The 288,358-nt window shown below is 40.5% G+C and overlaps 1 protein-coding gene across 1 annotated transcript; it reads right to left on the bottom strand.

Annotated features, from left to right (window-relative positions):
• Positions 1 to 91,779: 91,779 nt before the first annotated feature.
• On the bottom strand, positions 91,780 to 222,459 carry ATP8A2 (ATPase phospholipid transporting 8A2; the record flags this gene model as incomplete). The annotated part of the gene is made up of 25 exons (XM_080613560.1): positions 91,780 to 91,788; positions 92,705 to 92,815; positions 97,005 to 97,188; positions 147,387 to 147,559; positions 175,157 to 175,221; positions 180,986 to 181,124; positions 184,342 to 184,481; positions 185,749 to 185,833; positions 187,539 to 187,608; positions 188,599 to 188,648; positions 190,295 to 190,377; positions 191,738 to 191,843; positions 199,482 to 199,557; positions 200,872 to 200,916; positions 201,661 to 201,749; positions 203,184 to 203,261; positions 204,235 to 204,362; positions 206,668 to 206,833; positions 207,538 to 207,649; positions 208,690 to 208,817; positions 210,199 to 210,268; positions 212,155 to 212,228; positions 218,971 to 219,069; positions 219,619 to 219,718; positions 222,440 to 222,459. 25 exons carry the CDS (start codon positions 222,457 to 222,459, stop codon positions 91,780 to 91,782), a joined length of 2,400 nt encoding a protein of 799 aa, XP_080469686.1.
• Between the last annotated feature and the right edge of the window lie 65,899 nt (positions 222,460 to 288,358).

Below are 288,358 nucleotides of genomic sequence, written 5' to 3'. Positions count from 1 at the left end.
TTTGCAGCCTTTGAATTAACTCTTCTTTCATGAGACTACCCAGAATCACAAGCAGTATTATAAATCACACAAGTTGATACTTTCTTCTGGAAAAGAAGAGTGTATCGGGGGAATTAGGACTGGGTTAAGATCTCACAAGGAAAGAGTAAAGAGGAAATGGTTAGGGGCTCAGTACACACCAACCTGGCAGACTGGCAGAAAATCAAGACCTTCCTCTCTGTGGATGCAATGCAGACACAGCCACTAGCTGCACTCTTAGCTTAACTGAGAGACAAAACCTCTGACTCCAGCAAAAGGTGTGAAATAAAAGGCAGTATGAAAATCCAGCCCACTCAGCTGCATAAGTGTACTGAGTAGAGCCCTTTCAGCTACTAATTGGAATGTTCTTGATTGACTACAACAAGGTGGATGTTTGATGCAGCCCAGGATACGGTTGGCTTTCTGGGCTGTGAGTGCACACTGCTGGCTCAAGCGCACTGCATCAACTCAGTGATGACTTCCTACGACTACACAGTTGCTTTCACAGGAGCGCAGCATTAGGAAAATATCTGATGTATTTTTAGCTTTCTTTTATTATAGCATAGCAGCTGGATTCAAAGAGAGCCAACACTGTGTTGAACAACAAGGTGGTTGGTGACAGCCAGCATGGCTTCACTAAGGGGAAATCCTGCCTGACTAATTTGGTGGCCTTCTATGATGGGGCTACGAAACTGATGGACAGGGACAGAGCAGTTGACGTCATCTACCTGGACTTGTGCAAAGCCTTTGACACTGTCCCACACGACATCCTTGTCTCTAAATTGGAGAGACATCAGTTTGATGGGTGGACCACTCGGTGGATAAAGAACTGGCTGGATGGCCGCACACAAAGAGTTGTGGTCAATGGCTCGATGTCCGGCTGGACACCGGTAACGAGTGGTGTCCCTCAGGGATCGGTGTTGGGACCGGTCTTGTTCAACATCTTTGTCGGTGACATGGACAGTGGGATTGAGTGCGCCCTCAGCAAGTTTGCCGATGACACCAAGCTGTGTGGTTCAGTTGATACGCCGGAGGAGCAGCCCTGCAGAGAAGGACTTGGGGGTGTTGGTCGATGAGAAAGTGAACATGATCCGGCTTCAGTGTGCACTCGCAGCCCAGAAAGCCAACTGTATCCTGGGCTGCATCAAGAGGAGCATGACCAGCAGGTCGAAGGAGGTGATCCTGCCCCTCTACTCTGCTCTCCTGAGACCTCGCTTGGAGTATTGTGTGCAGTTCTGGTGTCCTCAACATAAAAAGGACATGGAACTGTTGGAACAAGTCCAGAGGAGGGCCACGAGGATGATCAGGGGACTGGAGCACCTCCCGTATGGAGACAGGCTGAGAAAGTTGGGGCTGTTCAGCCTGGAGAAGAGAAGGCTGCGTGGAGACCTCCTAGCAGCCTTCCAGTATCGGAAGGGGGCCTCCAAGGATGCTGAGGATGGACTATTCATCAGGGACTGTAGTGACAGGACAAGGGGTAATGGGTTCAAACTTCAACAGGGGAAGTTTAGATTGGATATAAGGAAGAAATTCTTTACTGTGAGGGTGGTGAGGCACTGGAATGGTTTGCCCAGGGAGGTTGCGAATGCTCCATCCTTGGCGGTGTTCAAGGCCAGGTTGGATGAGGCCTTGGGTGGCATGGTTTAGTGTGGGGTGTCCCTGCCCATGGCAGGGCAGTTGGAACTAGATGATCTTGAGGTCCTTTCCAACCCTAACTATTCTATGATTCTGATTCTATGACTAAAATCCTGGAACCCTCTATCTTGACAGCCATATAGCTGTCAACTCTATCACAAAATAAATGGAGATGAGGCTCAAATAATGGACCTGGATGTGAATTCGTCATCATGAAAGGGTCTGAGAGTACAAGCAGGATATCTGTATTTTGCAAATACTTCTAGGGTGTCTGAAACCAGAACAAGCTCTTCACCAGCCAGCAAGATCACCAGCCTGCCTTATGTTTCCCCATCACTAATCACCCTTGGCAGGAAGGAAGAAAGGACAAGGGCATATTCCAAGTCAAGGAGGGAGCAGATGTAAGAGTGGAAATCCTTGCTGCAGAGCCTGAAGAATGCAATGCAACAAGATCTCTCTGAAGCCAACAACCTACTGAACCATGGAAGAACTCTCCTCCCCCCACTGACTTTTCTGGTATGAGACTGTGCAGCAAGAGTGAACCCTCATATTTCCTACTGGAATGCACTGTGTAATCAGAGGGACTGCTTAAAGGGGGCAGCTCCTCCCATTTGCAACTCAGTGATGACTTCCTACGACTACTCAGTTGCTTTCACAGGAGCGTAGCATTAGGAAAATATTTGATGTATTTTTAGCTTTCTTTTATTATAGCGTAGCAGCTGGATTCAAAGAGAGCCAACACTGTGTGATCAAGCTGACCTGTGTATGGATCAGTAACATATGCTCTACCAACCAGTCATGAGCCCTCCAAGACATGACAAAAAGGACCAAGTCAGGGATTACAGTTTTTAGCGTATAAATCCTCATGGATCAGGGCATTAAGGTGCTCCCCATTGCCATCCAGATTACTATGGTTAATCAGCAGCTTTTCATGTTTCAGTCAATCCTTGATGGTCCAATTCCCATTTTTTGAAAAATGCTACTACTATGCGTAACCTGAGAGAAGACAGAGGACTAACTGGATTTGTGACCTGATACAGCAACAATTTATATGGCTTGGCTTACCATAAATCCTGTTTAAACACTATCCTCTTGCTTAAAGCTGGACAGTCAGTGACCCTCAGCCCGCCTGGCCTGTTATGGAAGTGACCAGAGCAAACCACTTCTGAGTAAACCAAATCCCTGCCTGCTGAAGAGACCTGCCTTCACTCGGCAAGGTTGAGAAGAGAGGTGAAGAACATCGCTGTGATTTAGGTGGAAATTTAATCTGTGCTGGGGATATTACCAACTGTGGAAACATTTGACTTAAAGAGTTACGCGTTTCCATATATTAACATACTTCTCACACTTGCTTACATCTGCCCAAATAAGCTATGAAATAAATACTTTCCACACTGTAAATATAGCACATATTTCTAATGCTCAGTGATACATCACTTAATCCAGAAGCCAGCTTTTGCAACTAAACCTTTCATGGTCCAGCTCAGCAGGCAAGTAAAGAAGTTAAAAACATTTTGCAGTTTACTTACCTTTCAGTTTGCACTTCTCTTGTACACAGAACTTGCTCCATTAAAAAAACATAACTAGTATCAACAGCTTCAACTAACAAGCAGTGCACTCCCCTTCTAAAGGAGTACCTGTGACAAAAGCAGCAACTTCATCTGCTTTCCCAGTATCAGCTGAACATCTGATGCACAGAATTAGTGAGACAGAATATTAGTACAAAAGGTGGCTTGCAAAACAGTTGGCCTCTTCATTTCATTCTGTATATTATTATTCATTATGTTTTATTAAAGATCTTGATTTATCTCATTAAACAATGCCTCTCTGTCATCCTGGGTACCCAATTATTGCTATGTGCAGCCTCCTCTACTTTTGATAAATGACTATCTCAGAGATATTTTTAGTGAGTTTTTAACAAAGAGATCCTTTCTCTAAAGTGTTCAGTTAAATTTTAATCAAATCCATCAATTTGTGGGTTTCCTTTTTGAATTTTATTGGGTTTTTAACCTGAGAAATATTAGGTGTTGCCCTAGTTCTAGAAATTAATTGGCTATCTCCAAAACATTAAAGATTCAGTTAGGCAATATAATAAAATTGGTGCTAATATATGATGATTAAAAAATTAGAATGAGTATGAGTAAAAAAACCCTATCCATTCCTACTTTCACAGCTCTCCTGTATTGTCAAGAGTCCGCAAGCCAACATGCCTACCAAGGTAGACAAGTAATGAAATTATCATTTAAACAAAGAAAAACCCCACCAACCAAACTGAAGCAACAGCTCCCACACTTTGCAAAGTTGTGATTTAACAAGAACTACTTACCCTGGGTTTAAAAAATTTCTAATCACACTTTTCTGATGACAGCTACCACAAAAATTGATGAAATCTGAAGTCCGTTCAGGATATCGTCTAAAACAATTACTAGAGAAGCTATGGCTGCTCCATCCTTGGAAGTGTTCAAGGCCAGATTGGACAAGGCTGTGAGCAACCTGGTCTAGGGGAGGGTGTCCCTGCCCACGGCAGTGTGGTTGGAACTAGATGATCTTTAAGGTCCCTTCCAACACAAACCAGTCTATGATTCTATTTGTACAACTTGTATGGAAGGAGAAGGAAAGACTGAGGTAACTGCTGTCTGGAAACTGGTCAATGACTGAAAGGACTGATGGCTCAAGAATTCCTCTGCTTGCTTAGGCTAGTGTGATTGAAGGCCAGCAGTAGTCCTGGATTTCTGTAAACTTGAACACAGTATGTGTTACCATAATTGCTGTAGCATAGTTAGCTTAGTTAGCTTTGCTTACAAAGGAAGCCACAAGGAGAACTGTAAGATCCTTTGCGAAATTATTAAATACATTCATAAAAACCTTTTTTTCCTTTTTACAGACAAATACTAATCCTTGCAAGAATTTACAGACTGCCCATGCTTTCTCAGCCAGGGTTAATAAATATGCCATTTGACCGAGTTAATACCAATTCACTAGATTTTTCATTGCACTAGGAGTAAGTTCTAATGAACCAAAAAAACCCCTCAAAAATAATGTTTCCCCAGCAGCTAAGTGGGGACAACTGCAGAGCTATGGCCAAGCATCCATGCTGATTAGAAATCTAAAAAGCAGCAAGAACTGTGTTCACAGAATCCTAATAGTGTTCAACTAGTATTGGTTTTAACATTTGATGGAGCAATGCTACACTGGAGTCACCCATCCCAGATGATTCTCAGAGATGGGCAGCATTAGGCCTTGCTGTGGCAGAAATCCAGTAACCCAGACACAGTGAAGCGGCCATTGGCACTGTACAATTACAAGAGGAAAGACACTGATAATTCTTGTAGAAGTCTGAAGGGAACTGAAATGTTACTCTCAGGCATGAACTACATGTATTTTCAGTTTACATTGCAGTACTGCTTACATGCTCTGTATTGAAGACTGGTGTATTTTATTTATAACACCTCTCAGTGCAGCACGTGATTTGAGGTAATTTCATCACTCCACAGGAAAAGGATCTTTTGCTAGCATTTTAATCTCACCAAATACCCCCACATTTTTGCAGGGTAAAATAGGCAAAAAAATGGTGAGTCTGCCTCACTTTACACTATGTGCGGTACTTACTTGCCAAATACTCTCAAAAGCTTTCTTCTAGGTCAAAATCGCTTCAATCCTCTGAGCAATTTCTGGTTATTTTATGCTTCAATACTCAAGATAAATCTACCTGCTGCTTCTCACCACACATCTGCTCCTGAGCAGCCCTTGACAAATTGCTGCTCACTCTTCTCTCCCGTTCCTCAGTTTTTCTATCACAGAAACTCATAAGGTCTGTGAAATATTCCTGTCCCCTGACATACAAGTCAAATCCTTACTAATTTCTTCTGCCTCTGCATCAGTCTCAAGGACAAATGATTTTTATTCTAGCATCTCCTTCATTAGCCGCCTCACAGAATAAACTTGACAGAAGCTTCCTCCTTTCCTTTTCCACATTCTCCATCATCTTTGCCTCAAAGCTCCACTATGTTTAGGTCACTTCACTGACCTTGTCTCAATCCTGCTTCCTATGCACACACCTGCCTGAGCAGTTTTTAATCCACACTAGCGCTTTGCCCTGGATTACATGGCTATCTATTTTCCTCAATAGAATCCTAGGAGGGGCATTTTGGAAAGCTTTTAGGAAATCCAAGTAATTTGTCTTATCCAGGTTACCTTTATCTTCCACCAACTTCTTCAATAATGCTGATAATTTAAAGAATTTCCTCAGCAAAGCCATGTCATTTTGACTAAAGTTACATTAACCTAATTTTCCCCTTATGCTCTTCACTTATGAAATCTCTGTGGACTGAACTCCACATTCACTTACATAAAACCGTATCAGGAAAAATGTAAAAGATAATTGATGGAGTTATCCACGGCTATTGCTGTACTAATAGGAAAATTCATTCCTCAATTTAATTTTCGAGAGCTGAAGTAAAATTAAGTTCTATTTAATTCTTAGGCTCTCCCCTGAAGACAGACTTCATTTGCATACCTTTAAGGTTTTCAGGAGCTCTTGTTAAAAAAGAACAGGAAGGGATTTTGAAAGGGCTTGCTATGTTCCATTCATGCAATACCTGTTCTATCAAGCAATTCATGGGGTACAGATTTATTGTTCTATCTTGTCATTATCTCCACTATAGTATTTGAGTGAGTTACTGCACTTTAATTTTCTATAGATCTCCTAACTTTCTCCTAAAACATTAAGATTTGCTAAGGTCACACAACGACTTCCATAAAAAATGCCCTTGGAATAATAATTTCCTCTTCATCTTCTACATTGAAAATAGATGTAAAATAATTCATAACTGCCCTGCCACCTCATCATCTACTTTCGTTATCACTTAAGTTTTGGTGCTTTAGAGTGACTAGCCCTACAGTCACAGATAAAAGGAGGACAATGATCAGCTGATATTTCTGCCTACAGGGCACATAGGAAGATACAGCTTTATAATAATGATCTATTTAACTCATCATGAGTGCCACCTCATTCAAACATCAGTGGGCACATCCCAGTCTCTCATTGCTTCAAGCCACACTGAAAGGGAAAGAAATTAAAAAAGAAGGAGCTTGCAAGAGACACAGAGAGGAAACAAATCAAAGCAGCAAAGAAACCATGGTAGAAAAGGGTGAAAATTAAGACTTAACTTCAAAGATTTCCATGATATCTGAAGCTGTTGCTCATCACAGACTTGCTACTTTCAGGCAAGCATCCTCAGTTTCTTTGAAGCTGCTCCTTGGAAAGAGCTATCAAAGCTACTTCACTCTCCTTTCACGACTCCCCTTTCCTGCCAGATCTGTGTACTCACTTCAGTAATGCACAGATGACCATCATGCTGTGCAGTATTGCATGCTCTCTTTGATTCTCCCCTTTCTCTGGTGCTGAATATACAGAGAGAGACTTTTCCTAACAAGCCTAACAGCAAGACCATGAAGGCTCTCAGGAATTTCAGCAGTATGAGTAAGTGCATAATTCAAAGAGAAAAAGAAAGGGTGAAAGCGACAGGATGTTCTCAAGATTTCTCAGGTGCGCTTTATCAAACACTATGTGCACACATACTCTTATAAGAAAATGCAGTCTCAGTAGGAGTTCAATACGTCCTAAATGTACAGCTTAAATTCGCCTCATAGTTCAAACAATATTTGTAACTGGTGATTATATGATGAAGTACAACCAGCTCCCAGTACCACTACCGCTGCTGTGCTGTTATCCCACCCTGATCCAAATGCCTCTTCAGAGGAGGCTGAGCTCTCTGGAAGCATACAGTTGGATTTACCAGACAAAACTTATCCTCGAACCTGCTACTCTCTTCCGCTCCGGCAATCTGAAAATGCTGAGTCTGAGTGACATGTAAGGACAGATTAGAAAGAAAGAGCGAAGAGCACATTTAAATGTAAAGAGCTTAATATGACTTATGTGTAATTAATCTACAACACTCATTTTCCATTCATACTCAGCTTATCAGCCTTTGACTAAAATATTTCCTCTGTTATGCTAAACCTCACTGGACATCCATGCTTTTAGCTAAGGAGCATGCAAAGCAAGAAGTCTACTTAAAGGAGCATCACACTGGAAACAGCTTTGAACTAGAATACGTTTGTTTCACAATACTGATGTACCGTACATCACAAAAACTATACCCAAAGGACAACACAGTGGACAAACTGAAATTAAGTTCAGCACAAGGAGGCAATTCCATCACATATTTCTGGTGACCTTATAAACACAACAGAAAGTGCTATTCATACATCACCCAGCCAAGTCAATATTTACTTTCTTGTTTTATGCATGCTTTGCAGGAGTGATCTTAATCATAAAAGCAAGGCACTAAAAAGCACGGTTTGGTCCAAAACTTGTTTTGGCAGACAGTTTGCAGGTTTCCCCCAAGTAGTTCTGCCAACATGTTTCAAGCCAAACTAGCAACAGTCTGACCTAAAAGGACAAGGGCACCGTCATAAATGAGACTACAAACATTTCCCCTAGGACCATGCTGTGTGCACAGCCTCTTTCCATGTTTGCAAGGGGGATGGGAAGGGATTTTCCGTGTCTGTATGTGTTTTCCATATATATTTGCCAACAGTTGCTAGATTATCCCCAGAGCCTACTCTGAACACCAGGATAACTGCCCTACTGTAGACTGTATTTTCTTTGTGAACATGGAGACTTCAGAATCGAAGGCCAGATCTCAATTTCTGAGTTATTCTGGGCACACCAACGAAATAAATGAACCCTGGTTTCACTTCAGTGGCATTGATGACAGGTCTAACCCCTTCAGTCAGCAGCATCTCCTAGGATTTAGGAGTTGAAAGGGAAGGCAAGTATAAGAACAGGAGAGCAGGCAAAACCACATCGGATTTGTTTCTTCATATAAAACCACATTAGATATCTTACATGTATCAATTGCTTGTCTCTAACAATGTCATGTTATTCTGGTGCAAGTACGGTGAACATATGCAGTGCTGAGACAGAGACATAAATTAGGATAAAACGGTAAACCCCACTCTCTCATTATCCCCCTGTATCTCTGATGAAAATATGCTCTTGAAAACCCCATAGACTAGAGGTAGCTGCACAACACTTGACTGTCTGCCTCATCAGTGAGAGATTCCCTCCATGTAAGCTGCCAAACTACCAACCCAATCCTTTTTATTTCTTCCTTTGTCATCATAAGGATAAGTCTAAAAGCTTTCAGTGCATTTCCTCTCAGTTAAACTCAAATTAGTTCCCTCTGCTGGACTCCTACTGGGATGCCTTGGTCTATCCCAGAGCCCTTGCTGAGAAAAGCTCTTTTCAGTCCAGCAAATCACCTCGGTACCTGCTACTCTGACAAGGCTGACGCCATTATTTATTACATAATAAGCTCTCCCTGTTGAGGGTCAATTATTCCATTGACTGGGCATTACAATAATTCTTGGTAATTAAAAGAGGTACTTATGTGGATCTGGATGCATACTGAAAGAAACATTAGTCCTTTTGTTATCTTGGCAAGCCCTTGTTCCTAGCCCAGCCCAAGCAATTAGCATCTTTTGGCAATCTCTGTCAGCTGGGGTTTGGAAAGCTTGAAAACAGGGTCACTCAGATGCTAATTTAGATACAATTGTGACAGCAGAGTTTAGAAGGAGCTGCTCCAAAGGCACCATCAGGGTTTAATAAAGCAAACAGCTTGGGTCCCAGTGACCCTGCAGGGGTAATTAAAAAGACTGCTCTGTGTTGCTGTGCCAAATGGGAGAGTGGCATCATGAAGCCTGTCCACAAAAAACATTTTTAAAAGATGTATAATCACCCATTTAATCTGCTCATTAAACAAGTCGCTCATGCGGACTTAACAAGAATTAGCACTTTCTAAAAGGCAAAAATTGACAGAAAGCAGACGGTTCAAATGATTCTAAAGGTCGTGATTCCTAAAGGTTTTCCCATTGTTATTATAAGCTCATTTAATGCTAATGTATAATATTTGGGGATATCAGTGTTTAAGACTACCCTCTTAATGTTGCTTTTACATGAGAAGTACGAATATCCACTTCTCAAAGGTAACACGGTACTGACATCAGCTTTAACAACAGTAGGAACCCCAGTCCTACAAACGTTGTGTAAATAACCCCCACCCAATCCACACCAAATTCCGCAGGAGTACCGCTGCTGGCACTTTATTTCCCAAAATGCTTCCCAGGAAGAGAGCTCTTGCACAAAACTGCAGGCTCAACCTCTGACACACAAGTAACATTATATACCTTATTATATTCACCTCTTGTGTTCCTCAAGGCTGTTAAAGAGTTAAAACCATCACTATTGTCAGAGAAGCAAATCACCTCCAACTGCTTCAGAGCAAAAAAAAAAAAAGAATAAAATGGAAAGTTCTCTTTCAGTCTGGAAACCAAAACTAAAGCTACAGAGGTCATAGGGCACAAGGTGAAGAGTAAGGAAAACATATACTTTGGCTCCACAATGACCTGATGTGTGTCACCGGCAAGCTATTCACCTCCATGCAGAATGTAAGATTTTTATTCTTGGAAAACTACCCTGCTTTGGGTTTGGGTAACCTCACAACAGCAAAGGAGGAGGAAAACAAAAGGGGAGAAGATGCAGGGTAATGTGAGCTCATTGTTTGGTCAGTTTAAATTCAGGATTGAAAAAACTGATCTCTGTACAAGGTCTGGGAGAGGATACAGCAAGTCATCGCAGAGGTTAAGCAATTATATTGTTCCTTGGATATTTCACATTTCACTACACTGCATTCAAATATAGCCTCCCCAAAACCAGTCCTCTTCAACATCCTACTAATGAGAGAATAAGACATCAGGCAGGCCAACTTAGCCCCAGAAAAACAAACAAGCAAAAAATCATCGTTAGGCATTGCAGCATACTCAGCCCAGCTAGTAAACTATTTTTCAAACTAATGAACCTCAATACTAGAACTGAACTCACCATTGACAAACTGATATTCTACTGAAAGCTATTAATTAAAGACTTTAGAGATGGTGCTAGCATCCCTTGTGCCTCTAGATGCAACTGATGCACACCTATCTTTCACAATGCAGAGTGCTGAGCTGGAATGACAATCTCAGTTCCACGCAAACTGAAAAAGGTAGTATCTACTTGGAACATCCACCTTATTTGTAAATGAAAGGCCAAAGTCACTTTGAAGCCCTACATGCAGGTCATTTGTTAGATTGGTGTTTCTCATTTTGTGCTCTGTGGACTGGGGAACCATGAGACAAGTGTATAATGGAGAGAGTCCAGCGCAGGGCAACTAAGATGATTAAGGGAGTGGAGCATCTCCCTTATGAGGAAAGGCTGAGGGAGCTGGGTCTCTATAGTTTGGAGAAGAGGAGACTGAGGGGTGACCTTATTAGTGTATATAAATATATAAAGGGGGAGTGTCATGAGGATGGAGCCAGGCTCTTCTCAGTGGCAAACAATGATAGGACAAGGGGTAATGCACACAAACTGGAACACAAGAGGTTCCACTTAAATTTGAGAAGAAACTTCTTCTCAGTGAGGGTGACAGAACACTGGAACAGGCTGCCCAGGGGGGTTGTGGAGTCTCCTTCTCTGGAGACATTCAAAAGCCGCCTGGACACATTCCTGTGTAACCTCATCTAGGTGTTCCTGCTCTGGCAGGGGGATTGGACTAGATGATCTTTTGAGGTCCCTTCCAATCTCTGGCATACTGTGATACTGTGATAATTCCTTTTACCTCTTGCTTAGCACACCATAAACAAGATGCTTGGTGCAGAGACGGACTCTAACTTATGACTTCCTTACAGTGACTACAGAACAGAGACTGACAAACAAGGCAAGGACTCAGCTACCACTGTTCATTCTCAGAGAGATGACTCAGCTGAACTGAACAATTGCAGACATTAATTGCTCCCAGCTGTGAAGATCACCAACATGCTGCAGTCACATGCCTGGCAACTCTTACTGACCTGACAACATCCAAGTGCGCTATCCCTTTCCTTCTTGATTCCTCAGCCCTAAAACATTACAAAGCAGAAAAAACCCCAAACATACAGAAATATCCTTTTCAGCACCATTAAATGTGAGAGAATCCCAATATCACAGAACAACAGAACTACGACCCAAGATCTTTCTTAGCTCTGCCTAAGGTAGATGACAGGGGAAGCAACATCCTCCCTTGGGAACCTGACATCTCTGTACAGAAATGCTAATGCCACAAAGGCATGTACTGTCCTCCCTCCAAGAGGGAGTATAAAACAGGACATTAGAATTTCTGAAAAACAGACCAGCCACTATCTACAGTTTGCAGGACTTGCTGCAGTACAATGAGAAAGATCGTAACTTTGGAAAGAAGAACTCCAGTATCGTATTTGAGTAACTGCACAAGTCCACCACCTCCCAGGGAATCACCTAAGGAAAAATCTATTCTATATAGGAATATGCTTGAGTTAATTAGATCAAGAAACAATAATGACATAGGTGATGATTTTTATGCACATTCCATCTAGATTCTATTTATATCTGTTTATCAGAGCATGCTACTTACTTGCCATAAGTTATTCCTAAAACAAACTACCCATGCCTGGAACAAAGCTCTTGAAAGTGAAAGGAACTTCAGCACCATAAAAATAAAGCTTAAACAGGTAGGGGCAGAAACACAGTCCCACCATGAAACAAAAGCTGAAATGTGTATGGGATGGAGTGCTTTGAAATAAATCAGGAACTACTGATTTCAGAACAACATGAACATTACTTCTGACTCAAGTTCTTCTTTCTTAACTCAATGTGGGCAAAAACGGGCTAAGGAAGATGAGGATGATGTGAGGATGAGAGAACATAAGGAACAGCAGGAGAAGAAAGATGGAGAAGGAAATAAATCATCAAAAAATTTATAACCCTACACTGCCTCAACAGGGGAGCAGAGGAAAAAAATTAGACTGTCTACAGCATGTTTGCTTATTATCTCTTGGGAGACCTTCAGATATAATAGTTGACACCATTATATGTATGCACAGTTAACCTCAATGTATGCTATTTCTTTGTACCTTTGCAGTTTTATGCATACACAAAAGTATCTTCTTGTGCTGCTAAAAAATGTCCAGTTTCCCTTAGTACTGTATAGAGAATAATTCTGATATAAAAATTATGACACCTCTTTGCTTTAAAGTACAGCTTGGTGCTGACATTTGGAAATAGCCCTGTGTAGCTCCAACATTTATACTCTCCCTCTGCATTCCCTACCATCAAGTATATTTTCTAACACACTTGAGAAAGTAATTCAATAGCCAGGCTAACTGCAACTACACTTTCAGCTCTATTTAAAACTGCAAAAACAATGTGCTCTTTCTCTTGGGAAAGCTACACTACCATTTGGTCAGACAGCAACACATTTTGGACTCACTTCTAAAGTAGCTGCATGCATCATGAAGATTTATGGTTGGAGAGGAATTGGGACAGGGGTGCAATTCCCTAGAAAACACTGAAATCCATCCATAAGTGAACCATCAGGGACAAAGTCACAGATGCAGATTTCTGACTGGTTCTGCTGTGCAATGAGATGGGGAAATTCATCCAACTACTGCATTTCTTTCTTAAAATTGATCTTCATGTCACAAGTGAACATGTTGCTTTGCTGCAGTACACAATACCACTGGAAGTATTTACCTCTGCTTCACTACCAGCATGTGTAACAGCCATTCCAGACATTCCTTATGCATCTTTTTGTTTTCTTGGGGAACAATTAGAAGGCTTTTGTGCCAGTCATTAAAAAAAAATAATTTAAAAAAATCCTTTTTTAAAAAGCCCCCACAACTGTGAAGGAATCATCTACACAACTGTTTCTGAAAGAATAAATACAGCTGCTTAACAGAGTAAGAAGTCACAGGAAAAAGCACTAGTAGGTGCCAGTTTCATTTTCCAATAAGTCTTCAGACTTTGTCCTTGGATTTTCTTTTATCTGAACTGTATAGTGGGTTTCTTTTTTTTTTTTTTTCCTCCAAAAACCTTATTTTAAATAGTGATGAAAAGCTAATATTCCACTAGCTGTAGTAGTAATTTTGTAGTAATAAACATATAAACTACTAATATGAGCAAAAGCTGACTTATTAAACACATACTTCAGAAAAGCAGCATTAGTTATGCTTAGAGCTCTCAAATTGAATTGAGAGATTGAAGACAATTTAGGAAGAAAAGCATACAGGTCAATTTATCCTCCACAATGAATATTCATTTATTTCTGGTCACTGGGTAAAGCTGCTTTTCTAATTCCTTTCTTTAACTGTCGGGGGTGATAAAGATATTAAACCAAGATCTTCATGTTGTTAGGCACACAGTTAAAACATAAACCAAATGCAACAGGGATATGACTAGTTTAAAAACCCACACTCTCTGTTTATTCCTCTCTGGTAAAACAACAGTGTCAACTGGAATTTGAAATGTTTTCTTTATTTAAATCTTGCAGGCTGAACAATAAGTCCTGACAGCTCCGTCTCAGCCCTCTCGAGGCCTGTACCAAATGAAGCCTAAACTCACCATTCAGCAACTGCACTGTCCATGGGATGTCTGGAATTTGTTGTGTGCACTCATCCTTAAAATGGAACAGCTGCTGTGAAAAGCTGTTACAAGACACCTAGAGGGGCAAAAGGGTCCAGTGACACCCTTATCTACAACCTGATATGAACAGCTTTTGCTGCTACCCTGCTTCCATCTCTAGGTGTAAAGTTACACAATACAAGGGTCCAGAATACTCCACTCAGTAAAGCACAAATATGTTAGGCTTCTGTTCTTTTTTCATGCCATTAATTGTGCACAGGGTTAAATTACTTAGAAAATGAACTTAGTGTAACACATATGTATGTTTATTTTAAAAACATGCAGTTTACAAATCTGCATTTCCACACACCCGGCTCCCCACATGCTTTAGTAAAAGCAATGAGACAGTTTTGGGGCCATGCTGTGCTTCCCTTGCTCTCTGATTGAATATATAGCCTATAAGCCTGTAGTCTAGTTTCATGAGGGGCTCAACCAGGATTCAGCTGTTAGGGATCAGAAAGCAATAGCAATACAGCAAAAATAGCTCTCAGGGGAACTATATCTTATTACTGCCAGAAAGAATATTTTTCTAAGAGAAGCATTTGTGTAATTCTTATTAGCTAAATAAAAGAGTGGAAATAACCAGAAGCATAAAGACCCAAGAGCCTGAGCTCCCATCAGAGTCACTGGTAGATTTCCCACTGGTTTCACTGCATACTCAATCCAGACCAAACATGGAATACAAAGAGGAAACAATCAGAGGAAAGACTCTTATTCACAAATGCATTCGGTACCTACAAAGTTTGTACCTGTGACTGAACTGTGTCCATAAATCAGATTAGTGTCTACCCACCATACAACTGTGATGAGTTCCAGTTCTGATCAGAAAGGATCATAAGAACTACTTCTATTTAAAAGAAAAAAAAAAAAAAAAGGCAAAACGACAGCTTCATTTTCACAAATGGACAGCACTGGTCAAAGCCCAGTGTCACCAGAAGCTGCACTTTTCCATGGACACCCCCCTCTCCCAGCCTCTGCTCTCTCCTGTGCGCACTCAGGTGACCTAAAGACCTGGCAGGCTCTGAAACCAACCTCTTCCACCAAAGGCAGGTACTGTATCTTGACAGAGTTTCTTTGACACATCAAAACCTTTCTCTAAACTCTATATTGCAGAGATTAAAGAAGCCTGTAGCCAGACAGGAAATGCCTCTAAACACTTTTATGCCTACATGAACACTGTTATAATTGCAACAGATCATCAGCCTCACTTCAGCCAAAGCTCAGTATTGACTTGTTGATGCTTATTTTAACTAAACCACAACTTGTTATTTGGCTGTGTGGATGAAATCCCATTCCCTACCCTCTCACAGCTACCTTCAGGATGTTGGTTGGTGAAATTTTCTTTCACTGCTCTTTCTATGAGCTATAATTCTCAGCATCATACAATCCCACCCTCTACTGATGCTCCAGCCTGGGGTTTGTATTCTGAGATACGCTCTCTAGTGGGACACTGTGGGTTAGCAGCCCTACTCTCCTAAGATCATGAACAACCTATGCTTTTAGATAGAGTAAGAAACTGGAGCCCCAGAACAACATCCAAGGGAGTGAAGAAGAAAGAAGCATCAAAGGAAGATGAGACTAATGGACTAACACAGAGTAAAACACAGCCAGACACAACAGTAGTATTTGCTACAAGGTTGAGGCTAAAGGACAAGGTGATCCTAACTTGCATCAAGACACAAACAGCTGCAAGCCACAGACAATAAGGAGTTCTGCTCCAGAGCTTGGTTTTGCTTTCCACCTCAAGATGATTTACCTGTAACAAAAGAGATACTCCCAACACAAAAATCCCTTTCCCTCTTGGAGAGTCCTTTCAGGAACTATTATGCTTACCTCTGTTCTGAGGCAGGTAGGTCATCTCAGAGTGAAGGGGGCATGAATCAAACTTTTTTCATCAACTGGAGTACATATTGGTCATCTACCATCCAGATACTGCCTGCTTTAGCACATCTGGAAACAGATGGCTCTGTTTCTAAGATGGCTGAGCAAACTGTGCCTTCCTTCTCTATCACAGACCACTGAAGTAGTATTAATAAACATATTTTAGATGCCAAACCCACAGTCTTCCATCTTAGGTTCATCATATTAAAACTATCTTAGATTAGGTTCCTTCCTATGGATCTATCCAATTGTGTATTTGCTTCACACTTTCAGCACTTACTCCTTGATGCTTCTGATGCTATCTGAACTCCCAACTCTTTCGGACGAAGTGTTGCAGTTGGAAATCATGCTAAAAATGCTAACAGTGAAGAGCAGCTCTTTGAACCTTCTGCACTTGAGTTTGGATCACTTCTTTTAGTCCCTACTGTTGAGCTTTCTGCTGCTATCATTGCTGTTCTAAGCATTCTTACAGACTCACTGTATTTCAGTCACCCTATCACCTTGAGGAAACATCCATTGGTATTGAAGACATTTCAGTCTCTCATTTTTAGAGGTTTCCTGGAGCTACCTTCATGGTTCAGCATTACTAAGCCAAAGGTTCAAAACTGGGAACCCACACCATGCACACTCCCCAAACCCAACTGCCTAGAGCTTCTATGCCCTCCAAAAATGGATGACTTTGCCTCCAGCTGTTCCTTCAGCTCTACCACACCAAAATCCCTACTGAAAAGCACCTTGGAGACAAATCCTGTGACTTCACTACTATGTAAGTAGAGTATTTTTTCATTCCTTGGTGTTATCTGACTGAAATCTGCCCCCTGGAGAGCTAGTCTCACCCATTTCTGTGATCCAGCAACACCTTGTACAATCACATTACTCCTCTTTGGATTTGTGCTGCATTTCCCCCTTTCTCTAATTCTTAATATTAATCCCCCCTCCTATTTTCTCCTGCACAGCTATACTGGTCTTATATTTCCAGCTACATCGTATAGTAAACCTCAATTTCATGTCTAGTCAGTGAACTTCGTGAGTGTTCTGTTTAATACATACTCCGTTTTGTGCGGTTGCCACTAGACTCATTGTTTTACATCTGTTTGCATTAAAGTGCATTTTCCACTGAATGACTCAGACGCTTAAAAGATCCCAAATCCCTCTGAATAGGGTTGCATAAATTCTGAAGTGTTTGCTATTCCCTTCCTCTAACTTCGGTATCATCACCTAACATTTACTATGATCTTACATCTGATATTCTCATTCAAATTATTTATGTATGTATTATTAAAAAGATCAGTCCCCTGGAGTATGCCTCTAGTAGCCTATTTCCAGCTAGAGAAATTATCAGTTGCAGACACTGTATGTAACCTATTTTCAGACATTTTTCAAGCCAACAGGCTATTTTTTTCTCCTCAGACCATGATTCTGTGGTTTAACCAGTAAGCTCTTTTATGAAACCTTACCATTTGTTAAAGTGTCATTAATTCACAGTTCAAATTTTCACAGTATTATTTTCTTCATAACATGGAAAACCAGAATCTTAGAATGTGGAAAGCCAGGATTCAGAGCACAGAATGTGCTTATTTTTCAAGATCCCTAATTTTCTGTTTACATTTTTTCCCCTGATAAACAATAGCAAAAATAAAATAAGGCATTTAAAGGAATTTCAAACATTACAATGTTAAATTTAGTTCTCCATCCCATTTTGCTCCATCTGTCCTGAGATAGGGTCTTACTTATTTTTCCTTTAAAATCATCAGAATTTCTGTATCTGACAGTTGGCAAGTAGGAAGGGAAATGGTTTTAAAGATCAAATTAAACAAACATGACTGAATAATTCAGATTTGCCATGGGACTTTTCTATTAGAAACCCTTATTTTTCATAGGAATAAGAAGTTATTTTCTTTGGCATCCAAATAATTTTTTCTTTCACTTCTGGAAATGTTGAAGTACTTGTTTCCTGAGGTTTTACCTGTTAACTCTTTCCTATTTTTCCTGAGGTTTTACCTGTTAAGTCTAGCCAGAAACAATGACAGACGCTCCAAGAACAAGTATACAGTAAAACAGGTAAGAAATTTTCCTCTATGCTATGAAAAGCATGACATAAATAGATTTGTAAGTTAAACGCACTATAGTATTTAAATAAACCTGTCAAAAATTGGATGGGTTCTCTGACAACAGAGGTATTTCCCCCCCCTTAGTGTTCAGTGCATGTACAGATACAACTAGCCCTGCTGCAGAATGCCTACACAACTGTACACAACATCAATGTGTCAACTAGTTCAATGCCACCGCTATCGCCAAGTGTTTCTGGAGCACAGGATCAATTAACAGTGACAATGTCAATGAGCTGAGGTTAGGCAGCATTACACCTAATGCCACAAAACCCGAGCCACAGTAGCACAAAACCACTCACAGGCTATGGGTGCACTCATCCACCACTGCACCACTGAAAGAACTGTTCAGCCCTGCACAAAGGGCTGAAATTCATCCATCCTAGGGAGGCTGCAGCATCAAGTCAATCAGGCAGTAGCCTTTTTTAGCTGTGACTCTAAATACAGTAGCCCATGAAACAGAAAAGCTATGCAGTCCACCATCCAGGGCCTTATACTGATGGGGGACATGCAATTAGACTATCAATTGAAGTGCTTTGTGAATAACTGAAGGCTTGTTTAGAGCTACAATCAACACTGTACAATACACAAACTATTTGGAAGGGGATTACCTGTATCAAAGTTCACCATAAAACAACTGTATGAGACTCAAAAGTTAATTTCCCCAAGAAAAAAAAAAAAACAAAACAAAAACAACAAGAAAACCAAACCAACCAACCCTCCAAACCACCCTCCTTTTATTTAAAGGCGCCCCTCAGGAAGGGTTCAGGAAACTTTCTGTGCAGAAGTCTGCTTGTGATGGCAGAGACATTTGGCTATTGCCTGCTCTCCTCATCCCACCTGTGATCTTGGTCTACTCCCCTCCTCTTCCAGGGCAAGATGTCAGCTAGGTGATATGGAATCTTGAGGAAGTTACCTAAACCTTAAAGTACAAAGCTGAAAGGGTTACCAACTTGGCACTCAATAGGTCTGTGCCTTTTCACGATAAGCCAGTTAAACCCTTTCATTCTCAGTTCTCATTTATACAGAGGATTCTTTTTTTTTCATCAAGAATCTTTAGATGACTTGAATGACATCATGCCTGCAGAAGCATTAGGCAGAAATGAGGCCCTGAGTGTTTTAATTTTTGAAGCAGAAACGTTACCACTTTCTAAGCACATCTGAAAGTATTCCCATGCATAGGGATAGTATGATAAAACTAAGCATAAGATGCTTTTCCCCCCCCCAAAAAAAAAAATCTCAAAATTAACATAGACTTATGGTTAAATATAGCTTATAAGACAGCTGCAGCTAGAGCAAAGCCTCTCAAAGAAACAGTGCCATTAAATTACTGCACCTAACAACTGCCAATGAAAACCTCACATGAAAAAATCAAATGCCAGGATAGGGCTCAAGATTAGGATAAATACCAGTCATTAACAAAAAGACATATAACCCTGTAGACAGTGGTGCAGAAGCAAATTGATCCTGGAGTAAGATCCTTACTGTGGTTGCAGAAGCACTCCAGGGATCTGGCTGCAAGTATCATACGCTCCTCTTAGCACTGTACTGCTGTTACAAGTGTTCAGAAATAAGTGCTTTCCCAACTTTGGGCACTGTTAACAGATTCAGTAATTAAATTGTACTACACCACTCTTAGTCTACAATACGGAGAACTGAACATCTCTACTTAAGGAGCAACTAAACTAAGCGAAATATATAGAAAGGAACAGGTAGAATTACTCTGCCAAACTGAAAATACAGTATCAATCTTAAGGACAGCCTGTGACCTTCAAGACAGCCTCCTATCTAGAAGTAACATCTGTGTCTAGGCTGTACAGGAAGAACAGGCTCAGCAATTCCTGTAGGTTTGTTAAATCTGATGACCTGCTTGCTTTTCTTCTGCACCCACAGGCTACTGTTTTAAGCTGTCTTTAAGGTTCTCCTCTGGATCATGCTGGAACTCAGAGCTTCCATACACTCCCCAGGAGTCTGGGCTGCAATACATTCAGTCTGATCCAGAGTCTAGGTAACAGCGTGAGCTCATGCTCAGATAGCGACTGTCCCTCTACAGAGCTGTTAGCTTGGTCGAACTTCTTGCCAACATATCTGTAAACAATATGAAGATTGGCAGAAGAACCAGAACACGAGAGGCCAAGAACCCCTCAAGGCACATATAATTCTGTGCAACTGTGCTTCTGAACCCATCGAAAGTATCAGTAAAAGGCTCTGGGATGCGCAAAAATCAGGTATTTATCTTCTTTGCAAACCGTAGTCTAAAAACACGATGAAAACAGTAACAACAAGGCATGCTGAGGTCAGCAGCATATCCTAGCAGGACATGAAAGATAATTCATTTTCAGCGACACAGCTCTGTTCTCATAGCAGACTCCTCACCATACATCATACTGTCCTGGTATAACAAAGTGACTCAAACTACTCGATCATAATAGCTCCAAATCCTGACCGCAGAATTTCATGCTAAGCAAGTAATGAAAGTGTCTTTTTAGCTTTTGTGTTAAGAATAATGATCAGGTTATCATGCCTTGTTCCATCTGACTCTTTCTAAACTTTGGAATATACTGGCTAAATTCAAAGAAGTTTGGCTGAAGATCCCATCTCACTAGTACTTTACGTTCACTCAAATTTCACCAAACTAAGAATGTGGCTAGCAAAAGGATGTTCCAAGGCACCCCTGAAGAGCCCTGAGAAAGGAAAAGCTGCAGGGTACATTCATATGTTGGACAAATAACCCACAGAAGAGTGATACGGCTACAAAGCAGGGGTTTGACCACAGCGCAGTAATAGTTCCTTTATATGAAAACACCCTACTGCCCTTCTGCCTTTGGCAAGCAGCTGGCCTGGGCGTTCTCTCTTAGTGTTGTGATTCAGTCCCTTTACAAAACCAGTGCTGCTGGGAGCTGTTGGTGTCTCCAAAATGACGATTTGGGCTTAGGAAAAGGCTTCTTGCATTCTCTCAGCTCCATTATCTGATCACTCAAGATGAAGTATGATGTTCTTCTCCATGGTAAATTCAAGAAAAATATTTAAAAATCTCACTTAGAAACCAAGAAGAGGAATCCCATTCCATAAACAAATTGCTTCAGGACATGCCTATTTCAAAACACCTGATATATATTGTGCGCTATAGCATAAACCTTGGCTACCAGAGTTTTCTCTCAATCCCAAAATACCCCTTTGAAAATACAATCTTTGTAGTGCAGATTATCTGTCTTAAAAATACTTAAGAATTGGCAACATGGTGAGAACATGCATTAGCCTTTTCTTCCTTCAAACAAAATGTCAGATCTCACCTTGGTTTGACTTCACAGGAGCTGACTCCTGATTATTGATACTCAAAGATATTTCTTTCTGAATTAAAATTGTTCCTGATTCAACATCATTTCAGTTACTGCCAGACTTTCAACTGCCTTGTGTAAACTTACACTGGGTATCTCATAGGGAAAAAAGAGCAAACAAAAAACCTAACCAGTCAGAAGAGATCAAAGACTGAAGAACATGCAATATTATTTGGGGTTAACACAGAAATATGACTAAGCAAAATTGGAGCTTACCTGATGCCTGCATACACTGATATTGCAACACACTTTAGGAGCATAGCCAAAAGTAGAAATGCACATTCATGCCTTTATTTTATTAAAATGTGTTTCAATTGGAAAGTTGGAAACATCTAGGGTGATATTAAAGAAAGAAATCAGCATAATTAGACATCTGTGGACTTTTCACAAAGTCTCGCTGTCCCTGAACACAGCAAATGGAGCATCACAAGTCTGCTTTGATGCTTCTCTTCCCAACACATTTTTAGTGCAGCATTTGGCAAAGGCAAGTTTCCTTAGAACAACACAGGAAGTCATCTTACATAGATGGGCACACACAACCATCACAGTTTCTGCTGCCAGGCTGGGGCCACCAAATGTTCAACTGTTTATTACAACCATCTTGAAAGAAATGACTGGTAGACTCTATGACATACACCCCATACAGTAAGTTTTTTTCTTTCTTATTAAAAATATTCTTAACACAAAATGAAGCCCCAGAAAGGACAGGGACGACTAGGATGGACTGACTAGTCAGCTTCACAAGCTATAAAAGAAAACACAAAATACTTATGACCTTGGTGGTAAGCAGCAAGAAATAAAAGGTTAGCAATACTGAAAGATCAGTTATAAAATCATGAGTGAGTTCAAAGACAAATAAAATCTGCGTTCTCATTTTAGACACTCTCCTGGAGAACCACAAACAACAAAGACAAAATTAATGACATAGCGTGACATACTGTGCCCTGCTGCAGAACTGCTTAGGAGAAGACCTAGCCAGAGCCAGGACTCCTAAGTGCCTGGAGGTTAACACCAAACATCCTATGCTTTGAAGAACTGTCAGCCTTCTGTAACACAAAAGGAAGCTTATGAAAAAGAAACTGGAAATCTAGCATGCTAATAGGCCTGCCATAGAAGGCAGGAGCAGATGAGAAAGTTTCATCTAAGTTGCTAAATGTAGATGTCAGTAAGCTTGAAGTATCTTCCTCCACGATTTCAGCTGCTTGGAATCACATCTAAGGTATACTGGCACCAACCACCACTGGGTACACCAGCAGGGCATTCTGTACTAACATTACTAGAGAGTTGGATATTAGGGAGGTGATGTGAGCTTCTATACCAGCACTGCAACACTAGCACTGACTTTAAACCATGTTATGTGCTGTGAGATTGCAAAGCATTACGATATCAGTGTGGGTTAACTAAGCCTAAAGGCTGTTTCTTCATTAAGCAGTATGGCAAAGAACATCTTTTCTCTATGTCTATTCAAACAAGTTTTATTCATAGCATGGCTTGAAACCACCCTTAAAAGCTTGTCTTATGTATTAAATGGGTTACCAGCCCATAGTAACACCAAATAATAGAAAAGGTTGAAAGGAGTATGTATACTCAATGTCCATCACTAACAACTGTGAAGATATAGGATCCTTGCCTGTTGAACAGAGCCATTTCCTTCATGCTACAGTACATCAGGTGGAAATATACTCGATTTCCAAAGCATATAAAAACAAAAGGGGTATTCTGCAAGTTTTCTCTTCTTCCTATGGCCACCTGAGCAAAGGCCAGGCTCATGTTGCTTGTAATAAGTTGGCAAGAGTTGGCAACACTAGAAACAGTGCATGAGGAGCTTGAGGAGGAATTTGAAATGATGCAGGGTCTGATTAATGGGCTAGAAAGAAAATTCTAGCTGCTGAAGCCCGGAAAGATTGAAAGTATGATTTGGGAATTAGGCACATCAAAACAGAGAAGTTTGGAGTAATCAAGGAAGGAGATAATTAGCACAGAAAGAGCACAGTTTTTAGCAACAGACACAAGGGCATACAAAAATGCTTGTTAACTCTAAGATGCATTTGCAAGTCTGAGTTAAAACCATGGTTTCCTCAGGGAATAATGCCCTGAATCCCTGTTTAAAATTAACCCCTTCCATTCTACTCTTTAAAAAAGAATAAGTATAGGAAGTTGCTTGGAGTGGATAGGGCAGCTGTGTGCTAGACTGTGTCCCTACTCTTGACTCACTGCAAGTCTGGATGAGAGATGCTTCCAGAGTTCAGCCCACACATGCAGAGACCCAGGATGGCTCCAGTCAGATCAGCAAGTTGCTTGTACTTATACTGGAAAGGGAAGTGGGCTCTTTGTCAGGGCAAGAAACACCTCAGGAGGACACTGACACCTCAGATGGAAGCATGGACTATAGCTTTACAGAAGAGGAGGATGATGTGAACAGGAATCTGGCACTCGCAGCTCTGTTGAAGGTCCCTCAACTTCCTAGCAGTTCATGACATAAACCCTTAGTGCCACGCTGGAATTAAAGGATTCAGCATCAAGAAAACAATCTGTTACTGACTCGGAAAAGTGATTCTGATCTAGTCAGTGTTACAGTCAGATCTATAATGTAAACTGGGGCAGTTTCAGTAAAAGTATCAGGGCATGCTTAAAAGTGCAAACTTGCTCTTAAACTCTTCAGTCTGCACTAGTGCTTCCCACATTACACTTTACTGCACTAGGAAGTGGGCCATGATCCCCATGGAAGTTCAAGTGGGGCCTGATCTCTGTCTCATACTACTTACACCAACTATTGTAATTTAAGTGTGATGGGAAATAGCAGCCTATTTCCTGATCCGTTCTGAATGCCACTGCCTATCCCATGGTCACTGGGATAGACAGAGGGAAGGATGATGGTTGGAAAAGGACCAATTCAAATGGGGGAGAAGTAATTTTCAAAAAGAACGTGTAAACCCTTCAGATGTTCACTCTACCAACATCACTCAGCCCAGTATTACTGGGAGAAGGCCAACAGCTATTGGAACATTGTATTCTGCATCTACCGCTATAGTGCAGAGTCTGCACACTGTCTGTAAGAGATGTAAGTCCAGATGTCTGCTTGGTACAAGCCATGCAAAAAGAGGTCCAGTGACACTGTATTTAGAAGAGATTAGCTTCCAAAAAGAGAAAGCAAAGTGCTTAGTCACAGCATAAGTCTCTCCTTCAAAGTTACTGTCTTCTGCACTGAAAGCTTATTCATTATGAACTCCAGCACTCCCCTCCCTCCCTATCCTTTCCCTACTTTTGCTCATCCTGTGGTTTTTAACAGTTTGGAAAACTTTAGGGGCATTCCTAAGTGGTTACAGATGTGTAAAGGATGCACACTACAGGCCACTTCATCAAGAGGATGACATAACCCTGCATGCCAGCTTCAAAAGTAGCTCATTTAATACTGAACTCGGAGACACAATTGTCCCAGACTCGCTGTGTGCCTGTTGAGAGTGATGGGATTATAACAGCAGCTGGCAGTGCTCTGTTCCAAGAAAGCTCACAGCATTATTCAGTCTTGAATTCCCTCTTCCTCCGTGGAGCCATTTGATCCTTAATCTCTTCTATGGATTCTTAACCCTTTTGATGTACTCCCCCCTTGACAAAGTTTTACACACACGTCGTTATACTAAAATATGGGTAAAGACTATTAGTGAGATGTCACAGTTGCACATCTATTTTGAACACTACTTGTAAGTACTTGTGAACCATGCATTTGCATGAAGAACTGCCTAGTTATCTTTTTTTAAATAAAATTAAATACAGAGAAATAATATTTTAAAATCCATTTCAGTGCTTTTCTGGAAAGTGTTAGCCCAATGCTGCACGGTACCCGTCCCCATGGACTACCAATACAAATAGTTCCCTGTATCACAGTAGTATCTGCCATGTGCTTTCCATGCAGGACAAATACCACCACCGCTTAAAAAGACTCAAAAGCTGTTAGACTTCTGCTCTTTCCATTGTTCTGCCCCTATTCTGCTGGGACACTCTTGTGAGGACAAACTTTGCTTTCTTTCAGCAGTGTCTTGTATAATTAAAAGATAACTACAACTTGCTGGATACGATCAGGCTATTTCCCCATAGGAACTGAGATGGCAAGATGCTAACATCTTGGGACAAGAGTGGCTTCTACAAAGATGACATTGGCATTGTAAGAAAACAGACAAAAAATAAAAGCCAGTGGCTTGAGAATTGGTCAAGAAAGTGCCAATCTGTGAAAAGGAGACAGAGGTGGACTGAAAAGAGTCCTGGTTGAAGAGAAATGGAAACTGCACAAAGGGATACCAACATTACAGTAACTAAGGAAACAAGAGGAAAAAAGCACGTATTTTTTGAGGCAGGTAGGAAAATCAGTGTGATTTCTAGATGTCAGAGGAAACCAACAGCTACTGAATAAAAGAAGATGAATGGATGCAAAACAATTTGAGATGCAGCAAATGACATCTTTGAGGGGTAGAGGGAGAAGCAGAAAAGTAGCAGAAAAGAACAATGCTGCTGATGGCAAAAAAAGAAGATAAAGAGATTAGATTAGATACATTAGATCTCGATTTCTCCTTCCATTAAAGATCTTGCATAATGTGGAAGGGAATACATGGAAATTAACACTGACAAATGAGTAGACAACAGATGGATGGAAAGATATCCAGGAATTGAAGCAATAGTTCAAGGCTGGGAAATGGCCTAGCCAGGGAAAAAAAACCTGACCTTGAACTAGCACTGCTGAAGTTCCTCTACAGGAACAGGACTATACAGTTGAATTACAGTATTTCAATACTGTCATTAAAATATTTCATATGTATCTCTTAAATGGAAATGTTATTCATCACAAAGGTTTCTTTTTAAACACCTGATATTGGTATATAGCCCCTTGTAATTCCTCCCCTTTCTCTACCTTGTCTATTTACTTAGCTCACACTATCAGAAAATCCAATAAGTCTTTATTGAGTTAGACTTACATATCAACATATCTCTTCTCCAAGGAACACATTTTAATAATTTAGAGGGCAGCTCTGTACTGCATCATTTCTTTGACTTCAGGGGATGATGCAGTGGGCTAGAAAGCTAATTTAGATGGGCTTGAAACTACCACATTTCCACGATTATCCCATGTTCTAGAGTTCAGTTTGGCATATTTGTTATGTATGAATAGTTACTGTATTTTTTCCCCCCATAAGAGGTTTCAAGGAATGTATCATCTTGCACTCAGCACAGTAAGGAGCACTATCAAACATGATACATGGACCCAAGTCATGAAAGAAATTGCACAGCACTGCAAGCTGTTGTTTGAAGGCAAATATGCAATTATAGTCACAGTCATATTGTAAAGCACACAGGCGGTGGCAGAATTAAAGTCACATTAAAACCCACCCAAGCCTTACAGGGACACTGCTCAAGCCCGCAGCAAGATTCTGTGGGAAAGCTGACAGCCATTTGGGATCTTTTCACCATACGAATTCAACAATAGGAGATTTAGATTACTGCAGAGGAGGAAATCCCCAGCTTTCTGGTGAGAGGCAGAGAAAGGTCACAACCTATTAGTCTGTAAAATCACAGCAATAATTACTTTAACATACTAACATTCCCATCCTCTCAGCCTTCCAGCCTCAGGCTCCAACAACAAAAGCATCCACGTTCCCTGGTAGACATGAGAACTATTCTTTGTGGAATTAATTTGATTAAAAACATCCCTATCAAGCATTTTAAGCAGCATATTTGATAACACTGCGCAATAGAAAGCATATATTGGCCCATGTGTAAAATAATCTGTCAATCTTTTCCTTCTTCATTGCAATAAAATCCAGCTTCTTGCTTTATGACCTTAAGATGGATTTCAAACCCATCACTGGCTCAAGGATAAAAAAAATCACTTAATTTGAAACACTGGCCAGTATAGATTGGAAGGAGGATGTTCCACATTTTGGGAAAATAAAAATTGCACAGAGAAACCTCTTTGAATGTCTGATTTAATAATAAAAATCCCCCAAACAGGAAGGCCATAGGAGGCTGATGGGGCTTTGGAATGCTAAATCCTACCTGCAGAGTGCAGGTGTGGCAAAAAAGGGCTCTGCAAATCACTGAGATGACCACAGCACAGCAATGCAGCCACATTTTAGACCATTAAATTGATTTTTCAGCTTAAGATGGCACTAGCTGCTTTTTATGCTTCATAGCTGAGTTCTGGCACAAATGTTTAAAACTTTCCAAACTGTTTAACAGATTACACAAACGGCCAGCAGTAGCTAAGCAGGGAGAAAGGGCTCTAAACTCAGTAACGTATTCTACTATGATAAATTCCCTTTCAGTGAGGCTGTGACTCCTTTGCTAGAGTTCAGTCCCTATGGAAGGAATCAAATATAAAGCAAAGAACTCACTGAAATGACTCCTCAGGGCCTTCCCCTGCAGCATTACCACTCAAAGCTGTACCTGGGCACCTCAAGTCCTCAAGTCTTTAGCCACAGCAACACTAATTAATTGGAGGCACTTTGGAAAATGCCCTTCAATCCCCTGCTGTGACTGCTCACAGAATTTCTCCCTCAGGTCCTTCCTGCTCTTTTGAAGCCCTACTGGGATACACACTGCACTATCTGTGTGAGGGAGCAGCTTTCATTGATGGGACCTTCCTTGAGCTGGTTAATTGAGCAGGCGCAGGGACCTGGGAGCAGCACTATGGCTACCAGGGGCCCTGCAAGGAGCCAGGTGAAGAGAAAAGGAGTCAAACTTGAAGCTGCAAGAGCTGCTCCTCACCTGTCTCTGTGCAGCCAGAGAGGAAATAAGGTAAAGCCAAGACATATTAGAAATAAATAGAAAAGTCTTATCTATAAAATATGAGATACATGAGTAGAAATTAGGTTTTGAAGTACTGTATCCCTCCAAGTGTACACAGAAAGCCTGTGGTGCAGGCAGCAGTCATTGAGAAGCAGAATGAATGTGGCTGCACCCAGGCACACCTATGCAAGGGTGCTGGCTGTACCTGCCTGGGCAGCAGTGGGTAAAGAAGCTGGAGAAAAGTACTCACATCAGTGAGGGTGTGCTGTGATCAGGCTTCAAACACTGGATGCCTCTCTATGTGTCAACAAGGAAGCCCACAAGAGGCAGAATACAAATCATGGCTGATTTATTCCAGCCAAAGGTAGCAGCAAGCAGAGATTTCCAGAGGATTCGCACATGTGTTCAGACTCATTGTACTGAGACTGAGGAAGGAGAGTTCCTTATGCTGCTCCTGACAGGAGCAAATGATTAAAATTCAAGTTTCTCAAGAATGGCAAAGCCAGCCAGAGGCTACTGACCCAGAGGCAGCTATTGAAAGATAGCAGGTGTGAGCAGATCTTGCTGCTCTTCTGTTGCCAAATCTCACATTAGACAATGTTTGAAGCTCGTCATGTCGAGAGTTAGCTGGGCTGAAGAGGGAAAAATAACACTGGATATAAACAATAGCTTAAAAAAAAGGGGAACATAGCATACTAGAATCTCAGCAGTTTGCCCTGAGTTTTGACCACCACTGCTCAGGCAGACACTTTCCATACTAAAAGAAACAGATTTATGACCACCTTGTAATTAAATGGCCTGAAGGACCAGTAAACTTCTGCATGCTGTTGTTTTTATGCCACTTTCAACAAAATTAATGCCAGCGTTATATGCGTGACTGGGCCTACCCTTGCTTCACTGCTGGGCTGCCTTGTCCCAGTTCCCTGTCTTTATGACCTACATTTCCAATGTCCTCCAAATTCAACAGCAGAAAAATCTCTGGTCTGTTCGTGGATTCTCTTGCAAAGCAGTAAGAAAAATGACAGCCAGCATGGCTTCACTAAGGGGAAATCCTGCCTGACCAATTTGGTGGCATTCTATGATGGGGCTACGAAACTGATGGACAGGGACAGAGCAGTTGATGTCATCTACCTGGACTTGTGCAAAGTGTTCGACACTGTCCCACATGACATCCTTGTCTCTAAATTGGGGAGACATCAATTTGATGGGTGGACCACTCGGTGGATAAAGAACTGGCTGGATGGCCGCACACAAAGAGTTGTGGTCAATGGCTCGATGTCCGGCTGGACACCGGTAACGAGTGGTGTCCCTCAGGGATCAGTGTTGGGACCGGTCTTGTTCAACATCTTTGTCGGTGACATGGACAGTGGGATTGAGTGCGCCCTCAGCAAGTTTGTTGATGACACCAAGCTGTGTGGTTCGGTTGATACGCCGGAGGGAAGGGATGCCATGCAGAGGGACCTCGACACCCTTGTGAGGTGGGCTGATGCCAACCTGATGAAGTTTAACCATGCCAACTGCAAGGTCCTACACCTGGGTCGGAGCAATCCCAGGCACAGCTACAGGTTGGGCAGAGAAGAGATTCAGAGCAGCCCTGCAGAGAAGGACTTGGCGGTGTTGGTCAATGAGAAAATGAACATGAGCCGGCTTCAGTGTGCACTCGCAGCCCAGAAAGCCAACTGTATCCTGGGCTGCATCAAGAGGAGTGTGACCAGCAGGTCAAAGGAGGTGATCCTGCCCCTCTACTCTGCTCTCGTGAGACCTCACTTGGAGTATTGTGTGCAGTTCTGGTGTCCTCAACATAAAAAGGACATGGAACTGTTGGAACAAGTCCAGAGGAGGGCCACGAGGATGATCAGGGGACTGGAGCACCTCCCGTATGAAGACAGGCTGAGAAAGTTGGGGCTGTTCAGCCTGGAGAAGAGAAGGCTGCGTGGAGACCTCCTAGCAGCCTTCCAGTATCTGAAGGGGACCTATGAGGATGCTGGGGAGGGACTATTCATCAGGGACTGTAGTGACAGGACAAGGGGTAATGGGTTCAAACTTAAACAGGGGACGTTTAGATTGGATATAAGGAAGAAATTCTTTACTGTGAGGGTGGTGAGGCACTGGAATGGGTTGCCCAGGGAGGTTGTGAATGCTCCATCCCTGGGGGTGTTCAAGGCCAGGATGAACAGAGCCTTGGGTGACATGGTTTAGTGTGGGGTGTCCCTGCCCATGGCAGGGGGGTTGGAACTGGATGATCTTAAGGTCCTTTCCAATCCTAACTATTCTATGATTCTACGATTTAATGTAGCACAGCTACTGAAGAGAATAGCAACCAGATCAGAATTTGAGCAATAAAACTGCTCATTTGTGAAACCCCAGGTGGTTTCTGGTTTATTATCAGATATGCACGGGTGTCTGTACTATATCTAACAGAAAAAGGTAGTGGTAAAGTCCAAGTACATACATATTTCAAAGTGCTGTTTAGGAAACCTACTTTGAAACTTGGAAGTGCTATTGACAACATTTAGAAAGTTACAATACACATGGACCTTTGGATGCACTAATTTATCTCATGTGCAAAGCAAAGAAGTTACTCCAAAATCCAACAAACATCCAAATACTAAGCATTATTATTACTGCTAAGGCAAAATTCTTCCATTTGAAGCTTTTGCTCTATGGTTTTGATCTTACCAGACTTAGCTTTCACACAGGCTCCCATGCCAGCACACTTGTAAGAAATTTTTCAGATATGCAAATACTTGAAGACAATGAAATTGAGATAAAACCAAGACCTATGCCCAAGCTGGTTTTCATTTGAGGGGAAAACCCCCACAAACTTTACTTTTTCCTATATCAGTAAAGTAACTACCAGATTTCAAGTGTTTGGTAAAATATAATCGATTGATAGTTACCTCAAATACTGTTCTTAAAATGTTCATTTAGCTGCCTCGAAAATCCAAACTGTTTTAGATCTAGGTGACATTGTTTAAATTTCTAGATTGAAGCCAACAAAACCAAAGATCTTTCTTTGATCAGGGAATTTTCATTTTGTTTTCCTTTTTTTTTTATATATATATATCATTGATATATAAAGCGCAAATCAGTTTCGGACAAACAGCAACTGCTGCTACTGAAGAAATACAGCTGAAAAATCCACTGATCTGAGAACCCATCCATCCCTTTATACATGTTTCAGAACTGCCCCTTTCCCATCCTCAGCTCTGCAGTACCCATTGAGGTATCATGTCCTCTGAATATTTGAGAAGGCGGGGGGTTGGTGGTGGTGGTGCAAATTCTAGGGCCATGTGAACTGATGGGAATGCTCTTACAGGCACTTGTAGGGATCCAGTATCGGAAGAGGACCAAAGACTAAACTCCTCGGGACACAAGCCAGTTTACTTCATGTAGCCAGTATGTCTGACTTCCTGTACATAGCACAAACAGCTATACTATGTATAGACAATTGCTTGTGAAAACACACTCAGGTTACTCTGAAGACACTGAACGGTACAGCTACAAGTCTCAGACTCTATTTTGAGTCTGAACATTTGGAACACGAATAATGCCATTAACCCAGGAGAATTAGGTAAGCCCCATGTTTTTTCAATGACTTAGTCTTTGTCTGCACTAATTTTGCCTCCAAATCTGCATGTCAAACTCCACACTCTTCAAGTCTGCTTAAAGTGATTACGTCTTTTCAGTAAACCTTGGATTGTTCTTTCTCCCGGCTGCAGAGCTGTCGGCCTGCAATTTCTCAAAAGAGCACCAAGATTTCATGTCCATTGGCCCTTGCATTCCTGCCAAAGCCCTGCAGAAATGAGAGCTGCTGCAGCTGCCAGGGTTTATTTACACAAATTCCTGCCTCAAATTGAATTAATGAGCATAATGTAACTCAGGCAATGTCCTCCACAGCTCTTGTTTCTCTTTGCCCCTCTTGACATTTCTTTCTCTCACACAACCCCTCTTGTAGTCTGTCTTAAAGCAATATCTGAAGTGATTCTGGTGTAAAAAGTAACTGCAGATGCATTTGAGCTGAGCAACTTGTACATATCTGCTTACAGTCTATTTTATGGAAAGCCCAGGATCCCCTCAATGAGTATCCAGAAAGTTAATTTGAACTTATTTGTTCTGTTCAATACAAGTTTGTCAGTTTGACAACAAGCTTCCACAGTTTAGTCACTTAGAAAAGACCCAACCTTGGAAAGAGCCCTGATGCAACAGATAAGAGCAGCTGATGCTACAACATACCTACAGTTGTTAACGTTCACGTACTATATTTAGTAAATATTTTCTACATAGAGTTCCAGCCCACTTCTGCACTCAGAAATCTGAATTTCTGCACCCACAGCATAAGGGGTCCCCCATTAACAAGCGCTGTGGGTGCTGTACAGACACATCACATACAGGAAACTCCTGTTATGCCACCAATCAGACCAATGCAGCATTCTCCATGTGTTATACCAGAGACAGAGCACAAAAATATTTATCTAAATACTCACACCCATGTGATTAATAAAGTCCATTCTCTCCTCTATTATCACCCTGTACAGTGTGTATCTCTCACACATGGTGCATAGTACATAAAGGCTTAGAACAAGAGCTGTATAATTCCACCAGAAGAGTGTGGGAGAAAAGGAGCTAAAGCCTTTAATGATAAATACATTTGCTACATCAACACTCCACAAGCATCTTGGACAAGAACATTGCTGACAACAGATGGGTTACACCTGTCTCAAAGCAGGAAAAGGATCTTTGCACAAGAGTTATAAGGGCTCATTGAAAGAGCTCTAAACTAGATTTGAAGGGGGAAGCAATAAAACCAGTCTCACTAGAGAGAAGCCTGGAGGCAGCATACCAGTGTTTGAGGAGCAGTGTGCTAGTGAGGGCCTTCAGTCTGCTGTCTCAGTGGAAGTAGTGGATGGAGACCCATGCAGCAGAAAAGATGCATTGCTGGAAACCACTGCTGGAAACCATGGAAGCGCTTGAGAATGATCAAGTAGCAAAAGAGGGCTTCTCCTTCCGTAATGGTGGTGGGATCAATAGCTCCACTGAGGTGCACCTACACCACTACATGCAGCATGGTCAACAAACAAGAGCTGGAAGCCATTGTTTAGCAGGAAAATTATGACACAGTTACCATAATGAAAACATGGTCAGATGACACACACAACTGGAGTGCTGCAAGGGATGGCTATAAACTGTTCAAAAGGGATAGGCAAGGAAGGAGAGGCAGTGGGGTAGCTCTGAGTGTTCTGATTGTCTAGAGCTTTATGATGGTGATGGCAGGGATGACTGTCTATGGGTAAGAATCGGGAGGGTCAACAAGGCAGATATCATGATGGGAGTCTGTTGCAGACCACCCAACCAGGATGAAGAGGCAGCCAAAATATTCTATAAGCAGCTGAGAGAAGTCTCACAGTCACTAGCCCTTGTTCTTATGGGGGACCCCAACTTACCAGACATCTGCTAGAAATACAATACAGCAGAGAGAAAATAGTCTAGGAGGTTCATACAATGTGTGGAAGATTACTTCCTGACATAGCTGGTGAGTGAGCCAGCTAGGGGAGGCATCCCACTGGACCTGTTGTGCACAAACAGAGGAGGACTTTGTTGGTGATGAGATGGTTGGAGACCATCTTGGGCATAGCAATCAAGAAATTATAGAGTATTTTGATTCTTGGAGAAGGAGAGAGGATCAGCAGAATTGCCACCTTGGATTCAGGAGGGCAGACTTCGGCGTTTTTGGGGGCCTGGTTGACAGAGTCCCTTGGGAGGCAGTCCTGAAGGGCAAAATGTCCAGGAAGGCTGGACATTCTTTAAGAAGGAAATCTTCAAGGCACAAGAGCAAGCTGTCCCCATATGCCAAAAGATGAGCCAGCAGGGAAGATGACCAGCCTGGCTGAACAAAGAGCTTTGGCTGGAACTCAGGGAAAAAAACGAGAGTTTATGATTAAGGTGGGTGTCAATCTCTTCTCCCAAGTAATAAGCAATAGGACACGATGAAACCATCTCAAGTTGCGCCAGGTGAGGTTTATATCAGATGTTAGGAAAAATTTGTTCACTGAAGGGGTTGTTAAGCACTGGAAAAGGCTGCCCAGGGTCTGGTTGAATCACCATCCCTAGAGGTATTCAAAAGACATGTAGATATAGCACTTACAGACATGGTTTAGTGGTGGACTTGGCAGTGCTGGGTTAATGGCTGGACTCAATGAACTTTTCCAACCTAAATGATTCTATGGTTTCAGCCTCACTTTTAAACCCCTAGATCCACAGGAAAATAACAGATAGCTTGGCACGTGGCAATTTGACTTTCTGGGCAGAGTATTCTCTTGTCAAGTTCCCACAACACTGTACCTATTTAGTTAGGCTAATTCAGGGAGAGGATTTTCCTTCCCCTAAACAAGACTAACAAGATCCTTAAGAATATTTCAACACCAAACCAACATATTCCAGGACTTGTGATTGAGACCACAACAAATGCTATGGACCTGAGCTTGCAACCAGGGCAAATAGAAACTATTCAAGTAGTTCCAGTAAAATCAGTAGGACTGACAGTGAGACACAGTTACTCACCATGATCACAGAGCAGGGGAGCACTCTGGGATGGAAGAGTTCAATGGATCATCCCAGAATGAGCCTCTCCTGAAAAACTTACTCCTGCTGGAGAATGTAAGACTGATCGATGCACTTGCCAATCCTCTTCTGTATACACATCAGAAGCCAATACAAGCAAAACTGTTTGACAGTCTATTGCAGAAAGTAGCTTAAAGCATGGAGGCAGCAAAGAAGTGGGGGAAGGTATGTATGTGGCTTTGAACATAAAAAATTGAAATTGTGAACTCTCAAGCGAAGCTGCTGTAGCTGCAACTAGTAAAACCTGGTTGTAAATTTCAGTAACATTTGGACTAATAGAAGCAGCATGTCCTGAATCCCGTGATGAATAAAGAGATAGGAAACATTACCTTGGATTTTGTGGCTGCTTTACTTAGATCTTTTGGTCTGTATGAAGATGCCAGTGATTCTGGAGTTCAGCTGCTTTTCATATCTATTCTGAATGAACAGTAATTGTGAGACCCATCAACTCTGAGATATTGCCTAATGCAAACGACAACAGCACTTTTAATAAGCACCTATGGAAAACTGTTTGACAGAGCCTTATTTTTTGTTGTTCTGCTCCCCGCCATACCCATCTTGTAACTCCATATGCTCACTTCTCCCTCCTCCATTTTTTAAAATATATTTTTATATTGGCATCCAATTTTATAACAGCACAATGAAAGTCAAGTGTCAAAGAAAGTCAAAGACATTCTCACTGTCCAGCCTTTCTTTGCACTGGCTTGTTGATTCTACAATAAGCATCGAATTGCCTTCAGTCATATCCTGGAAAAGGGAGACGTGTTCAGAGCTGCAAGACAGTGCCCTACAAGACGCTTGACAAAAGACTGCAGCTCCTAGTGATGGAAGAAAGTTGATTCCCAAGATCTGGCTACTGAGAGGTGCTGTTGTTGAGTTTTATGCTACAGAGACCCATGGTGGTACAAGTGTCTCCTTCACTTTTGGCATTGTATTATAGACAACACTGTGTTCTCTGTCCTTCCCCCCAATCGACCCTACTGAATCACATACCCTGCTGAAGACAATACAGCTTTCTCAAAGTCTAAGTGTGTATCTGCTCACCATCGCTGTTATAACACGCTACTCTTTTTCTACAGTCTCCTTCCTATGCCATCTGACAAGGTCACTGGTATAAAAATACCAGCTCTAGTGATACCCAGACCCAAACGAGAAATTACACTCTACAAGCCAAATAGGTGCAGTTTGATCTCCTTGCACAGACGCCTGAAGGTACTCCCAAAACTTACAGCATTCACATTATAAACGCTTCTTGTCAGCCACATCCACCAGTAGAGAAGCAGCACAAGATACTATTGTGGCCACCAGCTGCCAAGTTAACTGGAAAGCCATAGGGAACAGACTGCACCACCTGACCCACAGCAGTGGGCAGGGTACTTGGGAGAGCTGCATTTCTTCTAGCCCCACTATTCCTAAAGCCTGTGCACTCACGTTTGCCTTAGAACAATATAAGAGAGATCATTTCCACTCCTGAGGGCTTTTTGGATCAAGTTTTGACATAATACAATTGGGGAAAAATGATCTCATGAAATGTATACCATAAGAAGGAAAGGGAATAAAGGTATGTTTCAAATTGATCTGGAAATATTTTCCCATATGAAATAGTTATGGTTGTCTCCAATTGCAAAAAATACAATCCAACCTGCACAGGAAAGAAACAGTGTCATGGAAAACAAATTCAGTCAAACAAACAAAAAAGTGCCTCACAAACAAACCCCTTTCATAATACCTACATTTAAATAAAAACATAATATGACCCTCCTGTCCCCAAGGAATGAAGGGAAAAACAACATCCCAACCAAACCCCAAATATCTGCTATCTGGGCTTTCCTATACCCATCAGAAAACAAAGTGACTTAAGTGTGACCAAACCAAGCTATAAAACCACTAATTCCAACTCACAGTAACCTCCTGCCCTCGGAATAGATCCCATCTGCTGCTCCTCTCATTTTCTAAAGGAGCCACAGCTTCATTGCTATGAGCTTAAATGCTCTTTAAAAAAACATCTTACATAGACAATTACCCTACCACCTTCATTCCTTTGTGTCATAGAGATTATAGGAACAACTGCATATTGATCTCTCTACTTTCATGTCCTCTCTCTCCTGCTCCTCTCTTCATCCTCATCATGCCAAACCAATTAGGCAATAAACTCCACAAAGAAAGAGGATATCGCTCAATGCCTTCACACGCTGCCTGGAAATGTGGCTGGCTCCCATGTATGACAACCACAGACAGAAGTGCCAAACAGTGAACACCTGCAGAGGCAAACCAAGATCTTTTGGCTACGAAGCCCCTCAAATTGCCCTCCAGCTCGCTATATCCACCCACCATGCAGCACACTGCTACCCTACAAAGCTGATCTGCAGAAGATGCTGCAGAGGCTGAGCACTTTGCAAGAGGCATAAAAACTGTCCGGCTACTCTCCACTCACTCTACCCAATAAAAGTGTTTTTTTCCTTTACCGAGATGCACACCAACCCTTGTCATACCTGACAAACCCACACACAAAACTCTTGAGTTTTCCTCCTCAAGTTTCTAATACCGAACGCAGCCTAAAACAGAAATGCTCTGATCCAGTATGGCAAGTCATAAGTTCTTAGTTTGTCCCTGCTCATCAGCGGGGCTCAAAACACAGCCTCTTTTGTAGACATGAGTATTAGTACACATTGCCTCTGGTACAATACAGTAGCTGCTTTTCTATACTTAAAAGCCAGATGTTTCTAATTAAGCAAATACTGAATAGGATATTTTCCAAACATCTTTCCACAAGCATGCAAGGAGGCTTTGCTACTCTTCAATATATGAAAAAGTGTTTTGGGGAAATTCTGAAGGACACTGAGCAACTCTGGGCTCCAAATTGAAAAAACATGACATTTTTGAAGCTGTCCATTACCATGTAATGATAATTCTATCCCGAGTGAAGGAGCTTGTTCCTGGACACTGCTATAACCCCCTCCAAAAGCAATAAATCTGGATAATCCACCAATTACACAGAAGTGTAAATGTTCCCTATGAGCGCTCTATTTCGATTTAAGCTACTGAGCAGCATTTAAACTTATTAAGGCTACTTGACCTCCAAACAGACATTGGCCAGACAGCATGGCTAGCATCCAGGTTACACAGCCACACCGAAGGAAAACCAGCTGACACTTTATGTACCAGCTGTACAACCTGCAGGTAACCATTTATCTCCACTCACTTTCCTATTGCTCTCCCATCTAATACATTAGCCTGCTAGCATCAGTTGAGGGCCAGCTGACTGCCTTACTCTCCGCTGCCAGTTCTCAAACCAGAATGAGTTTTTATACTTATGGCTTTGCCCTATTTTCACATGACTCTATATAGGAAATGCCAGCACAGTGTTGGGCACACCTGCATATACACTCCTGCTTTAAAGCCTTCATGAAATATTTCCAAAGGAGAAATCAGTCTGGGACATCTTTTAGAAATATTTAGAATAGGTTTGCTGCAGAGTTGCCAAATAGGTAACATGGCATGGTCTAGGGGTTAGGCTCCAGAAAACAGGTATGTTTCATCTATTAGTTTCACATCCAGGAGTTGTTAAAATATTTTTTTCTCCATTTTTTAGTCTTTCTGGTGTGTGACACAGAACACCACAATGCTAGGGATCTACAAATGAGAGATTCATTTCTGAGAGCTACATGTGGCTTATAAAACCAACAAATCCACTCCTTCAACAGTTACTTAAAAATATATGCATGCTTCGTTAGCCTTATTTGTCTGCTTAGAGCCTAGTCCAAAACTGCAGGAAAAGTTCCAAAACCATGTCAAGTGCCATGGAGACCGCTGTGCATAATAATAAAAACAAACACCATCAGCGGGCATTAAGGACCTCAATCTGCAGGCAAGGTCTGATTTCTGCCTAACAGCTGGATGAAGCATTTCCACCAATCAAAACAGTGACACCACAATGTAATGTGCAACCGACTGCAGAGAAACAAACCACAATCAGAACGGCCAATTTTCTAACTAGCACCAAATTGCGGAAATATGAGAAGCCAGAAAGAACAACAACTGAGACCTCTGGAAAAAAAGATTCAAATGTAGAGAGAATGGCAGAAGTATTCTGGAAAACACGAACGTGTACATTAAGCTGTCAGTTTTTCAGTGTGGATTTGAAAGAGCAGTAATGTGAACGCTGTTTATTGTGTTGTAATAATGATTATTATCTTACCTCCAGGAATTTTTGGTCTTGTTTTGTGTTGTTTCCAAGTCATCTAAACCATGAGGTTCCCGCATGCTTTGGCAGGAACTGAATCAGCAAGATCAGAAAGATCTTCAGACCAAAGGCCAGCTACAAAACTGGCCATGCTACCAGAGCCCATCAGACCCTACAGACCACCTCCCACCCTCAGAAGCCAACAATATAGTGCAATAGCTAAAGTGAACTTGTCCTGCTAATGGCATAGAGAAGAATGGGAAACTGCTAAAAGAGGGGCAAAGTTTTTCTTGACAAACCATTGTCACGGTTTAAACCCAGGCCATAAGTTAGAACCATGCAGTCTACTTCCCCCCGCTCCTGGAGGGACAGAGAGGAGAATCGAAAGAATGCAACTCTCACAGGTTGAGATAAGAGCAGTCCTATATATAATATATATACATATATATATATACTAAGGTATAACACAAATCACGACTGCTACCACCAACAATAATAATGATAAAGGAAATCACAAGGGAAGAGAATACAACACCTCACCGACCGATATCTCGCCCCCACCCCAGCAGTGCTCCAGCCCTTCCGGGAACTCTCAGTTCTACATCCTGGGCATGACGTGCTGTGGTATGGAATACCTCTTTGGCTAGTTTGGGTCAGGTGTCCTGTCCCTGCTTCCTCCCGGCTTCCCCTCCTCCCTGGCAGAGCATGAGACTCACAAAGTCCTTGGTCAGAGTAAACATTTGAGCAATAACTAAAAACATCGATTTTATCAGTATTATCCCCAGGCCGAAAGTCAAAACCACAGCACTGCACCAGCTACTAAGAAGGAGAAAAACTGACTGCTGCTGCTGAACCCAGGACAACCATTTATATAAATCCTGCTACTGCCATGCTCCATGGGATCAACCGGACATCTTGATTACTGGGATCTTTTAAAAAGATTTTACTCCCCTCTCTTCCAGGCTGAATGCGACTGGTACTAATCTTCCTGAAGACATTACATCAGTAACAACAACTGATGAGGCAGAGACAAAACACACCACTTAGATAAAGGGAAATAGATTAAAAAATAAAGTCATAGCTCAGTATTCATCCTTTCTTCACCCACAACCAATAACAGATGCTTCAGAGAGGTGATGGGAACACCTTTCCCTGCCACTCCCCTCTGTCTCAAAACACTAAAAATACAGTATTTTAGTTAGGGGTGAGATCTATTGTTTTTCATTTTAGATAATTTCTGGATCAAGACTCAAAGCATGGTAACTTTCATACACATCTCTAACATCCTCTTGCATACATACACTTCCTTTCAGGTATAGGTGTCTATTTATGCGCATGGGTGGGAATACCTGTGCTAAGACTTTGATCCCAAACAGTATATGTAATATTATTCCAATAAACCTAAAGTATGCTACAATTCCTATGAAGAAATCCATACAAGAAAAGAAAATGAGCAGCATTTCGCTCACACCACCCATATTAAATATGCAAGAAACGAGCACAAGTGTTATTGCTCATTGTTCCCTTTGGGGCACCAAATCCCCACCCCCAGGCAAACAGAATCTCAAAACTGCATGAGGCACGACTACTGCAAGTGTGCTGGTCAGCAAAATACTACAGGGTTATGAGCCATGAGCCCCAAAAGTTCAGGAAAGGATAATTGAAAAAGCAATTACATGCTTAGATCAGCACATTTCTGTATCACCTCTGAATTAATGAGCATCAAAGCAGCCAGCACTTTCAAAAAATAGGCATCTACTTGTTTCCAACAATCTGTGGTGGTAAGTCTTAACTACTGAAAGGTGGGAAAGGAATTACATACTGTACAAAGTACTGTCATCCGGAAATGCTAGTTCAAAACCAGTCAGCTCCAACTCAATTATCCTAGCACCAAAGGCAAGACATGAAAACAGGCACTGACTTTTCTCAGTGCCACTGTTCTCTTCAAATACAAAAATGACCTCTTTAAAAAAATGCAAATATCCAGGAAAGCCAAGAAAGTTACCAGAGGGCTTCTTTGGTCTTACATTATTGCTTTTGATACTGTTAAAGGAAAGTATTATTTGCGTGTCTGAAAAAGTTCCTGCAAAAGAGCCAAAAAGTTTACTTTCAAACTACCAGATGTCATACAATTGGAAAACTTCTATTAAGGACTACTGAGATTTTTATCACAGCTTTGTCTTACTATGTTATATGTATTCTAGTATAAACACATATAGTGGAAAAGGAAGAAGTATGTTGACTCTTTAACAGCAGAGAATAACTAAGTTACTTCCCTTTGCCCTTAAGGAGGAAAAACTAGTATTATTTTCCCTGTGAGAATGACCAAGGTACAATGGGCAAGAGAAAGAAATATTTAGTGAAAATGGTTTAATAGATCCCAGTAGAAACAAATCATCTTTTCACATACTTAAAAGTCTGCAAGGCTCCATGCTGACATTTGATGAATGGACAGAATAAAATGTTTTGCACCTCATATGCCTTCACTGATGGCACATAGCTCTGGCTGGCAGAGATGCTAGATGAATATTACAGTTAAAACCAGCTCCCCCTCAAGTGCTATTGGATTTACATAGTATGAGAATCTAAAATATTTTGGAGTTCAGTTTATTTGAAGACAAATACACTATCAAGATTTAAAACTCAAAGCAAACTTTTAAGATACCTTGATTGTACAGAAAAGATGGTAGCATGACTAAAGGAACAGCTTAAGCCTAGGAAGCAGCAAGGCAATTCATTTTACTCACTAAAGCCTAGCACAATCCCAGCTCATTTCACCATGAGCTGCTTTTATGACAGCAACTGATTACTCAGGAGATTTTGTGTAAGTTAATGCAAGTGGTAAGCAAGTTCCCTTTACCTTGGGAGCTTTCCTTGATTTTACAGAAAGATAAAAGAGACAAAAAATCCACTCTTCCACTGCTGTTCCTTCTCTTGGAAAATACAAGAAAACTGATAGAATGGTATTGATCTTTCCTCTCCCCACACACACTGAAAGCCACACAATAGATTGTTTCTGACTGCTTGTATTCAAAAAGTGTATTTCTAGAATAACGAACAATCCCTCATGTCTTTGTTGATTACTGACCCAGGGACACAGCTCCACAACTGGACTAGACACACTATCAGTCAAAGTAAATGCATTCTCCATTAAGAAAAAGTACATTAGATCATTTTAGTCTTAACAATATATTAGTACCACTTCTCAAGTCATAATGTCAGAAAAACAGAGCATAAAACCAAAGTTTAAATAGAAACACTTCATAAAGACATGTTTAAACAAAACCTTATTAACGTGAAGCTTTTGTTGAGACTTGTGGTTTATGTTGGAACAAACACTGATGACCAACACAATATGAATTTTGTTGCAGTTGCATTAAAATAGTGGAAAAAAAAAACCAAACCAACCAACACCAAGCTAAAGCTGATAGTCTGACCCTTCCTGTATGAAGAAACAGCTAACCTTACTGTGTTTGTGTTTTAGAAAGCTGCAGTGCAAGATAAGTAGTTCACAGCTCTGCATGCTGTTCAAATCAAATTTCTGCTTGATATATGAAAATGTAAATTAGAGCTACTGATGCTGTATGTGCTGTGAAACAAAGATCCCCATGAAATACTATCAAAGGACTGAGGCTTTGTCTGTCAGTCACTTACTTGCTGATCCCAGCCTGTCAGCTGTCACTCTGCTGTAAAAAGCTGTCCATGAAAATCTACCCCAGCCTCCATGACCCCCAGTGCTTTAGCACGAGATAATAAAATATGTATTAGGCAAGAACAGCAACAAAATCATGCCTGACTGCTCTTGTTGAGTACAAACATGATAGTAACCTAAACTGGCTTGCCAATACTTCTGTTTTATTCTTACTTTTAGTACACTAGGGTGGTATGAGTTAAATACACTTAGATTCTTTGCTAAAATTATTAGCTTGCTTTTCTTCTTTCTCTATCATAATGAGCATTTTTGCAGTAAAGATAACTCTTCTTAGAAAATGCCCTTTCTGGTCATCTGACAGCAGTTCTACTTCTACAGAAAATAAATGCATGGTAAGGAGTTAAAGTCATTCATTGTTCATGGTAAACCCCTATTTTAAATATGCACAAGGTTCTTGAGTGATTCTGACAGGCTCATGACTCAATCTTCTCAGCATGGCTTGAAATAATGACACCGAAGGGAAAATTTCACCACCTGGAACTCAGCTGACACCAAAGGAATAAATCCAAAATTCCTCTGGTATTATAAAAGCAACACATCAGCTTGCCTTCTGACCATCTCGTCCTACTCTCAAGTAAACTCTGGTTTATTTTAAATGAATGCAAAATATGAAAGCAAAATATATAAAAGAGAAAGAAGCCATAATAAAAAGAAAACCAAAACAACCCAAACCAAACACTAAAACCCTCAAAGAAATAAATTAAATTTCTACCTGGCATTTTGTCAAACACACTAAGTCTTGCTAGGAAAGCACTAATGAAAGAGCCAGTCTCACCGCTATCCAAGTGAACTGAGAATTGCCATATAGTATCCACAGTACATATAATGATGTATGATGTCACTTTTGGGGAGAAAAAGAGCTCTTCTAATGGGAAAATTAAGCAAAATTAATGCAAGGATTAGAAAAAGGTTATAATGAAGTACAAACACTCTTACTAGAGCACAATTCCTTCCCAAGCATTGTGTGAGTGTTCAGGAAGCAGCAAGCAGCAGGGCTGGTGACAGTAGGGCACTGTATAGAGCAGTTTACCATGCAGCCAAGCGTTCACACTGACCTGCCCCATCATGTCTGGCGCGATGGGAATCGTGGGCCAGATGACAGAGTAGACACCAAAGAATACCAGCCAGAGCAGCATGCTTCCCCAGACGGCCAGATGACTGAACTGTGAAGGAACAGGGAAAGGAAAGTCAACACAGGGCACCTTCCTTCATCCACCTAACCTATAGATATTGCTCTGTTCAGGTCTCTGTTGGTCTCACTCAGGCCTATCTGAAGCATTTGGTTTCAGGCCAGCAGCACAGGTTGTTTAAACCGCATAAACCAATTCTCTTTAATCTGTGCTTCACAACAGGGCAGACACTTCTTCTCAGCTAATCTGTCTTACTTGGAGCTCCAAAAACTCATCAGATTTTCCTTGGAACTCTCTCATCTAGTTCCTGCTTCCTGTCATGCACATGTGCCAGGTTCAACACATACATCAAGGCAGAAATTTTCCAAGGTTCAGGTTAAAGTTCACATGGACAAATCCATTATGGCAGTGTCTGCATACAAGCCATGTCCACCAGTGACATACCTTTCACAGAGGAAGATTCAGTGCTGTGTAACACACTACCACAATCAACATCTACTGATCAGCTTTGCTTTTTTTTGTTTTAAAGGTGTCCTAAGTGATTTACACATATGCAACACAGTTTAAATCTTTACTGGTTCTTTAGTCTGTAGACTCACTACAAGTAAATAAAAGTAGCATTAAAGTGAACATGTCCACCACAGACTTTATTTAAGCTGCATTAAAGAAAGTAATTTTTCCTACACACCCAAACTGTTTTGCTATTCAGGATGATTTAAGCTGTTTTACTTTTACACTGCAGTGGATGGAACCAGTAATTTCAGTTGTAACAAGCAACTGAGCTCATTATTGGCTCCAGCTTTTTTGGATGCCAACAACACCCATGGCTGATGACTTTGGCTCCAATTCAGAGAAGTACCTGCATAAATCTTAATTGCTAATTACACATGGGTTTAGGAACATGGGAATGAATTTACACGCTGGTTGCTGTGGTAGACACAGTGTGTTTGTTTAGTCCGCAGCTTCATACCTTGTATGTGACGACTGTATTTGTTGACTTTCTGAACAGTATGTGAGAACCAAAGAAACGTATGCGTATTGTGCTCTTTACACTGTGAGATAATACTTCTGGAACGAGGAAGATTACTCCTCCTCTGGAAGCACTGAGCATCCTTGGAAAGGAGAGCTTTCTCCAGCACAGGCAGTGAAAACAGTCTGGAGCACCAGTGCAGACTGGCAGATAGCTGGGAGCAACTGGAGGCTGCCTTACAGTAGAAGTATTCATACAGCGAGGCGATGGAAAGAACACTCTTGTAGGCACTCTCGGAAAGCTGGAATTTTGTTCAACCTTAAAAGTTGCTGGGCTAATGAGCAGGACATGGGATAGGTCCCTTCCTGGAGAGGACACAGTGGGCAGGAAGACTTGTTTTCAAACTTTGCTATTTACTCTGTTTCACCAAAGAGATCTGACCAGCAACTTCTCGATTTAAAAACAAACAAAACCCAACAAGACCCACAGTTTTTTATTCAGTTCAATGTGAATGAAAATAAGAGACTGGAAGGGTTTTTAACACTTACAGGAAGGGGGAGATTTCATCCCTTCAGGCTACTTGCTTTTCCAGAAACCAGGGACAATTAATGTTAGGATTCTGACTAAAATAAAGCCCTGCCACAGTGAGCAACTGTAGTGCTCAGCTCCTCAAAGAACAAGTACTGCAAGGCTGCTGCAAGAACTGGTCTTTAAAGAAAGCCAGCCCCATGCAATAGCAGAACAGCACCAGCACCGCTTTCCCAGAAGGATATGACTCCTCTTGAGCTACAGCCTTTCTCCCAAACAAGTGAACAGAAGGCTCAGGTTAGCTTGGACTGATGCTTCCATGCTGCAAACTCCTACAGACTTCATGATGAAAACCAGTAAAGATAAAAGTAAGCACGGAAACCAACCTGAGACATTGTCTTATCTTGTATGAGGTGTATTTATGCAAGTGAAATGATTTTTTGTTTTTAGCTTCCTCTCCTGTTTTTCTTTCCAGTCTGCTGGTAGGACATGTTTTGAGTTTTCAGCTCGTCACCTTACTTACCCTTTCCAGCTCAACAAAGACTTGGCTTATTTTGTATCTTTATCTCCTCGTGGTTGTCCATGTCTTCATCTCAGATTTATACCTGTCTGAATTGCTTCTCTACCTTTAAAAGAGCTTCTGCTTTCAGGAAGAGCCCTCCTTGAAAATGTTCCTTATACACTCACCCCATTAACCTTTACACTGTTGATTCTCCACTGATGTTTGTCATTCACCCCTGGAAAATTCATGTGCAAAGCAGAAGCGAGTCCATCAAATGCATTAAATGAATGACAGTCAGGAAAAAAGAAATGAAGGCTCTCACATAAAAACCTAAACATACTGGATGGCTATCCTGGGCATCTTATTGATCTGAAATAGTTCATATAGTGTGCTACAGTAGTGAAGAAAGCTGTAACTGTTTGGGAAAAAGCCTGCTGCAGTGTTTCCGATAGGAAATACATAACATGAAGCTGCTCCACACCACTCCAATGTGCAGATTTAGTTATGCATTATGTTACCACTTTCAGAAAAGCCTTTCTTTCCACACTACCTACTGGATATACCAGGCTGCCAACCACTTGCAACCTGCATTATTTATTTAAAGCTTTCAGCTGAACCCATCATGTTCTCCCAAGTGGCAGTGCTCCTCTCACTCTCAAGAACAAACTGCATGTAATCAATCCACTTGATGATGGAGAAGAGGCTTAAGTGAGTGCTGTACATTTAATACTTTAAAGTAACCTAGAGATTCTCTGTGTGTTGATTCACTTGCAGCTGAAACAATAATTGCAACCAACATCAGATTTCAAGGTGAGGAGAGTCACTGGTCCAAGCAATGGGACACGAATTAGAAATGTATATAGAAAAAAAGTTGCTTCTAAACACAGTTATTTTTCTGTGCATAACAATAATTTCTCTATAAAATACCAGTGTTGAACACCAAGATGTACTAAACATTATGCTATCTTTTAAAATAATGTTTAGAAAAGAGGGGATCAGGATTACCCTCAAGTGACTGAAAAGACACCAATTACCCAAGGAAGGGGAGAGAGGAGGAACCATCAAATAATTTATAACAGGATCTAAACAGGGTCATATGCCTCCAGTGCAGACTTGGATATATCCTCTCTAGTGCATGACAGACTAATTTAAGTATTTTTGCATTTTAAAATGTTGGAACACAACACAGAGCTTATGCATAAGCAACAGCAAAAAAAAAGAACAGACTTGATTTTCAGATGAATAAGGCAGAGAATATTAGCATCTCCCTTATAATTAAATAACCAGTACTGATGGCGCTTCATCTTTAAAATTCAGAACAGACATAAGCTTATTAATCTTAACAGTTTCTCTGTGAGGAACAAAACAAAACAGTTCACAATAGAAGCAACAAGGTTAGGAGACTCAAGCCAAGCTCTTCCAAGAAACTGGTAAAATAAAAGTCTTCAGAACAGCTTGGTCTTGAGGGCAGTGAGTCTATCATGAAAATTAGATTCCTGTAGGGTATCTCATAGATGGAGAGAAGCAAGGACTCCAGCAAAATAATAAGATTAGTGTTTCAGAGGGGCTGGGGGAAAGAAGGGAAGAAAGCTGTTGAAGGTTCACCAACACAGGAACCCTTCTACCCCCCATATTCTTTGGAGATCAATGCCCTACCGGATTCTGACACTTACCAGTAACAGAGCACTCACTCATTCCAAGTAAATGACTTGATCTAGGAATCAGTGTAACTGATTGACTATTTACAATTGATTGTCCTTATTACACTGTTTCCAAACAAAAAATTCTATCCAGTATGAAGTCACCAGTGCTTTTCACTATCTTTGAAGATATTTTCAAAGCCCAGTTGTTTATCTGGGGGCAAACACCTTTCATTTCCTATTGAACTAATTTTTAAAGGAACTACAGATTACGAAGATAATGTTCTTGATCTATTTCCTTAAGCAATTACAGCAGTATGCTGAGTTCATGCAGAATTTTCTCAATTTTAAATATTTAGAGATGTTGACAATGTGCTTTTAGTGTTCTCTTCCCACTTCTGCCCTTTTTCATCACACATACCGTGTAATCTACAAGTTCATCCTCCTCTCACTCTGTACTTACAGAGCTTAGTAGTTTATCTGTACATGAAAGAAACAAACCACTGAAGCCTCAAATAATTTTTAATACATTTTTTCTGTATTAACACTCATTAAAGAGGAACGTGTGATAACAAAATATACTGAAAAGTACTTACTCTAGTCCATGCAGTTGTTTCCAAGCCAGCTTTCAGACAAACAGTGACTACAACATACTGCAAGGAGAAAAGACAACTTCACTACTAAAACTCTCAAATTCAAAGGTGTTCATGGCCCAATCTCTCCTTTACACCTAAAAGGTTACTACCATTTAGGTAACAACCCAGGACCTTGGCAGTATGGGATGGGGGAATGACAGAACAGAAGTTATTGTTGGTGCGTGCTTGGAAGATGAAATGAAAAAAAGAAAGGGGGGAAATCACGCACAGAGAATTAAGTTTGTTTTTATTTTACTTGTATATTTTCTTCTGGTTTACACCACTTTCTAATGGGGTGTATATATATATATATATATATATATATATATGTATGTATGTATGTATACACACACACCCTCCCAAAGAAATCCTACCATTCAAAAACTGCTACGATACACAAACTTACAGTGTAAACTATGTTCCCAACAAACAAATAGTCAGTTCCTTGGCCATTTGTGAATACTGCATCTGAAAGAAAAAAAAAAAACCCAAACCATCACATTTGTTATCAGTTTATCAACACAATGGATAAAATACCAAGGAAATTTTTCAGGAGCAAATAACTGGTCCTAAGTTGCCTTTTAGAACACTTAAAAGCAGTTTTGCAAGCTGTAAGATAATGGTAATGTAGAAGTTGTGCTAAGCCAGGCCTCAGAAAAGATGCTTGGACAGAGTACATATACATAGGCTTGGCTGCCAGAAGCCATCCTAGCAAAAGGGGAAGCTTTTGCCAGACCCTAATGTGCAATTTGCCTATGAGTACTGAAATATGTCAGGGTCACTTCTGTCACTATCCGTTCTTAACTAGATACTGAGACCTCTAACAAATCCCATTATTTGCTGTGCCTGTGAAGAAAATCCTGTAAAACACCAGCTGATTTGTGGTGAAAGAGCCGAATTAAGAAAAGTTGCAAAAGTTTCACTTATGAAGGATACATGTAACATCTAAAATATGTTACTGAAGGCTAATTCAGTAACAGAGCAGTATTCAGTCTCCACGCACCCTTTCTCCAGTCAAGTGTGCACAAGGGTAAGTACATGTTAATCTATCATTTGAAAGTGCCAACCTTGGCAATACTTCAAATGTCTGTTTAGTCTTTCTTAGTTCTTGTTGAGTAAGACCGGAACACCATGAAAGCACATTGGACAGCCACACTAATGCCAAATGAACTTGTACTCACAGGAGCTTTCAAGCATTACTCAAGCATGACAAGTATTACTGTTTTCACAGGTTTTAAGACAACTGCTAGAGAAACACACAAACAGCAAGGCTGAAAGAGGCTTAAGATAAAACCCTGGACCTGTTCCTAAACACATACTGCCTAGCATAGTGCTTCTACCGTGAGGGTACCATTTTGCTAGATTTATTTGTGAAACTGGATCTGACATTCTTAAACTAGGGTCGTCTATTCAGTTAACCATGTTCCTACAACACAGGTCTCCAGGATCAGTAACTTTAAGTCTATAGAGAAAAGTCCCTGACACCCTGATTCCTGTGGTGAAGATTCTGCACAGCTTATGAGTGAAGTGACTACATATTTAGTCAGTGCATTTACCCCTAGCTACTTGCTATGGCTTTCTTCTACAATAGTTGCATGTGGTTGCCTGAAGAACTGACAGGTTGTGAATATTTTCTAGAGGTTGCTGGTCTATATCACTGCTTTCTTTTCTCTTTTAAACTCCAAAGAAACAGCAGCAGATGGACTAGCCACTAACATTGCAGGAGAAGCTGAAGCCTGAGACAGCTCGGTTAGGAACTGGCTTGGTTTCTAGCCACAGGCATCTCTATCAGCCCAACTCATCCCGTGGTACTCTGTGGCTTCAGGCATTCACCACATCATTCACAAATGCACACTAAGTTTTAACTGTTACTTGGCTCTTTTCTCTAGTGTCAATGAACAAGGTGAAAATTGAGCCTTCCGTGTCCAATAAACCCTGATGATGGTAGAAGTCTCAGTTTATTAAGAAAAAGTCATACCTAAATATACATCAATTTTGATAGATCTAAAATAAACTGACCTAATGACTCTGCCAGTATATTGCTCTAGTGCAACATCACAGAGCAGATGTAACTAACTGAATAATTTTTGGTATCGGTCTCAATTTTTAAAGTTACATTTTAATGCAGTAAGTTTATGACTTTTTTTTTTTTTTCCCAGTGATTTCCATGACCTTCCACTTTGAGAAGCCAAGTGGTCCTGAAAGGAATGATATTTCTGTTAATGAGAACAGCTCAGTGAACGTTCATTTCTAAAGCTATACAAGTGCCCATTCACAGACTGTATGCACTTCACATTCTAAGGAACTTGAGAGGTTAAAAAACATCCCAATGTGAATGGCACATTTTTGTCTCTGACACTGAAATCCCTTTTTCACTTGGAAATACAAAAAAACCCTTGAAAATACAATATTCATTCCTCTTCAGAAAACAAACTAAGCAACCCATTCAAAGGAACTCAGGAAGTTACTCTTTGAGTGGGCAAGTATTCCAGGTCTTATCATTTTAATTGTTGCAATTAAAAGCACGTTATCTATTTAGGAATTAGTCAGAAAAACATTTAGGAAGACTAAAACAAAAACTGTATTTTTCTTCAGCTGTAACCACTACAGACATCAGCCTAAGATTCCAGAAGCTGGATTTAAAGAAGAGCAATTAAAGATTAACATTTCTCATACAAACAGTGAAACAGAACAACAAAACCCCTGAAATCAAAACAAAAACCAATCAACCATAAAAACCCCAACCCTCTCCTCCAAACCTGAACAGAGCTCCCAGCCCACATGCAGAGGAGAGGGAAGTCCCTATCCTGTATGGTCCATCAGCCAGCATGTGAAGCTGTCACTAAGGATACGATACTGACATTTTACTCAGCCAGGTAGAGAAACACTCCTTCCCACAACTATCTCTATCATCATGCCTCTATTGTGAGCATTCATCTTCCCTCTGTTTTTCCTTGTATTTCACTCCTTCCCAATTAATCCATCCTGGAGCTGAAAAGGTTGTATTGAAACTAGTGTTTTCCAGGGAGAAGTTTCAGTTTTGAATAATTAATTATTTTAGATTACTATTATTCCCCCTCTGCTGCCCCAAGATTTCTCCTCTGATCCAGTCTTGTTTCTTACGATAGTAAAAGAACAGATTCCCAATGTTTTTCCTGCCCACACAACCATATTGTAAAGCCTGGTAGGAACCATATGGGATTTACTGTTCCCTGAAATACCATGTAGTTGCATTACGTTTCATGGAAAGCAAGACTTAATAAGCCTAATTTGTAGAACAAGAAGCCTCATTTCCCCGGTATCTCTGAGTCTACTTCCATTCCAGCCATTTCATTTTTTCCACAGACTTCAGCAGTAGTAAAATATCTCTATTTTATCCTACATTTTACAGTACTGTGTTATGGAATGGGAAAGGTCCAACAAGATATAAAGCAAATGGTTGTAATGCAGCTGCTGTAAGAACATTATATATTAAAAATATTGAGATCTTAACCCACTACCAAAAGAAAAATAAGGCTTTTCATAGAACATTATTCAGTATTTGAATGAGAGCTTCTGGCAAAGTAGCAGTTTCATTTTTCACATATTAAAGTCACTATATGAACAATAATTATGTTCAATTAGAGTAAGTTCTGAAAGCCACTAGATAACAAGCCAAGCTCAGCAGCTACAGCCTATTGAACTGTCTGTCAGCGTTATTTTCCTGGGACTTGTCATGACCTCCCGTTCTCCAAACACACTGGCTTTGTAAGAATGAACATCAGTTACTGACGTAAGAAATAATGAAGCCCTTACCATGCTCCAGCACTTTCAGTGGAAACCAAAAAAGAATGATGGAATGGATCAGGGCATTGATGCAGTGACCCCAGAAAACCTGAGGGAAAACAAACCAAGTCATCAGTAAAGTCCAAAACTCTTGACCTCTCTTTAACTCCTAACAAACACTTCATTGTGTAGTTTAGAGTCAGACAATGTTTGTCCTGAAGTGAAATACCTAAACTTCTGCAGGATCTATTTCCTCTTACAATTTCTGCTCTTTCATAAGAAAACACTGGCCCAGTTGGATGGTTTTATTCTAACAACTTAAAATATAATAAGCAAGTATGCTTGCAATTTAAGATCTCTGCCAGAATACAGCAAACAGATGGAGTCACCCTTCTTTAATTACATCAAAAAATGATTTTTAAAACATTGATTGAGTACTATGGAATACTCCGTTTACTTTTAACGGGCAAATACCTTGTGCCACAGTTTTTAACTTCTAGATAATGTGTTTTGCACAAGCTGGAGCTTTAAATACTCTGAAATTTCCTCTCTAAACAAATCAATCATACAGCTTCTTTGATTCAGAAGTACGTTTAGATGTGCCTGTCATAGAATAAAGACATGATTCAAATAGTGGGATTTTCCAGCATTTAAATAGCAAAATGTGTTCTTCAAAACTCAAATAAAGAAAGTCAAAATTTAGCAAAAGAACCATGGGAATAGAGCTGCACTAACTGTGAAAAAGCCCTCAGTAGAGAGCATTGTGCCAACTCATACATTAACTAAAATCCTGGCAATGTTATCCAGGTCCTAAGGAAGTGGTAAACTCACCAGTTATCAGTAGCTGTGAACTGAAAAATCATACTCTTAAAAACAAGGGCTTTTTCTTAATATAAAAATGTAACCCCTGAAAAGAAGTGAGAGGCAGAACAATCCTGATCTCAGTGGCTAGCATGAAGCAGAAGTAACAGCAGGCAATAAGTTATTTTCTAACAAGACCGACCTGGAAAATATGAATGCTCATGACTATTCATAAAGAAACAGACTTTCCCTTACCCTTGTGTTGAACCCATCTGCATTTTGAGTAATTTTGTATAGCTGTGGAAATCTAAGCATGCTGTCTTGAGTACACGACCGTTCAAAAATTCCCAGAGTGAAGGGTGGCAGCGCTGTGAAAATCTGCAAGGAAAGCAAATGCTAATTAAAAGCAGCTATTAGTTTTAAGTGGACCTCAGATAAAGTTTCATATCTAGACAATAGCAAAATTCCCACAGACTTTAGTGAAGACTTATTACCAATTAGCATGTTATTTGACATCATTTTCAAATGTCCAAACAAATCCAAACACGAATTTCAGCAATTCATAGCTCTCAAATATTAACATATGAACAAAAGAAACATGAAAGAAAATTTGTATTTTCAACCAATTGTCTTAATCTAGAAATGGTAAAACACATCAGACTGCAAAGGAAAGACAACGTCCTTTTTCACAAAAGCCTTGTGGGAATGGGTTCAAATATAGCTGCAGTTGTAGCCATAATTAAATATGTAATGTGCTTAACCAGAGCTAAGTTTGCAGACAAAGCAAATGTGGAAATCGCATTAAAAAAAAAGATCTACTGAAAAACAAAGGCCATTCTGTATTACGGTACTTTGGGGATTCTCTGGGCAGGCATGAACTGATAGGAACAAATTAACTGCAGTATGTGTCTGTGCTATGGGCAGACGCTTAGATGACCAAGCCTCAGAAGCTTTCCAGGAGAGACAGCAGGACACTTTGCCAGAAGCAGAGTAAATTAGTCTCTGCTGAGTCCCACATCACTGCTCTTTAACGTGTTTCCAGGATCTGAGGCAGCTCATTTAAAGCCAGCTTGGGGTATCCACATTTCTTGCAGTCTGCAGTGCAGGCACAGAGTGAGAATACCACCAGTGTGCATGTCTGAATACTAAACATTATTCATTTCCCCTTACATTAACAGTTTATATCAGAAAAATAATTTCTAATCCTATATATACATATATTTTTTAAGAGTTTTAGAAGTGTTCTTGAAGTGAAGAATCAGCTTGAAGTCCTGAGCTGTTTCTAGTGTGCAGGCATGTTTGCAAAACTTGGGCTGTGGCTCCCACCAGCAGCGAGCTGGCAGTCAAAGAGTAGACAAAGCGCAACACAGAGGCCTAAAGATAGCAAAAATCAATAATTACATCCCTAAATCCAACAGGGGTGTGCTTCTTTTGCTCATAAAGTGATAAAGCAGATGGTTAAAATGGCAGCAGGCTAGGGGGGCAAACTGAAACTAAGACCACTGGTCCAATATATTCCAGAAAAGGCTATGTTCTTGCACAGCTTTAAGGTATCTCCCCAAGTTCCGTGTTTACTGGGGCATTTACGTTCTCAGTTGATTTAAATCTTTCAGTCCTTTTGTTTCTGAAGGTAAACCTCTAGCGTGAACCAGTGCAAAAGCCAGAATTACAATGCTACTATCACTTTCTACACTTCCTATTTTAGTGAGACTACTAATGAAATAAAGGGTTAACCTGCACAGAAGAGAATGACAGAGCTAAAACAACTTGAAAATTTAGATCCTTCAAATGGTGGAAGTCCCCAGTATCCTATCAGCCCTTCATCCTTCATGAGCCCATGTGACCAGTCCTAATTTTAGAAAATACCAATCTTACAAAACAAAGGTTAATTTCTACTTCACTGATTCTAGAAAATCAGTTTCATCCATGAGCTTTACGTAGGGTAGGTAGATCAACCAAATCAGGTTTAAGGATAATAGATGCAAATATCTAAACACGAATGACAGAGACTGAGCAACAGTCAGGAAATGAGGGTGAAAAGAACCAAGGCAGTGGAAAACCCTGGAATAAATATCTTCCACAGCAAATATGAAAACTTGTGGAATATGAGGGTTTGTGTCATCATTTTTAAGATTAATGGGACAGGAGTTAAAAGTTCTCATCAATATTACTCCGTCATAGAGATAATTTGCTGGCTTTTTCTGTATTAGGATGTCTTTGGAATGAGTCTTCTTAAAGAAAAAAAAAAAATTAAATTTCCTCCATCAAGAGAGAAATGCAAAGGATTTTTCAACTATATATCTGTATCTATTTTGAATATGTTATATTATATATATTATATATTATATATGTTATATATATTGTATCTATTTTGAACATGAACAGTCAGCAAAATATCCATACAAAAGACTGAAGATACTTTCAAAGAGAAAATTCAAATCCACTTTAAAGCTGCCAATTTTCCATTTAAAGTTGCCAAAGGAGAAAACATTAGGCCAAATGTGTACTTTCAATGTGTTTTCTTAAAATTAATTTTGCGATAAAAACACCACCCAAAATGTATTTTTATCTACCTTAGAGCAGATTCAAAATGGCTTTTATATATGAACTCACCTTTCCTGACACACATCTAAGACACCTGTGAGAAAAGTGACACAAAGTACTATAGAAGTCCAAGCACTACCAAGTCAAAACATGTAGCACTTACCACATTATACAGACCAATGCACCATCGCTCAAATAAGATCTGCCCAGAAAATCCATTAACGAAAGCAAACCAAAGCTGAAACAAAGACAAGTTACAAACAGGTTTAGATTACTGCACTAAATTGCACTGTACTGAAGGTTTAGTACTACTCCAGTACATGTTTCCATCTACAGTAGAGGAAAAAGATGCGGAACACAGACCACCATCTGGAGACAGCTGCCTGTCATGCTCTAAAACTAATTATCACCAGTGACAAGCCGTTATTCTCTTCTAAAGTCTTACATTTTAAATACTGCCAGAGCACTGCTTATTTAAAATAAAATACTCAGGTGATGGAGCAACTTGCTGTCTTTGCATCATTACTCTAAAAATATAAATGGCCTCAAACCACTCCAGCATCCTTATTGCTGGAAAATTAACATGCTTGAAGCCAGAACCCAACCTCATTTGCATCATGGTTGGCAAAAACCAGAATTTTCCAGGTAAGAAGATTTTGATGGACGCTCTGCTTGATTTCCATGTGCTATTTTTACAGTCCCAGAATTACAGTGATACCAACTTATCAGCAATATAATCGTAATTACATTTCAATTTTATTGTCTACATTACATTGCTATGTAATAAACCATCAATTTAATACTTAAACATTATTAAAGAGGTTACTTACAGAGGCTGTGGAGTCTCCATTCTTTGACAAGTTTATAAAGCCCATTTGGACAAGCCCTGAGCAACCTGGTTTGAATTTAGCATTCACCTTAATTTACACAAGAGGTTGGACTAGAAGGCCTCTAAGTTGCTTTCCAACCAAGGGGATTCTGTGATGCCACAATTCCAGGAAACCGCTGTAAGCCGCAGTGCATAGCTAAACTCTTTCCAGGATCTCCTTGGACCTAGCTTCCTTAAGCCTACTTCTTGCCTTGTTTAAGCAGCTTTTTGAAGCAAAAACTGCATTACTGGGTTGGAACAAAGTTTATTAATGGCCATTGAAAGAAGCTGAGGAAAGAATATAAAAAAGGAAAGCATTATCTTTTCCCAAGTAAATCAGAAACTGGAAGAATAATCAGCAGTTTAAGGGCATCCTTAAGCAGTCTGCATATGAATTGTTGCACTTAATACAGAAGGACTTCTTGTGAATTTGTGCCTTAGTCCCTTTTAAAGTCCACACTGCACCATGGTACTTCATTCAAAATTAATTCAACATTGTGTATGGGAACACTCTCCTTCCCAGCCACTTTCAACATGTTTTGCCTTACATTTACTTTACAAGTTCACATTGCGTTGGATGAACTAGGTATCACAGAGCAGCCAAGTGATGCCCATGCCTGTTCCCTTCTCACTGCCCAATGGCCCATGCCACTCACAGCCAGGCATCTTTCCTGACACCATTCTGTCACTCATGTAGAAGCACTCTCCTACTAGCATCAGTTATTCTTTGGCTCACTGTCCCAGCAAAACACCTCAGATGATTATTTAACTGGATGTCATCTGATCTCTTCTCTGCTCCCATTCAAAATGGATATAGAATAATTAAGAAAGAAGACAAGAGAAGATGACAAGATTGGATCAAGACCTACAACTGTTTTCATAAATGCAATATCCAACCAGACTAGGACTCTTCAGCATGGGAGAGTGGGAACTTAAGGCAAGATTAAAATACTTGCAAGATAGACAAGAACAACAAATAGCTGTTCAGATAGGCATTGCTGTCCAGTAAAAGGACAGAAGACAGACACATTCTATATCCTAGCTTTTTTCATCACTTCTACTGTACTATTACCTTGAAAGATCACTGCTGTCTAAATCTCACTTTAAGGAATCAAATGACCCAAAGCAGCATACTGACTAGTCTCACACTTACGCTTCAAATATACCTCAGCACTTCAAATGAAAAATAATGATAGATCTTGGGTACAAAGCCTGAGATCCCCAAAAGCAACCACAATGAATTCGGGGTTGTTGGGTAAAGAGCATGAGGGTTTCTTCTCCTGGGAAGAAACAGAACTTTAAACAAGCATACTCCCAGATATTTAGTAATGATGATCTAGGCGTCTTACAATTATTTGCAACTATGAATGAGGGCAGCAATTTTAGAAAACATGAATAGCTCACAAATCAGAAGCCCACCTGGCAACCTCAGCCTCTGCTCTGCTCAGTTTTCTCTACCCCACTGGGCAAAGCAAATGTTAAGGCTGTTTATGACATTGGCTCATGCTATTTAGGAAACCACTGCTTTCTGAAACCATAGCCTCCCACAACTAGTCCTCCAGCAACAGAAATTTCTGATTTTCCACCAAGAGAGCAAAACAAAGCAGCCAGGCTTTTTGTACCTGGCCCACGGCTAGAAGAAAAGCCCCAGGCCAGGCAAAGCTAACATCTTAGATTCACATTTCCCCAAAAAAATATTAGCAGCAATGAAGATACAATCATATAAGACTTGTAAAGAACCTAAGCTGCTAAGATGCCTTGCAAAACAGCAGCCAGACTGTCAAAGTAGAAGAGAAAAATCCCCACTCAACAACCCAATTCTGCCTACTCAATTCATTAAAGACCCTGCTAAAGCCACCTTGACATCAGTCAATTACTAGAGGAGAATATTAAGATGGAAGTGTCTAGCTGGTAAAAGGGTATCTACATGTCACTATCTGAAGCCTTTTGCAGTGTCTTTAAACACTGGAAGATTATTCTATCAGAAAGTTTTCTCCTTATTTCAAGGCTGCTATAAGAACTGCAAGATTTAACATCAAGAAACCTCAATGTTCTGCTATTTCAAAAGCCAAATTTGAACTATTTTTTTTTTGGCAGGATCCATACAGGTGAAAATTAGAAGTGAGAACTTTCCCAATGCTTACACAGGTCTGCCAGCACCACACGCTCCAGAGGACAAAAGCTGCTACAATTAGGATGTACTGAAAAATGACAGCGATGCTTGTCTTTTCCAGAGATGCACGTTCTCCAATGCCAATTGAGAGGAAGCATGTTGTATACTTCCTCATTATCTTAATATCAACAGTAAAGCAGGTACTGTTTAAAACATACATTCATTTCAAATTTAACACAAACCATAAACGGTCACGCCTGGTTTAAGGACCAGCTGCTTGTAGAGAGAATATGGTACTATTTAAGGTCAGCAAAAACAGAAAGAAAAAAAGACCAACCAACATAAAAAAGCCTCCAACTCAACACTCCCGTTAACAAAATGTACTAAATATATTTGAATTTGCAACAACCCATCCTTGACTCAGACTTAGTAAGCTGGTAGGAAAACTTGCCAAGTCTGCCTGGCTTGCCAAGCTCCAGGGGTTCATGGGGCTCAACTCCAGTACTGCTACGAACAAATGGACCCAAAGTTATTAAACTGCTTTTCTGGCTGGAAAAAAGAAACCTTTTCACTTTAACTATTACCTGGCTGCCAAAAAGCTGGAAAAGCTTATTTGTAACTCAGCTACAAAATACATATTTTTCTCCCAAGGAACAAGAGATCCAATTTAAACGTAAAGAGATTCAGACCTAAGGCTGAAATCTGGCTTGATGTATTGCTGCACTTTACTATAGCAGATATTGCAAAGATCTGAATCCAGTAGGCACTGTGCACAAAGAAAGTGGAACATGTTGCAAACTGAAAACTAGTCCATGTTCCTGCCTTGAAGCATGGCCATGTTCCCTAAATAAGAAACCCTGCTGCTGAAGAACTTCATGCCAGCTGTGATGTGGGCACTTTGCCACCAGAGAAGGAGGGGGGGAATCAGACTGCTGCCTGCTTCCAGAGGTCAACAAAAGCCAACAGATGGTAATATTTGGTTAATATTGACTTCAGCTGCAGGCAAACTGAGGATCTCTAAGCCAACCAGTCCGACACTGCTGTTTTGAACCACACAGCACATCCACCTGCTCTGGAGTGTATTTTGAGAAAAGACCAACTATTATTTTCAAAAATAGTCCCACTTGAGCAAGTTGGAAGGCAAATTTTAATTGCATTATCGCTTCATGCATAATGAAATGATAATGCAACGCTGATGCCTGAAATAGTGGGAACTAATTTATTTCAGTGCTCTAAGGCACTGGGATAGCAAATCATCTATTCTAAATGTGTGTATTTATGAAGTCTTGATAATAGACAGCTTAACGAGTACTAGAAATGTTTTCCCAATTCTGCTAAAGTGCACAAAAAGCTAATGTAGTCAGGGTATCAACAATTGCCACAGGCACCAATTATAACCAGGCTGGATGCCTTTACTATTCAGAAATGAGTTAAATTCTCAAAATATCCTCTCTCAGCACACACACATTTTGCATGCTTTCACCAAATAGACTCATTTACAGTTTGCCCAATAAAGCAGGTTTGTGTGTCTCCTGTGCAGTTCATTAATAATGTACTCTGATTAAAAATCTCTCATTACAGATGTCTGTCTCAATGCCAGGCTCTTAGTCCCGCCCAAAAGCACACAGCCTTTAAGTAATCCCTTCATTAGAGAATGTACAGCACCAGTTTTATAATATAGGTGAAAAATATTTGACAGAGTAGGCATGGCTGCCCACGACTCACTTTACTTGCCAATAAATATTGCCCTTGCTCTGTTTATTCGCCCCACCATTTATTAACTCTTTGCTGAAAACAGATTAGTATTTTTCAATTGGAAAGCATTTGCTCTAGGCCCGTGCACCCCAAACAAGTGCCCATTTACAACCCGTCGACCGATACCTCGCCCCCACCCAGCAGAGATCTGGCCCTTCTGGGTAACTCCCAGTTACCTCCTGGACATGACGTGCTGTGGTATGGAATACCTCTTTGGCTACTTTGGGTCAAGTGCCCTGTCTGCTTCCTCCCAGCTTCCCTTCCTCCCTGGCAGAGCATGAGACTCAGAAAGTCCTTGGTCAGGGTAAACACTACTGAGCAGCAACTAAAAACGTCGGTGTTATCAGCGCTGTTCTTAAGCTGAAAGTCAAAGACACAGCACTGCACCAGCTACTAAGAAGGAGAAAAATGACTGCTACTGCTGAACCCAGGACAGGGAGCAAGGCAGACTCAGCGGCTTGGTTGGTAAGCTGGAAACATCATGTCAGGCCACTGCCTGCTGCTGAACAATGGAAACTCATGCTATGAATTCCCAGTACCTTCTTTTACAAAACAAACACTGTTCTTAACAATCCTTTCTTTAGCGAAAGAAGAGTAGCTGTAAAGAAAGGTTTCCATAGATATGGAAGACATGCTTACACACACAGCAGCAGTAAGTGCAGTGTTGGACCCAATTTAGTAAAATTTTTTGGGGGTATGTTTTTTTTCCCCTCCCAGATTTGCCTCATCAACTTCACCTGTCCTTGAGTACAAGCACACCACTATGGGACCAAAGTACAATATGACTATTAATAGCTTGGCATGTATTAATGAGAATTTATGGTATCTCCTCAGCATGTAATCACGCCAGACTGGTCTTGATACAACTTTCACAACTGTGTAATTGACCCACATCTCACATAAAGAGATAAGGGCATGCTATTACAGAGTTTTAAATGACCTGCTGCCTTGTCTGAAGCTAAGTGGTAACAGAAGTGCTTTGGGTTTGTTATTCTTAATTTGTTCTATTATGTATTTAATTCACCAGTAGAGAAGACATAAGTTTAACTATTTATACTAATAGGTGAGGAAACATTAACAACTTCAGGTAACTTATTCATCTGAAATTTTGCTGAGCATTTAGAACCCGCTAACAAAAATTATGTTAGAAAGCAAGAAAAGCAATATTTAAAATAGAAAATTGGGGAACTGTGTACTACTGTTACCCAAGTAAGGGCAATGAAAGGAAAGCGCAGAAATGGCTACAGAAAAGATCAACGGCCAGCAAGTCTAGTATTGGATGTAGCAGCAAAAGGAAAGCAAACAAAACACACAGCACTCCATGAGTGAAGCCTGAGAACGCCACAAGTCAAAAGTGAGGCTAAATCCGCCAAGGCTCTTGACATCTGGGCTGTGCACTAGGGCTCACCAAAGCCTGAATAAAGCACATCAGCATAGACCTGTAACAACAAAAAACTTCTCATACATCTCTCATACCTAAAGAAGATCAGAGATCAGAAGCTTTAACACAAACCTGGCCCAAGAAATTAGCACAGAAAATGCAAAAACCCTGAAAACCCAACACTGTGTGCATTTGGGAAGGAGAGAGTGGAAATGACAAAAAGTAGTCTCTAAATGCCCACATTGGGATCTTTTATCCTTGTGGAGCTGTATTTCTGTGGGACACTGGTAGAATACACCTGGTCCCACTCAAGCTGGATCTGGCCTTACTGTAACACAGATTGTCACATACACATACGTACACTCCCTGAAGTGAGTACAATCAGTCCTTCTCTCTACTGTCACAGTATCCTGTTTTCACATCCAGTTAGCTGAAATAGAAAATCCCCAACCCGGACCTCATTCATGTAGTACACTGGAATAGCACTGCAAGAACACAGAAACACATAGTAAAAAAATCCTTGAATCTAGAAGCACTAACCCTGTAGGAGCAGATATTATCAGGATAGAGGAAGACAGAATTAAACTAAATATAGGACTGTATGGAATGCTGTTATTCATTAAAAAAAAAAAAGGTACTGCTTTTGTTCTTGGTTTGCTTCTTTCCATAGCACTGTGTAGCTGGCAGTTTCCACTTCAGCTATATGTGGCTTAATGAAGCAGGCAGTTCTCAATCCACATACCAAGGCATTCACTTATATCTGCATACGGTACAAAGGGCACTAGGACGAAAAGTAGTAAAGAGATCAATATTCATTTAATGCAGCTAAAACACAGTTGTGCAGTCTTAGTTCTTGGATATGAACCTAGACAACGTCCTGAAGTGATCAAAACTATTTTAAGATTTCCAAGGACCAAATGCATTCCCAAGTACTGACTGAATAAAGCTGATGGTGACCAAGACCCTGACTATCACTATTCAGCTCCTATTTTATAAGACGTTTCATTTCAATCCGTTCCCTTCTTACTTTTATTTGCAGAAGTCCCTTATGTTACTTATAAATGCAGGTTCATAGATTTTGCTTTTCTTGTCACCACATAAAGGAATCCTTTTGCAGAGCTGCTGAATTAAGTGTAATAGAAGCAGTTCTGTAGCAAGGTCATTTTAGGTTTGGAACTGCAATCCCCTTAGGATTCTCTATTATGGCTACATGAACTGCCAGGTTTCCCTTGCAAGTCTGCTTTCCCCCCTTCCTCCCTATGAAATAAAATTTATTCTCTGTGAGCCCTTGTGTTAAGCTACTTTTATCCAGGAAGTTTATATAAAGTTTTGTGACAGCTCAAAACCCACGGAAAACAGCAAGATTAGCAACAGAAAAGCCAGACCACTGCAGAAACTGTAGCTCATCTTCTGTTATTCTCACAAGAGTAAACCTTTACAGCAGTAATCCCAGGAGCAGCCCACAGTTATCATTACCAGCAACTCTATTAGCATTGCAGCACAAAGACAACATTCTAGCCCACAACTACCAGGACACACAATGCAATCTAAAAAAGCCCCTTAGTATTTATCTTACTTATTTTCCATTTTTATTTATTAATACAGTAATTTTCTTGGTCAGTGGGACAATCTAAAACCAGGCAGGACTTACCATTTTCTTTTTTTACACAGCTGCTTTTAAACATGCTACCCCTTTCCTAAAGGCTCCAGGACTAGTTCACAAAAGGTCTCTCCCCTGCTTCTCTTGCCACTCTTCTCATGTGGAATATACAATATTGGTGATTTCATTCTAAATTTATTTCTTTACATGCTGGCAAAAGCTGAAAGACTTGGATGCTAAACATCTTTTGCCAAAATATGCAGCACATTGAAAGCACATGCAATCACTTCACTGGCAAATGACTTATTAATGTACTTCTCACTAAAGAAATAATGTTTGAACTCCTTTCAGTAAGCGATTAGCTTTCTTTCACTGCAATACATGCAAGTAAATTATTGGTGTGCCTTTAAAGCATTTGCTGTATTTTCTGATAGCGCTGAGTACAAAGAAAAATCAGAGTAGCTGGGAAAAAATATCTTGGACAGGAAAAACCTGGAAGTTCACACACAGGGGCAATACATTCATATGATCGCTGTACTCAGTTCAAGATTTCATTACGTGCCTTTGGGATGGTATTGCACACTCACTCACTACACTGAGCAAGCAGAAGAGAGTGTTTCTTTTTATGAATGACTCTCCTATAAAGGCTGGGTAGTAAAAAAGAGACTGCAGTAGACAGCTGATGTTTACTACAAACCAGTATCTAGTTTCACAGCATTCTGCAAATGAGTTTTTAATTGACGCAAATAAAGTTGTACCATCACTCTTAACAAAATTGTCAGTGACATGGACAGTGGGATTGAGTGCGCCCTCAGCAAGTTTGCCGATGACACCAAGCTGTGTGATTCAGTCGATACACCGGAGGGAAGGGATGCCATCCAGAGGGACCTCGACACACTTGTGAGGTGGGCTGATGCCAACCTGATGAAGTTTAACCATGCCAACTGCAAGGTGCTACACCGGGGTCGGAGCAATCCCAGGCACAGCTACAGGTTGGGCAGAGAAGAGATTCAGAGCAGCCCTGCAGAGAAGGACTTGGGGGTGTTGGTCGATGAAAAAATGAACATGAGCCGGCTTCAGCGTGCGCTCGCAGCCCAGAAACCCAACCGTATCCTGGGCTGCATCAAAAGGAGCATGACCAGCAGGTCGAAGGAGGTGATCCTGCCCCTCTACTCTGCTCTCCTGAGACCTCACTTGGAGTATTGTGTGCAGTTCTGGTGTCCTCAACATAAAAAGGACATGGAACTGTTGGAACAAGTCCAGAGGAGGGCCACGAGGATGATCGGGGGACTGAAGCACCTCCCATATGAAGATAGGCTGAGAAAGTTGGGGCTGTTCAGCCTGGAGAAGAGAAGGCTGCGTGGAGACCTCATAGCAGCCTTCCACTATCTGAAGAGGACCTCCAAGGATGCTGGGGAGGGACTATTCATCAGGGACTGTAGTGACAGGACAAGGGGTAACGGGTTCAAACTTAAACAGGGGAAGTTTAGATTGGATATAAGGAAGAAATTCTTTACTGTGAGGGTGGTGAGGCACTGGAATGGGTTGCCCAGGGAGGTTGTGAATGGTCCATCCTTGGCAGTGCTCAAGGCCAGGTTGGATGTGGCCTTGGGTGACATGGCTTAGTGTGAGGTGTCCCTGCCCATGGCAGGCGGGTTGGAACTGGATGATCTTGAGGTCCTTTCCAACCCTAACTATTCTATGATTCTATTACCTTCCTGCTGTGAAAACCCTTCATGACCAATGACCACCAAATTGCCTGTGAGCTCAGGCCAAGGACAAACCTCTGCTTTAGTTAGATTCTTACCAAGTTCCACAAACACACAGTAAGACTGAGTGGTTATACACAAGGAAGATCTGAGATGGCACCCAAGATGACACTCACAGGAATAAGGTCTACAAATGAGGTTTGAGCTTAGGCAACGCTGTAAGTAGCAACTCTGAGAATGAAGATGATTTGCCATCTTTTATGCAACATGGAACAAAAATTCATGAAGAAAAACTAACCACAAGCTTACTTGAAAATTAGACAAATTCATATAAAGTGCAAAAACCCTACCTGTACAAGACTCCAAAGATATTTCAGAAACAAAGTGAATTTATACCCTGAGTAGAATTTCCACAAACTAACTACAGTAAACAGCATGAGTGGTGCTAACTTTCAATACAGCAGACAGTGGGAAGCAGGGAAATACACACAGAAAACATCCATGCCATGCTTCACTTGACCTACACAGAATAGCATGACTCTAGCTGCTGTGTAAGTCCCTTCTAGTCCTTCAGCAGTAGTTGTGCTTCAGAACTAGACTCAGGTGCAGAAAAGCACCTAAAGAGTGCAAGAGTGGATAAATAGATTTTTGATAAGATAAATTAATTGAATGCAGAGGAGATGTGTATTTACTTCCTTCTAACGCATTCTCGGGACAGTGAGCTCTTCAGAACACAGCAGAGGCTCCAGAAAAAAAATTCTTCTTTACTGAACCCATGTATTGTATGAAAATTTGTCCAACTAAATCATAGTTATGGTTTTCCCCCATTGCATTCTACCTTCATTCTAGATAGCATCAGCACACATCATCAGGAAAGTAGCTCCCCTTGGTGCAGAACACAGCAATTTAATCAGCACAGCACACTATGTAAACTGAAGGCAACCAGGAAACAAGGAGGAGTTATCAGCTGTATAGGGAGACTTCTGATCCAATCACACACATTATCGTTTCTTTTTTCCTTGGAAGCACATAGCAGCCCTCATAAGATCTTGGTTACTGGAGAAAGTGCTCAGCTCTCTGAAAGAGCATCTCAATTCCAGAAGTAACTGTAGATGCTGACTTTGCATAACAGTATCAGGACAGCCATACCCATTCAGACCAATGGCTCATCCTACTTCATTGACTACCTTTAACAGTGCATGCATGCCAAGACCTAAGGAAGAAAATGGACCATGCAATTTCCAGGTCTCAATACATACAAATATCCAGATATGTTGCTATTCCAAGTCTCCTGTGCCTTGTGTATGTAGTAACCTGCAACAGCTCTATTTCTCGGTGGTTTTCTGCTCCCTCATAACCCCCCTGTAAACATTCTGCAACACAACATCCTTTGACAGGGAGATTTAGGTAGGGTTCAAACAAGCACAAGCCCTTACATGAGGCAGAAAATTAGTGCAGCAGTTGACAGGTTTATTTTGTAGGACCTACCTACCTAGCAAGAAAGACACCAGTGGTGTCCCTGCCCATGGCAGGGGGGTTGGAACTAGATGACCTTAAGGTCCTTTCCAACCCTAACTATTCTATGATTCTATGAGTCAAGTAAGATTGAGGGAATGACTCCTCAAATTTCCAAGAACTCTACCAGCTGGTTAATGAGCAATATTGAACAACACTTTGGTAGAGACAGACTTTTACCAAGTCTACCTACAGAATAGAGCTGGTGACCTACGAAACTGAGTGGTACCCCAGATCACCTACAGGTGTTTTTTCACCAGTATGGGGAAATAAATACTTCTTCTAAACAATGCTGCTAGCAGCTTAGAGAATTAGTATTTTTCTAGACATTGGAAAGATTTTTGCAGTGGCAAAACCATTTAGGGCTATGCAAAGTCTTTTCACTGCATATAGCCCACAGCTAGTATGAAATCTGGGACCCTCAATCTATGCAGTCCTTTGAGCTACATTGACAGGCTTAGTACCCTCAAACAGCCTCTTATCTAGTCCTACAGCCACAACATGAGACCTCATTGATGCCATAAACACAGACCTCATTCTGTCTGGCACTTCAAAGTTTTTTAAATCCGCACACAGTTGGTCTACTCAGACCAAGGACAGAGGGCCACAAGACAGTCAACTTCCTACTCCTCCAGGTGTTAACACTGAGCAAGCCAGTCCACACCTATAGTAGTGACTACCTATGGTAGTCAGCTCTCTGGAAGAACTGAAAACAACCCACAACATAACTATTGCTCCCTCAAAAGACACCGGAGACCCATCTGGAATTAAACAAGGCAAACATCCCAGCCTCGAGTCTCTCAGGAACACTTCTTCAGAAAGAGTCATTTCAACTGCAAATAGGATATCACAATCGACAGCAACTTAATGTTTCATTTAAGACTACATCTTCCATACTGCAGCACAACAATCAACTCAATTAATTTAAAATGCAGGTTTTAAGCCAGCGGGACAAACTATCCAGGCTATCATTTCAGTTTAAATCAAGCTTAGGGTGCTCACAGAACATTTGGAACCAATTTAAGTGGATTTACAATCACATTGCAGTTAAACCACTGTAAGTTCCTTGTGTAGGCAAGCCCATAAGGCAGGCAAGGGAACATTTGTTTATAGTTTGGATGACTATGTGAAGAAAAAGAGGACATCAGAAATAGCCTTCACTTCACTGCTTGGGGGTTTCAGCACTAAAGATTGAAAGGTGGGGGAAAAAACTTATTATCTTGCTTGCACTACACAAATATTAGAAAGAACTTTAAACCACTTTACATCGGGATCTGTCTCAGTTGCTCAATTCTAACAAAAGAGAATGTACCACCACATACAGCCACGTCCAACCACTTCAAGGAAAATACATCCAGAACTGACATGTCAGATCTTCTTCTTCTACCCTTAGTGGCCTAGGCATTTTTCAGGTGAAATTATTGATTATCATTAAAATTTTAGGGTTAAAAGCATTAATTGTACTTAATCCTCAGAAACACTATCCAACCCATTTTCACTGCCATAATGTTAGATCTTCAGATAATTGTAAAGATGGCAAGTGGTTACTTGCACCAGTCATCTTGCTTCAGCCTCAGATCTGTCATATGTATGACATGGCCAATTCTTGGGCCGCAAGAATTGGAAGTCCCTTGTAAGGGGCAGACACACAAACCTTTGGTCCTCGATGCCTTCAGTCATTCCTGGAGAGCTATTCTCTAACTTGTTTGTCTCATTAGCATCAGGTTGTAGCATGAATACATCACCTCTGCTCAGATAGTGCAGTGTCCTAACTAGAAACTAACTGAATATTTCCTTCTCAAAGGGAAAAGTATTTGACAAGGTAGGAAGTGTTTCCTAAAGTAAAAGCTACAGCTGCTGGATTGTAATCACATCAATTACCCCACAATCAACATGCCCTCTCTGGGGTCAAAATATTTTTCATGTTGCTGAAACAGAGCACCAGTGATTTCAACCTTTGGCTGAAATGACCACCCTGCCTCCATACCTAGAGCACAACCAATTTACACATTTCCAGACTTCAATCTCAGATACCAACAAACAGGTGACTATATTCTATAAAAGCTTTTACCTTCTGCCAAGTGCAGGAGATGCAACCTGAGATTTAAGGAAGTGAGGAGCTGCGAAGGCTACTATTGGGTAATTTCTCATATAACAGGGCACTTTGCTCAAGAAATCAGTTTGTATGAATACATGTAAAGCACTGAAAACTCAGAGTTCCCAGTGAAGAACAAAGCATCCACACAGCAAATAAAGGACATTCATTTTATATGGCAATTTTGCAGTATGACATAGGTATGCATACTATTGGACTGTAAAATCAACTCACATTTATTCTTATGAATAAGCCTGCAGTTAAATTGTATTTATAACCAAATACTGTACTCAAAACTGCTCTGTTATAGTTTTTCTCAAGAATTAACAGAAGAGAAAAAAGAATAATGGTAGTTAGAGGTTTTATCTGCACTCAGTGTCAAGGTGTCCCAGATAAGGTATTACATGCAGCTCGTGGAAAAGTTGGTTTGCTTCATATGGAAATTTTAAAATCTTCTGAAGTTATTCCTAATACAGCACAATGCTTCTTAACACAGCACTAGATTCAGAACCATAACCAACAGCCTCTTACAAGGATGAACTGTTTATCTTGAAGCAAATCCAGTACTGCAAAATAATTTATATCTTGGCCAGTTTAAAAAAGCAACATATAAGTATGTCACAAAGCACATTGCAAGCTATTTTTCATGGCTAAAGTGTTCCTACTTGCCCTATTATAAAGGGCAAGCAGGAACATTACTATTACTCTCTTAGCTATTACTCTTCTTAGCTTGCTCTTCATGCACTGCCATCAGCTTGCCAAAATTACAGATATTACAAGTTATTAGATTCCAGCGTTCCCAAAAGCTATGGAAGACAGTTGTGTAAAAGCTGAGTAGCTCACTTTTTCACTATTACGTATTTAGTAATTCCTTGCACACTTACACCAGATTAAGGCAAAACAGGACCCTTATCAAACTGATAACACTTACAAAATGGTAATATAATACCTGAGACTACAGTATAGCAACGACTAAATTAGTTACATTTCTGCAATTCTTAGAATAATCTGCTAACTACAAGCAGCTTAGTTGTTGGTATTTGAAGGCAAAACCAAACCTCACTCTTGAAGACCTTCATCTGTAGAAGTAATTAATTAGATCATCTTCCTTGGTATTGAGAGTTTTTTTAGTATTAAGTTTCTAAAGAGTTACTACACATCACTACCTTCTTGTCAGCATCAATATACAAAAGACAGGGATCCAGCAAAGCATCTTCCTCTCTGAAAAGGTGTTTTCCCTATCCTGGGACGTGTATTGTACAGAACCTCTCCTGGGATAAAGGAACCAGCATAAGGAAGGTGCTTTCCATCTACTAGAAACAATAAGAACACAGAATTCAGATGGGTACCTGGTGAGAACTTCAGCAAAAAAGTAAAAACACAACTGAAAAGTATGAGGCGGGGGGGAGAGGGGAAGGTTCAAAAGGGCCTTGTTTAGCAATGGTTGCTGAAGAGTGCATGGAACTTTCTTTGTTTTGTTTTTCAAGTAAAACTGATTTATAAGCATTCTGCAAAAAGTTCTATAGTTTAACAATTTAGCCCATGGATGATGCTTCATTAACGGCATGCATCAGACGCTATCACCAGAAAACTGCATAGAAGCCCAGATGTCTAGTTTAAGGCCATTTTTACTTCCTACATTTTCAAAACATAGCATGCGGCGTTAGCTGCACGACTCAAGATGAACTTGAGACTCACGCAGCTACGCCTGCATATGCCACTTTGAAAATACAGACGCACTGGTTTGGGTTCTGTTTTCTGAAGCTCTTCCTGGAGTGATTTAAAGCTGTTTTTTTCCTCTCAATCTTTTCTCTAAAGGTCTTCTACACCTTACCTCACCATGTCTGACAGATAAACAGCTGAAAACTTTGGACACATCATTTTTCAAAGACTCCAGTACTCAGATCTCATGTGGTACCATAAAACCAAACAGTAAACAGGCAATTAAATTCAGCCAATTGTGTGTATGTGCTCAATTTAACTGCAATAGGTTACTTCAAATCAAACTCTGCTGTGGGCACTGACTGGAGTTACCACTTGGTATCAACATATGCAATTTATTATGATTGATTACTACTTACTGTAAAGCACTTTAATACCCATATATGATCAAACTTAATATAGGTTACTCTGGTTCAAACTAAAACTTCAGCACATATATTGTATTACACACAACACAATTCCTATTGAAAAGCCATGCCATAAATTGTAGATTAAGGCAAAAGAGAACCTTATAAGATATGCAGCATTTATAACCTATTTTAAAAAAGGATTTTGCTGTATTTCTGTTGATAAGATGTAAGAATATTTTTACTTTATTCTCATCATTTGAGATATTTTAAAATTTAGATGTCCTTATTTTCTTTGAGCAGGAGTGCTAAACCTTCCTTTTCTGAGCCTATGAATTGCCTGTTGAAACAAGAACCCTCCCCAGTCAGCTATCAGTTTACAAATCTGCCTTCAGGTCCAAACAGTCCAAGCCTGAGAAGGAACCAGGACTTTTACAGTCCAGTTCAGCAGCAAAATTGCAGCAGAAGACTGAAGAAGAACATTACGATCATTACTTTTCCATTTTCAGTGCTTGTGTTTTATAGAAAGAGATGATACAAGACACCATGTAAATCCTTAACAACTTTATAACAAGTCCTCAGAGAAAAAGCAAGTGACACAAGCAGGACCACTTCAGGAAAGCCTATCTAGATCAGAAACACATAAATAATGTGAAGAAAAAGGACCACATGTGGCAAGCCAGTAAGAATAACTTCAGAAAATTATCAACGGCAACAGAAGGATGCCTTTCCTTCATACAGGAAAGGTGGACACGTGTAACCGACTCTACTGATACATAAGCTACACTTATGAATAGTGTTCACAATCATTACACAAGCCATGACCTCCTGAAAACACCCTTGTGACTATCAGAGATCCTCCTGACCAGGAGCAACATGATAGAGACTACCACAAATGAGACAGCAAGCTTCCCTTCCACAGGTTTAGCCAGCATGACAATTTCTTCTCAAGTTTCCTGCATTACTTAAGACCCCTGGGCCCTAGAGAGACTCATTCTAAGTAAAAATACACACAGAGCGCATCCTATGTCACCCTGATGACAATCTGTCATCCTCCATGCATTCTCCAGCTGTCAGTTTTTAACAGTACTGGTTAAATCCTTTAATGCACTGAAACACATCATAGAATACGACCTTCTTAAATTCAGGTGCATTAGGTTTTCATATTCTTTGCTGAAGAGACTAGATTTAGGTAAACATTTAAAAATAGGACAGAAAGATGGGCAGGTAGCTCCGAGATATACCATGTCACCAGTGCACAGCAATTTGGAAGAAGAAGAGAACTGCCCTGATCCTCCTCCAAACAATAAAGCTGGTATTGACGAAAATAACTCTAACCAGAGATTTAGCTTGCTCCACTTCTTAACATAGCTATTACACTTCTGAACAGAGTATGAGCAATGCTGCAAACAGCACCCTGTAGCTGTTTCTTGTAGACCCAGTAGTTTTTCCTTTTCTCTAGAATGCCGATGGGTCTGACTATCATATACAGGAGTTATTCTTTTAAATTTGGAACTCAAGTTTACAGCTTTGGGGATAGATCAGAGCAGGAAAAGAAGTTTCTACACATTAGTGGTGGCCAGTGACATCTCATGTTCAAAGCTATTGACCTGAGAAAGTAAGAGTATGACATAAGAATTTAAGAAGCTTAGCAATTTCTGATAAACTCCTGTTAAAACAACCCGAATACTCACAGCTGTGTATCACTGCCAGCTGTATCCCAGTAAGAAAAAAGACTGACACCTTGCTTGCATTCCAGAGGCAACCATCCATCCAATATAAATCTCTGTTAAGGCCTTTCAAGAATATACTATTACCCCAGGGTGGATGCTGGGTTACATACACAGCAGCTCATCTCCAGGACATCAGAACAAATACATTTTAGTAACACATGGGGATGGGACTAATGAGCTCAGTACATTTGCACCAAAGCAGACACCATTCAGGATTCCTTTAGGGAGACACAGCACACATCAGGAGGCCACCATATAATCTGATCATGGTGATGAGAGTATCACCATTGCTGAACACAGTCTATTTGCCTGGGTAAATGTGCAAGGGCTAAGTCCAAACTCTCAAAATCTCAGCTCCAAAACGTTTTTGGTTCCCAGTCATCCACACCAAACAGTACATCCACACTACACAGGGAAGCTACTACTACAGGGTAGCTCAACTTTTGGAAAGAAGTGCTTGCTCCCTTTAGAGCAAAACCCAGGTATCACTTCTGTGGGGAGCCTGCTTCAGCTATTGCCCTTGATAGATAATGCAGGAAAAAACATACCAAGTTCTGCTACCTGCAACAACAGGCCCAGAATAGCAGCACCCTTCTGCATGCAGCACATATGTACCATCAGGATAAAATCACTACACTGACAGCAGTGGCACAGCCATCAAGTCATCCCAGATATCTTTACATTTAAAATACCCTGAATATAATCCGAGACTCATTAGATGCCCAAGAGAGATGTGAGCACAGAACTATAAGTTGTGGATATAGCTGGTCTCTCCTAAGCAGTACATGTGAGTAACATGACAAACCATACTCATGGCAAAAAACTTTCTGTTTATAATAATAAATAAATATATAATAATAAATAAACATAATCAAAGTCTGGGAGTAAATCATAGCTATGTCTTCAGTATATTCAGTGGGTCTGGGAGTAAATCATAGCTATGTCTTCAGCACATTCAGTGGGAAGGGCCAAAGTGTGATTCGTGGCATCTAATAAACAGCATCAGCAATACAACTAGAACTACTGCTTGGGTAAGTAAAGTTTCAGGACCTGGTTTGGTTTTTATTGTTTGGTTGGTTGGGTTTTCTTCCCCTCAAAATTTGTTATTGCTTCCTATCCATTTTGCTTTCAGGGCATCAGCCAGTGGAGAAGTTCACTCTCACTCCACAAAACATTAATCATTTTGAAGAAACATAATGAAAGAGCTCTTCTATGCACCAAGTATATGACAGTCACACAGTATGAACCATAGAAGTTAATTTACTGTTTACAAAGCTTACACTGAAACTGGATTGTATTTAGTCAACAGTTACCTTGGTCTGCCCCATTTCTCCTAGCAAAGTCTTGATTCAGTGTAGACCCTAGGCTGTTAGTGTTTCCAAACGGCATTTCTGAATAATTTCTACAATTGGTACTGAGGCTCAATTCACTTACTCTGGACTGCAATAAGGCAGCTACACTGATGCTAGAGATAGGGGCTTAAGGTATTTTATTGAAGTATGAATCAAGGCAAAGCCAACCTTTTCTTTTAAAACAATACAGAAGAGGGTCATGGGAACAAGATGATCTGTGTCACCTCACATTTGCTATTTCATAGCAGCAGATCCACTGCTACTCCCACCCTTACCAACCCATAGAAGATTTCTGTCTTTTCAGTCACGCTCAAAGATGACTGAGCCAAAGAGACCTGAATGGTAGAGATAGAAATTGGGGCACAAAAGAATGACATAAACAACCTTGCTGTAAGTTCTGGCCATAAATTGCATACACTGTAGATTTTGTTAGAGGCAACTCCAAGTAGAGTTTAAGAGTGATTACAGAAAACAGCTAGTACCAAGGGCAGACTTTCTTGCGCATACTAATAAGACAGCCTTTCAACAAAACTTTGTCTTCCAACAACAAATCAATGTCATCTCACTCACATGCATATGTTCTAGCTAAAACAAAATACAAGATCTTCAAGCTGTTGTTGACCTTTTAGAAGTGACAGCAGTTTACCTTAAACTTTATATTACTTCATAAAGCAGTATCAATACATTGGAGAAGCAACCACAAATGACTCATTGCTTCAAGAGAAGTGGTCATTCTAGGGGAAAAGTATCACAGTGTCACAGTATGTTAGAGATTGGAAGGGACCTCAAAAGATCATCTAGTCCAATCCCCCTGCCAGAGCAGGAACACCTAGATAAGGTTACATAGGAATGTGTCCAGGCGGGTTTTGAATGTCTCCAGAGAAGGAGACTCCACAACCTCCCTGGGCAGCCTGTTCCAGTGTTCTGTCACCCTCACTGAGAAGAAGTTTCTTCTCAAGTTTAAGTGGAACCTCTTGTGTTCCAGTTTGTACCCATTACCCCTTCTCCTATCATTGTTTGCCACTGAGAAGAGCCTGGCTCCATCCTCATGACACTCCCCCTTTATATATTTATATACACTAATAAGGTCACCCCTCAGTCTCCTCTTCTCCAAACTATAGAGACCCAGCTCCCTCAGCCTTTCCTCATAAGGGAGATGCTCCACTCCCTTAATCATCTTAGTTGCCCTGCGCTGGACTCTCTCCAGCAGGTCCCTGTCCTTCTTGAACTGAGGGGCCCAGAACTGGACACAATATTCCAGATGCGGTCTCACCAGGGCAGAGTAGAGGGAAAGGAGGACCTCTCTCGACCTACTGACCACCCCCCTTCTAATACACCCCAGGATGCCATTGGCCTTCTTGGCCACAAGGGCACAGTGTTGGCTCATGGTCATCCTGCCATCCACTAGGACCCCCAGGTCCCTCTCCCCTACACTGCTCTCTAACAGGTCGTTCCCCAACCTATACTGGAACCTGGGGTTGTTCCTGCCCAGATGCAGGACTCCTCACTTTCCCTTGTTATATTTCATCAAGTTTCTCCCTGCCCAACTCTCCAGCCTGTCCAGGTCTCGCTGGATGGCAGCACAGCCTTCTGGTGTGTCAGCCACTCCTCCCAGCTTAGTGTCATCAGCAAACTTGCTGACGGTACACTCAATTCCCTCATCTAAATCATTGATGAATATATTAAATAATACTGGTCCCAATACTGACCCTTGAGGCACTCCACTAGATACAGGCCTCCAACTAGACTCCGCCCCATAGACTACAACTCTCTGGCTTCTCTCCTTCAGCCAGTTTGCAGTCCACCTCACTACCTGATCATCCAGACCACACTTCCTCAATTTAGCTATGAGGATGCTGTGGGAGACTGTGTCAAATGCTTTGCTGAAGTCAAGGTAGACCACATCCACCGCTCTGCCATCATCCATCCACAATGTTATTTCCTCATAAAAGGCTAGGAGGTTGGTCAAGCATGACCTCCCCTTGGTAAAGCCATGTTGACTGCCCCTCATAACCCTCTTATCCTTGACATGCCTTAAGATGGCACCAAGGATAAGGTGTTCCATGACTTTCCCAGGGATGGAGGTGAGGCTGACCGGTCTATAGTTACCCGGGTCCTCCTTCTTGCCCTTTTTGAAGACTGGAGTGACATTTGCTTTCCTCCAGTCCTCAGGCACCTCTCCCGTTTCCCAAGACTTGGTAAAGATGATGGAGAGTGGTCTAGCAATGACTTCCGCCAGTTCCCTCAGCACCCGCGGGTGCATCCCATCTGGACCCATGGATTTATGGATGTCCAGATTGCTCAGCTGGTCCCTAACCCATTCCTCGTCGACTAAGGCAAACTGCTCCAGTGACCTGACTTCATCTGAGGTCTCAGGAGTACAGGGCTCTTTAGGACTGCCTCCAGCAGAGTAGACTGAGACAAAGAAGGCATTCAATAACTCTGCCATCTCTGTATCTTCTGTCACCAGGGCACCCATCCCGTTCACCAGTGGGCCAACCTTGCCTCTGGTGTTAGTTTTATCAGCTATGTATTTGAAAAACCAGTGAGATGGTTTAATTTTCTATCCTTTCTTTTCAACAGCACCAAGTGTGAACATTTTACACTCATATCACAAAGGCAATTGATTTGGCTCCCTCAGATAAATTTTCCTAAAGCTACAGATATTATTTCAGAAGACTTTATTCATATCACAAAGCTTAGTAAAGAATTAAATTCTTCTTTCAGGTTTTGGGAAACAACCACCACAAATTGAAATGTTGAAAATATTAATTGCAATACCCTTGCTCTACTCTATTCCTTTTAAATTTTCATCAGCAACTGATTTCTTTTAAAACATGAGGGATATTGGGAATTACCAAGTCTGACACATTCCAACTATATAGTCTCCTGCTGAACATACAGTGGGGATTTCAAAAGAGTTTGGGAAACTGGTTTAGGCAGGAGTAATGCAAACATAGAAATAGCTCCTCTCTGAGAAATATATCAAGGATACAAGGGGATGTGTGCATCCAAGTGAGTCCATTCAAAAGGCTTGCCAGGAAATAGCTGGAACTCTGATCATTAATAGAGTACATTAGGTCATTAATTCTCAATGGAACTGTGCTGGACTTCCAGCTGTTTGAAATGCTAAAAAGAAAGCTGGAAGACTTTTTATTTTGGTATTACTACAATTTTTATCCTTTTTTTCCCCCCCCATACTCTTCCCAAACATAGTGGAACAGCTTCTAAAGGTACCTTTTCTGCTTTACAGCAGACAGTAAACAATTTTTATGGATGGTAAAGCAAGATAGATACCTTCAGTTGGTATGCATGCAAGCATGCACAGTCAGTTAAGAAGGAAGCCTTTCATGATCTGGAAGCTAAAAACCTACAAGTGCTACAGAACATGTGCACTTCTAGGAATACCTTGAAACCCCTAATTCTTCTCTGATTTAGTTGCAATTAGTCTCAGATGATGCAGCAGAGAGCACTTGAACAATGCTGCTGTCACCCCAAATGACTTTTTGGGGATGGAACTTCCTAGAGTAGTTGGGCAAAACCAGAGAGTTAATTACTTTGGGGAACACATTCAAACAAAAACTTGGAATGTAAAAAGATGTTTTTCCTTTCTATACTAAATGGTTTTCTCCTAATATAACTGATCAGTTTGAATATTTTTTGTCTATTGCCAAAACAACCCAATGAATGGAACATGAAATCCTGTAAGATACATAACCACTCTCCGTATTGATACCAAAGCACAATTGCAACTAAAAAGCTTTTCTAAAACAAATACATGATTTCACATAGTTTCTACAGCACATAAACATTTACTTTTTCTTCTGCTACTATTTTTCAAAGCTGAAAGTTTCAGTGGCAAGACAGAACCGTGGAATAAGAAGGGAATCTGTATTTTACATCTAAGCAGTGACTTGAGAAAAAAAAATTTAAGGAGGGTTACCCCCCCATATGCTGTTGCAGATCCCAGTACAGGAGCCAGACTCATAATAGTGTGTGAGAACTTCATATTTGCCATGGAAGCAGGAGTTATTTCAATGCAACAGAAAAGCCATTTTGTAGGCTATAATTCTTCATATACCATTAAGCAGGCAGTTATCTGCCAAAATTGCTTTTTGGAATGGGATACATGCTCACTGCAGAAGTTGATTGTGACCGATGCCAGTGTGGAGTGGGTGAATAACTGAAACTTGACACGTGAATGTCTGTTTCTCCCCATTTACTAGAATTCTATAGTAATTACTTCTGTTCCAACAGAAGAGAACAGACATTTCCTGCCCACCAGAGTGGCTTCCAGCTATACCTCCAAATGGAGAAAAATGATAATTAAAGCTTCATCAATCTTCATTATTTTTAATGTGACAGTAGATGTGGGAGTACTGCTAGATTTTGTATTATAGAAGCATATGCAGCAGCAACTTTCCTTGCAAATGTAACCAAGAAATGTAACCAAGTGCCTGAGCACAACCCCAAGTGGAGTTTATCATACCCAGCATTTGCATCACCTGCTGCTGCTTTGAGGCTGCAATAGGAACCTTAAATTTGCCTCTGCATAAGAAAGGAATAACAAATTCAGTGATGAATCTCAGGTGAATATCAGCGTGGTTAAAGGGAACACCGCAAACTTCTCACAAGCATCATTCCCCACTGATACACCAGTAAAAGAGGTAGGAAGACAGACTCAATGAACACAGTCAGAAACCTCCCTCTCCCAAAAAACCCATCAGCCACCAACACTCACATTACAATGCAGTCAGCTACATGAAGAGTGACAGGCAATGACCAGAGGAGTTGTGCTGAGTTTCTCAAGAGCAAAGCTCTCAGGGGACCATTATTTACTGATCTGACAACCTGCTCTACTGGGAATAAAGTCAGACTGAGGGGGAAAAAGTCCAGCTTCCAGGCAGATACCTTCATGCTCATGAGCAGTCTTTATTGAGTATAAGTATCCTGACAGTAAGCAGAAGCAAGCCACAGAAGTGGGTGTCATTCATTAGAAACCACATAGGTACCAGCAATATATTTAAGTATTAAAATCAGCATGTTAAAAGTTGTATTATTTCTTGTGTTATCCTTTTTAAAACGCAAGCAAGGCAAAGACTTGATTGCTGAAGAGACAACAGACCTTCTCCTCAGGGAGAGAGGTAAGTCAGAAAGCAGAGACCTTTGTGCTTACCCAAATGCCACCCACCCCCAAAGTGGCCTTTACAACAGCTAGAGACCCTTACAGGTCAGCAGCATACACTCCCTCTTTCTTTACCAAGCCCAAGAATGGAGGGCTTGCCAGGCTTACTTGCAACTTTTTATGTAGCCAGAAGCTAAACACATAGATTTCTAATCCCAATCTATATTTTAAAATGTTCTAGTTTTACTCTCTTGCCTTCCCTAGAATGCTTTCTCAGCAATATCAGGCAACTTGAAGAGAATGGTAATTCTCACGTCTCGCATCCCTTGAAGTGCTATCCTGGTTTTAGGTAACATATTCCTGCTGCTTCCCCTAGATTTACTGCTCCCACCTTCCTACTTCAACACAGCATAAATTAGGAACTGCTTGAAAAATAGTAGTAACTGCTTCCAGAGAAGCCAAGTCTGCCAGGACTTTCACTGCTATCATTTTATCACTCCTCCACTGCAGGAATACCTTGTATTTTAGCACAAGCCCGCTCCTCCTCGTTGCCCAGATGGCCTAATGCACATTCTTAGAGATCCTCCTTTCTCCCATGTACCACAAATCACACACCATAAAATCCAGTAATTGTGCATACATTCTATTTAAATTATGGTCTCCACTGTATTCTCAGTTTTTGAGGGATCACAGCTTCTTTGTGCACATGAACAACATGTGACTGACACAGGGAAAGGATTTTTTGTTCAGACATGCCTTTGGGATCAACTACCACTTCTCAACTTCCTTCCCTCTTCCCTAGCTCTATGTTTGGGATGTCTTTGAGTAACACATACATAGACAGCCCAAAAGGGAAAAATCACTTGATTATAAGTCTCCAGGCAGTTATGGCATGAGATTACTATGGATATCATGAACACCAATTCATGTCCTTCATCTGCTTTACCTCCAGAATTTTTTGTCTTTTCTGTGGCTACACAAGCAAAAGCTCCCACTTTAGGTTATTAAAATAACATGTACACTTAAGTATACTTGGCAAAAGCCTATGCTGATATCAGAAAAACTGATCCTACCTCCCATTCAAGAACTCCTGTGCACATCAGGAACGTGATCTGGCTGAACTCTAACCTTAAAGAGCTCATCCTGCAGCTGTGCTAACATTAGTGTCTTGGCAAGCAAGGGGGAAAAGACAACACTCCTAGGGAAAAATGAAGATCAGACTGTTCTTTTTAATGTAAGTGTGCGTTTATGTCGGACTAAAGCACAGCCCAGTTGTGGATTCAAGCGATGTTGAAAGCACAGCTCAGTGATGGGGATAGAAACATACCTGACACTGTCAGAGAGACTTGGACTTTCTAAGGGAAGTGGCAAGTTGAAGGCAAGGACTGCACAAGCTCCCAGTGGAGAAAGCTGCTGAATCCATCACCACATTGGTGCCACCAAAGCAGACTGCAGCAGGCGAACAGGGATTCAATGTGCCACCATGGAAATCACATCCCAAAATTTCCTCAATTTCATGCATTTCCATATTCCACCACAAAATTAAATAGGGGAGAAACTAAAGGAATTCAATAGTCTATCCCCATCTCGTCCATGAATCAGGATGTATTAATAGGCACAAACACATTTCCAAGCAGTATGAACCCACATGTCATTTTTAACACTAATGAATGCCAGCTGACAGAAAGCACAGCCTGACTGTCATATTGCTTAGCTGCTCCAGACACCTGCCACTCCATGGCAACAAAAGGGAGAGAAGGTCAAGATGCTGTTAGTAAATCCAAAAGGGAGACTCACTTTTCTACCAAAATTGAACTTGACAGGAGCCATCATCACAAATAATGCTGAGAGGTTCAGGTGTTAATGGTTACTGATGCTTATGCTTCTGCTGCTACCGAGCCATCTGCATATTGCAGTCAGTTAACAGTAATAAAAACCAATCTGCACTGACTTGTATTAATAAAGATAGTGTTATTTGGGTTTGGATGAGAATATACAGTATTAGATTTCTTTTCTTACACATGTAGTATTTACACAGTTTATACAAAAATACACGTATTTCCAGTGAATGTTTGTAGAACTTAGATACAGCTAAGGCTAATATATTCCATCTTCTCATTTTCCAAATCCTTAATTACTTCTGCATGAATGCAAAGAAATCCAGCAAGAAGAAATCAAAATAACATTGTCACTTTTAAAGGCTGGCAGACCACATTTTGACCTCCTTCACTTTTCTGACAGCATGAAGTCATCAGTGGTTATCCATGTCTTTGTCTTAACAGGGCAGAACTGAATTGTAATACACACAACCATGCATCAAGACCACTTATCTCTTGCTTTTGCACAGAATAAGCCCCTCACCTTTGGTGTACAGATCTGAGGATTTAGCATGCACTCATGACTACTGATAATAGTATTCAACATGCAAGTACACCCACTAATATGTGTTAAGATTACCCTGGTGTCTCAGCCTTTAAGTATTGCTCCTGATTCTCCTCTCCCCTGTCTGACACAGGCCCAGTTACACTGAACTGCTGATCCTAGTTCATAAATACCAAAAATGACAGTGGTTCAGGATGCCCTTACTTTAGAGCAGTTATGTTCAAAATGCAGCGGTTCAAGAAAAAAAATCAGGTTCAAAGGAGTGAGGAGGAAGAGAATTAATGGAATAAATTATGGAATGGCAAAATAATATTTGGGCTGGAAATTTACAGTTGACATTTCTGACATCTTTTCAGAAGCACAGACTGAACAGGGGAAGTTTAGATTGGATCTAAGGAAGAAATTCTTTACTGAGAGGGTGGTGAGGCACTGGAATGGGTTGCCCAGGGAGGTTGTGAATGCTCCATCCTTGGCGGTGTTCAAGGCCAGGTTGGATGAGGCCTTGGGTGACATGGTTTAGTGTGGGGTGTCCCTGCCCATGGCAGAGGGGCTGAAACTAGATTATTTTAAGGTCCTTTCCAACTCTAACTATTCTATGATTCTATAAGAGGAGTGTGACCAGCAGGTCAAAGGAGGTGATCCTGCCCCTCTGCTCTCCTGAGACCTCCCTTGGAGTATTGTGTGCAGTTCTGGTGTCCTCAACATAAAAAGGACATGGAACTGTTGGAACAAGTCCAGAGGAGGGCCACGAGGATGATCAGGGGACTGGAGCACCTCCTGTATGAAGATAGGCTGAGAGAGTTGGGGCTGTTCAGCCTGGAGAAGAGAAGGCTGCGTGGAGACCTCCTAGCAGCCTTCCAGTATCTGAAGGGGGCCTACAAGGATGCTGGGGAGGGACTATTCATCAGGGACTGTAGTGACAGGACAAGGGGTAACGGGTTCAAACTGAAACAGGGGAAGTTTAGATTGGATATAAGGAAGAAATTCTTTACTGTGAGGGTGGTGAGGCACTGGAATGGGTTGCCCAGGGAGGTTGTGAATGCTCCATCCTTGGCGGTGTTCAAGGCCAGGTTGGATGAGGCCTTGGGTGGCATGGTTTAGTGTGAGGTGTCCCTGCCCATGGCAGGGGGGGTTGGAACTGGATGATCTTGAGGTCCTTTCCAACCCTAACTATTCTATGATTCTATGAACTCTGAAACAAAAGTATCACAAGAGAATGATGCACATTTTAATATGTTCTAAGTGATTTTCTTGAAAAGAGTAAGGAGATATAAAAAGCAATGACATGCTGTCTAGAGCATATAAATAACCAAACGCTTATAAATGGTCCTAGCAATCTGCATTGGGCCCAGCATCTCAATACAGAGTGAAAAAACAGCCTGTTCTTGACTTCTTGTTTGGAGCTGTTACACTTGCTACATGCAAGCACATAGTCCAACATATCCTAATGCAAGCTCAATTAAAGCAATTCGGCATTCCCACACAGGAAGGGAGCCTCTCAGGAGCACTGAGTGAAAACAACTCCTCCTCTCCTGTCCCCAGCCACAGAGCTCTAGCTCCTTACAGGGCAGATATCCCTTGGGTCAAATATAGTCAAACCACTGAAGTGGTTTTAGAGCAGGAGAGGCTGTAAAAGCACATTTGAAAGCAACACCTATGCTGCTTCAGATCTGTACTGGGGACTGGACTGATCATAGACGATATGGTGCATTTTTTTATTCCTGACCCTGCTGTGCTAAAAAAAAACTGGTCAAAGACCTTGAACTTGGGCAAACAAATATTCCAAACCTACATCCCAGATTCTTCCCTATACAAACATAAGTGCATGTATAAGATTTAAAATAAAATGCATCTTAAACTAGGTTACAGATGCCTTTTATGAATCCCAGAATAAAATAATCTCCAGTGGTTAATTAGTGAAACTGGATAGAGGTATTTTTATCATTAGTGCTCATCCAAGTGAAATGGCAAAATTATTTCCTAGCAGCATTTAAAAATGGAGTCTGTATTCAGTTAAATTTGTTCTCTGCCCTAGCTTCTTTGGGTCATGATCCTAAAAATCCAAGAAACCTCAAAATAATCAGGACCAGCTCAGTTCATGATAGAGATACTGGAAAGAAAGAAATTTTATATTCCACATATCTGGTAACACCACATTTCTGAGCTAGTGTTCAGAAGGTTTTTGTGGTTGTCTGTGAAGCAGTATTAAGACAGTAGGAGTTATGAACTCATCAACTACATCCATCTGTACTATAGGGCACACCAGAAAACGTGGCCATTAGAAACATACTCCAGTGGTGCCTCTCAGTCCCTTAGCTAGAAAGGAGAAATTCACAATGAGACCAGTGTTGGACAGGAGCTCAGGTAAGGTTATCTGGTTTGCAGAGCACTAGTAAAATGCTTCAAGATGATAAAACTGAATACTGAAGTGAAATGATTCAGTGTTACAATGGAGTTACTCATGCTCAAAAACCACCAAGCTGTACAGCCTGACCTCACTGCTGGGCAAGTGGCTGGTGGCCAAGCACATCTATTCAGTCCAGACAAGCGAAATGCAGCCCACACAGACCAGCACACTTTGTTCACAAGCACACAACAACGTCCTAGCACATGGCTTGGAATAAATATACTCATTCCAAACAACTGCCAGGAAGGGAGAAACTGCAATTACTATTCAGTGACTTCAGTGGGACAGGTCACAGACAAGCCACCACACATTTGCAAAAGTGGGCTTCAAGTCCAATTCCAGAGTATTTTTGAACTTAAATAAAAAGTTAAAGAAACACGTGAAACTTCACAAAAGCATGACTCATGAATCAATACTACACCTTGTCTGCAACACTTCCAAACTCTCTGGCACTACCTAAAAGTGCTTTATAAAGAGCTGTGCAAAAAGAACTGCAAATCCCTCCTCACACCTAGGCTAAGTAGTGTTTTTAAATACCAGGATAACATCTGAGTTTAACTGCAACAGATACAGCTTACAGGGTCATTTTAACATGAGTGCCTCAAAGCTTCTAAACCAGAGAATAAAATTCCTTGTTCTCATTTGCAAGCAGTCTCTAGTCTATCACCAAGTCCTATTTAGCAAAATATAGCCTCATTTGTAAGCATTTGTATCACCACCCTCAAAGCTAAGTAAGTTGCTGTAGAAAGGCATTTTGAACATATCTATTCAGAGCAATAAGGTACAGGTAAAAATGAAGAAACCCTCACACCTCCATCATGTCATCCCCATGATTCATGTCTAGTAAAAAGTAAAACAGATAAAACACCCCTTCTTAATACATACAATACGCATAGGACCTTACTCTGCTATCAGTTATTCCCACGTAAATCAGGAATGTGGCTACTAAACAAAGTCTATTTATAGGGGCACAGACCAGATATAAAAAAAACCCCAGTACATATAGTGCTAGATTTTAAAAAAGCTCTATCAAAACTGACCCCCTTGATTGCAGTACAACACACACTCTTAAATTCACCATGAATGTGCTAAGTACAAGTTATTCCCTGGTAAGGTTTATTTGCACTCTTCTAACACTGATACAAATTTGAAATGTGGCCTTCTCTGTACCCACAAGTAATGCCAAATGCACTGAATTAGCCTAGGTGAAAGTAGGATCTGCTCCCCTTTATTTGTATAAAAACAACTGGTTATCTAATATTACTGAGTCAGAGCAGTCAATGTTCCTCAAGTCAGTATTCAAAGCTGTAAGAAGAGTTATGTTTGACACAAAAAACTTTTATCTTTGGGAAAGAAAGTAGGGTTGAAATCAAGAATCATGAACTCTTGCATTTCAAAGCTGGTTTTGTTTGAAGAAAAAAAACCCTTAGGTTTGGGTTTTCCTAACTTTCATAACATAGGATTAGCTCCCCTCTTGAAAGCTCCTCCACATTAGGTTATCCCCCTTCTAAACACCAACTTGCATTTCCACTGGTAACATGGTTAAAACTGCAAAACCATTTACTGATGACAGGAGTTTGGCTTTGATGAACACACTGATCAGGAAATGGGCAATGTTTCACATTTAATGGGCTCAAATTTAAATAACATTATTATTGCTTTGTTATAAGCCCCCCAAATATGGAATTAAGATTTTTCACACCAAAACAAAGCATGTCTATTTTACAGAGAAAAAAAATCCACTGTGCCTGTCATACACTCCTTATGCATATAAATACATACAAAAAGTGGATCCAGGCACCCTGAACTTATCTGCCCGATAAAGTATCACAACAGACCTAGATGTTTCACGTAGAGATTTTGAGACAACGGTAAGGAACCTAATTTATCATTTACAGTATTTGGAATGTTAAAAAATTACAAGCTGTGTGGGCTGCAGGGTGCAATCAAGGCAGTGTTCATAAAAAGTCAGAGCAACGCTGGTACCCATTCCATCAATTTGGAAAACCGCTGGAAAAAATTCAAACCCAGCTGTTTTATAGTTGAGTCAATCTGGTTTCCAGGGAAGATGGACTGCTCTCAAGTGATTCACTATGTAGTGCACAGCAATAAAAAAGAATGGAAAATTAGTGTGGAATTATCTTTGCAACTGATTCCTTGAAAACTCTTGGGATTAACATACTCAATTACAAACTCCAAAAACAAGAAGTCAGTCATGGATGAAAGTTGGCAAGACCAGCCTATATGCAATTCTCAATTTCTTCAGACAACGGGGGGTTGAAATACAGAATAAATTGTCAGTGGTAGCAATATAAACTAGGCACTGTAAATCAGCCGAGAAAGAATTAGGATATATTTTTAAGAACGAAAAGAAACTCACTATCTGGACAATTTTGGATTAGCTTGGCCAGCTGTATTTTATGACATTCCAAGAAGTTTGGCAGGCTATTTGCTGGATCTGTTTTCTTTAAGTATTGCTACTAAAGAATGTGTTCTTGAATTGGAGCCTATGATTAGCCTTTTTGGAGGGTGGGAAGGGGATAATGTTGTGTGCTGCCCTAGGTCTTCTGCATCTTAAACCTGTGTACGAGGCTGATAAGAAGCAGTGGAAGAGACAAATAAGCACACATGTAAGACCTGGTTTTCCAAAAATCAAGAGACAGTGGTGAGTTTCACACGCTTTGCTCTTCACACTGTCACCACCAAGCTTTCCAGGTCTGCAAGTTCTGCACTGTAACTTCCATAAATACGTTGCACTTCTTGAACTTTTAAACATTACCCAAGCCAAGGGATGTGGATTCCTCTCTTTTTACATGCTTGAAAAACAAATAAATAAATAATGTACTAATAATGCTGCTGCTGCTTCAGACAGGTGATAGTCTCTAGCAGGTCCTGTGACACACTCAGCAGTCCCATACTGCTTCCCATGACCCCAGAGCATCCATAAAGGCCACTTGCATAGACTCCAGATAGGCTTCTCTCAGGCACATATGTTTACACCTGATATCAATTTCAGGACACTGAATCCCACCTTTTGCTATCTAAAAGCTCCTGCCCACAGAGAGTAAGAAAGATGCTTATTCAGCATATGCACACATTTGTGAGAATTCAAAAGCCACATTTCCAAACTATGAAATAGAAATCACACACAGCACATCAACTGAGTATATGCACACAGAACTAATGACTATTAAATGTCTGCTGGCATCTCAAGTATTTGACCAGACAACTGAATAATTGGAATACATAAGCATGACAAGACAGCTAGCTGCCTGTATTATTGTCATGCATGTTAGAGAATTTTACAGCTTTTTTATTCTTAATGCTAAGGGAAACTGCTCTTATCTTTAAACACAGTTGCTATTTATGACAATAGTTACTGCACTCCAGTCCTGAACTCAATGCAAAAATCCCCATGCTTAATGTTTTCTATTGCCTGGCTGTACCCTCAGAGTTGCAAAGTCAATTGGAAACAGAAAGCACAGAGATGTAGGTAAAGTCAGATTACATAAATCAGGGATAAGCGCACAGAAGCATTGCGGCTGTATACTTTTTAGTATCAGATCAGATACACTCAATTCTGCAAGCCATTTGGATAAGAGGGATAAAATTCCCACATCTGCTTTCTGTATTTTTAAAATTGTGCTTCACAGGAAACATGAAAATAGGAAAAAACAACTGAAAGGTCTCATGCAGCAACACTTCATGCTTGCTTTCACAGCTCGTGCTGTTGGCTAGTCTGACATGCTGACCACTAAGACCAAGTGGAACACTTCATAGCACTCACGGCCAGACCCAATGGATTCACGAAAAACAGGATTTATTTGAAAGCATGTTTATCTAGGCATTGTGTTTACTCAGAGCTTTTAAGACTTGAAAATTCAGCTCTGAAAGAGAAACTATGATCCTGGTGTTTTGTTCTTTAGTACATTTATCTTACTTGTTTAACAGCGCTCACATACACCACTTCCCTCTCAGCCTCCACAAAGAAACAGCTTTCCAGTCTGGGCTTACAACTTATCTCTTGATTCTTAGAGCAGAAAACAAAATAATGCAGTGTCAGGATATGTACATTATACTCTCCCCTTCCCACTTGCCATACAATTTTCTGTCACGGCCCTACACTACCAAACCTTGACACAGAGACCACCTATTTTCCTCCTCTCAACTCATTCTGGTATGGAAAATAAAGGAACACTTAATATTAAGTACATTTCAGACAAACATGCTCCAGTGAAGTACTGAGCACATTTTTCCTTCACACTGAGTTGGTCTGAAAGCCATCTTCCATGCTACTGTTTCAACAAAACCATCCCAAACGCCTTGAACTCCTACCTGTTATTTCTGATATTGCTTTTGATCTTGCTGTGTTTTTACTTCTCCAGGCATGACACGAAAGCAACATTCCTGTATTCTTTTACATTTGAAATCAGCTATATTTCAAAGCTCTGATGTCATCAGTACAACTTTATATCATCTCCAGTGAAATATATCTGCTCAACAGATGTGAAACACATCTTGTGTTTCACTACTCAGTTAAAACCAGCTACATAAATAATTGTATGAGATGATGTTTTGTAATGATGCCCAGGTATCTGTCTGTCAAAGCTTTAAAAGCCAAACCGCTGTCAACGACCTTCTGCTTCAGGATGATGCTTTCCTCAGTAATTACTTCAGTGCACAATGCTACTGCAGCCAGACATGGGAAATACAGAATGGACATCAAAAATGGAGGGTTGTATTAGCGTTTCATTCCTGCAGCAATGTTAGTAGCTTTCTATATAGATTCCTTGACACTGTTAGGCCAGACCCAGCAGGGCCAGTCAGAGGATGGAAGTGGCAGCAACTCATCTATCAATCACCTCTGCGGATGGAAAGGCTTAATTCTACACCCCTCTGCTGCTAAGCGAGGCCGAGAGTGAAGGAACCCTAACTTCACACCCTGAAGCACCTTGGCAGAAGTGATACGCAAGGGATCAAGAATGAGGGTTAGAATCACACCAAAAGGGCTTGGATTTCCAGGCATCACTTGTTTTCCTGCCTTTGATTTATATTTCATTGTGCTTTGAATTTTTGAAAATCAAGGGGGGAAATTAAGAGAATAGCAGGAGGAGGATGACAAAGAAATGCAGAAGGAAAGAGAAATCAGGTCAGAGAAAGGAAAGCAACATAGAGCTTTTGGCTGTTAAGCAAACCTAAAATCTTCTCAGACTTCACTGAGCTTCATCACTTTGAAGACTTAAAATTCACCTCCTAAAATATTAGGAAATTCTAAGCAAGGGAGAGGGAAAATACACTCTTATCTCCATTTCCCCTGTAGTAACTAGACTACAAGGACTGCCTTCTGCTACATTAGCTCTCTAGCTGCATTAAATTGTCCCAGTATGGGTGCACATTTTAGTTGTTGTAAAAGGAGCTGGAAACTCAGGTCTTGAGGCCTGTCTCTCCACAAAGAATCAGCCACTGCAGGAATGTAAGTACCAGTCTTCACCCAGCAGCATCTCTTTGGAATAAGGCCCATGATGCCAGCCACCTGAATATACTTCCCACCAAATCCCAAATCCTGTATTTTAATTACCACTTCTCCCAGAAGCTGAAGGAAATCTCATGAAATTTAATGTTTCATAGATGCCACAGTTTGGATCTTCCTGGTATAAGAGTGATTAGTATCAAAATCAACTAAATGTATAATGGGTTTTAATATACAAATACTAGGAGGCTAGAAAAGGAGACAGCAGTATGTTCTCATCAAGAATTTATAATGGTTTAACTAAATTAAGTTTAATCATAATGTATGTTTCTGCAAGCTGTGCCCCCATGTTGTGTGCTAAGCCCAAGTACAAGCTCTTATTTCTCTCTGATATTTGGAAAGTATCAGGGAATAAAAATTATGAGCCCAATGCTTCACTGCTGCAAAACTCATTTACATAAGGCTTACTACAGTTATTCCTCAGGTGTTAAAGTTTCATTGAAATAAAACAGACTAACAAAGGTATAACTTACAGTCATTCACTGATCTGCTTTTTGATTCAACTCTATAAATATTTACTTAGTACAATCCTTTAGAAGATTAACTTAGAAAGTAGTTCAAGTTCAAATCCCTGTTTCACTACAATGCTAAAAGAATATTCCCCATACACCACATATCCAAGCAGGAAATACAGGTAAATTTTAAACTTGTCCAGAGCACTGAGAAACAATCAACATATATGGAGAACATACCATATGCACAAGCAACAGTGCAGGAGTGCTGGGCACTCAACTACCATTCTCTCAAGCTGAAGTATTTATTCCCTTGTGGAGCTTCTCTTTCATGAGCATCACAGTACCACAAACTGATCAGTGCTCCCAAGTCTCACAACAGAAATACAGAACAACTCAGCTTTCTTTATATAAAGCTAAGAAAGGAATTAGAGACATCGTCCCTCGCTCCCCCGCATCCCTAGGTTACCAAAATTGGTGTCTCTTTGGTTTCCAGGCAATTTGCGCAGTTTTATACAGATTTTAGAGAGGAAGTTTCTTAAGGCCACTAGTACAGCAAAGTCACCAGGGGAACTAAAATCAAATTGAGCTCTTCCGATTGCTGCAGGTCTACAGGAGTTCTTTTGTCACTTCACCTTACTTAAGGTTTAACCTTTCTCCCAACTTCTATACAGTGTGAGCACAGAGGAATAACCAAAGTGCAGGGCTGAAGCTTGTTACACATTTTTTCAGTGCTCAGGCATTAGGTGGAATTGACTCCAACCCTTAGTCATGGGCATCAGGAGACAACAGCTCATTTGCTCAGTTCAGTATACAGAAAGAACATAGAATAATATAGTGACAAGAACATCTGATCTCACATTTTATGTATCATATAGTGATATTTCTGGTTAACAGCATTCCTCCCTATGGTAAGGTGATTAAGCTACTTCAGGCTGGAGGTCCCAGAGGCCTTTACCTGTCTTCAACACCTCTCAAAGGTGCTCACAGGGGAAGGCATAATTTAGTCATGTATCATTTGATGCAGAACCAAATTTACTTGTCAGACTATCAGAATTTACCATCAGAAATGAAGCAAAGACACACAATGTCGCAATGGGCGAGAATGAGGACTTTCAAAACTCATTTTCAAATGGATAAAAGAATCCTAGAAGGCAGATGTGGATAATTTTCTGGCAAAGAACGGCCACATACCCAGATCAGCAAGTGCCTACATGGAGTTTGACATGAACCAAGGGACAACTAAAGGTGAAGGAGGATGGGAGCGAGGCACTGGGAGTGAGAATCCCAGCAAGATAACAAGGAGCTGGAATTTACTGAGTTGCTAAATTGAGGACTGTCGGAAAACTTTGAAGGTCAGGTTCTCACACCTGTGCTTAACCAATTATATGTTAGTTGTTAAGGGCCTCACAGATATGTATCCAATCACAATGGGCCAAGTTAGTGCAAACAACTTTAAGAAATAGCATATAAAGAGTTAGTTTTCTATAATAAATAGCTTTGTCTGATCACATTGATCTCCGACTGAGTCCATTCGCGACAGGCAATCATGAAGCTGTTGATTTCCTGACCAATTCAGGGAAAACCCCAGCAATTCCCATGCTCAGTAAGAAACCCACTAAAAAAGTTATTTTAAAAATTATTCCTAGTTCTTTTGCACAATATTAATATTACTGACATCACCACCAACACTTAAAAACCCATACTGAAAACATGAATTATGATCAGCCCAAATCAAATTAAGGACTCTTTCAGAAAGAAAAACATAAACCAAAGCTTGGATATCTAAGCATGCTAAATTCATTTCAGACCTGTGAAGGTGTCTTCTACAATAGGAAAAGAACTCAACTGTGAAATCTCAGCAACATGAATGTAAATTCGCAGAAAACCTGGTTAAAGAGTTGGACCAGAGCCAAGATTTGGATGCTTAAACTTTAGAAAAAAATCAGCTCCTCATCTTATTTCCCAAATCTAACATAAGGTAAAACACTCAACCCTGCTCCCACCCACTACAGCCAAATGCTGTCATTATTTTGATGGCATAGGGTAATTCTCTTGTAGCAAACAGACTAATTCATGTTGAAATGATAAAAGCCAACAGCTAATTCAGAAACAGGGGAAAACCAGAGCAAGTTAGTGGAAAATAGTTGTTTTTTAAGAGCCTAAATCATGCATAAAAGATGATCAGACCCTGAGGGAGTCAGGTATAGACACACTGACTATGATATGATTCACTGCATAGTAAAACATTACTTACCCACTATCCCCTGCAATCACTATAACTAGCTGCCTAATTATAAATGCTCTAATTTTCTTATCTGTTAACCTCATTCATGTCTGCTTAAATGCAGAAAGAAACAGAAAACCTCATATATACACATAGGCATATAGAAATAAAACTGATGAACAATGTGGAAATTGCTGTACCAAGTGACCACCTGAGTATCAAGTGGCCAATCCACTGAGTTCAAGTTCCTCATCTGTTTCTAACAAGGCAACCACACATAATAAAAATCCCTTCCCTCTCATCCTTCTTAATTCAAGACTATATCCTGAAGCATAAGAACTATACTCCTATCTAAGCAGGCTGAAATGCAACGTATTAATGTTCATAACAGTATGCAGCCTCTTTAAAATCCAGTTTCACTACTTGACATCTTCAGGAAATTAATTTTTCAAAACAGACTCAGTTACGTTTTAAATACTAAATGAAACATCCTGAATCATTTTATAATTTCAGTGGCATCATAGGGCAAAATTATGCCCTCTTTTTCCAAAAAAACAAGTCAAATGAATGTTAATTCCAGCTAAGCTATGGTCTTTATAATTTGGAAACAACAGCTGTAGTTTTTGCCTACTTTATTATTTGCTTATAGAGTTCTCCCTGATTCTATTAAAAGGACTTTTGACTTAATTTTAGCCCCAAATTAAAGTTGAGTAAATATGAGCTCTAACTGAAATGTTTCCATGAATACAGAGAAGCTTTCAGTAAGAACATTTGCATAGAAGGAATGAACTTCATCTCCGACATCTCATATCCAAGGCTTCAGCGTACCAAAACCTTCAGTTTTCCTTTTGCAAATATTATAACGTTCAAATTAACTTAATCTGAGGAAGGAAACAGATTTTTAAGTTGTTAGAGATGGAAAAAAATGTCACTCTTTTTAGCTCAGTCCATTTGGATGAGTTTTGCTTTTTACAAGAGATGATTCGAGCAGTAAGCAGCACTAAGACAAATCCATTTCACGACTCTTACCTCAATAATATATAAAACCACATTCTTGTAGAAGCAATACAGTATGCACTTGGTAACTCGATTGTAACTCCAAGCTCCATGGACCAACAACAGCTTCTCCAAGTAGGAAAACTGAAAGAGAGAAAACAAGTTTTTAAATATATGGAGAATTGTTATAAGCATCTGCACACACACACAAAAAAAACCCAAACAAAAAACAACCCTCAGATCAGCTACAAAAGTTGTTCTTCAAGCACAGTATTTAAATTGCTCAGCAGAATATACACACAAAACCCACTTCAAATCTTTACAGGAAAAACCTTTTTTTTTTCTTTTTTTTTTTTAAGCAAAACCTCTGGATTTTTTTTTTTTTTTTTTTAATATTCTTGACTGGTGTCAAACTGCAAGATGACTTCAGTTGGTATTCCTATCTTCATAGCAAAATCAAGCAACGTTAATATAATTTAGCCTTGTAGACTGAATATAAATGTGAACTTCTCATTTCATCGTGAAAGAAGATTCCTGTGTTTGAGGGCTTATAAGGTTCAGAATTTCCTTTCTCTGTGTTAAAGGTACAGTCTGCTCATTAGAACTGTCTTGAGCTGAAATCAAATGCAAAGGGTGGGAAACACAAGTCAAAAAATAGATGCATATTTTTTTTTATAGAGAATTAATATGTACATTAACATTCCCAGCCCACAAAACATACGCAATTGTGTTAAATAAAGCACCCAAAATATTGTATAAAACAAGAAGGAACATTTGCCAAAAAGGGCAAGTAAATGAATCTTGTAAAAATGGCCACATGTTAATGCTAGTCTGAAACCACAGATACAGCTCAGATTCAGCTTGTCAATTCAGCAGTTTTGAAAATGGACTTTTATGGAAGCAGTCTCACAGTGCAGCCCAGGAAAAGCATTATTTCCTACTCCTGGCTTTGGCAGTGAACTTCGCAGCATTCCTCTTTTGTCCAATTAGAAACAGCTCAAACTGTTGACTAGATTTACTCTTCAGCACACACATATCTGAAGGGTTCTTGGACACTAAGGTGGGACCATCATTTGCTTTGCTTCCTTTTCCATGAAGTGACTTGATAGGAAAAGATTGACCTCATAAATTTGGATTCTAGATCATTTATTTTAACCAAAACATATTTGAAATTGAAAGCTACAGTAATGAATCAGGACTGTTGAGAGACAGCCTCACATCTGAGACATTTGCTCACATGACTTCCAGCAAATCACTGAACCACAAGTCCTGTAAGAACAGCCTCTCTCCCATGCATCAGCAACTCAGATCTGTTAGGATACGTCAGCAACAAAAAAGGAGAGAAAAGATTTACAGTTTAGTCTCTGCCGAACTTGAGTCAGGACTGAAAGTGGGACACTCACAAGTTAACCTGTTACACACCTAATGCCTCTGTTAATATGCATCACAGCTACAATATTCCTCATCAAAATTCACTAACAGAATTCACTAACAAAAAGTATCATCACTGATGGGAAACTTGCCACTACATCCTGACAAGTCACCCCAAACACACACCCTAAAAGCTTCTCTCTGCTGAGTTTCATGAGTGATGGCTGTAGTCTTCTCTGGAGCTCAAGATAGGGAAAAATCCTGCCACTTATTGTTCTCTTGACTGTACTCTCATGAAAATGAGTTTGCTGCATAGCACAGCAAGGGAGATATTAGTAACCTAAATAACACAGTTCTGAGCCTGTTCACACTGGTGAAGAGTCCCATTAAGACATAGCAGGGAATTAAATTTGTTTTCATGCTGGTCATTGAAATTATGCAAATGCACAGCTACCGCTGCACTTGAGCAACTGTAGGGATAGTGCTGTACTAAGACACCACCCTTGTTTGGACACTACTGTACTTAGAGAGCTTTAAATCAGAAGGGAACAATACAACCAGCCTACCTGTGAAACAGCTATAAGTTTTCACAGTCATCTCAGTATCAAGCCCAGCAGAACTTTTTTTAAATATAGAAATTATCTTTTAGATAGACACCCCGCATCTTGACTAAAGGATGAGGTAGTACCATGTTGTGGGGGCAGGAGGAGATTAAAACAGTGAAAATGCATCCAAAATGCAAGCCAAATTTTCCAAAGAAAACTGAAACATGAACATTTGTTTAAGAAAGAAGTTTCCCTAGTTAAGACACCAGATGCTCTCTGGATTAAGATGATAAAGCCTTTCACTGAGGAAAAGTTATTAAATTCTACTACTGTCTCTCCAAACAGTTAGGTCATTTGATTTGGGAATTCTCTAAATACGGATCACTGGTGTACAATCATTTCAAGGGAAAAGGATGATTCAAACAGATGCTCCTTGCACCTGTGGAAGCTATTTGGAGTACAGTCAGACACAAGTTGCCTTTTCATTTTTGTTAGGTTTGTGCTTTGATTCTTCCTGGAATCCTGAACGAGCCTATACAGAGACTTTCTCCTCCATAAGTGCCTACTTCTGGCACCACTGCATTTGAAATACCATTTGAACATGAGATGCTACATTATAGCGGTAGTCTTAAATTACTCAGTAAGAACATACTCTGCCTTCAAGGCATGCACATACAGTAATGCTTTAGTGGGAGTTATATGTCTTTGGTGAAAGAAATATACTCCACGGAGATCAAGTTTTTCTTTTGAACACTTTGAAACACACATTACCATACACTATTAGTCTCCTTTACAGGAGGGATTCCTTTATATGTTTTCTAATCAGCACAAAGCTCTTAAACACAATCACAAGAAGTACAGTTCCACAGTGTTTTACTACTTTTTGAAAGTCAAAGTTCTGTGCTGGTGTGACCAGCTTTTACTTCATCTTGAAAGAGGAAGATTCGTTCCTATTGTCAGTAACTCCCTCACTGGAATTTAAACCAACAGCAACTTACACATTCTAACACTAAATCCAAAAAGAAGAGATTTTGTTAATGCAGAAGCAACACATGAACACGGAATTGCTTCTTCAGATTCAACATTATTGCAGCTAACACAAAAGGAACTATGTGTGAAGGGCTCTCTATGGACGAATCTCTCACTGCTCATGCTTACTTATTAAAATGGAAGTAATAAATGATCTAAGTAAGTATAAGTAAAAAGCATTCAATTACATTATACAGCAGAAGCAAAATACAGTCTACTGAAGTTTAAAATGAGAAAGTCATTACAAGAGACCACGGACTTTATGATTATGGCCGTTCCCATAATGCTATGCATTTAGAATATGTTACTATTTATACTAGAATAAGCCCTTGTTACTAATAGCAAAGATGTTACTATTTACGTCAGAAACAGCCTAAAATTTTCAAGATAAATTTGGTGAAAGTCTCAGTTATTCAAGCTTGAAATCCAGAGCACTTCATCAGGCTGCAAAGGAGTGCAGCAATACAACACTGCCACTTTGCTTCCCAGCAGGGTTAACACAATAAACATGATGTATGCAAATAGCAGCAATACCCATGCCTTTTCAAAACCTCACCTTCCACTGAAACCATTAAAAGATGATAATATTTCATATCACTTGGTAGAGCAAATCTGCCTTCACCCTGCCAGAAGGGACCATCAACTGATGCTCACAGATCCCTGAAGAGATAGCAGCTCATCTCTGCTTCCTGTCAGCTGTTCTTGCCCTGCTATCAGTCTCAAACACAGACAGAACACCTCAGTTATAAACAGTACGCAGAGGATGTCCAGCAACGGAAGCATCTCCTTCCTTTCTTATGTTTCTTTTTAAGTTTTTGGTCTACATCTCTGTTCCTTCAGTAAAACAGAAGAGGCTAAAAAGTCTCTTTGGCTGAAGTAATTGGTGCTGAATTTAATGGGATTAGGTGAAATCACCCACCTAAATAACATCCAGAATAACACGCCTAGAGTGAAAACCCTGCCCAGCTCTAAACTTGTGACCAATTCTTGGATAAACCATGGGGGTGGGAAGAATTTAAAAATAAAAGACACACCTCAAAGTAAGAATTTCCAAACAGCCAAACTCTTACACACGTGGTTACAATACCTACTCAGAGTAAGAGAAAAGGGCTTGCACCAAAGAAGCTTACTGAAGGACCAAGATGTTGCACAGCTGTCAGAAGGAAACAAACTTTGAGGGGAGGTGGAGCTCTGCCCTGAATAATACAAAGTCATAATAATGAATCCCAAAAATACATCCAAGATACTTGTTGCAGACAGCTGTTTCAAAAAGGAAACATGCAGAGATGCTCCTAGCTTGACAGCTAGGAGAAGCCACCAAGCACTAAATGGCTGCATAATGTATTTCTGATAACAGGATATGGCAGTTGCTCTTTTTTGCCTCTGACCTGTGCAATAGCGTAATCCGAGCAATTGGTTGCCTGCATGCCCTCATTGCCACTGATGCCCACTCCAACGTGAGCTGTCTGGATCATTCCCACGTCATTGGCACCATCCCCAATGGCAAGTGTTATGGCATTGACGTGTTTCTTGACCATGTCTACTATTTCAGACTTCTGTAGAGGAGACACTCTGAAAAGGAGAGAAAAAGGTGTCAGTTTCTCACATGCTGAGCTATGTGCCTTTCCCAAAAGGACAGCTGTAATCTACATTTAGAAGTAATCAAAGGGCAGTTGCTGAGAAGTTTCTTTATTCAACAACTAAGCTTCAGAAGCTGTGCCAAACTATTTCAAAAGGAGAAAGTAGCTTTAAAAATAGTTTCACATTTACCTACTTGCTCTTATTTTATGCAAAAGAGACCAGATATGAAAGGTTTTAAAGCTTAGTTTTGCTCTCTAAGCCCCACCCGATGCACTTCAACATAATCAGTGATATTATACTGGGAGCACTGGAGAAGGGAGTTTCCTCTGTATACAACAGTTTATGGATTAAGCAGCATAGGCACTTCCCTGTCTGCTGTCAACAGTGCATCTCCATCCAGGAGAAGAAAGACCACAAACACATTCAGAGAGTAAATCAGACACATTCTCAGTGTTTTGTCAGGAGGAACTGCAGGTTTACATTATTATCGCCTCCAGTTTACCTCTCCATTTGCCAGTCCATCTTTCCAATCTCAGACTATGCAGTTAGGATCAGAAAGAAAAAGACCTCTCTCTGATCTCACACTCGCCCTGCACACTGGTGCAGCTCTGACTTCAGTGATGATATTATGCAATTCCAATTGAAAATCAAAAGGCTGACTTAATGACATCTGAGTATTCCTATCAGTTTTATTGGTAATTACATTAACCTGATCATTCCCTCATTATGCATCAGTTCCAATTCAATAAAAATTCATGGAATTCAACAAAGCTCAACTTGGCCTTAATCAGGGAGAAGTGGAAAAATACTCAGCACTAGGTTACAAAATTGGATAAGACACTCAAAATGCCCTTTTTTTTTCCATGGGAAAGGTAGATCAGGTTACCAGATCACATGAGGTATTTTGGAAATACCTACATGTAGATTAAATATTTCCATTCTAACCCCATCTGTACAAACAACCCTAATTCCTTTCCCCATCAGTTTTAGTTAAAGTTCCAAATTATTTCATATTCCCTTAAATAAAGCTTTAGACAAAACTTTTCCACATCTCAAGTCAGGCACATAACACTCAACAAAAAGAACGTAACTGATATCTAGAAGCTTTACTATTGAAATAGGGGGAGAATGGGGAGCTTGGGGAATGGGCGAGACAGGGGGTTTTTTACATGGCATTTTTTCCAGAGTCCATATCCTGTGGGAGCAACTTACAGAGCCTTTAATACACCCAGCAGGATTACTGCTGATCAAAAAAAACAGAGTTGTCTTGTTTAACTTTTTTTTTTATGGCCTTGATTTTGTTTAGCTCTGATCACCTCAGAATAACTTGATGAGTAATTGGGGGAGAAAAAAATTGCTGGGCTCAAAATCCACATGTGAACTAAACCACCTGAGCAGTGTACCAGCCGTCCTGTTCCTTAAAGCTGAAAGCAAGAAAAAGTTGACTGAGCTATAAAACATACTTAAAACCATTGGATAGATTTATTAAGCACTCAACTACCTGGCAAGAAAACACTACTTGGCACCATAGGGGCCCAGTTAAATTACCAACACAAAACCCTAACACATTAATCAACCTATGGTGCATGAAAGGTGTTGGTTTGTAATTGTTACTTATACACAATATACATTTGATGCATAACATAGTCTGCACCAAATTTTCTCTCATACATACATACCTGCACACCCTCCTCTTTCTCCCCACCCCTTCACATAATAAAATACTAAAGCATAGAGAAAGGAGTCAACAAGGACTTCAAGCCATAATATGGGAACTCCAGAGGGACTTGGAGCCAGTTCTGGAGGAATGGATTGACAAGCGCACAGACCCCCATTACCAGTCCCAGGGGCATCTCGAGTACACGGGACCATATACTTTTACCAGTCCCCTCATGCAGTTACTTCATTTCAGCTAAGCTCTGTGTGTTGGGCACGCACATCTCAGAAGTCCAGTCTGTGTTCATGTAGTTCTCAGTTATATGGCAATAGAAATCGCTAACAAGTTCCCTGGTTTCAAATATGCTTAAAGTAACAGAATGAAGAGAGACAGACTGCAAACAGCATCTCTGATTCTGTAAGTTTAAACTAGCAGCTTGTCTACAGACGTTTCAGACATGACCAGAATGTGGCAGAGATGCTCAAGCTTGTTCTCGTGCAATTTAGCTACAACATGTCAGGCAAGCTAACATAGCTTGTATTGACTTCTGTGCCTGCAGAGTAGCTGCGGCTTCGGATTTAAAATCAACTTTGCCATTAATGACCCATTATTTGTCAAATCAACAGAATGCCTCAATATAAATACATTTATCAAATAATACATAATGTACACTTTGACTGCTTTTACTGTCATGACCAAATAAGAGTAATTATACCCAGTTATACACCCAGTGTATATTTACCCATTTAACACCCAGTTAATGACTAACATCTTTATATGCCTAGTAAGACTAAACAAGCTACAGAAAACACTAGATACATACTTTATGCACCAAAAATATTTCTGCACTTGGTTTAAGATGAAATGTAAAACAAGATTCCAGAACAGTGTTACTTGATTATAGTTGTCAATTCTACATAGAAGCTTTATAGCAAGCATCTTCTGTGACACCCCCCCCCCATCAAGTACAGTCCCAAATGTGTTTTGCTGCACACAATATATTAACTACAAGTTGCAAATTGAGATGGCTAGTGATTTCTTGAGGGGTTTTACTCCCCCCTCCTCTTCCAACTCACTCTGCCTCCAAACCTCTTCTGCTTCTTGTAATCTATTTGGTACCAACACATTGCATTAGATGACATTAATCCCCTCCGTCAGATGATCAGAGCTGCAGTCTATTTCTGCACATTTGATAGGCTGTCTACATGAATAACTGGAAGATTATAGTACAGGACACTATTAACCTGCAGCTTCCCCTAGGTGATATCTTGGAAGGGAAGAAGGAATAGCCAAGTTCACAAAGATGCCCGGGCAAATGAATAAGTTTAAAGCAAAAAGCGTAAGGAAAGAACTATCTACTCTGGAGAAAATTTTTGCAGCAACAGGCAACTAACTACTGGTAATTATCATCTGGTCAAACATCCCTGGCTTTTACTGCAGAGCTCACTGCAGCAATATGAGGATGTAACCCTGGCCTTGACAGACACCCAAATAAGAGTTAAGATGTGTAACTGATGTTTTGCTCATCTAAATCTTCTGTTTGCTCATGTATTCATTCACTGGTCAGATGGCAGCGCTACTTAGAAAGGTTCTTAGAGTGCAACTCAAAAGAACTGCAAATGTTTGTTTATACCCAAGTTATTTTTATTGTCTCTGCTCAAAAGCACCTTTGACAACAGATACAATCAGCTTAGTCTAGACTGACTCTCACTTTTTTACACATACTCCTTGAAAAAATACCCCTCAGGTTTCACATACCACGATTACAGCCACCAGATCAAATCCGCAGATTCCTGCTCAAACTGCTTTCCCAAGAATGTCAGTAACCTACCCATGCTGCAGAGAGCCTGAGGTCGAGGCTGTGCCTTTATAAAGTGTTTAGTGTTCAATATTTGTTTTTTTAACATAAAGTGCTCATGAATGACGGAAGGAAAGCACGAAGTTTCAGGCATACAGCAGACATGCTACTTGCCCAGCTCTGGGACTTCCTTCCAGTAGCCTTGCTCTTGAGAGGGTAAAAGCTGATATGAAAAAAATGGGAGGTTCCCCCTAGTCTCAAACTTGATTAGTCTTTATCAGCATCTTTAACAGATTAATACAGAAAGCAGTCTGAATCCTGAATGAGAGGACTGATGCCTTGGTATCACATTGTTTCCTCTTTAATGGGACAGGTAGAAGCAAGAGAGAGCACAAAACACTATACCTTGGGAAGAATATGGGAGCCTAGAGCCCAAGATCCTCTGAAAGATATGGACCTAATTATCCTCACGTCACTTAAATCCGTAAGGAAACTGTGGATGGAGGCAGAAGTAAGTAGTTTCCAGATAATGTTGTACTTTATTGTTAACTATCAGTAAATACTTTAAGGTCCTTCCTGTACTTAGAGGAAGCTCACATAATAAATAGCACAGCACAGAGAAGTGACACAGCTGTTTTACATAGAGGATGTTATTATGAGTGGCTTCCCACTGACTTCTGCAGGTCAGCTCCCAGTGGCTTTAAACCTTGATTTTGTATTCAATTCTTTAGGCTGGGTAAACATGTTTATGAGCAAACTTCTTACCTGATAAATCCTGCCTGTCCAGAAATGCTCTACTCTTGTGGTTTAGGCTTCAGGTAGTCCTGCAAGGAGCAGGAAGCTGGGCTCTATGATCATTATGGGTCCCATCCAGTTTGAGATATTTTGTGATTCTACCCAGCATTTTGCTGGAAGGTTTGCTCAGACTTACTTTATTTCTTTAAGAGAATTCAAGCACAGATGGAGGATCTCCCAGTTCTATTTTTCTTTATCAGGAATACTTACAGGATAACCAGAGCTATTCACAAATTCTTATCAGCTCTGTCATCACAAAAAAACAACAGTGATGACATTTTCAAAAATAAGTATCAGACATTTTATTTAGAAACCCATTTTGTTTGGTAGAAATGTAGAAAATAAACAGAAAATCAAATACTCATTTTAACCGAGCAAAGCAATGCAATAGAGCTTTAACTTCAATTTTTTTTAATGTACTGCAACTGATTTTAAATCAATCAATTCCTTTACTGCACTCAATACGGCAAGGCAACTACCCCTCTTATTCCCAGCCTCCAGCTAATATATCAAGATGTATACAGTCACAGATGAGGTAGGAAGGACACAATCAGCACAACCAGTCCTATGTCACATAGGTCAGCTACACTCAGCAGGATACTATCAGCAAGAAGTGAAAAACAGTTTCTTAATTCTGTCCTCCACATCTGTATTTATTGCACAGTTACAGATACATGAAAGCAATTGATGGCAACCGTAAATAATACTTCTCACACAGCCCTAAAACTACAGTTGCATCACTGAAGATGCTTCAAAGTATACAAACAAACTACAGATGGGAAATAAAAGTATTTCACAGAATTATTAGTTTTATTTATTGCATTCAAGTCTAAAGGACCCAATGAAGAGAGGTTTCTGCTAGAGAACTACCAGCTGAACTGCCCAACTATATGTAAAGACAGACATGATTAATACAGAAAAAGATAAGTAAACTTTACTGAAGTCCTTTTATAAGACATAGGCAGAAAAAGATTAGGCAATTTCTAAGATACCAGTTTATATCCAGGCCATCCTACAAAGCCATGAAGAGAAGGCAGCCCCACAAGTTCCTCCATGCCTGAGCAAGGCACAGCTTGATACTGAGCCTATTCTCTGTTCTGTCTACGTGTGTTGGGTTTTGTAGGGATTTTGTTGTTTGCAGATGCCCTCCCCAAAATCAAGGAGACGAGAGCATTTCTGTTAAAGACTGCATACTTACTCCCCCCCCCTTTTGATACAAAATACTCTTAAGACATTCTTACCCACACTTTTAAATCTTCATTGTTCATTTGTGAGAAGAGGAAAGCAAGGAAGGAAGCTGTTTAAAGCTCCTTCTGCTTCCATGCTGTAACAGGGATTAAGCACAAAGACATTAATGTATTTAACATTAAGCATTAATTTGATATTCTACTTCCTTGAAAGGCCTTGTTAATGCAACAACAGAGACCCTTAAGAGCACACCTTTACTGCAGTGAACATGATTTTACCCTGTCCTATCATAAAGTACACTAGTACTTCAAAATGCTCAGTGACCTCATCCTCAGAAATGGCAGAGATGGGAGACAGCCCGGAAAGAGCAGAGAGCTATCAATAATATTGACATTTAAGTGTATGCATTGGTCGCCAGAAGAAGCAGCAAGATAAATTAACACACCACTAAAAGTAATGCTCAGAAAGCAAGGAATGTAACCATGACATCATATTTAGCAGTTTTTAATTGCACATTGATTTCTCCTGACACACACCAGGGTACAGATTTCAGCCATGTCTCATGCAAACAAGGACTAGTCTTAAATTACAGTCATGATGCTCCAAGATATCTCGGGTAGACTTATAATGGTACAGTAACTCACACAGAACCAAGACGGAACAAAAGCACATGCACTTCTTAAATCAAAATGACATGTGTTACATTGAATGCTTTTCATTTACGAAGTGCTCTGAATCTCCTTCACCTGCTGACAACCACAATTTCACAGGGACTGGCTCTGGTGCAGTACTTACAACTTTGGAGACAGCACTGAGTGAACTGATGGATAGTTTAGTGTTCATAAAAAGCACCAGAGGAATTCCTCCAACTAAATACAAGTGCCTCCAGTGGAGACATCTCTATCTTCACTAACCGCACCCACTCCTTTTATAGTCAATGGAGAGAAACAGGCACTTCTGCAGTGCAATCCATCTGGCTTATTTTAGACATGTACTTTAAGAGTATAGTTCATCTCCTCTAACAAGGCTCTTTTCTCTTCACCACGGTAAAGAGGGCTCAAGGTAACTAGTTCACATGAAAAAGCCTACTACTGATGAAAAATTACACAGCATGAAACCCATCTTGCATTACTGGAGTGCTAGATATCTTCAAATTAATCAGGTGCATAACCTTTTTCTCTCTTGCTTTCTGATAAGACAGAACGTCTGCTTTCTCCCAACACAGGCACCCAACGCTGAAATCACAGACAGACCATGTCGTTCTTCCCTTCTCACAATTGTCACTTCTTGATTGTGCTTGTAGCTCTTGCTAATTCTTTTCTACAGTAACTTCCTAGTCCCATCTCTTCTGAAGATGGTCAACCTTAAATCTTGCCAAACCTCTGGCTGGCTTCTGTAAGAATCACCACAGCTGCGATCTCACTTCTCCATACTTAGTTTTCCCCCCCCAGGCAGATCATGCTCCAAACTGCTTCACCGCTTAAACTCATCCAAATTTACCAGATTTGTTTCAAGCCTATTTCTTAATTTTAAAGAGTTTTAATCCCATTTCACTTATGAGAAGTCTCATTTAATCTTATTATAGCTAAAACAAAAAAATACTTCAGTTCTTTTTCAGCCTGACTTGTCAGTTACACACCTCCTGAGCAGCATATATATTACTTCTAAATTTCAGGTTATCCAGAATAGGGATATGATACCTACCATGGCTTTGTCAAAACGCATGCACACACCCCTCACAGAACATGTGAATGGCAATTCTCTTTAATGGTTACCAAAATAGTTCCCTGTGCATCACTTTAGGTAAATGTCCTAGAAATGCCCTCTTAATATAAAGCTTTCTTTGTAGTTATAAAGCCACCGAATCATACACGGTCTTCTGAAGAGGAAGAACTCAAAACTCATTTAGTATCTTTTTTACCACAAAAAACAAAGACTGCTTTTTTCCTAATTCTATATATTTTTTTATGTATATATCACTAAAAATTTTTCACTTGCATTCCATATTTTGACAACTCATTTGCCATTCACAGTTGCCACTGAAATGATTTCCAGAGGACAAGGACTATGAAATAATCTCTTTATAAGCTCGATTCAACGAATTGAGCAGTGCAATAATACACAGTGCCCCAGTGAACACAGGGTTAAGTTTCAAGTCAGCATCTTCTTCCACTTTGATATCACTGCCTGCATGTTTCTGTCTCAATTGCCCTTCCCCCAACCTTCTTTATGGGACAAAGATTAAATAGGGAAAACCTAGTTTGGAAAACGAACGATTTGCAAAGTGATGAGTTGGCATAAACATGGTGCTGAACGGAAGACTATTCTGCATTTTTAACTGTAATGGTCACTAGTGGCAACAGCTATAGTAAGTTTTTAAAGTGAAACTAATGTATCAAATTAATTTTGAGCTTCCCTCAGCCCAAGCTGATTAAAGCACATTCATTTCCATGCTAATGAGCCTGAGCAGTTCTCATACAACAGAAAAATCAGCCTTTTCTAATGACAGAGCAAAAAAATTTTAGCCTGTTAAACATATAGATTAGTGCCTTTATAACCTTGAGGACATGCAGAGAGCGAGCACCCACGTGTTCCACAGAGGTGTTTATAGACTTTTGCAACACATGGTGAAATTAAGTGCCTATGGGCACTGATAAGCACATCGGCCCATTTAGCAAGGCTCTACCCTGCAATTAAGTCAACAGATGACTTGGTAGAGCCAGGGAGAGAGCCTGCCCCTAGAAGCAGAGCAGCAATGTTGTGGTAGTATCAGCCACGCCATGTGGGCAGCATTGTCTGCTTTGCACTCACTACAGCTCAGAAAAACAAACTGTAACAGCCTCAGACAGCATTACTTGTGTAAATTACTGCTTCTTTCAGGGTCATACACCTAAGAAACAAACCACAAACACTGACGTGCTAGGAAGACGAAGGGAGATGTAGCTAGCAGATAGCTTGCCATTCCAACAGCACTGCAAGCATTGACCATTTCTTCATTCCAAATTCTAATAACTATGCGTGATTTGTTTTCTCTCCCTCTACAAAAAAAAGTCTCCTGGAATTGAAAATGAGAATGCATATAAATGATCAACTTGCAACTATATGCTATTGTTCAAAAGCCCATGATCCCCCAATTACATGGTCCTGGAACAGAGACACAGTTTGAAGCAGGGTATCTTACCCCGTAATTATCAGAGTAATTATCATCAATGTAGCAGTATCATGCTGAGGACCCACTACCCAAAATCAAAGTACCGCCTATTTATAAAAAGAGAATGTTCAATTTCAGAATTACCAGTGTACTTCAGAAGTCAGGGTCAAGTTATATCAGGGAAAGAAGGTGACAACAGCACAGAAATACAAGGTATTTCCCAGCCTTCCTTGAATCCCAGTCTCTATTTAAAAAGAACAAAATGCTAGCAGTGAATTCCCTAAACCTTCAGACATTTAGAAAAAAAAAAAAACAACCAAAAAACCAACCAAACAAAAAACCAACCAAACAAAAAAAACCCAAACAAAACAAACAAACAAACAAAAAAACTTCTGGCTTTCACAATCTCACCACAGGCAGGGAAGTTGAGCATCAGGGAGTTGCTACAAAGATTAAAAATATTCAGGCCACTTTCAGATAGAAAAGGCATTGACAACAAGAAGTCAGCCTGGGATCAGATCACTCCTGGTCAACTATCAAACCTGCACTCTGTTCAAAGCCAGGGTAAGTATTAACTTAGAGAAAAACATTCTCAGCATGCTCACTACTCCCAAACTCAAGATGCAAGAAAAGACTTTTACATCAATCTCTAAGTGAGGAAGGGAAAGAGGAAAAAGAAATCAGTAATATTCTAGAGCAAAGGCAGCTATACACTAAGCACATCATTAAATTGAAGCATTAAAATATGGCATCTAGTATAAGGGGGTGCTTTTGTCATGTTCAGTCACCACTTACACTAGAAGTTAATACGACCAAGTTTACATCAAGAAGGTTTAGTAACAGCATCTCTGCCCCTGGCCAGCCACTAGCATGGCCATCTTGCTAACCCTCAAACACATGGTTCCAACACAGCTGTATCTTGATGAATGGTTCTGTATTCAGGTTTAAGATACAGAAATGCCCTGTGGCTTGTGAGACAATGTTGATTGATATCAGCTGCTTCTGTAAGAGCAAAACAGAAACACAGACTGCAGAGTGAACACAACATATAGTGGTCCCCCACAACTCTGATGTTCAAGTACCTTTCAAATGTGAGGACTCCGTTGCAGAAAAGAGCATGTCAAACCAAAGCTGCACATCAGAGGCTGTCACACAGGACATAAGCACACTGTAATAGTTATGGCAACTGTTGGGCAAGAAGAAGCTGACTGTATCCAGTCTCAGCCTGCCAAAACCGGGGAGCAACTGCTTGAACTGACTGTCCCCAGAAGCTTGTCCAAGCATTTTGGAGCCATCCAGGAAGAGTCAGGGAGCTATTTAATGGTACGGGATGGACAATCACAGTCCAGTGTCCAAGCTTACCCCTTAACGCTCTTATTGAGAGTGCACGCATAGCCAGAAGTGCTTAACACAGAGCAAACGCCTTACAAAACACAACTTCCTGTTTCTTCCAGACTTCCACTGACTTCAGAATTACGCCTCTTTGAAAGCTCCAAGTTGGCCACTCTGCCGTTATTGAAAGGAATCTGCAGGGGTTTTGAAGAAAATGCAAAGAAACTGCAGTTTTCACTTCCTGCGTGTGTCACCTCTCAGAGCTGATTCTTTTGCCCATACGATTTTTAGTTTTAGTCTCATCCATATTTCTGACCACAAGATCAGCCAGAGCTCTGCACAGAACAGCACTCCATGGAGTACTGACAGCCAAAAAAAAAAGTAAAAGTGATAGCTCAAACTGGGACAACAATTTTGCTTCCTGAATTAGACTAAGAATACAGAACTAGTAGCCAAGTCTTGACAATGTCAAACCTTTTCACCTTTCGGACACAAAACACTGCAGTTCCAGTCTTGTTGCATACATGCTCATGGTTTCACAGGACATACTTAGTGCTAAGTAACAGATGCCAGTACAGGTTGTCCCTGCCATCACCTCTTCTACTGAAGGGGAATAAAGAGACGCCTGAACAATTATACATCAGGATGTTTAGAACATGAGAGAAAAATGCAGGTGCATTTAATTTACCTTTTCTTGAAAGCAAGCAGAAGGATACTGCCTGAAGGACCTTCTTTCCTGGAGAGAAAACCAGCTTTGAAACATTTCAACAGGCATTATAATGAGCCTTTTTCTATTAATTTAATCTCTAAAGGTGAACTGCTGGGCAACTGAGTACCTGCATGAAGTATCAGCCCATTACTAGGGGCAGAGAAGAGCAGATTTCTTCCACGTCCACATTTATACCAGATTGGTCTTAGGAGAGAGGTGTCCTCTTCACTGCTACGGTGATTTTAAGCACTGGGCTGCTTCAGACCATCAGAACCACCACAGTAAGGTTGAATTGGATCATGTCCAAGTCATTAGTGCTAATGAAATGTGAAGTATCAGACTGAGCTACCCTACTGTTGCTAAGGCAACTTAAACCACCCATAGCCTAGGCTACAACTGGAAGAGCTACATGAGCCAGACTACATGAAACATCTTAAAAAGATACCATGGAAATTGAGACAAAAAAGGAATTCCCAGAAGCTGAACTGCATTCACTGGCACTTCACTCAAGCAAGATCAGAAGTAAAACAAAATTGGGAGGAAAAATGATGACTTGTCCAGTGCTGAAAAATGGATGGGCTCTATAGGAAGCAGGAAAGCAGCTTTTGCGAGTTAGATGGGATACTCTTCCACATGTACTGGAGTACAGCAGTAAGGCTAAATTGATGCCACCTTTTACAAATCCAGTTACCAAAAGCAAGTCAGCTTACAGTGCTTTCTGTCTAGAGAAAGGCTTGGAGTCTATGCATGCTCACCTAACTTAATAAAAGGGCTTTTGTAACAGCACATAGTCTAATCAAATTGAATTTTATTTTAGTTACAAACTAAGACTTGGAAACCTAAGTTCACACAAACCTGTTCACTATATATCAGAAGTTTATAAGCTTAAATATTTAACACACTGGTAAAATTCAAGTAACAGCAATTAATATTGAAATTACAATGCACTGAAAAATTGCATAGCCAAACAGGCTACTGATAAAAAAAGTGAGCCCCACTTTCAAATATAACCTGGAAACTGGAAAGCTTTTACAATGCATTGCAAATGATGGATATAAATGTCTTAATGTGAAAAGCTGTACATTTTGAAGGCCTCAGCAGACATACTGTGCCTTCTCCAAGCTCCTACTAGCTCTACAGCTACTTTATGCAGCAGGATACAAGGCATAGTAATGCACATGCTATCTTTAAACAAACTGTGCCCGAGAGAGCCTAGAGAAAGGAGGGGGGAAGATGGGGAAGATGGAGACAATAAACAAGAGGCTGTTCACAAGTCTTCTAAAATCAGATGTGCCAATAGTTTTGGTAATGACAACTGTGTTTGGGAATTCATTGTCAGAGTTCACATGGCACAGCTTGCGCTCTAACCACCAAAGTAGCAGGCCCTGTTGCTGGGCTGCCGGAATTCATTTTTAGGGCACTATATTTTCTTAAACTAAGTTTTGAAAAGCCACTTCACTTTGTATACATCTATACAATTCTCTGTACCGTCTTTATCCAAATAGGGTCAGAGCAGTCTTGCTAAAAGATTGCTGGCAGTGATGTGCAAGGCACAGTCAAAGATTACTACCACACAGTTTCCAGGAGAACTCTGTAACTCTAATCAAAAATGAAGGTGGTCAAAACAGTCAGTTCACAAAGATGGAGAGATTATATGAGCAGCTCTCCCATGAGTATAATGGAAAATCATGAAGACTACAGACTGCTGATAGCCTTACGCTCACACTTGATCGTGACTTAGAAATCAAAGCTAACACTTTGAATTAAACATCTCTGTAAAAACAGACCAAATGCCAAAAAAAGTAAATTACTAAGTCTTCTACATGTAAAAAAAAACCCCAAAATTTACATGGAACAGAAAACCTGCTTATTCTCTAAATTTACTTGGCTATAATAATACTGTAGATGTCCTGCTGTTTAATTTTTAGGTCCACAGATTTTATGGTCATTTACATCACTCATATCCAGTATAAATAACAGCCCAAATGCAAGCCAGAATGTTGGAGCAGGGCAATTACTAGCCCAAGTGAGGATCTGTTTTAATAGATTTGAGACATAAGTAACACATCATTTTTTATATAAAATATAGTTCACGGGAATAAGGTCAAACATTAAGTGTTCAACTGGCAACAAAGTACCATGAGAGTCCATCCTGCTCAGAACTATCAGTAATCCAGATGCTGACAAAAAGGATAACCTCAGCACATCTGCAAATGACACTGAACTAGGAAAACTAGCTTACAAGGAACTGCAGGGCTTTTAGTCAAGGAAAGCTTGAGAAATTCAGAGAATGAGCCAAAGTGCACCTTTAGTGTGATAAAAGCACATCACGCAGGGTAGTGACCCAGTACACAAATGTGACCAGGACAAAGACAGAAGTTACTCTCAGCTCTCTTCTCAGCACATGTGAGGCAACACCTCCTCCTCATCCAGGTTTAGACCCCAAGTTGAAAAGAGAAGAGAAACTGGAAAGACATCAGCAGAGAATTGCTAAGATGGTCAGGGGTCTAAAAATACATAACCTTTAAGAAGAGGTGTCACCTGGGCTTGTGCAGATAAGGGGTATTTTAACAACAACAGTGTACTACTGCTGAGTTATTTGAACTCTCCTGACATATCAAACAATGTAACAATGGACAACAGCCACAGACTGCAAACTGGGAGGTTCAGGTTGGATACTATGGTTGTTTTCACAAAGGTGTTGAGCAATGGAAAAGATCTGACAGAGAGGTTGGGGAATCTTTGCCCATAAGCATTTTCTACAGCTCAGCTACAGAAAATCATGGCTGACACATTCTACTATGGAGGACAACCCTGCATTGAGCAAGAGGTTGGACTAGGCCTTCAGAGGTCTCTTCCATGTACACTGTCCTACACCCAAAGTCTCAGTTTAGTGACAGTAGAGGCACATCCCTACTAAAGGACCGGAGAGAGTTCCCATGTGGTTCTGTCACACAGCAAGGCCTGAATTTTAAACACACATGCTGCCTTGTGTGCTAAGGGCCTCCAGTGAGACACAGTATAACTGGGCACTGCACTGGAGAAGTGACCTCATCTCCTTCCCCTACATGTAGTCATCATCCCATGTTATTGTAGCACTTTCTGCAGGTAAACAGTCTTCTCCTTCCAGCCTTGCCTTTTCCTTATCCATCAGCACTTCAGACTCTCGTCACCATCACATCATCCCCTTTTTTTTGCCTGAATAACCCACCGGTGTTTAAGTTATTTATATAACTTTGTGCATCATTACCTTAAATTCAGGGGTTTTTTAACAGTGGATACATTAGACTTGGCAACTTTAAGTTAACAACGCTTTGGGTAGACACTATAAAATGCCTTGGTTATTTTTATGCCACAGGCTCTTCAAAAAAAAAAAAAGAAAAAATACATCTGGTATAAAAGCCAATCCATCAAAAGAAATAAACAGATCTCTTGAGAAAGCTAGACAGCCAGCACAGACTCAACAGAAACTGCTCTGATCCAGCAAAGAAGTTCCACATGGGAAAGATTCCTTCCAAAAGAGTCCATTTTGAAAGACTTACATTTTTTTAGAAGCACTCTCCACATTAAAATGTTAATTTTTGCTAGACTTAGAAATAGTAATCTCATCACTGCACATCTGACCATAACCCAGTTTTCAGAGAAAGTCAGACCTTGTAGTAACAGATATTTCGAGGGGTTCCCCCCCCCACCTCTGCTAGATAAAAGGAAATTGAGAACTAGATCTAACAGTCTTAATTTTAGGAAACTCATCAGGAATAAACAGTCGAACTGAAAACTGACCATTAGACTCACTTCTGTATAACAGTTGCTATGAAATTTTAGCATATGTATTAGAGTTAGAATCTTCTTAAATGCTGTGTCATATATTTGTGTTTCACTGTTAAGAAAAAAAGGTTTGACTGAAGACACAGAGGTTTAAGAAAAACAAAACCCTCTTCAATTGCATTGTGCCATAATTACCACGTCCACTGCTAAATTCTATATTAAGATTTCCCAGCCTTTTATATGAGCCATACTTTTATTCTTCTCTATCCCTTCCTACATTTGACTACATACCTAAGACATCTATAAAACAGCACAAATAAGACTATTAGGAAAGCCACAGATGCATTTTAAGTGGCTCTTTACTCAATTTAATAGCTGACGGTAATCACTATGAGCCCAGTCTAAACCTAATCCTTCTATGGATGTTATTATGCTGAATAAGGTCCAGGTGATCAGACAGTCCTCTATAGACCTGCTTTTTCCCAATAAGTTTATCTTAAGTTTCCAAGCAAAGTTTCATCCACGTCATGCAGAAATTCCAAATATTTAGCACTGGCAACTGCTCTTGCATTATGGAATGCAGCAGTAGAGAAAGATATCTACTCAATTGCACATGCTAACCCATGAATGAAGCAAACCATCACAGGAGTCACCAAGACTCCTCTTCCCATCTGAAGCATTTGTCTCATTGCTAGAGAGACTGAAGAATTAATTTTTTTAGGAGAGAGGAGGGGGAGGAGGTAACCTTTCCCAACCATGTAACTTGAACTGGAATAACTGCTATTTCAAATATACATGGGTCAGAAATAGCAGCATAGCTCAAAGCAGCTGTGGTCATACTGTTTATTCTCCTTTTTGACATAAAAGCCCCTTTTCCTCTGTGAACAGTTCTTAATGCAGAAATATCTAAATGTATGCTAATGCCCAACAGAGCTGTAACTTCCTTTGATTGATTCAACAGTACTGAAAGTACCAGGGAAAAAGATCAAACCAAGTATTATACAAACAATGAATGTCTTCAATATGGTATGTGTCAGTATGAAAGCTGAAAGGATCTGAACAAGCCAGCTACTAATGTCTTACACGGCTCTGAAAGTGGCAGCGTTCTTAAGTGCTTGCAGATAAAAGTGTTTTTCTTAAGTTGTGACACCAATTTATAGAGCTCTGTAATATAATGAAAGTGCTTTGATTTAACATGATTTATGAAGCAAAAGCCCTTCTGGTGTCTTCAGGAAAAGCACAGGAGTTTACAATAAACACAAGATAATTAAGTAATTTTGCAGCCAGTTACTCTTCTGAAACCATAATTAGGAAAATAAACATGGCCTCCCTCTTTCCTTTGTATGCTGTTTAAAAATCCTCCTTCTGTCTTCCATTCCACTGACTCACCTTTCTTTCAACAGCCTCTCACTGGAGAGCTTCCAGTGACAAACTTCTCTGGCATTACTTTTGCGAAGACATTTTCATCTTACAACTACTCCCAGTAACCTGTTTTTCTACAAGGCTGCTATAGTGTTTACAGAAGAACACTAAGACACACACACACAAAAATAAATCTGAACAAATGGTCTATAACTCCTTCAAGTATTTCACAAGCAGTACAAACTGTGGTGTAGTGTGTTACATTTCACCCTCCCAGGGTTCAGCATGAACTTCTTGTTGTGGGTTTTTTTTTCTGATGTTTACTCTGTAATTGGAAATTATTCAATTGCCAGGAAAACAAATCCCTGGACTGACCATGTCCCACGTGTGCAAAACATAAGGACAAATTAATTGTTCCTTGAGGTATAGAGAGATAAGTCCATTTCAGCAGGCAGGGATAAAGCTAGAGAAGATGGAGGCATTTTGTCCTCTGGGTAACTGGTAGAAGCAACAACAGGAATAGGATTTAGAAACCAGAATCCACTGTTCCATCCTCAAGTAGCTCAACAGGAGATGGGTAGCGTGCCTTACCTAAACCTGATCTCCCAGTCTAAAGAGAACTCTTAAACTAAGCCTGCTTCATGGGGTACCTTCAGTATGCATAACAAAGCTAGCCCATAAAAGCATCTTAGACAAATTCAAGATAGGTACTTGTCAGGCTTAGTCTTTCTGGCCTTGCCTAAGGACATAACTAGCTAGAAGTCATTTGTTCACAGACCCTCAGCACACCAGTTGTTAGGCAAGGCTTTGAAGCAAATCGTATTTCTGGATTTAGGAATCTCAGCTCCATGTAAGGAAATTGCTCAACTATGTCCAAAAAGACAGCACCTTTAGAAATCTGCTAAACAAATTACAACCCTGATGGCACCCAATGAAATCACCAGGATATAAAAGCAAAAGGAGATACTTTCATTGCACAGTAAATAACATCTCTGACCAGGGTGAGATTATAGACTCATCTCTAGTTTGCATTAGGGTTTAAACACAGACAGACTTAAAATCTAAAGAAAAAAAAAATAAACCAAGCATTATGCAAACAAGATGCAGACACAGCTGCTGGCAACAGAGATCTCACATTCACTAATCATATAGGTATTCCCAAGGCAGCTACTACCAGTCACTGTTCAAAACAAAAACTGGATTAGATTGGGTCTGGTCCAATCTAGACACTCATATATGAAACCAGGCTTAAGATCATTACCTGAAAACTACAGCAAATGTAAGTTTCTATATATATTTACCACAAGCCAAAGACCAGCTAACAGGCACTATTATCCACTAGGTTTGGAGATATCATACTTTAGTATGATATCCTCTTGGAAGAGAAAAGGTCAGGTATTACACTCCTGCACCGCAGGCCTCCTTTTGCTCTTGTTCTGTTCTAAGCTTAACTAACTCAATTTTTGTAAGACACATATCTGAAGGGTGCAGTAATCTTAAAAATCAAATCCAGATTTTCACAAAAATATCCCAAGATAACAACTTAGAATAGAAAAATCAACTGCAGAGAAAATTGAAAGATCTAATTCCATTTCACTGCATACCACAGCTCCTCCTCTTTTACTTCAGCAGTAAGAGACAAAACTAAGAACGTACAACAGCAGTGGAATGTTTTAAAAAGAATATTCAGGCTTTGACAGACTATTACTACGAAGGAAATCCTCTCAAAAAATAGGCACCATAGAGAAAAAAAAAATAGAAAGCACACCTACAACTATTCCTAAGATGTCAGACAGCTAAAAATGAGAATTAAATTCTTCATTCACATTTCTTACTTCAGTGGCAGTTGTCTTACAAGCCCAGTTGAGCTAACATACTTCCAGAAGGCAAAGCACATGGGAAAGACAAAGGGATACAAAGCAAAAGCCCAAGGAGCTCTCACCAGGAGAGAGTAACAGAGACCTTATTACACCAAGATTCCCCTCCGCAACAGCTAACACATGGCCTGCAAGTGTCTCAGTACTAACTGTACTATGTGTTCTACAACAAAATGTTGGGCACCACTACGTAACTGAAAGACCTGGAGATCAATCTACCTACCTTGGTTTGGATAATCACATCCATTCATTACTCCATTTGGATAGAGGTTGGAGGGTGCTTCAATCCACACACAGTACAACAAAATTTGCATCAGGCAAACTGATTTTTCCTGCTACAGAAAATTTTCTGTGTCTCCTCTGATAGTCTGCTTGACTGCAGCTCCTCAGTTTTACTACCAAAATATCTTCTAAACAGAAAATGCTAGTGAAAACAACCAATTACTCCACTGAAGAATATTTTTTCTTCTGCTGCACAGACTTCTAAGTGAGAAAAGAACCTGCGTGAAGCTTGGCTTTCAACACAGCACCATGAAGAGCAGACAAAAAGCTTACTGCTTCCTGAACACAGGAAATAAATGCTCCTCTCAGTGCTCCAGATTCCCAAGGAAGCTTCCAGATGTGCAATAAGGCAACTTGATGATTTCTGCAAGAAATGCACCAACTAACACCATATTTTAGGAAGCGTACAGTAAGATGCTGAGGATCAGTTTTGTCCAGATTGTTATTTCTCTCCTATTCCTGAAAGAGAACTGCAGAGTTTCCTCAATCCAACTTGTTGACACAAATGAAGACTTTTTAGAAGGGCAATACATCTAATGCCACAGTGAGCCTGGAAGCTGCTCTGGCACACCCATGTACCACTGATGTTTGCTGTGTCTGCTGAAATCTCATTCCACTCCCACTAAAAGCCCTGGCTTATGAAAACAAAGAAATTGATAGAAATCAAAGTTTCTCTGAAAGTTTAAGTAAAGGAAACCACACTGGCCCCCACAGGGATTAATATTTGGAAAGACCAGTTTGATCCAGAGAATTGAGTGATCACGAAAGAAAGCGATTATTCCCATTGTAATATGTTTACACCAGATTTTGGCCAGATTCCCACTCATATTTCTTTAATTATGCCTGCATAAACAGAAGTATTACACATCCGATTCAGTACCATCTACAGTTAGGGAAGAGACGTCTGTAAAACAAAGTTTCATTAATGAAACAGTATTTTACAAAGGGTCACCGAAAGAATGCAAAGTCATCTCCACCAAGCAGTTGAACCTCACAGAGCTGCAGGGTTCGGTGAGAATGACCTAAGCTGCAAGCACGTTAATACATAGCCAGCATCCTGTTAATACCACCAGGGGCTGGTCTTATTTCATTTACCTATGCCATAAAAATCTTTCCTGAAGAAGAATATTGCGTTACCATATGCAGATTTTCAACCAGGAAACTGAACTTGAGGACAGCACTCATGAGACCTGGCTCTTAAAAAAATAAGACCGTGGAGGTAATGAAAAGGAATAAAGCAGTCAGTAAATGAGCATGCATTTCTTCTGCACTTTAACTTTCCTGTTCATAAAGACATTAAATATCTGCACCAAATGGAAAGGAAATATGCAGCAGTCTAGCAGTGCCATCTGTTTATTCTGGTACATGAATGGATAAATTAACACCAGCATTCCTCACCACACCAGCATCCTGTCAGACAGCTGCCCTGCCAAGTGCCTCTGCTCTCAATGTCTGCGAAAGTTAAGCATGATATTCTGGCCAGTTTAGTCCTGGGCCCCCTCCTAGAAGATCCTGTTAATTATGCCAAGATCTGTTTGAATTATGTACAGGGTTCTCTCAATGTGTGTCTCCTCAGCTAAGTCTAGTAGCTCTCTAACACTTCTGGTTTGTCAGGTCTCCAAAGGAAACAAATGAAAGCCAGTGGAGAGATACTAAGTGTCCCCATACCCCTTCAGGAATGGATTTAACACAACTGAATTACTGAACAGAATGCCACAAAGAAATACAGGCTTTCCATTTCCTAATGTACAGTATCACTGGATGCCTATACTGCCTGTTTGGACAGCAGGATTAGCCTTCTATATGCTCCCACCTACTTGACACTACCATCTACAACAGTGATTTATGCACCTGGTGTCAAGAAGTTCATTAACTCCACAGATGGAGCAGAGGGTTTTAAGACTACCAGAAGCATACACTCCAGAGCTGAAGTGGGTGCAAGAAGCTGAAGAGTTGGGAAAAACACAGCATGATATGAAAGGGAAAGGAAAGCAAAGGGAAAGGCCAAAGAAGGTGAGAAAATCAGCACTGGAAGTCTGTAAGACTGAAGTACCCAAAGCAGGAACTGAAATAGCTACAGCTCCAACTATTGAGGAAAAACCCAAAGAGAGGCTGAGGGGCCTTTGTGAGAAGGAAAAGAAGGAAAAACAGGGGAAGGGAGAGAAAAGGAACAAACTACTAAAAGGTCACGACATGAGACATTGCAGGGTTTAAACACAGACTGAAGCTATTTCCTGTTTTAAAACTAGGAGAAAGTATTGATTAATATCAAGGAGACTGATTTAGGATAACGTAAATCAAACTTTTCAAGAGGTGAAATGCCAAGAATGTTTTAGGTTTCAGAAAAAAGTGGAGTTTGGGGGTTTTGTCCTGTCCCCATCTCCAGTAATAGCTCTGTATAAACACATTTAGCCTAATATAGAAGTAGAACAAAGTGTGAGTGGATTTCTTCCCTCCCCCACCCCGAGGGCAAAGAAGGGATCTTGGTGGCAAAAGTTAAGAGATTTGTGCATCACAGAGAGCCCAAATACAGTCTCCACTAAAATGAAATAAAACCTCAAACACACACCTTTTCCAAGCAAGCAGCACTCTGGTTTTATGTTTGGTGTTGCTTCATCTGGTTCCTTAATTTAGGGACATTCGTATATCAAAAAAAAAAAAAAAAAAAAAAAAAAGAATGCTCCATCCTTGGTGGTGTTCAAGGCCAGGTTGGATGAGGCCTTGGGTGACATGGTTTAGTGTGAGGTGTCCCTGCCCATGGCAGGGGGTTGGAACTGGATGATCTTAAGGTCCTTTCCAACCCTGACTATTCTATGATTCTATGATTCTAAATAGCTTAGCACTGAAAGTTTTCTGAACACTTTTTGCCCGTGCACTGAGTTCATGCAGTTGTTTGCTTTGTGCCTCCTCACCTAAGAGTTCTTAAAAGAATGCGTTACCTATTGTCCACTTCTCATCTCAGCCAGTCATAGAATCATAGAATAGTTGGGGTTGGAAAGGACCTTAAGATCACCTAGTTCAAACCTGCCTGCCATGGGCAGGGACACCTCACACTAAACCTTGTCACCCAAGGCTCAGTCCTCTCCATAAAGTAACACTAGTGCCCATTAATTCCAGCATAAGTGATTTCCTTCAAGTGCACTGTAGTATTTAAAAAGTTTCCTCAGTCATTACAAGTCACCACCACAATTGACAACAGCATTCTTTTAGCCTCATGCATTTGTCACATTACCCCTACCCATATCTATATGGGTTTTCTATACTGACTATGGCTACTCCTCTTCAGTTTAAGAGGAATGCAATCACATTAACTCTCAAATTTCTATATAACTCCAAAAGAAGCTCAGAGTCTAGCTACATGACCTGCTAATAAAAAGTTAAAGAAACATACAACTGAAATGTCCAAAAGTAATCCTAGGTTTGAGCAACAGCTAGTGCTGAAAGAGGTAGCAAAACTATGCTTTCATATTCTAGCATGGTCTCCACTCTGATACATAACAGCCCTTAACTCGCTCAGATAAGTGCTTCCTCTGTTATTTGCACAGTGTAAAACAATGGCCTTGAGGCAAATTACATCAGTGTGTTCACAGGCCTCCTTGCAGCTGATTGAAGTGTATTCTGTTCTCTGCAGCTCATGGCCTGACACACACCACTTTCATCAATGCATCTGTGACTATCTCAATCTTTTTATCTTCCAATGCTTTAATATCACATGCCTTAAGCTGTTACCTGCTACCAGCCAACAGACTATCAGACTGTGCTCTGGCTAATGGGCTTCAACTCAGCCTCTATGAACTCCCCAAGACTCACAAATAGAGGCAACTTCCTAAAAGAGTTCTGCTTTCCCTTGACACTACCTCATTTTGTTAAGCAAAATGACATTTATGAACCTACTTGATGAGAACACTTCTCAGACACACAGATTAAAGGCTCTTGCCTTTAATCACTGCCACACATTCAACCCATTCATGTTGCCTTCTGATCTATTGCACCTACAACACAATTAGTCTTAGCTTCATAGCAAAGGTGAGGTACGTTAGAGAAATCTAGTTGTAGAAGCACCTTCCTCCATTGTGCTGCACACTTACCCCTGACACTATAAATCCCACATGTAGAAAATGGGCATGCCTGACCTGCCTATCACCTCTCCAGTCCTGTGGTCTGCTTTCCCTCTCATTTGCTTCTAAGACTACGTGGCATAGAAGTCTGAGCTCAGCAAGCTCTACAGACCCAAACCAAGCTACAGGCAAAAGCTCATAGCTTATGGACACTGTGAATCCACACATCTTAAAAACTGCATGGTGAGAAATCCACTCTGCAGTGATTTGCACATTTGGGGGAGTTGGGGAAAAGGCAGGAATTCCGTCCAACTTAAATCTCCCTTGGCTAATATAAGTTCCCTTAGAACAGAAACATTACAAATCCTGGAGACCTAAAAAGGGCAAGTTTCCAACACCTCAAGTTTCAGAAGCCTTCACACCTTCACTTTCCATCCCAGAAAGCAACAAGTTCTGGTAAAGCAATGTTTGTTCCTCACAAAAATGATTTTTGCTCCTTAATAATAAAAATATTCTAACAAAAGCCCCACAACCATTTATGATCCTCATCTCCCCATCTGAAATATCCTTCCTGCATTTTTATACAAATAAATTACAACCCATAAAACACATGATCTTTGTTCTTCAGTTCTCGGGCAGATATTTTTCGCACTCATCTCAATGTACTCAGATGTCTTAATGTCTCAACCAGACTTTCTGTTCTCTTGACTAAAGGAGTTTTGTTTGCAAAAAAATTTAAAGCTCTATTAGAAATCTTTACACACAGATTTCAGGGTCATGGAAATGTCTTGAAGCAAGTCATCTCCCAGCTTGATGTCCAACTTTCTTTTTAACTCAAAATACAACAGGGGATTCAAAGCAACTGCTTCACTGCAACACTTCTTGACTCAACAGAGCCTGATTTTTCATCCAGCCCATCACCCAGGCTTGATGTCTTCAGATTGTGGCAAACCAAATACACCTTTTCCCCCTGCCTTGCTGAGATTCTTCTGTGTTAATCTATTTGTTTTATCGACTAGGCTGCTCCACAATTTTTGCCCTCCATCTTTGTGAAAGGCTTTGAAGCACCAGCTGGAAGGACACTGACCAAGTGGTTTGAAATTTATCTCATTCGCAGTGTCTCTGCCCAATTACGTGAACTATTATCAGCAACATTCAATAGCAATAATATCAGCTGAAGGCAGCTCCACGGCATATGAGGAAACAGTCCCTCAAGAAGTTCATTGCATGGCTACCTAGTCCACCCTTACATTACCCCGAAGCACCCAAGTGCACAGCAGAATCATCTGGTGAAGCCACGGCTATCTTGAGACTTATTCTAGTTGGACAGGAACAAGAACTGGTGAAGATTTAGTAGGGACCCACTTTGTTTCCTGCACACACACCCCACCTCCTACATGTGGAATAAAAAAACCCCACAGGCTAGAAACTGGTGTGTCCTGGGTTCAGCAGTAGCAGTCATTTTTCTCCTCCTTAGTAGCTGGTGCAGTGCTGTGGTTTTGACTTTCAGCCCGGGACCAGCGCTGATAACACCAATGTTTTCAGTTGGTGCTCAATAATGTTTACTCTGATCAAGGACTTTGTGAGTCTCATGTTCTGCCAGGGAGGAAGGGAAGCTGGGAGGAAGCAGAGACAGGACACCTGACCCAAACTGGCCAAAGAGGTATTCCATACCACAGCACATCATGCCCAGTATATAAACTGCAGGCAGTTACCCAGAAGGGCTAGATCACTGCTCAGTCGAACTGGGTATTGGTTGGCAGGTGGTGAGCGGTTGTATTCTCTTCCCTTGTTATTTCCCTCACCATTATTATTATTGGTGGCAGCAGCAGTGGTTTTGTGTTATACCCTAGTTACTGGACTGCTCTATTCTCACCCTGTGGGAGTTATATTCTTTTGATTCTCCTCCCCATCCCTCCTGAAGCCAGTGGGAGGAAGGGGGGGAGTGAGAGAGCGACTGTGTGGTTCTGAGTTACTGACTGGACTTAAACCACGACACTGGTGGTAAATGTATTCTACAGTTTCTGGTTATATGCTGTAAAACATTGCCCCAGGCTGGGTTCATGGTGTCGCTGCTATGCTTCCTTCCTTCTCCAAGGAGTTTTTCACACGGTCCCTCCTGGGTAGTAAACCAGCTCAGCATTTTGGCCATAAGGAACACAACACAAAAAATTTGTATGACCAATGCTTCTCAGAGCCCTAAGAGATGCACCAGGTATCTCCGCCCACTACCTCCTGGTTTAACATTGTCCTCTAGCATTTTATGTAATTGCACCAATACAATGTAAGTCTTCACTTTCAACACGGACAAAGTCATTTCCACTGTTCTTTGAAACAGCTTTTTACATCCCTGAACTCTTTTTCAGACTGAACCATCTCAGAAGTTGCTCTGCATTCATGTTTCCAGCATCAAAGTTGTCCTTACTACTACTCTTTTTTTCTACTGGTACCATCTGCATGCACTAATTCTATGAGCATATCCCTGTTTATGCAAAAGCACAATCAGTGACTGTTATCATGCAAAATACAGTTTTCCATTAAAAAAGAAAAAAATAACTATTAAGTGCCTTTTTAATATTCCATAGTATTCAAAGCTGTTATTCATGCTCAAGGAAGACAACTAGTTAGAATGACAGAGTAGAGAATTGCACAAGACAAAAATAAGCTAAAACATTATATGACAACAAAATATTTACAGTAATCTTTAATGCTTTCCCAGCTCAGAAATATATTATCTTTTAACTGGTTACGTCTGTCTTGATCTTCAATAATCAATCTAGTTATCACAGCACAAAGCAAAATACCATAAGCTCATGAACATTTGGGCTGGAAGAAATGGTGGGGGTGGGCAGATGCTCATGATAAACCAAGAACAAAAACTCCTTAAGTAAATCAACTAGACAGTGTAAATATCAGAACCATCAATGTACTAAACAAAGAATTTACTTTTTCCTATACAGTTTATTAGAAAAGCATTAGCAAAAGCACAGTAGCTAGCCTATCAAATGTATACTGAATATATTCTTTCCTTCCCCTGTTTTGACTGGCATAGGTTTTCTTTTGTTTGTGTTTTCAGGCCTGCTATCTGTATTTGTAGCCAGCTGTTACTATACCATAACACATTCCCCCTGCTAAATCCTCCAGAGCACTGCACTGTGTGCCACAGTATTTGAGAAGAATTGTCTCAGACAGATGTCAGTTCTCACATTTCTCAGTATCTGAAGCTGGCACCGAGATTCCCTCCCCTTGCCTGGCTGCTTTCTCTCCCCTCACTGGTGGGACCTTCCGTGTCTGAGACTGCAAGTGTCACAGCAAGGGCAAAAGACACAAATTGCTTTGTGTAAATTGGTCAAATTAGGAAGCAAAACATTTCTGCTGAGGGTTATTTCCCTCAAGGTGACAGAACAATGTTTACACTCTAGTAATAATTCCACCTTGGCCATCTCAAACACAGATATTGTTTGGGTTTTACTATTTAACCCACACTTGCAATGCTGGGGGGAAGGGGGGGCTTCTGGGTTTTGTTGTGGGTTGGATTTTTTGGAGGCTGAGCACAGCAGAAGAGAGGAAGGGTGTGTAGAGTTTTAGCTTGTCCTTTGAATTCACTGTTCTTTACTGTGATCTAATTGCAACTCCCAGGTGAAAGAAAACAGAACCCCCACTATTCCTTCTCACTGCTGCAATAATATTCAAGCAAGTGCTCTGCATTTCATTCTGTAGCATGCAGCTGCCCCTACTGCTTATAAATGGGATTCAGTGTCTTCCTTCCCAAAAAATCCAGGCAGAATTTACGACAGCTTTTTCTTCTCATGGGTACAAGAAGAGCCATAAGCTTTCTCATTATACTATAAGCAAAGGAACAGGCAAAAGCACGACTGCTTACACTGAACTATAAATAACTTCTAGCAAATTTTTTTATTATGCTCTTGTAACTCAATACAATACGAGAGCCAATTCCAGTAACAAGTAACCAATAGTAGAAAGGCAGGAATTTCATGTCACATTCTACCTTATTAGTTTACACAGGTTTTCATAACAACATTATTAATTTGCAATTAATAAAGCTACAGCAACAAACTGATTCCATTAATAGAACCCACAAAGCAAAATCGTCTTTGACAACTCTCAAATCACTTGTACACAAACAGTTTCAGGAACGCAGCCAATTTTACAAGAGAACATGCTTAATTCATCATCATCTTTCATTGAAGAGAAAAATATGAAGTCCTGAAAGTCTATTTACACTGAAAAATCAGCTAGACCCATTTATTTTGATTCCTAGACATAATGGAATAGTTGTATAGTTAAATCCAGAACACAAAATGCAAGTAATTCTGCTAATATCATCTAAAAAGCAAGTACTCTCAAAGAAGACAATTACTTGGAGTTTATACAATATTGCCTACAACAGGATGCTGAAGAGACTCCACCAAAAAAGCAATGCAAAATATTTGATGCTTGTGTATCAGCAAAGTTTTTGCTTTTGAAAACAGACATAAGATACTATTAAAACCCACCCTTATATCGCACTTTAGTAATCTAGTCTTTTACTCATGTTTTCCATATTCATTAAAAACATGTAATGACAAGATACATTGAAAATCTTAGAACAAGAAGCTGTGCCTACCAGAACTGCTTCATAATTCTTCCATTAACAGGTTTTTTGTAGTAAAGATATGTCCTAATGTGAAGTACAAAATACTGATGCACAAAAATTCTGTATGTCAACATCCTTAAAACATAGGGAAAAATTGTTAAGCAGTACATAAAGTCAAATACTGTTGAACAGCTAGCGCCTCTACATTAGCCTGGTCCTGTATGTTATATGGCTCATGCTATATTAAAAGCTATTAGATGAACTATCAGCTTTTAAATGGATGAACACTGCAGTCTTTAAGACTACTGAAGATAGTTTAAATAGCCAACTGCCCACTACAAAGGCTGCAGTTATGCCCAGTCTATAACACAAAGAAATTCAAGCCTGTAAATAACTAGCATCCCAAAAACAAGATTCCTTGCTTTTCATGGCAAGTATTATTCTGAAGGCACTAAATGCCATGCTGAATCTGACCTCAGAAATCACATTTTATCATCTAAAAATATTCCTGTTTTGTATGCTTATGTTTCAAATGGTGCCTCAATTTTCTTCAGTAAAACACATTTTGGTTGCTCTTAAACACATATCCAGAGATCCATTATTTCACTGCTTTGGCACTTCAGCCCAGGGTGTCTCATCACCTTAAACTTTAGTGCACAGTTGCAAACCATCCCAGAAATCAGAATCAAACCTTCTAATGCACATACTTCTGCCTTTAGAGAGTCAGGCAAGAACACACACACTGGTCCTAGTGCTCAATATATCCACAAAGTATAAAAAGTTACATAAATCTCTCTGCCAATTTAACAGTTATCCCCATTCTGACTTCTATTTTTTTAAGAGACAGAGTAACCCTTTAGATGGTCAATGACTTTTTACAATACCTTCACAGATTTAAAGTCAAATCTAATTTTCACCATTGTAAATTCCTTTGAACTGACATCCAAATTTCAGTAGTCTATCCCTTGAATACCACCATCTTGCCATTTCAAACACTCCACCAAACCTCCCACCATTATTTGTTATTAATGAAAGCATTACAGGACCACAAGCTTGATTTAAAATCCTTATCCCACATTGTGTCAAGCACTTAGCATCTAATAGGAAGCATTTAGCACCTCACAGAATCAAGTTGTAAAGAGACTTGTATTAGAGAGTCTTTAAACCACATCTACAGCCAAACTTATACCCCAGAAGACACAATTTGGCACCTGATAGAAAAAGTTGAATTAAGTGGAAAATACTGAAAATTACTAGGGAGAACAAGGAAGGGCAAAGGCACCACATGCACCCACCAGGCAATTTCTGCCTTTTCCTTCCTTCTTCTGTTGACTTGCTTTAAAACAGGAAGGCATTTTACTGCTCTGTAATACCCCAGCTCCCTTGCTAGACCACCACTCATGTAGCCTTTTCTCCAACGTATTATATCACTCAATCAGAGTGCTGCCCCGATGTCATCAACTGGAAGTATGTGAAGGGCAGAGCTTCAGATCCCAAAGATCAAGGAAATTTGAAACATCCTCAGACAGAACACAACCGCCCGTCCCTGTGCAGACATTTCACTCTGCTTTGTAGCATCAGAGCAGAGAGAAAAACAAATGCTCACCCACTGGTCATATTTGTGTGTATATCAGTTACCTTTAGGAGATCACGTTGTTCAATGCCTTCTAGACCCTGGCAGCTGTAGGTGGCGTCTGCAAATCCATGTCTGATGGTACGTATCAGTGGTGGCATTCACACTAGGATGCAGGCTAGTTCTCTTTAGTTTATGAAAAGCTACCTCATCTCCACAGTATCCTTAAGCTACACGTGGCAAAGGCAAACCTTAATAAAGCAAGAATTCCTTTGCAGCTGTTCAAATCAGTTTTGTAAACCAGAGTTCTGATATTAAACCTCTGGAGATACAGTTTTGTGAAACTTCCAAAATTGAGTATCCACTCTTGTTAAAGTATGCTTGGAAAATGCAGCTACATTGTTGGGGCTAAACAACAAGAACATGGATAAACAATTTGTGATTTTATTTTATTTTAAGTGATTAATCATCAGGGTTAATGTCATGATTGATTCATATTTGTTTCTTTTATGAAGCTGTTTAGTACATAAATATCCACAGTACTTAGGATCGCTGAGCTAAACCCAGCTTTTTTTTCCCAAGAAAATGAAGAAATAAAAGCCAGGACACAGCCAGCAGGAGAGGAAAGATTAATTCCCACCTGTAAAACCACTTTCAAATAAATACTGTGTCTGCTAATTCACTACACATGACGAGACTGCCATCCTCAGGGGACTGCGAAGCTATTGCAACTGACTTCCAGGGAGGATTTACGCCTGGAGCTCCAGAGTAACTCATGTAAATTAATTCCTCAAGACTCGGCTAAGGCAGCAAATATTAGGATGCCTTAAATGGTCTTTCGTGTCACCTTCTTTAATCATAGTCGTTTACAAAATTTAGTAATTACAGTAAAACTAGGTTACAGAGTCATTCGAGCCTTCCAGTCATAGAAGTTCTCCAGTACATTTCAGAACAAAACATTTCTTTAACATGTTGTCTGATAACTATGCACACAACTCAATTAGGAGTAAAATCAAAAGGAAGAAACAGAAGCTTCTTAACTTCTAAAAGGTATAGTTAATTCTTTCTCAACTGCCACAAATAGTACCATCATAGTACTGTATCAGGGTTTAAATGTTATATAAAAGTGGGAGACAGAACATAAGAAATAAGATCATTCCACCCATTTTTGATACTCTGTCACCATTTGGGATCAGCCATCTGAGAAGAACCACTCCTTCCCTTAGCTTTCAACCATTCATTCAGTTTCTTGCCCAACAGAGCTGCTTCCCCCCAGAGGCTGCGCACCTCAAATGTGGTGCCAGCTGTGAGAAGTACTTCTGTTCTTCTACTGGCAATTTCATGCCTTATTCCTATATTTACTATCTTACACAGAAGCCATTAATTGCTTTTCTAAACTAACTACTCCCCATATAGTATATCCTTCACCCTACAGATGCTTTCAATTAGTTATTTTTTTAGAAAAAACCTTTTATGGTTTTTCTATTTCAGGCTACAGAGATAGCCTCTCTGCCATTTTAACTATTGCTTCTTGTGGTGCAGAAGAGGGGAAACCAGAGACCCCATGAACTTGATTTAAGAATTCTGTTATGCTACTTTTCTTCGTGCTACTTGTGTAGCATGGAAGTCTGCGAAAAAACACAGAAACAAAGCAAAACCCCTTATATAAGCTGCTTACAGAAATAAAAGATGTGCTAATACGCATAGCAGTAGATGTGCTGTTCAGTAGTATTCAACTTCCTGAATTCCAGACAATGATACCAATTTGTTAAAACGAAACAGTGAAATCAGGTTAAAAAAAGACATTCACCACTGGATTGCTGCCAATAGGCCTGGGTTAAATGAGTTTGGAACTTAGTTCAGGCTGCAAGTTTAAGAGAAAGATTACTATAAAAACCCCAGCATTTTTCCTCCATCTCCCGTGATAAGTTCTGAAGCTACTGATATTCAACAATTATCTATTGACACACCAAAATCCCAATCACCACCAGAACAAACCAACCCCAATTTACAACTTGTGATTTACTAGCCAGCAAAACCCAGCCAACAGGTCTAAATGTAGTCACAAAAGTGATAATCTATTTACTGAGGGCAAAGTACTTTCATCCAGCCTTCCAAAGGTATCTGTTATTGAGCTAAAAGGAATTAACAATACAGGAGAAAACAAAAAAGTCACAGCAGAGGTGATAGTCTGTGGAGAACTTTCCCTACTGTGAGATACTTGAGGAGCTCAGTAATTTTAATGTATCAAGGTTCATTCAGTTACAGGCGTTATACAACAGGACAAGGTCTCTTTACTTTTGTATAAGATGACCACTTTCTTACCTAGGCAGATAGAGATCACAGGAGAGTCACTATCTAGTTGGCAAAGTTGGATAAGGTGTCTTTTTTCAAGGAACAGTAAGCATAAGAAGCCAACAGAAAGACTTGTTTAAGGTTGCAGTAGATCTGTCATTTCAAACTAAACTTTCCCCAAGAGGCTTTCCTAGTCACTTACCCAATTCAGTAATTCCAATTCCCCTGGATATTGTTGCACGAAGAGAATGGACAATATTTTGAGCATAAATCAACATTTACACTTCTTCCTCCCCAAGCTTACCAGGAATGCTCTTCGGGCCAAAAAAGTCTCATTGTACAAATCAAGAAAATTGTGTTGTTTGTTCTTCATGTGCCTTGTCAGAGAAAAGCCATGTCTACTACACAACTCACGCTTCACATCCCCCTGTCACTTCTTGTAACTGGTGCAGAGTACATCTATGACAGGCCCCAGACTATGGAATTGGACCACCCCTATAGATCCCAGGCACCAGAAATACACCATGTCACTGTACGGTATTCTTCATGTATTCTATTAATCCCCTGCCCCCTGTAAGAGCTACATACAGAACTGTGGAAGCTTATTAAAGAAATGTTTGGTCATCATGAAGAGGTTTTTATGCAGTAATGTGGGATTCCTCAGTTCAAATCTACTCTGGAATTCTCAAGCAGGTGCCATACTTGGCACTTGCAGGACTGAAAACAAAACAGGAACCACTAACCCAACCCTCATCATCTTCTACCAGCTACTGGAATCCTTTTCATTTCTACAAACTCTACCTTCCCACACAATAGTATTAAATGCTGCTTCTAAAGAGATCGCTATGATCAAACTCTGATCTCAATTAGCTCTCATTTTATTTTCAATATTCTTTCTGTCTTGCCTGTTACATCTCACCTACAAGCTAAGTGGCCTACCCTTTACCTCAGCTGTCCACCACTAGTCTCTTGAGTTCCCCCGAAATCACTTTCCCTGAGGTTATTTCCTTTTTGCTCTCTGTATTCCCATAAGCATCTCTGTAGTCCCTCCATCCTCTAGATTTTTTCTTTCAGTGCAACAACTGCTCTGTAGCAAAATGCACAAAAAATGTTAGTGATCAAGCATTCAGTACAGAGTCATCCTGTAACTGCAAGGAGCACAAAACCCATCATATCCACTGGCTGTCTCTTTTCAAGGACTGGCTTCTCGGCAGAAGTTTCTGAACTGCCTGATGCAAGCTTTCCTGCTGGAGCCCACCAAGGGTCTATCCTTCATTAGCTGAAGCATTTCTCTCCTCTTTAGGACTGGCAAACTCAGTATCACAGGTCTATTATGAAAATTATTGGACAATTTTTAAAATGCAAGACATTCAGATATATTCTGAAGATGCTCTGAACCAATGGTAAGGTACACCGATGACACTAGGACCTGTCAAACCAGGAATTTGAAGTGTTTAAAAGGAATATGTCCTCAAAAAAATTATTTGATAGGAAGAGTGGAAGGTTTTGGGAAAAAAAAAAGTTATATAAAGTAATTTTTTTAAAGAGTAATGACAAATGTTAAGAATTTTGTTTCATGTTTGTCTGTTTTATCTACATTAAATCAAGCAGAATATATCAGTGGACATTATGGAGAAAACTACCCCATGTTTTCCATTAGGGAGTTTAAACTTTTCTTTATAATGAGCATGACCAATGTAAAAATTACTAACATTGGATTTCCTCAGTATTACATGTTTCATTAATGTAATTTATAAAATAATGCATTCCCCAAGTTGTAATAATATCAAGCATCAGTTACAACAGCATCTAATAAAACATTTTTGGCAAGACTGAAAAGTATAGCACTATTAGATCAAGAATTGCTCTGCTCCCTGAAAGCTTATGAAGTTCTGAACAGGGGATCTATTGAAAGTGTATCAGCGCTCTTAACTCTACACAGCACAGCACGGAAAAGGACGTTGGTGTCACCTACTTCTTGCCTATGCAGCTCAAGTGTGTTGTAATGTAAAAATACACTGGTGATCATTCACTTGCTACTCTGAAATACCCCTCAAGCACCAGATACACCCCACACACATGGATTTGGGGAAGAGGGGGTATGGTACATGACAACACACGACTGGCCTCTTCCTTTCTCCTCCAGTGAGTGGCTCTACAACTAGAATAGGAGAAAACTTATTTTGTCAAGTCACTATTAAATATTTTGAAAGAGTAGTTTGCATAAACATCAAGTAACAATAGGCTGAACTGCAGTTTAGCTCTGGGCATAAACTATGATAACTACCTCTTTGTGGGAGAAACTTTGGAAAATGAGATTGATTTCTAGAGTATTAAATGTCCTCATTTGTTCTAAGTCCGAGGGGACACGGCCCCTCGGCATCTTTGCTTAGTGAGACTGTTGTTTAGAGAAGCATGGTCTGAGGAACAATAGCCTCTGATTTGTTACAGTACTTATGATCCAATTTTAATTCTTACCCATGATGTTCAGCATGAATAAAAATTTAACACTAATTACAGTTGCCAAAGCATGTCTCTGAACTAGTACAGCAGAGGCATACATTCAGCCAGGTAAAACATGCTGAACAAACTTCTCACATGCAAAAATATGCCAGTTCTCTCTCCCTCCCCCCTAAAGCACACACAACTTTTTCAGCTTGTTTTTATACTGTCTCCTAAGATCTAACCACTCCATACTTTGTGTTCCATGTTTTCTCTCCAGCTGAGCTTAGGAAAAAATTCCCATTTAGTATGAAGCTGTGACTTTAATTGATGAGCTGTTTAGCATCCTCCTTTAAATCAATAATAAAGACATGCAATATAACTGAGCCTGATACTTACCCTACAAGCACTGTTTCCTGCCCTGCAGCTCAAATTACTGCCACATCTACTATTTTTGCTAAAGGTCGTTCAGCAAGTTTCTAGTCCATGCAATATCTAGACCAATAAAGGGTTTTTTCTAAGCTTTATGAAGAATTTCTTCCAAATGGCTTGCTGAAGTATTCACTGCATAAAGCACTCCTCTATCTGCAAAACACTGACTCAATTATTTTTTCTTTTTAGAAGGAAAGAGCACAGTTTTTTATTTACACATTCCAGTAATTTATTGGGCACAGATCTATTACTTTCAAGATGATTAGAGATGCACCTTCCAATGTTGGTGGTATTATTTTATGTGAGGATGGATGCGGAATTCACATTAAGGACTCTTACTGTTGACATAAATATACAGAGCCAATTGAATAACAGCAGACACTCTGGTAAGCAGATTCACACAGCAAGGCTACAGAAGTCTAGACTTCACACTATGCAGTTCATCCTGTTCAAGAAGCCGGTGGCAGCTGCAGCTAAACTACTCTGAGCACCTAAACCAGTTTTGGATATTTAATTAATTCCAGTGTCCAGCAACAGTTGGCTCTTGTACTTTAAGATATTAGTGCTGCATTTCTTTTTCTTATCTGTTACTATTACCAGCCTTCCAAAACCCACTTGGTAATTTTGTTAACTCTGTAGCTAAGCCCTAATCCCAGTATGCTTAAAAATAAAGCTACTCTTCATTTACAGATGTCCATTCACTATTAACTGTGATTCCCACCTACAGATCTGCAGAACTACTCCATTGCTGAAGCCATCCTGGAACAAACAACATGTTAATGCAGCCCCCCACAGTGCAAAGCCTTCAGAAACAAGCATCATCACATACATAACCCCATTTATTGACAGATGAGCTATAGGAAGGTCAGGTGTCTCAAGTCTCCATAGCAAATTGGGAACACAAATCAAGTATTCAGACTTTAAAAACAAGCACCAGAGATGCAAAGCCATCAGTTACTTCTACTGCTCCTTGAAAAGTCTTCAGAACGTGAAAGGCAAGAACCTGAAAAAGATTCTCAGCCTGTCTCCTTTGAGAGAAGCCCTTTCTGCCTCAGTATCTCTGCCCCTGCAGCCTGCCCTCTTCAGCATTACAATTTGTCTCTCTCATCATTGCTGAGATACACATTATATGTCCTTTCACATGCAGCCTCCACATTATATGTCCTTTCACATGCAGCCTCCACCTTTGCAAGTTTGCATCACACTGGAAGAGACATGCCAACTGGCATTCACTTAAGTGTCAAATACATACGATTCACAGGTCTATATAATGCTTTATACTCAAATCCAGCCTTCATGCTGCTACCACTTTACGTTCAACATTCCAACAGCATCTTCTCGTAACACCAGGAAGTATGGTCCCAGACCTCCAATTTCATGGCTCATGAGTCCAAGGCAGAATATTCATTCATTCATGTCACTGGCACCACTGCATGAGTGGTAGGACAAAAGCTCTTCATACAGAAATTCCTAACAAAACATACTACAGCCCAGCTTTGACATTACTTTGCCCTCAAACTTCTTCTCACACACAACCCCTTCCCCTAGTTTTTTAAGGAGCTGAAAGAGTTATCAACAGTTTGTAAGTAAATCCTGGGTTCATAGCTGGATATTAAAACGGATCAAGGCATAAGTTAAACAACAAAAAAATGATCTCTACAATACTATCCAAGCTGTAACTCTAAGAGCCTGAAGGTCAGACATTTAATTTCTTTACAATCACTAGAATGTACAGGAACAGAAGTCCTCTTTTGTTCAGCAGCTTTCCACTTAATAAAATTCCCCATTTGTCTTTCCTTCCCTAGACTTCTTTCCTCTTGCTAATCAGTGCCAGCCGCCAATTAGGCCTGACAATAGAAGAAAGACTTTTTATGATCTTCAGCCATCACTACATGAAACACCATGCTACACTCCATTCTGCACTCAGTCCCTTCTTTTTCTCTGAAAGAAAAGTTAAACAAGTTTCTGGTGTTTTAATCCTTTTCTTGTTCTCAGGCCAAAACCAAAATTCTTTCCAATCCTCCCATTCTGGACTTGGACTGGGAATACTGAGCATGCACACCCGGCTTGTTTGCTGCACCTTCAGCTAAATTGCTGCTGCCGCCGCTATTCCTGCTCTCCATCATCTCATAAAGTATTGATTTCTGCAGTACGTACTCAGTAAAGAAAAAAAATAAAATCAATTTTCCCCCAGACACAGCAAATCAGCAACAACGTAACAGATCAGCCTGTCAGCCTGGTATGCAAGACTAGCATCCAAAAACGAGCCGCAGAGACAAGGCGGGAAGGTGCATGGGGAAGAAGGGAATGCAAACAGTGGTTACAGCAGAGGAGAGTCAGACAAGAAGAGGAGATTGAGGCTGTGAAAGATGCAGTTTGTTACATCTTGGAAATTCCTATTACAGTGGTGTAATAAAAAAGCAGCATCCTGCATCAGTTTTTCTACAGGATAGCCAGCGATGGCATGCACGATTCCACCACACTCATCTGCCCTGAGATATTTTGGTATAAGCTCCAAAATAGCCTAATAGTTACAAATACAACCAAAATAATCAGTAATCAACAACAGGATGAGAAACCAGTTGTGTGTATAAAATGGCTGCACACACTAAAGCATCATCATACATTTACAGAAGCCATGCTGGAATCCACAATAAAATGCTTTTGCTCCTTAAACATAAAACCACAGGCAAAGGCAGATGACTAGCAGAGAGAAATAAGGTGTCATACATTACTCAAATCTATTTGAAAACATATAAAAACTGAGCTAAACACATCTGCCAGGTGGACTGAAGGAATCCCTTTCTCTTTTGTATTCCTCACTCTCAAAGCTCCCTGCTGTGATCCCAGCAACTTCTATTTTTCAGCAAAGCTCTCCAGGCTTTCTACAACTTCTTCTACATTAAAAAGGCCCAGGAAAATTCACACTGAAATGACACACCTGCCTCCACCACACCATAGGGCATCTGGGACCAAGAGAAAATGCTCTACCTCTTCCCTGCCTTCACATAATAACTTCACCTCACCCTAGTGTGCCCAGATACAGAAAACATTGCTGTGCTTTTCAGATTTTAAATATGCTCTCTTCGAATCTGCCATCCACTTCACAAGCAACATGTCTGATCCCTTGTACCATTTGGGGTGCATCACATAAGACATCATTTAAGCAAGGAACTGCAGAAACCAAGCACTGGCTTTACCCCAGGAGATGCCTGTGAAATAGCCAGAGCTCCTGGAATGCTGTTTCCCCTTTCAGCACAGCCATGAGCTGCACATCAGGAGCCAACCTTTGGTAATAGGCACAAGTACACATAAAAACAGAGCTCCAAGTCAGTGGAGCTTTTTATATACTCTAATAGATCCCAACTGTATCAAAACATTAATATTGAGCTCTCTGGACTAAGGATATGGTATTGGGTCCAGGATACATGCTTTTAAAAGGTCCCTAAATGCTTATTCATATAATAAACCACAAAAGCTCTAAAGAGACTGTTGCCATCTGTTTTCTGGACTCCGACATTCCTATACTACCCTCTCCCTACCCCCACCAACTGCTATATTCTAGAAGACCATACAAAGGAAACAAAAGAAAACTGAAACCATGAAAATTAAAACTAGGACTGTATTGTTTAGACAAAACTCCTTTCCTGAGTATTGTAAGGATCTCCAAAACTTTGCAACACGTAGTACAGTAAGAAATTGAGTTATGGACAGAGTTTGAACTTTAACTCCACATTTCCTTTTGTTATGTAACTCAGACTCAATTTCTTCCACACATGGTTACTTTCTAGCTTAATGTTAATTAATTTACTACTTGCAATTTGAAGTAAATACATTTCTGTTTTAAGCTGATGATTTGGAGGTGGCAGTTGAGGAGGTTAGAACAGTAAAGCACTAGGTCTTCTTAGATCCTCAGGTCTTCACTAGGACAGTCAAGATGGGCAAGGACCCCACTAACTACACCATAGATTAGGTACTGAACACATTTTGTCCATACCATATAACACACTAGTGTTCTGGATGAGCAAAACAACTCATTCAAAGATACCAGCAGTAATTATACAGATTAGGTTTATAAAAACCTGAATAACTGATTAAGCAGCTTGCTTTTCTACTTTAAATCAGCTGCAGTGCCTATTTTGAGGAGGGCTACAACTACTGTGCTGTGCTTAAGGAGGCCCCAATCACTGGCTATTGTTTACAGAAATGTCCTCCACCTACCCTACCTACCATTTAATTTAGATTACCAGTTTTGAGAGAGGTAGTTTACACTCTCCAGTCCCATCAGGACATCCTGTTAAGGGGAGACATAGCAATCTCCCAGTACCTAAAGGGGGTGTACAGGAAAGCTAGAGAGGGACTTTTTACACGGGCATGTAGTAACAGAACAAGAACGAATGGGTTTAAAATTACAGGGGAGATTTAGATTAGATATTAAGAAAAATTCTTCCCTGTGAGGGTGGTGAGGCACTGGCACAGGTTGCCCAGGAAAGTTGCGGCTGCTTCATCCCTGTCAGTGTTCAAGGCCAGGCTGGATGGGCTTGGAGTAACCTGGTCTAGTGCAAGGTGTCCCTGCCTATGGCAGAGGGATTGAAATAGATGATCTCCAAGGTCCATCCCAACACAAATCAGTCTACAATTCTACAATTCTGATTCTTTAAAAGCCCAGGTAAAGACCTAGAAAGTGAGAGTAGGCACTGATGTCCAAGGAGCACACACATAATTTAAAAGTCAGCTCTTCCCCAGCCAAGGAAATGAGTTAAGCAGTCTCTTCCCTGCAGGGAATATCCTGTTAGCTGATCAGGAACCACACTACTACAGATTCAGATGCTTCATCAAAACAACTGGTTAAATATTAGATACAGTGCACAAAGGCAGAAATAGAATTCAACTTCTTAATGCACACAGTTCCTCACAGCCCAGGACCTCCACAAGCACAGCAGACTTACTGCCACAGCTGTACACTGGAGACAGAGGAGCTGCTGGATCCACCAGCCTCCGCTGAAACACACCCTGCTTTTCCGAGGTGTGCCAGCCCAAATGGGACTCCCGTGTTCTGTCCCTATTGCTCTCCAAGTTAGCCACAGCATTTCAAAAGCACATTAAGTGGTCACAGGAAGAAAAATGATCTGCAGCTTCTTGTCCATGCGACCTGCATGAACCTTGCACATAGTTGTATATACACACCACATTCTTATAAATCAGAGAAGCATGTGTAGTCATCCGTATTTAAATAGACATGAAATACTTAAATCTCCCTAAATGTGAAGGCACGTGACATTTTAAAACTCTAAAAACTGAAGTCCAAAACATGAATAATAGTCATGAGAAGAAAGAAAACCTAAAGTTTCTAAGCAGTGCCATATAGTCAGGTCCTGAACCTTTCATAAAAGCAGCATGCAGATTTCAGAATAGCTACTCAGTAGTTTGAAGTTATTTCACTGTATCTCTGACTTAGCAAAGTGTAAAAACGTTAGTGGCAGCAGCAGACAATTAAAAGAAAGCAAGTCACCAGGGTCCATGCCAAGGCCATCGTTAGAAGCAGACATGGCCAAAACAGTTGAATAGGGTTCTAGCTGACTAGGTACAGTCTCCCACAACAGCTCTATTGTTGTAAACAGACATGAAATGGGCTATATAGGCTATACAGGCACTTTCTCTATCACTGTTTACTTCATCCATTCAACTAGCCAGACAAAACCACCAAATCCCATGAATGTGCTAAGAACTCCTGAGCTCAGCAATTAAAGTAAAAACATTCATTAGACTCTTACACTTGGGCAGGATAAAACCTAGTTCTATGTTGCCTTTTAAAGCCTACCCTAACAAAATATCCCTGAACAGCTTGGATTTCCAGCCCACACATGTTGGTTATCAAAAGAAAGACATGAGGAACAATGAGGGAGAAAACTTGCAAGTGTTTTTTCCTTCGACACCTAAACCCAGTTGTATTGAATACAACAAAGCAAAACTAGTCATCCAGCACCAGTGCAGGGACAGCAGGTTAACAGCAATGGGGTCAGATACCTTGAAGAGAACTGCTTACGAGATCCAATTAGAACTTCTCAACCAACAGTAATGTAGCTACAAACAGTATCTTGCAGAGTATCAAAATAATCAAGTAGTTGCTTGTTGTTCTGGAGGTTGTCCCCACCTCTAAGTATAACTTAGTCACATTCTGGCTCCAGCTATATGAACCAGTATTCAGTCTATAAAGAGCCAACCTGAACAGAAAAAAAAAAAAAAAAAAAAATCTAATAATACAGCTACCTTTTACTTATAAAAATTATAGATCCAGATCTTGCCTGAAAGTAGATCTACACAAACCCTCATGATTTTATGAATGAGTTGCTACTTTTGTCAGCTTTAAGGATACTTGTTGGGCCATGAGAGGGAGAACACCACCACTCAAGGGTCACACAAACACCCCCCCAACAGAGCAGAAATGTGCATTCATCTGATCCTTCGTTAGTGATCCCAGTTGCATCACAGTTATCACTCATATCACTAAGGCAGTGTACAGTCATTCCATCTCCTGGACAAAATGACTGACCCACAGTTCCAATAGACCCATCACACAACTCAGACTTAACATAGATCTGTTCATACATCCCAGTACCAAGGCATATAGAAGTGCCTCACTTGCAGGATGAGAAATGTAGAGGTAGAAAGTTTAGCAGAAACTTGGCACTGACACTCAATATACCTTTCACAAAAGACAACCCTCCACCTTCTGAGTACAGACAGTTCTGATGAACCACATGAGAGACTAAAGCTAAGTGAGAGACCACAGAGTCATGAACTACAACAAATGGCTCTACATATATACCAGAACAACCTTTCTTGAACTGCAGAGAAGTTGTTCTGACCTTCCAATCCTCACAGAGACTGCCAAATCCTGCCTCTCCACTCAGGATGACCAGTTCTTCAGCCAGTAACCTCTGAATGCTCAGAGCATTTTTCTGGAGAACAAGATGCTGTTTCGCAGAAAGACAACAGGCATTTGAGTTCTCAAACACATTTTGATTTCACCTGCACCCCATTAGTAGCTTGTCCTTATTTTGAGACACTAACACACTTACTGTGTCATGGGTTCTTTTGTTGGTTTTCAAGACTTTTTGGTTCTTCCTTACTAGAGTCTACAAGTAATAGTTCTTTCAAGATCACATGCAGGCAAATATCCACAGGTAACAGCCTACACAGGTTTAAAAGCTCTGAACAAAGAGCTCCCTGTAGAAACTTGAAATTCTGTGTTGTATACAAAAGGTATAGGTAGGGCATAAATAAAACAATACTAGAAATGCACACAGACAACATATTGTATAAAGTGAAACACTTGACATAAGAACTGTGAGATGGAGCAATTGAAAGTCTGTGTGTGCCATGACATGGAAAATGACAAGAGAAGGAGGATATGAAGAAGCAAAATCAAAAAAAGACTGATTTTTAATGCCTATCACTGTATCATCTATTCTTAACACTATGGGAGAAGCAAGTTTAAAAGAGTAGAAGAAAACCTAAGAGAATATGGAGGTATCAAAGCAGTCTTCCCAGAATAGGGTGGAGCTATCCAAACCTGATTTTCCACAGAAAGCACTAGAAAAGGCTACAGGTGAACACAGGACACAAGTTTTTACCATTTGAACCTTACTGGTGGTGTTCATAACAGTGACTTTTCTTAAGCTGAATGGTACTTCAACTACAGCACAAAGTTAGTTTTTCCTCTAGTTTTGAAGTATGCCTACGCAAGTCCAAGTATTCCCCACACATTTGTTAGCTTGCCATTTTTTAGAAGCACTAAGAAGAATTACTGGCATGGAGAGAAAAGATTTTCTTCTTTGAAGGATGAGTTCAGTATTGCTCTGCACAAGCAGGTAAGCGTCACTTACAGAGTACTCTCAGCAAATAGACCACAATACGTATGGGAACCTACAAACACTTATTTCTACTGTCTATGGGCAGCAGTCTAAATTCCCCAAAAGCTAATCACACCAACTACGGATGGCTATTTTGCCAAACTGTATCCAATTGGGTAGCCTTGATTTTCTTGATCTGCAGAATACAGTGGGATTTACTCACAGTTAAAGAAAAGGCAAGACTACAGATCTTGACACATTTCAGGCACATAAGCATGTCAAAATCTGCATAACCAACTGGAGTCAGTGCCTCTTCTCTGCTCACAAGAAACCCAGGAGTTTGCTTCTTATTCTGTTGAATCCAATCAGGTTTGCTACACTTACCTCACGCACACTTGTTTTTAATTAGCATGAATTCAGAGATAGCATTAATTACCATGAACAGCAGAGAAGTAAGTTTAAGCCTAGCCGTTCTACCCACTGCAAGGTCAGAGTTTTCCAAGTACCTAGCATGGATTCAGCTACGCTCCCACCAAACTCACCTCATACTCTGGTCAGCTTCTACCAACACCAAGCACTTTCAGAAACTTCAGCCAGAGCCATTTTACCAAGTTCAGTGTCCTGCATATTACTACAGTGCACTAAAGCCCAGAGTTCTCATCAAGTTAATTCCCTGCAGTACTAAGAAGCTTGTAGAACAGTCTGTTCCTGCCTCTGTAATTTTATATCCGGTACTTTTAACAATGGAAAATACAATATTTAAGCTGGTCTTGTGGGATAGAGCACAAGACTTTGCTGGATCTGATGAAAGGAGTGATATCACAAGTTGTTTTGAGTGTCATGTTTCTGAATGCAGTGAAGCACCATATATTAGAGGCCTTTGTCTTCTGTACGTTCATGCATCGGGGTATTAATGAAACTCAAATATTAAATTTGGAAGACAAAAATATTTCTATAAGATATTTCAATAAAAGCAATTAGTATCCTCAAGTCCTCTTCTCATAGGACAAGTTTTGAGATCTTTTATAACTAAATATTCAGACAAGGAAATTCATAATTTTATAATAATATTCATAATTCATAATTCATATTTTCATAATTCATAATATTCATAATAATAAGCAATGATCAAGATGAGGAAAGCTACCTATTCCCCCGTAACCTTCCCCAAACCATTAGTAGAACACAGAAAAGGAAACATATTTCCTTGTTGCTGCAACTTGGTAAGGAAGGAATTAAAGATCCTTTCAGTCAGAAACCTTTACAACCAACTGCAAGGTTGCAGAAAAGGCACCAGACCTTTGGCCTCCATCCAGCCTGATGGACCAGCAGGGAATTCCGTAAGAGGAAACATTCAGTCACCCCCTGGCTGTTGACATACTGTTCCAGGAACTCAGGAAAGAGGCATTTGGTGCAACAAATGAGAAGCAATAAGAAATAGGAGGACTATGTCAAGAGTCTAATCGGGCCAGAATGCCTGAACAGGAAGAATTCTTCATTACTGAGGTCTAATGGAGAATTAGAGTGCCTGACATGAACTCTGGTTTGGGTAGAAGCTCCATCTGAAACAGGACAGTTAGCTGCAGTGAACCTACACATTATATCATATTAAGAAACTGTCCTCACCAAATACAGAAGTCCATACCCAGGTACGACACAAGCCATTTTCATAGATCCATAGGACGGTTTGGGTTGGAAGGGACCTTAAAGATCATCTGGTTTGAACCCATCTGTCATGGGCAGGGACACCTTCCGCTAGACCAGGTTGCTCCAAGCCGCATCCAACCCGGCCTTGGACCCTGCCGGGGATGCGGCACCCACAGCTTTGCTGGGCAACCTGTGCCCACTGTTTCACCTTCAAAGAGCAAAAACACTTAGCTGATGGCTGTTACAAAATTAATTTACAACCGCACTGGCAAACTGGAAGGACTCCGGTAAGCCCAGGGTCAAAATGCACCAGCTCCACAAAAAAAAAAAGAAACAAAAGGCAAGAAAACAGTCACCAAACACCCCTTCCCCCACAAAAGCTGTATGCACTGTATGCATTGTATGCATTTTGTTTTAAAACACTGGTGGTAACATTTGTGTTTCCAAAATTACTTTTACCAGATAGAAGGCTAAAACCAAGGCTCACCAATAATCACAGCTGGGTTTCACAAGCATGACCTTGCTGTAGTACCTCTGGGTTAAGACCTGGCAACCGTTAGCTATCACAGTGACACCCGCAGAACAGCTTTGAATAGGAAGTGAAGAATATTATATTCAATAGAGAAGGCAGGGTGAATTTCAATGAGAAAAAGATAATTGTTCAAGTTGGAACTTGACCAGAATATAGGGGTTAACACGCTAACACTAACGGAAAGAAAAATATACCAGTAATATGAATTCCTTATGGAACAGAAGGTATTCCAAACCACAGTTTTATCTTTCTTCTAAAATAGCGTACGTTCCAGCAGCACAGCGTTTTCTCATGTGGAGTATCTATGGAATGTTTATTTTCCAATTTGGGAAGTGTAGCATTGAACGTAGCATTGCTAGCTGCTCCTGCTCAGAAACTGAAAAGACTGATAGCAATTTGGACAAAGTACTGTAGTATGGTGAAGAAACTGATACCATTTGGAACTGTTTGTGAGAGCTATCACACCACTGCTCAAGACAGAAATTTCACTCACATTTTGTGAAATACATCAAGTGAAATACTAAGATTTTAGTCACCTAAATACTGTGCTCGCAATGCAAAAAGGCAACAAGTGAACTTTTAAAATAACAGCTAGGGTAAACAGCATCTGGAAAAGAAAATGATTCATTTCCAATGGGGACATAGAGTATTTTTTCTACAAAATTGTTTCCAAAGAAAAACAAAAGATCAGTTGCCTTTAGAGGTATTTATTCCTTTCTGCCAACTCTTTCCAAATACATGCTGGTAAGTGAATGTGCTAGTAGGAATGGTTACAGAAATACAGCATTCAGGTGAATGTAGTAGAACATTTAGGGAATAAATTTTTAATTCATAATCACAGTTATGGGCATGAGAAGTCACACTATTGCTCATCCAATATAAAAACAAATCCAAGGCCAAAGCAGCTGCCTGATCTGAAGCACACAAGTTCCAAAACCACAAATTAACTATTTTTCATCAATAACTTCAAAAAAAGCTAACTTTTTGCCAAATTCTGAATAACAATGGAAACCACATTAGCAATTCAATTTCCAGCTTACTTTGAATCCTTTCTCATCTCAAATACACAAGAAAAGGAAAAGTAATTCTAAGTATAGTCACAGTCATAGTAAGGTGGTGAAGTTAAGCAAAATAAGTGTTTTGGCCACATAGCAGGAATAATTTAAGTTCAGACTGTTAGGCAATTGAATAATTCCCTAGGGGAAACATGTTTCACCCCTGTCATTTAAAAACCTAACAATACCAGTAAAACAGTATCCTTAAGCACTTTTTTAGTATAAAAAAAAAAAAATCCTAGGAAAGTGAACAAGTGATTCACAGATGTCTCCGACTTGATAAGCATGTATTACCTTGCAAGAGGACTACCCAGAGTCTGGGATTTTTACCTTGGTTTATGCATTTAATTGATACAGCAACCTTTTAGAGAAACATTAATGTACCTGGAATTAGAGTCAAGTCTTTGCTTTTTGGGTTCTCAGTTGACCAGATAAATGACTGGAATTAACAATAATTTCCCCTTTAAATCCTATGCATGCATTTGAATAATATGAACTATAAGAGTGAGGCTCAGGAAGTCAAAGGACAAGATAATTACCAATAACTTACAAGACCAGCCTTCTCCTAAAGTTTGCCCATAATGGCTGTCCATCACAAAATTGGTGGCATTATGCAAGTTTACTTACTGCTTGCAAACCAGCCAATAAGCTTCTAAGAAAAGTAATCGTAAGTCCCAAGATAGCTTTACACATACCTACATACACACTGGACAGTTTAGGCAATCATTTCTAATAATCTGTGAGTATTCTTTATTCAAGAGTGCAGAGAGCACATCATGCTGCAAACCCAAACATTCCTCCCACTTCAATTATCTACAAACATTAAAGCTGCCAGAATGATTCTTCCCTTACGGTTTTTCAAAGTCATGAGATGAATATTGCTGTCATGAGTTGTCAGAAATAGAACAGGAGAATGAGCATTGATAATTTAGTAGGTGACAGATGAGGGAAAACATAAGATGTACGTACAGGAAGATGTAACACAACCATAATTTTCTTTGGGACCAATTAATGTTAGAATTGGTTTGCATACTCTTAAACAGAATTGTGCTGCAATTTTCTGTCAAAAGATTTGAGAGCTTTCTAATGAAAGCCAACAAGACTGTATTTTGATTTAATAAATAAATTCTCAACTACAGCACACTTTGCCAAATACTAACACCAGCAACAATATGAGTCTTAGTGGCATAAATATTCAAGAGGTATTCCAGATGTTCATTTTGTGAGCTATATTATTAATGTCTCCTCCAAATGATGATGGAAGACCAGAAGCATCTAAGCTGTGGAAGCCTTACAACTCAGAGTAGAAAGACAACTTTTCTCACCTCCTCAACTCTCTTCTCATTACCCCACTGACAAAGTGACACAAACAATTAGTAACAGATACTCTTCACAGGCTGCTTTTTATCTTCTTTTCTCCCACCTTCTGCTTTCAGTTCATTAAATCCCTTCCTTTTCAACACTAGAGCAGACAGACTCTAGTCAATGGGTATGTTCATTCCAGAACATTTAGTGTCTGTTCTCAGAGCAATGCTCATGGCTCATGTCCTCATCCAAGCCACTCTGCATACTATTTGAAATGGCAATACAAGTGGGAAAATAGTCAGGGGGGTTGATATTTTTGGAAGGTGGTTTAAAGATGCATTTTCTGAACTTTACTTCTTTCCTTTGTTCCCAACCATTATCACTACAGCTCTACTACTGCTTAAAGCACTGAAAGAAAGTTTGTGCCACTATCACCTAACAAAGTCAGTTGGTGAGGTTGGGCAGAAGTCCTGCAGCCAGTGTTCAAGCACTGCACAACAACTACATACCTTCTGTACCTAAAAGCTAGCAAAATGATGCTGACACAGTAGCCATGAAATAGCAAGCACCCCTGTGACAGCCCATAGAAATAACTGTTGCTAGATTTCCTCAATTTCTGTTCATGCTGCACCACAGGACATTTGATAGAAACAAGGCAGAAAAGCTGACATTGTACAGCAATTGAGACATTTTTCTTCGTGTTCCTGCTGCCTGAACATTGTCACGAGCTAAAACCCATCAACAAGATAAAACCTCAGGAAAAATAAATTGCTCAAAACAGACACTGTGATATAGTTTACTAATAGAGCAGGCTGCATGCTGATGAAGTTGTAGCTTCATTGAATACCCCATGGCTATACTGATTTCCACCAGCACAAGAGGAGCAGCAGAAATAGATGAATACTGCATCAAAAAACCCCACACATAACGAAGGGAAGATGTGTTGAATAGGGTTTGTCTCATGCAAGAAGAAAAGAGAGGCTGGTAAAAACAACTTCATTGCCTTTAAGCACAATATATGTAATCAGATCCAGTGAAGCATCAGTGGAGGGACAGGGAAGACGCACAGAATTTCTCTGTACAAGCAGCTCTTCAGAACTTGCTATCAAATAGCCAAATAGTGAACATCAACTCACTGTGCACTTGGTTGAAAAGGGCTGCAGATCTAAGTATAAAAGCTCAGTTTAACATTCTTGCTCTGAAGACAAACATATCAAAAAGAATAATGCTCCACTCAAACAACATCCCAACACCATCACCTCAAGCAGTATTGCAGAAATGGCCAGTAATACAACCAAAATAACAAACCACCACCCCGAGGTAGCCCAATGAAGGATGCCGAGCCTCACGCCACACATCTCTCTGGAGATGCTTGCTTCATTGTGCTTACATCTGTGAGAGAAATTAAGGGAAGGACTACTTCTGTTATCCAATAATTAATTAAAAGTACTGAAGAATTTACAAACTCCTTGGAATTATCTTACCTATAAAATGCCAATGAACAGCTTCTTCCTGATGCAAATCTTGTTAATGAAGTATTAAACACAAGGACAGAGTCACTGTCACCTGTAGAAAAGTTTTATTCAACAACAAAATTGTTCTCAAAGTGTACCGTGTCATAGAAAAATATTTCTGAAACACCACATATTTCAATACAAGTATTTAAATTCAAGACAGGCTCTTCAGCAGAGAATCAAATATGCTGCAGTAATGTGCCAGTTACATACTTCCCTGCTACTTTTATATTCAAAGCAAAACACAGCAATCTGCTGTACAAACCAGCTTTCTAAGAGGTATAAGCAATAGATGAATAAGTCCATTTTGTTATTAAAAAATATAATCTCACTTCTACCTAAACATTAACATTTTGCTGCTCTCACAAAACATCAATACAGGTCTTTCAAAGGAACATGTGAAAAACAGAGACAGACAATCAACAGCTCAGATCTCAAATGAAGCCATAAGTTCAACTGCCTTCCAAATAACATTCACTTCCCCTGAAAAGCAAGATTTGCTTGCTCTTAACATACTGACATCCTAGTCAGTGTGAGGCAGGAGAATAACATCTGTCAGCCTCTAGAAAAAATAATTTAACAAACAAGGCTTTTTTCTTGAAGAATTGTTTGGTTTGATTTTGCAAGCTTCACCAAATCTCCCGAGGCACATGTTTTTCTCCACTGCATCAGTGGCCTGTTAAAGATACTGTAACAGTGGAAGACTAACCCCAACAGAAGATACAATCTTTCCATCTTAATGCAAAATGGGGCCAAGTTCACTACAGTTTCATTTCAAGAGATGACCCCTGAGAATCAAGTTCAACTACAGTTTATGCCTAACGCCCAGCAAATGAATTTGTAGTATATCTTCAGTATAAAAAGAAAAAAATTGAATGGCAAATGCAGCTGAAACTCCCAGAGATTAAAATGTTGCAGTAACTTTATGAAATATAAAGTCCCACAAATTTATGCTGTGGTGAGAAGACCAACACAACTGCTCCTAGAAGTGGTTAAACATCACACCACTAAGCCAATGACCCAAATCCCCCTCCCAATTAACATGTTTGAAGACTAACTCTATTTAATTTGAAATTTCCTCTTGCTACACCAATTACACTTTAAAACCTTTTTCCTGTGAAGTTTAAGCACACTGTCTTATTTGACACACAAAGTACTATTAAAAACAGCCCAGAGTAGAAAAAAAAATGTTTTTCTTTCTTCAGTATCAAGCACCTGGCAAGTAAATGGGAGGTGCCTGCAAAGCCTTAAAGGTTATTAAAGGCATTCCTCTTTTTCCCTGGGGATTTAAAACTCAGTTACTTTTACTCCTCTTCTTAAGCCTATAAAATTACATCATCTTTCCCCCTTTGATTTACAATGTTCAATATTTTTTCCGCATTGTTCCTCAATTTGCTAATGCACTATTAATTACAACTGCTGTTGGCTCAGTCAAAAGAAATAACGTGAGGAAGAGTCCAGTGTTACGTCTTGTTGCAAAACAGGACCATTATCTTCAGTTAATTACATTATTGTAGTATAATTTTATTTATTTGCAATTTATGATTTGTTTCCCCTTCACAGGTCTTTGACACAGCTCATCAAATCTTGAAGAAATTTACTAACAAACTGTCTTGGCAGAATCTCTACCAAAGTACTATGAGAGTATATTGGAAGTAAGAGCTTTCTATTTACATAATGTTTGTTAACTTCCCCACAAATACGATAGCATAAGTCTACAACACAAGGTCAGTTCCCTTCCTGGGCACTCGATGCTCTCCAAGCCCAAGGTAACTGCACAAAGAAGAGAACACCAACTTTCTTAATATAAGAAATGAGACTATATCAGGCCTGTTCCATTCAAGAGAAGATGACTGCAATTGTGTGAGCTCCCTCTTGTAAAATCCCTGCTCACAACCCATGAAACAACTGTACAACCAGACCCCATCTCTAGCACCTCATGCCTTCTCCCTCCCTAGAAAAACAGTGGGGTGGTTGTGTTCAGACAGACATTCACGTGTTTTAATTTGTCTGTTGCATCTTGCCCTGTCACTGAACACTACAGAAAAGAGCAGGCTCCCTCATCTACATTCACTCCTATTACATAGTTAAACAAACTGATAAGAACCACTCTGAACCTTCTCTCCTTTAGGTTGAACACACCCAGCTCTCTCAGCCACTTGTTGTATGAAAGACATTCTAGTTCCTTAATAATCTTCCTGGCCTTGCATGGGACTCTATTAAACCTGTTTCTATTTTATACTGAGAAATCCAGCACTGGACACACCAGTGACCTCACCAGCGCTGAGTGGGGAAGAAGGATCACATCCCTCAACCTGCTGTCAATGCTCTTCATACGGCATTCCAGGATACTGTTGGCTTTTTGTTTTTCTTGCTGACAGGGTGGATTGCTGACTCACGGTCATCTTGTCCACCAGGACCCCATGATCCTTCTGGACAAAGCTGTTTTCTAGCCTGGCAAATCCCAGCATTCACTGGTGCACTGGCCTGTAACTCCCTAGGCACAGCACTTTGCATTTCATCTTCTTGAGCTTCATGAGATTTCCCTCTGCTCAATTCTTCAGCCTGTCAAGGTCCCTCAGAACGGCAGCACAGCTATCTGGTATATCAGCCATTCCTCCCAGTTTTGTATCATCTGTAAATGTTCTGAGGGCATACTCCATCTAATCATTGGGTCATTAATGAAGATACTGACCAGCATTAGCCTCAGTACTGCTCCCTGCAGTACCAAGTCCAAGAGTGCCAACATGTGGAAAGACATTAGTCAGAGATGGAAAAAGCCAATGGGCTCAACTGCTTCAAATGCATGGACTGCAATTGCTTTTGCCACACAATATTTTTATGCCAGTGCACACATACATAAATACAACTGCAAAACAGTAGCACAAGGAAAGTTAACAGACTAAATTTCTTCTCAGGCTTTCTGCCCATTTTGTTACCAGAAAAAGTCCCGTAATTTCTTACCTGCAACAAATGACTGCTTTACAGGAGAGTGCCAAGTCCAGAAAGCTCTGCCTGACTTCAAATGAAAGGGCATACTTCAGTGTGTGGCCATCAATAATCAAAGCAATGTCATTTTCCTTGCCCAGCGACTCCCCCAGACTGGTACAATGTTGAGTCAGACAGGCTCTTGTTGCCTGAAGAATAAACAGAAAGAAATCATGTTTCTTCTTAATATAAGAAAGCTGCATCCAAACCATAGCACGGCATCTCTGGACTGTATAGCGGAGCACAATATACACGCACCCAAACTATCACTGACACACGTTAGTGTTTTAACAGGATCTCGTGCAGACAGTCTGTGTCACTAATCAGCAAGAGCTGCATCTGCTTGCCTAGGAACACATGCCTTGTTTCAGTGCAGATTTTGGCATCTCCACTGCATATACCTGCATGACACATGTGCCCACAGCAGTCGCGGCACATCCTTTTCAACTGCAGGGCAGGCACAATCTAATGTCTTTCATGGCTTTTGACACCACTCAAAGTATTGCTACGCATTCAAACAGTATTTGCTACCCTAAAAACATATTCAGTGACAGCTACTGCTGGGAAAAAAAACCAAATAAATCAAGTGTTCATGTTTCACTGTCATCCCAAATATTTCAACCTTTCTACCACAGTGAAAAAACACACTTCAAGCATTTTGTTCCATGCCCATGCAGGTTAGTTTAACCATCAGTTCCAGCTGAGTTAAACACTGTTAAATGGTTCAAGAAGTTGGTCATGATCTGAAGTGTACATGCACTTTTTGTCAGAGAAAGTCTTGACATACAGGACATAAGATGGCAGAACATGAAAAGCAAAGACTTCAGAGGTAGTCAAACATTGCTTTCAAGTGACAAATGATCATTAACTGCTGGATTGTATATTTTTTCCAGTTTTCCCCTTTGTTCAAAAAACAGTATCTGTGGCATACACAAAAATCACTCATTTCTGGTTTTAGCAAATCCTCACCCAGTTTCCACTCTAGTGTTCTCTCCATTCAAATGAAAAACAACCAAACAAAAAAAACCCACAAACCCAAAACAACCCACAAAAAGAAATGTGTGTGCCTCTGAGGGTCCAAACATCTCCCCCTCCTCCAGCTTTTCAGCTCTCACTTCCAAATTTCCCTTCTCTCCTTTCAAATACTGCTCCTTTTCCACCATGCAGCGCACCCAGGTTAACAGACATTTTAAAAAAACAAACAAAAAAAAAAAACCAAAAAAAACCCCAACCACCAACCAAAAACCAAGCAAATGAACAAATGAACAAACAAAACCCAGAAAAAACCTAAAGCAGAACAAACCCCAAACCACTAAGATAGCTAAAGTAGTGACTACACACCTGCTGGTCACGAGGAACAAATAACCTCAGTGAAGGCCAGCAGTGATGTAGAGTCTGCATTTTTCTCTCTCTACATTCAACGGAGAACAGGAGTTAGGGTTTTGCCCGTGGTTGAGGAAATCACCACAGATGCACAGAAACCTGCACACACGAGCCCCCCCCTTGCAAAAATGACAAAAGATCTATTTAAAGTTGCATCTCTTTCACAAAGACATCTGAGCCAAAAAGCTCCAGTGCTATACCACACTACTAAAATAGCAGGAAACAAGTTTACATTCCTAAAATACTTTCTTCAGTGATTTCTCCAGCATCCATCCATAACAGGAAGGGATGAGCAAAAAAACAACACAAACAGCTTCCTAATATTAGAGCTTCTTAATTTCATGATCTAAGCTACCACAAGGTGCTTCTGTGCCCTCCAAACAACAGAAAAGTTGTTGTAAATGAAGCAATGGAAAACTCAGCGGAGTTTCTCACTTCTTTCCCCTCACTCCTCACCACCTGGGTAGTGTTTTACCCTTTCTTAAGCACACTTTACCAGCAGGGTCATGATCTTGGCTGAGGGCCTCAGCTGCATGCTGCAGAACTCTGGCATGGGGCAGCCCCAGCCTCTCCTCACCAAGAACCCTGCAGCCCCCAACACCTTGCCACAGATACCCAGGACACCACTACAGTGCTCTGAGAAGCTGAGGTAAATCAATTCAGTATGTGAAACTACTGGAGACAGAGAGCTACTCTTCACCCTCCGGAATGAAGAGCCACTGCTTGTGACTTACAGTAGAAGACCTCTCCCATCGCCCTCCCTCCTACCTCCTCCTTCTCTTTTTCTTAATTCTATACTTCACTAAGACCACACTAACACAAGGTATATCACACTTACTAAAGGCCAAGCACCAATATAGTTACAGCTGCTCAGATGTTATACAACCTGTTGGTGCCCTCCAGCCTCTCAACAACCACGGTTCCATGAATTTTTTTTTACAAGTATTTCTATACAGGATTACATCCATGATGCTCAAATGCCCACGTTCATAAGATCACAGTAAAGGATTATTTTCTTTATCTTTTTTATTTCTAGCTCAAGTAAGAATCACTTTATTTCATTTAAAAAAACCCACTAGCTTCCCAAATTACTTAATTTTTAAAATGTTTTCCATGCATAATACTGAGTGAACTTGACTTCTGTCCAAACAGCCAGACACCACAGTACACCAAGCAGCAAGACCAAGCGTACTATCATGGCAAGAGGCTATAGATTTTTGCTTGCCTTGAAGCATGTTTCTCATACAAAACCTGATAAATATGTTCAAATCTAAAACGTGTCACAAAGCCACTAAACACGGCAGCACTTTCAGCCATCTGCAGCATAAAGTTCTGAAGTTTGCCTAGATCAGTTTTCATAAAACCAGTAAAATAAAAGCCGAAGATGGCTGCACTCCCATCAAACCAGTTCACAGCCACAGCCAAAAGCAACCAGGGGGGAGTGAGTGCAGAAACACAGCAAGCACATATTAGCAGAACCAGAAGACCCTCTGGGCCCCTATGGCTGGCATCAGTGACCTCCTGATCCAAGAGAAGGGTCTGTTATGGGAGAGCCCTTACCATCAGGAACTGTGGGAAACGGATTAGAATGCTACCAAGGGGAGAAAGGTAACCTCTCCTCTGGAGTAAAGCAGGATGCAGAACAGCATGTAGGCAAACAGGAAACTCCAAGAAACATTGGAGATGAAATGAATTTTGGCTGGTGAAGAAGCTGAGGACATGACAGCAAAGACAGCATTATGAGCAGAAGAGGAGGATCAGGTAGCAAGAATTACTTCCACACAAAGGGGAGAAAGAAGGGGAAGTTGCTTTGTAACTTATTTTCTCTCACCCCACTCATCAGTAAGGTAGTCAAAACAAATTCACTCTGATTCACTAAGAAACTAGCCCCAAACTGGAGGCAAATTTACAGATTAAGTTTATGAGTATGACAGAGCACACAATTAAGCCGTTTCAGACATAGATTACATTTCATACTTTCTTCATTGTAAGAATGACTACATCATTCCCTGCTTCCCTGTTAAACTGTGAGGGATTAGATTTAAGACTTCATGCAATGCTTTATTTACGCTGCACCTGAAAATCTAACACAAAGTAGATGGCTGCTTAAACCATTATAGACTGGTGCCAGGAAAACAAGGGCATGTCTTGGGGGAAGAAAGATGCTTTATCTAGTTCAACAGTACTATGCAGCAACATTTGCAGAAGTCCCAAGAAGGCTGGTATAAGGGATACATAGTTTGGGTAATGTCATCAAAAAAATCAATCCAAGAAACCTTGTGCCTGCAATCTTGGAGGAACTATTTTTATATTTCTTTACTGCTTCCTCTCAGCCTTGCTCAAATCTTTTTCTCTCAAATGCAGAATTCCCCCCTGTCCTCCAGAATCCATCCACAATACGGAAAGCTTCTCTGACTATGTGAAACCAAGGGAGACAATCCCTGCCCTTATTCCCTATATACCCCCTCCAGCACTTCAGCAGAAATGGCAACAGAAGACTTACAAAAGGCGATGTTTCTCATCAGATGACATCACTAGTTTCTCCATAGCTCATCATCATGGCTGTGCATAAGCTTCATCCAATTCTGGTCACTGAATTTACTCGTCTTACATACTGGATGTCACAGAATTAGTAACAGGGTTAATAGCCCAAAAAGCTAGAAATCAAGATTTACAAATCAAGTACCTCATTTAAACAGCATTTTGTAAAGCTCAATGTACTTGTCCACGTGGATGTTTAACTTACAAGCTAATCTACAGTAAGAGAGCACAAATTATTTCTGTTTCTTCCAACTATTTACAAATGCTGTTTCAAAAAAAAAAACCAAACTATTACTCCTGTAGGCCAGTGCAACTAAACAAAAAAGCCTAAATCTCATTGGGTATATAACAAAGACTTCCTAAGTAAGCAGAGGAACAAACATTTGGAAACCACAGGGAACTAGAACCTTCAGTGGGCAACTCACTACTGATAATCAGAGTAGAAATCTCTACTCTGATACCTAGCTTTTACTCTGTGTTTGACATCAAGGGGTAGGTTTCTTCTTTCAGTCACATCAAGCAAGAATAAATCAATCTTTTACTAGAACAAGTGTGATGGAGTGGAAATCAATAGCAGTCCTAAGTAAGTATCTAGATAAACTCAGACTGGTGGAATACCCCAGCCATTTTTACTGAGTACCCAATCAAGAGTAAACGGAAAGTTTGTCAGGAGTTCTGACAAAAATGGAATATTACAGAGAAAAATATCACAAGCACTTTGCTTATCCACAATCAATTTGATTTTCCCTCCCTCAAGACATTTAGACATCCAGCTGCTCTGGGGAAACCTGGAGAGATGCCTGCTAATCAGACCTTATTGTAATGGCCTATCAGATAAATTTCTACCAAATATTGAAAATACAGATACTGTTTTACTTGAAGGTCAGAAGGCACATCAACTGAAAAGGCCGTTGGTTTAGTAGCCCTGATTCAGTGGCCTACTCAAATAAACATGGACACTTCATTAACCAAGAAAGGATGTGCACGTTTAAGCTATGTGTTGAATCAGAGCAACACTATCAGTTCAATCGGGTCTTCACCAAGGGCTTAAGAACTCACACAAGACCAAGTGAATCAACACTTCAGAGCACAAACATTAGAAAAAAAAAGATTAATTAGATGCAAAAAGTCAACCAGAGATCAAACTGAGGATGCTAAGGAAATTAAGTGTTCCTTCATTTTTATTTTCCTTTTACACATTTTACATGGTTGGGGGGAGTTGATTCTATATATATATGAATAATTCTGCCTCTCACAAATGCATTTAAGAGTTAATGTTATGGTCTCTATGCTTGAGTTAAATTCAAAAAGACATGGTGGTATATTCCATAATAAACCTACTCCAACTGCTTTTCCTGTTTGCTTTCCCATTTCCATTTGAAGAAGTCACAACCACAAACCTTGAGCAGAGCACTTACTTGGAGTACTGTCCTAAAACAAGCTTTCAGATTTTATCGTTCTGTGTGTGCATAGTTTCCCTCAGAACACTGAGTAACATTATTCAGACAATCACCATAGCAAAATATAATCTGTTGACAGGCAAAAAATAAAAGCATCCTCAAGCAGAGTTTGTGTGGTCTTCTCTTGACTGCACTCTCAGGATCTTCAACAAACCTTTTAACAGCATATTTGTATATTCTCACTTTCTAAAGCACCACAAAAATACCCTGCTATGCCCAACTTTGTATTTAAATAACAAAACTAACAAATTTGGGGATTTCCCAGGCTACTACTTTGTAGTTTAACACAACAAAACCTAATAATTTTCACATGATGCTTAGAGTGAATGTGGAAGTCAATGCAATCAGAGCTCTGCTGACTTCACTGAAAACAAGAGTTGACTCCTAATTCTGTCATAACATTACTACACAGGCTATAACAAGACTGCAAGGGTTTTTTTTTTGTGTGTGTGTGTGTATGCATGCACACATGCACACCTTCGGGTGTTTGGGTTTATTTGGTTTGGGATTTTTGTTGTTTTTTCAACAGCAGCACAACATAAACCCCATTCCCTCCCACAATAGCTTGGGAAGTTTCAATGCTACAGCAAGAAATGTAGTGTGTAAGGCAATAAGTTATCTAGCACAGAACAAGAGTGTCAGATACTTGCCAAGGAAAAAAGTCAGTAGGACTTGCAAAAACTTTGGGTGTAGAGAACTTCAGCAGGATAACAGCCTACCCTGAATTTATTTTACAAGCCAATAGCCAGAGAAGAATTGGACAATTACTACAAGATAGTGAACTCAAAACCTCCTCTTCCCTTTTCTCCCCTGCTGCTCCCTGGAAAGGTTCACAAAGTCACTGAGATGATAGCAGGAGAAAAACGAAGCCTCATTTGGGCAGCAATTACACTCATGCTTCATTTTAAGCAGAGTGACATGTGGTACACAAGGCAAAAGGTCTTGGGAGAAAACTAAAGGGCAAGTAACATCACACATACAAGAAGAGCTCTTGAGCTGAAGAGATACTCACCCTTGAATCTGTGACATGAGACACACATACTCATTAAACCTAAATCTGCTTTGTGTTATAGCCCTCTTGGGCATCTATATTTCATGCAACTTTCTTACATAGTCTTCCCTCTATCTCAGAAGAGCCAAGATGTTCCTCACAGAACAAGCTCCCGCAGTTAAAGATATTAACTAACACATATTAGTTTTAACTGTAAGTGAATTCAACTGCATATACTACTTGTTGCTATATTCATCATGAATGGAGAAAGTACTGCTAGCTACAGAAGTCTAAAGACTTTTCCAAGTTAATTTCTTCCATCATCCTGTAATTGATTTCCCAACTAAGTCTGTGAGATGATTTAAGTTACACAATGTGCTAACTCATTGTTCTGAAGTACAATGAAAGCGCCAGCTCAACCTATTTTACCAAACCAATGATTAACTTCATGACTTCCTTTTTTTTCCTTCCTACATGTGGATAATGTGAATAATCATATGTAACAGTTCTTTTACTGTGCTGAAAAAAAAAGTGGTTTCAAGTCAAAATACTAGCCATGCCCCCTGCCTCCACCAGCATCTAACGAAGTCCTCCAAGAAGGACTTAAGAAAAGCAAGGACTTCACCACATAACCCCATTCAAGATAACACTTTTGCCAGCCCTACTTCATGGAAAAACTTCCACCGTATCTTAATTGCAACTTAGAAGCTTCACCACATGTTTGGTGAAGTCTTTCACTTCAAACTCTCTAGTTGCTCTACCTGAGGGATCTGTAAGGACATCTGGCAGAAGCAATTTACAAGAGAAAAGGGATAATGAACATGAAGGCAAGACAAACTGATGTTTAAACCAAAACTGGTGAAACACGATAGGAGTATTTAGTGCAACACTTGCTGGGCAGAAGCATAACTGAAGTACTTCCCACAATACATAGCACACGTGCAAGTGCTAGCCTTAGAACCTCTCTTAAAACCAAGTAAGAAGTATCAGTATTTCCATAACAGTTACTGGCTAATGCCAATCTTACAAGTTTTGCATCAAGCTACTACAAAAGCAAACAACTTGAGTTTCTGAAAGCAGACAGGAAACTTCTGAAGTCCAAGTTTTAAGCAAGGGTGCAAAGTACCCTGCCCCAAAGCCTAGTGAAGATGACTCTGTGTGCATAGAGTCACCTGCAAAATTTGCTGGTCAGGTTCCTCTGTTCCCCCTTTTTATGTGACTTCCTATAACTGACCTAACAGCACATTCTTTGACTGCTTCTGTGTACTTTGAGTTAAATTGTGGATGCAAAACCAAATTCAAACAGCAGTGTTTGCTAAGTGAAATGTGCCACCTGCTTACATAAAACTGATCCAAAAGCTATGGTTCATGGCCAATTACATGGAAATTCAAAACATGAGGAGATCTGGAAATGTCCAGTTATTAATATGAGGCTATGTATGGCCTAATACAATCAATAATACAATCAACTCTACAATAACATGAACATTATGTTCAACTCACAAAAATCTTCATTCAAGCATTTGCATACTTCCTCAACAACAAGGATGCTTTTAAGAGCATCCACAGAAGTACCCTGGCTTTCTTTTACCTTGAATCTTGTGTCACAATGCCAAAAAAATAAAATTCAAACTTGACAGCAGTATGGACATCAGTCTGAGCACCCAGCTACACAGCGCAACAGATGAGGCAGTAGGTGTTGCATGAAGTAGGCTATAGTCCTGTGCCATATTTGATTCCTTGCCTTCTGGGCTTTTTCAACATAGCATTCAACACTTAACTCACATTCAGCTTATGACCAGCCTCCTCCTTTTCTGCTCCCCATCTTGTGTTCACGTGGTTGAGCACTCCTGTGCAATAATGTGATCTTGTCTCTTTTTTTTTTTTCTATAGCTTCTTTTGGAAAAGGCAAGAATAAAGGACTAGAAAAGCAGGAATGTGTGATCAGGTTCTGAGTCATAAGAGACTTGGAAGTGTCTCAGAAGATGAGTGTATCTGAAGGAACAGTAATACTGGAACCTATGAGCTATGAGGTTACGGCACAAGAGCCAAGACAGAAATTAGACTAAAATGACTCCTAGAAAAGAAACTTATTTAACAACATATCTCAATAATGTGCAAAGAGACCAACTATGCAGATCCATATGGAAATCCATCGCCTGTAAGTTTCTCATAAAGCCAAAAGTAGAAACATTAGCAGTAAGGTTGTTCGCTAACTCACCAACAACAGCCCTATGCAGAGATGCATCTGGAAATTACACATTTCTGAAATCCAATTGTAAGAGTCCATTCATTCCTTAGCTTCAACAAGAAGAATAGAAAATAAGGACATTCTTCAGCTTCACAAGAAGAATAGAAAATAAGGACACTCCCCAGATCCAAAGCCAAGATAACCTTTGAAAACTGAAGACTCCAACTGAAAGTGCTTCACTTACCAAAAGAAATACTATTAGCATCTCATAGTTTAAGAAGTCTTGAATACTTTGAATGGACATCTCTCCTCATATTCCACCAGTACACACAAAACAACCTGGCAAACAGAAGATCAGATCCCACCTGCCCACCTTCAATTTACTCTTTTCCATAAGATCAAAATTGAACAACAAAAAAATAAGGCTCATCAATAGCTATTGCTCAGTATTACTGCGGCACTCAACCTGCGCCACATGGTGATTAAAAGTGATACAAAAAAGCCCACACTACCTGAGGACTCCAATAACAGTTCACACTGATAAGTGCTAACTTAAACTCATAAGTCTCAATGGATTACCACTTTGAAGCAATTCCCCAAAGAAAGATCGAAAGGTACAACAGCGTCCTATATTCCCTCTCTAATATAAAACAAGCACGACTTTGACAAAATTCAGCCTGAACTAGTCATAAGACATTTGATGCCAGATTCCTCTGACAGGAATGCCAAAACAGCTTAACATTCCCAAAGCCTGGTGAAAACAGGAGTGTGTATGAATAATAGCTGGGAAATAGTCTAGTATTAAACTATTTCTGCAGCTACCATAGAGGAAACCTGAATTTTCAAAATCATTCCCAACAAAATTCCTCACAAAGCTCCTGGAAGCTTCAATTTAACTTCGAGTGGTAAAAGTAGATAATCTTCTAAAAGATTATGGTTCATCTACTTTCCCACAAGAGCCAGTAGAAGTTAATCAAGCAACATCTACATTTCCTTTACAAAAATATTCAACAAGCTCAGATAACACAATTGCAGACAAACAATCCCAGCAATATTCCATCTGTGATCTCCTACCATGCCAAGAAAAACATCATATGGAGGAGCCAAGATATTAGATGGCCTCATTCAGATCATTTTCATAGCTTTGAATCTAACTTCAACCTGAAATTCTTTCGCAGTAAGCCAAGTAATAGAAAAAGTCTCTATGCAAAGCCCTTAACCTGCATAGCAAGTCTCAGGTTATCATACATGCAGACCAAACCTGCCTTCAAAAATTAGATAAACAGATCATATCAGTACTTCTATGTCTCCAGTGGCAGCTGAAAGTCCAGATGAATTGGACCATCAAAAGCTATAACAAGAGCTGTAGATAATTATACAAGGATGTTTTCAGTTCTGCAACAGACTGATTAGGCAGGATCCAGGGAACTTGGGAACTATGGAAGAAAATACACCCTAAAGGAACCTTTGTCCTGTCAGCAGTACATTTATCTCCAAGCATGTTCCACATAGTTTAAGAAAAATGAAACAGATCTTTTACAAGCTTTGTCTGATCACAGACAAGTCATCTCCAAATATGTCAGTCAGATATACCGTCTCAAATACATATCCTGTATCAAGTGTCGCTGGTAGTTCAAGATCACAGTACACAACAGCACCAAACAGCTGACTACTTGAAAACACAGTTAGGTGTTCAGGTCAAACTTCTTGCAGAATGCCAGATGGCTGCGTGATAAATTTGTAGCTCTTCATGAAGAAAAGCAGTGTCTTTATTAAGGAATATTTATCAAGAATATTTATCAAGTCCCCCTGCAACCCATGAGATGGGGGCTTAGGGGGAGAAGAACAGAAAGAGCCTTTTCCAAATTATGAGGTAAAACCAATCTGTTCAAGATTTCACTAAAAATTTATCTCTTGTCTTGCAGGTTAAGTATCAAGGCAGCATGTGCTGCCAGAAGTGGTGCCCCTAGCATTTTAGCCTATTGAAATAAGACATTCAATTGCCTGCATATTACATTTTCCTCAGATTAAAGAGGCACACACTGATTATAGGAGTGGCATCTTCAAAATGCCAATCTTTACTGCGAACCTTCACAAAAGAATGATTTTATTTTTTAAAATAAATAAATAAATAAAAGATTAAAGAAAAAAAAAGTTACAAAAGTCTCAACATTCTCAGCCCAAAGAAATGACATCCTAAGTAGTCATTCAGTGCAATATGGCTGTCAAAGGCAGGCACCCTTTAGAAAGTCATGAGCCTTTTGCAACCTTTCTTTGAGTTCTCAGAAGGCAAAGCCTGTAGCATAAGAAACAACTGCAGAAGCAACTGCAATCAAAAGGACAATTCATCATCAAATGTTCCTCAAAGGCTATGAACGACAACACATTTGTTCAGTTTAACATTATTCTAAAATATTTCTAACTTTAGCAAGAATCATACAAGAATCACAGAAAAATGCTTGCGTACCCTGGAAAGACCAAGGATTTCAAATAGTACAGCTAATATCCTGTTCTCATCACACTAGGAACAGGATTGGGTTTACTTTTTTAATTTTAATTTACTCCAGAAATGCTCTACATTGGACAATCTCTCCACTGCTCTCCATACATTTCATATTTGACCACAGAACAGTTTATGGTATACATAAGATAGTTTATATACCGTAGTACAGAAAAGGCAAGAAAGAAATGCTTGTTCTGGGCACTAACACATCTGTGTAATTATTAAAAGCAACTGTACTTTGCCAAGAGGAAGCAGTCTGTTAGTTTTGCTAACAAGCTAGAATGCCTCAGTGTCTTTATATTTTGATGTTTTAGCTTTATTAAATTCATTCCACAGAACCGGCTTTTTGTTTTATTTCCTTCTACTTTTGTCAATCAAGTCCCAGTTGTTTTTTCTTTTCAACAGTCAAGTTGTTCTGGAGTGGGAACAAGCTCTTATTTAGACCTCCAAGGAAATGAAGTTTCTACTAAGCAATTTCCCAAGGATAAAAGCCAACCTTTAAGCAAACTGAATAAATCTTCAGATGAAGAAGATACCACAACTTGTTAGTGTTTTAACCCCATGCTTCTGTGTTTTAAGTTGCGAGTACACTCAGATGCCCACAAACCAAGGAGAATTCAGCCAAGAAAATGACACTGCCGTGTGGACATACAAGTCTGCCTTTAATTTACTCCCAGAAAAAGTGTTATTTTTCTCATTATATGCATGTAGGGTGCTTTAATGACCCAGATTTCAGCTAGACATCCTGGCCTTTTCATATGTCTGTAGGTGTGTATCTGTAAGCGTACATTAAGAAAAAACAAACTAAACAGTGTGATGTGTATGTATATTATCACTATTAAACCACCTTGGTTGATATGTATAAAGTCTAATCTCATTGAATCGCGATAGTTATATAGCTTTTCCTGAAAGAGACACAGGAAGAACAGCAGCAACATAGCCAAGACTATACTGAAAGAGTTTTACCATTGCTAGCAAGTAAGGAATCCATGTTTATTGATGTATAAAGGACTGAATGCTAGCCACAGTGAAATATAGACTGGCTGACAGAACACATCCTTCCTCCAAAATAATGCTGTACCCAGGGAAATTGAGCAAATAAACACAGTGTTGAGCAAATTGATTTGTACAAGACAGGATTACCTCAACATGATTTTCTCATGCTACAGTATCTTGCCAGCACAGACACAAGCATATTCCAAAGCAAGTGTTCATTATGAAAAATCATTTGGTATTTTTAAGTCTATTACATCACTAGTCCTGAAAATAAAATAAAATAAAAAAAATATTTTACCTTTTCATATAAGGTAACATCAATGTGCAAGACATCAAAATAAAGTTGGAAGGACAGAATTTTTCCTCTCTACAGACTAATAAAAAACCTTCTCAGCTTCCTCTCCAAAACCCACTTGGAAAAAAAGAAAACAAAACACCACTATTAGCATCTGTGTAGTTAATAGCTCAGTTGCATGCTAGTGTAAGTAACAGAGGCCATACCACTGTCAGAGTTCATAGCCAAAGTTATTCCAGTACTTAAGTAAAAGGAAACTGCTTTGAGCATTAAGCCAAACAGCAAACTGTAAACTCAAAGCTACTCAAGACAGTTATACACATGCAACAAGCCAACCTGCCATATTAGTCTTCCTTTCAAGTGCTTATGTACTATCAAATCTGTTTCTCTAAGTGAAGCTGAGAAAGTTCCAGAGTGGCTGATTAGTACAGGCAAGCTCTGTAATAAATCTGGCCTTTAAGAAGCAGACTGCTTTTATCCCAAGTTGTTTTTTTCAAGCCCTGGTTTTGATTTAGACACAATACAGGTATTGAACAGAAATACGAGAGAACTTGCAGTTCTTGAAATACCCTTCGAGATTTTACTTCTACCTTTAAAGCATGACAAGCATCAGAAGTTACTCACGCTCCTTGGACTATATATTTTCCCTTTTCACCCATGGCTGACTAGGCAATAAAGCAACACAAAGGTGTTTTCAGATGGATCCGATACAAACTGTACTCCAACGGCCTTACCTCTTTCCCAACAGCCTGTTGAAATGGGAAACATGCACATTTGTTGACTGTTCCCATCCAACTGGGATTGTTGTAGGTACTCCTGAGCTCATTTACAGTCCCAGAGCATCACTTTGACTCATTAAAGAATTAGTCTGGGCTTCTTGCCATTTGACAGCTGCCCAAGAGTAAGCAGGGTGCAACAGTCTACCCTGGGCACTTCGTTCCTGGCCTCAGTCCCACATGTGCCCTCTCAGGGCTTCTAATAAAACAGAGCACAGCAAGCAGACAGCATTCTCCTGCCTTAACTGCAAAGATAACACACAAGTCCAACAATGCTTGTGTTTAAGATAAAACAGTGCCCAAATTGCCCCACAAAGGCAGGTGGAAGCTGAGAACACCCTGAGCAAAGACAACTCTATGTATGCCCTGAAGGACAGGAGATTGGACCTGGGAAAACACAGACTGTCCTAGGAAGTAGAGATGGAAAAGCTGGAACAGCAAAGATGCAGGACACTGGATTTTCCTTCATACCCCAAAACTAGAATAGGTCTATAGCTCAACATTCAAGAAGACAGTAACAGAACTAAAAATGGTTACCTTGGATTAGTTTTTTTGAAACCATGAATTACAGAGGCATACACCGGGGAAGAGAAACTATTGCACTAAACAAGCAAGATGCTAGGAAACATTCTTGCTACATCAGCAGAGATCTTTACTATCTGGACACTTGCTAGATCTATAGGCTCAAATAACTAATTCAGTAATCTAAGGGAAGTGACAGGAGAGCTATCAAAATACTGACACTGGCAAAGCACAAGCAAGCTGTCTTGGAGCAACCGATCTTATTCAACTGGCAGCACATGGGAGTAACAGCAAAGAGGACATGGCACAGATCTGAGTCCCCCCTTCTGCCTCCTGCCAGCTGAAGTCAATAAACACTTTAAATGGGGCAATGAATTCTGGCAAGAATCAGAAATACCCAAATTAATGAAGTCTATCACAACAATTTTTCAGACTGTATGCAAGACCCCTGAAACTCACAGGGATGCTGAGCCCCCAGTTACCCCAAGACTCATGGTTATGCATTCCTCCCAAAGCTTATTGCATTATCTGACAAGATGACTATGTTCATCCAGTAAAAAAAACTCCTATACAAACGCACAATTTCAGATGGCAGCACCACAGTTTCTAAGCTCTAATTCTAGTGTAGCATACAGTTAAGGTAAGAATATGCATAACTATAAGAACAAAATATTCATTCTTGTATCAAACAAACTACCTTTCTGACTACGTGACCAATCATGTGGGAATTAGGGATTTTGACACAATGACTTTGGACACTGAAATTAGTTAGAGCAGAACAGCACCTTTTGGAAGACACTGGCAGAGTTGAAAACAAAGCCTCTACTTTTAAATAATATGTGGCAGGAATAATCCTGAGCTTAGCGAGTGCTCCTTATTGCTACAAATACATCTGTACTTCCCTGCTCTGAGCTTCCTTCAGGCCCTAGTTAACCTTTGCACATAAAGCATGAGGTGCTCCAAAAATGCTTAACAGCAAAGAAGATTGCATACAGCCATTTGTATCGTGAATCCAAATTCAAGACTACTGAAACTGCATTTATGAAGCAGTAGGCATGGTCTTACAACCTCACTGGCAATTTTTCCAGCACAATATATTTCTATTCACTGTCTTACTGGAATATAGACACCACCACCACCCCATTTTAGTCCATGTAATTCCGCCTACTTAGGCCTTAAAATATGCAGTCCACTTCAGTCCGTATTAACACCAGCACACATACGTTACAAAGTTCCTCCACTTAAAAGTTAGAATACTGATGACAGCAATACTGACAGTATGTACATTAATAGCACAAAATCCCAACTAGGAACAAGGCTACTCTGCAGTATGGTTGAAAGGCAGAGGTAATCCAAGACTTAATGTTCACTAAGTGGGCAATACATAGGTACCCTGCCTGTCCAGTGATCTAAGTTCGCAGTGCAGAGATTAAGGCAGTATGAGTAGGAGTGCTTCATCTCTTGTAGAGCAAGACGTGCTAGATGCCTGCTTGGTCCTACCACTGGTGACCACCATTCACTTTAAGATGCATTTTGAATAATATTTAGCTTGCTCTTGGGAGATTAGTAATCCTAGTACACTTCTATACAACAGCTACAGCAACAACTTTTTACTTCCTTGAGCACAGTACTCAGTATGTTGACAAACAGGAACAACTTATTCTTGGCAAACATACTTTGACTTTTTTTTTTTTTTTTTGCCATAAAAGTCCTTCCAATTTGCAGATTTCCTCATTGAAGGTTCAGGTGGCTCCTGGGCACTGGACAAACCATGAGTCAAACAACCTGTCACAAGGTCTATTTTATTTACAACCTCAAGTAGCTAAATCATTCCTATTTCTTAGCTTCCCATATTTCCCTTCTAAAAAATCCACAGCCAACCAAATGAACTAAACAACCACCTGCTCCCTTTTCTTCCTCCAACACCAGCACACTGGATTTCTCCACCATTCTTACTTAACTTCTCCAAAACACTGCCCACCTACAATAAAAATACCAATAAAACTGCTAATGGCAGGTAATCAACCAGAGAGGAAAGAGCAGCTTCTTCAAGCTACTCTATACCCTGCCAGGCCCCCCAGATAACATTCTGCCCCCTTCGTCTGTTACAGACTTGTTTATTCCTTGCAGATTCAAAAGCAACAACACACATAACAACTGACATCCTTCTGTTGGCAATTGCCACAGCTAGAAATGACTGCACAGCATAATGCATATAGAGACCATAGGGCAGACTTTACATAGATGCTGTTCCTGTTTGACTACGTAATGCATTATAAACTAGTGATATGCAATGGTATTTCAGGTAAGCTTGGAAGCATCTTGGCATCCAAAACCAGCAGAGCTTTAACATGGCTGATCTTCATTCCAAAAACTTAGGAAAATATTCTATTCCCATATATAGTTGGTGCAAATTGACATCTCCCTGACACCCACAGGCTGCTGCACTGCCCATCGGCTGACTGATTTTGGCTAATTCTAGCAACAACTGGAAAAAAAAAAAAATCTTATTGATGCTGCATAACTGTTGTCCAGCAAAAACACTGGTACCCAACTCAACTGAGAAGCTGGACACACCATCTGGTGTGCTTTCATCCTGATAGATGCCTGTATGCTTACCTTTCTTTTTTTAAGCCAAGAATGTAAAGATACTGTGCAAGAAAGCTCCAGGCAAACTTCTCTTTCTAGTCAAATAAACACCATTCCCTGAAGTGAACACTTACTTTCAAAGACCTTTTTCTCGAAGACTTTCAAAACCACACCATTTAGTTCCCTATCAGCTTACCCCATGTGTACATCTGAAATTTTTATTAAAGTTTATCTAACAAATACGATACCCCCTTTAATTACTAAAAATAATTTTAATAAGAAAACTCCAGAAAATCATCAAGATCATGTTTCTTTTTTAAAATTAAACCACCAGAGTAATTTCCCTAAAGATTTAGTTGTACAATAGATTTATTTTATTAATATTTACTAAACCTATTAACTCTGTCTACTGAACTGTAGAGTTGGTCTGTCTCACTCTGGCTAGAAGTTTAAATCCCTGGAGAACTTGATAATATTAAACCTAATACGGACAGAGCAATTAAGTTTTAATAACTTGAAAAGAAAGTTAAAGTTTTCAAAAAAATTAGCTAGTTAATTTTTGACCCCATCTCCTCTTCCCTTATGTCACTTACAGATAAGTTGGGAAATATTAATTCTATAATGAACATATAATTATTACCATACCAACCTACATTTTATGAAGCCCCTGGTTTTATTCCACCCCATTTTCCCAGACTTCTACAGATGACCAAAATCCACATCCAAAAGCATATGCTTTGCCGACCTTTTTCCCCACTGAGAACACAGAATTCTTGAAGCCAGACAACTTAGGTTACCATTAGCCACAGAAATGGTCCCCAGTTGTACTGTAGAATTTGATACCATGTCTTCTTACAAATAGCTGTATCTTATTATTTCACTGAATTCTATACTTTAGGTTCAACAACTTAAATTAATAACAGACCTCAAAATCCTCCATCTTCCAAAACAAAGGAAAGCTTCTTTGTGATGTGTCAGCTTTGCTGGACACCAAAAATGGACAAAGGTTTTATGTCTTTCAGTGCAATTTGGATAATATAGTTAATCCATTACCAATATGATGGTAGTGGGTCACTTTCTATTTTTGAGCATCACAGCAGATCAGAATTGCATACCAAACACAGGCAGTACCTATTAGGCTAAATAGGAAGTGAGTGCTTAAATCTAGAAAGTCTGTATGAGCATCAATTTCTACCCTACAGTCACTGTTAAATGAGCCAGCAGGTTCCCCAAATTAGCATATTCCACAGCTGAACAGTTCTTGCCTCAGGGATAATACTTGCTTCCGAGGATTTATCTAAGGGATGTAAATGCCCTAGGGCCATACTTCAAACAAGAGCGACATGCTGGTAGACTGAACTAACATCCAGGTTACCCTTCTAGGACTAAGACGTTACTTACTTTTATTGTTCCAGATAAAAAGTAAGAAAAAGTAAAACCACCTTGTATTGAACAACACTCTTTACCTGACCAGAAAGGAGCACCAAAAGATCCGAAGACAACACTCATGGAACAAACACACTAGCAAAATGACAGGCTAGATAACCAGGCTTTCGTTTGGATTTCTGAGGTTTTTGTACATGAATTGCCATACTGGCATGTATTTTCCCATAAAACTTTTCATCAAAGAAGCACCAGGTGATGTACTCCCTTCATACCAGAACAGCCACTAGTTCCATGTAGACGGGCACATTAAACACTGAAGTTACAGCAAAAATCAGCTTTAATTAAGGAAAATATAATAATCCATTAATTACATGAAAGCTATTGAAAAAAACCAAAACAAAAAAAGCTTGCAAACTTCAATTCAAGGTGAGAAACTGCCAAATGTGCTTCTCAAAACAGGTTTTCAAGAAAAGCAAGAGACCTGCATTAAAATAACTCCCAAAGGAATGGGAATGTGTGGTGTGAAGTAACCACACATGCTACAAGCGCCTTGTATTCTTCATCTCAGCCAGCAGCAGCTGTCAATAGTTAACAATTTCAGTGATCAAAACAGTCCTTTAAGAGTTGTCACTTCTGTGGCATTCACACTATCATTTGGACAAAATTTGCACCCATATCTAGTATCAGCAGTGCTCCAAAAGGGAGAGTAAGGTTTGAGCTTGCTTTTTGCCTTTTTTTTTAAATATGTTTAAATATTTCAGGGCTGTGTTTGAGGAATTCCCCATCATTTCAACAGCATTATCTCAGAGTCAATGGCAGGAGGGCATGGTTCAGTTTCTTTCGAGTCCTTAAGAGCTGTTGCCCATAAAAAGTAAGGGCTATTCAAACTGAGCTCACAATCAACAGTTTTGTTCTCACTACTAGGATGCAGTAACAAATTATGAGGAGAGATGGTACAGCCCAGGTTGTTGTGGGTCACTGTATTTCCAGGATATATGCCATGGTAAAGACAGAGTAATCATTATACATCACTTCTTTTTTATTCTTGTGAGTTCCTCATGGTTCAATGTCACAGCACGTACCAAATAATTTCATAAATACTAGTGCAGCTTACAACAGATTTACTTATACATAATTTATTTGTCATCTAGTTTATGGACCCTACGGTACTTGACTACTACAATAGCTGTACTTAACAGCAAAACATTTACCCACAGAATTCTCTAAGTAACTCAGCAAGCTGCTACATTACTTTTTTTTAGTTAGCAGCAAAGCAAAAAACCAGAGTTATTTATGCAATATGATCTTTGGGTTTAAGGAGAGCCCATTCAAAACTAAACCTAAGTTTCTCCCAATGACACAGCTTGCTCATAACAAGCTAGTAATATACTCCTTGACAAAGGGGATAATGGCAGTGGTCTAATCTGCCATAGGAAGACATCATCACAACATGACTATACCATAGGCTTCTTGTTTGAAAGTTTGATTGGGTTTTAAATGTCAAGCTTTAACCCTGCTCCCATAAGGCTACCAGGGTCAAATAAACAGACTATCTTACAAATGCTTATTTGAGCAAATAGCAAGGATGCACAAGAGATGCCTTGACATATGGAAACACTCAGCTTTTGCAAGAATGTTTTCTTCTATCAAACCAAAGGCAAACTGCAAAGTCTAAACTCTATGACAGCTCCAGTATATGCATAAATTTGAGATTTATGGAGGGGGAAGGAAGGAAAGGAAGTGAAAAGGTTGGAAAACTACCAATTCAGAACACAAATTGTTTATGTTCCCCACAGCTAGCTTTGCCACACAAATACCCTATCACAAGATGTTTGTAATGCTGCATTGAGAGAAACGCTAGCAAAAAAGCCCATGACGTAGAAGGAAAAAAAAGTTCAAGCATTCCCAGAGAAGACTTTAAGCCTGCTTAGAACACTGGTTATGATAATTTTAGGGTTTGGGAATTACTTGAAAATGCAACATATCTAAAACAGTTTTGTTCTGAAATTATGAGGAGAAGAAGATGGCACTCACTACGTCATTTCAATCAGCTTGTCTTCTCTAAAACCCCCTTTCTAAATATGAAATGAAAAACAGACCCTCTAGCATCACTACCTCAGTTAAATGACTGGAGTTACATATGTAAAAACACCTTGGAACATGCTTCAGTAAAAATAAACATATATCATTGTGGCAAAGGCACATAAAAGCCCTAGAAGTTTCTAAAAGACTGCTCTAATCAGTTCTGCTCTATGCAGAAGGTTAAGCAGAAGGAATAGATACATATGCAGGTATTAAGTTCATACAGCTAAAGGTTGCTTAATTCTAGTTTCTGACAGACCAATCAGCCTACAAAAATTCAGCGGGAGCTTTTCTAGCTTCAACCAAATGCAAAGCATATTTTTACTTAATTCTCATATGAAGAGAATTTATTCCTTTATGTGACTGATAAGCAGGCTTAGAATTAAGCTTCAACTACAAAAATTATTATAATTATTAAGAAGAAGGAATTAATCTTCAGAAAAAGGTTTAACAGAGTAGTATGCTAGTATTATAGGAACCACAAAATTAAGACCCCAGATCTATCTTTGTTTTCTGAAGATGTGATCAAGACAGTCTAATTCTCACCCTGAAGCAGAAGCGCTCTGCTATCTTCATTAAGGTAACAGTGCCGCTGAATAACTACTACTGTTTTAGATTGGCTCTGCACCAAGAAAGGAAGACTGCTTATGCTCAAAAACCCACAAACTTGCATGAACAAGGACTCCCCCTCCCCTCCAATGAAAGCAGAGGAATTGCATATGAAAATAAGTATCTTGAGAGAAAATATTTAGTTCTTCCCCTAAGTACAAAAGAAATCTGGATTGTTCCTACAGATGTAGGCATTAGTCATGTCAATCAAGATCAGTATCCATAACTCATGTACCTACAGATCAGATACCCGCTTACTCTTATTCCCTTAAAAAGCATACCACCATACTTTAACATAAACAAAAATTGCCTTTCATGGGTAGCTTCTCATTTAACAACGCCCTGCTTTCACTTCATTATGCATCCCTATGTTTCCACAGTCTCTTGCACTTATTAAAAATATTTATCAGTATGCTGAAGAGAATCCCATCTACAATGCAAACACTTCACCATCCAGCTGAAGCCATTATTATATTGGTACTTACACAACAGAAAACAGATCTGGATAGCTCTCAGGGATCATTTACTGAGAGATAAGCCTTCACGTACGTGAAGACCATTAACAATTTGAAGAGAATGTGTTTTTCCCAGTTTCCTTTAACATATGATAATTCTTACAAATGAAACAGCAAATTTTAAATGGAATTCAGGGCACACAAACGCTTCTTTCCATTTTTATGTAATATGATCTACTCCATTCTATAGCACGGACAAGGCAATAGCAGGATGAGCCCCCAGCTGCTAAAATACCTGCAGCCTAAGGCTACAAGACCCCTTCTCAGTCTTGACAAACATGATCACTATCAACAAACGAAGGGAAAATTAACTCACAAAAGAGTGTTTGGCTTTTTAATAGCCCTTGCCAGTCCTCTCAGTTTCCAGCTATGGAAAAAAAGAGTTATTTAGAAACCTGGTCTTCAGACTCCTATAGGTCCTTGCATTCCTTCAGGTCCAAGTGCCTCCACTTCATCCAAACTAATTATCATAGTGCCAGAAAACACTAATAAGAAAGAAAACAGGGCCACAGATAAGGAAAAACAGTCATTAATGAATACTGAAAAGGGAAAGCAGGATGAAACAAAAACACCAGCCCAAATCATTCACCACTCACAGCTCAAACCTATTAGTATCACTTCCTGACAAAATGGTAATCTAATACTTAAGTTACACAGTCCTGTGTGTACTTAAACCTACAAGTCCAGGTAACACCTATATTCTTTCATTTGTAATTCTACTCAGTATGCTCAAATCAAAGCAGCTTTTCACATGAAGAGCTGTGTTATTTTCCACATCCATACAACTAACTTTCTATGCAGATTATCAAATACCTGGAGTTATGAAAGATTCTATTTGTTCCTCAAAAAACCCAGAAAAAACACTAAATCCCTTTGGTAGAATGTTTTTGATGATTTATCTGATTACTAGACACTGCTCCTTGTATAACTACCTATTAACTAAATGTCTGTTTCTAGATTAAGAAAAACAAATTTGAGCAAGAAGAATCTGATACACCAAAGAAACGTATTCTTTCCATAGTTTTTCCTAATTTCCCAATTCTTTTGCAAATTCCAGTACTACACAGAAGAGCTGATTGCAGCTCCAAGCTGACTGGTAATTGAAGTGTTTTATTAGCCACAAGACCCCAGAGGAGCATCACAGATGCCTCTCTGAAGGAAAGGTGACGGTTGGCTAAAACTGAACCTGCCCACATTGATCAGTTTTCCAGAATAGTGGCTTTGCCTGAAATCATTTGGCATACAATAGCAGGGGAGGGGGGGGGAAATAAATAATCCCAATTTCATCTGTACTGCAAGATGTAACCTTCAAAGCATGTATGATGCACTAGCAGTACAGGATTTGTCCTTGTCTTCCCAGCAGTTATTTGTACACTTTGCTATCTTTTAGTAGGACTAAAGTACACAATACCAATGCTTTGGAGCTCCCAGTAGTAAGTAACTACTACTACAGGTTTAGTATGAAAAGCCAACAGTAATTTTACCCCCATTCTTTAGGAGCAATCAGCATGGCATCAGCAACAAGGCCCAAACATCCTTTCTTTCAAAAACAAGAAAAACAGGATCCAAAATGCAACACCTTCAAAGTTTCTCAAAGCTTCACAGGCACTGTCTTCTGGAGTTGTGCTTAGTAACTTGAAATATGGATTTATATAAAACAATTCATACTGTGTATGCTAAAGAAATCCCTGTAGTGAGGCTAATACTTTTCTATTGAAGCCATAATCCTACACAAATCTTTTTTCCTGGTTAGTATGGTACAGGAGATGCATTTGGAACCATATTCTTTGCTTGAAGACAGAAAGACTGACATTGACAGTCTATTTAGTTTTAACAGCCTACTCCTCAGGTTTTTCTCCTTGCACAGATCATCTGAGTTTTCCCAACGGCTATTAGAAAAAGCTTTAGGCAGCAACCCAAGAAAACCCGCTTGTTTCTGGCATATGGGTAAAACCAGGGAAGAGATCAGAGCTCTACTTCTTAAAAAATCCAGAGCAGTTTAGCTGCATGATTCCCAGATAATCCCAGATCTATAGATCTATCAATATTTACATACAATGAGTATTGGTGCCAGATGAAAATCTCCTTATTAGATTTTTTTTTAAACTCTGTTCACCACTGTGGGAAGGAAATGCGCACACAAGAATGTAGGTCATGAAAGTCACTGGATAAATCCAATAGTTTTATCATGCTTAACAGATTTTCTCTGCAGGTTATAGAACATTCATAGTAACACTACCCTACCAAATCGCAAAAATAAGACCACAAAATAATCAAGTTTTCCAGGCCCTCACTCTTAACTGGAATATAAAACTAACTGTATGTACAGCTTCCCTGCAGGTACGAAAACCCAGTTTGAGAAGCCAAGACACAGACGGCAGACAACAAATTAACAGTGTGAAGTTTTGGTTGTTTAATAATACTACATAATACCATGGTAGCACAAACAGGTTTATCCATGCTCATGTTCAATAGCTCATCCAAAGATGCAGCTGAGCAAGCAGAGAAGTGAAGGAGGCCAGCTTCTGTTTCTATACTTATACTATTAGTCAGAACATCATCAGGAGAGGCTGGCACTGAGGGTTCTTATGCTCGAGTATCAGCCTGTTGTTACTTCTGCATCAGTGTGTGGCACAGGATGATGACTGTCAGTTCAGGCTCACTGCCAGTTCTGCAGAACACATTCACTGTGTAACTCCATTTATAGCAATGGGATTACTTTACAGCAAAATACTAGCCACAGGTTCAGACCTGGGTGCCTCTAATTTTCCTCTTCCACTACAACCCAAAGTGGTAACTAACTGATACAGTTCCCAGCCCTCCTTTCTACAGGACTAAAGATGAGGAACACACCCAACAGTCCTTGGCTGCAAGATCCACTACTCTCATCTCAGGCTTTCCAAAACCTCTCTTGGTCGTCCCATTTCCCTTCTTGAGCTCTCACTTTCACTGTTCTCACACTTCAACTTCCATGAGATGGCAACACAAGAAATTTGTCCGGGTTAAGAGCTGCACAATAAGACTTCACGATGTTCCAATTTAATTAAACAGAAACCAAACTCACTAATTACCTCAAAGTAAGTCTTGTGCTCAAAATATTTTCATTTGAAAAAGCTGTATTAGGAAAAGGAAAGAAAACCCAAGTAAGCATATGTATGTATGTAATTAAGTCTATAAGGGATAAGCATTCACAGATTATTATGCTAAATTCCTAGAATTCAGCCGAATCAAGCTACGGATTAGTCTTTTCTATTCCCTGTAGCTCCCTGAAGAGAAATGATTGATTTTTCCCTCAAGTGCATGATTTAGAAAAAAACTGAGCTTTAAAAAACAACCCAAGACAGTTGTTCGATCACATTTCACCTGCTGCTGCATGCCAAGGAGCAGAAGTGAGGAGGGAAAGTCACACGGGGACTGCACAAAGGGAAAAAGCTTATCAATATTTAAAGGCTCTAAGCAAAACTTGGATCTTGTCAAAATTCATTTTTAGTATTAATGGCTTTCAGAAATGGAATAAATTAAATATAATGCTACAGAAATTCAGTGTGAGAATCTTTGATTGATAGACTTCAGGCTAATTTGAACATAAGTCACAATTCCTGTTACAGCTGCAACATACAAACTAGGTATTACTACAGAGATCCAACACTGAAAAACTGTCAATAAGTACCTGGAGACACTTCCCTTAGAATTACAAGCACCAGAGGCAACTAACAAAATGTGTATGAATCTAATATTTAGACTTACGCAAAATTCAATTCTACATTAAAATTGGTGGCAAGAGCACTTGGGGGGGGGGGGGAGGCGGGCAGCGAGGGAACCCACAAAAAAAACCCCCAACAGAACTAATTTGGTTTGAAAACAAGACTGTTGAAATGCAAAACATTTTTGAGGTACCAGGTCAGAAGCTCCACAAGTCTGTGCTCTTGTTTTGGAAAAACACGCTATCTGAGCTAAAGTATCACAGTCATCTTTATTATTAAATATGTCTTCCTAATGCACCATACAATCATCCACCTTCTTCACTTAAAAGGCCAGTAACTGTATATCAAAAAGGGTTTTTGGTGGGCTGGCATGCCATGGTTCTCTATTGCTAGATTATTTTTCTTTGTCTGAAAGCTTCCTTTTTTTTAATAGGTTTACTGGAAAACCTGTAATACTGTTGCCTTAGTTTACAGCGGGATTCTAACACCAAAGTCTTCCACCCATGAAATTGGAAAATTTACCAGATGAGGGGGCAGCAGAAGAAAATTAGAATGTGCAATACTAATATTCCACAAAGCTTCCACAAAGTACAAGTGTCTACCCAGAGAAAACTAAGAATAGATACTATTTTACCTGCTGTTTTTGCTAAAACTTATCTGCTAACCAATGGCTTGTTAAAGACTCCATATTCTCAACATGAATCAAGTGTGGTTATATTTTACAAGATATTTCAAGCATAAAACCCACACTTAATGCTGAAAGGCTCCAAGAACACTGATGCACAATATGTCTGAAGTAAATTCTCAACTTTGCACAGGGGATGTTGTTTAGCAACTATCACTTTTCAAACTCAAATCACCCCCACAGCAGCCACGACCCTCTCCTTAGAAACTTCCGCCAGAGGCATGTACAGCTGAGATGAAGTTTGTCATCCTCAACTCTGAATTATCTGAAGTTACAAGACCAGAAAAGGGAACTTTAAGCAACGTTATTTCAAAGAAGTAAAGCTATACAAATGAAAAGCATGAAAGACAGACACCAGTCTTAGACAGATTTTTAGAACTGTTAGAGTATTAGCTCACATTTGTGGCTCATGAAAGGGAAACCAGAAAGCATCAGCTAAAATTAGAAAGTGTGGAAGATATATTGCTATGCACAGGTGGAACCCCTCTATTATTTCTTCCCACTCCATATTCTCATACCACTACCATATGTGCACCAAGCACCACACAACAGAAATTCACCAAGTGTTTTGCATTGAGTTCTGTGAAGTATCTTCTATATGCAAGAGTGAATCCTTAAGTGTACTGTGATACTAACACAGTTACACAGCTGAGGACACAGTTAAGGTGTAAGGCATTCAATTCAACATGTGCCATCAGCAACACTACAATTCCAACTTAAAAATTAGGAGCAGCTGCTGTGCTCTCTTTATTCCACAGAACTCCTAATTCAGCTACATAACTGGAGATAGCAGGTGGGGAAAGATGATTATAGATTTTATTTTTTATCTTGGGATTTTCAAGTATGCTGGATAAAAAGTTGATTACATATTTCTATGTTGGCAGAAATCAGGCAAAAAGAGGGGAGGGAAGGGTCAATCTGTGGCAACCAATGTTTCATCATTCTGGTGTCCTTAGACTGAGCCATGGCAAGATGCACACAAAATGACTCATATTACTGATGGTGTCATCCTTGACCTCTCATGCTTTTATGAGTATGACTAACTGCTCTTATTTCAGGAACAGATCCATCTTAACAGCCAGTATTCCATGCAGTCAGAAAGTCTCCAATTCCCACACACTCTTTAAAGACAAATAAGAATCCTCAAGGGTCTTAAACCAGCCTCCACACCCCCATCTCTCCAGCCAAAGTGCTTTCTGGCATTGAGACAGTAGGAGACTGCAGTAATAGTTTCATATGTTTTACATGTGACCAAGGACCTCCTCTACCATCATGGGGTCTATCTGTCAATATAACTGTGATTGGTGTTCATACTGGAGACTGCTGATTAGATATATCTGCCAACACTTCAACACAGTAAGAGGACAGACTTTCAATAAACTTCCAACAGAGACTTTATAATTTCTCCTTATCTTAATCCGTATCACGAAGACTGATACAACCTGAAATCTTCCTAGACAGCTCCATCTGTTCAGCTTCTCAGTTTATTACTTTTTTTACCCATTTTCTCATTTCTAGTACAGCTACTTAACAAGTCTAGTTTCTCTAGAAGTTAAAAGTTATCATTGGGTTTTAACTTCAGAGAGTTAAGTTTTATTTTTTGGGTATCACTGCAAAAACACATAGTTCCACATTCAGCTTTCCAGACCCCCAGTTTCTGCTCTCAAGCAGCTAACAGAATATCTCAGAACATCAGTACCACATTTACTTACAAAATAGCTTAGAAGTTATGAAAATAATTGCTTGTCCTACTAATCCTCACTTGATTCTAGTCTCCTTCTCCTAAACATAAGGAGATTGCTGTCCATTCCCATACTCCCTCCACTGCCTCAGAAGACATAAGTCTGAAACTGGGCAATGGACTCAAGATTCAGCAAGTGGGTGGGTAGATCTATCACATTTACTTACCCCCCTTTTGATGGGGAAAGGAGTATGTAGTATCTTCTAACTTATTTAATGAATTTCTTTCCACAGGAGTCCTGCCTATTACTCCTAGCTAAGTTATCATATTTGTAAAGCTGTGGGAAAGTGAGAAGAAATGCTTCGGTCAACAACGTTTTCTTCCCACATTATATTACCTTTTGTTATTCACCCTGCCTTTTCATGGTCCTTTTAGCCAATTAACCTAAATCACAATTTAAAAGCAGATGCTGAAGCTGTGAGGCACTACTCAGCACCTTCTGTATAATATCCACTACAGGGGTAGCAAACAGGGCACCGTAGTTTGGGCAAGCACTTGCCTCAAGCTATGACCCAGCCTGCATTTATTTATGACCTAGCTTTTATTTTGAAAAATAAAGAGAAACCTGTCCCTCATCCTGACCCAATCTCAAGGGAGGTGTGTTGCCTACCAGGGCCTCAGATCAGAGATATTGCTGAGAAGCTGCCTACTCTGTTAGGTCATCCTATTACCCACCCCTAGTAGTCCATGTGGATGACAGTGATGATGTGGCAAGTGAGAGAACGAGAAAACAACACCTCCTTGTATCAAGAATTACACCAGGATTTGCTTACTTACATCTAGCGAGTCCTCATTTACCAGGATGAGAGACATACTCTGTGAAATGAGTCTGCAAGAATACCCTGCAAGAGAAAAAAAAATAAAAGTCAAGGATTTACTTTTTGGAAGAATATTTAAGGTTTAGCTAAAACTTAAGATAAGCATCCCTAGGTCAGACTACAAGTTATTTTCACGCAGGTGACTTGAAGCATTAGCATATCGGACACACTCCAACTTGACAATTTTACTAGTAACGCAAGCTGCATTTCATCTGCATTTCCAAATACATCACTTCACATATTTTAACCAAAGAAAACACCATGTGAACTAGATGCAGTAAATATAGGCTACAGATCTACAGCAAAATCATGTATTTGTATACCAAAACAGGGGGTTTTTTTTTAATCTACATGAAGACAGAATTGCCTTCATCACATTACAGGAACAGATCTGAATGCACAGTTGCACCTATGCCACATGACTGGAAGCACACACATTGAATCAATTGGTGTTATCACTCCCCTCAGCCCAGAGTTGGGTTAGACAAGCATTACGTTTTTGCTCTTGAGTCTAGTGTAGGAGGCCTTCCATCAAAAACTACAGATTCATGACATACAGAGCCCCTACCAACTCCTATAGGCATCAGGTAATTGTACTAGATTATTCCTAGTGTAGTACTGAGACATGAAACATGAGCAAGATGCCACAGTGTGGTGCAGCACATGGAAGGCAGTTCTGGACATTTACCAGGACACCAAAATTCAAAGCAGAAACTCACAAGACAGAAAAAAAAGCCTCTTATTTTTGTACTAAGATCCAGTGACTGCAGTACCACTCAATGCCACTGAAGTGGCAGTTCCTCCACCACATGACTGTCACTGACATGAGACAAAGTCATATCCAGGTTATATATACTTGGCATCTGCAGAATAAACAGTGCAATTCCAGCTCAAATTAATGGCAAGAGACAAATGCAAACTCTCAGACTGACCAGACTGCATTACCTAAAAGCTCATGCCTATTCTCTTGGTATTAGCACAGTGGAGCTCCACAAAACAGCAGAGAATTCATCTATGTGAACCACATGCCTTTCATTGCTCATCTAAGTTACACAGGAAAAGGAAACACAATAGAATTATTTCATATTTCTACTGTGCTTTTGTACAGAAATGAATCATAGCAAGTTTAAGAAATGGCTGTCAAATAAAATGAGGTCTTGGGGAGTCTTTTACTTTTCTTAAATAGAGTCTAGAGTTTACTGCAGTATGAGAGTAACATCCCTGTGATGAACCACTGCAAAGCCACCAGTTTCAAAAGCAGAACAGCACAGTCAGTGTAAAAAGATTAAGAGATTAAGTGTCTCTCTCTGTATAACAGCAAGAGAACTGAGATGTGAATTCATTTTCTATGGGATTCTTGGTTCCTTAGGAAGTCCATACAGACTCATCAATTGCAATGCAAATCACTTCCTCAGGCTACAGAATTTTTCATAATTGGCTAGTTTTGTAGGTATAACTCAGGGTTAATATGTCTGCACGAACCACTTCTGGCAAGAAAGCAAATCTCTCATCTTCCTTTGTGGAAGGCAAGTTTATATCACATAGGCAGGCACTTTTAAGGCAGCAGGTTTGATTACCCACAGAAGTTTCATTTCTCTTTCATTCACAGCTGTGTGGAATATGGGTATCAGGTGCAACCTTGGAGATACATTTTCGTCTTATTTGTGTTAGCAAGCTGAGATGCTGAGGTTTACTTTCTGTTTTAGAGAATATAGAATGACACTCAACTCACACAGGCCTGTTGGTAAAAAGATAAAATATATTCTAATGAAGTGCAGCTTAGAACATGAAAGCTTTGCAGATAACCTCTGATCCTGCCTGTGAACAAGTCTTAGGTGGTAATACAGAAAACTGAGTAACAAAACTTCAACAGGTATAGACAAAACACTGACTTGAGAAAAAGTCAATTTGCCATTTTCAAGTTAACCCCAGGCTCAAGAACCACTTCCTCAGTTTTCCTGAGAAGAAAAATATTAAAAACTTGAAAACTTCCCCACACACCAGGGTTATTTCTTTCCCCAGGGAACGGCAACAGCCTTGTGCAGTAGGCTGTTACAAATTCAGTATAACCAATTTAAAAGGATTTTCTAGTAGCATTTGATTGGAACAGCAGCTGCAACAGCAAGCTATAAATTTCCAAACCACTGCTCAGCATTTCATTTTACCCCTTTCAAAACGAGCAAGATGCCACTTGACAAGTGCACCTGGAAAAAAACAACTGTGGAAAACAGTTCTGCTGGGCATCTTGGAGATCACAGAGTAGTAATCCTTCAGTTGTAGTAATCCTACAATTGAAGTCACTTCACATCTTGTCATCACATTAAACAGGAATGAGATCGAGATTGGAATAGGAAGGTAAAGCCTAACAACGGTTTATAGGAAATCTATATATTATGTACAATGTTAGGACTATGAAGATGTTAAAATATAGAACTAGTACAAAGTAACCAGCAATGGTAAGTAACATTTGTAGTCCTATTTTGAAGTTTTAAAATATTTTTATAACAGTTATTACTGGCTGTACTAACATAGCAAGTAAAAATACACTTTCCAAGATCAGGGCATATTTTTGTCAATACTTCAGTAGAATAAGATCAACCACTGGTTCAAAGCCAGGTACCAAATGTCAATCCACACCTGTAAATTGGTATCTAGCTCTTTAATTTAAAAGTCTGCTAAAAGTCCATGAAGCAGATGAATCAGATACTTCTGGGACCTGCTTCCCTTCAAGTGTGCTGGGAGAAAGACTGCTTGAACCAGAGTTCAAGATCATAGCCCACAGGCACATTCGTACTGCAGGCATACAAAATCCGGCATCTGAGGCAAAAATGATTACCCTCTGTGTTTAGAGAGGGCATGTAAGCCCCACTCAAACTTTGCATAGGGATATAGGCAAGCATGCTGGTATTGCTTCAGTTCCCTCAACTGAAAAAATCACAGCTTGCTGTAACAGAAGTGTTCTTACCTCAGAATTGTAAAGATACGGATTTGATGGATGGACTGTAAGATGGGTAAGGAATTGGCTGGATGGCTGCATCCAAAGAGTTACAGTCAATGGCTCAATGTCCAAGTGGAAACCAGTAATGAGTAGTGTCCCTCAGAGGTCATCATGGGAACACACCATTTAGTATCTTCATCAGTGACAGACAGTGAGATTGAGTGCACTCTCAGTAACACCAAGCTGAATGGCGCAGTTGATACTCTAGAAGGAAGGGATGCCATCCAGAGGAACTCTGATAGGCTTGAGAAGTAGGCCTATAAGAACCTCATAAAGTTCAAAAAGGACGAGTGCAAAGTCCGGCACCTGATATTTGGGCTTGTCACAACACAAAGTACACACTGCGGAATGAATTGATTGAGTGACCCTTCAGAGAGGTACCTGGGGATACCGGGGCATGAAATAATGGATGTGAGACCCCACCTGGAGTACTGCATCCAGCTCTAGGGCCCCCAGCTTAAAGACAGACATAGACCTGTCCGAGCAGATCCACAGGAGTTTCACAGAAGCAGTAAGAGGGCTGGAATATATCACTTGTAGGAAAAGGCTGAGAGAGTTGGGGTTTGTTCAGCCTGAAGCAGGCTCTGCAGAGACCTTACAATATACGAAGTAGGCATAAAAGTAAAACTGAACAGGTCCTGTATGGCAGATCAAGGGCCATCACTTCAAACTGAAAGAGTGTGGGTTGAGTCCAGACATCAGGAAAAGTTACGATGGGGGTGGTGGGACTGGAACAAGTTGCTCAGAAGAGTTGTGGATGCCACACCAAGGGAAGTGTTCAAGGTCAAACTGGATGGGGCTTTGAGCAATCTGGTCTAGTAAAAAAAGGGCTGGTTGAAAAAACCTCAGCATGAGCCGGCACTGTCAGCTTCCAGCCCAGAAAGCCAACTGTATGCTGGGTTGCATGAAAAGAAGCATGACTAGCAGGTCAAAGGAAGTGATTCTCCTCCTCTTCTCAGGACTCATAAAACCGTACTTGAAGTGCTGCGTTCAGCCCCCAACACAAGAAGGACGTGGACTGCTCGAAGGAGTCTAGCAATGGTCATAAAATGATCAGAGGGCTGGAGCACCTCTCCTATGAAGACAGGCTGAGAGAGCTGGGCTTGTTCAGCCTCGAGAAGAGAAGGCTCCAGAGAGACCTTAGTACATAAAGGGGACCTACAAGAAATCTGGACAGGGACTTTTTACAAGGACTGGCTTTAAAACGAAAAAGTGTAGATTTAGATTAGCTATTAGGAAGCATTCTTCACTGTGAGGGTGGTGAGGGACTGGAACAGGTTCCCCAGGGACGTTGTAGATGCTCCATCCCTGAAAGTTTTCAATGCCAGGCTGTCCCTGCCCATGGCCCAAGGTTTGGAACTGGATGATCTTTAAGGTCTCTTCCAACCCAAACCAGTCTGTGATTATAAGGCAGTGCTCATAGCTATGAATGCATAATCTAGATTAGAACTCTTAGCCTAACTGCAGGGACTGATTTCTTGTTCAAGGGGGGATGGGGCTACAGTTCAGTAAAAACTACATTCCCAGAAAAAACTTACTAAGAAAGTTATTGGCTGGAAACACATCAGTTCTGCTTTTCCAGGAGCCTGCTGAGCACCAGGATCATGGTAAATTGAAATCTGCCATGGCTTTTTTGCCTCACTGAAAGGCAAAGATGATCCAAGCTCTGCAGATTAACAGAGGATGAAGATACAGAAACACTGCTGAGCCTTCCAGAGTTGTTTCCAGATGAAAAACCTGGACAGTTTCAGCTGAAAAAACCTGAACACTGTATTTCATGCTAAAAAGATGTTTCTGAACACAGAACTCCTATTTTCTTTAAGTAGAGAGTTCAAATGGTTGAATTAAAGCTTATCGGAAACACCCTCCTCACCTGCAGGACTATGAGCTGGCATATGACTAAATAGAAGGCATTCAACCATGCCACAGCAAGGTCAGTCATTACTCTTCAGTGAAGTTAGGAATGCAAAAGACAACATACAAATGCTGAAGGCCAAGGAACTGAGATGAAGCTGGAAGAACAAAGTACTCCAACCCCTTGATGCAGCTGCCAAGAGTTCAAATATCCCTCAATACATATGCATATCCTTGCAGCAAGCAAGAGTCCATAAGCATCACCTCCACACACAATGAGAAACTGAAAACACTTTTTACTCTCCTGATAGCATATTTATACCTGAAGCATAAAACATACATATGGATTAGGTTTTAAATTCAATGCTTGTAACCCATTAAAACTGTGATACACAAAAACTGGCAGGGTGCCACACGTTTGTACTTTCAAGGCAACTTGAACATGAAGCTAATTAAGTTTGAGTTTTACTACCAAACTGTACATTAAAAGTGATAATTCAGAAATTGTAAGGGAGATGCTTATTCCTTTCAAGTTTTTTCATAACTTTTTTTTTTCATGATAGCAAGCTGGAAGTTACTCTCCCTCAGCCTTCAGAGCAAGCAACTGCTGCAAAGCTTATTTACTTGTGTTCAGGCTAGCTGCTGTCAGTAACTTCTCAACTTATTTGAGGTATTTATGCCAAGAAAGCGTAGCTACATTTTTTCTTTCAATTTCTCAATAGATGTTACTTGCCTCCTCTCCAGTTGACTACTGCTTTTAAATCATCTACTTAAACCACACACCTTAATTCTACTACAACCCTATCAGTTCAGCAAGTTATTTTACCTCTTGGTACAACTTCAACATAGGAAGATACATGAAACTTGATTCATGTTTTGAGAAGTAAACAAAAATTCTAGTCAGACAAATTCAGAGTAACCAGAAAGAGGGAATACCTATGTTGAGAGCCGTTTCCTGCTTGTCACCCGTCAGAATCCATATCTTAATTTCTGCCTTTATTAGTGTGGCTATTGTTTCTGGAACACCTGCTTGCAGGCGATCTTCAATGGCTGTAGCTCCAAGAAGCAGCAAATCCTGGGAAAAAAAAAGAATTTGAGGGACGGTTTTCTTAAGATAAACCTCTTCTGGAACACACTCAAAAAGGAATTAAAGACAGCATGTTGCACCTCATTGCTAATACAGGATTTTGACAAGTAATACACGCTACAGTAAATTTCTGGTGTGGCTATTCTACTTCCTCTGCATACAATTCACATTTCAGGGGGTACAGAATGGAACAGAGTGTTTCTGATCAGAAAGATGGCAATGTTTCAAGAGCAATTAATTGAAGTTATACAACTCCCAAGCTAGCCTATGGATGAACATATATACTGGAGTATTCACTAATCACCATAGCAACATGATGAGTGGTCTCAGTTTATATATTTCCTAAGCTCACAAAACAAAAGTCACCTGGCATCACATCATTTAAACTCATTTCCCTCCCATAAAATGTACGTACAGACTGAATACAATCACTCAAAGCAAAAATTATTGCAACTATTTATGGATATAATCACTACATTTATGTAATACAAGTGGTATGAACATTAATCAATCCAAGTATCTCTAATCTACATATAGATGTTTGCCAGAAAAATATGTCTTATACAACAAATGTAATACTACAGAGTTAAACATGTTCTTATGCAATTCTAAAGCAATTGCTTGAAGAGATTTGGTTGTGTTACAGTAAGAAAAAGAAAGTCAAGCAGACAAAAATACCTAAGAAATAAACCTCATCAGAAGGCACAATCTACTCAGCAGATTTTAACTTTAAAGGCATATTAATGATTCCTTAAACATGTAAAGATTTAAATTTAAAAGAAATTGATACAAATTGAGTTTAGTCATACCGCTTCATTTCAGGAATCGCATAGAATAAGTAACAGCTTCTATTCTTTGTAGGGATTACAGTTATTCAAGTGAAAACAGATGAAGCGAACAGAAGTATTTAAGAGACTTGAGGTTGTTCATTCTGGAGAAAAAAGGCTTCAGGTAGACCTTAATATAGCCTTCCTATATATAAGGAGAACTTACTAGAAAGATGGAGAGGGGCTTTATACCACGGCCTGCAGTGGCAGAATAACAGGGAACATCTTTAAATTGAAAAAGCAAAGATTTAGACTGGACATGAAGAAGAGATATTTTACAGTGAGAACTGTGAGATACTGCAACAGGTTGCCCACAGAAGTTGTGGCTGCCCCATCCCTGGCAGTGTTCAAGCCAGGCTGGACTGGGCTTTGAGCAGTCTGATCTAGTGGAAGGTGTCCCTGCCCATGGCAGAGGGTTGGCACTAGATGAGCTTCAAGGTCCCTTCCAACCCAAATCATTCTGTGATTCTATGAATGAGGGCATTATTTGCAACTCCCACTTGTATGCACCTATGCATGCATGAGTAACAGAAAGGGAAGCTGTTATTTATACAAGCATGCAAGCTGACATTAGTTACAGGTCTTGACAAAGCTTTAGCTTTATTATGAGATATTCAGCTGGTAAAGGTAGAAGAATTTACTTTAGCACTCTATAGCCTTCTGGCTATACAAAAGTGTTTGCCTTTATCAATGCCAACATTTGAACGTGTCAAATTAAATCTAAGCATGCAATTGCAGATTGTCTTTTATTCCCAAAGTCAGTTGTTAAGCAGTTAAACATGACAGCACAGGGATCAGCACGGCTGAGTTACCCAAGCAGGGGAGTTACTATTGTGCCTGCTGAAGCCCTCTCAGTCAGTGTGTAGGTGGGGAAGGAAGCCCATTCGTGTTTGTATACACATGTACGCCTGTACTATGATCCAGTAATCAACACTCAGACTGGCAAAGTAGCTCTCCTACTCTCATTTGATACCTTCAATGAAAACAAATCAGCCTATTAATATACATTATACTTTGTTACTGCCACAAGCCAGTTTCTGATCTGGAAAGAAGTGCCTGCAGACCAGAGAATTTAACTTGGGAAATACCAGCTCTAAGAAAGGAAAAAAAAAAAAGTGCAATTTCCTGCTCTTCGGTATGACCAGCAAGCAAACATTAACAGGAAAGGGATACAGCGGGTATTTCCTTCCAATATGGCACAAATTCCAAAATTCCAATTCTACAACCCATTCACAGGTTCATTTTTTCCAAGATTTTAAACTGTGAAAAGTGGCAGAAGATAAATGGCCAAAAGATATCTAAGGCTTGAGAGCACATTTTAAAGTAAGAGAAGCAAGCTACGTTCACTTTTCACCTCAGTGAAAACAGAAGTGTACAAAAGCATAGTGCAGGAAGCAGAAAGCTGAAATAAGTTATGCAAACCCACAGAACCAAGGATTAGACAACCACACTGGCCAACACAAAAGATGACTTCAGGCATTAGTTTGAAAAACAAGACCCAATCTTCAGCTGTTACTTAAAGAGTTCTTGGAGTTTTTCCATAACCCTATGAAAGTTAGCTGCCTTCCTAGTCTTAATTCCTTTCCTCTTCTGCCCCAACTAACTTCAATAAACAACAGTGCTCCAGAACTTAAGTTGCATTGTTAACATTAAAAAAAAAAAAAACAAACCAACATTGAAATTCAAAGAGTGTTTTAAAGAAACCACTATGAGTGAAATAACCGGTGCAAGGAGAATGGGCACGAACAAGCATAGCTGAGAAGTGACTACCAGCATTTCAGAAAGCAGGAAGACCAATGAATATCGAGGAAGCACTGTCCCCTAGTGTCGACATTTTACCATTTCATTTAGTGTGGGACTAGAGTTTCAAACTGGCTCTCCATTACCTACTTTCCCCTTCCAGAATTATGAGTTCTACAACTTAAATGGAGAGCATTTTTCACCTTTTTTTCCAAGCCGTGCTACTACAGAGGCCTCAGTGAGCACTCTGTTTTGTCTACAGAGTCTACAACAGCCTTCAGAAAACCTGAACTGACACTGCCATATGAAAAGGAACAAACTTCTCTATACACTAGCACATGGGAACTTGGAGCAACATAGTGATTTTGTATGTTATCTTTTTCAAGTTACATCACTGTTACACAAGACAAAAATACTGAGAAAAGAGTTTATGAGTAGCAATGACATTTTATACATAACTTGGTCTCAGACTTACAAATTAAAACTTGAGAGGTCTATGGTTTGAGCAGGTTGCCAACTAAGAACACCTTTCCAGGTTCTTATGAGTTAACTGGTTCACTGTATAAAGCCCAAATTCCATGAGAAGATACATCTGCAAGGGAATCTGATAAACAAAAAATAAGAAGTATGGGTATTACCTTTTCAATAATCTCATAGCATTCCTCCATCTTCTGAGCTCTATCTTTCAGAACTGTACTGGTCTCATTGTAGACATTCAGCCACTCTCTATAAGAGTTTTCTGACAGATCTGCATAAGCAATGCACAAAGTTCTCAGACCTACAAAACAGAAAACAGCCATTACACACAGTAGATTTACACTGACTATCAGCAAATCATTAATGCCCTAATGAACACTAAATTCTAACCCTCTCACCAGAACAACAGGAGCTTTTAATGCACACTGTTAAACTTCGGATTCCACAAATTTTCCCTGTACATGTTTAAAGCATTTGAATTTTCACAAATGTAAACCAAAAGCCTGGCTCATATAGGTTACTGATGTTGGTGCAAACCAAGAGAAGCTAAGGGCCACAAGCTTCTCCCTGATTTTAAGTATTGCAATCTAGCCATACTGGAGCAACAAAAGTGTCATCTGTAATCTTTTTAAGTTTCACTATGAAAGCGAGCTTGTCCTTCATGTATCTTTAAAGGTCAAATTAAAAAAATGGCTACATATTGTAACTGGAGATATTACTTAGTCAAACACACTGCACAGCCCACATCTTGTAAAACGACTGTTTCCTCCTACAGTGTATGCATGTAACTCACATTAATAATGGGAGTTACACATGCACAAAGGAGCAGATAATAGGGCCCATGAAATATGAAAACCATTTTATTAGACCACTGGAAAAAATTAACATACAGAAGTAATGATTTTTTCTTCCTCTGGCATGAGTCAAGCAGAAAGGAGTGTGTGCCATGAAGTATTAAAGTTTCATCACTGAGAACATAGGAGTCTGCAGAAAAATTACTAATGAAAGCTGAATAATGTTTACAGATTTAGGAGGGAAATCACTGGTCCATGGTTTTACTATAACAAAAATATCTTATGCTACTGCAGAAGAGGGAACAAAGTCAAGTACTTCTGTTTGAACAGAGGTGTTACATCAGTCCTAAAGGCCTTACAGACCATTTCAGATCATTTTTGATGTCTTGGTCTTCCAGGCTTCTCAACTCGTTCAGCTTCTCGCTGCTTCATGAAGCCAGGGACTTTGTCACCTTTTACACTGGTAAAAACACCTCTAAATCCAGTGTAATGGAGGTATTCTGAGCAATACAACTCACACCCATTCCCTTCATCACAGGCACACAGCACCCCATCTTTTCCTTCCAAATTCTACTTTCTTACTGAAATTGCACAAAAACAGAGCACAAACTTTTAGGGTTAAAGTTATCCCAGAGTTGTTAATTTGCTGATTACACACCACTTCTTAATCTATCTTCATAACCATCTTACTCAGCACTGCAAAGGTTAAACAATGCAGAACATGCTGCAATAAGTTTGCTAAGTTGAAATCCCATGACACGCTGCTTCTCTTACCTTCTGTCGCGAAGTATTCAAGATGACACAGTGTTTGCTCCATATACTCGGAATCTTTTGAAAGCCTCTCAAAAATTACATTATCCTATTAAAACCAAATTCATTACAACAGAGTAAGTCTACAAATGAAGTTTCTATTTGGGTATTTATGAGCTCAAGTGAAATAACCTGAGTGAACTTACTAATACCCAAACCCAAGACTGTGTTTGCAAGTATCATGTTCAGGTTTTAGAGACTCTGTTTTGAGTAAGCGATCTAGATTGTGCCCAGTGGCAAAAATACTGCGTCCACTTTAAATAATGGGAACAGAAGTACACTCTGCCCCCCTCCTACCCTTTTTCCATAAATGGGTCTCCATTACTGGGCAGTACAGAACACCCCTTTCTGAAGTGGATATATTGATTTCCAGAGATTGTAAGTGCCTGATCTTATCCAGGATACATTGCAGTCCCATGCAGAATTGCTTCTTGCAGTCCTTTCTGGAAAAGATTCCCACTGACATTAAAAAAATAGAAGGCGGAAGCACTGATCAGGTTCTACAACAAAATTCTCTTAGAAATATCCTTCCTTCATCACTATATCAAATGGCAACTGAAATAGCCCAGATAACAATCAAAATAAAGCACCATCACCTACATGTCTGGAGTCTCTGGATTTTATTCTGCAACTGTCAGAACAGGGTGCGCTACACACACAGGAGATACGGAAACCCTACTTTTGCTCAAACATGTACTCTTGACTAAGCACGCCTACATCTATCATTGATTAGAAACAGGCATACAAAATAAGTAACTCATTATGGAAGTGACAGGAAAGGAGATGACTATCAGAATGGGGAAGAGTTCATATGGAATAGGCAGTTAACTTAGAGTTTAGGTGAGTTTCATCTTGTATGTTCTGCTGCATCCACAACACCAGATTACACTAATTACTACAACCCTTTTGCTCTTTTAAGACATCTGAGACTGCTCATATGGAAGACAGCCTAAGTTTTTTTACTATAAATTCTCATGTTCTCCATCCCTTCCCTCTTCAAGAAGTAATGTGAACTCAGGTATAGTACGAGCAACAAGCAACTGCAGATCTGTGCAGTCCTACTAGACGTACAACTTCAAACTACTGTACAAAGGCAATGGGCTTAATCCACTCTCACCACACCAGCATGAAGCCAGCACATATTTATCAAATCAGGAGTCCAACTGAAGCAACAGAGCAGTGTACCCAGACAAATATGTCCAGACAAATTCAAGTAAACCAGCTCTTTACAGAATTCAGATCTGGTTGCAAAAAGCACTGAAATTAGAACCACTCTCTGGCTGTGGCCAATGCTACTTTTGCAGCCTTTGCACTTTGATAAGTTATTGCTTTTGTCAGTGAAGACAGAAGCACACTATGGTGCAAGTCATGGTGACAAATTACAGCAGGTGCAGAGACACAAGACAGCTAGATCAAGAGGCACTTGAGAACAGGTTTTAGCATTACAGATCCAAACAGCCTTTAGTCTAGCTCCTGAAATGCTGCTGTGCAGCCTTGTGAAATCTTAACTTTGATTAATTAAAGGACACTGCTCCCATCAGTCTCAGGAGTTCAACTTGGTAGTAGAAAGCCCAACAATCTTCCTGCCTGCAAAATGAGTCAGAGGAGCAATGAGCAGTCTCTTAAGAATCACTTGGCCCTAAACAGCAAGCCAACAGGTACTATGTACAAGACACGAAATGCCAGCAACAGCCACAGCTACTAAAACAATAACTAGTAGTGTTACTTCTCCATTAGGTGACTTCATTACTTACAGCCCCTTTGCAGTAGAGACGTAGCTTTCCTGATGGAGTTCGAACAATCACTGACATTCTTTTCCTGTTGCTATTGAAGGAAAAGAATTTGCTTCTGTTAGTCATAGCAATGGACAGCAAGTCCTGTTCTAGCCAGAGATTTTTCTCAGATGTGTCTAGTGCATCTGAAACCAGGTGAGACGTAACAGTAATAACTTGAGACCCCACAATTCTTGACAGCAAAGAGAAATACCAAATTACTCATTTCCAGCTTCAGCCCTATGGCTCCCATTGGCAAGCACCCTTCCAAGCAAGCCAGGACACAAGAACAGCTGCCTACCCAAATCTTCCCTGGCTTATTTTTACATACTCCTTTCGAGCAGAACCAGCCAACTCAAAGACAACAGAGAATAAGTCTTCAAGTCATTAAGCCACAGAAATGGTAGGAAAATAAATAAATCAATAAATAAATCACAAAAGCCAGCTGACTAGCACCTCCTAAACTGACAAAACTTTATCAGCTGACAAACAGAAAGCACCTTTTATCATCTCCAGTGATTTAGTGGCCAGATTCATCACACAAAGCTTCTTGCTGCCCAAGCAGTGACCATGCTATCTAGTCTAACAAGTTAGGAGTGTTTGCAAGGTTTAGTTTTTCCTATCTGGAGTGGTTCTTAAAGAGGCACCAAAAAGCCCTTCAGTTGTAGATTCCACCTACTCAAACCCAAGTAATTTACAGAAGCACTGTAAAAGTGCAATCTCAGTCTTAAAGCAAGTTCTTGAAATAGACAAGTGACACATCAGGAAACCAATGAGGCATGGAATAACACTTCCAGGGGAGCAACTTCTCAGGAAGCCAACAAAGCTGCAGTGGCAGGGAAGAGTTTCATGCTCTCATGCTGACAGCTGTCAGTTTGTAAGAAGCTCTGTATTGATCTTATATTGTAAACAAGGAGGGGCAAGAAAAAGCTAAGGAAGTTCAGCTCTTCTACTGCCTCAGCTGAATCTTTTTATTCTCAAAGATATTTATGAAAATAGTTTTCTTGTTGCCCTGCATTTAGTTTATTAGAGGAAAACTTACCTGGAAAACTCTAGCACGTTAAGAATTTCAAAGGTTTTTTCTTTTCCCAGCTACAAAAGAAAGCAAACACTGTAATAAATATAATTTGTAGTACATTCTTACACGTGCAAACATGTAAGGTAGCTAAACACAACCTTTTTAATACATCCAAGTGTAAATAAAACATAGTAATAGCTCCCTCTCCTGGTAAAAGTGAAGTAGACCCCCATTTAATGAAGGCATTCTAATCTTACTTGAATGTCTAGTACTGTGGCACCCTCCATTTACTATTTTTACACCACTTCAAGGAACTACCGTTTTACTCCAGAAGGATAAGCATGCTCTGAAAGTTTATCTGCATATTTACTTCTTAACAGCTAATAGACATGCTACAGACTGTGAGCATTATTCCAACTTAGAATAAACATGCCATGCAGATTTGGTATTACAATAATAACCTTTGTCTGAACTGCCTTAATATTTCATTTACTTGAATTTACAAGCATATTAGATTGTATGTTTTGAAGCAAAAATAAAATGGTTTACTAAGGATAAATTCCTGTTATTGCCAACAACTTTCGGTTGGGGTTGATGAGCAACCTGAGGAAGGAAAAGGATTTTGAAACACCTTGTCTTTGCCATTCTTGTTGTAGAGCAGATGGAAAAAGCAGTAGGAGTTACTGGAGTCTCAGAACTCCAATGGTATCTGTAATACATTGTCAAAGAAAGGGCTGTAACAAAACCTAATTGCAGTAGTTATGTTCTAGAAGGTACATACCAACTCAACAATAACCAAGATCAAAAGTCATCTCCAACCCATGCTACATGTACTGCCACTGACGTAGACAACAAGACATGAATCCAAGAGTGAAAATTTATACCACTGGCTATAGACTGTGCATGCTCCCAACCTGGTATGTATGAGGAGTATAAAACTAGGTCTCGTGGCCCTGGTTCTCCCTGCAGAGAAGAGCCTAGATAGCTCTAGTTGATGCTGCTTATCCTAAGCTCTTCCTCTTAAACTAAGCAGCAGTTTTCTGAGAAGCTGCTAAAAGTTTGTGACAAGCCCTGGAAAGCTGTATTTTAAGTGCTTTGCCTGGCAGTGCACCAAGAAACTTGAAAGTGAATGCACCTGAGCAGAAGGACAAAAATATATCCATTATTCTTAATAAGCACCCTACTAAGCTGCACCTGTGTAAATCTGGAGTCACTTTAGCTTAGACTGCAACTTCAGTCAGAATGGGGCCCCATGAGTTTGAGACTGCCTGCATCAGCTCTAATCCATTAATTACACAGGATTAGACACATCATCTACAGAGTATCTCATTGAGAAGAAAAAAAATCCATTTTCAGACAAGAACTCAAATATTTCAAAGCACAGTAACCATTAAAGGTAAGTCAGAAAATCTCTACACACATGAATTTCCTTCTAATGTGAGTGTTCTCATTTGTGTTTCCCAGACAATGGAAATATTCTTCAAGCACAGTTGCTGTAATTTCCCACATAAGCTCACAAGTTCCTATTGCCCATGCCACACAGAAAGGCAATGGACTTTGCATCTAGAAACAGAGTAAGACAACTTTTCCCAGTCTGAAAAAGCCTGGGATGTCACGTACAATCTTAAAGGCTCTGTAAAAGCAAGCTTACCAGAACCACACGAGAAATTTATGCTCTGAATGAGCTTAGAAGCCTGTGCTGTGCATATTTACTACTTACCGCATCAATGATAACAGAATGTGGAGTCCGTCCTGTGAAAACATAACCAAGTTTTTTTGCTCCTTTCACCAAGGCTCCTTCATCTGCCAATACAAGAAAAGCTTAAGATTACTATGGTATGTAGAAGATGACTGCAAAGCCCATACTTAAATACGCCACAATGCCAAAACAGAGAAAACCCCTTTCCCCATACTCCCCCATCTGTAGGGCTGTTACAGTAGCACACACTTCCACAAGAATGTTCATATTTTAGTCCTACAAACGCCATGCAATATCAACTATACAAACTTCATAATCTGCATAAAACATCCTGAATTACTGAAGCATTGAACTCCACTGTTATGAATACATGAAAAAGGGGAAATACTTGTTCTGAAACCAAGGTCAAAGCTACGTTACTCTAAATTCTTACAACACACATTTAATCCATTTCCTGCTGTAAAGGTACTAAGTTCAGGTGCTATAGAAATATAACAGTCTTGTGGAGACTGAACTGGGGCAGTGTCACTAAGAGCTCAAAAACCAACTGAAACCAGAGCAAACACTTCTAGCTCTAGTAGACAGTTAAACAGCCTCATTAAGAAGCAAGTGGCATTAGGGATAACTCCCATATAGACGTATTTAGTGCCCAATTCATGCATACATAACACCACTACAGCTCCCTTAGTCTCCCCACAGCTCATCAACACTGTGACTGACCACAGGTGCCTTACACAGGCTCCTCACCCTACTCTTCAGGCACTCTGAAGTATAAATAAGTTATGCTGCTTCACCATTCATTATATCACTACAACAATTCCAGAAACAACTTCAGTTAAAGAGAAATTTGATGGGTAGCAGTGCCCTGCTGTTCCACATTTAGCCCTGCCTACCTCCTTCAATACCTCTGTCCTACCTGAAACAAGGAAGAAATGGGTAAAGAGCAGGCCTGAATATGGCCAGTATCCTGCTCTTGGATGTACTGTGTCACAAATCAGCATATCAGCACCTTGTACCTGCTTAAACCAAGATGGGAAGCTACTAGGATCAAGAAAAATAGTTCGCACTCATGCCAGATAAAGTAATTGCTCATGCAGAAACAAATCCATACTTCCATCGATCAGCTGTACACACTGGAAGTTTTACTTTTGCCACAGATCAGCTGTACACACTGAAGTTTTACTTTTGCTTCTCACCCCTGCAGAAAGGCCAGAGTAGAAGGTCTCATGAACACAGAAAGATCATAAGCCTGACCTAGATCTACAAAAACATCATGTACTTGCTGTTTTTGTAGGAGACATTCAAAAGCAGCATGCACTGATGACAGAAGATGCCAGAACTACTGCTAGCATCACAGGGGACATCTTGCTTTCAAAATCAATGACCTTTACAGAAATTTCTGGACCTTCCTTCTATCTACTTCTAGTCTCACTCCATTCCTTTCAAAAAAAGAAAACAACCAACCTGGAGAGGAGGCCTGGTAGATTATTTTATTTCCTTGTCTCTCAGGAACAACAGTGTGACACACGGCCAGCAGAGTGAGGAACTCCTGTATGTGCACAGCTGTGGGCTAGACAGGACATCAGGAGAGTCAGATTTAGATTACACAGAGACAGCTGTTCACTAATCAAAAACCCCTCAGATACTACAGACAAAAAAACCCCAATTGTTCTCTATTTATAGTAGCTATCCTGGTCCCAGAACATCAATACAGTAGAGTTAAGAGCCAGCTTTAATTAACTAGAATGCTTATGATAAAAATCTCATTTAAGTTGCAGAGAGCTGGGAAGCCAGATCATTTCCCCCCTCCCCACACTCAAATATAAAAACCGTCAGTTTTGTAACAACCCAAGCTTCACATAGGCAGATTTGTCTGCCACAAGATGCTGATGAAGCAACAGGAAATATTACTTTGGTGGCTTCCACAACAACTTTTAATAGATTGACAGTAACCTCACCAGAATTAAAAATCACTGCAACTGCACAATTTGTGATGAACATCCAAAGCTGACAGCAGCTGATTAGCCAGCAGAAGGCAACATCATGTGCTTTTCCACAGGAATATATCATCTAGCCAAGCAGAAATTTGATCAATGGTCCCTACACATTCAACATCATGAGAACACATGATATAAAACATTGTTCACAGAATGCAGTTGCCAGCCATCCCTAAGTGCTTAAAGACACACTGGGTCTACAACTCAGTAAAGATAGCATGGCACTTAAATATCAAGCCTCTGATCTGCAAATTCAGGCAGCTACAGTGACTTGGAGTCTCTCATCTCATTCTTCCCTCCTTTCCACCCCTGCTTCTCGCATGGCATTTCTAGTCTCACAGCAGTCAGAAGTGGTACTCAGCTGCCCAGCTCACAAGCTGCCATACTACTTTCACCCACAGTTCACACAAGCCTTTAAGGCGCTTGCCTGAAACAGCTGAAGTGAACACATGCTCCCCTTCACCAACTCTGCTATATCAGTAGCATCCACAGTTGGTGGCACCTATCTTTTACGTCACATCAGCCGTTTGCTCAGCGACTGAGTCAGACATGAACTTCACAGCTCTACCTTTTCAGAAAGCCTTAGCTGACTTCACAAACTCAGTTTTTGCATATGAAATATCACCTAGTTCCCAAAAGTTTCCATTAGCATAGCATATTTCATACATACTCTGTCTTAACAGAACATTCAAAAGATCAAGCACATTGCACAAGCTGTTAGAACAAGGCTGGGCCAAAACCTTGCTATTGCAATATTAAAACCAAGATCAGATGGAGAATACAAGATACTAATAAAAACAGGATCAAAGTTTTCTTAAACAGTTAAAAGATGCTTCTACATCATTTAATCTGCTAGTGTACTGTTTCTGCTGTTTCACAACAGAAAGGCTACGATGTTTAAATGAAGCTTTTTCAAGTGAAAACCACATGACACCAAAAATCCTCTGATGTAAGAGACTTGGATTATAGGTATTTTTCTAAGAGTATATGCAGCATTACAATCTGAAATGCAGCAGAGTTATTTTTTAGAACCCTTTAATCATACAGAACTACAAGACATTAAAACCCCCTCCACTTCCCACTTAGAGGGGCCTGGAAAATGCAACTTCTCACAATTAGGCCAGCAGCATTCACAACTGGCTCTCAGACATGTTAATGCTTTTCTCCTCAACCAAGCTATGTGACAGAAATAAACCCAAAGCTTTGTCCTGTCCCAGATCCTATTTCAGGGACAAGACCAAGAATAGGGAAAAACTGTTGAATTTTTGGGTTTTGTTTGTTTTGTTGGGTTTTCTTCTCCAATATGGTGCCCATGGAGTACATACTTGTACAACAAAGATGCACTGGCATAGTTAGATTTAATTAGTAAGAAGTAAGTTACTATGTAAGTCACAAAACAACATCATCTAGCAAATGCTGCATTAACACATGTAAACAAAGAAGCAAGCACATCAGAGTAAGAGTCTAACAAAAAGACTGAAGATCCAATACTTATTTCTTGTTTTACTCCATGTACTCTGTCATTAACATCTTTGAGATAACTGTTTTACACAGGCCCCTTATCTTTGCATACTGAAGCTTCTGAATTGTATGGTCACACACCACTAAAACAGCAGCAGCCACAGATCTTTGACGCGCTGGAGTGCAAAGGCTGTGTTAAGAAAATGAACAGATGCAATATAACTGGAGTAGCGTGTGAAATGTTAAGTCCATAGCAAATTCCTGGTCAGGAGGTTACTGCTGCTCCGTTATTTCCAGTGAAAGCAATGAAAAATTTACCTCCATCTCAAAATGCACAGCCTGCCAGATTCTCCTTTCAGCATCCACTGCTGCAGACCTTTGAAGTTGTTCTTATGCTTATTTGACTAGCCCCTTACACACTGTAATACTATGTGCTCTATCAGCTGGAAACAACCTTTCTCCGGTAATGTCAGATTTTAATCCTTCCTATGTATGTATTTCTGCTTTCAAGCCAGCAATGTAATTTGTTGCTGTCTTGGTATTTTCACAGCTCACAATGTATTACATGGCAGTCTTCCAATTCTATAGCAACGGATCATCAGAGGCCCAGCTGATCATGTCAGCTCCTCCACACAGCTGTCACTTGTTTCCTTTCTATATTGTTCCAGCACTGACATAATATTTGTTGCACTGACATGAATCACAACAGAGCATTCAAATTCCTGCTTCAGAGCTGTGAACAGAAAATTCATTAGTGGCTTCTGTAGTGATACATCCCTTGCAACACACCAAGTTGAACCCCAGCACAAAACAGAATTCCCACAGGTTAACTGATTCTGCTTTATTGCTTATTTCTTCCCTCTTTTAAAGCACATTTCTGCCATTTTAGTACTCAGACTCTTACTGATGGTCTCTGAGACATTCCTTGCCTGCTCATTTGTTAAGCTCAGCTCTGTTTCTTCCCACCCCCCATTTTTTGCTTTTCCATTAATGTGTAGCAGGAACAAAGTTTGCACATTTTACTCTCTTGTTCAGCTGTCCACAGGCAGCTCTCATTCTCCTCGTTTTTCCTCCTTGTGTGCCAAGAGCTCTGGGAGAAAGCTATTGCTTCTCTTTGTCTTTTCCAAAGACCCATGAAGCACCTGGTGTACAACCATCTACACCAGCAAGGTACTCCACTGGCTAAACTTACTTTGCACACTGCCCCTTACAAGCTGAGAACTACAGACTCATTAAGACATAGTATCGTATTTCTGGAAGCAGTTTCCAGATTACCTACAAAGCATTATCTACACTGAAAGCAGTTTCCCTATCTAGGTGGCACAGCATTATCCATTATCAGCCAGGGCACAGACCTCTGGTCAGGAAGCTGCATCACAAGATTTCATCCCTTCATGTTCCCCCTCATTCAGAAGAAACAAGACACCAAGTCAAAACTCAGCCTTTTGGGGAATAATCTGTGCTCTGCAGAGCTATATCTCTCCACATTTGTCACATGTTCTTATCTGGGCCTCCTCACTCTGAAGACAAACTGCATTATCCTGCCAACTGTTCACAGCCTAATAAAGTTACAAGAAAATTGAATAAACAACCTGACATGCAATTCCCTTTTTATTTGCAGCAGCATCAGATCAGTGCCTCCATTCACTGTATTTACAGATGAGCAGAACTGACAGGTTTTTAAGTGAATGGGCAGTGGGATATTAAGACATAAAGCAACAATTTAAGCTTCCTCCTTTGCATAAATGTGACACATTCTGCTACAGACAGCTAGAAAAATACTTATCTACTTCATTACCAGAGAGAATTATGACTCACCACCTTAAAAAGATGTGAGCTTCCTACTGTTTTATTCATTAATCTATCTGGGGAGCAGTGTGAGGATCCAACCATGTTGGACACCTCCAGAACAGGAAAGCTGGTAAGGCTGGAGGACACAGACTAAAAGAAAATACTAACCAGCATTTGAATATCAGAGTTAAATGCAAGCTTACCTTGTCCAAAACCATTAAAATAGGACCTATAATTAAAGGTACTACCCTGTACTAGAGAGGATGAAAAGTACCAAAGTCCCATGAACACTAAAGGCAAAAGCAGAAGAGTGAAAAGTATTTCTTACAAAGCTGTAACAACTTAATTGTGAGTTGTTAAACAGAAAGTTTGGACAGTCTTCAGGAAACTGTTACTTTTCTGAACTAAAGCCTCCCAGAGGTTTTCACCACCCTAGGTCCTCTACCCCTCCTGTATTTTAAATTCCAGTTTTCATCCCAGATACCAGTGCTACACTTTTCTGGCTCTGCCTTCCTAAGGAATTAAGAATCAGCTGATGATACATGTTGCAAAAATAAGCAGACACATTAGAGAGATCCAAAATGATCACTTTGAGGTGAAAGCTCAACACTAGCACAACAGCTATCTGTTCTGCCTGGTCAGCTGCTAAACTACTCATCACACATACTGAACCAATTTGTGCATATATATTATGTCGTGGAAGGGACTCAGAGATCAATGTGATCAGACAAAGCTATTTATTATAGAAAACTAAGTCTTTATATACTATTTCTTAAAGTTGTTTTCACTAACTTGGCCCATTGTGATTGGATACATATCTGTGAGGCCCTTAACAACTAACATATAATTGGTTAAGCACAGGTGTGAGAACCTGACCTTCAAAGTTTTCCAACAGTCCTCAATTTAGCAACTCAGTAAATTCCAGCTCCTTCTTATCTTGCTGGGATTCTCACTCCCAGTGCCTCGCTCCCATCCTCCTTCACCTTTAGTTGTCCCTTGGTTCATGTCAAACTCCACGTAGGCACTTGCTGATCTGGGTATGTGGCCGTTCTTTGCCAGAAAATCATCCACATATATATATATACACATATATATACATATATATATACACACACATATATACACACACACATACATATGTGCCTCGCACTTGCTGCTTCTTGCCCAAGTGGCGATTTGGGGGCCACAGAAAAAAGTTCATATGCAAATTGGAATTAGTAGAGGAATTTCAGAGATAATCCAGGGAGATAGAGGAGCCTAGAATGAGATCCAAATCCTTTCACTTCTTGACCTCCTTCCTTGCACTCATATCATCAGGGTAAAAAAAATAACCCCACACCAAACAGGCTTGCACCTCTCTGCTGAGTTTATTCACAGCACATTTGCAATTCACAAGCACCAAGATAAGACCATCAAACATTCCTTTAAGTCTTAGGGAATAACTGACCTCTTATTCTACTAAAAGAGTTTACACCATTTTCCCTACAGAAACAAGCCAGCAATCGCACTCCCGGTGCAGCTGCACAGTTCATCCAACAGAAGCTATCACAAAGAAAAAGCACAGGCAGACAAACCTAGGTACTTTCTTCCACATTAAAATCCCAGAGAAACATCCACATGTTTTCAAGACAGCTTATTTTTCCTTGGAACGCTTCCTACAGGGCAATAATTCTTTGACTGTTACTCAAGTGTGGACTTGGCCATCAGTCAGTCCTCACACACCAGTGGCCCAGAAGAGCTATGAAATTTAGGTGATGCAGGATGCTAGCAATCTTCCTAGCAGATGGAAGACAGTCTCATGAGAACAAGTACATGATTTTTTATTTTCAACCTGGAAAGAGAATTACTTGGCACTGAGACAACTCTAAACTAACACTTGCAACTGAACTGAAAAAAACCCAACATCTTCAAGACCAGAGCAATGAGCACTTAATGAGTGTTCGTGAGAGATCACATTGACAGCTTCAGCGGTAAAAGGGCAAATGTTTAAAGTGAATTCATTGCTTACGTGAGGACTGCATCATCTAACACCATAAGGCAGTTCGTGCTGGAACACTTTTATCACCTCAGTTCACTAAACGAGTGGAGATAGACACGCAGATGGCACCTGCAGCTATTTCCTAGCTATGAAAACTAAAACACTAGGGTAGAAGGAAACAGTTTATACACCTTAACAGCTAAAACGCAAAAAAGCTAGAAATATGTGACTGTTTCCTCCCCCATTACCCTGGAATCCAGCCTTCATCTCACTGATGCAGTTTGACAAAAAGACCCTAACTTTCTAAGCAAACTGTCACAGATAATCCATACATTCTAATGGCTTGAGCTACTTGTCTGTGGGTGGCACCCACCCCTCCAGTACAGTCCAGCTCTGAAAGATAGCTTCGGCCTACACAAGATACATCCTTAAGTCTTATCAGCCAGAAGTTTCCCCACCGATTGTCTGAGGGATGAGTTCACACAGTGTGCTCAGCCTAATAGTCAGCTGTGCAATGACAACAGTATTTATGTACTCAAATTGCCAGCCAAAACTAAACTTGATACATAAGGGTTCAACATGTAAAAAACAAAGACTTCTGAGCTGTCTAGATTAAGTGACACCTAAGGAAGCTACCAAAACCCTTTATTTGCTTGTTAAAACAGCTATCTCCCAAAGGAGAAGCTCTAGCCAGAGAGGATAAAAGTCCTAGAGATAGCCCAAAGTTAAGGGGCTATCTCAAGGCTAGATGAGAAACTCCATATCACAGCCCATTTGATATAAGTCCTTTCTGCTGAGTCTATTAAGGTACCAAAGCACTGTTCTATATAGGTGCCTAAAGCAACAGCCTGCAAGCAAGAGCTCAAACACTTCACCTGCAGGCTACACTTAAGCTAGTAACCTTCCATTCAGAATGAGTAGCCATACATGAACAGAACAACTAAAGAGAAAGCAACCCAAATCTTGGCTGCAAGTGAAGTCCAGAGGGAAATCCTTCCAGTGCAGGCGATTACAAAAGCCACACTGGAAACCAATACATTTTCTGGGGAGGGATACCCTTCTGAAAGCTAAAGTACAGGAGCCATTTTCAGGCTCTGTCACCCTTAGGAAAACATAGTGCAACACAGAGTAATTAAATATTCCTTCAGGCATTTACACCATGCTTCATTTCAGGTTCTTAAGTATTGTAAAGCAAAAACAGAAAGCAAAAGCTTTGCTACACACAAACAGGATGTTGTAACAGTTGTAGATACTTATACTAAACTTAACCAGCCCAGTTACAGTTCTATTGTCTAAGGAGAGCAATTGGCTAATTGAGTTTGTGCTTGCCAGTGCCCTGATTCCCTACTGCAAGACAGTTTCTGCAGAAGAGAAGGGTCATGTTATTTTGCAAGCGACTTGAATTGTCTAGTCAGACATTTCACAGCTGCGTGGCTTCCAAACAAGCAATGCACTGTCTCTCTCCCAAGGACTAGGTCCCTTCAGGACACAGCCAGTGTGACTGAGATTACTAATCACCAAGTCTCAGGATAAACTTGCAATTAAGTCCTACCTCTAACATCCTTTACACAATTGGAATTCCAAAGGTTTGCAAGCAAGTTTCACATGAGAACCACCATGCAATGCTCTAGACTACTTTAAAAAATGCTATTTAACAGTATGGGTGTTTGAACACTCTAAATACTGTAATTCTTCTAAAGAAAAGCTATTTACCATTATCTGCTACAAGACATTATCTTCCAAATACACCAACACCAGCTTTCTGGTATCCCTACCAACACCACTGTTTAATTCAGTATTAAGACAACAGGGCAGAAAGGCGTTGGAAGGAGCTATTTTGTTTCCTTTTTACCCCCTCTGCACTTGCATGATGCACCCATAGAGCAAACTTGATCACACAAATAGATTCGTTCAGCATTTAATCCCATAGAGACCTAGAATAGGGTATTTAAAAGACATGATATCCAAAGATTAGACTTACATGGTCATTTTCAATGTTTTGCAGCAGTCTTGGGTCATCAAATTCACACGATTCACTGGTAGAAGGAGGTAGCTGGCTGCAGAGCAAGACAAGCATGTGCAAATGTAAGTAGCAACATTTCCTTTCTTACTACATTTATTTTGTTAGGTAGCAAAACCAAAGTGAGATTCCACTGTCCTTGCAAGTATTGTGAAAAGGTCATATGAGTAGTGCAAAGTGCTGAAAATTAACAATTTCTTCAGAACACCAGCAATAAACCCAAAATGGCTATGCCTGAAAGTGTATTTAAGAAGACTCAGGTGTCAACACACCTCCTGCTGTACAAGCAGCTTCTAAATGTACTTGAAATACATTGATTTCAAGATGACTTACTTTTAAAATAGATCAAAGATCAATAGATCAAATATCAATACCCCTAAACTCCCTCTCTATTTAATGAGTTTTGCTCAGGTTGATCCCTGGAGAATTTTGAGTATTCCAGGTTAGTACCCGGAAGAAACTCTTACACAGAACTGACTAGAAAAGAAGTGTACTGGGCGAGAAAAGATGGCAATGAAGGAAATAGCAATATATTGGAAGATAAGAAAGGCATCCACAGAAACTACACCTCAGCAGAAGTAGCAGCCTATCAGATCACCTTCCTAAAAGGTGATCATAAAAGTGAGCTGCACCAGTGGAGAAGCCTAACTCAGTTCATCAGAAAGTGGCCTTATAACAGCATTCAGAGTCTACCTGTTTCTAGTGTGGGAACTCAGTTTTTAGCTATACTTGCCATTCAAAGTCACATCAACCCTCCCTAGCTCTTCTGTAGCTTCCTGGTAATCCGAACATGCTACGGTAACACCTGTATAACTCTTCTAAGTTTCATCTGCTTTTTGTAGAATTGGACAGACCCATCACCTCTATTCATGAAATCTCTGAATAAAGAGGAGTGGGATTCTCTTGCCAGGAGACACCTCCCTATCAAGCCCATTTTCCAGTTTAATTATGAAAACATAGTATAATGTTCCTTTTCCTCTCCTTGTCAGGTTTGAGCTTAATGATGGCAGTGTAATATCAAGTCTCTAGCTACAGGTAAGGTTACTGCAAAGAAAGATACTGTTGGTTTGTAACTTTGTTGTCTGCAATTATAAATAAGTACTGCACTGGTATACATCAAAGCCACACCAGCCACTGACTACCCCTCACCCCACTTCACCCACTATCTCTCTACACAGAAGAAAAGATCCATCACCACCCACTAGCTTGGCATTAGGCTCCTGCTGAAAGAGCATTTTACTCAAGCACATTGCTCCCTTGGGCTTCTTCCAATCCCAAATTGGAAAGAAGTCTTTATATAGACTGTTCCCGCTCTGCTATACAGAACATAAACATCTTGGAATATATTTACCTGAAGTCTTCTGATGAACGTTCTCTTTCCAGCTCAGGAAAGTGACTGAGGGGTAGAAAAAGAAAAAAACAACATTTATTCCACTTTGCAAACCAAAAAATAGGTAGAAGGCAAAGATCAATGCATCATCATACAATCGTATGCTGGAACCATGGGATCAGCTGCACGTATATTTTAATCAGGTTTTCTACCTTTTGAGGTATCTAATTTAACTACCATGAAACAACATTATTTTGCACAGAGGTCTTAAGACTATCCTTTTAAAACCAAGCAGAGACAAAGATTTAGTATTCAAGACTCAAAATGTAATGCTGGCATGACTACTCAAAGGGATCCCTTTTGACAGAAGCAGAACAAAACCAGTGAGTATCCCTCCTGTGCAAGGAATATTAAACTCTAGAACTACAATTACAGTTGTAATAAAATCCTGTTTCACTTGAGGAAGTCACAGAAACATGGCTGACAATTCCTACCCATTGGCTGCCTCATCTTCTCTCTGAAAGAGTCAGATTATATAGCACTTCTAGTTTAGTTTACATCATGATCAAATATGTTAGAACGCAAGTCACCTTTACTACGTGTAAAGTACTCCCCAGGTTTCCATCCCATAATTTATGTTGCAGGACATGAAAATGAAAGCTATCAACCGAAGAATCACTAACCACTATCAACTGAAGAATAGAACATAGTAATGCTGTATGAAACTACGCATATGAAATGCATATGAAAGTATATACTGTTAAATAGCACACATTATGCTAATGAGTTCGTAAAAAAAGTCATACCTACCCATACGTCACTCCAGCAATACTACATTTCTTGAAGTTCATGATGTTGCATGTTAGAGTACCCGTTTTATCAGAAAACAGGTATTTTACCTGAAAAAAAAAAATAAAATAAATAAATCTAACTTACAACTTGCAGTGTAACAAAACTCAGAGTGGAAAATAGTGTCAAGAAAATTCTGCAAGACATATGTCACAGCATTGGCCAGTGCAGGATTACTACAACTTCGTTTGTTCTACCAAAGCTAAAGGAAAATAATCAGTAAAGTTTTTTAATGGCATTGTTTTTGCTTTGTCTCTTAATTCAAAAAGGCTCAAACAGTAGTTAACAATTGCCAAGGCTCCAGTGTGGTCAATACAGATGAGCTTGCTGGTGCTAGTTGAACAGTCACCAGATTTCTGAACTGTACTATCATCAAAGAGCATGACTGGAAATTAAAACAAAGATACTTACAGATTGTCAAAGAATCATTGGCATTTAACACACCAAAGAAATTCAGTGTTCCAAAGAACACCAAATTTATTTGGAGATTTCTCTCCATCAACAGTACTGTGCAAAGAATATCCTAGAGTAAATTTAAGTGGTAATCTGCAGGCAAACAAACTGGTCCTGAGCAATCCTGAAGTGCAAAATGCACAGCCACAGTCAGTGCTGCTCAAGTTAGTATTCCCTTAATGGAAACCAGTGACTTTTAGCTACAGCTTGGAAACAACCTAGCACAGCAAAATGACTCTCTGAAGCATTAACAGAGTCAAGATTCCCACTTCCAACAGGCCACAACAAACCAAAATTATCTGCAAGGTAAATTCCATGCTGTTTTACCTCTGCACCATGTAAGATTTTGAACCAGCAGGTAGGAAGGGATAGGGGGATAGCTAATACAGGAGTTCACGATTTAAAGACTAGAATATTTTGCCTAGATTTGCAAAAAGCTTTTCCTCAATATTTACAATTCAGTTCAAGACACTGAACTACGCTACTACTGAAGTGATCTTTCAGCTTTTCACTACAGTGCTTCTTAATACAGCATTGGAAACAGCCTGTGCAAGTTAGAAGTCTAAGCATCTGAGGAACTTTAAGTCATAATAACTCTAGTATATAAGAAACGTTTAAATGCACCTTTGAACAAGTAATTCAGTTAATGAATCCAAAAATTAAGTCCAGTTATATGGAATCGCTAGTAAGCCATTTCTGAAAACAACGTATGCCAACAATATACAATGTGCCACATAATATGGTTTATTTTGGAAAAAAACAAACAAACAAACAAAAAAACCCACCCATAATTTGGAGCCTGCTAGCTTCACAAAGTAAGCAGATTCAATTCCTAAGCTTAAGACTGCCTACATGATGTTGAATTTTACCCTGTAATCTCATTTTACTTGTAAGACTTTAATGAAAGTAAAGATGGCCCATTAACCTGAGCCACAGAGCAACAGAACAAAGCAGATTTGTACAGCATGCTCTCATACCTTCCATCTTCCCAGAACATATCACAAACATGACACTTGAGAAAATGTTCTTACCTGCCCAAGTTCCTCATTAAGATTTGAAGTTCTGGCCATTGCAGGAGTATCTGTTTCAGGATAATACATATCTATGTCCTGAAATGAGGGCAAAATCAGACCTATGGTATGCAAATTAAAACACTCATCCCAGACTGAATATGGGTGCCTCCTTTACAAAACACACCTCCATACGAGATGTACATGAGAAAGACAAGATTCAATTATAGGCAATTATAACTTTCATTGCATCTCTAGTTTAAAATTTTAGTACAGTTGGAAGAAGTTCTAACTGTCATTAGCCATGCTAATCATAGTAAAGTTGTACTGGTTCCTCTAAAATACAAGTAAGTAAGGTCTAAGATGTCTGAACTTCTTATAATATATCGGAGATATTAGCTTACCTGAGAAATTGCTTTGATTCATGTAGTAGCTGTTTTGCTAACCCTCCCAATTAAATGTAGCAATAGGAGTTCATTTTAGAGTCAGTTAAATTGTTTCTTCAATCATGGATGTGGCTAGAGTAAATCGCCTTGCTGTAACTAAAGACCTGTGATTAGGCATGGCAAATTCCCTGGTTTGTTCAGATTAAGAGACATCACTACAGTATTTTTGCCCCCCAACTAAAGACAATTTGAAGTCAAAGCTTGAGCGAACAGAGGCATCACCCCTAAAGAAATCTGGGCTTTCCCTCTGCTGTAGCTATAAAGGTACTGAGGAATTTTCAAAAGATGATTACTGAAAACGAGTAAGCTGACAGAACACCTTCAAGCAGAGCACTGAGCCCTCCTTCTCACCCTGAAAGCCCAAAACATACAAAAGTGATCATTTGCACAGGGACTCTTTCTACAACTAGTTGTTTATCCTCCTGTGGAACACCAAACTAACAGAGAATAAAACTTCTGAACTTCTCCCTGCCTTTCCCAGAAGCTGCATCAGAAAAGACATGAGAAAATCTGGTAAAGATTTCAGGATAGGTTGTTGTGGTTTTTTTTTTTTTTGGGGGGGGTTGGTTTATTTTTTAATGACACTTTCCAAAACTGACATTAATACATTTATTCTTGTTACTTACCCAATTTATAAAAAGAGCCTGAGTAAATTTAACAACTTCTAATGTCACCAGAAGACTGATTGGAATAAGGTTGTTGTACAAGATAATAAATGTCAGCAGATTGTATCCAAAGTTGACAGACAGCATTTCTGTGGACCGAAAGACATGAGACATCAGCAGACAGAACATGGAAGTCTGAGTGGTACAGTACAGGGGCAATCATCTTTCTGAGGTTGGCCTAATCAGATTTAGTAGTACTAAAATAATCAGCAAGTGCCTCATATAAGGGACTTCTTAATATTGATTTCAGAAGTACATATATATATATATAACACCCACAGAACACATACATGGATACACGTGTATTATGCTAGGTGAAGAAGGGCAAGATTAGTGAGGCTATATATTAGAGAACAGAATGCTTTCTGAACGATTTTTGCTAAACAGATGATGACAAGTATGATATTTCACGCTAAACAAGATTTAGAAAGTTGATGTGTCAACTGCCCCAATTAAGAGCCAATATCACTAGTAATATAACTTTACCTATCACAAAGTACCTACCTGTCTCAGTGGCATTAGAAAACAGAAAAGAAATACTAAAATTTGTTCTAATATCCGCCAGCATTGGCAGAATTGAAGTTATACTACAGAAATCTAAGAGAACAAGTTGACTTAAAACAGATACCTAGTAAATGAACTAAGGCATCCTGCTTGGTCAGCAGAACTATTATTAATGCTGGGCAAGTTGCCCAAATCAATCCACCAGCACAACTGGTCCAAAAGGGAAGGGGAAGCATTCATAGACAGCAGGCAAGAATGGACAAGGCTCAGCAGGGACACAGGATGAAGGCTCCTGTTCATGGTGCTGCTGCAATCTCTCTTTACATCCAGTGCCTCCCCATCTGTCTGTTCTTCACTTTTCTTGAAACTTAGGGAAGCACTTCAAGTCAGCAGGCAGAGCACCCAGCATAATGGGCTCACAGCTCACCACTTAAGGTGTTTTCAGCATTACAAATAAGTTATTAAGGCATGGGAGCAAATCAGGAGACAGAAGCTGAAAGAAAATTGCTAAGTCTATTGAGATCAGAGTAAGGGACCCCGGCACCTCAAATGTGAGTACCATGAACTCCATAGCTTTGGTCAGGTTACAGAAGAGCAGGAGCATACTTCATATTGAAAAATGTTTCTCCAATACCATCTTCATAGATATTTAAAAACTTTAGACCTACCTGCCTAGCCTGAAAAAGTGTTTTTTCTGTGAGTGGCAGATATAGAAGTGATAAAAATAGTGTGGTCTGCCAATTTGCAAAAAAAGCATTTATATATACCATGTCATCCTAGCTTATTACAGGTTGCACATTTTATATTAGTACAAGTTCAAGAGTTTGTCCCATTCACCTTTTCCAGTGTTACGTCCATCATTGTGAGACAAATTTAAACTTCCTCATTAAAAAAGCAAGGGAGAAGCGGAGAGAGGAAAAAAATTTCGAAAGTTGCTGATATTGCCACTTGAATGCAACTACTGAAAACCAGAGCTAAATGAGGCACCTCTAGGCTCGTCCTATGAGTTCTCTTTCCATTACTATCACAATTACAGTTCTTCAACTGCAGAAGACACCTTTTGTCATCTGCTTTGCAATCACCACCAGAAAAACCATTCGCAGTTTGTGAGAATTGTTCCAGATCTGCATCTCAAGACGTTTGTAACAACACATTTTATAGTGAGTTAATGTAATCCCCTCAAGTCAGAAGTCTACTGGAACACAATTTATTTCATCCTTTAGTGTTTGCATAAGGCCCATCCTGGATATCTGAACGAATAAATTCAAGGACGAATGAAATAAAATAAAACCTTTCAATAAACATGTTAAAAGATTGGAGCTCATTACAAAAGAACAGAAGTTATAAGGCCAAAATGCCTGAAATATTACCCAATAAATAAAAAATCATGACAGCATCTTAAGAGAAGAACAACATTTCTGACTCAAAAAAAAAAAAAAAAAACCAGCTAGAGAAATCCTTTGCTTCCATAAAGTTGAAGTCAGTATCACTAGACCAATACCTGCTACCCTGTAGTGAGGTACAGATACAAAGCATAAGGCAGCAGTATATGGTCTACTCTGAAAACAAATTCAGGTGTGGCATCCCCACAGAGCTAAAAGAACTTGAACACTGAACATCCAAGAATAACTCTTGCCCCTCTTCTGCTTCTGCCCTGCCCCCTGTGTTTTAGCCCAGTGATACTTACCTAACCTTTACAAGGTTTTATTAACAGAAGCCTCACTTGCAAGCTCACTTATGCCAGCCCATACTCAAAACAGAAAAAAAATACTGGGCCATCAAAAAGTTAGGGACTAACTGCTTCTTACTTTACGCATTCATTTAGCAAAGCTAAGAGCCTGGCCAGCCCTAGAGTCTGATACATCCCTAGCACACTGCCTGCATACTCACTGTTGGAGCCCAGGTACCAGACAACTTCACCGTGTGTTCTGTTCCATAATAAGGCACCCACAGAACTCACAAGGGCCATAACCAGAAGAATACAGAACAAAACCAGGATCTGCATGTTGGTTACTTTCTCCACATTTGATCTCTTCAGAGGTGCTTTGGTTGAATTCTAAACAGCAGCAGGAAGGAAAGAAAAAGGAAAGAAAAAGGAAAAAAAAATAGTCCAGCAATGGCTTATACAGGAAAATTGCCAAGGTCAACTCAGTCTTTTATTTTTAGAGTCCATTACAGAACTTGCTACTTCAGCTCTCCTTAGCTTATATGGTATGCAAAGCTCAACAAACTAGCAAAAAGCATCCATACTCTTAATGACTCCAAAACTGACAGGAGATCAAAGAAATAGAACCTTCAGTTCTAGAAACCTTGTATGCTCATTTGGCTGCCTATCCCACTGGTGGCCAGTAGAAGTGAGCAACACATGTTGCTGGTCCTTCTAGGCAGTTCTGCCATTAAGGCAATACAGACACTGAAATCTTCACCTAATTATGTCCAAGTGCTAAAAGTGTAGGTGGTCATAACTATCTCCTCAGCTGTTAAACCTCAGTTTTAAATGTTGTCCAGCTACCAGATAAACTAAAATACAAGTAGCTTTGCTTACACATTGAAGTGCTTTGAGACCTACTTCAATAAGTGTTTACACATGTGCACATGCAAGCTCAAGTACAACAGTATCCTTGTATTCCTCAAGGCCTCCAGGTCTTGATCAGCTACCATGAGTCAAGCCATTTATAAAATCAAGTCCAAAAGACAAGTACAGTACAAGGATAACCAGCCTCCATCAGAACACATTTTAGATCTCCTTAAAAACTTTACCTGCATTAGTTTTGTATCATGTCCTGTATACACAACAATGCCCAAGACCCACTGAGTGTTTCTCAGCTGTGCACCTCTTAACAAGATCTGGTCCGGACCAACAGGAACTGGGCTGCCAAGCAAGAAGTACATATATCTTTCAATTCTCCATAACACATTAGGAAAGTAATTCTTTCAGCCTCACTCCCCCCACAAAGACAACCAAAACAACACACCCACATACCACAAAAGGAGGAAAGCAATATAAATGAACTTACATTGCCCACACAGCTCAAGAGAGCAATGAAGCTTGTGTAAGTCTAATCCCTGCTAAAGCACAGTATGGTGAAAGTGATACAAGGGAGCTGTTCTAGTTACCCAAAACCTGAGAACTTCTGGCAGCCATTAGCATATCCCGCATTTTACCTTGGGTAACATGGTCTGCTTGCAAGTGTGATGCTTCCTTGTCCTTGCTTGTGAGAGAGAACATTTATGCCAAGCACACTACAGCCACACATACACCATTAAACAATCATTTCAGGAAAACTGTATTACCCATGTGATTTTGAAGTGACATGCAAGTGATCTTCTCCTATTCCTGCATCTGCCACTGTTCAGCCAAGTTGCCCAAGGAATACAGGTTTTGTGCCAGAAACCTGCATTCTCCCTACTGACCTTTCAAGTTCTATGAATTCAAGTACTAAAACTAAGTTATTTTCTTTCAAGAGTTACAACAGATCAAACTGACTCTGATAAAGACTCCACATTCTGGGATCAGTTTTTTGTATAGAACTGAACTTGGCGCAGCCTTTGGCTCTAGCTGGAAGGGAAAGGCTGCCCACTTCTCTACATAGCTCCTGTAATAAGAAGGCTCTAAAAACTTCAACCATTTGCCCAACTCTTCCTTCTCTTTAGATGTTACTTTTGATTAAAATAACCCCACTATGTTTCCAAAGAAACCAGCTCACCCCTAAACAAGCAGAAGACTCTATAGGAAGACAGAACAATGTTACCTTATGCTGGCATATGCTCTGATTAACAACTGTTAATAATTACCCTCTTCCCCATAAAAAGAAAGACCAAACATGCATGTGCTCAGTGTTGCAGACCAAAAGCACACAGGAAGAATTTTTCCCAACCAAACAAATTTGTGCCTTATGTTGTTCCCAATACCTTTGACCATCTAAGCGCAAGTTCCCAATGAAGTCATAAAGATGACGGTTGGGTCCTTCACATTCTATCCTTCCAGATACTTTCATCAATTCTTCTCTTGACTGGAGACTAGCAGTTAGAGACAAACCCTGCAGAAACCAATACAAAGGAGATTCTTGTCAAAAACCGTTACTAAAAGGCATCCTAGGAAAATGGTGCTTTCTTCCAACATCTAAGGTATCAAACATAATCCAATATGTGGTTTTCCATCAGGTTTATTGGTGGGGATTTTGGTTGCATTTTGTGGGGAATTTGTTGTTTTGTCTTTTAATGGATATTCAATAACTCTTTCCTGCAAGAAAGATTCATTATGGACACATATGATCCTACTTATATAAGAGTGGTTTAAATCCTTGTACAAAAGAGTTATATTACTTACATGATCACTCTCTAACCATCCACAAATTCCATCCACAAAGCACGAAGTTGCACATGTGCAGGAGGAAGTAGGAGACAAGCAGTATAAACAAGCCTGGCTTTTCTCTCAAAATATAGCTTCACTGATGTGTTAAAATATGCTGCTAAAATACAGTCACTCCTTACTGTCATCTCTTTTGGATCACTGCAGCCATTACGCTCTGATCATGCTCAAGGTTAATCAACTGTAACCTAATATATTGCTACTCAAGAGTGCACATGCAACACTTCACTGCTCTTCATCTGTCCATGGACACCTCCATTTGGTTAAGTGATCCATTTAGTGTTTCTCCTGCCAGATTATGACTGGAGCACAACAAACCAGAACAAGGCCTAAAAGGCTCCACCACCTTATTTTTGTATTTTAAGCATGTGCCCCTGAAGCAAATAAAACCTGACAGGAACTGATCAAGATCTGATCAAGAACAGCAAATCACATTTCTAAAAAGGTAGTAAACAAGCAGAAAACGCACAGGTTTTTAGAAGCAAAATAACCTGTGTTTTGAAATCTTTATGCAATTTTTTTTTTCACTTAAAAGAAGACAGACTCTAAACTGTTTATAAACACCACAAACAGTATTTCTTCAACACAACTAGAAAAACACAAATACATTCCACTACTTACCACAAAGAGAGAAACAATTAACTTAAACATACAAAAGGTCCTTTCAAGCACTCCAGAGGCAGAAACAGACAGATTGGCACTTATGACAATAGAAACTGCAGCCCTCACCACAAGCACAGCTGGCTTTTTGTTTTTCTAATACAGCACTTTACTGGACCTTCAGCAGAACACTGCCAAAGTCTGCTTGATTTGCCTTTACGGATTTATAAGGCTTCCTCCACATGAGTTTGTTACACTTGCATATGAAGCATTATTGCTTGGGTTCGTATTGTTGAAAAGACAGCTTACAGCCACCCGGCAAGAGATACACTTTTTTTGCTAAGAAAGAGAAGAGAGAACTCGTATGGTTGTCATACTATCTGGACTCTGCTCTGTGCTAATATTAAAATACCTAAATGGAAAAAAAGGTGAAATTCAGTTTGTGTTACCTGTCGTATTTTAAGATTCGTCTCCCCGTCAAGATTAGCTGTTTCAATATAGCACATGGCTTGTGGTTCACTGTAAGGAGCATAAGATTTTCAATATTAAAACTCAGTTATTTGTATGTACTTTTGCACTAAAATGGTTCCACTATACACTTCAAAACACTGCGTAAGACAAACACCATACTGCCAATGAAAGCACCATCTGAAAATACACATCATAGAGAACTATGCCTGAATATGGATGTGCTTGGATGAAGGGGGTGTGCTCTTTGCTACTGAGTTCTGCCTGAACCACACACACAAAAGGTCATGGCCACAAGATCAAGTATTTTTTCCGTCATGTAAATTTATTCTCTATGTAAGATTCATTTGATGATATGTTTCTTCTATGAGGCAAAAAAAAAAAAAAGGTCAAGATAAAAACAACTGTTTACTTCATCTCTGACAATCAGCTCAGACACAGAAGATTAACACATACAAGCAAAAGACCCCACTCTTCAGAGCATGCAAAGCCTTCTGGTGAACTGAGGACACTTAGTATTATCATTTAAAAGAATCATGGGAATAACACCAATTGTAAAGGAGAACTGCCATGGAAATGGCTATTTACTTCAAGTAAAGCTTCTCCTAAATTAACACTCTTTAGGTTAAATTATCTGGTTATTATATGATTATCAATGACACCAGGTTAGTGGAATAATGTGGAACAAAAAGCTGACCCATGCAGATTAAGAAATTAATCAGAAGGTTTTTTAGTATCATGTTAGGGTAGAATTTCTCAAACAGAACAAATATCCCTCAATGCTGAAACATCAAGTTGCTGATGTCAAAGTGTAGCTTAACTAACTGCATGTTTAAAATACAGAGTTTGTTTTTATAAAACACAACGCTATTGGAATGAAGATCACTCCATCCTCAATCACATGGCGTTCAAACAGACTGAGTTAGCCCACACAGCTTTCAAAGAAATGAAACCTCCCAGAAATTGCACAGACAAGAAGGACAGGGCAGGAAACACAGCCCCTTAGAAAACAAGTTCCCTAAGAGGTTGGGTCATCTAGGAAAACTGTAACCTGGAGACCACAGCAACCAGCAGTTAATATTCAAAACCACGTGGACAGAAGGAAATGATGAAGAGCAAGGAAATCATGGAGAAGAGCAAGGTGTCATAAGGTTTGGCTATTGCGTAAAAGTGTGTTCAGTAAGAACTGTGCTATTCTCTCATTTAAAAGTCATCTAAGCAGACAGCGGTCTTGATTTGGCCTCAAATTGTTCAATATAGAATCTAGATTAGTAGCCAAGTACCATTCAATTGCTTTCAGGAACTCACAAGCAAGCTTTTTTTGCCAGTATATTGGTATAAATAAGGAAGGTATCTCATATTTCACAAATTGAGCAGGACTCAAGTTTACTGTTGCTTCCATGCTAAGGATAGATCATGCATGCACTGTATTAAAGGACTAAACAGATTAACCCAAAAGCATTCTTGCAGGCTAGTTAGTAAATCCCAGCTGAGATAACCTTTTACAATTACCATTTGAAAGAGAAATCTTTCTTAAAGAGGCATGAAAATACGCTAGAATCTAAGTGGAATTAATAGGAAGAAAACGTAAAACTTCCTTAATTAAATGGATGGATCCTCAAAAGGTATAGAACAACTGACTGCATGAAGCTTGTGAAACCTTCAGCCTTCCAACAAACTCAGCCATATATTTGTGAATTACAGGTACACAATAACAATGAAGTCTGAAAGAAACCTTCTTCCTCAAGAATCTATCTACAGTGACACACGAAGCACTGCCTCAAACCACTGTTTTGACTTTGTTGAAATTTCAGTTCAGATGTGGAGAAGAATTAATGCCATCTGATGCCTGGTTTTATTAATAGCAAATACAGAGTTTTGAAGTCCTCTGCACCTCAGTTCATCAGACAAGTGATTTCCACACCCATTCAGGATACCTGGTAGATATAATGATCATATCTGCTGGAAGATGTTGCCCATTGGTGACCTTCACAATATCGCCTACTGCTACCTGTTCAGTCAGGGGCAGGAGTACAGTAGCATGGAAAAGAAAAACAAAGAGTTCGCTTGTCTGGAATGTTAGTTTGTTATTTTCTTTCACCCAGTCAAAAAATCAGCCTCATACACACAACACCTAGAGAGTGCTTCTGAAAAGTCAGAGTACTTTTCACTGCAACTTTGGAAGTATCAAAGCGTTCCCTTTCCTGAATGCAAAGTAAATGGTTCTCTACAGGAAAACATATACTCAACTGCAACACATGAACATCTGTGGCTTATATTTAGTAAAAGTTATTTTCCTATAATCATGCCATTATCCAGATATGAGGGTTTTTTCTTTAATCTTATTTAACTTACAGAAAGATTTTTTTTCCCTAGTAAAAGTTATTTTTAAACTTTACTCTCCCCAAGTAATAAGTGTTTCTCCTATTCTTTCTCTATATTACTTATCCACCCAGTCATCATTATCCTTTTCCCTTAGCCCTCTTCATATGCACTCTTTGTACTAGTCACAAGCAATCAGTATTCTTTCTACAGGTAAATAGTAGTAACAACCAGTTCTCCCCGTCACTTGAGATGTGCAGAGTCCTCATTGCTGGAATACCAAAGACCTAAGATTTTCTAGCACCTTTAACGGAAGTCGCACATGCATGGGACTTTCATTTTAAGAAGGCCCAAGCAGCACTCTCAAAACAGTAAGCTATGCTTGCCAGATAAATACTAGGATGCTTAGCACCAATGCACTGCTGAGAGTCAGAAATGGGCTTGAAGTATTTTTAACACATTAATTGATAAAAATTGAAACAGATGCCATGTTTGAACAGGCAGATTCAATAGTCTTACCCTGGTCCTACTGAAAACTAATTTCCCATAAGCTTCAGCACAAAAAAGATCAGAAGTCTGCCTCAAAACAAACAAGGTGGATAGTACAGAACTGTTACTCCCTGACAATAAATGCAAGCCTGGACAATATGCAGATTCAGACACACGCCAGTTCAAGATGTGCTTAGGGGTATGAGAAAACCAGATTCCAGACTCAGCTTTAAATATCTTTGAATTCTGTCCTCACTACAAATGGACATAGAAACACAAACAGGCATCAGCCATCAGAATTCCTGGCAACCTTTGGTTTCCATTATAGCTTAACAATTCAGCAGGATTGCTTTCAGGTCTCAAGGCAAATCTCATTTCCCAGAGGTTTCAAAAGGATGTACTTTACCCTCATTTATAAGGTAACAGGGCTAATTTTATCCTTAATTTCTTAAAAGCCATGATCAGATCAATACATCCTGGGGGATTTCAGCAAGTTCTAGAAATAAAGCTCACCAAGTCCTGGCACAGGGCTTTACAGGTCCTGAGTGCCTGAGGCAGCTTGTGTTCCTTACTTGAGTACACAGCTTACTAATTAGCCTCAAACCACAGAACTTTCAGCACAGGTAGTAAAATAAGTCTCGGACTTTAAAAGGAGGTACAGAATTGCAGTGAAAGTTACTCTTCTGGATGTGGACTAAAACAAAAGTCCTGTTTGCACCCTGGAGCATATTAACTGCTCAAGCAAAACCACTTGGAACAGCTCATTAACATTGGATGAAAACATAGTATTATCATTTAAAGATGGGTACTCAGGTGCCTTGCTCCGGGCAATTTTCACTACTGCAACAGAAAGGATCCCTCCCACCCCAAGTCACAGGGAATTCTCACATAGAGTGTATTAATTCTAGGCCTCTGAATTTTAGCAAGCATAATTCTAGAACACCTTCTTCCACTCACTCCCATCCCCAATTTTATTTACCTCTTTCCAAATAATGTTCTGCCACATCCCATTTCTTAAAACTGGAAAGAAAGTTTAAAGTTAGATTAAACAGACAAGATTTGGACAAATTTCAAAACAACTATATCAGTAGTAGCAAACATTGACCAGAACAGAACTAACACACAGATCAGAAAACTACTTTCCAGCAGCTGGGACCACACTTTTGTACACAGCTGCAGGCATGTGCATTCAAGAAAGAAGGATCTGCCCTTAATATTTATATCCTTTTTATCACCTGCTAGACAACAGCTGGTGGCCTGATTCCTTATTGGCAACACTTCATACTAACCCGTAGATGGGCAGTGTTGTTCCTTGTTTGGAAAATTACCTTCCTTAAAACAAAGGGCATTATTGCCCACTGTCAATCAGTATCAGGAATCATCTTTATGTCTGATTTAATCACAGAATTTTCACTTCTCACCTTTTTCCTTGTATTTTAATCATTACATTTTGATCCTGACACATCCAATTTCACTACCATATCAATTGCTCTTATAAGACTGAGGCTTAATAGTTAAGCAGGCTTAAAGGCCTTTGAAAAACAAAGCTTAGCTGTGGCAGAAAAAATCCTAAATGCTGAGTGTGGATTGAAAGAACAACAACAACAAAAAAAAAAAAATATATATATATAAACCACCAAAAAATATCACAAAAACTGCTGCCTTCCACACAGATTGGTGCTCGACTCCAGAAGATGCTTTTCCAGCCAAGTAGTTCCTCTAGAAGCTTCTCTACACATACTTACTACCACCCTAGCCTAAACATCCAGGTCAAAAAAATCTATGCCAAATAGCTGCTGAGTAACCAAATCCAGGTCAGGTCTGAGCACACTAAGTACACCTAAACAAACTCACACCTTCACAAAAAGCAGCTGCAGCCAGTTTTCAAAGATGTTCACAACATGTCATGTGCAACAGATGAAAGCTGAAGAAGCCAGCCTCCTATTTTGAATACAAACAATTCTCTCCTCAGTTCTATGCAATTCATACACAGATCATTTGAAAACCATGCCAAATTCCCAGAAGATATGGTTCTGCTGAACACAGCCTCAGCCATCCTACTCAGGTTAGGGTTCCTGTCCTCAGGCCACACGCTTTGGAGCACTGAATCCTGAGATTTATTATTACAGTGGATGGGTCACAGCAAGGTAAACTATTTAATAAAAATGGGTGGGCAGCAACAGAAGCACTGTTAGTGATGTGTCTAAACTGCCAAGCTTCCACCCAAACAAGTACATGCAGCTTAGAGGAAGAACAGTTTTGTTGCACCGCTTTCTTGCAATCCTAAACTGCACTTGAATTGAGCTCTGCTTAGTTCAGAAATCAGGAGGCCTGAGCCCAGAATCTCAAGCGAAAAATCCACATACCTGCAGCCCTGACTCAAGCCCCAAACCCTCAGAGAGGAACTGCAACATTTAGCATCTCCTGTGCCTTGCTGTAAGCAGATCTCCATTCCACCAGAAAATTTAAGAGACATTTCAGCAAACAGTTCACATTATTATATGTTCATATGCAATAAAGAGATTTAGTAACATCAAGTGCCAAGAACTCTGTTGTGTAGACAATTTACTCAAGAAAACAATTGAGCTTTCACACTTACTGAAATCACTTCAGCTACTGAAATTAGTCAAGCAAATAACTGCACTATTGTTTTTTGTTTAAATCTTAACCCCATAATCTAAGCAGAAAGCTTCCATTAAACATAAATCAGTTCAGAAATTCTGGGGCTGCAATTTTGCAGCCTCTACTCAATCCAGTTCCATAGGAGTATTCTAAAGGACAGAAAATACTGTCTTCTCTACAATACTTACATGACAGTAAAATTAATAAAATTATCAATAGGAATTCAGTTAAAGTAACAAGGAACAAGTACCTAACAAGACTGCTCCTACTCAAGAACAGTTTCTTTCCTGTCCAAGACTTTCCAAGACTAAAAGAAAGTGTATTGATGTTCTAGATCTAGGACTTAATGTTGTCATTCACACTTAGGCGTGCAGGGCCACTTGAAGTGCTGCTCCTGGAAGGCAAGTCTTGTGCAAAAGTTTGCTAGTCGCATGCTTGTCTACTATTAGAGGGCATTCCCTACAGTATTAAATGCCAACGACTTATTCTATAATTTGACAATGAGAAGATCAATACATCAGAGCAGTTATAACTGAGCTCTGAGCTGACTACATCTATGCAATATACTGCTTGGGATTATATTCAGTCTAGTCCCTAAATTCAATGTCATCTCCATATACACCACATGAAGCCATCCAAAACATAAAGCATTGGCTCAGAGCCTAACATGCTCTACCTCCTAACAGAGATGTACAGTGCTCACCTGGAGTAGGACTTTCAGTTTAGTCTCCTCCAAAGAGAATTTAATACCTATGTACCAAAGCCTCTCCACAAAGCAAACCAATACTTTCAATGGTAAATTTAATATAAGAAATGAGCTTTGAAGATACACTACTGCTCAAAAAAAAAAAAAACCCACAAAAAAACCCCCCGTGGAGATAAATGCAAAGCCTACATGCATGCTACTGAAGCAAGCATCTGGTTGCAGGCAGTGGAGTTCAGAACACAGCCAAGCAGCCAACAGCAGTCTACTTCTGAGTGATCTGAACTGCTCCTTATACTGATTGCATTGACTAGACCTCACTCAGCTGTAAGAGGAACATAAAGACACAAAAATTTACATTTAATTCATCTTTATCCCAACCTGGACATTGATTAGCTTTTCCTTCTCATAATACAAGTCTCAAGACTGAGCTTCTTTTTAGCCTTCCTCTTAAGAAATGTGAGGATTCAGTTTCAAGTATCACTTTGAAAATTTTATTTAGAGTATTTAATGTAAAGAAAAGTTATTTTAGTTCAGGTTTTAAGTGCTAAGCTCCACTTCACTCCATAGGAATACCTGGTGTTCTTTCAGATTGTCTCTCGACAATTACTGTGAAAAAATTCCCTTGAAGTGTTTGTTAGCATATGTTCTAACTACAAATGGATTAGAACTACCTATGTGACCTTTGAAAGAGCAGTCTTTCATATTGCCCGTAACAAGGCCTGTTGTGCTACAGGCAGTTAACTGCTGATTTCCCATGACTAGTAAACACAGTGTTCCTGCACTTGAAACATCTTCCCAGACTCTTGCAGAGAAATTACCTCGAAGAACTGGTAAAGCAACACTTTTTGATGTTCATTAATATACAATCTTAATGATGTACTTAACTTCTCAAGCACGAAGGAAGAACAACTCACTGAAAACAGTCCTGCAAACATTATGCCTGTTAACTGAAGCATGGAGCTAGCAGGTAGTTCAGCTCCCCAGGTTCCTAGAAGTGCATCTCCAGCTTTTTGACACTTAAGCTAGATGTGTTTGGGAGGAAGCAGCTCTGCTCAGAAGTCCCTATGTTTTGTTTTCTGCTTCACCTGCAGCTCTTTGTGGAGGAGCAGCAGAGAAGATGTTCAACACCAGAACTAACCCACAGCTGCAGCCTGGACTGACCAGAGGGGAGCCAACAATAAACTTCGCAGGTTTTCAGTTAAGGGAGATAAAAAGAAAGAAAATGATGTCTTCAGGTATTCAGTGCCAAGTAGCACCAATACATTAGGGATACATTGAGATGATATCAGTGTTAAATTCTCTTTTAGTGACACTTCAGGAAAGCAAATCCACAAAGTCTCCAGAGTTCCTCCTATATTTTAAGGACAGCAGCTCATACAAAAATGACTTAAAATTACTTTGACACCAACTTTTAGCATTTCAAGGGTTTGTTGGGTTTTTTTGGTTGCGGTTTTAATTTGCGGAGAGTGGGGGCAGGTTTGGATTTCTTGGAGGAGCCAAGAACTGTATAACTCCGTACAACCTTAAAATTAAATGAAATTTAAATTCTATTAATCCCCTCCACGCCTCACCCTCAAGTATCACTTGTTAGCATGGGTCAGAAACATTTGGTTAAGTAAAATCCTAACATTCCAATAATTTCCTAATCCAAACAGACATGCATTCCCACCACCATGACTGTTTAAGCAATAGAATTGTTCAGAAGTACTCTGGTATTCACTATTTGCACTTTAAATATTTCAATTACGGACTATTTAGTCTTACCTATTGTTTTCTTTTTATTCACTGCACTGTCTGCCTTATGCCTTTTCTGCAAGGAAACAAAACATTTCACTACACCTTATTACAACTTTCAAACCCATCAGAGCTAGAAACATGACAAACTGCAAAATGATACATTGGATCATTTTTGTCTTTGTGTTATATATATCTTTTAAAGCCACACACACATCATTTAAATCCAAATGGTTTGTAAAAGACCATAATATAAAGGGAGAGTCACCATGTTGGAAGTGAGGCTGAAACCTGGACCAACAGCAAAAAACTAAGACTGTAAAATTAGTTTTTGGAAGGATAACAAATGGAACAATGAAGAACAGTATATTTACATGACATCTGCACTATACATTCTATGTGCTGTTTGTTTAGATCAATTTCTTATTTCATTCAAATTTTCACAAAGCAAAAAGACCTCTTATAATAAAAAGTATCAAAGTTAATGCAGACTTTCCCCCAATCAGCTTGCTCTGTGCTGAAGTTGCTTACTGCCCCCTTTTTAAGGCCACTAAATAGGCCATGTATCTGTCAAGACTCTACAGCGTCTTTCTAGACAGGCCTTTCTAATAAAAGCATAAATGAATTAAGTCCAAAGAGGTAGAAACAAGTGCCCTGACTTCTCTTGTTTCCTTGTTCACCAGCTCTAACAAAAATACTTAATTTATCTCATTGTGCCACAGAAATTCTAGTCAAGTTCAGAACTCAGAAAGTCAAAAGGATGTTTTGCTGCTGCTCAGCAATGAGTCAATAGACTTCAGGGACACAAAGCTCTGTGGCATTTTGTAGCTTTTTTAAAACACTTAGTCTTTAGCACAGCCTTTCCCATAATAATACTCACATAGTCTTCTATAATTTCTTTGATGCCAGCAATAGTTAAAATAAATAGCAATGGCACCAAGGTGGTATATCTTCCTGTTGGAGACACATCTGGAATTTGCTGTAAACAGAGGGAGAAGAAACCATTTTGTATTCATATTTAAAATTAGTTTCTAGCAAATTTAGAACTTTATGCAAAGCTCTCAAAAGAGAGAACACAGATCTTTCTGGTTTGTGCCTGACTGACACTCAGTTTCCATGGGTAAATTAGCCTAAGCTCTCAGTAGGTTCAAAGAAACTACTAACAAAGTTAGAAGATACAGTTGTTGCACATGCCATACATGTACAACATGTATTCTATTTCTGTCTTCACAAGAAAAGCATTCAAACGACATAATTCACTTGGAAATAGTGATAATCTGGACTATCTAAACAGCCAACAGTTTCACAAGAATCCATATATGCTTTTCTCAACAGCTTCCATGTTCTACCATACATATATATGTTATACCAACATATACCATGTTCTACATACATTCAATTATAGAAGATGTATTTTGAAAGTATTATTAATGAGGTATGTACAAGAATTTCTTCACAGGTAAGCATAACAACTGAAGCAATTTCTACTACATTACATTATAGTCAAGGCAAAACAATGAAACAATACCTGCAGTAAGGCAATGAAGAGGAAGAATGCATTTGCAGCTTTTCTGATCTGCTCATACAGGAATCGAGGTAGAAATGTCACCACGCTGTACTTAGCTGTGCTGCAGGTAGAAGATTATTAATTTAGCAATTATGACCAAAAAGTGTCAAGTAGGAGTCTAAAAGCCAGTGTTGGCATCAAGGTTTAAAGCAGGTAACATAGTACATTTATCATATAAATGAAGAGAAGTTACTTCCTTTAAATACTATTCATTTCTTCCAACTGTAAGTACTTTTTTTGCTTTAAGCCACATTCAGTTGGTCTCATGACCAACAACCTTCCTTTAATATAGAACACAATTAAACACATATCTCAGAAGTACCTTATGACTTGCACAATATGGTTTAATCAAGTTAAGAGTTTAGACCGACAAGTGAATTCCCCAAGCAGTACTTATCAGAAATCAAGCACTGGCAGATTTTTCTATCAAAATAGTAATCCCCTGGATACCACATTCCTACAACTATTAAAGCAAGAATTTGTCTGACTGCAATCGAGCCGAATCATTTAACTAACAACATTCTACCATTTACTGACTTTATAGCTAACTGATCCAAACAATATTCTTACTCTAATGATTGTGTTAATGCCAACACAATAAGGATCCTCTGAATGAGCTTTATACATACTAAGTCGATGTATTTTGTTGCTTAAGTAACATAACAGATGCCTACAGAAAATAGGTACAGTTCTAACTACAGAGGGGCACACTTAGCTGTCACCATTTAGATGAGGAACTAATCATGTATATGTGTAAAAAGCAAAAAGCAAGCATATTTTGTTATTCAAAAATAAAGCTTCTTATGAAAAGCTAACTAATACCCTAAGCAGGGTAGGACTATTTGATTAAGTTGGCCCTGAAGAACTGCTCTCTAAAGGACAAATACAATACTCAAAAACAAATGTTGTGTGCGCTCTCCCAACAGATAGATGCATAATAGATGACTTCAGGATAATCAAAGCTCAGAACAAAGTTAAAAATCTGCAGGTGAACAGGTAGAAAATTCAGGTAGCTCACTTGTAGCACAATTTCAGTCACTAAACATAAGTATCTGCAAAGGTTAGTGCTCCGAACAGCCCCAGTCACAGCCTTCTTATCTTCAAAGTGCCTGGTACCCAACTCAAAGAACTCCAGGTCTGCAGCTCACAGAACAGGCTGTGGCAGAGGAAGGAAGAGAGAACATGCAGGAAACCAAACAACAAACTGGTTTTCCCTAAAGCAACAGCTGTCAACTATGCAAACCTCATTTAACCACACAAATTTGATGTTTAAACAGGTATACAAGCATAAGAAGAGACTTCTCCTCTACATCTGCAACTTAAATGAATTAAGTAATGTTTCAAGTTACACCACTGTGTGAGTCAGGAGCAACACTACCAAATCCTGTGCAATAAATGGGTTCGATGCACAAGAGCATGGCTGAAAGAGTCTGGCCTCATTGATTCTATAGTAGTGCAGAGATTTTTCTGAAAGCAATCACTGTATGATTTGATAAAGTCATTCACATACCTTAACTCATTAGCATGCTACTAAAGTATCAATAATTAATTACTTCTTTTGGTAACACTGTCATGGTTTAAACCCAGCCGTAACTCAGAACCATGCAGCCGCTCTACCACACTCCACACACACATCCCCCCCTTCTTTCTCCCCCCACTCCCAGAGGGATGAGAGCTAGAATTAAAAGAACATAACTCCCAGGGGTTGAGATAAGAACAGTCCAGTAACTCAGGTATAACACAAATCACTACTGCTACCACCAGTAATAATAATAATGGAAATAACAAGGAAAGAGAATACAACCGCTCACCACCCACCGATCGATACCCAGCCAGACTTGAGCAGTGATCTAGCCTTCTGGGTAACTGCCCCCAGTTTATATACTGGGCACGATGTGCTGTGGTATGGAATACCTCTTTGGTTAGTTTGGGTCAGGTGTCCTGTCTCTGCTTCCTCCTGGCCTCCCCTCCTCCCTGGCAGAGCATGAGACTCACAAAGTCCTTGGTCAGAGTAAACATCACTGAGCAGCAACTAAAAACATTGGTGTTATCAGCGCTGTTCCCAGGCTGAAAGTCAAAAACACAGCACTGCACCAGCTACTAAGGAGAAAGACTGCTACTGCTGAACCCAGGACAAACACTCAAACGAAAAGTAGCAAACAGTGCACTGAGAAACTCAGTAGTCATTTTCCAGTATAGTTCCTCCATTTATTAAAGTGAAGGTTTCTCATGACAACTCCCACTGTTGTTGCTGCTTCCCTAGAACTTTTCACGAAGTCAAGTTTTACTCTATTGAATCATCCTTGAAGAGACAAAGGTTACCAGCAATAAAGACAGAGATGTTAGTTTTTCAAGAAGTGTATGGTGCTGGCCATGTGCAGTTGAATAATATAGCTGACTTGGAAAATGTAGAGCTATCTAAAGCACTTCTACCCCTTCCTTGAGAATTTAGATTGACAACTCCAAGAGGAACATCACCTTCAGGCTAACCATGATAAAGAAAACAGGATCTCTGAGATACACATGGTCTCATTTCCAGGGGTGATAAGTACAAACTGTCCTTTCCTAGGCAGCATTCATTCACAGCTATCCATTCCACAGTTCACATACTTGAAATCCTCTCAAACCTGAGAACTGAAGAATGAGTGTTGCCTAATGTTAGTGCATTTAACATACATCAATTCACGGGAACAATATCTAAGCAAGCCAAGCACAGACATCTGAACCACAGCAGAGGGGCTGGGTAATTAAACTGCAGGTTAAGGACTTGAACTCCTCTCACCAATCAGGCTTTGTTGCCATTATCACATACAAGAAATCAGATGCCTTGCAACAGAGAAGGAAGGAAAAAGAAGAAAATGATAAAAACAAAGAAAAGATAATCTGGTTGAATTAAGGGCTCAAATAGTGACTTTAGTGGAATGGCATGTGAATTCTTGCAAGCATATGACACTTCTTTTAATGGCAAGATTAACATCAGGTTCAGAGATTCTGCAATAGCTAAAGTACGGAAGCAGTATGAACAGAAACTACCTCCAGACAGTCACCATTGCTGCAGGAGATACAGCAATAAGCTTTACATATTTCAAGTGATATTAAACTACATTAACACAAAAACCCAATATGCAATTACACTGGGCACAGAGAAAGCTCATTCACAGGAATATCTCAGCAAACAATGCTGCCATGCAGAACACTGGCTAGGTCATTACAAATCCAAGTGTCACAAGATTTTTAGCAGTTGCTAAAAATAGTGTACTTTGATCAGAAAACTTGCTAAAGAGACAAAAATCAACTGTTTACAAATTCCCCCACAGAAGATATCATGCAGGCTTATAAGCAGCAATTACTTACATGCCTACACAATGATCATTTGTTGACTGGAAACTATGGCCTAAACAACCCGTGTTGGTTTATTTTAGCAGGCAGCAATTTCTGCCTTAACCAACACAGCCCCCAGTTTAATCAAAAAGCCTCACTCTCTCAGAAGAATCTTTGAGACTACAGTTCCTGCAGAAGAGAACTCCAACCATTAAGGGTGAAAAGGGTATTGGTGTTTAAGTACTCTAGTCAGTTTGAGACAGACTTTGAGCTCAGGTCATAATAGGAGTGTAAAAGGAGCAAGACTTGCTTTTGCACAGTAAAAAGCATGACTTGAGTCTTACAAGATATTATTGCTTAAACTTGCCAGAGCAAGGCAAAGAACTAAGAACCATCACATCAGAAAATCTGTCACCCAGCTCTGGAGCAACACTGCCCACAGCCCAAGTGCCTGTTTTGTTTCCATCTTTTCCTGCACTCTTGTACAGTTTATCCATAACAGCAATAACATCTTCCACATACAAGTTCACATACTGTCAAAAGAGACAACAGTTCATAACGTTGCTTAGAGGACACTCCTCTGCCTAGCCACTGACACATCCAATCCCGAAAGATTTCTCAACAAAGCTGTTGCACTACCATAGAAGAGGAATAAATTTGTTGTCCTAAATTCTCCCTAGAATGAAACTGACTGGGAGCACCCATTTGAACTTAGGCAGAAAACACTTCTAGCTGCTTCAAACTGCAGTGCCCAGTAACTTGTGAAAACTCGTACCACTGGGACAGTTTTCCTCCCAAGGACTTACTATTTCCTTCCCCCACATTTCTCAGAGCAGCATTGCCTTCATCCGTAGGATTTCCTCCATCTATAGGATGGGTTTCCACCAGAAGCAACTACAGGCACCACTGTGTTTTCGAAAGATTGTCTTTCCCTCTTTTGTAAGAGGAGGGACTTATCACAGCTAAGAATCTGAGACATCTTCTCTCAAATCATATGATTTGGGGAAAGAAAGATTGTTTTCGGCTGCTTTAAAGGACTCCAGACATATCACGCCAGCCCATTAACTCCCCTGCAGGTCAAGTTCCACCAGAACTTGGTTTTCATGGCCCAGAGTGGTTTGGGTCTGCTGCACTAAGACACTGAAACTCTTCTGAAACAGAGTTTACTTCAACTGAAATTCAAGACCTGATACATAACCAAACTAAAAATAAAAGCAGACAGCTGTCAGCTAGGCAATCACTGAGGCTTACGAGTATTTTACACAAAGGGAAATCTAAATTAGCACAAACATATCTTACATCAATGTTTTACAGTAATGTGCATAATCAGTGTTGTGTCCTACACCAACATAATAAAAAGGCAGGGTGGTAAGTGCAATATTCATTGATTACCATTGCTTCTGTTGGCAAGTAGTGTTATCTACCCTAATGCACAAGTTTCATCTCAAGAGCAAGATGTTTAGGCTGATCAGCCAAGGCTGGCTCAGCTACTTGCACTTCCTCAGAAGCTGCATCAACTACAAGCTTACCTTCAAGTGCTTCATTTTAGTTGTTACCTTTGCATAGATCGTTGTTAAGACAAAGGTACATGAAAACACACTATGAACTATTGTCCACTGAATTATGGCTGTCTTGTTACTCTCTAATTCAGAAAGATCAGCTCCTGACCATGTAAGGACTTTTCACAATTTCTAGCCTCCATTACCTCGTGCCAAACTGCCCTTGTATCAGTAGGACTTTCACCACACACAGGCAATCCAATATTGCAAAAACTAATGTAATAGATAATGTAAAAGTAAGTATCACCTCCACTAAATAGGCTTCCTACAGAAGTGCTCACAGCAGTCTTAATACGGAGCAGGCATTAACACAACTGCTTACGCTCAGTTTAACATAAAAACAAGACCTCGTGGTCACATTTAATAAAAGCATTAGCATTTTTGCTTCCAAATCCTGTACCCTGGAAGCTTTTCCTAAAGCATGCAAAAAGAAACAGCCTTTCCATTTGTTCTCAATTCATGCAATCCCTATAAAAAGGGGAACAGACTCCTGGCTATTTTGCACTAACAAATACATTAGACAAAGACTGTTTAGAAACAGTACTAAAAGCTCTGTAGGCATTACATTGTTTTAGCAAGCCACAATCTTGTCAGGTCATCACTACAGAAATAGGCCTTTGCTTTTCAGTAGCCCTGTTGCCAAGTACAAGTCAGTAAAACAGAACTGACTGGAACAGTTAACCTGGAAATACTACTGTTAATAGAGGGAGGTTATTACCACTGTGCAAACTCAAAATAGGCTTCACAGCAGACACACAGCACTGATACTGATGACTGGAGGGGGGGGGAAATCAAAACAACTCACATGAGTTAACCAGCTGCCTAAAACCCAGAGCACTAACTTCAGTTTTATAGCCATTATTTTATTCCAAATATCACCACAACTTAAGCAGCTGTTCTTCCAGTGACAAGCAGGGGTGGTGGTAAAAGAAATGGATCATGGAATAGCTGGTGTTGGAAAGGACTTTAAGATCATCCAGTTCCAACACCCCTGCCATGGGCAAGGACACCTCACACTACACTATGCTGCCTAAGGCCCTGTCCAACCTAGCCTTGAACACTTACATTTTTCTGAAAACTGACCAAATAACCCCACATTCAAGAGCAACTATGTGGAAAGCAGTTATTACAGCTCCTGAGCTCTACTTAGACCAATTTAAGACAACCTCTTACCCTTCCATCCTTTTCTACAAACCACCAGAAGTCAGTGCAGTGAGCACAAGCCTATATACACAACTGTAAAGAGTAAGAGACTTCAGAAAGTGTGATTTACTGTACATGACGCCTTTAAATCCCAAAAGACCCCTGCTTTAGCTCCACCCTCACTCAAGCTACACAAAGAATCACCAAATACACTTAGTATCTTTCTGGTCATGTATTCCTCTGGACAGAGATCACCAAAGTAGAGGAATAAACAGAAATGCAGACTCACAAAGGAATGCTCATTGCTGAATATGGGCCAGTGTTTATTCAACAAACATGTGGGAAAGCAGCTTTGTTTGCATAAAGTCAGAGAGCATCTAAGGTTTGGCTCCATTGTCTAAAAGTCACTTAGGTGGTAACTTAACCTAAAAAAAAAAAAAAAAAAAAAAAAAAAAAAGGGAAAAGGACCCAGTTTAATTCCCCTGTTGTGTTGCTAATGCTGATATATTAAATCCATTATGATAAAGAAATAAATTGAGGTGCCAGAGAGCTCAAAATGCAGCAGGTGGGTTTTTTTCACCCAGACATTTCATCCAGGTGAAATTCAACAGTTGAACTGTTCAGGGACTCTGGCCCTAAGAGTATCCCAGTAAGACCAAACATGCAGCAACCTCAAACACACTGGTACAATCTGGAAACACAACGTCAGCACCAGGCATTCAATTCCAGTTACTTTTTAGTGAGTTTTAATAGCTTAAAAATAAAATAACCTTTCTATAGCTGTAGCCAAGCCTTTTTGTTATGATAGATTACAGTATTGGCTACAGCTGCACTGCAGGAAAATGTAATTTTTGCTTATTTACAAGAAGTACATATCACTATTGAATATTTCCTTTCTGATAAGAACACTGTATACCCAGAACTAAAAAAGGTTAGAGGATTAGTTTAATGCACACCTAGATTTGTCCTATTTGGAATATAATAATACATCCCTTCTTAGAGAATTCAAAAATGCTTTTCTGCAGGCAAGCAAGAGATCTGTTCACATGACAACGACAGAGATTTCCAAATGTCATACAAGCACTAGTAGAAATGGCCACAATGCCTGAACTCCACCAAGAAGACACCAAACACAAGGAGGGGCAGTTTTTACCTCAAGAGCAAAGGTACAGTTTAGTGGAAAAGGAACACTGGTCTACATTGTAAGTGCAGATAAATGCACCTGCACATAGTACACTACCATTTACATCTTCAGCCACAGATCACAGTGAACACTGCTTGGGATACTCATGTTACAAGGGTCAGTACTAATTGGCCAGTGATACCAACAACTCCTGTTTCAGCAGCAGGGACTCACTAAGCACCAGTGAGAATCTCCATACACATTCAAAACGCATTAACACTTCTAAATCACAAGTGGCTTCTACAGTACCTATTTGCAAACCAAGAAAGCTTCATCTAATGCAACATACACCTGAAATTAAACAAGAATTCAGACTGTGCCCATGGTTTTGTAACCAGCAAGCACCCTGCAGACACTGATGGGACAGTCAGGGACTATAGATAAAACAACAGCCTGCTCAACAAAGGACTCGTGGTGCTACTAGAAAAGCCTTGTTACAGTCTTCAGTGCTGATTTCCTAGTAGTGGTGCTTCTGCCTTATGAAAGAAATCTGTTCTTATCAGTTCGCTTGAATTTTAAGAGCCTGTAAAGCCTAAAAGTGAACATTAGGGCTTTTTGCTCATTGTCTTTTCTAGCAGAATTTAACTTTTGCCTGTATGAAAAACAAGCCTCTGACCTTGTTGTAGAAAACCTGGAGATTTTCTAGATACCAGAACACATCTTTTGGGACCTCCCTAACAGATCAAGCCACAAAATTCTATTCTGATTTGAAGCTTTTCAACAAGACCTCTCATTCAAAATGCACTAAAAGCACACAAGTAGAATTTTGCTGTTCCTGACTACTGCTCTGCCCTGACCTCCCACCCAAACCACATACCAAGACTGAACTTGGAGTCCTGATTCAGATCTAAGTCAGGCTTGCACCAGGATGTACTATCAGGCCTTGAATACAAGAACATTACATACAGCAACAGTAACAACAGCAACTGCAATGTACTTAGATAATTTGGATACAGTTAAAAGTGTCCTTAAAGTTTTTTCAGCACTTCATGCGTCCTGGATCAAGAAATTTGATGTTCCAACTACTTTTGCATTAACATTAACACATGGGACAAATGAGGAGCTCAGATCACTTAACTCGTAATTTTTACTGTGGGTACTGGAAGAAAGTTTCAGTACAGTACTGTTAAACACACAATAAGATACTGATGTCAAAGTATATTGCTGTATTAAGAAACATTAAGCAATTGTATTTATATTAAAGCCAGATCTGCAGAATTTTCCCACTCTAAGCAAAATGAAGTCTTCACTGAGTATATATTTGGAAAAGTACTCATGCCATTACTTCGGCCATCTCAAATATTGACAGATGACAGAGTATCAATATTGACAGAGACCACCATCATCATTCCCCCTCTGTATCCTTGTGTTTTTATAAGGCAACAGGTAAGTTTGTTTCTAAACTTGTGGGGGGTTGACCTAGGCCGGACACCAGGTGCCCCCCAAGCCACTTTATCACTCCCCTCCTCAGCAAGGTTGGAGGTGGACAGTAGAGTGGAAAGGCGTCTCATGGGTCAAGAGAAACAATTAATAAAGCACAAGCAAAGGCCATGTGCAGAAGCAAAGGAAAAGATTTATTCTCTACTTCCCATCAGCAGGCAATGTCCAGCCACTTCCCCGGAAGTAGGGCTTCAGTATACAGTGGCTGCTCCAGAAGACAAACATCATAATGATGAATTTGCAGTGACATCAATTTGGACAGGAGTGTTGATCTGCTAGATGACAGGAAGGCTCCACAGCATGATCCACAGAGTGGATCAATGGGCTATAGCCAACTGTATGAGGTTTAGCACAGTAAAGTGCCGGGTCCTACATTTGGGCCACAACCACCCTACGCAACACTACAGGCTTAAGGAAGAGTGGCTGGAAAGCTGCTTAGCAGAAAAGGACCTAGGGGTGCTGATTGACAGAGCTGAACATGAGCCAGATTGTGTCCAGGCAGCCAAGAAGGCTACCAGCATCCTGGCCTGTATCAGACATAGTGTGGCCAGCAGGGCCAGGGCAGTGATCATCCCCCTGTACTCAGCACTGGTAAAGCCGCACCTCAAATCCAGTGTTCAGTTCTGAGCTCTTCACTACAAGACAGACACTGAGGCGCCAGAGCAGGTCCAGAAATGGGCAACAAAGCTGGTGAAGGGTTGGAACACAAGCCTGATGAGGTATGGCTGAGGGACCTGGGGTTGTTTAGACTGGAGAAGAGAAGGGTACCTCATCGCCATCTACAAGTACCTGACAGGAAGACGAAGCGAGGAGGTGGCTGCTTTCTTTTCCTGAGTATCACTTGATAAGACAAGAGGTAACAGCTTCAAGCTGCACCAAGGGATGTTTAGATTGGTTATTAGGAAATTTCTTCACCAAAAGGGTGATCACATTGAAGTTACACAAACTGAAAAGTCAAAACAGGTGCTAGCTAGCTTTCATAAAAGCAAACATCCTTAATACCACAGTTACAGCTGTGCTGGACAAAGTAACTGCATTTGTTTAACTTTTTTTATACATATTTAAAAGCTTCTAAAATGCTTTGGAAAAATATTTTAGCTAAAATGGAAAGTCATTTACTTTTTAAGACAAGGTCCAAAGATTTAAACATACAGAAAGTTTTTCAAATTGAACACAGTAGGGATGAGAACAGCTTCTAATGCAAATAGAAGAGAGATGTTCCTACAGAAGAAATCACTGCTGCTGTAGTGTTATAAAGAATGGTGAGTCATATATATTCACACACACACACACACGCAAACACACACAAAGGACCAAGCTATCATTAAATCATTAGATTTTAAAAAAGTTGGTGACAAAGTTTGAGAAGCACAAAAGAAATCAGCCATTGCTCCACAAGTTCTAATAATTTCACTTATTTATAAAAGAAAGCCTGTGAAAAAAAGAAAACGGTTCTTCTTTCTATATCCTCACACTTCAAGGCTTGTGGAAGTGTTAGTACCACCTTGCCACCTACTTCACTTTTGCAATAGCATTATCCACTATTTAGAAGTGATAAGGGAAGTATCAGTTCTGCTTAACTTGTCCAAAATCACTTTTTCCTTTTGCTCTCACAAACAAACTTTCAACAGTGCCTCCCCCCAAAAAAAGTTAAAAAGCTCAGGATGCTCAGATCATCTTAAGCAGAAAGCTCTACCACTGACCCACCTTCCCCTATCCTCTGCACCTTGCTGCATGTTGCTTAGTTTTGAGCAAGCTATTCCACACTACCCCTTAATTTCAAAAATTTCCTACAAACATGCACAAATTCCCTACAGTGCCCAGAGAATCCTTGATGACTATAGAATAGGTGACAGAAGTCACATGATTTACAACAAACTGCTTTAATATATCCTTCAGTTTAGTTGTCTGTAAGCCCTTATGTATGGATAAACTGTGTAAGTTTACCCACTTCTAAAGAGCCTTTTGCTGTGGTACACATTTCCTATGGAGAAAAGTCATCTTCAAAACCAATGGTACTGAAAAACCCAGAAGCTAAACACAGTAAGAAACAAAGTCCAAGGGCAATACAGAACTTCTGTTCCTCAAGAATAATGTCAACATATGCAAGCAAGTAAGTAAAGCACCACACATTCTCCATACAAGGCACCCTTACTCAGATATTATGACCTCAATGCCTTTGCCTTCATTCACACCTGGGTTGAAGGAAGAAAACTAATCCAGAGGATGGAGAGAGAGAGCAGAGCCAAAGTCACCCTTCTAAAAGTCAAAGCTTGCTTACCGAGCAGCAGCAAGTTATTATAAAGTGAACTTAATTTCCAAATGACCCTAAGGAGCTAAGATCGCTAATCGGGTAACATCTCTACTTTCCTGCTACACTACCTGAATTTTGTCCTATCCCTCACACACCAATATTTCTCATGACTGAAAAACTACTGACAAACTTCTATAGCTACAGGGGATTGCTTCCACACAGCAAGCTGGACAACAGCTCTGAGGGGCTGGTAATAACACTATCAGAAACAGGTTCTTAGTAGCAGTCACGCAACACTCCTTTTTCATTGGATTAAGCCAGAAGAGAATCCCTTCAAGAAACCCCAAACTTCAGATTCTACCAACACTCTATTCCCTGCTTTTCCTTCTGTAAAGCAGGAAAAGGACAAGTAGTCTATCCACAGAAAACGACCAAACTCAGCTCATAATTAGTCAAGGAAAAATAAAAATAAAGTGAGAAAACATTCAATACTGCTGCCCACATAGAAAAGTGAGACAGTAAAAAATCTGTCATTTTAAGTGCTCCTAAACCATAGACTTCACCAGACAAGTATATAATAAGTCAGAGTAGAGGAGAAAATCCTGTATGTGTAAGTTGCACTACCCAGACCACTAGCATCTTTAAAGAGGATATTCTTAGAACCACCCTTGATAATACACACACTAAACCACCTAATGGAAATAATAATTTCAGCGGGATATGACTCCTTTCTTTTCTTTAGAAAGCATTCATTGTATAAACCATTCTGAATAATAACACAAACATATGCATTAACAGAGAGAAGCCTGCTAAATAATGCTCCTCCTTTGTCATGACAGGAGCCATCTGTTCACCTCACTAACCCAGCTAACCCCAGGCAAGTGTGGTGAGCACTGCCACAACTTGTTATGCATCCTCATACTCCATGTTTCAGTGCACACCATTTATGCTTCCAAACGGCAATAACATGGCATTAATCATACCAACAGGAGTCTTAAACACACGCTCCTACAAAGAAATACCAGAAAAAATTCCCTCTGTTCTCCAATTAAAGAACACAAGTGGACCATAGCCTTGTACACATGAAGATAAGAGTTTGTAAACTCCATAGTTATTTTTATCCTTTTAGACTTTTCTCTTTTCTTCCTTTCTACTCTCTAGTTCTTTATACTTAGTCTAGTTATTCTTACAATTGGATGCTACTTTTAAAGAGAACACTCGAAGTGGATTCAATCCAAATCTCACACTGAGTTTTCATGGGTTAGCCCTTGTGTCCAGGAGTAATAGATGAGGACCGGTATTACAGAGTTCAGTGATCCTACTGAAGAGAAGACCTTTTCATGCATCTTACCCACACAGCCCTATCTATAAGTCCCCTGCTCTTACTGTTGACAGATGCAGTTTACCCCTTGCTGATGCTGCTGGATCCCTCCCTCCTGCCTCTTCTCTGTACCTTTAGCCAGACCTGGTGCTCACTGCAGACAAGACGACACAACTTACTGTGCAGAAAGCAGGTCCGTGCAGGGACGGGAGCCCTCTCTGCCCAGGGCTGCGGGGTGTGCAGGCTGCCACTCGGAACGGGGGATGCGGGGATTGCTCGTACCTGACCCAGTTGTCGCGGAACTTGCTCTGCTGGGGCTGGTTCAAGTAAATGGTGCGGGCTGGTGCCTCGTCCAGATCCGCCGAGGACGTGGCTCCGGACATCTCATCATCCGCCTTCTTATAGCCCGAGGGGGAACAGACGGGTCCTGCGGGGAGAGCGCAGAGCGAGGCTGTCAGCGAGGGGCCGCGCCCGACAGGGCCGCGCCGCGGGGAACGAAAGGGAAAGGAAGGGCCGGGGGCGACCGGCGGCTGCGAGCGACCGAGCGCGCCCTGCCCGGTGCTCAGCGCGGCAGCGGCTGATAAATAACGGCGGCCGGGGAGGGGCGGCGAGGCCCGCCCGGAGCCAGCTGGCAGCGGCGGAGCACCGAGGCCCGCGCCCCCCGCCCCGCCCCCGGCACCGCCCGGCCGGTGTCCGCCGCCTCCGAGCTGTGCAGGCCCCGGTGCGGGTCAGCCCGGGGCGGGCAGCGGCAGCAGCAGCGCCCAGCGCGAGGCTCCGGGTCCGCTCCGCGGCGCTGCCTGCCGGCACGGAGCGCCCGCGCCAGGCCCCTCGGGCACGGCCAGCGCCCCGGCGGCGTGGCCACGGCTGGCACCGGCCAGACACATTGTATTCAAAGACAAGGCTCCGGTTCAGGCTTAAAAGAGCAAAAAGCGGTATGATTTACAGCTTCAAAGCTGAAATCTTTAAGTATTTTTCCCCTCCAACTGGCGTGAATCGAGCTCTATGAAGCATTTGTGCTAAAAGGAAGCCAAAGTGCAGGGAAAGGAGATAGCTATTGCCGCTGTCCAGCCTCAAATATTACCAAAGTTGCTGGAGACAGATTTACTGCTCTCCCCTTCCTTTCTGAACTGTGGAAATACATATTTACAGCTCAATATAAACGAAGAGTATCAGTTTATGAAGTAAGCCAGGAATTTACAAGCTAGCACAGGTGGCTTGAGCCAAGGATGAGACAACTTCTTCCCCAAGATCTAATAAAGGTGTTACTTGAGGGTTATTTGAAAAGTCCATTTAAGAAGTAACAGTGAGAAGCAGCTACTGTCAAGGCAAATGCAGCAGTTGCTTCCCATTTCTGTACAAAGCAAAGATCATAGTGCTACAAGCTCATGACAAGACAGCAACTAAAAAAGGTTCAGTGAACAGAGGAGAGCCCCCTGAAATTATGGCCTTCTTCACTACAGCTTAAGGGAAAAGCTTCAGTCCTAATACAAACTTAACATACTGAGCACTTAAGTTCTCACACATCACCAGTACTTGTCTTTTTTAAATACACCATAGGTCTGAGCTAATATTCTACTCTTGCATCTCAGACTTTGCCAGTGACTGATTCTTGGTTGCTAGTGCAAACAGGCTCTGTATCCTCTAGACATGAGCCACTGGAGGGCAACATTACCCATTCAATTTATAACGTAGTCCAGCATACAAAAGACAACTCTTGCAATGCTAGTAGCTGGCCAATAAAATTAACACAATTAACAAACTAACAGGCTTTCAACAGCACCCTCTCTTGCCCAAGGCAAATGTTGCACGTTGTGAATTCATACTTCAGAGAAATTAAGCTAAACTTGTTTGTGTGAGTCTAATTTTTTTTCCCCATGTCAGTTGACACTAACTCAGACAGCAGAAATGCCAACCTGATAGTATTTGCTTTGTGGAAAAGGATGTAAATTTAAGAAGTGAAATATGTAAGACTATACATTATGCAAGACTATGCCATTATAACACTATGTTAGGTTACTCAGCCTGAAAAAGCTTGCCACAATGCAGAGGACCGCTCAAACTTGCTGAGGGGCTATTTTCCCTTTCAGAAAAATCAGAGCCAAGAGCACTACTCATACTTACTGTTCTTTCCCATTGATTTCATGTTGTGCAACTGCAAAGGAGATCAAGCAATAGTACTCTTAAGAGCATCAAGTGCAAGGAAGCAGCTTTCATCTGGTTTCCTAGTCAAGCTCCAGACAGAAATGCAATTTTTCTAGAACAAACATGCTATAAAAATTGTGGGGTTTTTCAAAGGCATTATTTGGTTCACCTTTTCATGACTCCCTCTGATGCTTGAAATCCTCCTGCTAAATAGTTCTCTTCACCTCCAAGTGTCATGGAGCTGTCCCACACTTTAAGGATTAACTGAGTCAAGACAACTAATAAAGTTCAGAGGTATTTAGGTTAACTTCATGCCCTGTGCTCTTGGGTGCTCTCTCCAAGATGGATGCCTCAAAAGACAAGGCACTGGCCTTATTTAGATTTTAGTATTTTATTTATTATATTATAATATTTAGATTACATTTATATATAATATATTTATAATATTTATTTTTATGTATTTATATTTTTATTTATTTAGTATTTAATATTTTAAATTTTAGTATTTTAGTATTTTCAAAGCAGACTTCTGAGTGCGTAGAAACAGCTCTGCCAAGAAGGGTTTCATTTTTGCAAGTGGCTCAAGTCAGCTGCTTCAACTTTTAGTGGAATAAGCCTCATTTTGGAAGATTATCCCTTAATCCTGCCCAGCAGGAAATCTTTCCACCTCCCTCCCCTGTTACTAAGCAGATCACTTCCAAAAGCCTGCAGACAGTGACCTGTGCTGCTGGCTGTAAAATGCTCTTCTTCCCTGCACTTAGAAAGGTTAAGCGAGCTTCTGATTTGCTCATGGTGGGCAGTAGTCACAGAGGCTACACCACCTTCAGAAGGTATCTCTTTCAAGGAGACCAAAGCTGACCACATGCAGACCATCACTTCCAGCCATGTGAAAGCAGCTTCAGCTCTGCTCCTTATTCAGGAAGGCTATGGATAAATACAGCACAGATCTGGCTGCCTCCATCAGTGGTGGAACTTAAAACCAAAGTCACAGCAGCTCTTGCTCAGTAGTGCTTACTACCCTGTATCCAAAGGAACCAGACTCCTTGACTTCACTTAAAGGCACACCAACTTATCACTCTGGGAAGGCTTCTCTCTTGTAAGACCTGCATCTTCTCTGATATTTGCCCAAGAACTTGCAACACTGCTATGTAATTTACTTTGGAGAAAACTATTCACATTTCAAGGAGCATATTAGTAGTAGGGCATTATACCTCCTTGCCTGTCCATTTAGTATGTTTAGCTACATCAGATTTCGGATCTTCTAGCTATATTGGTCTTAAGTCCCTATCATAGAATCATTTATGCTGGAAAAGTCCTCTAAGATCATCAAGTCCAACTGTTAATCCAGTACTTCCAAGTCCACCACTAAACCATGTCCATAAACACCACATCTACACATCTTTTAAATGCCTCCAGGGATGGTGACTCACCCACTTCTCTGGGCAGACTGTATACAGATCAACGTAAGTTAATTTTAAGTGTAATGTAGAAGTCAACATGATTTGATAAAAAGAAGCCAATTGTACAAAAATAACCTACTGTGCTTTTGGTGTGCTAGTAGGGCAGCTCTCTTCACTTGCTGAAGATATCATTTGGCTCAGCTCATATCTCCTGAGCTCTGCTGTTTGGTCTTCCTAGTCTTCCACCCCTGGAAATCATGAAAATCCATCACCAGTGACACCACCTACTCTGCTCTCATCTTGGTAACTTGTACTTCAGGGAAAGCAGAATTTTGTACTGGCCAAAAGCTCCCAGGAACAGAATCCAAACATGTCATTAAGTGATTATTGCCCACTCATCTTCAGGAAAGAAGTCTTGAAAAGTCTCAGTTTGAGTAGACCAGAAAACAGAAAGTAAACAAGAGCTGGACATGGAAAAGTCTCAGGGGATACTTGCAAGCCAGTCTACAAACAGGTATTCTGTGGAATTACAAAAGTTAGTAAAGCAACATGTTTAAAGTAAAACAGTATGATTACAACCTATTTTTATGGAGCTTAGATAACTAGGGAATTTCAACAGTGTCCAATACATCTGGCTTCAACTCTGAGGCACAAGACATTTAATGCAGGCATCTAAAACTGTTTCCCACTGCGCTTTACAAGTTCCATGAATCAGACCTGAGTTATAAACTCCCTTTTATAAAGCCCATTCATTTCTTCAGGGCTCTTACTTCACATTATTTAACAAGTTTATTTTCTAAAAAAAGATAGGATTAAAATTTGACTAAAATATCAAGACATTTTATAGCTTTCTGTCATCATTAAGAGAAACCAGACTTGATACCCTGGCAAATTCACATGGCATTTGTTATCACTTGAAAGCAATGAGTTATAATTTAATACTCTTACTTTACTGGGCCTGTAAAAAGATTACATTTGCCATGTATATCTGTCTCTTTAATGTCTGCTCAGTAATAATCATAGCTTCTCTGTGATTGCGTAAATAAAGTGTTGTGAATTCTGTAGTGTTTTTAAAGATGAGTCACTTGAGATGCTTGCCAGCTGTCAGAAGTCACAAGAGAACTCTTACTGAAACTGTACCACTTCTAAGTAGATTAGCCAGCTAGTTACTACTCCTGTCTTGGTGAGGTGCTTGATTGCTCTAACATGTGTTCCATTTTTAAGAGCAAGTGATAATAGAGCAATCAAGCACCTCACCAAGACAGCAGAACCACAAGCTCTGAGAAACAGCAGGTTTGTAATGGAGAAGTTCAGACAGGCTTCATCATGTCATGTTTAGAACCTAAAGCAATACTAAGCTCCATAGCCAAGAATCATCCTGCCAATTTTGCACACTGTTTACAGGACCAAGATCTAGCAGAAGGACGGATGCTGAGCTGAAGCTAACCCCACTTGAGCAAAGTTGGACTGCAGTCTCCAAAAGTCCTTTCTAACCTCAACTACTCTGTGATTGTAAGCTTAGTCAGCCACAAGTCAAAGGTTAAGTAGCCATACAGAATTCCTTATGTCCTCCACAACTGTATTAAGTGGCAGTTTTCAGTGAAAACATTTGAAAAGGTTTTCTCCAGAATGAAAAGGACAAAAAAGCCTCACTAAAAGCCTCCAAACTTTGTCATTTAAAGACCACAAGTTCTGTTATACACTTAGCTTCAGAGCCAACTTTTGATATGTTCAGTTTGCTAAGATGCATATTTAAAGAGTGGCAGACAAGTTCGGACTTTTGCCTGCACTGAAATACAAAGTTTGCTCTTAACAAGCCACCCCAGATTCAGCAACTCACCATCACTTTCTTGGGATAACATCCTTTTCACAGGATTTCCTTCACAGACAGAGTACCAAAGATGGTACCAAACAAGAGAAGTTCTGCAGCTGAGAATTGTCAACAAGTTCATATACAAACAGTGACTTTGAAGCTTGGCTGAGTTGGTTTTATTTAGAACACATTCTTTCTTGCATTATTTCATTATCTGCTTCAACTGTTCAACAGAAGTGTATTTAAAGTGAACATAAAATTGCATAAGGGTAAGAGATCAAACAAGAAGAGCACAGCATGCTCTCATAGGAGATACAAGGCATGAACTTAACTACCATGTCTTCCAGGAAACCTTTGTTCCCACCAGGACTGGGATACCTTAACCTTGACTTATAAACAGTTCATGTGAAAAAGGAAGAAACCTCAACGTTATGAACAACAAGAAATTTCTATTTTTTAGCATCTGGAAAACTTCTACAGTGTTCAACAGTGTGAGACTGCAGGCAAATATTCTGACTAAGCCAGAGAAAGTTCTGGAAGAATTCACAATAGAGCTTTGATTTTCTAGCTCTTCTATTATCAGAAATATTTTTAAACATGCTTCCTTCTCTATAGGTATATCTCCTGCAAAGTGAGACGTCCTTAGATCAACTATATGCAAGTACCAGGGTTCACAATAATGACAACCTTAAAGTTAATACCATAGTCGCAAAACTTCTCTCATTTCTCTCAAGAACTGTGAGAGCTGCTCTGCTTGAAGTTACTGGAAATAAAATGACTCTTTCATTTGCTAAAGGAAAAGCAAACATATATAAAAAAAAATATTGTTAATATATATTTAGTAGGTGTGGTTTTAAGATCTGTTTCACTTCAAGCTGTTTTCAAGTTCTGTAAACAGCACCATGGATGTTACTAACATGTGTCTTTCAGGAACATCTTTCATCAGGTACAGTTAAGGAGTCTGGTATTCAATTAAGTTTGATAATGTTGCCATGATCAATCTTGTCAATTTTAACAGCAGCTATAAAGTTGAGAGGAAGAGGATACCCTTCCTCAGCTTCCCCAAGGGAGCTCCCTGAAGTTTGAGGCCAAACAGAACTTTTGTAGAGGACATTTACTAAAACCCAACAAAACATGTGATACTAAAAGATATAATATTCCACAAAAACGCAAATAGTGAGTAGGAAAGATGAGCAAATAGTACTGTATATTTTAGCTTAGGACTTTGCTAGCACTGAGCTTCTCCTCAAGTAATGTCTAATCAGAACGTAGGACAATTATCCAGAAAGAGAATGGTGTCTGTTCTGCCAACATGAGGGATAAGCATAAGCAGTTAAAGCCTTTTTAGACCAGAATATTAATATTCAATGCTTCAGTCTGGGATAACAAGGAGGCCATGACAAACTCCAGTGACAGAAGATAGTTGCTAGCTACAACATACACAATACCTGAGAGGACACATGTACAAAGCCTTCATAGGTTGCAGGAAATGCTTGTGATGTTGGAAGCAAGAGCTATCCCTCCATCTCATCACCATGATTCCAGGCATTAGAAACTTTGCAACAGGCCTTTTTACACCAATAGGATGAAAATCTTGCCACCATGCAACACTAATGAAGTGGACAACAAAGTAGTACCATTAGCTATCCACATAAGCATTTCAGGAATTGGGACACTACTCAGATCAAGTCCCTCCAGTTATCAGCTTGTGCAGGAAGACACACAAGCAGCATTATATGCAGTCCCAGGCAAAGCACTGTTTTTCTTACAGGCTAAAGACAATATAAATCAGAAAAGTTGGACATGAACTCAGCTCTGTCAATATAACTGGTAGGTACATTCTCCCAATGCCTGTGATTTGGTTTTGTTATTTTTACCTTTAAGCCGTTACATGTTCCAGCCTAACTACCAGGATACTCAGTGAGCAAAATATCAGATTAAAGCTCTCCCACAAGATCGTGTTCTTAAAAGTGAACCTGAATTTATGTCTGTTAACATCTAAAGATATAGTGGGAAAGAAAACCAAACTTGTGTTCAGGTCAAGCAACTTGTAGTAGGACTGTTCTATAGAAATCTCAAGTCAAATTTGGGACAGTGGGACTTACAGCTCTCAGCTAACTCCTGTGTTTAAGTCAACACAAAATAAACCATCCATACCTTTGTATCAGATGTTTTACAGATGCACAGCAATGAAGAAAAGCAATTTTACACACAGCAGAAAGTCAGATTTGAAGATAGGGATTTTTTTCCTGTGCTAGATACAGACCAAGAAATTGAGACTTGGATGAAGACAGTAGCCCCCAAAAGGATATTAAGAGTAAATAAAGTTTCAGAAGCATGACAAGAGAGGACTGAGCAAAGGAAGATTATTTTCTGAATTCCAAGATGCAAGGAGGAAGTTGTCATCAATCAAGCTAACCCAGACACTGCAAAGGAAATTAAACAGACACAGGTCTAACTTCACTCCTTTTCTCTTCGTAGCTATGCAATATGTGTGGATTATCAAAATTAACAAGATGAAGAAGGGTACTGTTGGGTAGAAAAGTTAACCAATGTGATACACTTCAGAAGTTGCTTAAAACTCAAGAGTAGCTGCCTGTAAGAGTAAGGCGTGAACTGTTCTGCAACAGAAGCTGCCATATGGCCACTAGTTTGGGATTGCTTACTTTGAAGACTGGAGAGCTACATGCAGCTCACACGTGTCAATCTTGGAGATGCATTAATCCACTTCTCAGGAGCATATATGTTAAAAATCATACAGTACTAACACCTACCAGCGTACTTCAGGGATCAGAGCAAAAAGTGCTACTATAAAATGGGAGCTCAGCTCAGCAAGAAGAAAAGCTTGGATATTCCCTGCTCATTGCAGGGACCAGACCTTTGAAGGTCCCTTCCAACCCAAACTACTCTGATACACTGGTCAACCCAAGGAGGACTGATTTGCCAAGGAGATGTAGCTACAGAAGAACTGCAGTATAGCTGCAGAGGTACTCTGAGTATAGGTAGATCAGGAGTTAACAGATATACAACATCAGCAGCTCTCACAGTAGGTGACTAGAGCCACACACATTTGTGTAAGACTTCTTGCAGCATTAGTTGATACAAAAGAAACTGTTGAGATCACAGACAGAACAAGAATTCCATTTGCCTGGACTTGTTAATGTAAGGCTGAACAAGAATAGCACATGCTTTGTGAAGTCACTTCTTTGTTTATCACCAATTTAAGCTACATTTGGTGACACTGAAAAAGATCTCTGAATAATCTTACATTACAAACTAGAAAGTTTGTAACTCCAGCAAGTTCAAGGCACAGAACACAGCCTGTTATAAAGAACAGCCTTTATCAAATTGTGAATGGAATTGCATGCTGCAAGCAGAGACAGCTGGAGCCTGGATTTTGATGCAGATGCCCAAATTCATTTGGCTGAAGCAGCTAAATGCTGTCACCAATGAACAAAACAGATCCTTAGCAGAACACTAGAGACACTTCAGAGAACTGAAAAGCAGCATCCAGGGTTATGCTACTGCAGGAGTACACAGATTAGCAAAACCTGTATATACAAAAAAAGATTTAGATGCATGATCATGCACAAATACTGTGTATTTCCAGAGACAGTACTCAGAGGGAAGTGATAAGAAGTAGGTCCACCCAATAAAATTTGCTTCCCTTTGAATGAATAGCAGATACTCACATATTCAAAGCAAAAATGAGTTGGTAGAATACTTGGGTATGAGAGCGCAAAGGTGCCTAAGGTTGCCTGCGGCCCAAGTTAAGGTCTCCTTAGTGTACTTTTTGCTTCTTTGAACAGCAAGATAAAGGCCTCATGTTTCATTCCCTCTAACAATCCTCAAATGAAGTTTTTGCGAGACCACAAGAGGAACAGCACTTTGCCTAAAATAGCTCTTCTTCATCTCCCAAGTCATTTTGTACCTGCTCACTCTAATGTCAAAAACAAGCAGCTTCTGCAGATACTGCTGAGCTAATAAGATTGCATGAGACAAATATAATCTATTCTTATTCTGCCTCATGCTCCATAGCCACAACTGTCAGCTAAATTCCAAGGCTGAACCTATAACTAGTAAGCAAACAGAAGTCAGCCCCTTCTTCCCCTGCCCCAGCTTCAAGACTAACTTAGCAGAACCATTAGGGGTACTAGTAACTCATAGTAGTTAGAACAAGTGTTTTATTCTTGTTTTTAATTTCCCATTCTGCATTGGACAAAAGTGGCATTTCTAGAAGCTTCACTCCTCTTCCACTCTTTCCTTAGTTGTTCTCCAGACTCACTTGTTTATTTGCTAGCAGCTTGTCACCATAACCTCAACTTCGAGGAGTTTTTTTTTCCTGGTATACAACATTGTGTCTGATTTATGAGAATCGATGATACATCTGGGGCCTGAAAAAATACATTTCAGGCAGCAGATAAATTAGATCTAATAGCCTGACAAAGTTGAATACTCGGCTTCAGCAGCTGCTGTTCAACACCAGAATTTTAAATAGGCAAGAAGCACTGCAGCTTCAGCAAGCCCAAGGAACCTCTTGAGCTGTACCTGAAACCCCTAAAGTCAAAACCCAAACACTTGATGTGCAATAGGTTTTCTAAGAGCTGGTTCTAACAACTGACATTTCTCAAACCCACATTCAACTTTGAAAGCTACCTAAGAGTTCCATGTTTTCATCAATACTACAAATGCACCAAAATATCCTATAAGAAATTAGTCATCAATTTCTTCCAACTAACACCACACAACTTTAATGAGCTCCTTAAAAAGCAGCAATGAGACAGCTGTGAAGGAAGTAATGGAGTCACTGGTTCTGTAAGAACTTGATATACCAAACACTAGTGTTCCCTGTTCGGGGGTACACAGTTTTGAGGCTTTGGAGAACTATGTTTCTGTTCACCTACTTGTCATGTCAATGTGTCACTGCTCTTCACTTTTTAACCTCCTGGATTAGCATGGCCTAACTGCCATGTCAAGCTCAAAACACATTTGCACACGTTGGGAAGTTCTGTACAAATCTCCAGCATTTGACACAGTCTGAAGGACACTGGATTTACAGCTCCTTATTTAACATAACCTTCAAAGCATTTTATATACAAAGCGACAGTGCAAATGCAGATTCCACTGTGCATACACATGAAAACATGTACTGTGTCCATTCTGCATGCACTTTCAGCCTCTGAGACAAGGACAACTTCACTAAGTTCCTTTTGATTTTCCAGCTCAAGAAATCTTCATATTCAAAAGAAAAAGAAAAACCAGCCAAAAAACCCTTAATTTAACACAAACTATTGTATTTGACAATGCAGAATGGCAATTCTATTCTCTCCCCAGCTTCATTATTTGCAGTTCTTGGAATTTATCAAAGATCTGGTTGTTAAAGCAGCTTAAAAAAGTGAACATGAGGTGGCAGAAGTCACAGCTAAACTGGATTCTTATACTTATTTATTAGTGTATATAAATATATAAGGGGGAGTGTCATGAGGATGGAGCCAGGCTCTTCTCACTGGCAAACAATGATAGGACAAGGGGTAATGGGTATAAACTGGAACACAAGAGGTTCCACTTAAACTTGAGAAGAAACTTCTTCTCAGTGAGGGTGACAGAACACTGGAACAGGCTGCCCAGGGAGGTTGTGGAGTCTCCTTCTCTGGAGACATTCAAAAGCCGCCTGGACACATTCCTATGTAACCTTATTTAGGTGTTCCTGCTCTGGCAGGGGGATTGGACTAGATGATCTTTTGAGGTCCCTTCCAATCTCTAACATACTGTGATACTGTGATACTTCAAAGAAGACAAAAAATACATCTCTCCCCTGAATAATCCCACTGCTCAAGGAAGATCCTCAAATTCTAGCCCTTTTGTCAGATACACCTTGGATAACCATGACTAGTAATCCCATTTGTGGGCCATGTACATAAGTATCAAGCACAGTGGATCTGTTAGGTGATTAACAGAGTATTTCAAAACCAGCCATCAGAAATCTCCTTAGCCAAACTGACAGTCACAGCTAAGCCTTAGAAGAGATCAGTTACAGCCTTCTCTCCTCCCACCTTTGAGGCTTGTTTTCCTGTATTAATATTGGTTGAAGCTAAAACTACCTTTGGCACATCATAATTCTATTAGCATTCTGGCACACAAGTGGGTTATCTTTCATTTCTGTAATGCATCTGTTCCTATAACAATTTACTAACAGCTTTAAGCATATCAACTGCAAGCACAGTTGATCTTGACTTCAAAGAGAACAATTTACACAAGAATAATTAATGTTTTCCCATTTATATGCTCATGATGTAAAGCTATCTGTATTTTACTGAAAGCCCAGAGGCCTGTAACGCTGGCTTTTAGCCAGCATTAGATTAGAAAGATTTACTGCATACATATTGACCTTTTGTTCTAAAGCATTCCCAAAGCTGTTCTTCATTCTGTCCACCCATAGTTCAGTATAATACACAACAAAATCAGCTGCCCATTTTACGGTTACCTAGAGAGAAGCATCTCTTCCAGCGACGGCAGAGAGGCATGATGTTCATTCCTCCTTGCACTGGCTGCATGAAGATGAAAACAGCAGTAGTCCTTCAAAGATCTCTACAGCATTAGCAGGTCTCAAAGCTGAGTAAAGTGATCTCCATGGAATCTGTGAAATACAGGTTTGCACTTTCAAACTGCTCTGCATTGGATTCACAGGAGGAAAGTGTGCAGTAGGTGCCTGTGTACACCCATACACAAAAAGACAGCTATGGCTCTCACTGGAACACTTTAATACATTCAGACAAAAGGAGGGGAATTCAGCCTCATCCTGTATTTCAGCACTTGAAACAATGACCTGTCCAGTTCCTGGACTTTGACCCCCACATAACAGCTTTCAAAGAAGAATTTCTCAAGTGAAACCCTAATAGAAAGAAGCAGTAGAACTCAAGTTCTGTTCCTCCTGGAGATGCTGTCTGTGGTGGTATGGGTCATGAGAGCCGTTCATCTTAGCAGGGACAAAGAATCATTTTTTAAACGTACTTTTCCCTGCCCTTCAGCAGGCTTAATGGCAAAGTATTTTTGCTCTCAAACACAAACATTAAAAATAATTCAGCTATCATTTCAGCTAATAAAAAAAAAATCTCTTTCCTTTAAGAAAGGAAAGAGTAGTTTTTATTTCCCTTTTCACCTGTAACAACCCCATTAGTATGAGTCAGATCTACTTATACCCCCTTAACCCAGCTTCTCAGGGTTCTTCCTCCCTGGCAATCTGCCTCCTTGCAAATCTGTACCTCTCCAGATTATTCACTTGCTTTTTGGATGGGGGATGGAAAACATCAGCAGTGTGCTTAAAGCCTCAGGAAATAGCCATAGGAGGAGAAAAGGATTTGGGGTTTTTGGACTATATCTGAGGTTACCATCCCAATGAAGTATCAGATCCACAGCACATTTCCCTGTGGCCAAAAGCAATGCATCAGCTATTTTTAGTGTTGAGTACAGTTATGCCAGGACAGGTGCGTGCTTTGAGAAAGCCAGACCACATCAGTACAGAAAGAAGGCAAGAACCACCACTGGCTCTTAACCACCAACTGCAACTTGGTCAGTTCAGTCTTTCTGAAGCTACCAGCACACTAACATCACACCATGACCTTCAGAGTTCAGTTCTGTTTGTATCTGTGTAAAGCAAGGCTCCAGATGGGAGCAGTGTATCAAGCCCATCTTTTGCCATCATCAGAAAGCTGGAACAGAGAGTCAGAACACCACCTGGCAACTGGCACAACTAAAGGTGGTGAGAGATAATCATACAAAGGGTATCAAATATTTATGGGCACAACAGTGACAGGAAACCATGCAAGACACCACTAGCTACAAGTAAGTGCTTTTTCCTCAAGAGAGGAAGGTAACTCAGAATTTTAGCTGCTCTTATCCAGCTTTCATTAGGGAAGCACATTGCATAATGCATGAGGAAAACATCCGAGAACATTGTTTGAGAACATTATCTATTCCCTACACAGACAAACCCATGAGCAGACAGTACTGTATCTGTTTGTCCTCTCTACATAGCTATACTCCAATTTTCTTACTAAAAATTATAAGAGCACACCAGCTGACTAGACCAGCCTAGATTAGCAGTTCCCAATTTTGGGGCATCTGAATAACTTATCTTGAATGAAGATAATCTCACATTCTCCAAACCAGTGAGATCTGACAGCAAATTGCAAGCCAACCGTTACCACATCTAGAAGTGAGTATGCCAATAGCACCAGAGTAGCCAGGCCAAGAATGGGCCAGGCAGGGTGCTGGCTGCTCTCTGTCCTGGGCTCCCTTTTGCACTCTGCAACCTCACCATGGTCACCTCTGAACCTATCTCATTTTAAAGTCTCAGACATTGCTAAATGTATGCTCTTGGTGACATCTGCCTACCACCATTCTACATGAAAGCACAACACAAGTCAGCCACAGAACTTAGTGGGAAGACTTGTATTACAGAATTTAGTGGGAAGATTTGTATTGCATGCTCCCTAACAAAGCCTCCCTCAGATCTTTCCAAACTTAGTACCAGACAAGTCCATCTCTGCATGAGTAAGGCCAAGCTATGGATTTGGGTCGCAAGTCTCCTATAAAGAGCACTTAACTCAAAAGATAGGATTATAGTAGGATCATATCCCTCTCAATTTTGTACTGCTATTGCTTTTCAAAGCAAGAAGGCTCATGTAAACACATTGCATTAATACTTGTCGTGGTTTAAGCCCAGGCCGTAAATTAGAACCACGCAGTCTACTCCCCCCCCCCCACCTTTCTTCCCCCCACTCCTGGAGGGACGGGGAGGAGAATCAAAAGAATGCAACTCCCACGGGTTGAGATAAGAACAGTTTAATAACTAAGGTATAACACAAATCACTACTGCTACCAACAATAATAATAATGATAAAAGAAATAACAAGGAAGAGAATACAACCGCTCACCGACCGGTACCTCACCACTCACAGACCGATACCAATACCTCACCCCCCACCCAGCAGCGTTCCAGCCCTTCCGGGAACTCTCAGTTCTACCCTGGGCATGACGTGCTGTGGTATGGAATACCTCTTTGGTTAGTTTGGGTCAGGTGTCCTGTCCCTGCTTCCTCCCGGCTTCTCCTCCTCCCTGGCAGAGCATGAGACTCACAAAGTCCTTGGTCAGGGTAAACATTACTGAGCAGCAACTGAAAACATTGGTGTTATCAGTGTTATTCCCAGGTCGAAAGTCAAAACCACAGCACTGCACCAGCTACTAAGAAGGAGAAAAACTGACTGCTGCTGCTGAACCCAGGACAGTACTATAACCTCAAGTTTTCACACATGGCTTTTTTTCTTTGACAGATGCAATATACATGACAAGTATATTCAGTAGAGAGGATACAGAGACTGACATAACCATGCTACCATGACATTTCCTATATTGACTAGTTTTATTTTGTTGTCTTGAAGCCAAGTATGAAGTTGCTATGCATTTAGAAAAACATCAATAAATCATAAGCATTTCTCAACATATACTTAGCATTAACCTACAGGATTTGTGACTATTCCAAAATTGTTGGAATAGACACATGGAATAACAGTACAATATAAAACCATGTCCCTGCACCCAAATTGAACAGTGCTTCTCACTAAGCAAAGTGATCCAGCTCAAATTCTCTCCAAGCTTGTTTGTCCTTAATGCTCCTTCTATCCTTCAATGTCTTGTGCAGATCCCTGTGAGTTCTTCTCACAGCAAGCAGAAAGTACATCAGCTATGATCACAGTATACTCAAGAACCAGTAGGAGGCATTTTAGGCCAGTACTGTTGGTATATTTACATCAGTGTGTGCTGCCTTGTATCAGTACTGCTTTTTATTATTAGAAATCCTTCCACGCATAATACTGAGTATCAGCAACTCAGTGCCAGCAGCTCCAGGCACTGACAAAAGCGAGCCACATATGAAAGCATTACAAAACCTTTTTTCAGGCATTATGATGTTTAAAGTCTTGGGTTTGAGGCTTGATTCTGTTCTTTTAAAAAGTTACCTTCTCACCCCTGGCCCTTTATAGTAAACATGTCATATATTCAGGATTGCCTGCAATCACAGCTTGACTGTTCTGCACTGCAGGTTCATCTCCCCACATGCTGCCTTTAAGGAAGCTGGAGGCTCAACATAAGGCTGATTACAAGTATCATGAACACTGGAAGTACTTGCAAGTTGCTTTGATGCTGGAAAAGTTCAGCCCTGATGCAATAGATGTTTTTGCATCAAGTTTAGTGATAACTCTCAAAGTACAACTCATTTCAGGGCCAATGTTTATTCTAGCATAATAGCAGACTTGAAAATAAATTAACTCTTGTTGACGTCATATATCTGGACTTGTGCAAAGCCTTTGACACTGTCCCACATGACATCCTTGTCTCTAAATTGGAGAGACATCAATTTGATGGGTGGACCACTCGGTGGATAAAGAACTGGCTGGATGGCCGCACACAAAGAGTTGTGGTCAATGGCTCGATGTCCGGCTGGACACCTGTAACGAGTGGTGTCCCTCAGGGATCGGTGTTGGGACCGGTCTTGTTCAACATCTTTGTCGGTGACATGGACAGTGGGATTGAGTGTGCCCTCAGCAAGTTTGCCGATGACACCAAGCTGTGTGGTTCGGTTGATACGCTGGAGGGAAGGGATGCCATCCAGAGGGACCTCGACACGCTTGTGAGGTGGGCTGATGCCAACCTGATGAAGTTTAACCATGCCAACTGCAAGCTCCTACACCGGGGTCGGAGCAATCCCAGGCACAGCTACAGGTTGGGCAGAGAAGAGATTCAGAGCAGCCCTGCAGAGAAGGACTTGGGGGTGTTGGTAGATGAAAAAATGAACATGAGCCAGCTTCAGTGTGCGCTCGCAGCCCAGAAAGCCAACCGTATCCTGGGCTGCATCAAAAGCAGTGTAACCAGCAGGTCAAAGGAGGTGATCCTGCCCCTCTACTCTGCTCTCCTGAGACCTCACTTGGAGTATTGTGTGCAGTTCTGGTGTCCTCAACATAAAAAGGACACAGAACTGTTGGAACAGGTCCAGAGGAGGGCCACGAGGATGATCAGGGGACTGGAGCACCTCCCGTATGGAGACAGGCTGAGAAAGTTGGGGCTGTTCAGCCTGGAGAAGAGAAGGCTGCGTGGAGACCTCAGAGCAGCCTTCCACTATCTGAAGGGGGCCTACAAGGATGCTGGGCAGGGACTATTCATCAGGGACTGTAGTGACAGGACAAGGGGTAACGCGTTCAAACTTAAACAGGGGAAGTTTAGATTGGATATAAGGAAGAAATTCTTTACTGAGAGGGTGGTGAGGCACTGGAATGGGTTGCCCAGGGAAGCTGTGAATGCTCCATCCTTGGCAGTGTTCAAGGCCAGGCTGGATGAGGCCTTGGGTGACATGGTTTAGTGTGGAGTGTCCCTTCCCATGGCAGGAGAGTTGGAACTGGATGATCTCGAGGTCCTTTCGAACCCTAACTATTCTATGATTCTATGCTTCCCTGGAGAAGAGATCACAGAGGGGATCTTATCAATGCATACAAGTGTCTTAAGGGAGGGTGTCAAGAGGATGGATCCAGACTCTTTCCAGTGGTGCCCAGCAACAGGATAAGGGGCAACAGGCAAACTGAAACACAGGAAGTTCCATCAGAATGAGAAAACACTTTGACAATGACAAGAGCACTGAAAAAGATTGTGGAGTCTCTTTGTCTAGAGATATTGAAACCCACCTGGATGTGATCCTGTGCAACCTGCTCTAGGTACACCTACTTTATCAGGTGAGTTAGACTAGGTGATCTACAGACATCTCTTCCAAAACCAACCATTCTGACATATTTAAACGTAAGTTGTGTTGTTAAATAACAATTCGGATTCTTAGTACTTCACAACAAAAATATGACAAATGCTTAAGCACCAAGTCAAAAACTTGCATTTAAATAATTTCAAGACTGTTGTTCTCAAGGCCCTTGTTCTCATGAGGGCTTCAACCACCCTGACATCTGTTGGAGTGAAGGTACGGCCCGGCACAAGCAATCCAGGAGGTTCCTCGATTGTGTGGAAGACAACTTCCTTCTGCAAGTAATAGAGGAGCCGACAAGGAGAGGTGCCATGCTTGACCTCGTGCTCACCAACAGGGAAGGGCTGGTTGGAAATGTGACGCTCCAGGGCAGCCTTGGATGCAGTGACCACGAGATGGTGGAATTCGAGATCCTCAAGACAGTGAGAAGAGTGGGCAGCAAGCTCACTGCCCTGGACTTCAAGAGAGCAGACTTTGGCCTCTTCAGGAACCTGCTTAGTAAGGCTCCATGGGATACAGCCCTAGAGGGCAGGGGGGCCCAAGACTGTCGGTTGTTATTCAAGGATCACCTGCTCCAAGCTCAGCAGTGTTGCATCCCAACTAGAAGGAAGTGCAGCAAGAGGGCCAGGAGACCTCCTTGGATGGATAAGGAGTTGCTCAGGAAAATTAAAAGGAAAAAAGAGGCTTATAGGAGGTGGAAGCAAGGACAGGCAGCCTGGGAAGAACACAGGGATGTTGTCCAGGAAGCTAAGGACCAGGTTAGAAAAGCTAAGGCCCAGTTAGAATTGAACTTGGCTAGGGATGTTAAGGATAGCAGGAAGGGATTCTATAGGTACGCAGTGAATAAAAGACAGACTAGGGACAATGTGAGCCCCCGCCAGAAGATATCGGGAGAACTGGCTACCCAGGATTTGGAGAAGGCTGAGGTTCTTAATGACTTCTTTGCCTCAGTCTTCACTGGCAAATGCTCTGACCACACCACCCAAGTCTTGGAAGGCAGACGCAGAGACTGTAAGAATGAAGACCCCAGGCCCACTGTAGGAGAGGATCTGGTTCGAGACCATCTTAAGAACCTAAATGTACACAAGTCCATGGGACCTGACGAAATCCATTCACGGGTCCTGAAGGAGCTGGCGAATGAAGTTGCTAAGACACTGGCCATCATATTTGAAAAATCATGGCAGTCAGGTGAAGTTCTCGACAGCTGCAAAAAGGGAAATATAACCCCCATTTTCAAGAAGGGGAAAATGGATGACCCGGGGAATTACAGAGCAGTCAGTCTCACCTCTGTGCCTGGCAAAATCTTGGAGCAGATTCTCCTGGAAGGCATGCTAAGGCACATGAAAAACAAGGAGGTGGTTGGTGACAGCCAGCATGGCTTCACTAAGGAGAAATCCTGCCTGACCAATTTAGTGGCTTTCTATGATGGGGCTACAGAACTGATAGACAGGGACAGAGCAGTTGACATCATCTACCTGGACCTGTGCAAAGCGTTCGACACTGTCCCACATGACATCCTTGTCTCTAAATTGGAGAGACATCAGTTTGATGGGTGGACCACTCGGTGGATAAAGAACTGGCTGGATGGCCGCACACAAAGAGTTGTGGTCAATGGCTCGATGTCCGGCTGGAGACCAGTAACGAGTGGTGTCCCTCAGGGATCGGTGTTGGGACTTGTCTTGTTCAGCATCTTTGTCGGTGACATGGACAGTGGGATTGAGTGCGCCCTCAGCAAGTTTGTTGATGACACCAAGCTGTGTGGTTCGGTTGATACGCTGGAGGGAAGGGATGCCATCCAGAGGGACCTCGACACCCTTGTGAGGTGGGCTGATGCCAACCTGATGAAGTTTAACCATGCCAACTGCAAGCTCCTACACCGGGGTCGGAGCAATCCCGGGCACAGCTACAGGTTGGGCAGAGAAGAGATTCAGAGCAGCCCTGCAGAGAAGGACTTGGGGGTGTTGGTCGAAGAAAAAATGAACATGAGCCGGCTTCAGTGTGCGCTCGCAGCCCAGAAAGCCAACCGTATCCTGGGCTGCATCAAAAGCAGCGTGACCAGCAGGTCAAAGGAGGTGATCCTGCCCCTCTACTCTGCTCTCCTGAGACCTCACTTGGAGTATTGTGTGCAGTTCTGGTGTCCTCAACATAAAAAGGACATGGAACTGTTGGAACAAGTCCAGAGGAGGGCCACGAGGATGATCAGGGGGCTGGAGCACCTCCCGTATGAAGACGGGCTGAGAAAGTTGGGGCTGTTCAGCCTGGAGAAGAGAAGGCTGCGTGGAGACCGCATAGCAGCCTTCCACTATCTGAAGGGGGCCTACAAGGATGCTGGGCAGGGACTATTCATCAGGGACTGTAGTGACAGGACAAGGGGTAACGCGTTCAAACTTAAACAGGGGAAGTTTAGATTGGATATAAGGAAGAAATTCTTTACTGAGAGGGTGGTGAGGCACTGGAATGGGTTGCCCAGGGAAGCTGTGAATGCTCCATCCTTGGCAGTGTTCAAGGCCAGGCTGGATGAGGCCTTGGGTGACATGGTTTAGTGTGGGATGTCCCTGCCCATGGCAGGGGGGTTGGAACTAGATGATCTCAAAGTCCTTTCCAACCCTCACTATTCTATGATTCTATGTGCACAGAACTGCCTGCAGGATTAGTAAGACAACTTGTCTAATAGGCATTTGTTAATAATGAAGCAGTAACTGTAGGATCTCTTTTAAATATATTTCCCTAGCTTGTATAATCAAAGATTCATGTTCTCTACCATAGAGTGGAAAACGACTTCAGTCTCAGAGCAGCTCAGCAGCTAGGGAAACCATGATGTAACCCTGATAACCTAGTAGGAGAATTTTCAGTTAATGTTCACCAGATCATCTCCAAACTGCTGATGGCATGCTTCAGTCAGGAAACAGTAGGCCCATGCATACAAACACATGCAATACAAACAAGAAAAAAAAAAAAAAAAAAGAAAAATCAATTTCCAGCCTGTGCTGTGCTATAATGTTATTTGAGTAAGATAAAGGTCTCTAGTGATGAATCACTCCATCCACATTTATGGAATTTTAATGGGAAAATGTATAAGTAACAATTCATTCCATAATTGTGCAAAGGCTATATTGCCATAAGATCTACATACAACTATTATTTTCATTTAAACACATTAAAACCACTAAATGTGAGATTGATTACAGTACAGTAACCCTCTAAAGGCAGCCTTCCTATATTCCCATTCTCTGCAAAGATTACTTCAAATACTGCTTTTTTTTTTCCTCTCCAAAAGGTGTTGGGAAGAAATTTAATTGCAAGCATTTTTTCCAACACAAAGAGGAAGCCCTAAAAGACACCCAGGTTGAGCTTCCTCCTGTTTTGTGAGGCATCCCTCAACTACCATGAAGGTACTTGGTCACACTTGCTAGTAATCTTTGTTTCAGATCTGTCTTACAGCAGACCTGACTGGAAGTCATCTTTTCTGCTCCCTTGCAACCTTTGCAGCTGCATTCTGTAGGAGAATGATGCCTGTGAACTAGTTTTGTATTCAAGGCTGTCACAAAACACAGTAACACAACTTCAGAAACATAAAGGGTCTTAAAAAGCCAGGCACAATGGAAGCCAGCTCCTGTTCTCTTTGCTGGGCAAAACCAGCTAAACTTTTAGAGCCACAATGAAGCCTCTCTCTTTACATACCACTTTTGCCCCACCAACCAGTAAGTTTCAAATTAAGAATACTGCAGATTGAAGAAGTTTTCCAGTTTCAAGAATTTAGTTCTCCAAGTTGTTGACATCTGTTGTTAGAAACTCAGCAAGGTACCGAAATATTAATCATCAAGAATTTTACTTCGGGCATCAATGTGATCAAGGTCCCACAAAGACAGTGCTGTGGCCTGAAGCCCCCACAATTTGCCTGAAAAAGCATCTTGTTCAAGTATGATTTTCCACAACTACTCCACCAGTTAAACAAAAGTACACTATAAAATAAAGCAAACTCTGAAGATAAGAATCTTGTTGCCCCCCTAACACCAAATTTGTGTTGCTTGCTTAACACTCACTACGTAAGTGCATTTCCTTCAAAGCTTCTTACGGTACAGCTTTAAACACTGTCCCATCTACACATACTGAAGAACAGATATTATCTTAAAAAAATGCATTTTCTAAGACATTTGGCATGCAAAGCAAGAGAGAATAAGCTTTCCATAAAGCTGTATTTCTTCCTAGGTTATATAGGTGTTACCAACAGCAAGTGCCTCTGACACTGACAAAGTGCTTTCTTCCCCAGAATTATTCATCAAGCAATCACAGTCAAAAATAAAGCACAAACCATCAATTTCATCCTTATGGAAAAGATGAAAAGGAATAAGATCACTATATTCATATACTGGAAAAAGTTAAGAGGCAAACATCAACAGTTACCACCGAATGAACTTCTGTTATCCAGGTACTCCAGAGCAGTCTTCCAGTATAGAAATGTCAGAGATGCAGCATCACATCTATTCTCACTGTAAACACATCCACTTCTGGAGCACTACCAACATAAATGACATGACAAAACACAGGAGCTAGTTGCACCTCCAAACCTGCTTTTCTACAGCAAGATCACCCCTCCTACGTATACTAGAAATACAGCTAGAAATATTATGTATTACTAGAAATACAAAGACATCCAGGACCACCGGAAACATTTCTTCAAATACTGATTTACAAACACTCTGAGGTGGCTAGGAGCTGCAGAAGGGATCAAATCGGGTCTTAGATCTCACTAGCAGGACAGCCAGCTCCTCATTCACCTTAATCCCAACTGGATGTCCCTCCAGTTAACATAAGCAATACAGAGACCCAACTTTAACATAAGGGATTAACTGCTAAATACTTCTATTATCTTCAGATAATACTGAATAACTACAGTGAGCCATTTTCAATTTTTGTGAATACCTTGACACTTTACTTGTGTTTTACTATTTTGAACCATGAAAACATAAGCTAAAGAATGACTATTAATAGATAACCCTTGCAATCCAGTTATCAATGCTTTTGTCTCAGTGTCAATCAACGCAGTTGCTTTCACATTAAAAAGGCTTCTACTTTAGAAAGCTAAAATATTGATGTAGATAAAGAAGATGAAGTACTTGTAAACAATGAAATACTATCAATAAAAAGAACAGGCATTTTCTTCCATCTTTTTATTCTTAATATCCTCTTGAGTAAACACCAAAGTCAAGTATTCACCATGCTAAAAGAATTCTAGTCTAAGTAGCCTAAAGCCACTAGAGCTTCTTGCATGTATTTGCACTTTTATTAACCCAGGATTAACAACACTACAGAGTTTATTTAGCTATTTTTTTATTTCTAGAGGCAAGAACTGGATTGCTGTGAAGAGTGGAAAAAACATTTAACAAAATTTTCTTAGAGTTACAGGATAAAGCAAAGAAACACATTCCTCATTCCCTGTGGCAGTAGCACTTTAGCCTATGCCCAAGATTGCTGCCTCCTAAGAGGCCAGAAGAGAACTCATTTACCAGCTGACACACTGCACAAGAAAGCCTTTCAAAACTAAAGGCCACACATACACAAATCCAAAAGGAAACTGCATCACTTACCAATTATTGCCTAACAAAGACCTATGGCCTAACTTAGAGTCTTTGGCCAGCCTGAGAAGTTAAGTATTCAAAGACGCTGTGCTATAATTGTAAGCATAGACCAAATACATCCTTCTCCCTCCAGGCTCCCAAGACAGGTTTAACGCAGCCTTGAGACTCTTCTCATGAATGAAGCTCTAATGATTAGTAGATCTATAGGAACTCCTTTATGAGCAATCCTCATCATATTCCAAAACCAGTTGTTTCAAAAAAATCGAAGGAATCATTAGCCAGCAAACAGGCTGTAAGGCAGGGATAGCTCTGCAGGTAACCTGTCTGACCATGTCTAGGGCAAAGCTGGCTTTGCCCTAGAGCAAACCACAGAACAGATCCAGAACAGCTCTAACAAAAACCAGACTTGCATTGGATGAAAAGCCAGTACTGTGTATCTTCTACCATCATTCAACTTAGAGTTTCCATCACCCTCTCTAGATAGACTTGTTTGAAACATGTAAGGCCTATCAATTATTTACACAGCACACCTGGCTCCAACCAAGTGGGGCATTAACACCCTAACTTCAGTACTGATCAAGGGGCAGCAGTGTCCTGGTTTAGCAGTAGCAGTCATTTTTTCTACTGGTGCAGTGCTGTGTTTTGACTTTCGACCTGGGAATAATACTGATAAAGCTGATGTTTTCAGTTGTGGGTCAGAATGTTTACCCTGAGCAAGGACTTTGTGAGTCTCATGCTCTGCCAGGGAGGAGGAGAAGCCAGGAGGAAGCAGGGACAGGACACCTGACCCAAACTAGCCAAAGAGGTATTCCATACCATAGCACGTCATGCCCAGGATGTAGAATGGAGAGTTCCCGGAAGGGTGGGATCAAGGCAGGGTGGGGGTGAGGTACCGGTTGGTGAGCGGTTGTATTCTCTTCCTTGTTATTTCCTTTATCATTATTATTATTGGTGGTAGCAGTAGTGATTTGTGTTATACCTTAGTTATTAAACTGTTCTTATCTCAACCTGTGGGAGCTGCATTCTTTTGATTCTCCTCCCCATCCCTCCAGGAGCGGAGGGAAGAAAGGTGGGGGGGGAAGTGGACTGCGTGGTTCTGATTTACAGCCTGGGCTTAAACCACTACAAGCAGAAAGGGAAAATGAAAGACAGCATCCAAGATACATCACTAGCAATACTAAAAGCACAGTGTTCAGACTTGGTTAATGAACTAAGCTCCAAATAATACACTGTATTTGTCCAAGCCAGCTTAGACCAGCCATTGGCTCACTAGGCAGCACTATGCAGCAGCCAGGAGATACATGGACAGAATTGCTCCTACCCTTAACAGCGTGAGGCAAGGGTCTTGCAGCTAAAAGCAACAGGAACAACCAGCAGAGTTGAGAAGCCTCCATCAGCCAACAGCAATCAGATTACAAAGACAAGCCCACTGCTATATTAAACTTTAATAGCACTGGGAAAACAACACTTCGTTCAGAAACTTGTTTGTTCCTATATCTGCACAGGCACTGTGAAAGAGCTCAGCAGAAGGAGAACACACATTAGAAAAAGCACTGTTTCCTCAGAGCATCTAAGCTATTACATAACACTAGGATGAATACCTTGCCCTGATCAGACATGAGTGTCCTGGGTTCAGCAGTAGCAGTCATTTTTCTCCTCCTTAGTAGCTGGCGCAGTGCTGTGTTTTTGACTTTCAGCCTGGGAATAATACTGATAACACTGATGTTTTTAGTTGTCACTCAGTAATGTTTACTCTGACCAAGGACTTTCTGAGTCTCATGCTCTGCCAGGGAGGAGGGGAAGCCGGGAGGAAGCAGAGACAGGACACCTGACCCAAACTAACCAAAGAGGTATTCCATACCACAGCACATCATGCCCAGCATATAAACTGGGCTAGATCACTGCTCAAGTCGGGCTGGGTATCGGTCGGCAGGTGGTGAGCGGTTGTATTCTCTTCCCTTGTTATTTCTCTTATCATTATTATTATTGGTGGCAGCAGTAGTGATTTGTGTTATGCCTTAGTTACTGGACTGCTCTTATCTCAACCCGTGGGAGTTACATTCTTTTGATTCTCCTCCCCATCCCTCTGGGAGCAGGGGAAAGAAGGGGGGGAGTGAACAAGTGGCTGTGTGGTTCTGGGTTGCCTGCTGGGCTTAAACCACAACAATGGGCAATAACTATTTTGGGGAAATTTTAACAGTTAAGGACAAAACACAGCAGACAGCAGCCCTAATGCCAATCAAACCAATGTAGGTCCCTCTGCATTTTGTGACAGATGCTACTGCAAAAGCACAAGCTCAACATCATGTCTTCATCTCACCACTGCAACTGCTGTCACTGGAAAGGGCTCAGCCAGCAGTAAGCCAGCCCTGTCTTAGCAAACCCTGTTTCCTTGATAGTGCTACTGACAGTTGGAACAGAGCCACATCTCAAAAACTGACCCGAGCTAGAGCATGGTAAGGGAATGGGCCTGCACAAGGCAGAACCAGCTTCAAAAGACAGTGGGGCTTCCTCAGCACTCTTGAGGGTAACTGCTAAATAACCCCTACAAAATCCCCCAGGCTTCTCATCTTTTACCCTCACATTTTCCCAAAACAGCAACGTAACATCACAAAACCCATCAGTCCATGCTCTAGCAGACATTAGCAGAACACCAACCCTAAGGAAAACATATTTAAATATGTTTAATGTATGATCATGTGGGCATACCCAGAGCATGCCAATATGCCACACAAGACAGTCGAGACTGCCTTTTCAAAGAGACATCAGACTACAAAGTAGACAAGCAAGAGTCATAAATCTTTCCTTGACCCCCAGGATTTCAAAGCTACATATCCTTTCTTTTACAAGGGGATGAAGAAAGACTACCAAGACTGATCCAGAAATAAACAGGAAGAACTGTTTGATCATCAAGCACTGACTGAGGGGTGCCAATTAAGCAGTCAGCCACAAGCTTTCCTCCTGCCATTTATTTAAACCACTTGTCTCCACTTGGACTCTATGTCCCATGTAAGAAGACCCAAAGTAAAAAGACTAGAACCTTCTCACATTCACTTGGCTCAGCTACTGCTGAAGCAAAGGCCCAATTTTACCTCAACCTGACTCTTACGTGAAGGAGCTATTAATCAGTACAAGCTTATGCATCCCAAGTACTCATCTTGAATACACATTTCTGCCTTTAAATGGGGATGGAGCAGATCCTGTCTGCAATGCAAAGGACTTTCACTGCTTGCACGAGGCACCAAAATGCCTCTGTAAGGCAGTGATCCTACCCAATATGGTACCCCAGCATCATACTGCAAGTTCTAAGGATTGATTGCTAAACTAAGAACACCATATTATTAATCAACTATACCTTTACTACTCTGCTACTTGTGAAGTTATAGTCTACTCTCCTCACTGAGGCAATATTTTTAAACAAAAGTCATACCAAGTTGTTAATGAAATAGTAAATCAGATCGAAGACCTGACTGTGTGGTACAGAACACAGCATATACCAAGCCACACAGGCTTGTGTGGGTTATGTGGCTTATTGTATTTATTAAAGGTTTACTACAACTGTTAGTGAGACTGTTAATGGAACCATTCAGGAGAGGAAATGGGCAAGCAATTCATTCTCACTAATTACAATATACTTCCAGCTATCTCATGCAGCAGCAAAATGCCTTGCAGAAAACAGGATCTTTGCAACTGCCTGGTATAATAACTAATAAAATTACGCTATCATGTTCTTATTTACCTCTTATACTAATTTTTCTAATGTAGTATCTACTATGTTGAAGATGATATCATGCAGGAATAAATTAATACTGTCTTGTTAATCAGACAGAATATTTAGCCCTCCACCTTACCACCAATTACTGTTCAGCAATCCCAACATGGTGCGACACTCCACATGCATGTGGAGAACTGCACAGAATCCCAGAGCCATGAGCTTCACCCATGCAGACCCATCAAACATCTGATCCAGTGAAACAAGAAATGCCATCCTCAGTGCTAAGTGGACACCAGAGTATTGTTGACTATATAGAGTTGACTATTAACAGCAGGAAGAAGAAATAAGCCTCAGGCTATTTTCAGAGCTCTCAGAGTAACAGATACATTGCAGAGTGACTCTGCTATCCTACATCACCATCACAACACAGATAGGGCGTGCAGAGAGGTAACACATTCCTCAGTGATTCATTTTCTGGCACTAACATATTTCCTTCCCTTCAAGGCACCTTAATTCTCACACCAGCATAGATGCTTCTGTATTAACAGCCCTCAGCACCACCTGGTAGTTTCCAGAGGACTTGGAGGCTAAACTGAAACCACCACCTCCTCAAGAGTTACAGCAGGGCTGGAGGAGTGGGTGTCTGCATTTCAGGTTTCTTATTTTTGGGCCCAGAAGAGCAGTTCCTGTACTCCCAGCCTTGAGCACCAGGTGAATAATTTAGTGCAGAACCTCTCCTGTTGTTTATAAGTGATCTGTATCACCAAGAACAACCAAATCCAGAACACAGCGCATAATATTTAAGGGAGCTTAATGAAGACATACATCTGCACAAATCTCAGGACAGACTTATGAACTTAAAAACCTTCAGCATAGGACAAGCTTATTTTTAGCGTAACAGATGTATAAACAGGCTTCCAAACAAGAAAATTCAACAGCAGTTCTATGTTTAACCAAGGACAAGATAAATGCTGCCACCACACGCCTCTGCCTGTCTCCTGCAGGAGGAGAGCTCTACTGACAGATAAGAGGTTTTGCAGTATCAGCCAGTCTCATCTCTACAGCCTCAGTCAGAAGATCAGATCACAGATGATAAGAAAGCTTATTGAGCTAGAAAATCATGTGGATCCTTCCTTTTCCCTTTGAAGCACTTTATATGAAAGTTATAATTGCCAGTTATTTTAATACTGCAGTGTTAAGTATTATTTACCCACCCACTACTGTTATGCTGAAGTCCCATACTGTAAGTATAGCTAGAGATGTTTACCCCAATAAAGAACTTCTACTAGAAAAATTCCAACCTTCTTACACTAGTTGTTCTTCCTGGAACAGCTATCTTGTCTGCAGCACTTGTACAGGATGAGTTTTAAAAGTATCTCTTTCTTTGAAAATAGGAAAGAAAGACAGTATCAGTGGCTTGATCTCCAAAAGATCTGTCGTCCTTTTGCTTTACGGATTTTTCTGGGAAGCCTATAGATGAGACCCTGAACTGCTGCAGACTGGTGACAATTAATTTGATTTAGGCAGAGTTACACTGACTGGAGCAGCTGGGGCTGTGACCATCCATGTCTCCTGCTACAGTTCACACAAGGCTTGTCATTGGATAGAAAACACTTAATGTTTTGGCAATCAGGATTCAGCTTGACCTATGCCACCACTGATGAGGCTTAAGTATATTTGTACAGTATCCGTCTGTCACTTTTGAGCCATTCCAGTACCTATCTGCAAGGGGCAGAGTTTTATTGGAGCTGCTACCAGAATGAGCAAAGACAAGAATCACAGACCCTTTCAATATTTAATTATCTAGTGTCACATAGCCTGCTGTGGATTTAAAGGAAATTATGCTTCTGACTCATGTGTTAGTACTGGAGCAGTTTTTCATTAAAAAAGTAGCCCTGGAGAGGAAAGGAAAAAAGCCCAAACCAACCAATGACCACTGAAAGCTGAACATCACTACCTAGCTGACTCAATTTCCACTGACACTGCATCCATCAAGGCACAGCTGTTTCATTCCTGAGAAAGTCTTAACAGCTAGACTTCAACCACTGTTCTCTTTCCTTCTATTCAATGCAGGGAATGGTTTGAGTCCAAAAGTGGCTCTAAGCTGTTCAGGACAGAGTTTCAGACAATGCTGAGTTTTCCAGGATTAGATGCAGGTTGCTCAAGTTTCTCATTCCTCCATGAAGGAGAAGGAGACACCTTTTGAAAGGGAAACAGTCATTCCCACTCCCAGTATAAGCTTCACTTTTTCTTTTCTTCTTTTTTTTCTATTTTTTTTTTAAAGATGAAAGCAAGCAACAAGTTCTCTCAAATAACTACTGTGAACAAATTCCATACACCAATTTTTTTTTCTGAAAGCCTTCTTTCTCTTCCCTCCACTACTATTACAGACGATATTTGTTCATCTAAGAGCAGAAGTCCCCAGCAGGTAAGCTTTAGTTAGCTATACCATGTTTGAAGGTCTTCAGAAATATTATTACCACATTATTGTTGCACAGCTGTTTTATTTCACTGTGAATAGAAGAGGCAATCAATAGATAGAAATTCCTTCCATTCAGTTACTAATGTAATATTGAGCTCATCCTTAAAATAACAGCTCCTCTTGCAGCCAAATAAATTTGAAGGAGTCTCTCACATTAAGTACACCTTTCATCTTTAACATAACCCCTGCCATGCAGCTGTTGAGAACCACCACTGCAGTGCTCAAGTCACACAGTTTAAGTGTACATGACAAAAGCAACAGGAACACAGAATAACATGAAGAAATTATTCTGATAAAGATTTATAGTTATTTCCTGTTCAGGTTTAAGTTTTAGCTATACTTTTTACCAAGCAGTATCTAATAATAGATAAAAGAACAAAACCATTACAATAAAAGCAGACTTTTTGCCTTTACTTGCTATAAGAATTCCTATCAGGAAAACAGGCTTTCAGCTTTTCCACAGTAAAAAATGAACAAAAGATGAAGGATAGTCAGTATTTACCTCAGAGCACTAAAGGTGAACATATAAAAAAAAAAACAAAACACATTATCTCAGTAACTACAACCTCCCCTCCCCTCAAACCCTAAAAACACCTTACCTGACTGAAAGCCAAAGCTGAAAGAAAGAACAAGCCTCCTAAATGCTATAACTCATTCTACCAAAACCTCTACAGCTATAACCTTCCACTTCCTTTCTCCTCTTTTAAAGTCTTCTTAGCTGTGTGCACTAGCTTCTCTCACACACAAACTAAGGGGTGGAGTTCATTAGTGTAAATGGAGCTGTAATAATTGGCATCAGGTAGAACTTGTATCTACTTAAGCCCACTTTTAGGTGAGTAATTAGAGTACAAGCTATGCAGCTTCAGTGGTCACTATGTTGCCCCACCTGAATGAGATTTCAGACAATTTACTTTTACTGTTCCCTTGATTTTGTAAATGTTGGCATTATTACAACTGTCTTTTACAGCTTATTTTCTTTATGACTAATAGTATGCATGTTAAAATCTGTATAAGCAACCAGAAAAGGTTATTGCATTTTTTTCTCATATAATAAAGTTTAGTTCTTGATCTCTATTATTTGAGTCTTCTTTCACAGTTCTGTTGAGTGTGAACTGATTTTCCCTTTTACATTTGTATATAATAGGAAACTCCTTAAGTATCTCTTCCTATCTTTTGGTGTATGAGATGATTCTAAAGCATCAGTTTCTGCTTTGACCTTAGTTTTAGCTACTTGCTTTTCTTCTGTTAATCCAATTCTATTTTTGGCTATAGCTTCAGTCACAGCATAGTCTTCTAGCTGAAGCACTGCCAATCTTTTTAATGCAGAACTTCCCTTCCCCCTTCTTCAGGTTGTTAATCACTCTTCTCAAATTTTAGTCTATAAAAACTAATATATCAACCTATTAGAACTGTTTAAGTAGGAGTGGAATCATTGTTAATAAACTATTTAAACAATAATGCAAAAAACAAAAAGGAAGCTACAGAAAGCCAGCTTATAAAATGCTCCTGTAAAAATAAAGCTTTACGAGAAATGAAGGATTAAATAAAAGGTCATACTCTGTTTTTTCCAGAATATCCATGTGTACTTGGTTTCATGAGGTATGATACCACCAAAGCCAGATGGCAATTATGAGAAAACATAACCCTAATGGTTGCAAACTTACCTGACTAAAGAAACCTTTTTGCATACCACCTTCTATTTCCTAGCACCATCCAAATACTGTGCAGCTGCCTGTAATCTTCATACTGACCCTTTGAAGTAGATAATTAAAGTTATTCCCTTGCCCTGGAGACACTGATGACAAAATACTTGGAACTGAGGTGAAACAGCTTTAGATGCCTATGAAGACAAAAGCTACCACATCACTGTTGTCCTTCTCGATCTCAGTAAATTATGTGGCTTCTGCTTAGGGTACTAATATTTTATTACAGAATGCTAGTTCATGTGCTAATCCTGATGAAAATAAAAAATATGGTTGTTTACAGTTGCTGAGTCCCAATTAATGATGGTGTGCACTCCAATAGTATCATTTGCCCCGTCTAGACGTGAATTGGGCCATAGAAATATAAATCCCATCATCCCATCAGTGGGCAAAAGTGACGTTCTGATTTATTTATAGCCTGTAACAGAATGAGGCAAAAATTCAGCAAAAAGATTTGTGTGTAAAGTGCTGGCTGTCTTACAAGGGACTTTAATTTAAAAAGAAAAAAGTTCTAGTAGGAAGAAGGTGTAAGATTAACTCTTTCCTCTGGTTGTTGGATCTCTCTACACAGAAGATAGCACTCATAGCCTGACAAGAGTTTAATCTCTCTTAAAACAACAGTTATCATAGCAGGAATGGCCAGAGCTCAGAGCCTGGGAACCTGTCTAATGAACCAAAAAGTACCAAAAGGAGTACTAAATTATTTAAATCCCATGCTATTTAGCACTAACACAAAATTGCACTGTCTCAACAAAATGACAACAGACCTATTATTATTCTATTTTATTCCTATTTTTCTATTTTATTCCTATTTTATTCCCATTTTTCTCTCTTTGGGGTTTTGGCAAAAAGCCCTCAAAGGTTTAGGTAATCAGCTGGCATGCCAAAACTTCAACAAAACCATCCAGTGGTGAGAAGTGCAGAATCATTTTCTTCTTTGGAGCCCTGGATGAACTTCTTGGTGGTGAAAGTTTAGGATTGTTGAGGTCTCTGTGCAGTTCAGGCTTGGAACACTTACTACTCTATCCAGTGCCGTGCCAGACACAATCCGTTGCATCTTACTTGAACTCCTAGCAGAACCAGTGCGGGTAAGCACATATAAGGGAGATGGCATTGAAGTCAGTGATGGAAATAGATAATGACTTCAATGCCAGGTACATCTACCATCAGACAAAACAGACTTCCTCGTTAGCTGCTTTCAATGGTAATCCTGCAACTAAAGAGACCTTATTGAATCTACTGTAAGATCTGGGATTTTGCCAATCTTTTATGATATACTCTGTCAGAAGAGAGGGCATGGTAACAGGGAGATGTGTATGGAAGATGCTGTGTAGATAGCCATCACACACCTGTGATAGAAGGCTCCCTGGCATTCATTTATGGAAAGCATCATCAATGTTATTGGGCAACTTCAGGTTGATAGTATATGTTACAACTCACAGTAGGCAGCTCTTGATAAACTGGCATTAGGAAGGTTGGGAGACATAGGCTGTCCTACCTCCTGAGTATTCAAAAGATGCCCATAGTCCAGAGGGAAAAAATAAACTGGAATTCAGGATGTCAGAAAATATACTCCAGGCAGCAGGACATTCTCAGAGTTTATGTCTCTCTGTGCACACAATCATACTATATAAAAAAAAAAAAAAAAAAAAGGCAAAGGTTCTCTACTTATGAATTGTTTGTAGAGAAATGCACATTTTCTTTCACCAGTTCACACTACTCCCTTGGAGAGTCCACAGTTGTACTGTTTGTAGTGACTTCATGTTGTCCTATTTCAGCTTCCAGAGAAACTGATTTATATTGTTCCTGTTGGCAGGACATTTAGGGATATTAACTCACCCCTTCCCTCCCTGCCATGGTGCTCTTCCATGGTTTTACAGTTCTTGTGTTACTGCCTTTATCCACTTCTTGCTATTTTTCAAAACAATTATTGGTCATTTCTGAATGAGAAATTAATGTAACTCAAATGACAGCAGACTTCACAGACAGTACTGGAATAAGCTGCATGTGATGGTTCTTACTGTTCAGTCAAAATCAGATATTAAGCGTAGGTGCTATTTTGCAACCTGTTGCTGAATCATAAAATCATAGACAGGTTTGGGTTTGAAGGGACTTTAAAGATCATCTAGTTCTAACCTAGGACACCTTTCACTATATCAAGTTTCTTAAAGCCAGAGCAGTATAGTCTGTTTTCTGAGTATGAAACTTCAGTTTCTACTTGGTGCTTAAAAGCACAGACCTAGAAGCAAAAGCCTGTTTAGATGTTCAGATCCTCCTATTCCAGATTATGATGATTTTACAATCCTGTACAGACTAAGCTAGATCTTTCTTTCCTTCCACTCCCATTGGAAAGCTATTCTGAACAGTTGTCTGATATGTAGAAATATGCTTATTGCTTTCAGACTAAATGTCTGTGAAAGTTTTTCTTGTAAAAGTACTATCCTCTAGTTGAAATACTTTTTCTCCCTCTTGACTCATGTAGAGAAATATAACTGTTGATAGGCTTGTGTTTGGTAGCTGATAAGTAAAATACCAAAATATTGTGAAGCTCACGATAAATATAGAAGTATTGGCCAAATGGAGATGACGAATCTGCCCTGAAGAGCTTCATCACAATCAAAACATCAAGTAAAGTGGCCCCTTCAGTAATGTAGATCTATAGGGTATGTTACAAAATTACACTGCACTCACCCTTCCAGAAAATGTATTTTTAATTCTTCCTATTATAGGGGCTTGACAAGACCAAAATGATGTCCAACTCTGATTTCTCAAATGGAACATACCTAAAATTACTGTAAAGCAATGAGTTCCTTTGCACATTTGCATGTTAATAAATTTACCAATAATTGCACCTTCCCCAAGTGTCTTTGGGACCCTAACCCCCAAAATCTTTTTGCTTTTTCTGTCAGAAATCAACTCTTTCTCCTGAAATCTTTCTGATCTTGCAAGCCACTCCTTTCTCTTTCTGAAGACTGATCATCCCCTTCTGTTACCCTACTGAAGATTTATGAAATTTTTTGAAAGATAGGATAAGCAAATCTCAGATTTGCAACTGAAATTACTTTCATCAAAAACAGAGCATAAGAACCTTTTTACTTACTGAAGATTGTGGGAAAACTTCAGCAAGGTCAGGATTTTAGTTAAGCAGTGAAGACTGAATAGTCCCCACTCTTCGGGCAGCACAGGATTAGGATGAGTTTGACTGGGGACAGAGGGGGAGAAGGGTGGCACTCTCTCCTCCTGTATCTGGTAAACTCTTGTGAAATCTCTTTCCCCCCACCTATGACCAGGCAAACAAACGGCTCAAGGATGTCTTCCAGATGCAGACTTGTATTATGAAAATCTGGGAACAAGATATGACTGTTAATCTGTAGAGCACGGCTGGTGCTCTGCCCTGTGTCCTGGTTTCAGTTGTAACAATTTTTCTCCTTCCTAGCAGCTGGTGCAGTGCTGTGTTTGGGCTTTAGTCTGAGAACAGTGCTGATAACACACCAATGTTCTAGTTGTTGCTCAGTAGTGCTTACTCCGATCAAGGACTTTTCAGTTTCTCATGCTCTGCCAGTGAGCAGGGGCACAAAAAGACGGGAGGAAGCAGAGCCAGGACACCTGACTTAAACTAGCCAAAGGGGTATTCCATACCACAGCACATCATGCACAATATATAAACTGGGGGGAGTCACTCTGAAGGCCCAGATCACTGCTCAGGTCAGACTGGGCACTGGTCAGTGTGTGGTGAGCAATTGTATTGTGCATCACTTGTGTTTATTGGTTGTTTTTTTTTTCCTTTTTAGTTTTATAGTCTCTCCCCTTGTTATTTCCCTTATCATTAGTAGTAGTAGTAGTGGGTTTGTATTATACCTTAGTTACTGGACTGTTCTTATCTCAATCCATGGGGTTTACATTCTTTCAATTTGCCTCCCTATCCCACCAGGAGCAGGGGCAAAGGGAAGTGCGTGAGAGGCTGCATTGTTCTGTGTCACCAGCTGGGCTTAAACCACGACACCCCGGTCTGGGGAGCACCTACATACCTTAATTCCCATGTCTTTTTGTCCCTCTTCAAAACAAGGCACCATGATTGAGGTTAATGTATTTCAGTTCACAAACTGAACTGAACTCACCATAGTTCAGGAACTATGCTGATCCCTCCCCATGATACAGAAATGTTGAGTAAATGGCAACTGGATTTCAGTTTAAAGCTCCCATATTAAGTCCTGAGTCCCATCTGTGTAACTGATGCAGATGTAACCTCTCTATCTGTTTCAGAATTATGATGGTTGCTGGTGACTTTGCATGTATTCTTTCAGCATCTTTTGTCTTCCATTTACAAATAAACCGTATCTATTAAGGTAAGGTGACATTTGCTTAGAGTATTTAAAGGCACACAAAAGCCTGGGGTATTTGTTCCATATATCCTTTTTATAAGCATTGGGTTGAATGTTCCTAGATCTCACAGGCACAGGATGTTAAATTGCCTTCACTGTGCTTCATATGAATAGGCAGAACAGTGCTGGGTCAGCAGGAGATAACACCTTAGCCCTCCTTCTATTCAAAGTAGCAAATGAACCAGAGTGGTGTTATTGTAAGGACATAAACACTTTTGCTTTCACTCTTTATGGCTACCTACTTATTTAATTAAATCAAATAAAGGGGTTCGGTCATCTGTATTTGAGAGATTAGGAATTCAAAATCAGACCTTCCAGTCAGTTTTCAATGAGATGTAAGGCTGCCTTCTCTCCTTTATGGAACACTAATTTCAGTTGTGTTAATCCTGATTTACAACACTTTCTCAGTTAAACTGATTTTAGTGCTCACTGCAAGGATAACTACATTGTTTATAAACACCTCCAGATGTCTGGAAAACCTTCTCTGAATGCCATATACATGTATGTGACATCTTAGCTATATGGATGATGTCACTTCTGTGAGGAGCGCAGATAGGTAGTTAGATTGGGTCACTCATTAGAATCTGTATATCAGCTTTGCCTCACCATGGCTTGGCTTGAAATGCAAAATTCAGCATCTTCTGTTTTCAGGCATGCTCACTCCATTCTATCTTCCAGTATTCACATTAAAAATGTTCAGGCTCAAGAATTACTGTCATGGTGAGACATGGGTCTCAACCAGTGGCCTGGTCTCCAAACAGGCAGACAGCTATCCACTCCTTAGGCTGGAAAGAAACTGCCCAGAACTTTTCTAGTAGACAGAACTCACTATGAAAAGATGGCAATAATGCTAATCAAAAATCTGAAAGCTTTCAAATACTGCAATAACTGTCTGAATAAAAAGTTTTCAATACTGACACTTTGTAAGTTTACTCTTTTTTTCTCAATCTTCCACCATGTCAACTATGTTTCACAAGTTATCCTTTGAGTGTACCAGCTGAGAATCAGTTATCTAAAGATGTCATGTCTTACATACCTGCAACTGTTCCAAAATGCTTAGCTAGAAAAGATAAGAGACTGAAAGGAAAACATTTGTGTTGATAAAAAGCAGAAAAGTGTTGATGCCTTGGTGAGGTCGCATCTGGAATATTGCGTCCAGTTCTGGGCCCCTCAGTTCAAGAAGGACAGGGAATTGCTTGAAAGAGTCCAGCGCAGAGCCACAAAGATGATTAAGGGAGTGGAACATCTCCCTTATGAGGAGAAGCTGAGGGAGCTGGGTCTCTTTAGCTTGGAGAAGAGGAGACTGAGGGGTGACCTCATCAGTGTTTACAAATATGTAAAGGGTGAGTGTCAGGATGATGGAGCTAGGTTTTTCTCAGTGATGTCCAGTGATAGGACAAGGGGTAATGGGTGTAAACTGGAGCATAGGAGGTTCCATGTGAACATCAGGAAAAACTTCTTTACTGTGAGAGTGACAGAGCACTGGAACAGGTTGCCCAGGGGGGTTGTGGAATCTCCTACATTGGAGATATTCAAGGCCCGGCTGGACAAGTTCCTGTGTGATGCGCTCTAGGTTACCCTGCTCTTGCAGGGGGGTTGGACTAGATGATCTTTTGAGGTCCCTTCCAACCCTCGGGATTCTGTGATTCTGTGATGCAGAGATGCTTAACTGCGTTTTCAAAGTCTAATATATTGCTCTGCTATACCAGCTATACATACAAGAAAGATTTTGTGATTAGCTATTCCTCAAAAGAACCTGTCAGCAATCAGGTTCTACAGATACTATTTGTAACAGATATTCTGATATTTGTACTACTACAAACAAATTAAAATGTGCCACAATGCAACATGGCACAGTAAACCAAATACAAAACTAATCTATTATAGCAATAAAGCTAACACAGGCACTTAGAATATTACTTCACAAGTAGCTAATCAGTCCTCTCAGATTCAAGATTATTTAGAGGGTATACTTGATAGCTCAAAGAAGAATGGTCAAATGGAAATGAACCAGCTAAGAGTACCACTGTGTAGCAAGTCTATCACTTGATAACCTTCCAGAAGAGCTGAAACAGATGACATGGTTGTTTACTGGGCCCTCAGTAAGTCTTCACTACAATAAAAATGCCTTGTGAATTAGTAACTAATTGGAGAGTGATCATTTTGAGACGCTGCCATAAATTTTCACATGACCATCTACAACACAATATAGAGTCCAAGCTGTCAGATTGGAGCTTCTTGGGAAGGGAAGAAGAATTAATTATTGAAAAACAAAAAGAAAAGTGAATGCTTTAAATCAGCATCATTTCTGAAGCCACAGATTTCCGCATAAAAACTCCCTACAGAGTTGGCAAATATCAAGACTGTACTCTAACCTTGTGGCAATGAAAATGCAATACTAAACAACTATGCTTTCCGTACCCAGTAAGTGCAGTTTCATTGTCTTGGAGATACTGCCTATAAACACAGGCTAAGAGGGTTGGGGTTATTCAGCCTGGAGAAAAGCAAGCTCCAGGGAGACCTTATAACAGCCTGCCAGTACCTAAAGAGGCCTACAACAAATCTGGAGAGGGACTTTTTACATGGACATGTAGTGACAGGACAAGGGGGAATGGCTTTAAACTGAAAGAGATTTGGATCAGATATTAAGAAGAAATTCTTCACTGTGAGGGTGGTAAGCCACTGGCACAGGTTGCCCAAAGAAGTTGTGGATGACCCATTTCTGGCAGTGTTCAAAGCCAGGTTGAATGGGGCTTTGTGCAACCTGGTCTAGTGGAAGGTGTCCCTGCCCATGGCAGGGGGCTGGAACTCGATGAACTTTAAGGTCCCTTCCAAACCAAACCAGTCTGGGATTCTATGATATTCTAGGACCCTGAACAGACAAGCAGATTTCCTTGCAATCATTTTACTGTTTTAATCCTGCTTGGAATTACAACAGCATTACTGCCAAATCATACTAGCAGGTGTGATTTTTTTACTTTTAGGTCTACCTAGAAAATGAGAAGGACAGTGACTCACCCAGCACAGGGAAGTACCCTAAAAGCAGATACTGCCGGGGAACTAAAATCTGAAACAAAAGTCCTGGGGAGAGAGAGCAGAGCAGGAATAAAAAAACCAGACAGTCATGTGTGTTTTCAGTGGAGTTATGAATATAGTTTAGTAGCATAAGAGTATTCATATATTGGCTATACAGTGGAGCAGGTATATTTATTAAATACATTCTATTTGATTTAATCTTAAAAACTGAAGGTTAAATTTTTCCTCTCCAACAAACTCCTAAATAACTATGCTCCCCATCGTCTGTGTGGTTCGATCTTTAATGGATTTATTCACAATCTCACCTCCCCCGTCACAGTAAGGCAAAAAAGTGTTTCTTCTGCCACACTACTCAGGACCTTGTTTATTTATGAAGTTGTTCCACAGTAACTGCATACAACATCTTTTCCTAATTCAGTGTCATAAGCATACATATTTTAAATTCCCTTCTATCCTAATAGCAAACTAACTCTCACACCAGAGTTACCCAAGACAGTAGAATTTCAGGTTGGCCTCCACTTAGCCCCATCACTGTCACCACCTCCCTTTGCAGCTGAGCAGGATCTCACATAGCTTGAGAAGACTTCACTTTGTGCTACTATAGAAACATAGTAACATAAAACATGGGTTATTGTGATGAGGTCTTGCTGAAAGGACATAATTGTCGCTGGTGTTTATGGAAATAGGGTCGGGCCTTTGATGTGATTGAATAAGCTGCACATTATACTATGTGATGTGCCAGTTAAACACCGATGAAAAGAAACAGAAGCTCTGCAACACTCATGGGAAATTACCACCACACAGTTTGAGTGTATGCATAAACACATTTGTACTTTAGTCTTCACCTGGAAAAATTTCTCATCATAGAGCAGGATTTCTATGTGCCAGCATATGGTTGCAGCTGTCTTGCTAGATGTTTCTGTAACTTTTGGTAATATTAATGGGCATTAAATACATTTGCTGAGGAAGTATACCCCTCTGTTAGTGTTCACTGTCACAAAGCCTGCCATTTCTCACAGCAGAACAGGGCTTTTGCTCTTAGTTAAACACCTAAATATTAATATTTCAGGCATCTGATAGCTCAGCACTGACCCATTTCATAGGGTTTGTTTGCTTAAAAATGCATTTAGGACAACTGCTGATCTGCCTGCAGAATACAATGTGGATATCTCATGAGTAGAGGTGACTTGAGTGAGCTTCATGGTAAAAGCTTGAGCCTTCACTATGCTTCTTAAACCACCTGAACCTGACCTCCAAAATATCAAAATACACCTTTTTTGAAGCAGCAGGTGATACATAAATAGTGCAAAGCTGACTAAGCATTCCACCTATTGCTACCATGTGTTTTACATGTATCTACAGGAATTATGTCTAACCTGTAAATGACTACAGCTTTTGCTTTGAGCAAAATACAAGCACCTATGTACAATTATAACTGCTCCATATGACACTTCCCAACAGTAGTCATTGTGGTAAGGTACTAGCACAGCACAAAAATAGGATCTAGCCCAAAGAGGGTCTTACATCAACACTTCTCTGACAAAAGAAAAACACAGACCCTTTACAGTTGGAAGGGAGTAAGACTAAAAGGCAGTCGCTGTTCTTAAGACCAAATAGACAGCATAAAACATAAGCAAATATTTCAGAGGACATGTAGATGGAAAAGGCATGAAAGGAATAGTTTCATACCATGAAATGGTGTTTGTATTTCAGCTCCTTATGTCCTGGGACAAGATTCTGTCACTACTGATACACTAAAAATATTTTCTTGCTGATGTGCACAACTAAGCAGCTGAAAAAGGCCACAGTAAATGACATCAGGATCATTTGTACCTTTAATCCACTCTAAAGTTGGAACTTGAAAACTTTTGCCCTAAAAATAACAATGCTATTGTATAATCATCCAATTTGTTATTGATAGTTGCTTATTTTTAGTGACTTTAAGGAGGCAGGAAGGAGAAGAACAAGTTAGTCTTTGATGTCTGTGGTTCCAACAGTAAAGAGCTGGAGACTTCTTTGAGAATAATTTAAATCTAATCAATTTAGCTCATCTGATACAACATTAGAGCAATAAAAAGGTTTAGTTGTACAAAGCAAAAAACAAAATCGATTAATAAGCAAATGCATAAAAACAAAGAGGAACAATCATCTGCGTAGCAGGAGGTGACTCGCCATCTCTACATTCTCTTTTTCACATCATCTGTTTTTCTGTGAAGTCCTTTGTATCAGTGCTAAGCAGGTTTAAAACTCTACCAAATACACCCATTACATTTTATACTGTATTAGTCCATGTGGAAGCCACATTACAAAATGCAGGAGGGTAGAAAAATCACAACTGGATCTGACATGAAAAGACATCATTAGACCATCACAGAGGTAGTGCTCTTCTTGACTAAAGAAGAACAACTATAAGCTACTGAAATCCTTTACACAGTCTACGAAACTAAACCTCTGTGACCCAAACTAAAAGCCAATACTTCAAGATTAGCAAAACTCCAAAAAAAGGAAACAGGACTATCAAAGAAACTACAAGAAATTGAAGGAGGAACCATCTTCTCTTCTAAAAAGGAAAGAAGGTAGAATATTCAGATACAGAGGTGCCAAGGAATCTGCAGCGCATGAAGACAGGGTTACCTGACCCTAAGGATGACAAAAGGGTGACCAGTCCTCCCGCCACACCATTCAGTTCAGAAAGGTCTTCAGATTTTGCAGTGCCACCCCACAACAACATCTGAACTCCTTTTCAGTGCACAGTGGCTCAGTCTCCAAATGTATTCTTTCACAGTTGGGTTCACACAGCCCAAAGCCCCTCCTAAGAACCTGTTCAGTCCACACAGACAGCAAGGTCTGCACACCAAGCCACAGCATGCTGTGAAAAGTGTGAAAACACTTTTGTTCCCTGCCGCCATTTGAGATCATACAGGCTGGTACTGAGCCACATCAGCACTGATCTAGGTGACCAAATAACCATCTGATGGCTAATGTTGACATAACCAAAGGAAATGGGAAGGGGCAAGGCAGGACCTTCTCTCCGGGTGTCAGAGAGATTTGCTCTGGTGTCTTAAGCCAACTACAATCATCTCTTTTAATAAGTCTATGTAATAAGTTACACAAACCTCTGTTATGTATTTTTATAGGCATTATCACAGATCAATAGGAATATCTGGGTTGGATGGGGCCTTAAAGATTATTTAATTCCAAACCCTCTGCCATGGGCACAGACACCTTCCACTCCAAGTCCCATCCAACCTGGCCTTGAACACTGCCACAGATGGGGCACATATGGGGATTATATATATATACCTATACTAGATAGTACTCTTGTTGCCCTTCAGAAAAATATTCTAAAGAGGAAATACACTGTTCAACAACTGAGAAGCAGTGATCTCAATGCTAAGCAGCACCCCTCAGCTTTCTTCAAAGTATCATCTAATTTGGATTTCACTCACATGAAATGAAGGCAACATGTAGAAGTCTAAAGCTGTGTATTGATAAATCCCAGCTGGAAGACCTGGCATGACTGAGGTGCAACTTAACCACCTAGATCCACAAGTATGATTTACAAATGCTGAAGCTTAAACTCCTTGTGTATCCCATGTTCAAGCTAAACACTCTCTAAGGGCCAAGTATGCAGCATCTGAAGGGCTGGCTATGGTAAGGGCACTTAGGCTTGCATTCCAGATGTTAGGACTCAAATAGATCTGTCGAACTGCAACTCTGAGAAAGGAGCCTCCTTGTCACAGGACAGGTTGGACTGCACAGCTGGACACAGCCCCAAGCACTGGACAGTGGAATCTGCTTAACTGTGATTGTTTCCTCTGAATGGCTTACGCTGAAGATAAGTAAAGCTGGATATATGCTAAATCCTACTCTGAAACCTTACCACTTCCTGTGAGCTGGCACTACACACCACCTTCCTTAGCACCCTGCTTACTTCAGCAGCTATGCATAAGCCCCTGAGGTTCTGTCCTTATTAGCAAGCAGTGAGACCAACCAGGGAAATACTACTAGAGTGACCACGCTGTGCAGAGGAGCCAGAGGGAAGGTGGCTTCTCCTTTAAGCCAGCTCTAGCCTGGTTCCATGAGCTGAACAGCCATGAGTGGCTGGAGGACATCTTCCAGTTCAGCGTCATCAAAAGCAATCCAGCAAATGCTGTCCAAGGTGCTCCGAGATTTAACCCAAAGGAGAGCTGATCAGGAAACGTGCTTCAAAAAGTACATTCGTTATTCAAGGAAGGAGCATTATACTGCATCCTTACTCACCACAGAGCCTGTACTAGGCACCTAAATATTTTGCACAGGAAGAGATGTCTCAGCCTTTTACTGGACCTGTCTTGTAAGTCACAGACAATGTCACTGATGCTTCATCTATACCTAGAGTAAAACAGAGACCACAAGTGAATTCTGACTGCACAGTTGTCCTGTAGAAGTCAGTGGAAGTCCTCTGGGACCAGAATTTCACCTTCAAAGTATTCCATTTTTGTTTGTTTCCTTATGAACTAGTTAGAAAACATTTTCCTAAATGAAAACTCTTGAGTAACCTTGTAACTTGCAAGCCCTCTGCAAGCTCACTGCAGTGCCAGGTGCTCTCACTCCTGACCACAAGACAGAGGCCCCAGACCAGCCCAGTGGGGCACAAGGTACCCTGGGCAGAACTGCCCTCTGACCAGATGCTCACCAAGGAATCTTCCTGCCAAAAACTAACAGAACTAAGAAAGAGAACACCCAGACTACAGGTCCATTGGAGGCTGCCTACCACCTGCCCTGACCCCTGCTGCAGCTGGCCAGGGCCTTGCTGGCTGGGTGCCCTGTGGGGTGTACGTGGGTGCTGGGGCGGCCGGAGGCCCTGTGGGGTGGGTGCCAGTGGGATGCAGCGGCGCTGAAGGGTGGCCGGGCCGTGGGGAGGCCCCGCGGGGGCAGTGCTGGGTGCCGGATGCCCATAGGCGGGCCGAGCTGTGCTACCCCATCACGGCCCGGCCAGCGCCGGAGTCCGCGGCATGTCCTCCCGCGCAGAGCTCCGAGGTCGGCCCCAAGGACTTCCCGCCGCCGCCGCGGCAGCCGCCACACACCCCGGCTCTGTGAGGGCGGCGGGGGAGGAGCAGGGGGAGCGGGCGGCGGGGCCGGGCGGCCGGCCCGTGGAGGCGCCGAATCCCTTCCCCCGACGCTCCTTCCTCCGCCGCGGCGCCTCCTCCCGCCGCCGCTCCTTCCCGCCTCGCCTCGCCCGTGCCTCACCAGCCGCGGAGTGGATCTTGGAGGATTTCCGCTGCAGGGACATCCTCAGCGCCGAGTCCAGGCCGGCCCTGTTCGGCATGCTGCGGCCGCGGCGGCAGGCGAAGCCCGCGGCGGGCTAGTGCGGCGGCGGCAGCGGGCTGGCCATGGCCCCCCCTCACGCAGCGCCGCGCTGCGGCCTGGCTACGGGGGCGGGCGGGGCGCTCAGCCCCCGCCGGATCGGCTCCGCGCCGGGGCCGCAGGTGCGCTTCTGCGGAGGTGCTGCGGCCTCCTGCGCCCCTGCCCTGCGCGCCGGGGCCGGAGTAACCGTCCGTGCACGGCGGCTGCCTCTTCGTGCCTGTCGGGCGCGACACCGCGGCTGGCTCCGCAGCCCCTCTCGGGCCCCACGCACCGGGGGACACGGAGTGCGGCCCCAGGTGCCTACCGGGCTCCTCCGCTAACGCCCCCAGGGACAATGCGGGGTGCAGAGCCGTCTCCTCATAGTGCCTGAGGGGAACAGCGGCTTCCCGGGGAACAGAGTTAACGACCTGGCCCTGCCCAGCGTTGTTACGCTGTTCTGTAGGTTGTGAACGGGCTCGCTCTGGTTCTCACGTCCCTGCAGCCATCTGTACCTCAGCTAAGCGCTACTCCTCTGGTAACACGGCCTCTCACAACTTGGTATACCCAGCGTGAATCATTACCTAAGGTACGATGAAGTCAGCGCCCGGTTTTGAGGGTTTTGGGTTTTTGACGTGTCTGTCTGAAACTAGTATTTTACTGCTATTTTAGGCACATAAAGCCCCTCCTGAGATCAGGATCCCTGTTTCTTCCAGTTAACAAGAGCACCTTTCATCACGTGGCATGCTGCCAGCCTCTTCACAAAAGATACTGTTCCTTCTCAACTTAAAATACCCAGTAAATCAAGGATAAAAAAAGAAGTGGAGGAAATCGATCAATAAGCCACTAACTCTTACAGTGCATCGCCTTTCTGTGCAAAATGTTTGCAACTGTGAGAACTTACCCACCAAGGACAGGCACAGAAGGAATGAAATTGGAGGCAGGGATGATAGAAATAACTAAAGAGAAGCCTCACGATCTTTACAGATGTTGGTGTCAGGCATAGCTAGCAGTGGTTGCCACATCCTAAGGGGTTGTCTTTGAGCTTCGAGGTAGGATGGTTTAAATGAGACAGAAGCTCTTACAGGATGAGGATTTATTGAGTTTTGGGAAGATGTACTGCATAAGAAATGGTCCCCACTACATTCAAGGTTTGTGAAAAATGGCCCTAAATCTGCATCTAAACCACTCTACCATACGGAGTTGGCTAGCGTACACGATGGAGAATTCGGGTGCTATTTCAAAGATCATAAATAGTGCTAAACCACTGAATCTTGCTGCGCTTTGGTGTCCTCACATATAACATGGAAACTGATATTTTCCTGCTACAATTTCACAAGAAGTCGCAAATAGAAATTGTGTTAACAAATCACTTTGCACTTCATAAATGTGGAGTAATACAGAACTGCAGCATTTTACACTGACTTCACCAAATACATCATAGTCCACCTTCAGGTGTTTGCTTTGGGGCAGGACTGCTGCAGACATACATCTTGGCCTTTTACTCTTGTGGATTTTACCACTCAGGGCGAAGGCTCGCCTTTTGTGAATCCGGTAAGGGCAATGCTGAATGCTGGCATTCCTGTATGCCTTTCCCATTTTAAGCCCAATGTCGTGGAGGTGGTTATTTTCATGAGCATGATTTTCTCCATCAGCTTACCCTTTTGCCTTTGCACAAATGATTTTCTGTTGTGGTCAGGTTTTTTGCAGCAGTAGGAATTGCCTGGAGAACAGAGAATGTGTTGTTAGCTAGTAGACAAATGAAAGTGAAGTTCACTTTGGGTTCAAGCTGTTAGATCAGAGTCAAGAAAGGTGCTCCAAAAAAGGGACCAAAAAAGAATGGCAACTCATGTTTTCATGTTTACTTTTTCTTCAGAAATTTACCCTCAGGTGACCTGTGTTTACAGCTAGAAGTGTTGTCGACTGTAAGACACCAGCCCTATCAGCCTGCAAATGCACTTGTTCCTTCTCATCTGCTACACTGGCTTTCACCTCTGCAGCCTCAGTGTTCTCAATGAGTGCCCCAGCCAACACACCATCTGGCTTGCATCTATGCAGGGCTATTTAGTCATGTAAACTTGACTACTTAAGCTCCTCAAAGAGATTTAATTACCCAACCCACACATACCTCAACAAGCCTGAGATATAGACCTGTAGAAGGCAGATCTCTAAGTATTAGCAACCAGGCATTTCAGTGATGCTTAGTGGCATTGAAGAAAGAATTGTCTGAGAAAACAGAGTGAGCAGGATGCTCTCAATAACTGAAAAAGAACCTGAGTCCTGCTCAGCAGGTTTGGGAGTCAGGCCCGCAGGAAAGCTAAGTGTGCAGTCTAGAGGTTACCATGAGTTGTTGTGTTTCTGAAAGCTCACATTCATTAGTAACCAGCTGATGGGTAGCATATTAGTCCTGAGTTTTGTAGAAAAGAAACAGTTTGTTCAGCTGTGCAGGACTCACCTCTGTCATTTTGTTATGCAACTTCTGTCTTTGTCACAGCACTGATGTGCACTAAATTGTGTATTATCAGACCATGAGTCATGGCAGTATGATTCCCTGGGGTCTGTCATAATGGCTCCATGGTTTGAATGATGTACCAAAAAACAGGAGTTAGTAGTTTTCAAATTATGATGTGCTCAGTTTTCTAGTATTTATAGCAGTGTACTTTCAAAGAGCTCAGTGTGCATAATAATTACTTCAATGTAATAAATAAAGCAAAGGCAGGAAAAATGGTCCTGTGGTTAACGTGCCAGGCTAAGAGACAGGATATCTTTATTCTATTTCTGACTGTGCCAGATACCGTCTGGGACTGTGGGGAGATTGTTAAGCCCAAATTTCTAAGACATGCATCCTTTGCTCCAATTACTAATGATATACACAGAATTTGGTTTAAAAAAAAAGAAAGAGACACATCTTAGAATTTATTATTAGTACAGTGGAAAACTTAATAGCCAAATCAATCGAAGGGCTATCAGGTGAGAGGTAATTATTACACAAAAATAAAGAAAACAAAGAAAGAAAGTAAAGAATGCTACCACAAAAGAATATCAGAAATAATAATGCAGTTAATTATTCTGTAGACAGACTCTTCCTCTCTGTTCTTTTCCCCTCATTTTGGTGGTGTGCTTACCCTTCTGGCAGCCCCTTGGGACCTAGGGTTGTCAAGTGCTGGCCTTCCTCAAGCAATGGGTGTTGGGGCTGCAGCTGGTCACTGGCGTCTTCTCAATAAGTTCTCTGCTGTTTTCAACAATTACACCTTGCTCTTTCTTCATTTGTCTATGGCTCCATGTTACATGCAATTTTATTATATATGATGTTATTTATTTATGTTACATACTTGTTCTTTGTGTTATCCCCAAACCAGCTTTGCTCAGTTCCCAGGCCTGCTATAGCTGACTACTGGTTCTTTATAGCCCTGAGTTCTCCACTGCCAAGGCTGCGCCTTTTTTTTTATCGTCCTATGCCTCCTCTACAATGTCCTGTGTCCCCACTTTCAGGGGACTCTGCTGTCATACCAGGCCTGTATTCCTCTACACTACATCATGTTAGTTATAAATATCTCATTCTACACAGTATAATTTCTTGCCACTCTCCATATGAAAGCTACAGTCATGCCATACAAAGTTAAGCAAAAGTAAAAGAGTTAGACATAACCACCTACTCATTAGAGATACTGCTGTTACAGCTAAAGAAAGTAAAAAGAAAGCCATGAACAGGTCAAGAAAAGTTCAGACAAGACGAGTCATGAGGCCTTGCAAACTCAGTACAGAACCTGTGGCCTCCTACCAACATGAAATTGGTTCTCATTTTGTAGCAGGAGGTGATCAGTGATTTGCCTGAAAAATACTGAAAAAAAATAAAAAGATGGAGTCTTTTCTATATTAACACTAACAAAACCACTGAAACTAAATGAAGAAAAATAATATATTATTTTCCTAGTATGATCAAGACTAGGTACTGGTCTAATGGAAGGTGTCCCTGCCCATAGCAGGGGGGTTGGAACTAGGGGATCTCTAAGATCCTTTCTAAGCTGAACCAGTCTGTGAGTCTATGAATCTACGTCTCCGGGAATCCAGACATGCAGATGCAGGGCCGCGGTGCTTGTGCCCCGGGGAGCGCCTTGCTGCTCTCCAGCACCTCGGAGAGCTCCCGCCGGCGGCCGGGGACAGCTCCCGCCGAGGTCCTGCGGGGAAAGCCCGCGCTGCGCCGGGATTTGCCGCTGGTCCGGCGGGGATTTGCCACTGGCAGGTGCCGAGCGGTTCCCGCTGCGCTGTGCGCAAAGGGCACGGGGAACAACCTGAATCATAGAGTCATGGAATGGTTTGGGTTGGAAGGGACCTTCAAAGGTCATCTAGTCCAACCCCCCTGCCACGGGCAGGGACACCTTCCACTAGATCAGGGGGCCCAGAACCACATCAGCCTGGCCTTGAATGTCTCCAGGGATGGTGCATCCACCACCTCTCTGGGCAACTTGTGCCAGTGTTTCACCACCTTCAGTGTAAAAAATTTCTTTCTCACTTCCAGCTTGAATCTCCCATCTTTTAGTTTAAAACCATCACCCTTATCCTATTGCAACAGACCCTGCTAGAAAGTCTCTCTCAATCTTTGTTATAAGCCCCTTTTATATATTGAAAGGCCACAATAAGGTCTCCCCAGATCCTCCTCTTCTCCAGGCTGAACAAGCCCAGCTCTCTCAACCTTTCCTCATAGCAGAGGTGCTCCATCCCTCTGATAATTTTTGTGGCCCTTCTTTGGACCCTCTCCAAGAGATCCAATCTTTTTCCTGTGCTAAGGACTCCAGAGCTGGGTGCAGTACTCCAGATGGGGTCTCACCAGAACAAAGTAGAGGGACAGAATCACCTCCCTCAACCTGCTGGCCATGTTCCTCTGGATGCAGGCCAAGATACAATTGGCCTTCTGGGCTGCAAGTGCTCCTTGCTTGTGTCCAATCTTTCATCCACTAGCACCTGAAGTCCTGTGCCAGTACAATTTCCGTCACTTAATTTTGCAGTTGGTTTTGCTTATTTTTATTTTAAATTTAGGTTAATTTTATTCCAGCATTAACATCAGCACTCCCTGCGCAGTGCTGTGCAAAGTGCCCAAGAGCCTTTGCCCCATCCTGCCTCCCCATGGCAGCGCACCGGGGAGAAGCCAATTTTTCCCCATGTATTTGTTTCTTGCCCTCTCTATTAGCAAAAGTTGTGTCTCGGAGGTGGAAAGCAGCCGCTTTGCGGGGTCACCTTTTGGGACAGGTCCGTGCTGCGCACGGGAGGCACGGTCGAGCCAGCTCTCGCTCCTTGTTGCCTGGCGCCCTCTCCTGCCCGGCGGCACCGCTTCATCCCGGCAGCGGGCAGCTGTGTCTGAAGTGAGCAGGTTATGTGCGCTGGGCACCGGCCCGGCCGCTGACCCGAACAGTCCGTGTCATTCAGCTTGTTCTGCCTCCCCCACGTCTACGACCATAGAAGTCAGATGGAATCACATCATTGTGTTTCCGGGGGTTTGGGTGTTTCAAATTGCATTAGTCTCACAGCGTGCTTCTTAGAATCATAGAATAGTTAGGGTTGGAAAGGACCTCAAGATCATCCAGTTCCAATCCCCCTGCCATGGGCAGGGACACCTCACACTAAACCATGTCATCCAAGGCTCTGTCCAACCTGGCCTTGAACACCGCCAGGGATGGAGCATTCACAACTTCCCTGGGCAACCCATTCCAGTGCCTCACCACCCTCACAGTAAAGAACTTCTTCCTTATATCCAATCTAAACTTCCCCTGTTTAAGTTTGAACCCGTTACCCCTTGTCCTGTCACTACAGTCCCTAATGAAAAGTCCATCCCCACATTCTTACAGTGAGCTGGAAAGATTGATCCATGTGATGGCCCAGAGCACAGTACAAATGCAGGGGCATAATGTGAATTAAGTGACTGAAATCAGCAGGGAGGCCACAGTCATCGTTTGAGATTCATGTACAAGGAAAAAAAATAATTAAAAATTGAGTCTGGGGACTTGGAGATGTCTTAAAAAAAAATAAATAAGGGACTGAATTTTAGAAACCTTTTGCTGAAGTAACCCCAAACTTGGTTTTTTACTTCAGTCCCATAGCGAACAGATAATGTCAAGAAAACAAACTAAGCAAATGGAATCTAACCAGTCTGAATAGGAAAAAGGTCTCAGCTGTCATAGTAGGATAGCCCCCAGCTGTAGTGTCTGCACCATGATAAAGGAGGCCAGTACAAGGTCCTGAATCCAGACATGCAATAATTCTAACTTAATCATTACACTGTGATGATTATGTTTTTTCCTTATGAATAAAAGCTTTTCCCATACAGAATTATGTATATGTGTGTGTGTGTCTGTGTACACAAGGACATAACCTATGTGCTAGGCAAGGAATAGTACGATTCTTTACTCTCTGCATGCAAATTACATTGAATGAATGCAATTAACTGCATTGCAAAATGGGTTTAATATAAGTAAAAAGAATAGTACCAGCAAACTAAGTGTTCTATTCATGCATCACTCACTCAGATAAGGGCAAGACCTCTGTATTAAAATAGCAGCACGGTGTCCTGTCCTGAGCACGTGTGCTTGAAGGTAAAGGGATGAGCCATCATTAATGTAGCTCCAACCTGTGTGAACTGCAGAAATAGCTCACAGGCTGGGTAAGGTATGTCGAATGTTCAGCACAGTAGAACCAGTGTTGTGTAAGGAAATGCATTAGAAGTAAAGTGGCCTAGATGAAGGCTAAAGATGAGACAGAAAGGTGCAAGACAAAAAAATCAAGTGCTTTTCTTAGAAGTAAAGTAAGCGATATACTGTATCTGTTCCACTTTACTCAGGACAAGGACTCCAGCTGTGGGTTATAATAAATGCTCAAAATGATAGGACAAAGTGATCCCACACATCCCATTATAGCTATTAAACCTGTAGAAGAAGATCAAAGCTGTGTTTGTTTTGTTGTGTATATGTTTCACTTTTGCATTTCAGACAATTTACATTACACTAGGGATAAATTTAGTGGTGGGATAAATACCTTCTGGAGTAAGTGCAAATGCCAAGGAGCAACTTGCAGTGAGCTGGTATTTGGTGACCCTGCTCCAGGTCTCAGTTAGACTACGTGAAGTCCAGTGTAAGCTCAGGGAAGGAAAGGAAATGGGAGACATTTTGCTGTGAGGTACTCTGTGCCTGCAAAGGGGGGGCTCATCCCTTTCCCGCTGTAACCGGGAGCAGGCTGAGGAAGGCTGCAGGATGCTGGGCAGTACTTGCCTGGTGTTGATGGTTTCTGTGTTGTCCTGGGTTAAGCCCAGTCAGCAACTAAGAACCACGCAGCCACTTGCTCACCCAACCTTTTCCTTCCCCCTGGGCAGGATGGGGAGGAGGTTGCCCGGAGAAGCTGCGGCTGCCCCATCCCTGGCAGTGTTCAAGGCCAGGTTGGACAGGACTTGGAGCAACCTGGTGTCCCTGTTCGTGGCAGGGGGGTTGGAACTGGATGAGCTTTAAGGTCCCTTCTAACCCACGCCAATCTGTGATTCTATGGAACATGTCACAGACCTATTGAAACACAAAACCAGTGTGATGTCCTTGTATTAGTTTTGGAGCTATTTGAGACACTGTGTTCAATAAATTCTGAAAGGGAGATGATGAAAACTATGAGTGATGCTCCCATTATCCCAAATCTCTCCCCATTTCTAGACATGTACATGATTGACACAAACTTTTCAGTAGTGCCAGAGGAAACAGTCTGTTCCCAAGATGAAAGAATCAAAAAAAAAAGGCTTGGAAACAGTTGCAGTTGTACAAAAAGATCTAATGAACACGAAAGGAAAAGGAAATTAAAGAGTCTGAGGAATGGGGTGAAATTAAAACACTTCTGCCCAGTTTGCAGTTAGTTGGCAACACAGGAATCCATTTCAACATCATATATTATTAAAGAAAGACAATTAGAGCGGCATACAAGCTCTAATACCAGCTAGGAAGTCATCACACATACAAGAAATGGAAAATCCTACTAATTCAGTCTGATCATCCTCTGTATCTTTTCAGGGCCCCTGTCCAATCAAGCACTCTGGGTCATTTTCCACATTAAAGGCTCTGAGTTAGTGCTGCAGGTTGACCTGAATTTAATATTTCAGTTGAAATAAATTGCTGTTTTTATAACTTCTGACCACATTTTTCATTTATTTCCCTAGAAATAAATTAATTTTCATAATGTTGCCAATAAAAGTCATGTAACATGTCCCTTCTTCCAGAGATACAGCCAGCCTGATGCCAGCACCAGCAGCTGTGCACCCTGGCAGTGACCAATAGAGAATGTCTACTGGTGATCAACCAAAGGTGACTTAGAAGACATTTCCTCTAGGTTGAGGATATTATACTGCTCATCTTAAACACGTATGGCATGGAAGAAATCTAAAAAGACAATTATGTTTATGTAAGCTATATCCTATTAAACACCTAAATAGGACACAGCCAGCTGGAGAAACAGATGATTAAAAAAAAGAAAGTGAGAAAAAGAAAGTAAGATAGATGAGAAGTAAAGTTTCTAATTACAAAACAGATACTTCTCTCACAAAATTGCCATGAACAATAAGCAACATGAAGTAACTCACTAAGAAATAGATACTTCCTTTAATAGGTTAGGAGTAGGATTCTTTTAATAGGATAGGAATTTAGAAGCATGGAGTAAGAACAGTCCAAGGCACAACAAAATACAAGAAAATATTTGCTAGCAGCTCAGTAAGTGAACCTGACCCACTCGGTGCTCCGAGAGAGGCCATGTGTTCAGGGAGAGATAACAGTGGCATGGAGAGGCTCTAGGAATCCAACCTCAGGTGCCACAGGCAACCTTCACTCTCACATTTCCCAGCTTTGTACACAACTTCACAACTGCAGTGACATCTTGTTTCTGCACGCTCAGCTGTCTTTTCCCTTACACTATGCACCAGTGGTCTGGCTTAGTCAGAAGAGGTTCATTACCCCAACCTAAGAGCACTCTATTCTCTTTAATGCCATTAACTGTAAGGTTTCAAGTCTCTTATACCCAGTAAATATCAAGTCATTACTTCTTTCACTTAGTCTCTTGTAAGATCTTCCCTGTATTTTAACCTTTACAATGAGATGACTCAACAAGGCAGACTTGCTCCACGCAAGGCTGCAACCTGACAAGTTTGCTTCCTCAGAAGGAATCATTGTCCCTTTGGCTACAGAGGCACCTGTCTGTGAGGCTGATGAAACTGTTCTTCCACTCCCGCACTGCCACAGCTCTCACTGCTCCTGCCAGCAAGTGCTGCTTTGTTTTGGACTGGTAACACCCAAGCTGTCCGCTCAACAAATCAAACACTATCACATGCCAAGATGTATCCACCTTCTCCTGTTGTAATCACGCTGACACCAGGTACAGTGAAGACATGGCCCCATGGTGAGCATCACAGACATCACCTGCCTATCAGTGAGGCTGTAAGGACCTGCTGGGGCCTTGCTACACCCCACGCTGCTGCCGGGTTACTACTGTAACCCATGCTTGCTGGGGAAAGACACCATAACAACATCCATCTGTAGCATGTTTCTGCCTTCTGTTCTGTGAACTCTAGGTAGTAGAGGCTAGAGCTGAACAGACGATGAATCCCAAAAGCTGCTTGCAGCCAGGGCAGGTTCTGGCTCTTCCAGATCAGGGAGGACTATGAATTGCCCCATCTGGCTATTTACTCAGCTGCAATTAGAGAGCATTCAACCAGATGTTCAGTATCTCCCAAGTCTGAAGTGCAACCAGGCACTAATGTTGCATTGGCAAGAGATGGATAAGGCCCAAGAGCTGGACCAGCTAGCTGGCCAACTGGGCTCAATACCTGGTGCTAGCTTCTCTGATCCCTCCATCCTCCTCACAGGTTAAACAAGTCTCTGCCTGCGCGCTTAGGACCCATGCAGTAGTACATGAGGGGACATGCACATCCATTTGCTCTTTATTTCAGCAGAAGCCTCCAGGGGTCTCCCGAGAGCATCCCAAAGCACTTCTGCAGTGTCAGCCTGCCCTCATCTCACCACTCCCACTGGTTCTACACCTCAGCTTGGGCCTCAAGGCTGCTGATAATCCCTTTACACCCCTACCCAATACTTCCTGTGACCTGCTTCCAGCTGCCTTATAAGCTCCACTGTGTCACCGCTTCTTCACTGCCCCTGGTTACTCATTATCTTCTTGCCTTACAATCACATGAACAGGGTGGAGGGTTTGACACCATGGCGACCTCCTCTGCATGCCTGGGAATGGCCACAACTCAGCACCACAAATGCACGGTAACACAAACTTTCCAGTATACATTTTTAAAGCAGTGAGAGCTAACTTTCACCTTAACTGACAGGCAGGAATGGCACAGATGACCAAATCATCCCACGTGTTTTAAAACACAAGCGTGAGAAGCGCAGAATCAGTCCAGCAGGTTAATCCCTCAGGCAACATCTGATGCTGGAACTCATGCAAGAAAAGTAAGTGTGAACCTGCCAACATGTATAGGTTACAGCTTCCAAATCAACACAACAAATACAGGAGAGCCCAAGTTTATCTGTGAGGTTTCTTGTAGGGAGTACGGTGTTGAGATGGAGATGCATTCCTGTGACACACAAACCTGGCTGCTAAGCACCAGCTCCTCTTGCCAAGCCACAGTCAGGAGCAGGTGAACATATTGATGAAGTTGAGCTCAGCAAGGGTGACAGGTACAGTTCCACAGGAGCTGACATGTTACTTTGAGAAGGGAGAAAAATGTGCTTAGTGGGAGCTGTTAGAACAAGCCGAGAACTTCACCCTGGGAAAGCTTCTAACCGACAGCTGAAAGTCAACTGAGTTAAACGAAAATGTCCATGAGAAGACATAGATTATGCTGCAGTGCCAAGAAAAGGAAGGAACACAGCGAATTATTGGGTCATTTGCATCTTAGTAAAAGGTAACCGTGAAGATTTACAAGGTGAGGAAGAGAAAAAGGACAGAAGAAACCTGCGTCAATCCACAATCTGACAACTAGGATTTGCTACCCTTTTTGTGGGAACGGACTGACCAAGGCCCAGCTGCAAATACTGAGATCTCCAAACTGTAATAACTGGAATTTTCAGAACCCCATTTTGGATAGTACAGGAAATGCTGAACTTCATTCTAAGTAACAAATGGGATTCAAAGACTTTTGTATCCAATCCATTTTCTGGACATCTGTACTTTCAATACATTTGTTTACAAAATGTCACAGGAATACTGATAACAGAAGCAAATACCAAATAGAACCACTGCTATTTAGTTGGTCCTGTTAACACTATTTCCTGGGAAAGCTGAGGAACAAATCACACGTCCCTCCAATGGAGGGCAAATACTTGTCAATTCCCACACAGCAGGACAGGAATGTAGCATGGGAGACTTGATGTTCCTTATCCAATGGCCTATGATTTCTGTGGGAGTCTCTCACTGTCTTTTTGGATATTCCTCCTCAGCAGCTCAGTTACAAGTACCCTGCCACCCAGGATCTTGTCTTGAACCATGTGAAATTGTGCTCTTACAGTTGGTTACACAGCAAAATCCCATCTAAATAGAAGGCATGGGGAATCATTCGCCCTTCACCTCCCGTGCATTAGACTGGCAGCTGAGCAGGATTCCAACTAGTTAGTTAAAAGATGCAGTACAAATAAAAATCCCCTATAGTAATGATTTAAAACTGACCTTGACAGAACCATGCTGCAAGGCAATGGTGAGCCAAAAGCAGGTTTCTAGAAGTGTGGCACTGAATCAGGCAGCTTTCAAATACGAAGGAAAATCATCAGGAGAAAGCAAGTAGCAGAAGGCACCCATGTATTTAGATAACGTTAACATCAGAGGCCAACGGAAGTAACAGAAAATAGAATGTAAAAAACCCAAGCCAGCTGTGATAACCACATTTAAATCTCCTCACTCTAATACAGCTAAGGAGGCACTCAAGAAAGGTGTCAATGACGTCTGCAATAATTAGCAGTCCAAATCACATCAGAAGAGATCTTAATCATATCCTTAAACTCATCTAAATCTCGTAAGAGAATTTCTCAGAACTACTTTTAGGAATAAAAAGAAGCACTTCTGTGGAACTTCTAACACAAGTTCCTCACTTGCAGACATCCAACAGCTTTTTTATTCTTTGCCTTCAAGGGTGCCACAAGCAGATGTTTTAACACAAGCACCTGGCACTGAAGCACGTTTGCCAAGGCCACCTATAGGCAGAGAAAGCCAGTAGGACTTTTCCACTTCAGGTATTCTTTCTGCTGCTTGAAATATACACACTGTACAGTTCTGCCTTTCTCCAAGGCACACCTCGCAGAAGAGGAGCTTTGGAACATCCAGATTACTTCCAGAAGCCCCAAGCCCCAAGAGCGCTTTGCCTTGCGTTTTTACCTCCTGTAACAGAAAACACACATCGTGGAAGCACACATACACAGCTTGGGAAAAAAGAAGAAAGAATAAAAACTGAGGCCAAACATAGATCAAGAATGATAAAGCTTCTTACCCATTTAGAGCATAAGGCTCAACAGTAATTCACACAAAGACTCTATTTACTTTGCAACTTTATTTCTTTATAAGTTATTGGTATAAAGATTAATATCTAATTATACAGTAATCTGGGGACTTTAAGGGAAGCTTATTGTCTTTTTTAGTGTCTTTTGCCATTTGGTCCTCTGACATGTTTTAAGAGGACGAATATTATATGTGTACCTTAAATTCCTGTACAAAACCACTTCAAGCCTTTGTTTTGTTTTTCTGAGTAGGATGCACAAATCATGCATATTGTAGACAATATAATGGTCGAGGAAATATTTCCTTCTTTAAACTAAGGCAGTTAAAACCGCATTAATATCAACTGAGTCATTTGGAAGAATAAAAAGGCTTCCTCGGTGCTCATTTATTCTTTGAGCAAGTATCATGTTCAGTAAGACACACCTTGAACTATCGTTGCTTTGATTGCTGTCTGCATTGAAAAGACAGAGATTGTCAAAGACAGCATTTACCTATGTACACTTTATAACGTCACTAACCCATCCACTTTTGCATATGAACTCATCAGCATTAAGCATTGTGTAAAACCACATGCAAAAATTGCTATTTTTTTT

Source organism: Psittacula echo (assembly GCF_963264785.1).
Source record: "Psittacula echo genome assembly, chromosome: 3".
Classification (NCBI taxonomy): domain Eukaryota; kingdom Metazoa; phylum Chordata; class Aves; order Psittaciformes; family Psittacidae; genus Psittacula; species Psittacula echo.
The sequence above is the reverse complement of the archived record's forward strand: the minus strand, read 5'-3'. Positions and strand labels throughout refer to the sequence as shown.